This window comes from Staurois parvus, unplaced genomic scaffold, assembly GCF_062004578.1.
Source record: "Staurois parvus isolate SC_StPar_1 unplaced genomic scaffold, SC_StPar_1.0 ptg000045l, whole genome shotgun sequence".
Classification (NCBI taxonomy): domain Eukaryota; kingdom Metazoa; phylum Chordata; class Amphibia; order Anura; family Ranidae; genus Staurois; species Staurois parvus.
In genome coordinates this window covers 40459-328816 of record NW_028317841.1, presented here as the reverse complement: position 1 = coordinate 328816, position 288358 = coordinate 40459, and the positions used below count along the sequence as shown (strand labels likewise).

At 40.3% G+C, this 288358-nt stretch overlaps 1 protein-coding gene and 1 long non-coding RNA gene across 3 annotated transcripts; both read right to left on the bottom strand.

Annotated features, from left to right (window-relative positions):
- Positions 1-52693: 52693 nt before the first annotated feature.
- Positions 52694-259791, bottom strand: NETO1 (neuropilin and tolloid like 1). 2 transcript variants are annotated; one of them, XM_089663971.1, is made up of 11 exons: positions 258583-259791; positions 255839-255892; positions 255583-255720; positions 227368-227616; positions 116337-116378; positions 116041-116168; positions 111406-111634; positions 94964-95077; positions 82900-83455; positions 81551-81625; positions 52694-55096 (listed from the first exon to the last, which is right to left on the bottom strand). In XM_089663971.1, the coding sequence occupies exons 1-10, from the start codon at positions 258608-258610 to the stop codon at positions 81565-81567; spliced, it is 1599 nt and encodes a 532-aa protein (XP_089520097.1). In that variant the 5' UTR covers positions 258611-259791; the 3' UTR covers positions 52694-55096; positions 81551-81564. The 2 variants fall into 2 exon arrangements, with proteins under 2 accessions (XP_089520097.1, XP_089520107.1); XM_089663981.1 differs by having other exon boundaries at positions 52694-55062.
- On the bottom strand, positions 104444-111398 carry LOC149470430 (uncharacterized). The gene is made up of 2 exons (XR_016308798.1): positions 106481-111398; positions 104444-104579 (listed from the first exon to the last, which is right to left on the bottom strand). It is a non-coding gene; the product is annotated as an uncharacterized LOC149470430 (long non-coding RNA).
- Positions 259792-288358: the final 28567 nt, after the last annotated feature.

Genomic DNA, 288358 nt, shown 5'->3' with positions numbered 1-288358 from the left:
TCGGCTGATTCGCCGAATTTGTGGAATAAATTCGATTTGATGCGAATTTATTCGCTGCGAATTTAACTTATAAAAAGGGTTTCTAGGCTTCAGAGAGCCTTTATATTAGTGCAGAACACTGTACCTTTAATTTAAATGCCCTTGGAGTCTGCTGGGGAAGAGAAATAATACTGTCAGTCAGTATGACATGCAGATGAGTGCCGTCGATCTTAGAATCACCGCACACTTCACTCATTTGGGCAGTCACGGGGCCAAAACCAGAGTGTGGAGCCACAGTGTGGCGGTGGAGGCAGCAGCAATGGGAGGCCATACAGCACCCGCGGCAATAGTGGGCAAATCGGACGATTTTTTGCCGATAAAAAATCTGCGCATGAGCAGTGACCTGCAAGAGGAAGACAAAAAGAAGAAAAAGAAGAAGAGGAAGAGGATGAAGAAGAGGATGAAGAAGAAGAAGAGGAAGAAGAGGATGAAAAAGAAGAGGACGAGGAAGAGGAAGAAGAAGAAGAGGATGAGGATGAGGATGAAGAAGAAGAAGAAGAAGAAGAAGAAGAGGATGAGGATGAAGAAGAGGAAGTAGGATGAGGATGAAGAAGAAGAAGAAGTAGGATGAGGAAGAAGAAGAAGAAGAAGAAGTAGGATGAGGATGAAGAAGAAGAAGAAGAAGTAGGATGAGGATGAAGAAGAAGAAGAAGAAGAAGTAGGATGAGGATGAAGAAGAAGAAGAAAAAGAAGAAGTAGGATGAGGATGAAGAAGAAGAAGAAGTAGGATGAGGATGAAGAAGAAGAAGAAGAAGAAGTAGTAGGATGAGGATGAAGAAGAAGAAGAAGAAGAAGAAGAAGAAAAAGAAGTAGGATGAGGATGAAGAAGAAGAAGAAGAAGAAGTAGAATGAGGATGAAGAAGAAGAAGAAGTAGGATGAGGATGAAGAAGAAGAAGAAGAAGAAGTAGTAGGATGAGGATGAAGAAGAAGAAGAAGAAGTAGGATGAGGATGAAGAAGAAGAAGAAGAAGTAGGATGAGGATGAAGAAGAAGAAGAAGAAGTAGGATGAGGATGAAGAAGAAGAAGAAGAAGAAGAAGAAGAAGAAGTAGGATGAGGATGAGGATGAAGAAGAAGAAGAAGAAGTAGGATGAGGATGAAGAAGAAGAGGAAGAAGAAGAAGGATGAGGATGAAGAAGAAGTAGGATGAGGATGAAGAAGAAGAAGAAGAAGTAGGATGAGGATGAAGAAGAAGAAGAAGAAGAAGAAGGATGAGGATGAAAAAGAAGAAGAAGAAGTAGGATGAGGATGAAGAAGAAGAAGAAGGATAAGGATGAAGAAGAAGAAGAAGAAGAAGAAGAAGAAGTAGGATGAGGATGAAGAAGAAGAAGGATGAGGATGAAGAAGAAGAAGAAGAAGAAGTAGGATGAGGATGAAGAAGAAGAAAAAGTAGGATGAGGATGAAGAAGAATTCCAGTCCAGCAAAAAGTGTATCTGCAGAGAGCTCCGCTATTTCTGACAGTTCTCTGACAGTTCCTTCACATTTACAGCGGTTGAAACATTGTATCTATTTGTTTCCGAATAAAAACATCTGTATCCTAAATGGAAACAAATAGATACAATGCTTCAACTGCTGTAAATGTGAAGAAACTGTCAGAGAACTGTCAGAAATAGCGGAGCTCTCTGCAGGGACACTTTTTGCCGGCTGTAGAAGGGATGAAAATCGGCCGATCGGGAAAAATTTGATTCGTGCATCCGAAGTTTGCTAATATTCGGATTCGGCGCGAATCAAATTTTTCCTAATATTCGAAACGAATTCCACTTCGCCAGGTTCGATTCGCTCATCTCTAAAGGAGAGCATCTACACAGACCAATTGTAAACAGTCATTTTACTTTTGTGAGGATGCTGCCAGCTGGTCTTTATGTTGTATTCCCTTTTGAAGTCTGCAGTAAATACAAATCATATGTCATCTCCACGTGTTCTTTTTCAGCCTTCCATCACTACATTATACTGTTTTACATTTGTCAGAAAACTGAGGAAAACAAAGCTAAAAAGGAAACGGGTAACCCAGCACTCTTTGTCCTGGCACTTGAGCTGTTGGCTATGGCGCTCCATTCATTAACTCCTTCTGGCTCTGCCTAAAGCAGATTGACACTCCTCCTTCTGAGTGGGCGTCATATGACATTCTGTCAGAAGGAGACGCTCACGTGGCTGCGGGGCCGTGCAGTGGTGCGATCTGTCACCGGCTGTGTCCACGGGACACATGGCATATCTCTACACCGGTCCGTTGCCAGTGTCATGTGACCACTGTGACCAATCACAGCACATCACATGATAATTGTATACAATGGATGGCTTCCTGTCATGTCATCCATTGTATACAATTGTGTTGTTAGCTGTGATTGGTCAAAGCAGTCACATGGTACAGATACGGCCAATCACATGCCATCTGTATCACCAATCACAACTAATGACAACAAAAGAATGAATGAATCAGTTTCATTCAGTAACAATATCGCTGAAATACATTGGTATTAGCAATCATAAGGTGTAAAACAAAAAAAATTTTAAATCCTGATCACTTGCTCAGAGTAATTCAATATTACTATGGTAACATTGTATTACTTTGGCCACAGTGTGTTGAAAAAAAATTGTAAAAAAAAGAAAAAATAATGTAATAAAAATAATTGAAAAATTTGAAAAAATATAAAAATTTAATTATTATTATTAATTAAATTTTTTTTACATACTGTCACCAGTCAGTGTCCCTGATCACCGCCACACCAGTTATATAATAACGCTGTACTGGACTGGTGACAATATGTAAAAAAAAAAAAATGGTGATTTTTTTTTTAATTTATACATTTTCCTGAAAATTGTAACAAAAAATGAATTAAAAAACTCACCATGCCTCTTACTAAACACCTTGGGCTGTCTATTTTCCAAAAATGGGTCATTTGGGGGGTATTTGTACTGTCCTGGCATTTTCGGGCCTCAAGAAATTAGGATTGATTGTCAGATATATATACACCATAGTTTGTAGACTCTATAACTTTCCTACAGAATAAATAATATACACTAATTTGGGGTATTTTCACCAAAGAAATGTAGCAGAATACATTTTGACCTAAATGTATGAAGAAATGTTATTTATTTGCAAAATTTTATAACAGAAACAAAGAAAAGCGCATTTTTTTTCAAAAGTTTTGGTTTTTTTTTGTTTATTTAGCAAAAAATAAAAAAACTCAGTGGTGATTAAATACCACCAAAAGAAAGCTCTATTTGTGTAAAAAAAAAGAATAACTTTTTTTATCTGTACAGTGTTGCATGACTGCTCAATTGCCATTCAAAGTGCGACAGCACTGAAAGCTGAAAATTGACCCGGGCAGGAAGGGGGTAAAAGTGCCCAGTGTAAAAGTGATTAAGCTCCAGGGATAATTATATTGAACCTATTTGCCTTTACTAAATCAACCCCACAGCCCCAGTTGTAAGCCTCCGTTGTAAGGCCGTTTTGTGAATAATGTACAATATATAGTTTAGAAAAAAAATTACATGAGACTTTGATAGGGTACAAGCACCTAATCCAATAAAAGGGGAAGGTTGTCTTTCTGAAAATAAAGGGTTAGAAAAAGTAGCTTTATTTTGGAAAACAGATGTCTTAGAAGGGATCTGTGGAATCATGTGATAGCATTAAAGAAATCAGTAATGGCTGGATGCTTTTCTTACACCTAATTCTCAAATGTAACTGCTAGTGTGGAATTATTTTAATCACAGGAAATGATCCAACTGGTTTTGTGAAGTCAGAAAATATATTCTATATTTATGAATTGAAACACAGTTGCACAAGAGTACTTGTTCTACCATTCTCTGATCCAAAAACAGTTTAAGAAAAGGGGTAAGTGGTGCACATATGTCTTTTTTTCCAATATCGTTTTATATTTGACTATACCGAAAACTGTGAAAACATTTAGGTGAAGGTGGCAGTAAGGTGAGTTTCAGTTGGACATTGTATGTGTCAAATTATGTTAGTGTGTTAGTCTGTCAGTAAGTGCCATCTTGTCATTGTGAGGCTCTATCACTGCAAAAGTGAAGGTCAGTCTGTCAGCATGAGTCTTGTGTCAGTTTGTATTGTTCAGAGACCATGCCTAGATGCTGTCATTGTGCATTCAGTTTTTTCTTTAAATAATGCACCAATAATTATCACCTTAATTTCATGTCAAAGATATAAAACATTTTGTTGACTTTTATCATTCTCTGTATAATCTCCCAATTGAAAAGTATTTTCCAAAAACACACAGCTTCAGTTTTCCAACATATACAATAACTAAAGAAAACATATTTTTATTGATTTTTTAAAAAAATCTTGTATACAGTTTCAAGTAAATTACACCACCAAATTAGAAAAGATTTAAGTGATTTAACAGTTTTAAAAGTAATTTAAAAAAATGTAATGCGTTCTGACAAAAATTAAAGATCCTTCATGTTACTGGAGTAATGTACATTTGATTTTTAATTATAATCCACTAAATAACAATATTTAACATTCTATGTACAAATGTTATTTCTAAATAAATGACATTTTTCAAACAATATAAAAATAATAACGTTTATCTTCAACTATATTTTTTGTATCGAGTAAGGATGGGTTAAAAACCCTTACTCAGATTTTATTGCTATTCGAACGGTATGGATATTAGGAGCTAGATCTTTAGGTTATTTTAATGTATTACTATGGAACAAGATTGAATTAATAGAACACAACTGGGGTTGGTTACTAAAGCTGGAGAGTGCAAAATCAGGTTCACTTCTGCACAGAAACCAATCAGCTTCCAGGTTGTATTAATTGAACAAGCTAAGGTTAGAAGCCAATTGGTTATCATGCAAAGCAAAACATAAACAAACTTGAGCCTACCTCTGAGGCAGCCGGTTGTATCGGTGAAACCAGTCAGGAAGGGCTATCTCCACACTCCCCGGACTCTCAGGAACATTCAATTTGATGTCTACAATATGATAAGTATCTTCAATCCTACTTTGACCTTGCTCTGATGCTTGAACTTTACATATATGCACTAAAGGACTATCTATGCCTTTTTGGATTTGCCATTTGGTTGCTACCCGGAGGTTATTATTTTCCATGCATATCCTCCCCTGTATGGTGCCTAGATCACTGGGCGTCAGAGATAGGTGAGGATACCACCTATATATATATATATATATATACAGCTTATACAATCAGTTCCCCCCTCTAGACTACATTTGGTATGGTGTTCTGTCTCGGACTCTTGAATGGTTGCCTCCAATGAGATTTATCTGGTATACAACTTAGTGTAAGAGGGAGGTCTATGCAAATTACAGCATCTACAGGATATCCTCCTCTGAACTACACAATAATATCTCTATATGGGGGCTTCCACCATGTTTCCACCTATTGCATCCTTCTTCTGAGTGGCAGGAACTTAGGATGCAAAGAGCATCCCATTGAAGAGGACTCATAGTTACTAACCTTGGAAATTTAAATGCTTACCATTATGGTCTTTTCAGAGAAATCTACTCGATGTTGTTATATGCTTATCCAACTGAAATCACTGGTACCCCTTGGTAGGGGATACAATGAGAGATCTGTGGAGTGTGGTGCTTTTTTGTTCTTTTTAGATATGTCTTTGTCTAAATAAAGGAGTTGTCCTTATGCCTTTGACCACCAGCCTTTTCATTTACTATAGGTACAACACAAAAACCCACTAATCTTGGTTGAGTCCATAACTAATTGTTTGTAGTTCAGTTTACCATGCACAGCTGCACCAGATTCTGAGTGCTCCAGTTTTAGTAAATCTACCCCACTGTTCTGGCTAAGGCAAATCATGGACACCAGGGGTCCCAATTGGGATGACACATAGAGGAGATTTATTAAAACTGGCGCAGCTGTGCATAGTCATTCAGCGTCCCCTAAATGCATCAGCTTACCAGCACAATGGTATCGCTTATCAGGTTACGCTATTCCTGCACTGGATAGTGCTTCATGGTTTTAATGCCTTCTTTTCTTCTACTTTTGTAACCATTTTGTCAACATTCTCGTCTTTTATAATAAATCTCTGGTAATGCACTAGGCATTTGCGCCCTCCTGTGTGTTTTTTTGTATTATTTACTGGATTCCCCAATCTGAGGAGAGCCGCATTGGTAGAACATTCCTGACAGATGTTATCCTTATTGTGCTTTTTGTCTCTGGTGAATTCCTGAGTGCTGGCAGTGATTGCATGCTTAGACTTTAGGAATGTATTAGCCTTTTTGATATATAGGAGCTACAGCTAGCAAGCACGATGCTCAATTTGAAATGTGTTTTGTGTTTTTTTCACTACCTCTTTTACACCAACTAGCAGGAAAAGTGCAGTTAAAATTTAATTCAGCCTTTCTCAACATTTTGAATATGGAAGAGCCCTTGAAATAAATTTATGGTCTTGGGGAACCCTTTCTAATTATTTTTAAATCTACAGCTCATGGTACACTAGCATAATAGTCAATGGAAAGAATGCTTTTTACATTTGGGGTCAGTGGAAAGAATCCCAAATTAATGATAGCCAAAAAGATCATTGGTGTCCCTAATTACTTACCTGAGAGATAGAAATTGCTCATGGCTAAAGGAGCCCCTAGAAACCTCTGGAGGGACCTTAGGGAACACAAGGAACCCAGTTTGAGAAAGGTTTTAATGCTAGGAGGGGGCAGGACTTGTTCTTTAGCATAGACAGAAAACCAATATGTATGCCAATTCTATTTTATCATGCTGTACTAGGTCTGTTAATGCTATTGTTTACTTAGAAAAGATTCTATTTTTTGAGCCTGTTCACAGCAGTGGACATGTATTACAGTGCATGTGCCCCAATGCATTAACTTTTTTAATTTTTATTTTTTTAACTTTATTCAAATGATATTCATTCAACTTTGCACAGCAGCATGTAATATGCAACCGTGCAAAAAAAATGTGCCCATGTTGTAAAAAAGTATATCAAGTGGTATGAACAGGCCCTATGCAAAGTAGGGTATATCTGCATTTTCTTTGTGTGCAGACTGCATTGGGCAATACTGCCAATACAGCATGATTGGGCGGGTGTGAATAAGCCCTTAATCTTTTGCTGTGGCCTAAGTAACAATTACATTGCAGTATACCTATAACATTGCAGTAACTATTACATGCATATAACATATGAACATGCATTACAGCATATAAACAGACTCCTGTTCACTATAGCAGCAGGGAGTTTGCCTTTATTTTTTCTTCCAGCTCCTGGTTATGTAGTAGAAGTGATTCAGAGGTGCCACCTCTCTACCTACTAACCCCCCCCCATGTGTCCAGCGATCACCTCTCTTATGGGTGCCAGGGACCTCCATGTCATGTATCAGCATGGAGAGCAGTGGGGGATCAGCAAACACTGATCTCCCCTGTGAAGAATAAACCTGGATGCATTCAGATCTGAGCACTTACGGGTTCTGAGCTATAGATTTTCAGCCTCTCTGACTGTGATAGAAGCTAATCGAGCATAATCTGTACTTGATGAACTTCAATACAGTGCAGAGGTGACATTAAAGTTTTAATACACCCCTGATGTCGCCTTAAAGAGAACTTGTCACCTGAACTATGCTATCACATACAAGACTTACCAACTCGTTTGCGATAGCAATAAAGTTAGATTTAAAAAATGTAATATAAATTTAAAAATTAGATTTATTAAAATAAATAAAAAACACCCCCAACATTTTTCAAAGCCTCCCACCCCTGCATACATAAATATACAAATACAAATGTAAACGCAAGCATCTGAAAATGATGACTGCACGCATATTATATTAGATATCACCACTCACACCATAATGAGAGTACTAATTCTATGGCCATCATTCACAGTTAACTATTAGTTTTGAGGCTTGACATATTGGATATCTATTTACTCAATGCTTGTATACTCATATTTTAATTACTTTGAGGTTTTAAGTAATCTTCAGGCCTAAAATGTGCATTTTATCATCTGTGAAAAAAAATTTAAATAAATGACTCCAGCAACAAAAGGGTTAAGGGTTGTCTTCCAATTAAAATAGCATATTATGTATTAAACAATTTCACAAGCAAACAGAGAGTGCTATAGAAACAGGAGCAGCTTGCACAAGAGCTAGTGACAAAAAATCTCAATAAACAAATGTATAAAAAGTGTAGCGTGAAAAGATATTAAGTGAATAATAAACCGATTCAGTGACAGTAAATATATATAAATTGAGTAAAAATGAATCTCAGTGTGAACAATAAATTAATTAACAAAAAAGTCCTTCCAATATAAATCTGTATATCAGTGGTGAGATAATAGCAATCACAGCAAATTGTGTTCAGTCCCACACAGTGCTCTGGAATCCAATGTGCAATCCGCCACCACTATGCACTCACCAGAGAGCTACGTGTTAAGTAGCATGTATGTCATAGGTCTATATCATCCACTCTCCGGCGGCTCTACTGGTCCAGTTCAATCCTAAAGGAAGATGCTCACCACACGGAGCTTGATATATAGGGTAGTATTTATTTTTGTAAAAATTAATAAAAGCATTCCACATGGAGGAAATAACAATATTACATTTGCCACATACCAAGATGGCCGCCGCTCCAAAGCATGGCAGTATGATGCAAGTGGAGCCTATGTGCTGATGTCACGCTGCCGTGTCCATGCTTCGTGGTGGTGGCCATCTTGGAATGTGGCATATGTAATATTATTTCTCCGTGTGGTGAGCATCTTCCTTCAGGTTTGAACCGGACCAGTAGAGCTGCCAGAGAGTGGATGATATAGACCCATGACATACATGCCACCAGGGGCGGACTGACCATTCGAGCACTCGGGCACTGCCTGAGGGCCCGAGGTCAGTAGGGGGCCCCATGAAATGCCCCTGGTACCTTTTTTATAGGCTTTTTAAATGTGGGCAAGGACACAGGAGCCCCATGATCCCCTATTGCCCGGAGGCTCCATGAGTTGTCAGTCTGCCCCTGCATGCCACTTAACAAGTAGCTCTCTGGTGAGTGCATAGTGGTGGCGGATTGCACATTCGGATTCCAGAGCACTGTGTTAGACTGAACACAATTTGCTGTGATTGCTATTATCAGCTTATTGTGTATGTTTAGAGCACAACATTTTTCTTTTAATTTTTCTCCATCATCTTGTCATGCATTTGTGTGTAACAGTACAATATTTGCATACACACTGTGGGGTTGATTTACTGTGTTGATTTATTTCTATACACACTGTGGGGTTAGACTGTGCACTTTGAAAGTACAGTTGTTGCAGAGCTTAGTAAATAAGGCAAAGCTTCACTTTGCAAAGAATACACAATCACATGCAAGGAAAATATTAAAAAGAAATAATTTTGCTTGCACATGATTGGATGATGGAAGTCAGCAGAGCTTCCCCTCATTTACTAAGCTCTGGACCAACTGCACTTGCAGTCTATTTGCCTAAATCAACTCCTATGTGTCACACTCAGGGTTGTAGATAAGGGGGTACCACCAGTCCTCCTGTTCGGGGCTAAGGCCAGCAAGGGGGGGGGGGGGGGGCAGGCAGCTGGTTGAATCAAATGTGGGTAGAAAGGGTGGTTTCTTCTCCTCTCCCTCCTGCTGGCTTTCAGCTGCTGCAGAGAGAGCCATGCAGGGGATCGGTTCCAGTACTTGCCCTCACTGCACCCATAACCCTCCTTGTGCACCATACGTTTCCCCCTGCTGCCCAAGCTCCCTGCGTGCCTCCACCCACACAGTGCTGCCAGGTTCTCTCCTCTCCTTTCCACTGGCATCTGCAAGCACACCATAGGATCTTTCAGGATGTAGAGTGCGGGAAGGGTCCAGTAAATATGTCACATTTACCAGCCCCTTCATAAATGAACACAATGAGTGATTGGTAACAATCACTCACTCTGTTCATTCATAGCTGAAGCATAGTAAATTGTTTTGTTTTTTTTTTTCGGTGGAGGAGCCCTGTCAGGTTTGTTGTAGGGGGCCCTGTGGTTTCTAACAGCAGCCCTGGTCACACCGACAAAATAAAATTCAACTGTTCTGCATTTCAGTTGTAAATTGCTGTATTTTGGTAAGCCTCAGAATACTACTGTTGATTTAAACACATTTTTGGGAATTTTTTTGTAATTGTCCTAATTTTCTTTTTTTATGTGATTAGTGCTGTGCCAACATACTCTTTTTAAACATGCATTCTTGTATTCACATGGACATCCTGACCTTAAGCAGTATTAGACCCCAAAACAATATGCATTAAATTGCAACCTCTCAATTCTTTGATGTGGTGGCTGCATTCGTTATGTTTTTTTTAAGGTTTTTCCATTAATTTTCACCTAGTAATCCTGCCAGTAAGTCTGTTATTTTTCAACTTACTTTAATCCTTTTACTGCAACAACTGTAAGGATTACAGTGGAACAAAACCTCTACCAGCTAGCCAGGTCAGTAATCCTTATGGAAACGACATTCCCTCCTCTATTGTAAGCTCATGATCACTTATTCTGTAACAGAACTGTTCAGCAGACTCTGCTGAACAAAAGAATAGCTGTGATCAATGGTGAACAAGCTGATGATCACAGTTATTCATTTAAAAATGTGACATCCCCCCCCCCACACTGCTGTTCTGTCCTGTCTCCACTGATTTCCCTGCTGCTCCATAACCTTGGCACTCTATCATCTCTTCCTTCCTCTCTAAAATGCCTCCCACCTCTCTGATCTCCCTCCTCTCATGCTCCAAACCCTCCTGCCATACCAATACCCCAGAGCCCCCCTGAAATGATGCCAGCTTCTCCATTTCTCCTTCTCACCAGCTTCTGCAGGGAGAGCCATAGGGAGATTGGGCTGTCAGATTAGATCCCCCATAGCACCAATCTCCCTTGTCCTATATTTATCCCCGGCACCGATATGCCTCTGTGTACCTGTGCAGCGCTGCCAGCATACCCTTCTGTTCCTTCCACCAGCTGTTAGCTGCTGCAGAGGGAGCCACAGGGGATCAGTTTCAGAATGCAGAGTGGATGGGCCTGTAAATATTTACCAACCCCTTCCTTTCTTGAATGAACCAAGTGAATGAGTGGTATAGATCACTAACTGTGTTCATTTATAACTGAAGCACAGCTAACTGTATTTACTATGCTTCAATTTGTGAATGAACAGGAAGCCTCTGTGCAGAGTACTTCCTATTCATTCATTCTGTTCAGCTGAGGCTGTAGAGAAAGGTATTGAGGAATCTATGTCCCCAGTCACTGTCCCTGTCTCAAAGGTGAGACATCACAAAGGTGAGACATTAGGGGTCTGTATAGACCCTTGTTATTTCAACAAATCCCACCCCACCAACTGGGGGGGCTGTTAAACATTGTAAAACTTATAAATAAAATATAATTGTAAAATGTATTCAAAATAAAAAAAAACATATGTAAAGGCTTATTCACTTGGGTGACCCATATGGCATAAATGAGTAGTTTCTTTGTGCAGCTGGAGCACAAATGGGGATGTGGCAGGTAACCGAACACAGCCACAGGTCCTAATTTTACAGGTGTGCAGGTGCAGTTGAGTGGCCCCAAATGAATCCATATACAGTATGTATAGGGAGAAAGAGTACCCCAAAAGGTAGTTTCATATGGGACCATGCAGCTTTATCAAAGGGCTTTATTGAAAAAAACACACAAATGTGCATAGCACAAATATACACACAGAAGCTGAGCACCCCACCACCGTTACTTCACCAATTTAAAAAAGACAATGTTGTCTAGTCACCTTAGTAGCTGCTCATACATCCTCAGACATACACACTAGGGGGATGAAAAGGGCTAAAGGTACAATGTGGCGGCACGTGGGATGATGGACCAATATATTAATGTAGGCGTATAAATAGTTGTCACTCGTTAATGTACCATGTGGTAAGGATAGGAATCAAATTGGGGACCAGTTGTCTATAGCCATATGTAATAGATAATTATAGGATGCCTGGAAGTCCAATAACATTTACAAAATAAGGCTTTCCGGTCAACAGCAGTCCGGGTAAAAATGTCCCATTGGCAGACCGATTTAGGTCTGATTCGCCCAATGAGCTTGGGCTTCTTCAGGGATAAGCGGGGCCAGTATGTCAAAATATTTATACCTTGTGGTATGGCAATATCCATTTTTACCACATGTCGCCCATCAGCCTAATTACACACACATTCTACAAAGATGATGCATGTTACCTCCAGGGAAAATACAAATCACATTACTATCTTAGGCAATAGAAATATCAGCTGGAAATAGACCGCATCTGGAAATCTTCTCAAAAGTAGTAGAGGAAAAGGAAGGAAAGAAGGTATAGATAGAGGCTTGGTCATTTAGCAAGATTGTCTTAAGTTGCTACATTAAAATATCCTCATTTATATAAAGATAGCTACAGAAACAACACATGACAATCACTATGATTCAAGAAAGACTTGTAAATTGCATTCCGTATTTAGGCCCTGTACCTAGTCGAAAAATCCACATTTTTTTCTTTCTGCAAAAGGACAGTATTAAAGTCCCCACGTCTTTTGGAAAGATGAAGCAGAAGTATTTCCTTTACCTTTAGGCCATCTTGATTTCCATTATGATATTCAGCAAAATGCATCTCTATCAGACTGTCTTCATCTCGATTTTTGCTCTTTTTGATGTTTTTGATACAGCGGATGTGTTCACCAATACGTATCCGGAGCTGTCGCATGGTCTTCCCAATATAGTACTTTTTACAGGGGCATGCAAGCATATAGATCAGCCGTGTTTTTGAACAGTTCATGAAATCCCAGATCTTATATTGTTTTAATTGGTCCCAGTTGGCGAATATATCCGTCTCATCAACAAATCTACATATTTGGCAGTGACCACAGGCAAGCATACCTTTTAAGGAGGGAGTTCTCTTAAGCCAAGTATTCATCGATTATTTACTGAATTCTGAATGAACTAGCATATCTCGTAAGTTTTTTGCACGTCGTGCTATCAATTGAGGGCGAGTACCAACTATCTCAGCAATAGCTGGGGTTCTAGTGAGTAGGTTCCATTGTTTTGGCAGAGTATCTCTCACTTGTTTCCATTGTGATCCGTACCTAGTGATAATTCATACTGGGGCTTCCTGATTTGCATCTATTGCGGTAGGGGGTGGGGGCAGATTAAGTTATGTCTACTCTTTGTCTGTGCATTCTTTTTCACTTTTCTAATCACCTTTTGTGAATAGCCCCTCTCCCTAAATCTACCATACATCTTAGTAGCTTCATTACTGAAATCTGTATCTTCGGTACAATTTCTACGAATTCGCAGAAATTGACCCACCGGATTTCCTTTTAATAGGGTCCTAGGGTGGTGGCTATCTGCTCTTAGTAGTGTATTAGCAGCAGTACTGTTTTGGAAGGTGTTTGTAACAATCCTCCCTTCCGATATAGAGATCCTTAAATCTAGAAAGGAAATAGAGATATAATCAGCTACAAATGTCAGTCTAATATTTCTCTCATTTTTATTGAGCATCCCAAGCAACTGAGTTCGACCATATCTCCTCTCCAGATCATGAACACGTCATCAATGTACCTCAGCCAGGTAGCCACGTGACTGAGGTACAGTGGTAGCTCATAAACTACCTCCTCCTCCCACAGTCCCAGGTGCAGACATGCAAAGGCTGGGACCCAAGGGGCACCAATAGAGGTTCCTACCATTTGTTGGAAGTATTTCCCCAAAAATTGGAAATAGTTATTTTATAATGCAAATTGCAGAAGGTCCAATATGAACTCATTCTGTGCTCCAAATTCAGCGAATTCCATTTCAAGGAAGTGTGCTACACCTCTGAGGCCCCACAAATGTGGAATAGAAGTATAAAGTGATTCTACGTCAATACTGACCAGTATGGCCCCGGGACGAATCTTAATTGTTCGTAGTTTCCGTAGCACATCTAATGAGTCCTGTACAAAAGAGGGTAACTTAAATACCATATTTTTAATTAGTGCGTCTACATATTTCCCTGTTCTTTCTAAAGGGCCTTTAATGGCCAACACAATAGGTCTTCCTTGTGGATTTTCTAAAGACTTATGTAGTTTTATATAGAAAGTAGGGTTATTGTATTCTTTTACTGTAAGATGATCCCTTTCTTTTTTAGAAAGTAAGTTTGCTTCCCATGATATTTTTTCATTCAAAAGTTTAACTAGACTTGGGAAGGGATTATCCCGAATTCTTCTATAAGTAGACTGATCCTTAAGTTGTCTCATAACTTCCTTTTCATATTTTTCCTTGAAAAGGAGGACAACGTTAGAGCCTTTATCGCTTTTCTTAATTACCAAATTTGGGGCATTTTGCAGTTCAGATAGTGCTTTTGTCTCTACACCTGTCAGATTATCAAGTCCTGACCATGTCAGTTAATTTTGTGGAGGTCTTCCTTGACAAGGTCAAGAAAAACTTTAACCCATTGATATTTATGTAACGGGGGCATTTTTGTGGACTTTATCAGGAGATTACATGGTCGCCTGATTATGGCAGACTGATCTTCATATTCGTCCTCTACATTGTCATTTTCATCCAGAAGTGACAATAGCATATTAAGGGCTTTTTGATCTAGTTTATCTCCAGGCTGTGTCATTACCCATAAATTATCTTCTTTTTGTTGAATATCCAGCTTATTTTTGTTTCTATGCCACCCTAAAGAGGACCTTACGTAAAAAGAGGCTAATATACTTATAAACCTCAAATTCATCCATAGATGATATTGGGGAAAAGGACAAGCCCTTTTGCAGAAGAGTAATATGCCTTTCATCTAGATTAAAATTAGATAAATTCACTACTGTCATATCTTTTAATAATAAGCTCTCTTCATCAGATGTTTTCATTATGTTATCAATACCATTTACTGTTTTCGACTTCACATCCTGCCCTGTCTCCCTCTTACTTGCTCACATTCTTTTCCTTTTCCTCCTCCTTTTCCCCCTCCTGCTATTCCTTCCTTTTGTCCCTTCTTTTCTGGGCCAGGGTCTATTTCTCTTGTCTGCACTTTGTCTAAGAAAGCCACTGATCTAGAGGTGCCCTCCCCTTCACTATCAGAGGAGGATTGTATATTTTTAGAATGTGCACATGATTTATAGTGACTATGTCTAGATTTACTCCTTTCTCTAGCTACTGTGAGATTAAAGATGTCCCCCTTTTCCCAATCTTCTATGTTTTGTTTACATTTTTGTTGTTTATTGATACGTACGTTTTTTGCACCTTCTCAATTTCCTTTTTGAGGAATTCGTTATGTTTATCCATTTCAGATTTTAAAAGGCTCTAAAGCTTTGGTGCTTTCATCTATTTCTTTCTGAATTTCAAGTAGCTGTGCTCTTTCTTCCTCTATAATCAGTTTCATCAGGCCTAGACCATGCTCAATGCAATATTCTTTCCATTTGTTGAGAAACCTAGCGGTATGTAGATGCTCTGCAGGGATAACTTTTTCTCTTAATCCTCTCGATATAACTTTCTGTTTAAAGTGTGACTCTAGAGATGAGATATCCCATTTCCTATTCAGAAATTTAATAGTTAACTTTTTATGCTGTTTAAATAACTTTTTAATTTGTTCATCACTGCCAGGGTCAGATTGAACTCCCTGGTCAAATGCTGCCCAAATTTCAGTCAATCTCTTCCCCTAGTACACCATTAATGAAATACACAGACCCTAAAGGCAACATGCATCAAATACATAAGTATAAGTGAAGTATCTGAACGGTGGATGCTCAGTCCAATATCCTATAGAAAAAAAACATTAAAAACCTTGTAACCTGGGGAAGAGGATCATAGAACCTCAAAACATATCCAGCCTTGAATAAGTATTGGTGAAGACATCTGCAGTATCAAAAACATCAAAAAGAGTAAAAATCAAGATGAAGATAGTGCGATAGCGATGCATTTTGCTGAATATCATAATAGAAATCAAGATGGCCTAAAGGTAAAGGGAATCTTTCTGCTTCATCTTTCCAAAAGATGTGGGGATGTTAATACTGTCCTTTTGTAGAAAGTAAAAATGTGGATTTTTCGACTAGGTACTTTGGCCCCACAGGGCCTAAATACAGAATGCAATTTACAGGTCTTTCTTGAATCATAATGATTGTCATGTGCTGTTTCTGTAGCCTTCTTTATATAAATGAGGATATTTTACAGTGTAGACTAAAGAGATGGTGAGAAGCGGATTACTTACTATTACTATACTGCTGTCAGGAATGGACTTGCCAGTAATGGTGGGACCCACCTGCCTTGTGGGCTGCAGTACCAGGGCTGGCCAGCGGGTGCTCCCGGCAATCAGAGACTCAACCCTGCAGCCAGCCAAACACCTGAAGTTGATCATGCAGGTGTATTTAAGGGATGGCCAGACCTGCAGTCTCTGCCTTGGTGTGTGTTTTTCCTGGGCCCTGTATCTTGTTACCTGCATCCCTGTTCCTGTGTCTGTCCCTGTCTGACTGATTCGTTGCTGACCCTGCCTGATCCGGACCTCTGCTGACTTTCTCCTGTTTCATCCCTGGCTTGTGACCCCGACCATTCTCTGCCTGACCCCCTGTACCTACCTGCCCGATTGTTATTGACCCGGCCTGCCTGACGACGCTTGCATTATATGTACTGTTATCTGTGGGTGGTTTGGTTTGGTTCGTTTGCACTGTGTTATGTTTTAGTATTGCACTGCGTTTATGTTTGTATTGTTAGTCTTTAATAAATTATATTGTTTATAACTTATCTGAAGCCTGCGTTTCCCTGCGTCAGTCACATACCTCTGGTCACACCTCGGAGCCCTGACAACTGCTATTTATGAATTTGGCTACTATGGTATCTGTGTGTTTGTGGAGCGGATAGTGATCTACGACATGGCCTAAATTGGTCTGCCAATGGGACATTTTTACCCGGACTGCTGTTGACTGGCAAGCCTTATTTTTTAAATGTTATTGGACTTCCAGGCATCCTATAATTATCTATTACATATGGCTATAGGACAACTGGTCCCCAATTTCACTCCTATCCTTACCACATGGGACATTAACGAGTGACAACTATTTATACCCCTACATTAATATATCGATCCATCATCCCACGTGCCGCCACATTGTACCTTTAACCCTTTTTGCCCCCCTAGTGTGTATTTGATAATGTATGAGCAGCTGCTAAGGTGACTAGACAACATTGTCTTTTTTAAATTGGTGAAGTAACGGTGGTGGGGTGCTCAGCTTCTGTGTGTATATTTGTGCTATGCACATTTGTGTGTTTTTTTCAATAAAGCCCTTTGATAAAGCTGCATGGTCCCATATGAAACTACTTTTTGGGGTACTCTTTCTCCCTATACATATTGTATATGGATTCATTTGGGGCCACTCAACTGCACCTGCACACCTGTAAAATTAGGACCTGTGGCTGTGTTCGGTTACCTGCCACATCCCCATTTGTGCTCCAGCTGCACAAAGAAACTACTCATTTATGCCATATGGGTCACCCAAGTGAATAAGCCTTTACATATGTTTTTTTTTATTTTGAATACATTTTACAATTATATTTTATTTATAAGTTTTACAATGTTTAACAGCCCCCCCAGTTGGTGGGGTGGGATTTGTTGAAATAACAAGGGTCTATACAGACCCCTAATGTCTCACCTTTGTTATGTCTCACCTTTGAGACAGGGACAGTGACTGGGGACATAGATTCCTCAATACCTTTCTCTACAGCCTCAGCTGAACAGAATGAATGAATAGGAAGTACTCTGCACAGAGGCTTCCTGTTCATTCACAAATTGAAGCATAGTAAATACAGTTAGCTGTGCTTCAGTTATAAATGAACACAGTTAGTGATCTATACCACTCATTCACTTGGTTCATTCATCGGGTCACCAGGCATGACAGCAAGCACCGGGTCATCAGGCATTGGGTCATCTGGCTTGACAGCGGGCATCGGGTCATCTGGCATCAGGTCATCTGGCTCGACAGCTGGCATTGGGTCATCAGGCACGACAGCGGGCATTGGGTCACCAGGCATCAGTTCATCTGGCTCGACAGCGGGCACTAAGTCATCTGGCATGATAGGATCATTAGGCTGGATCAGTTCATCAGGCTGGGTACAGACATCAGGCTGGGTAGAGACATCAGGCTGAATTGCGGGTGCCGAGGCACCAGGCTGAACCATGGAAGGCGGGTTCTCAGACGGCAGGCTGACCGGTTTGGATACTGGCAGGATGGTACTGGTTGGAAAGAATTTTCGCTTTTTTCTGGTTTTACTGGAGCACTGTAAGTAAACGCAGGTCTGTAAATGAATGGAGTAGCTAAAGACGGAGAAGAGCTGGAGGATGGAACAGAGGAGGGAGCAGTTGCTACAGAGGACTTCTTTACAGGGTTAAAGAAAGGATAGGTGCAGCGAGTGGGAGCAGGGGACTGGTATGTGGTAGTTAGCAGAGTATACTGGGCCGTCACTGGGGGTGCTGTCGGGGATGCAGGAAGAGTGCCTTGAGCAGAGGAATGATGTTGCAAGCTGACTGAGGCTGGGTGCAACAAATCTGTCCATGTCTGCAGTACTGGTTGAACAAAACTCAGCTTACACATAGCCTGTCTGACCAAAGACTGCACTGCGTTTATGCAATCCATAAGCACATGTGATGGACAAGCTGCATAATGCTCATGGAAGCAATCTGGATCATCCTCCAACAACCATACCAGTGATTCCACTTGATCCACACTAAATGGGGGGAAAAAGTCATTCCTGCTTTCAGGGGTACAGGACCGAGCCAACTCAGCACAAACCTGGATCAATGGCTGCACCTCAGAAAACTCTGTGCCCTGATCTACAAGGCAATGAGCGATCCTTATACACTCTAGTAGTTGATCCCTGGGATACTCCTTCAGAGTCTGATAAGCATAGTCTTTGTCATCAAACACTAGCAGAGATAAATATACCACCTCATCAAGATCCATCCTACCCAGCAACAATAAGCCAAGATGGCTTCCCTGTGCAGCCATTTCTGGTCAGGATCGGCCTTGGTGTAATGTCATGGCTCCAGGTATGACCAGAGGTGTGTGGACTGACACAGGGAAATGCAGGCTTCAGATATGGTATAAACAATATAATTTATTAAGACTAACAATACAAAACGCAGTGCAAAACTAAACATAAACACAGTGCAAACAAACCAAACCAAACCACCCACGATAACAATACATACAATACAAAGAGTAGTCAGGCAGGCTGGGTCAGTAGCAAACGGGCAAACGGAGTACCAGGAACAGGCGGGAGAGTGGTCGGGGTCACAAGCTGGGTTCAGTAACTCACGGGCAGCGCGGTACAGAGGGTCGGGCAGAGAATGGCCTGGGTCACAAGCCAGGGATCAAGCAGGAGAAGTCAGCAGAGGTCAGGATCAGGCAGGGTCGGCAACAAGTCAGGCAGGAACAGGAATACAGGATACAAGGTACAGGGGCCCATGGAAAAACACACACCAAGGCCCTGACTGTGAGTCTGGCCATTCCTTAAATACAACCCCTGCAATCAGCTTCAGGTGTTTGGCTGATTGCAGGGGTGAGTCTCTGATTGCTGAGAGCACCCGCTGGCCAGCCCTGGTACTGCAGCGCACAAGGCAGGTGAGTCCCACCATTATTGGCAAGTCCATTCCTGACAGCTGCCCACACATTCTAGATGCATAAACAGCTGATAAATAGCTGATTCACACTTTACTGACCACAGAGACCATGTGAATGATCCCCAAAACCTCATTCACCCTCACAGCTTTATTTATTAATTTATTAAACTTTTATCTGTTAGATTTAGTAGGAACTTATTAATTGGCTCTATGGGCTTTATTTACTAAAGCTGGTTCACTCAGAATCTCATGCACTTCTACATAGAAAGCAATCAGCTTACAGGTTTTATTGCTAAAGCTTAATTGAACAAGCTGAGGTTAGAAGCTGATTGGCCACCATGCACAGGTGCACCAGATTCTGAGTGAACCAGCATTAGTAAATAAACCCCAATGTGTCTTATGGGCATGCACCAGTGCCCCCATAGCAAGACGTTTGATATTGGGGGCACTGGTCAAGGGGGAGGAGCCAGGAGCTTCAGCAGGAGAGCCGAGAAGAAGAGGACTGGGGCTGCTCTGTGCAAAACTATTGCACAGAGCAGATAAGTATGACATGTTTGTTATTTTTTTTAAACAAAAAAAATAACCTTTAGAATCATTTTGTCTTTGTAAAAAGACACAGTGTTTAAATCTAGTTACATTGGATAAAGATTTACCCAATCAGTATGGACAGGGTTATCTAAGGCAGTCACACCTCCCCCATCATAAACAAAAAGAACTAGTAGGTTTTTACAATACTGGAGATTCCAGAATAGAGCATCAAAAAAGATAAGCTACAATTTTTTAATACATGTTTAAAGTTATGAATAAGTACATGTAAGAAATATAAAATAGGTGTTATCCCAAAAGTGTCTGCAACATTGGAAAAACTTTAAGACTGCTTTCACACTGATCTGTATTTGTTCAGTTGTTTAGTTAAAAAATGCATCTCTTTAAATCTTATGGATCTCTTCATACTGGTCTGTTGTGCTTCAGTTCCGTTTTGCAAAGTCCTGCTTGCTGCATTTTTGGTGCATGTTTGTTCAGTAAAAAAAAAAATGCACCGAGAACACATCCCTCTATTGCAATGAATTCAAAGTGCATCAAAAACACATCTACAATGCATCAAAAATTCAATGCACCTGTATGAAGTGCTTTGTCCAGTGGGAAAAATGCAATACAAATTAATCAAAAATGCAACGCACCGCAGCAAAAACACGTAAAAAACATATATGCATTTTTGATGCATTTTTTTCAAGGGAGCAGTGTGAAAGTAGTCTAAGTCTTTAAAGTACTTTAAGGGTGTTAAAAGTCTTTGAATGACTCCTGGGTGTTAATTTTTGTTTGTGTATGTATATTTTTAGATTTATTTTCTAAAAACATTAAAATAAAATTGTTAACCAAAAATGGCAAGTAAAAGGCCTAAAAATGTTTTGTTAAAAATTAATCATGTTTTAAAATGTGTTTTTTATCACAACAAGCACAATCGTGATCAATGATCAAAAAAAAACTAACAAACAATAAAAAAGCAAAATATGAACAATATAGTTTCATTTTTTACAGTTACATGGAATTTTTTATATGTTGAGGTACATGCTTCTGGCGTATTTTTTTTATATTTGTGTGTTGTAGAAAACAGCAAAAAAACTAAGAAAAAAAGGTCAGAATAGCACTGGACACGTGGTTGTGTTACTGTCTTTTTTTACTGTACATTTTTCAAAGTGGCATTTTCTTTACTTTCTACTGTTGTCTAAAAAATTCAATACACAAAAACAATATGCTAAAAGGAAAAAAAAATCACATAAAATATATATACATTTTTATTTTCGTTACTTCCTATCTTTGACACATTTAATTGATTTGTTTTGTTAACAAATGCCATCTATTGATTAGACATAGTGTAAAATGAGTACACAATGACTCATTCATCTCATGTCCTCATTTAACCTTCTCTGTGTGTAACCAATGTTTTAGAGGTAAAACTAACTCAGGCCATTGCATTAAATATTATCTTCAAGCAGCAGATAAATGGCAGGTACTGCAGGCAGTTACCACATCTGTATAAGTTTCAAGATAGAGGTCATTTTGATGCAAAGTACCAGTAGGCTGATTGTACCCAGCCAGGTGTCTTTAGCTGTTCACTGAATGGCTTGCTGATGTACGCAATCACACCTGAAATAAACTGATAAACAGTGGTGAAGCAAGACATTCTTTCACCCGGGACAAAGACTCAGTTTGGCGCCCCCCCCCCCCCTTCCTAGAGAGGACAGTGTCAGTAGGGCAGACATTGGTGTCAGTGGGCAGTATGCGGTAGTTTTTTTTCTATTTTTTTTTTTAAACTTCTATTCATTTTTTTGCAATATAATTTTTCATTATTTTTACAGTTTTTTATAAGCCCTGTTGGGGGTATTTGGTGAAATATAAGGGTCTAAACAAATCTCTGCTGTCTTACTTTTGAGACACAGAAAGGGACAGAGAACTTTAGCAACTTTCCACATCTTTATACAAACTTTAATTACAGTATGACATCTCTAATAGCAACCTAATGTCCCAGTGACAATGATAATCATGGATTTGATTATGATCTACCATCATCACTGCACTACAATTTACAACCAAAATTAAACTTTTCAATTCTATCTTAAAATCAGACCTGTAGAGATGTCTGGGGCCACACTTAATTCTTCTGCAGTACACTGTGCTCCAGACAGCAGTCAGCAGCCACCTGCTCAGCTCATCCCGTCATTCATGCTGATTGTGTCTCTTTCTCTCTGGCAGGGAAAAATGCCCCTTGCCTCCCCAGCCCCCAGCACTTGTACTGACCATACAGAGCTCTCAATGCAATGGGGGGGAAGAGAGGGAAAGGAACTGGCTGCTGTCACCAGAACCCAGATCTTGTGCATTAAGTAAGGGAGACTCACCCTGTTCCCCGTACGGAGCTGAAGATGAAAACATCATGACAGGAGTAATGATGCTACCATCACTACTCCTCTCAGTGGCAGCGTCCCTCTCTATGCAGCACCTGGGACACATACCCCCTGCCCAGTTTTGGCCCTGCTGATAAACATGACACTTTGATTTGCACATAGGAAAGTACTTCAACCTCCACCTCTGCTTATTAAAGCAGTGCAGGTTTCCACAGTGAAACAATTGTTAGTTGCAAGGTAGATAATTGTAACACCAGTGGCACACCAAAGGTATGGAAAGCAATGAGTGGAGAACCTAAAAAACTAAGTCCACCTTTCTGACCTTGTTTCATGTTATATCCATATTTAGGGTGTAACATGAAGCATGGACACAGTATGTAGTCCCCCACCCTCAAACCACCCCTCTACTGAATTCTGGATAACTTCTTCTTGAAGCACGCTTATATTTTTGCAATTGACATGGCTGTGCATGGCTCCACCAGCACAGCTATGCCATACATTCATGGGATCTGAGGATGAAAATACTACAAGTCCCATCTTTCAACACAGTAGAGGAAGATTTCAATGATAATTTTTTCAAAACAAGTGCTGTGACATCAATGCACTTGTAGTCCATTGACAGACAATATGTAGGACGTGACTAAAGGTTGTAAGGAGAATGCATCATAAAAGGAAGGCTCTGCCTCTTTTTGTTTCATGTTTAATTCATTGCAATCCATAAACTACAGTATGTGGTTTGCAGACGGCAGGACCAAATGTTTGCCTGTTGCAACACCAGTGTGCTTCACGGGACTTCTTGACTGTCTATATTTACAAGAATTTAACGGTTGAATGACCATTTAAATCTTCCAGTTGCACTAAAATGCTACTTTTAACCTTCTTAGTTCCTTCCTTCCTCCCTCCCTCATCAATTGGATAAATGTAAGTTAAAACTGCAAGCCTAACCTCCCTAGATTTAGTTTCTAATTTATCTATAGAGGGCTTCCATTATGACACCATGGGGTTGATTTACTAAAGGAGAATAGGCTGTTCACTTTGCAATGGAAGTTGTGCTCTGCAAGGGAATTTTCCTCCGAGCTTAGTGAATGTGGTGAAATGTCACTTTTCAAGGAATACCCAATCATATGCAACAGCTTTTTTGTTTGCACATGATTGGATGATGGGAGTCATTAGAGCTTCACCTCATTCACAAAGCCCTGGAGAAAATTTTCTTTCAAAGCGAACAGTTTATTTGCCTTTAGTAAATGAACCTCTACTTCTTTCATTTATATGTTGATAATTTCATTATAATAGCTGGACACATTTTGGACTATATAGTCATTAGATTATGCTCAATTGATCTTCATAGGTATATTTCCCTAATTCACCTCCAATAATATGTGACATCATTTATAGGCTAGCCTATCTATATAAATGTACACGGCCTCATGGATTTGAATAGTCATCATATCTGATGAATGATGTAGCCTTATATTATTTTGTATTATTATTTTATTATTAGTTCTTATTTATGTGACAGCTGTAAATGTATGGTGGCTGTGATATTGTTAAAGTTAAATAAAGACATATTGAAAGTAAAAATTGCAAACTTAATAAAATACTTTCATAGCCAGAATGTGCTATTTTGTAGCCTGAAAAATACTAAGGAAAAGGAATTACTTTTTTGCCAAAGTCTTCTTCTTATATGAAAATGAACAATATTGTGGGTTTTGGTGACAATGCACAGGATGTTTTCCAGCTAAGGCCTCAATGAGTTTGATTATTGTCATTGCACAGCACTGATATTTAAAATAAATAGAAGCTTGAAAGAGGTATGCAGTATCTATGCTTACATTGTACTCTCCGGCAGACTGCAAAATATGGTAGATTTGAAGGTGCTGTACAACATGTTTCCCTACTGCAAACATTCATCTTTTCTTATAAAAAATATATCTTCTTAAAATGTATGTAAATGCTAGCAGTAAATGTATCTTACATATTCAACACCCAGGGCCATGGATAAGGGGATACCACCAGTCCTCCTGTACGGGGCCCAGGTCAGCAGGGGGGCCCAGGCAGATGGGTGAATTGGATGTGGGCAGAGAGGGTCAACGTAATGGCGTGGGGGGTTGGGCAATTACTGGAACCAATCTGCAAAAAGAGCCATACAAGGGATCGATTCCAGTATTTACCCCCCCCTCCACACCCACCATGTCAATCACCCTACCTGTGCACATCTGATTCACCCAGCTGTCTGGGCCCCCACAGTGCCAGCTTCCCTCCTGTCCTTCCCACCGGCTACTGCAAGCACACAATAGGATCTTTCAGGATGCCGAGTGAGGGAAGGGTCCGATAAATATGTCACATTAACCAGCCTGTTCTTTTCCTGAATGAACACAATGGGTGGTCGGTATTGATCACTCACTGTGTTTATTCAGAAATGAAGCATAGTAAACAGGTTTTTTTTTAAGGGGGCCCTGTCAAGTTGGGTATATGGGGCCCCATGATTTCTAACAGCAGCCCTGTCAACACCTAACAAAATATAATATTTTTTTCATGTTTTGGGTATACCTGTGGAGACTGCTAGACATCTATAAATCTTCTTGTGCTCTCTTACCCCTGTGACTGTTATCAGGTGACGTGGAGGTAGATTTACCAAAATTGGTGAACTCAGAATCTTGTGCAGCTGGGCATGGTAGCCGATCAGTGTCTAACTTCATTTCGTTCAATTAAGCTTCGGCAATAAGCTGATAGGTTTCTATGCACCAGATTTTGCACTCTTCAATTTTAAGAGCTATCCCCCACTGTTTCAAGTATTCTTTGTTGACCAATAAACACCAAACTTCATGCTATAGAGAAGAGGAAAGCAGGAGGTGTTCTGAAGTTCTAACATGCTTCCTGTCCTAGTGTGACAATGCCACTGTTCCATTCATACAGTACAGTGTGTGAGAGTTGTCACCCTAGGACAGGAAGTGTGTTACTCGAGGAATCACTGGGTGAAAGTGCAAGAAAAAAAAACAAATCCTGAAGAAAGACAACAATACAGCCACTAATAAGACCCAGTAAGTTGCATCAAGTTCCATTTTTGTTCTTAGATTTAGGTATTCTTTAAGCCCTGGCTCACATATATTCATTTGAATGGGCTGATGATCTATCCACTGACAACCCAGGGAAAAGGTCCTTGAACCTTTTCAGAAAATGCAGCCACAGGGAAAATGTATAGTGCAGTGTTGCTCCCAATGCAGGAAACCCCACTGAGGTTTCCAGTACTTGGGGATTAATGGTACCCCCATGCATCTCCTGATTGGCAGCATGATTTTCTCTACAGGTGGTTGTGACTGCGGGAACAGGTGCTGTCCAGCAAGGACACTCACCTGCACAAGTTTCAACCTAGCCTATGGGAGATTTATGGTCACAGCATAGACTTTTGTATCGTCATCACTGTAGTAACAATACAAACAATAGTGATTTTTAACAATCCAAAATTAACCATTTGACCCCCAGAAGGTTTTTCCCCTTTCATAAAAAGGGCACTTTTTGCTATTCATCAGTGTGTTACTTTAACTGGCAATTGATTAGTCATGCAACACTGTACTTTATTTATATAATGTTTTTTTCGCACAAAAAGAACTTTCTTTTGGTGGTATTTGATCGACACCAGGCTTTTCTATTTTTTTGCAAAAACGACAAACTATCAACAATTTTGAAAAAAACTATTTTTCTTAGTTTCTGTTATAACATTTTGCAAACAAATAATCTTTCTTCATAAATTTAGGCCAAAATGTAGTTTAATTACATTTCTTTGGTAAAAATAACCCAAATCAGTGTATATTATTTAGTCTGTTTGAAGATTATAGAGTCTACAACCTATGGCATGTATATTTGAAAATTCATCATTTATGATGTACTGAAAGTCTCATTTCTTGAGGCCCTAAAATGCCAGCATACCAAAAATACTCCCTAAATGACCCCTTTATGGAAAGTAGATAGTCCAAGGTTATTTGAAGTTGCAACTTTTTGTCATAATTTTGTTGATAACATAGAAATTAAATAATTTTTTTTCACAATTGTTTTACATTCTGTTACCAGTGCAGTACGGCATCATCATATGACTGGTGTGATAGTACTCAGGTATACTGACTGGTGGTTTCACTTTTTTTTAACATTTTTTTCTTTTTAATATCTTTTTTTTTTTTTTTTTACATACTGTCATCAGAGTAGATCACTAGTTTCATAATGACACTTTACTACTACTATACTGGAGGGTTGATCAGGGATTTTTTTTACACTGATTGCTTATAACAGTAATGATCACTGCTATAAGCAATGTTTTCAATATCATGGATGGTTTTCATTCATGACAGCTTACTACTGTGATGTTGTGATTGGCTACAGCTATTCATATGCTACAAGGTTATTGGCCAAGGCACCACGTGACAACTATGGACCAATCACAGCATTACAATTGTAATCAAGCTTTTCATGACAGTTTTGCTTACAGTTTATCATGTGATTGTAATGATTGGTCATAGAGATTACATGATACCCCGGATGCAGTTGGGCACTAAGTACTGTGATCTGCTGTGTCCAGCAGACATAGTGGTCACAAGATCATGCAATTGTGCTACACAGGGGGTGCACCAGGGCGCATGTGCACTGCGACATATGGGTACTTCGCAGTGCCTGGGGAAGCCGCCTGCCAGCAGTAAATATGCTGTTGAAAGCTGGCAAGTGGTTAACCTCTTCACGCCGGCCGAACACAAATGTGCGGCCTCCCGGTGTCTGGGCCTAGATGCCGAGCGGGCGCACATTTACGTTCTATTAAAAAAAGACATATGTGCTGAGAGCGCGTGCCCTGCGCGCTCCCAGCACACATGTACGGTACTCACGGAAAGGTCCCGATCTCCTCTTTCGATCGGGACCTTTCCTGATCATGTGACTGCCGTGATGGCATGTCATGGTGGTCACATGACCTTAAACCCCGCCCCGCCTCCCGGCTTCTGAAGCCCTTCAAAGGCCAGGAAGCGCTGGCGTGAAGGGGTTAAGTTTACTTGAAAAATGTCCTTTCATGTTGTGAGTGCTGGCTGTCTGCTGGTTATCTCTTTCTACAATTTCCTGGATTCACTGCATGTTTTGCAGCTTCTCCTCTACTGTTTACTTTTGATTTCTAAGGACTACATATCCCATGATACTTTGCTGTCTGCCAACAGAGATTCCTCAGCTCATCCCTAGTGTGTATCTATCATACAGCCCCTTCTCTGTTGTGTTATCATCATGCCTGGCCTCATTCCTGATTACCATTCCATCATCATAGCCAAATTCATTTATCACCCTTATCTCTACCAGACATTAGGATGCCTCCAAAAAAGAAGCAATTGTTGTGGTATCTGGTGTTCTTTGCCCAATTTTGCTTTGCCCCATTGTAGTTCATAGCTCAGTAGCATCATTTCCACGTATAATACCTAGAGTGTATCAGGAGAGTAAACTTGAGTTACTTACATTTCACAAGCTTCTCAACTGCATTTTTCCTGTGTATGACAAAGTGCAATAACTCAGGACAGATTCATCCATTTAGTCACATTGCTATTTGTTTATTAGATAAAGCTGACTAACTGAATTTATAGAAATAGCTTCAACTGCTTAAAAAAATTATTGTGCCCAAGACAGTATTTATGAGTTTTGTTGTAGCAATTTATTTGCCACATAGGTTACATATCTTTTTAAATGGTGGTTTGTTATATTACTAACTGACTATTGTGAGCAAAATCAAGCTTTCAAAATTAATTGTATTACGCTTAAAGACAGTGTCCTTTCTTAGAAAGCATGTACAATATTTTACCAGAGTAAGCTAGTGGTTTATGATAGACTAATCAGAACAGTCATCTCTTGTTCCTTAAGGAAAAATTATGCCCAAAGGAATAGAGTAAGAAAATATATATTTTTTTTACTTTATTTCTATCCTTTCCTCTTGTGTTTCTCGTATTTTGCACATTATTTGTATGTATCTAGTGCCCTCTGCTGGAAAATATATTTTATTTCTGTCCTTTAACTGACAGAGGAAAATAAGTACATTTGAAATATATTACTAAAAAAATATCAAATGTAAATATACCTTTTTCCTTTACAACCTCAATTTCTTATGTGTTTGTTTTATTCTGCACAGGGATCATGAAAGAGATGATGATACAATTACACTGCCATTACAGTTACAGTGCTATTAAAGTATGCTTGTGGATACAATAAATAACTTCTTAAAATATATTTCTGTTTTACTGTACGTTACCTTTTGCTCTTCTAAAACCACTCTTGTTCTTTATTCTGGCATATGCTGCTTGTCTTTATTACAGGGGTTTTCAGCATAATTTAAGTACATATGATGCAATTCTGTATTTCAAATTAAAATAAATATTTGAAAGCATTCCACATGTTTATATTAAAACTTCATGTAGTTTTTTTTCAAAATAGGATCTTCTAACACTATACTTCATTCATTTTGAAAGGACATTTGAATACTCCAGAGGGACTAAGAGCTAATGTGAATAGGTGTTATTTGTGTTTGACATACATGGTAAATACAGGTCAACAGATTCCTATTCAGTTCAATGATATAGTGTCCTTGACAGTTCTTAGACAGCATGTGGCTTTTTTAGCTTTGCTTTGCATTGTATTTCTTTGAACAACGTAGATCTTATTGAGATAAGCTTGCTTGCGTGGTAGGTTACCAGAGTTAGTCTGGCTGAAAAAAGACAAAAGTCCATCCAGTTCAACCTTTAAAATAAAAGTTATAATCCTACACCCACAGTTGATCCAGAAGAAGGCAAAAAAACCGTGAGATAGCTGGTAGCTGAGATAAATACAAGCTTTGGTTGTACATCTCCTTTAAGTTTAGTTAAATACAGTTAAATAAGCAACAGGGTCAGTACTTACATTAAATTAAAATTGTCCTGGAAATTCACAGCTGTGGAGGGAACCCAGGGTGGGGATAGAGGAAAAAAGATTTAAACAAACAAAGCCGCTGGACCTGTCACAGGCATTCATCAAAAATGTCAACTATGTCTGCCTTTTCTGCCCCCAGTCCTTTCATACAAGCTGTACTATCTCAGAATGAAAAGTGTTCAATAAATGGAGGACTGTGGATGGTCCACCTCCTCCATTTATAGAGCACTTTCCTTAGTGGGAAGTGAGAGTATAGCTCTGGCTATCTCTAAGGATGAGCCCAGGCAGCCTCGGACACAAGTCTGAACCCACCTGAGCTATCTCACTGGGATGCTGTCATATCTGACGACATCCAATCATAGGCAGCATGGGCATCCCCCAACCCACAACCCCATGCAAGGGTGTGTATATGTGAAGCTGCAGGGAATGTCTTCACTGCCTATGAATGTAATAATCCCAAATAACCCCACGCTCTCCAAAAACTATAACATAAATAAAAAAAGCACACCAAAATAACATGAAACTAAAAAAATACATATAGTGTTAGTATAGTATAGTATATAGATACTCTCCAGTATCTTCTCAACTATAGATGTTAAACTAGCAGGTCTATAATTACTTGGTAAAGATTTTGATCCCTTTATAAATATAGGCACCATATTGGCCTTACGCCAATCCAGTGGTACTATGCCAGTCATTAAAGAGTCCCTAAAAATTAGAAACTATGGCTTTGAAATGATAGAGCTCAATTCTTTAAGGACCAGCGGGTTGCACGAAAAAAACTCACAGATTCCATTGGCTACAGTGGCTGAGTAAATGCTGGTTTTCCAGCAGGACCATTTTGCAGAAGTTGGTCTAACAACCGGCCTCTGCTGAATAGAAAGGGCTACACATGGATAGAAAGTCATGCTAAACCAGTCACATTTCGGTACGTGTGCACCCAACTTTACCTTCTGTTATGAAACATAATAAATACAAATGCCAGAACAGTAGAAACATCTCTGAAATATTTCCTTTTTGCAGTAGACACCCCAATGTGATCGATTTTTTGCCACTTTTGTGGAAGCAAATAAATGCCAATATTAAGGGGCTTCGTAATGGTGCACTAGATACATTACATTTACATGTCATACATAAAGTGTTCTGGAGTTGATGGGGTTAATGTACGGATCACATACAATGGGAGAATGGAGATGAAGGGGTTAATGTATAGTTGTGCAAAATAAGACAGGTGGGAGGTTATTATATAGGTCAGATCAGAGACAGGGTGAGGCTGACATATATTGTAGAGGGGTGAAAACTTCAAGGATTCAACCTATGTCTGCAGCCCCTGTCCTCGTTATTTTCACCCTCAGGCCTGGGAGAAATAAAGCTCCGAACACCAAAGTGTGCAAGCTAAATCTCTGAATTTTTTATGCATGACAAGAACGGTTATACAAAACTCAGTAGGCGTTGCTTAATCTCAGGATGACCAATAAAACATTCCATTCTTATCAATATAGTTATGTGAAGAACAGAAACTTCAAATAGTTGAGAGACACCATATAAGGTAGTTCCGTTTACAAAAAAACTAGTCTAAGGAAACGAGAGAGAAGTTACAAAATCGAAATTAACTATTCACACGTCTAGAAATGGAGGCATTATACAAAATGGATGCCAGTTAATAAGACATATTTCCTTACAAAGACAGTAGAGTGGTATGCAACAGTGATCCTGGTTCTGTTTTTTTTTTTTTTTTAACAGTGTGTTGGCTGCCATCAGGAACATTCTTTTCTTCTCACTCAGTGAGGGCTTTGTGAGATGACAGTTAAAGCTGTTTCCACCTGCCGCCAGTGTAACCAATGTGTGATCGCTGTGATTGATCACAATGATCACATTGTGCAGAGCCACTCTCATTGGCTCTGCACATTTATTCAGTAAGCTACACTGTCCAATGGACAGCACACTCACACTGTAGTGCTTGTGCACATGCTAGATATTAGACACAAGTTCCTAGAAGGAAAGTCCATCTTAAGAAGGCCCCCTGCACACTTAGATGCCACCCTGGCTGTTTATTTACAACATCCTGAAGACAGGTGGTTAAAACACAAAGGTGTTAAGTTATGTACTGCTATGATATACTGAAATAAGGCAGAGATTCACAAAAATGATATAGTCTTCCTCAAGAGAATGATGGAGATCTATATAAGTACTTGTATACTTGCAAGTTAAAAACTATCTTCTCTGAGGGAACCTCTAATCCCAGTCAAGGTGATGGCTTTTCTGCGCAGACTTTTTGTTCCCTACCTGTATCTCAAAAGCAGCCGGATGGCTAAAGATATTATCAAGTCATGTTGGCCATTGATCTCCAGCAACCAAAGTCCTGCCACAGTTAACTTTCCCCCGCCTAATATGAGATACTGCAAGAGACAGTCTCCCAAGGATTTGTTAAGGAGGACTGGCTTCACTCCTCCTAGCCCTAAATCGACCTGGCTTGCCACCAGTAGACTTGTATGTTATTGTTGACCTGATTGTGCCACTTGTAGACATTTAATGGTAGGTCCCTAATTCACGCACCCCCAATCCAGGAAATATCTCTATCAAACACAGACTCACCTGCACCTCCAGTTTTGTTATTCATATACTTATTTGCCTTTGCAGTCTCTACTATGTGGGAAAAACCATCACTACTTTTAAGGAACAATTTCAGAACCACAAATCAGCCATTAGAGAAGCCATGGCTGCAGGAGCCAGCAACCAGCCAGTGGTTTGACATTGTCTTGAACACCAACATCCCATATTCACCTTAAGATGTATGATTGATCATTGATCATATTCCTATTCCACCAAGAGGAGGTAACAGACATAAGACTTTATTGCAAAGGGAATGCCGATGGATTTTTAATCTTGACCCCCTAGAGCCAAGGGGCATGACTGAACATTTGGACTTGAATTGTTTTCTGTCACTTCCACCCAGGGTAGACATGATGACTGGTTTTATTTTTTATCTACTAATCCTGATCCACTGAGGATTCCATTGTGTGCCACAGTAAAAGACTTCCATATACACTCTATTTATGCCTATATATTTCATGATTTGTATATTACTTATTATGTGACTCCATCTCCTGGGGCTTGGGGATATGATGGAATATGGAATTGACTGGGCTTCCCTATCTCCCCTCTGTCCCACTTACCCTGACCCCTTATTGCTTAGTTTTTGTTGTTCATTTTGTATTATTCACATCACCTAAATCACTAGTATACCAAATATAAGCAGCGCAAATATAAATAAAGTGCTCAAACGCTATAACATATAATGTGAATAAATAAATACATAAAAAAAGTTAAATTCATAAAAGTGAGAACCAAAAATGTGCTGTGAAATCAATATATAAGTCCACCAAATAATTGTGTGTAAGTCCTTATTTTCAAACCACCATGTGATTGGATAGACCTTCGACACGTGAATAATCAGCAAACTCCACTTCAGAGACACCACGTACTTCAAACAGATCACCCCCAATTCAGGGACACTCACCAATTATTATGGCTTATCTAACATTGATAAGCAGCAATGCTTGTGGTGAATATCAGTCACAGTTATAGTTCTTCCTTCATAATGGCTGTGCCCTTCAGTAAACAAATGCTCATATAATGGTAGGAAATCCTTTCAAAATCACTTTGCCACTGGAAAGAAAATAAGAAAGAGCCAATAGCATAATACTGCTAAAATTTAATTTATTATAGAACATAAATAACATACTCACAAAGATATAGTATTGCATGCTCAACATCAATAATCCCACAATGGTTTGGTGAATTGCATCTGCAGTGTTTCATCTGACCGTCCTTGCTGGCCACGAGCGGAATGTCACTTCCAGTGGAGAGTATGAGGTGGATGCCGGTTGTAAACAATAGACCCTGGCTTGTTTTGTTACGTGACTTTATGAAAGGGTGCATTTTTTATTATTGTGTAGGCTGGTTTAAGCCTATTCATGCTAGGCTCTATACATATTTTTTAATTTTCTTACTTTTTTACTTAAGGGAAGGTTTCTGTGTGACTCCTTGGCCTTTCCCCCCCCCCTTTTTTTTACCTGCCTCTTATCTGCTCTCTTTCTACATGCCTTTAACCCTAAGCATCTGTTTACATTGGATTGTACTGTGCATGGTCTTTTTGCTTGATTAGCTTTCTCAATTGCATTTCTTCCTGTATATTGCACTTCCCACTCTTGCATACTAGGGGGCTCTGTCCTGCTCTGCTCTGTATGCTGTAGCTCTCTCTTCAGGTAACGTTGTTTAATTTTCAAACATTGATGCTATCTTATGAGATTGTCCACCTCTCTCTCATTCTTTCATAAATTTGCCAATTTTTTTTTACTGAGCTTTTGTTCTGTGTTGTTTTTCCACTTGTACCATGTGGCTTGCAGTCCATGCACCTCCATTTTTGTTTTGCCTCTCCTTCCTTTTTCTACTTTGTGTATTTCCATAGTATTTAATTTGCATTCCTATCATCATTTATAGTAGGACATATATGTGATTAGTTCTAGTTACTTTCTGTATTGTTTTTTATTCTTTTTTGTGCTCTTATTTTTGATGATGTCATCACTGGGTGTGGGTGGTGGGAGGGATTGTTGAAATTTAAACCTGTGTGTGTCATTACTGTATTTGCTTTGAGAAAGGTGGGCTGTGTTCTGCCAAAATCTTCTCCTGTTGTGAGTCCAGTTGAGTACACCTACTCTTCTGCCTGTATAGTTGATAACTGTCTCACAATCCAGATCACTAAAAATCTCTGCCAAGTACAGGGATACATTGAGAAAAGATGAGTCACCAGGGCTACCTTGAATAACAAAATTATTCTTAAAAAGAAATAGTAAAGGGTATAGTCTATAGATGCTGATAGCTGAGATAGAAGATGTCTCATAGGTCAAATATAAAATATTTTCAAATAGATGTAAATGATCCTTATAAGGTAGCATCTTTAAAATAATCCCCCCAAAACAATACCCCCCTTGGGCACCCTGCAGAGTTAATATCTTGTATTGTCCCCTTTGGCAAGTATCACAGCTTGTAAACGCTTTTTGTAGCCAGCCAAGAGTCTTTCAATTCTTGTTTGAGGTATCTTTGCCCATTCTTCCTTACAAAAGTCTTCCAGTTCTTTGAGATTTCTGGCCTGTCTGTCACGCACTGCTCTTTTAAGGTCTATCCATTGATTTTCAATTATGTTGAGGTCAGGAGATTGTGAAGGCCATGGCAAAACCGTCAGTTTACGCCTCTGGATGTAATCCCCCGTGGATTTCGAGGTGTGTTTAGGATCATTATCCATTTGTAGAAGCCATCCTCTCTTTAACTTCAGCTTTTTCACAGATGGCATCAAGTTACCATCTAAAATTTGCTGAAATTTTATTGAATCCATTTTTCCTTCTACTCGTGAGATGTTCCCTGTGCCACTGGCTGCAACACAACCCCAAAGCATGATTGATCCAACCCCATGCTTAACAGTTGGAAAGAGGTTCTTTTCATTAAATTCTGTGCCCCTTCTTCTCCAAACGTACCTTTGCTCATTCCGGCCAAAAAGTTCAATTTTAACCTCATCGGTCCACAGAACTTGTTTCCAAAATGCATCAGACTTGTCTATATGTTCATTTGCAAAGTTCAAACGATGATTTTTGTGGTGAGGACGTAGAAGAGGTTTTCTTCTGATGACTCTTCCATGAAGACCATATTTGTACAAGTATCTCTTTATAGTGGAATAGTGTACCACAACTCCAGTGTCTGCCAGATCTTTCTGGAGGGATCGTGCAGTCAAACATGGGTTTTGAATTGTTTTTCTCACAATCCTGCGAGCTGTTCTGTCTGATATTTTTCTTGGTCTTCCAGATCTTGCTTTAACTTCCACTGTTCCAGATGACTGCCATTTCTTAATTACATTCCGAACAGAGGATATTGACATCTGAAAATGCTTTGCTATCTTCTTATAGCCTTTTCCAGCTTTGTGAGCGTCAACTATTTTCAGTTTCAGTTTTCTAGACAACTGCTTAGAAGAACCCATGGTGCTGATTGTTGGGGCAAGGTCACATGAGTCTGGGCATTTAAAACCTTTGAGACTGACATCACCTGGTCTTCCCAGACGATGATTGAGAACAATCCATGACACTGGCAGGTCTCAGCTTTGGAAAGGGGGCAGTGCATGCTATAAATTTTGCAGGGTGCCCAAACTTTTGCAGACGCAATTTTTTTGTTTTCTGTTATTTTGAAAGTGTAAATGATGGAAATAAAATCTAACTTTTGTTGACATATTATAAGAATGTCTAATCTGTAATTTGATGCCTTTTGGAGATTTTTCCATCTTTCCTTGGCTTCTTTATGCACATTAATACAAATTTTTAGCTGGGGTGCCCAAACTTTCGATCCCCACTGTATATATACACTCCTCAAAAAAATTAAAGGAACATTTTAATTAAAGGTGAATGTCTCTAGAGGTCATCAGGCCCTCAGGCCAACCATATGAAGTCTGTCTCTGATTGTTTGTCCAGAGACATTCACACCAGTGGCCTGCTGGAGGTCATTTTGTAGAGCTCTGGCAGTGCTCATCCTGTTTCTCCTTGCACAAAGGAGTAGATAGCTGTCCTACTGATGGGTTAAGGACCTTCTATGGCCCAGTCCAACTCTCCTAGAGTGACTGCCTGTCTCCTGGAATCTCCGCCATGCTCTTGAGACTGTGCTGGGAGGCACAGCAAACCTTCTGGCAATGACAAGTATTGATGTGCCATCCTGGAGGAGTTGGGCTGCCTGTGCAACCTCTGTATGGTCCAGGTATCACCTCATGCTATCAGTCGTGACACTGACCCTAGCCAAATGTAAAACTAGTGAAAAACAGTCAAAAAAGATGAGTAGGGAAAAAACATCAGTGGCCTCCACCTGTAAAACCATTCTTGTTTTGGTGGTCATCTCATTGATGCCCATCTAGTGCACCTGTTGTTAATTTCATTAACACCAAAGCAGCTGAAACTGATTAACGACCCCTCTACTACTTAACTGACCAGATCAATATCCCAGGAGTTTATTTGACTTGATGCTATACCCTGATTAAAAAGTGTTCCTTTAATTTTTTTAAACAGTATATATATATATATATATATATATATACATTCTTACTGGGTATACTGGGCAATCTGTGTGTTCTTACATAATGCATGCTACTAAGTTTATAAGCCTACATAGGGTATTCCTTTTAGGATGCTCCTTTATAAGGTATCATTGTATACTTGCACCTGTGAGACAGCTTCTTGCCTGGTTAAGGGCATCTACTGGCTATACCGTTTACTGTCTATTTTTATAAATAATTACCATCTTCAAGGGAGCCCTGGTCACTCAGCCTTTCTCAATGTATCTGTATGCTTGCTCAGGGGATGTGTAGCAGACTGGGTTGTGGTACAACTATCCATGATACATGTACATATATAGACTCCCATCATTGTCCTGAGGAAGCAGATTTTACTTTTGTGAAATGCGTAGAGAGCCATCGCTTTTGGTGACTGCTTACCTTATTTTCATGGCAGTACAGTAACATAATACCTTTTTGTTGAGGCTAAAAAACTTACAACGATATACAGGTAGTAGCTTGTTGTATGGGATTATATATGGAGGTTCCTGCATCAAAATAATGAATAGCTGATGTGGAATTGGTTTTATACTGTTTTTTAAACATCATTAACATTAATAAAATGCATATTTTAATTGTATTGTCTCATTAAGGGTTCGTTAAAAGTCCAAAATTTTCAATAAATAATTATTAATTAATTTAAAACAAGACAACACTGTGATAAAGAAGGTGCACGTGAGAGTTTTCAATAAAGTGCTGGTTGCAGAATACCATTTCTATGTTTGGGTAGAGAAAGAAAACATAAACTCAGTCATAAAACTACAAATACTCTGGGAAGACAGTTTACTGTCTATTGAAGTTAGATTCAGCAAGCTTTCCACAGCGCTTCTTGGTGAGACCACAAGTTTAATTTTTTCTTTGTCAGGCTTTACAAATAAGTCCAACAGTGAGTGAAATGCATGAAGGAGGAAAGACAATAGTGAAATACTACAACAGATAGATAAATGTTTTGTATGCAAAAGAACAGTGGTGTATGGCTTCAATATTTTTGTTTGTAAAAAGTATGCTGCTTTGTTAAAGTCCAAAAATTAATTGGGGCACGCCCAATATGTATATACAAAGTATATACTCACGTATTGCTCACACAGGAATAAATCCCAGTAGGAATGTTTCAGGCATCAAGCTTGAGCAAGGGCAGGGATTACTTAAACATTTCTACTGTCATTTATTTATGTGTGAGAAATAAACTGAGCTCTTATGTGCTGCAAATAGAGATGAGCGAATTATTCAAAAATTCGATTCGGCTGATTCGCCGAATTTGAGGAAGAAATTCGATTCGATGCGAATTTATTGGCTACGAATTCAACCTGAACAACAATGTTTCAACCGCTGTATGGAGTGAATGTCAGAGAACTGTCAGAAATAGGCTATTTCTGACAGTTCTCTGACATTCACTCCATACAGCGGTTGAAACATTGTATCTATTTGTTTCCATTTATGGAAACAAATAGATACAATGTTTCAACCGCTGTATGGAGTGAATGTCAGAGAACTGTCAGAAATAGCAGAGCTCTGCAGATACACTTAGCGGAGCTCTGCAGATACACTTTTTGCCGGCTTGGAATTCTTCTTATTTTCATCCTACTTCTTCTTCTTCTTCTTCATCCTCATCCTCATCCTCAGAAGAAGAAGAAGAGGATGAGGATGAAGAAGAAGAAGAAGTAGGATGAAAATAAGAAGAATTCCAAGCCGGCAAAAAGTGTATCTGCAGAGCTCCTCTATTTCTGACAGTTCTATGTCAGAGAACTGTCAGAAATAGAGGAGCTCTGCAGATACACTTTTTGCCGGCTTGGAATTCTTCTTATTTTCATCCTACTTCTTCTTCTTCTTCTTCTTCATCCTCATCCTCATCCTCTTCTTCTTCTTCTTCTGAGGATGAGGATGAGGATGAAGAAGAAGAAGAAGTAGGATGAAAATAAGAAGAATTCCAAACCGGCAAAAAGTGTATCTGCAGAGCTCCGCTAAGTGTATCTGCAGAGCTCCTCTATTTCTGACAGTTCTCTGACATTCACATTTACAGCGGTTGAAACATTGTATCTATTTGTTTCCATTAATGGAAACAAATAGATACAATGTTTCAACCGCTGAGCTCTGCAGATACACTTAGCGGAGCTCTGCAGATACACTTAGCGGAGCTCTGCAGATACACTTTTTTCCGGATTGGAATTCTTCTTATTTTCATCCTACTTCTTCTTCTTCTTCTTCATCCTCATCCTCATCCTCAGAAGAAGAAGAAGAATGAAAAGAAGAAGAAGAAGAATGAAAAGAAGAATGAAAAGAAGAAGAAGAATGAAAAGAAGAAGAAGAAGAATGAAAAGAAGAATGAGAAGAATGAAAAGATTCTTCTTCTTCTTCTTTTCATTCTTCTTTTCATTCTTCTTCTTCTTTTCATTCTTCTTCTTTTCATTCTTCTTTTCATTCTTCTCATTCTTCTTTTCATTCTTCTCATTCTTCTCCTCATTCTTCTTTTCATTCTTCTTCTCATTCTTCTTTTCATTCTTCTTCTTCTTTTCATTCTTCTTTTCATTCTTCTCATTCTTCTTTTCATTCTTCTTCTTTTCATTCTTCTTTTCATTCTTCTTCTTTTCATTCCTCTTTTCATTCTTCTTCTTCTTCTTTTCATTCTTCTTCTTCTTCTTTTTATTCTTCTTTTCATTCTTCTCATTCTTCTTTTCATTCTTCTCATTCTTCTTCTCATTCTTCTTTTCATTCTTCTTCTCATTCTTCTTTTCATTCTTCTTCTTCTTTTCATTCTTCTTTTCATTCTTCTCATTCTTCTTTTCATTCTTCTTTTCATTCTTCTTCTCATTCTTCTTTTCATTCTTCTTCTTCTTTTCATTCTTCTTTTCATTCTTCTTTTCATGAAGAAGAAAAGAAGAATGAGAAGAATGAAAAGAAGAATGAAAAGAAGAAGAAGAAGAATGAAAATAAGAATGAGAAGAAGAATGAAAAGAAGAATGAGAAGAATGAAAAGAAGAATGAGAAGAATGAAAAGAAGAATGAGAAGAATGAAAAGAAGAATGAAAAGAAGAAGAAGAAGAATGAAAAGAAGAAGAAGAATGAAAAGAAGAATGAAAAGAAGAAGAAGAAGAATGAAAAGAAGAATGAGAAGAATGAAAAGAAGAATGAGAAGAATGAAAAGAAGAATGAAAAGAAGAAGAAGAAGAATGAAAAGAAGAAGAAGAATGAAAAGAAGAAGAAGAAGAATGAAAAGAAGAAGAATGAAAAGAAGAATGAAAAGAAGAATGAAAAGAAGAATGAGAAGAATGAAAAGAAGAATGAAAAGAAGAAGAAGAAGAATGAAAAGAAGAAGAAGAATGAAAAGAAGAATGAAAAGAAGAAGAAGAAGAATGAAAAGAAGAATGGAAAGAAGAATGAAAAGAAGAAGAAGAAGAATGAAAAGAAGAATGAGAAGAATGAAAAGAAGAAGAAGAAGAATGAAAAGAAGAATGAAAAGAAGAAGAAGAATGAAAAGAAGAAGAAGAAGAATGAAAAGAAGAATGAGAAGAATGAAAAGATTCTTCTTCTTCTTCTTCTTCTTCTTTTCATTCTTCTTTTCATTCTTCTTCTTCTTTTCATTCTTCTTCTTCTTATTTTCATTCTTATTTTCATTCTTCTTTTCATTCTTCTCATTCTTCTTTTCATTCTTCTCATTCTTCTTTTCATTCTTCTCATTCTTCTTCTCATTCTTCTTCTCATTCTTCTTTTCATTCTTCTTTTCATTCTTCTCATTCTTCTTTTCATTCTTCTTCTCATTCTTCTTCTTCTTTTCATTCTTCTTCTTCTTTTCATTCTTCTTTTCATGCTTCTTCTCATTCTTCTTTTCATGAAGAAGAAAATAAGAATGAGAAGAATGAAAAGAAGAATGAAAAGAAGAAGAATGAAAAGAAGAATGAGAAGAAGAATGAAAAGAAGAATGAAAAGAAGAATGAGAAGAATGAAAAGATGAAAAGAAGAAGAAGAAGAATGAAAAGAAGAAGAAGAATGAAAAGAAGAAGAAGAAGAATGAAAAGAAGAATGGAAAGAAGAAGAAGAATGAAAAGAAGAAGAAGAAGAATGAAAAGAAGAATGAGAAGAATGAAAAGAAGAAGAAGAATGAAAAGAAGAATGAAAAGAAGAAGAAGAAGAATGAAAAGAAGAAGAAGAATGAAAAGAAGAAGAAGAAGAATGAAAAGAAGAATGAAAAGAAGAATGAGAAGAATGAAAAGATTCTTCTTCTTCTTCTTTTCATTCTTCTTCTTCTTTTCATTCTTCTTCTTCTTCTTCTTTTCATTCTTCTTTTCATTCTTCTCATTCTTCTTTTCATTCTTCTCATTCTTCTTCTCATTCTTCTTTTCATTCTCCTTCTCATTCTTCTTTTCATTCTTCTTCTTCTTTTCATTCTTCTTTTCATTCTTCTCATTCTTCTTTTCATTCTTCTTCTCATTCTTCTTTTCATGAAGAAGAAAAGAAGAATGAGAAGAATGAAAAGAAGAATAAAAAGAAGAAGAATGAAAAGAAGAATGAAAAGAAGAATGAGAAGAATGAAAAGAAGAATGAAAAGAAGAAGTATTCCAGTACAGCAAAAAGTGTATCTGCAGAGAGCTCCGCTATTTCTGACAGTTCTCTGACAGTTCCTTCACATTTACAGCGGTTGAAACATTGTATCTATTTATTTCCGAATAAAAACATCTGTATCCTAAATGGAAACAAATAGATACAATGTTTCAACCGCTGTACATGTGAAGGAACTGTCAGAGAACTGTCAGAAATAGCGGAGCTCTCTGCAGGGACACTTTTGCCGGCTGATCGGGAAAAATCCGATTCGCGCACCCGAAGTATGCAAATATTCGGATTCGACGCGAATCGAATTTTTCCTGAAATTCGAAACGAATTCCACTTCGCCTGGTTCGATTCGCTCATCTCTAGCTGCAACCCCTTCATATCTTGTGGCTAGACAACTGGGTCTTAAAAAACTGGTGGCAGAGTCATAGGCTGCCAAGGCTCAGTGATGTGCAATGGGAGTGAAGGTTGATCTGTGTAGTCTGATCCAACAGAAGAGTAACTATAGCTCAAATTGTTGAAAAAGTTAATGCTGGTTCCGATAGAAAGGTGTCAGAACGCACAGTCTGTTGTGTATGGGCCTGTATAACCCCACACTGTTCAGAGTGCCAATGCTGACCTGTGTCCACAGCCTATAATGGGCACATGAGCATAAAAACTAGACCACAGAGCAATAGAAGAAGGCGGTCTGGTCTGATGAATTCAAGAATGGTTGGAAGAGCACAATAGTTTGAGGTGTTGATTTGGACTTCAAAGTCTACAGATCTAAATCCCATCGAGCATCTGTGTGATTGCTGGAAAAACAGTTTGGACAGCTTGTCGCCAGTCGCCACAGCATACCTGCAGAAGTCTAGTGGAGTCCATGCTTCAATGTGTTATGCTGGGTGGTCCTAATGTTATGGCTGATTGATATATATATATATAAATAGATATATATTTCCTGGACCTCCTCATGTCAGCCTGCTATGGGTCAGCTCCGCCCTCTTGACCCCTCCAGGACACCCCATAACTAGCCTATAATTCTAAGCCAATCCCGCCTCAGGTGTTCCTTTTTCGTCCTCGCTCCAGACACTCATTGAAGAGACAGAAGTTGTGAAAGTGTGACCCCCTGCCCAGGTTTAGCCTCTCCTGGGTGGGAGACCCCCTTTTTAGGTGCAAGGCTCCTATATGGTGGGTGTCCTGAGTGCTCGGGCAAGGGGGCTGTTAGGAGCATAAACTTCTCCAGATTGTGGCTGGCAGATGTTGAGGTTTTTACCTTCCTTCCTCTCATTCCTATTCCTCCTTTATGGCTGGACTGGCTGTGGCTTGCTGTCATTGTGCTCCCTCATGTCTCACAGGGGAGCGGCAATTGCTGCAGAGGCTCTGAGCTAGGCAGCTAATCTGATTTCTAGTTGCTTCATTGGCTGCAGCAGAAGGCAAGGAGGTGTGACTGGCTGGGACTTCCTGGTTGCTAGGCAGCAGTTGGGAAGCTTTCAGCTCATCTCTGCACCTTCCTGATCTCTTTCTGCTGGCTTCAAGCTCCAACTGCCCCTGTGAGTCTATGGATACTTCTGAGATACTGTCAGTTCCAGCTTCTTCCTGAGGCAGTAGCAGATGGCTTTTTCAGGCTTTCGGGCAGATCTCAGAAAACTTCCTTGGATTAAATTTCACTGTCTCCAGTGTCGGCTTCCCATCATGAAAGAAATTCAGATTCTGATTTCTTGGGGTCAGATTCAGTTCCTGAGACACACTAATTCAATTTTACGCAAGTTTCAACTTTGGTGAACTTGGTTAAACAAGCCATTGTCTGAGAGGATGAAGAAGTCTCTCCTCCAAGAAATCAGAGGAAATATTATCCCAAACTAAAAAGAGAGTTTCCTTCTTTCCCTTTCATTTTTTAAATCAAGGAAATAATTGAGGAAGAATGGGTGAAGCCCAACTGCAAACTTAAGACACAAAATAGGGGAGCTAAACTATATCCTTTTAAAACAATGGACTCTGAGCTTTGGGATACACTCCCCAAGGTGGATGCAGGATTGCAGACTGGCAAGGCATGTTACACTGCCTCTTCTTGAGGAATCCATTTCCTTTAGATACCCCATGGACCGGAAAGTCAATACAGACCTCAAGAGAATTTGTTCACTACCGGGAGCGGCATGTAAGCCAGCTGTGGCTTTGACATCTGTGGCAAAAGCTCTTGGGGTTTGAATTTCTGATATGGCTTCCTTCTCAGATAGAGGAGTGCAGAGGAGGCCTGGTTCTTCACCATTGCAACTTTTACAACTCGCAGCAGATTTTATCACAGAAATGGCAGTCGACCAAGTACATATAGCAGCCAAGCTCATGGCTCATTCAGCGACAGCATGCAGAGCCCTGTGGTTAAATCACTGGTCTGCTGATAATGCATTGAAACAGGGCCTTTGCTCTATTCCCTTCAGGGGAAAAATGCTATTTGGAAAGACCCTCAAGGAGGCCATTCACAGAGTTTCAGGGGGCAAGTCAGGGTTATTGCCCCAGGAGAGAAGAAGGCAGTGCCATTCTGTTCGTGCAAATAAGAGATTGAAAGATCAGTTTAAAGAAGCAAAGTCTTACACACTTGGACAGAAGTATTTCAGACCCTCCTGGAGGTCAGGTCAGTCTTCCTTTACTAAGGGACCCAAGTCCAAGGCAGGGCAGAATGCCAAGCCCACAGAGGAGAGCATCTGAATGTTCGCCCCATCAAACACCTCAGGTAGGGATGAGATTGGCCCATTTCAGAGATGTTTGGACGGAATCAGTGGCAAAGGAATGGGTTTCGGAAATTATTCAAAGAGGATATCAGATCGAAATTTCCAGCAAGCTTCTGCAGGTTCATTTTGTGGAAACGAGAATCCCCTCTACCCATGAAAAGGCTGCTTAACTGTACAATTACGTAGAAGAATTGTTGGTTGCAGAAGCTATTGTTCCAGTATCGGCTTGGGAGAGAGGTGTGGGGGTATACTCCCCCTTATTTATTGTACCAAAGGCATCAGGCAGGTTCAGACTCTGGAAGAGAAGTTGCTCCAGAGAATAGTAAATGAGCAAAAGCCCTGCTGACTTCCATCATCCAATCATGTGCAAGCAAAAATGCATTTTTTTTTATTTTCCTTGCACCTGATTTGGTATTCTTTGCTAGGTGAAGCTTTACCTCATTTACTAAGTTCTGGAGCAACTGCATTTGCAGAGTGCAACTGCACTTTGCAAAGTGTACAGTCTATTTGCATTTAGTAAATCAACTCCATAGTGTACTGAAATGGACAAGGGGGTACCCTACTGTCACTCTTTAAATATGTAGACATCCAAAGGAAAGATTGCTGCACACTTTTAAAGTTTATTCAGAAGGATTCAGCATACAATGTAGCAATACAGTATGACTGTTTTGAGTAGTCTGTCAAAGGTTAGCCTGCAGTTTTGTTTGTGTTCTTACCTTCTTGCTGCAGTCCTGTTCCTGATCCCTTCTCATGTGTTTGTCTGTGCTCATCTATGGGCGTCGTCTGCTTTCCTCTGGGTTTTATTTCCTTCCCTTTCATCACTTCCTGTCCCGCCTCCTTGTTTGCCTATCTATATAAGACCTGCTCAGCTCAGGCCACTTTGCCTGAGCAACTTCCTAGTTGTTGGAGCTCCCGTGTGTTTCTGCTGTCTGAATCCTATATTGACTACTTGTGTACCGACCCCAGCTTTATTCTATGACCTTGCTTGTTTTCTGCCTGTCCTGACCTCAGTTTGCCTATGGGATTCCATTTGTCTTCTCCGGTTATACTCTGCTCCTGCGAGCAGTCTCCTCCACCTCAGCTGGGTGTACCTGGGGGCCGCGACCTGGTCCCAGCCTGCTGCAAGTCCATCCCCACCATCAGGGGCTCTGGTGACCAAGCAGGCTGGGGCTTAGACTCCGCGCCCTGGGGAACCCCAAGTTGAGGATTAATAAGAGCTCACTACCACAGGTGCTGACATAGTCCATGTTCTTTGTCAAGCTAATTACAAATGAAGAAAGCAGTATATGTATGTATATAAATATATATAAAACAAACAGGAAACAATGTATTAAAAATATTTTATCAACAAAAATTTGGATATGCTACAACAGAAATGCAAATAGAGTGATCACAATACTATAACAACTTAAAATATATAAAAGAAAACAAATCACAGTCATGATTCAAGTGTCTGGGCCGAGAGTGTATATCCAAAAAAAACTTCTAACTTCTTCAGTAGCTGTATGCAAGCCCCACTTCTACAAGGTTTGGGGATATGATCAGGGCTATTTCACATTAGATGCAGTTCAGTGCTCTTTTTTTCTACATCACAAATGCATGCACAGTATTTTCCATGTATTCCAATGGCCCTAGTTCACACCAGTGCAGTCAGTTCCAGTCAGTTTTCAGTGCAGAAAAAAAAAAGTAGAACATGCTTCATATTTTCTGCACAGAACAGTACTGGAACATAGCAAACGGCATCAAAACTACACCAGAACTGCATATGGTGTGAACTGTAAGTAAAAACGTTTCCAGAATGCATCCAGAGTGCATTTTTGTAGTGTGAACTGGCTCTTAATCACTCCAAAGCATAACTGTGTGTCCAGCTTCTAAAAAATTTCTTACAACTGGGAGCAGATCTTGATTAGAGTGAATGGAATATTTATGTTGCTAAATTCTATCTCTCATTTTTTATGTTGTCTCAGCATTGTTTGAAAAAAAAATAGGAAATCCATTCTTCTGTATCCTATAAAATGCAATTATCTGTGTCGTTTTATGTGCATTTTGATAAGGGTGAATGGTTTTCCTTGATCTTACCAATTAGTAAGAATATAACTACAAAGTATATGGAAACATACTGTGTATGTTTATCTATATGACTATATGTTAAATTGAAACACGTATTCATAGAATATAATAGCTCCCAATATGTGCTAAGATAGCATTTAATTTCCAGCAATTGAACATGCAATTAGAGTGTAAAAGGGTTTTCTCTGTGACAGCTTCAGATCTTCATGTGGCCTCTACTTACATAGCAAGTATTCAAGAAAAGTTACTTTAATTTTTTGTTTTTAGAGGATAGTTACATTTGCATACGTTTTCATGTTCATGTTTTTTTTCTTTAAAGAACCCCTTCATCCTATTCATTTTAGAAATGAATGTGTCCCTGTGTCTTAAACAGTCATGGAAAAATAGAGTTATTTTGTGTTTTTGTGTTTTGAGAGTCCCAGACACCTGAAGTGTGCTGGAAAACAGCATTCTTTGTTCTCCTTTAGGTAAACATTAAAAGGTACAACCTTTTCAGGGCTTTTTGCTTTTTGCTTTATTATGTGTGGATCTGTGAGTTACCAAAGGATACCATGTGTTTTTTTTGGAATCGGCAATAACAGAATCCAGAAGACAAGTTGATATTGTAAAAAAAAATAACAGCAGGAGTCACAGGTAAGAATGTATTCACCAAACTGGAACTCTTTGTTAAACTATAGTCAATTGCATTGAACAAGGATTATACTTGTCACCCTGCAGTGTCACAGGCCTGTTTGAGAGTACCTGTATTCTCCAATTGAAACAAAGCATGATCAAAACCCACTCTTAGGAACAGCATACCCAGAATGTTGAGAAAGTTTCCAGGACAGAAGCCTGCCCCAAGATGAAAGTATTGATGGAAGACCATTGGAGGCAATGGATTGTTCACCGTTTCTTAGATTTTGCATGCACTATATGTCTTCTGAAGCTAACCTGTTAATAGGGTAATAGAATAAAAAATGGAAATTAATACTTTCCTGACTACCTTTTTTACAACATAGATCATTTCATTAGATGTGTGTATATTATATGAATATTAGAGATACTTAGGAGGTCGCATATCACAAAACCAACCAGGCTTACCTATTCTTTTTTCAGCTTCACTGAGTTCTTCCCAGGTATCCATTCTGACATAGCTGAAGGCATTTATCCAGAGTCAATAAAATAACAACTTTCGGTGTTAGTGAAGTCATAAGTGTCCACTAGCTTTAAGGTCGTTGGTTGCTTATAAAAATACAGTACATGGTTTACTATTACTTGAGGCACTTGTGATATATGAATGTCTGTTTAAATTCATTAAATTCTCTACATGTTTGAATCAAAATATTGATTGATTTTGCATCTGCTCATAGTTGCACTTTTTGAGGATTCTATAAAGGTTATACGTTAGAGGAATAATAATCACTAGTAAAAAAAATCAAGTGCTAAGTTATAAATATTGGTATTATTCATTCAACATTTCTGCAATTTAAATGCAATAAATAAAACATTGTTCAAGTTTTTAAATCCAATACAGATTTCAGTTTGCTTTGAGTGACAAGTTGAGACAGCAAGCATTCCTTAGTGGTGACAAATCTCTCATGTGGAAGATTAAATGAGTTTCCCTTGAGCATTTATGCCCATAGAAAGGGCAAGTAAATAAATCAAAATTCACATGTCAATTTAAGAAGGGCAGGAGGGTGAATATTACAAAGCCCGAAGTCCTCAGTGCCCTCATAGCCTTCCATTTGTCAATGGAGTATTAAGACTGACAATATTGTAAATGTCATGCCTATTAGTGTAACTACAAAGAAAAGAACTGACAGGAACTCATTCAATTGACAAAAAAAAACGCACCTGAAAAACACTGACAAGATAATATAGAATAATGTAGATATCTATATCACATAATTGATTCTATTTTACAAACTATGAAAGAATTTGAATTACAAATATATATATATATGTGTGTGTGTGTGTCCTGCATACAGACAACAAATACTACAAGAAGGGAGCAACCATTGATAAAATGTAATGATCAAGTAACATATGCTATTCAGCTGAACAGGTACTCAGGGCTTTCAACCTGTGTATATTTCCACAGTATCAGTCCAGGAAAACTGGGAGTATATCACAGCTGTTCTGGGATTATCCCTTGTATTTCAACATCATAGATCAGGTAAATTGGCTCTGAAATTTTAGCTGAACCATGATCCTTTTAAGCGAGTGGGGGAATAAATGTTATGACAGGTAGGTTAATTGGCTCCTGTCTAAATTGGCCTTAGTATGTGTATTGTCATTAGCAAGTGTATGTATGAATGTGAGTCCAGCACCGTTATTAAGTCAGAAGTGTCAAAAGCCACTGGTATCCTGGTACACTCATCTACAGTCCACAGAAGGCTTATCAGATGGTATTCATGCATTAGTTTGGGCCAGAAATCTACACTTCAGAAGTGGAAATAAAGTCAAATGACTCCCCTACATATGAAAACAATAAAATGTTTTACTTTTAGCATGAGGTGATTGTAGCCGTATTAGTGCATTTGCGACAGGAACAATTGAGTACTGTCCGTGATACTTTTTTTATTTACACTAACATACAATTTTGAGGACAAGCTTTTGGGGAATGTCCCCTTCTTCAGGTCTAAGCAGTACTTTAGCAGAAAGCATTTTATCCACCAAAGGCTGGGGGGTGGTACTTGAATGAATGTCTGAAGGCTATAGTGAAGCATGATGGAGGTTCAATGATTTGATCAAAAGCAGAAAAATATTCTTATCCTTAATGCAGTACAATCAAGTGGGTTTCTGGTTGTTCCAAGTTTATTCTGGATAACAATGACTGTAAACACATGGGAAAACGTAAATTTAGCACAAAAAGAGGAGCAATGCATCATGCAACAGGAACATGATTACAACATAATCAAGTCCAGTGGAGAAAAAAATAAGCAAGACAGCATCATTTGCAGTGGAAAGGTGATAAGGTATTGAAGAGGCTTAAAACATCTACCACAGCATATTAGGAACTGTATGTAAGTGTACCTAAGAGTGTTGCTGCTATTTTTTAAAAAACAAAAGCTGGTCATGCTAAATATTGATCTAAGTTATGTTTTATATATATATATATATATATATATATATATATATATATACACATACACAAATATATGTAGCACCCTCCTAGTCAGCTAGGGGGAGCTAGACTCCAATTGTTTGCAAGGAGGGCTGAGTAGCAGCCTAGGTGTTATAGCTAGAAAGGGTCAAATTAAGGTCAGAGCTGAGAGGCTCTTCAGACCAGCCCTCTGGAATTTTCTCTTGCTCTAGAACTTTGGAGAAAGGTCTAGAAGCAGTGGGTGGATCTGAGGAGTGACTGGTCTGTACTCTTATAGGATCCTGGCCAATCTCCAACAGGAGGCTTGGCAACAGGACAGGACAGGACCTTTAAGAGTAAGGGAGTCTGCTCAGTTGCAAGAGAGTTGGAGGAGAGGTCAGGTGGAAGATAGAGAGGATGTGAGGCTGAAGGCAGGTGCCTGTGAGGGGGCCCAGATGGAGAGGGGCTCACCTACAGGCAGTAGAGCTTGGAAGGAGGAAGGCTCAGACCTTCACCAGCCCCCAGAGTGAGGACCACCTGTGTAGCAGTGAATGAGTGGCCCAGCTAGAAGGCCTGGTAGCAGCCACAAACCCACCAGCCACACAGGTGAAGGACGAAGTGAGTAAACCTGAACACCTGGGCCAGATAGGGGAAGGAGGCACTCTAGTGGGAAGCTGGATTAGCCTGCCACCCAGGACTGTTTCACTAAATTTGTGGCAGACACTGAATCCCCTCCACAGGGATTCATCCAGACAGCTGGGTAAAGAAGAGGATTCATCTGGGGTATGGTGTGGTACTGCAGGAGATGCTGGCTAGCTCTACAAAAGAGACTATTTTGCTGTAAAGACTTGTAAGTAGTTCCAGGAAGTTGTCCTCAGTGTCTTGGTTCCATTGGGCATCCCATACCCCCCTTACCCCATCCAAGTTGAAATTCTCTTAATAAAACCCCAAAAAACAAGCTTAAGGACAGGTTACTGGCTCCTGGATGCAAGTTGGTGTGGAAGTGCATGTTGCCTGGCTGTACAGGGCTATAGGGGGACCCAAAACTACTGGAACTCCTACAGGGGTAGTGCTACACACACACACACGCACCCACACGCACACACCCGCAAACATATATATATACAGTCAGGTCCATAAATATTGGGACATCTACACAATTCTAACATTTTTGGCTCTATACACCACCACAATGGATTTGAAATGAAAGAACAAGATGTGCTTTAACTGCAGACTGTCCGCTTTAATTTGAGGGTATTTACATCCAAATCAGGTGAACGGTGTAGGAATTACAACAGTTTGCATATGTGCCTCCCACTTGTTAAGGGACCAAAAGTAATGGGACAGAATAATATTCATAAATCAAACTTTCACTTTTTAATTCTTGGGTGCAAATCCTTTGCAGTCAATTACAGCCTGAAGTCTGGAACGCATAGAGATCACCAGATGCTGGGTTTCATCACTGGTGATGCTCTGCCAGGCCTCTACTGCAACTGTCTTCAGTTCCTGCTTGTTCTTGGGGCATTTTCCCTTCAGTTTTATCTTCAGCAAGTGAAATGCATGCTCAATCAGATTCAGGTCAGGTGATTGACTTGGCCATTGCATAACATTCCACTTCTTTCCCTTAAAAAACTCTTTGGTTGCTTTTGCAGTATGCTTTGGGTCATTGTCCATCTGCACTGTGAAGCGGCGTCCAATGAGTTCTGAAGCATTTGGCTGAATATGAGCAGATAATATTGCCCGAAACATTTCAGAATTCATCCTGCTGCTTTTGTCAGCAGTCACATCATCATTAATACAAGAGAACCAGTTCCATTGGCAGCCATACATGCCCATGCCATGACACTACCACCACCATGCTTCACTGATGAGGTGGTATTCTTAGGATCATGAGCAGTTCCTTTCCTTCTCCATACTCTTCTCTTCCCATCACTCTGGTACAAGTTGATCTTGGTCTCATCTGTCCATAGGATGTTGTTCCAGAACTGTGAAGGCTTTTTTAGATGTCGTTTGGCAAACTCTAATCTGGCCTTCCTGTTTTTGAGGCTCACCAATGGTTTACATCTTGTGGTGAACCCTCTGTATTCACTCTGGTGAAGTCTTCTCTTGATTGTTGACTTTGACACACATACACCTACCTCCTGGAGAGTGTTCTTGATCTGGCCAACTGTTGTGAAGGGTGTTTTCTTCACCAGGGAAAGAATTCTTCGGTCATCCACCACAGTTGTTTTCCGTGGTCTTCCGGGTCTTTTGGTGTTGCTGAGCTCATCAGTGCGTTCCTTCTTTTTAAGAATGTTCCAAACAGTTGTTTTGGCCACGCCTAATGTTTTTGCTATCTCTCTGATGGGTTTGTTTTGTTTTTTCAGCCTAATGATGGCTTGCTTCACTGATAGTGACAGCTCTTTGGATCTCATCTTGAGAGTTGACAGCAACAAATTCCAAATGCAAATAACACACTTGAAATGAACTCTGGACCTTTTATCTGCTCATTGTAATTGGGATAATGAGGGAATAACAGACGCCTGGCCGTGGAACAGCTGAGAAGCCAATTGTCCCATTACTTTTGGTCCCTTAACAAGTGGGAGGCACATATGCAAACTGTTGTAATTCCTACACCGTTCACCTGATTTGGATGTAAATACCCTCAAATTAAAGCTGACAGTCTGTAGTTAAAGCACATCTTGTTCGTTTCATTTCAAATCCATTGTGGTGGTGTATAGAGCCAAAAATGTTAGAATTGTGTAGATGTCCCAATAATTATGGACCTGACTGTATATTATGCTTTTATTCCAGGAATTGTTAAAGCCTGGTTTGCATGCATTTGCATCATATGACATTACTACTGGAGCCCCAAGCTTATGCATTCACTTGCATCTTTTGTATACAGGACTACCAGTAATACTGACTAAGGGAAATTAACCAAGTATTATTCATTTCTATATTAAAAATGTTCTACAATTTTTGCCGACACGCTGTACAGGATGCCAGACAGCCATCTCTAGCAATAGCCTCCTGTGTAGTTCTTTGTCTGTGTTCTTATTTTGGTGCTTGCATTCCCCCCTGATTGTCTAAAACTGCTGAAGCGTATCTTTGGTCATGTTTCCTGTCTCAGGACGCACTTTGTTGTTTATCTGTGCTGTTTATCCCTAGTCCTGTTCATCTGCCTTGTGTGCTTTGAAATTTCTATGTTTGTCTCTTTGTTTTATTTTTTATTATGAATTGTCTTATACTGCTGCTCCCCAGTTAACCCCTCAAGTCTCTAATCTTTGTTGCTTGGTTCTTTGATTCTGTTTCAACCCTAGTTTCAGCTAGTCTTCAACTGCTTGCATGCCTTTCCAATTCAGTCTGTTTACACTTGTGCACTCCTTCACTGGCACAATCTATGTACTCATATTCTTGCTGACCATGGGTATTAGAGGGGATCTGCCAATCACTAAGAACCATGGACAACAATTGTTCTGTGCTGGTACTTTATCTGGAAGGGAATTGCTACTGCAGGATAGACTTATTCAAACAAGGGTCCTTTTCCTATTTTGAGGTGCCAGGTCTGCTTCCCATCCTTCTGAGCTCAAGGAATATTTTAAATGACATGGCTTGTTTATTCTCGACTTTTTCAAGATTAGAATGCAGAATTTATAAATGCAAAGATGTTTAGTAACATTTAAAACTACAATAATAATGGTAAAAACAGACATATATTCTAATCAAGCAATATTTTTCTGAATTGGCAAGAACTAAAGAGTAGATCTAAGTACATCTGAGCCTTCTTGTTCCTTTTTGGATATCTCTTTATTGGAAAATGTAAACTGTGGATTATACATTCCAGGCTTATATATAATAATGCATTTCACCAATCAGTCATTTTGATACTTATATCATATATGGTGTAGTGGCCTGTTAACCTTAATCTAAAAGGATCAATCTCCAAAGAATGAAAAAAAATAAGATACTTTTATTTTATGCATCATGGATACAGATTAATTTTATTTGCCAACTAATGTGTATCACCATTTATTTTTTACTGATGCAATTGTTTATTATTAAAACAGTGTTAGGTAAATGACAGTAAATTATTTAGATGGTACACTTTAAGTTGCATTGGAATCCACTTGTGGAAATAATAAAGTAAAAACTCTATAAAATATATTTTCATGAGAAATCAGTTATATCATGACTTCTTAAAATCTTCGACACCTTAAAAATACAAGCAACTTTATTTATTAAATATACTTGTATATTGCTGCTACTCAGCAATATCATTATTTATGTTTAGTATTTAAGGATTTCACAAGACAAAGTTTGAATGCAGCCCATAACAGATTGCATAGTTGCCAGTTAAAAACACTCTTACAGCGATAGCTGTCTGATTATGCTCTAAAAAAACCTAAATGCTCAAATACTTAACATAACCTTCATAGATATCATGAGCAGGGGCAGACTGACCATTTGGAGACTCGGGAACTGCCCGAGGGCCCGGGGTCAGTAGGGGGCCCCATGAGATGCCCCTGGTACCTTTTTCATAGGTTTTTTTGAGTTTGGGCAAGGACACAGGGGCCCTATGATCCTCTATTGCCCGGGGGCCCCATGAGTTGTCAGTCCGCCCCTGATCATGAGCATAACCATGTTAGATCTGGCCCAATGGAAAAGGATTATAACTGTTCATGCTGCATAAGAATGTTATAACTGCAAGCTTGTGCATGCCGGGAATGAATAGGTCCTGTGAGCCCAATCATTGGTATGGAGGGGGGTTAGGGCAGCTCAAGTCCCAAACAGTTCCAATATAGGTAAAACTTACTTTGGAAACATACAGTATAGTCATATAAATATTTTAGAAATACTAAGTGGAATAATAATTATAATCTATGTCACTATTTTATTATTTATTTTAGAGTTAAGGGATTCAAGTTATTCAGACGAGCAGCAATACATTTTTGAAGTATATTTTAATAGATGTTATGAGATACAATATATTTATTAGTTTACTTAAAAAAATAACATACAAATCAAAATTATTTTTTTTTACTTCATTCAAGTTCTTAACACAGATCCATGGAAAAGTTCTTCTTGAAAAATATGCTTACATTTCCATCACTTTACATGAAAATAAACTAAAATTGCAATACTTGTATATATTATTTCCTGGCTTTCAAGATTTATCTATTTGTTGTTGATATTAAATTATTGGGTACATAAGAATGTCAAATAATTTTTCGACTTTTTTAATGTCTAATACATTTGTTAATTTTGTAAATAGAAACATTATGATTTATTTCTAGGAAATGCTATACATTGTTTGATATAATAATATATCAAAAAGTACCATTGGCAAGCAATTAAAAAGGGGGTTAAATGATTAATAATATGAAATTATAATGCATGCTTATTGTAAAGATTTATTAAGAAACATTAACTTACCTAGGTTTTGAATTTTTAGACTGAAAATAATTTCCACAAATTATAACTACTCAGTAACCTGTATACAGAATGCCAATTTTATGACTTACCAGATGCCAGAAAAGTAACATAGCAAAAAGGGCATTAATGACTAAAATAAATAAACACAAGTAAAGACAGAAGATAAATATCTTATTGCCATTTAAAAAAAATATGAAGATATTCTTTTTTGTATGAACTTTTTTATTATTCCAATTGTAGGTGGATTTTGTACTATTCATTTTATTCAAATATTTAGTTTTAAAAACCATGAATATTTATTTCAAGGAATTAGTAAGATGAAAATTACATACAAATTAATAAAGTTTATTAAGAGAAATTAATCATATTTGCTTCACATCGGTTTTGTGTAATAAAACATAAAATTAAATTTCAGCTCATTAAAGAAAGATACCAAATAATGCTGGGGTATCTGCAATCAGTAACTAGATTCTTCTTCAAGTATCCAGTAAATTTCAAAATGTATTTAAAAACTAAGGAGCACTTGGTGGCCAGCAACCAAATTACAACAAATGTCATTGAGTAGCAGAATCTTCATATTGAGGGTAGGAGTGTCTGAAAGTCCTATTATGTAACAAGGCAGTGGAATGAGATTAGAACAGAGTCCACTCTCTGAAGATGGATGTGATAACTTTCTAAAGAGCATACTTTGTCTCCTAGAGTACCAAATAGTTCTTCTCTGAAAGCAAAACATATAATTAAAACACTTCCCCCTAAAAAAAGCAAAAACAAAAATAATCATATTAACATATACCAATTGCTATTTTACAGAAATATTGTACAATCACAATTTTTACAGAAAACATGCAGCTAGTGAAAAATGATGAAACCTAATCAGGACCCTAACAAGATGCTAAAACTAAAGTGACAAAGTTTTATTTAAAATATTACAGTATTTATAAACCATGAAGATAGTCTCAAATTTGTTTAGGAAAGATAACTACAATTACAATTGTATGTCCTTCGCCATAAGTGCATGCAAAAACGTTATTTAATGTTAATAAAATTACGTCTTTTTTATATCTATGAAAATACTAACAGTCCCTGCCAAACAAAAATATCTACTTTCTCTTCCATATCGTTTAATTTAATTATAAACATTTTATCTTTAGAGCATGAGAAAAGTTAACAGATTAATGTCTGATTAGTAGAAGCAAAGAAAAAGATAGAAAAAACAAAAAAACGATGTCACACATGCCATCCTAAAAATGATAATTAACAAACATGTGTGACAGTATTGATATTCGATGAACTCCAACTGACTATGAAGGATGGGGGAACATACTGAACTCAGCGCCACCCTTTTTTCCAAAATACACAAGTCAGCATCAAAATCATCAGACTGAACATCCCCACAGCAGAACACAACCAGCTTCAGCAGACTAAATTGAATAAACAAAACTTCTAGCAGGATCATAAATCTCGCTTAGTCTATGATGATCTGCAAAGCTTCACATCAGAAACAACATTAATCAAGATACGTTTAATGAAGCATCACTGTAAACAGCATTAAACCTGAGACTTTTAATTAAGCATCATTTTAAAATTGCTATGTCATAAAACCTTTAGCAGAGTCCTTAATATGACTTCCTCGTAGGTCAGAAATACTTTAGAAGAGCAGTTAAAGGAATACACATTATGGTTTGGTGTTTTTTTTACATGCCAGAACCAAAATCCATTCATATTCAATGAATCCTAGTATGAAAAAACTACATTCATAACAATTGTCTACAGAAATACAGTATAAAATAAAATAACAAACAGTGTGATATCACACATGCCTATTTCAAGTGGCAGATGAGACATGTGTATCCTCTAAGGAGAATATGTATAAGATTTATATCATGTCTGATGTCTATCAAATAGTGATGTTGTTCTGTACAATAGTATGTTGGTAGCTGTAAAATATGGTCATTTAAAAAATATTAATATAGAACTCCTACATCCACCTCTATGCTCCTGCAGCTGGGTGAATGTTGGCTCAGCAACATCCTCTAGAATGTACCCAAAAAGCTGTTAAGAGCTCTTAATTTTCCATCAAAGCCATGATGGATAGTTAAGGGTCATTCATGGGAACTAATGACCTTAATACATGATTTTGAACAGTTAATTGAATTCTTCCAGAACCAAAAAACATGCAAAGTTTGTCAACTACCTTTTCACATTTAATCCTGTTTATTTTTTTGTTGTTTATTGTTAAAAAAATATTTAAAATTGATCAAGCTGGTTCTCCAAAAGCTCTAAACAAGAAATTGAAGAATGCTTGCTTCTTTTAAGAGAGAACTGCAATATTTTAAGCTCTGTTACATTCCTTTCTGCTTAATAATGATTGGTGTTAACGAACTTTAATGATCTCTCTCAGTATGCTGGTATTTAGGCTCTTACTTTGTGAGCTAGGAAATCTCTGTTCAAAGTGAGGCCATCTTCACATTATGATACACACTTACAGTATGTGTACTACTTAGTTACATCAACTGTTACATTACTGTTTTACAATGTTTAATTTACACATGATCAGTGATAGGAGCTTGACAAATAGCAGGGTGTAATTCACAAAGATCAAAAGACTGGATATCTGTTCAAGATTGTCTGGTTTAATTTTTGTCTACTCAGGTGAAGATGCATTTTGCAGCCCCCCAAACACCACATCCCCTCACTTTCTACAGCTGGGCTGGTACCTCCTTCACTTTGTGCCTGTATTGTGATGGGGTGCAACATGAAGGATGTCACACACTATTGAAAATTGAGCTGAACTTCCACTAAACTTCAGTATGTAATGAGGGGGCGGGGTATGCATTCCTCGGTTCCCCTTACTGGCCACAGGCAGCTGACAGGTAAGGCAAACTACAACTTCGAATCGCTGAGTTCCCCCCATAAACAAAGTCCCAGATCACACTTTCCCAGATACCCCAACCTTGATTACACCCCCAGACACCCTCCCACCCTGATCACATGCTCACACCTCCCCAGATACCCCAACACTGATCACACCCCCCCGATACCCCCCCAACCTGATCACACCTTCCAGATACCCCCTCACCCTGATTACACCTTTCATATACCCCCTCACCCTGATCACACCTCCTCAAACACCCCCCCCACCCAGATCACACCCCCAGATACCCCCCACCCTTATTACCCCTCCCTAGATAACCCCACTCTGATCACACCCTCCAGATACACCTACCACCACACCCTGATCACACACCCCTAGATACCCTAATCTGATCACCCCCCAGTCTGATTACCTCCCAGATAACCCCCTCCTCCACCACACACACCTTGGGTTTACTAATCCCTCAGATCTCACCAGTCCTGTGGCTCCTCCTCTAGATGATGTCACTGGAAGAATTTGCAACACACCAGGGCCAAGAGGATTAGCTGTGTCTGGGGTTGGCATGAGAAGATCTCCCCCTGGATATCCGGTGGCGGCAGCAGCTGCAGCAAAGGGCAGGGAGCTTCCTCCATCTTGACCTCCTTCACTGGCAGCCCCCTGACCTAACTCCTCCAGCACAGCTGGGAGCACACCTCCATCCTGCCTGACAGTGGGCCCCGCCTTCTCCTGGAGTGCACGGGGATCTGCCCACCACTACGCCCCCCTCTGTATCATTGGATTCACTCTGACAGTGGTTAACACTCATTGCTCTGTCTGTCTATTGCTCAGCTCTCTCACTCTGACAGAAGTATACTAAACAGCAGACAAAATAAAACTTCCACGCTGCATCCTCTCTCCTACAGGCGCAGCATGGACATTTTAGTTTGCCTGCTGGAGGGAAAGGTATTTTAAAAATCTGAATCCCCAGCCAGTAGCTTAGGATCCCGATTTTACCACCCACCCCATCCTGGCACCTTAAGGCGCTGCCTAAGCTGCCTTGTGCTAGGGCCGGCCCTGGATGCTTGAGAATCCTAATGACATCCCTGTTACAGAGGTTCTATCTTGGCCCTCTAAATATAAAACATTTCAATTGTTCATGCATATATAAATTAAATTATTAAACATGAATTTGCTCTTCATTTGATTGTAGAATTGCAGGAAATGTTCACACAATGTACTAATGCCAAGCTCTCATCTCCTTTAGTAAATCAGCCTTATAGTGATTAGTATGGTAATATAGTGATAATCTGCACAACAGTAAAGCACCATTAATGGCAGGAGTGAGAATAGTACAAAATATCATGTTTTAATTCTGAAAAATGTAGGAGTTTATTTTTTCAAAGTCAGGGAAATAAAGAAGAACATATTTTAATAAAAAGAGAACAGAATACTTTTTTTTTGGAGTCAAAGATAAGATTGAAGTTAGAGTTAGCTACTTTAATGGGTTCAAGGCTAATCTTGCATGTTTTAGATTTATGGGTCCAGCATATTTATTGTGACTTTCACTAGGTTGAAACCTTTGTAAACTTTATGCACTAAATGATCTTTGAACGTATGTCAGATGGCTTAGAATGACCAATAAGAGGGGCTTTTTTATGCACCAACCTACTACCAACCACTATAAAAGGATGGGTTCCCAGCAGTCATTTGTCAGTGTATGTTGGACTAGTTTATCGAGAGCTGAAAGTCTGTATCAGGGGCGGACTGACAACTTATGGGGCCCCCGGGCAATAGGGGATCATGGAGCTTCTGTGCCCTTGCCCACACTCAAACTACACCCAAAAAAGCCTATGAAAGTTACCAGGGGCATCTCATGGGGCCCCCTACTGACCCTGAGCCCTCGGGCAGTGCCTGAGTACCTGAATGGTCAGTCCACCCCTGGTCTGTATAGAGAAAGAGTTGCTATACAGTGCTATACTGTGCTATTTTGTGCTATGTTATAGTATACTGTAATGAAAAGTTCTCTTTACTTAGACATCAGGGGTCTCCCCTGCCCTACACTCAGGCTAATGGAGCATGGATTGCGCTGCATTAGCTATTTCACAGCCACAGCAACCATGGACTGTGATATAATACAATTGCTTCTGTGTTCAATCACCAGAAGTGAGATCAGCAAATGGATGTTAGCTGATCTCCTTCCATTCCACCCACCAAAACTCAACATGCCAGTTTTGGATCTACAGGTGGGATAGTACAATACATAGCAAAGGCAATTGGATAAGGGGTTTGGAGGCTGCTTGGGTGGGATAGCACAATATAGCATTGTGGGACAATTATGGGACAGCACAATACATGGCAGAGGCAGTTGGATGGAGGGTTGGGAGGCTGCTTGGGTGATATCTTTTGCAGGCTGTGCAAGTGATCGGGTGGCTTTACAGCTGCCTGAATCACTTTCAAATGAAAGCTCATTGTCGGCTGAACAAATTTTACCAACACAGTGTATTTAAAATCCCATTCTACTAGCCATCATTTATATATGGTGCTGACAGAGAAGTGATAAAGTATATCTAAAATATTTTTTTTTCCTTTGTGGGTAGATTAAAATATTGGTTAAAACTTTTATGAGGTTGGTTTGCCATCAGTGTACCATTTTATAAATTTACCTTCACTTCCTGTCTTGTATACACATAAATGTTGTTAAAAAAAATTTCCTCATTGGAAAATGTTCTCTTTAGTCTGGTTCTGGTGACAACTCAATATTTTTTAATATTTTAGGGGGACGCATATAGCAATAAACACTTGACAGGTAAACGCTCACTATTCTATCAAAAACTTTAAAATAAATTGATGTTAAGTAAGAGTTGGCTATATTAAGGGTAACATATTGTGGTTTACCTTGAGAATATATTTAAAGATTAAGGGGAAGTTCACCTTTCCAGAAAAAATAATAAATGCACATTTTTTTCTGCATTGATCCGTGATCAATGGATCAGGGATGAAGTGTCAGACTTATGCGGACAAGCCGTGCAGCTTTCTGCCTGTACTTCCATACAGACTGTCTGTTTGAAAGCAGCAAGGCTAGTGAATGAGCTATGAGAGTACTCTTCAGTTCATTCAAAACTACAAGCCATCAGCCCTGGTGGCTGACGGTACGTGGAGTTCATTCATTCACAGGAAACTGTGATTGAATGCTGTGGAAACATGGAAGAAACCCTGCATGGCCATAATCTTTTCAAGAAGTGACAGCAGGTATGGGGAGAAGATATCCCGCCTGCTGTCACACTGAGGGGGGGATTGGAGGAACTGGTGGCAGGAGCTGGAACATGTTACATGCTCCACCATAAATACAGGTAGAACATGTAATATGTTCCAAAAGGTGAACTTAGACTTTAATTTCAAACATTTTCTCTAGATATAAGAATAATATTTTATTGTTAAGTTGAAAATTTAAAGGATGTTATTAGATGACATGATCATGATGAGATAAATCTTGCAGCCTTGGAAGAAGCATAAACCCTAACCTTGCTGATGTTGTGCATAATGCAGTTCAAAATGCAGAACACAGAACAATGTTCCTAATTAAAAATGGCAACAACTGAACATTAGCAAGGTGTAAATGCATGGCAATGAAAAGTTCTTAAGGTTTTTTTCTTAAGTATGGCCATTTTAAAAGTGATCATTATTGTATGCCACAGAAGCCATTCATTCAAGGTGGTGCACTTTGGTATATCATATGAAAGGTGGTGCCCATCTCACTATAAGAATGTTGTTTTTGTCAAATGACCACCAATACAAATTTTCAGTATATATTAATATTGCTGTTTATTCATTTACCAGCACATTTATAAATGAGTCAAAACATTGAAGATGTGTTTGCACAGGTTTGCAGCCTTTTTTTTAAGAAGGATAACTTTTCCTGTATAATTTTAAGCTGGACTTTGTGCACAGAAGGATTCTCTCACATAATGTCTACAGCCTACTTTAAAAGTAACTCTGCCTCCATGTGATTTTGTTGGGGTTTTTTTTGGGTGCTATTTTAAAACTTTTACTAAACTACCCTCCTCTTTTATGTCCCCTCCTTATCACCCTAGACTAGATTTCTGTGTTTTACCCACCACAATATAATCATTAGTGAAGAGCAAACCAAGTGACGTTCAGTTCATTGGACGTTCACTTAAACACTTTAAAAAATAGGAATCCTGAACATAACGCCTGAACGTCATTGACGTTTTCTTGAATCCTTGAGTATAATAGTCATTAAGCAAATATATATATATATATATATATATATATATATATATATACATGACCATATTAGGTTGACAATGTCAACCAGCATTTCCAGATTGTTTCCCAACATTCAGCTGCCAGTCAGGGACAGTCATTTGCATTAAGCGTTCAGTGGGAGAGGATCACTGGGTGCAGGTCATTGTGTTTGCATTAGCAGATCTAAAATCCCTGAATTAGGTGATTTACATCAGTGGCATTTTTAAATAAAATGTTTATCTATGGTATCTGTGTGTTTATTTCCTTTATAATGTTTATCCTTGTTAATGTAACCCACACACAGACATCATAGAAACATATTTTATTAATAAAACCCTCAAAAAAGTCCCACAATGTAAATCCAACATCAATCACATTATCCAGTGATATAGATCCTTTATCAATCACTATGAGGACCTGCTGACACAGGTCAAGCAACTAGCCAATAATCCTTTCCTGTTGTACTCTTGCCCCACATAACAGCATTCGAGACAGCAGATGAGTGTTAGCAAACTGACCAGCTGACGTCCTTACCAAATATGTTTGGTCAATGACGTCACCCAGAATGTCTGCTGACTTGTTTAAAATTAGAAAAGCTAGGTGGGCAGGTGGGCAGCCAAAGTGTGTCATTTAGTAGAGTAGTAAAACCACCACAAATGAATGAATTCTGCCTGCAGCAGCTGAAGGTTTGGGTAGGCAAGCAAATTGGCTGGTAATATTACTACCATTAAAATGCAACTTTACACTGTGTGGGCTGCACAGCATCATAGGCTGTTAAAAAGAATGAGCTCAGTGTTCAATCCAAATGTAAGTTTTGACCAAGCACTGGCTGCTCAGTGGTTCTTGAGAACATGGAATATTTAGGTCATTCAGCATGGACAAATATGACAACTTCCAGCAGCAGTGGTTGCTTGAATGGCGCTTCTACTTCATTACCAACATAGCCATAATTGGGCAATGATGTCACCACTCTGCTAGCTGTCAATGTTTATGAATAAGCATAGTTTTGTGTGAAACGCATTGACAAGCAGCTACTCTGTGTCCTTTATCTGGTGTGCTGCCCTCACTTGAAGATTTGATAGAATAAATTGTTCAAACAGCTCTATGGTGGTGTGCAGCCATTCCCTTTAATTACAACTGTCAATGTTTTCTAAGGAAGCCACCCCCATTCACTGACATGGCTGGGAATCCCACTCCATGCATGCAAATAGACAAGGAATGGAGCATTAAATCATTGTACAAATATGGACACATGGCCATATTTGGGCAATGATGTCACCACTACATCTGCCCCTTTCTTTATATAGCTGATTGGAGCTCCAAGAGCTGTCATTTGACTATTGTTACGATTGGGATCAGTTGCCTGCACAGGTTTTTTTGGAGGGAGTCAGTGGTGGTATCCATTGTGATTGATGATGGTTTTTATTTTTTGAATAAAGGACTAGTCATATGTTTGGGTGTCTTTATTACTAGGTGACATTTTTTTTATTAATGAGTACCCCAAGCTAATTCATGTGTTGGGGGGGGTAACTGGAGGCCATCTTATTTTTAACCACTTCCCGACTGGCCGTTGTATATAAACGGCCGGAACGGTGGCACTGCAGGGTCGGGTGGCCGTCTATAAACGGCCTCCCCCCACCCTGCTTGTGCGCGCTCCCTGGGAGCGCGCAGCACCGCGATCCGGTGCCCGCTGTGTCCTCCGGACACAGTGAAACACCGATCGTCGGACGGGACCTCTGTACGAGGTCCCGATCATGTGATCACTGATTGGCCAATCAGTGATCACATGCAAAGTAGTAAGCAAGATGTCACTTCTGACATCATTGCTTACTATGTGTGAAATCTGTGAATGATCACAGAGGTCACATGGTACAAGGCTATTCACAAAAGCCTTGTACCATGTGACAAGCTGTGACCAATCACAGCTCACTCAGTTCTTCTCAATGAGTGCAGGAATGCACACAGAGAGAAAGAGAAATGATTGCTTTTACACCCTATATGGGTGTAAAAGCAATCCGTGTAAAAAAAAAAAAAAAAAAATCTTCATCACCCCTCACAAGTAGTACAGTGTCACCATGGTGACACTGTACTGCTAGGGTGACAGTATGTAAAAAAAAATTAAAAAATAATAATATAAAAAAATAAAATAAAAATGTAAAAAAAATGTTTAAAAATTATAATTTTTGCTTATAAACTAATTTGGATTTTTTTTTTTTTTTACTAAAAAGATAACGGAATAAATTTTGGCTAAGATTTATGATGAAATATTATTTATTTGAAAAATTTTATAAAAAAAACACTTTTTTTCAAAATTTTTGGACATTTCATTTACATAGCAAAAAAAATACAAATCCCAGTGGTGAATAAAAACCACCAAAATAAAGCTTTATCTATCTCAAAAAAATGGTAAAAAATTCATTTGGGTACAGTGTTGCATGACCGCGCAATTGTCATTCAAAGTGTGATAGCGCTAAAAGCTGAAAATTGCCCTGGTCAGGAAGGCGGTAAAAGTGTCCAGTCTGGAAGTGGTTAAAGGGGCCTTTCAGATTGTGATAACCCCCACAACCATAGGGCAAAGGTTGTGGGTATGAGGCATTTGTTATTAACAATATGGGGACCCCACAAATTGAAGGCACGTGGTCTGGTATGGTTCAGGAGGAGGGCAGCATGCTGACCCCCCCCCCCCCCCCCAAGCTGTATGCTCAGATTAATAGTGTGGTAGGGATTTTTAAGGGCACCATACATTTTTTTTTTCATGAAGTCCACACTTAAAATTGATACCAGACTCAAAGGGTGTGGTATCAATTTTGATGGTATCTGTTCTTCCTGCAGGATGGGCTACAGTAAAAATTTAATTTGGAAAGAAAAAAATTACATAGTATACATTGCTGGCAAATAAAATCTCAGTTCTGTAGGAAGGAGATGTCATTTTCAGGCAATTTACTTTTTTCCTTTGTAAATGTCAGTGCTAAAATAATACTCCTCCCAGCTGCATGGAGTTTTTAAATTTGTTTGGATTGGTACAGGGTAGTGCTCAAACCCATGCTATTTTTTTACACCCTCTTGCCTATTAGCCAAGAAAATTGGCATTTTTAAATTGACAGATTCAGCTCCTATTGATTTTAATGGGGATCTGGTTCAGCATCCAAACTTCTTTGAAGTTTAGCGAACCCTGCTTGAACCAAACCCAGGGCAGGTCATCTCACTACTAGTGAAGATGTCCAGGTGGCAAACCCAGAGGTGGCAGTCCTAGGTGACACTGCTACCCCTAACAGCCAAGAGAGCAGTCCATCTAATAGTGGTAGTGAGGGTAATGCAGGAAGGCCTAGACAGTTTTCACCTTAAGCAAATGATTTGCTGTCTTCTGGTGCCAGGGTTTCAGCATATGGTATACCAGGTAAACAAATGAATGAAGGGGACTGGGCATTACCCATCTGTCTTGGTTGATCTTGGCATCTACACTATGCATGGAAGATACAGGATCCATAAGAATCAGTTTATATAACTAGTAGATTTAGGCTGCAAGTTCAAAAGAAGGAACTCCAAGGTTATGTTATTGTGCCATGGAAATGACAGTGGGATCTTAGAAATCTAAATGCATGGCTAAGGACCTGGTGGAAGAGTGAAGGATTGTTCCTAAATAGAAGGGGTTCTGCTATGTCAGGGAGAGGTTTATAGGAAAGGTGCAGGAATATTTAAAACTAGGATTGAGGGGAGCAGGGAAAGTTAAGCTGGCCAAGCATGAATCAAAATTTGGCCAGTTCAGCAGGGACTGGACACATTTTCATCTATGTATGGGCACTGTGCTTGAAAATAAGTCAATTCACTGATTGACGTTTGTTTAACCAACCTGTTGGAAAATTTCTGCACAATCAGTGCTACTGGCTATTGGGAATCCACTGTGTTTTTTACTTCCACACCGTCAGAATGCAATAACACAGTGAAAGGATTCCCCCACCCACCTCAGAATTGTGATTTATGCTTTATTTATGCTTATGTTCCTCATTATATTCTAAGGTTGACCACAGTTGAGTCAGTTTGTTTTTCATTCAACCAGTGGGTTGAACAAAAAAAATACTGACTCAAACCCCCTGGTTGAATGAAAAACAAACTGACTCAACTATGGTCAACCTTAGAATATAATGAGGGACATAAGCATAAATAGGTCAGATGCTAATGGATGGTGGAATGGGGAAAGATGGGGGGAGGGCTATAATAGGTTATAAGAAGATTCCCATTGTACAAACATTTTTCATACAAACAACACTATTTTACTACTAAACAAGATATGTTAAAAACAAGCAAAATTAAACAATGGATTAAAATGTTTGTTCACTAATGCCAGAATTCTGCCTGCAAAATAGGAAAAGGCCATGATTTACAGAAATTGGTATTGCGGAATCATGGATTATTTATTCACGATTGAGCTGTTATTATTCTCTATGTCTAATACTGTCTATTATAATACTCTCTATTTTCTGTCTCTATGACCCTTCAGTGTTAATGAGGAGGTAGTGACTATGTGTACAGTCAGAAAGGTCTGTAGTAACAAATGGGAGATTTTAACTAGCCTGAAACTGACAAGTGCAATGGTACTGCTGGAACAGTAAAAGGGCAGCAATTTTTTACTTATTACAAGAGAATTTTGTTCCAAAATATAAAAGCCCCAACTAGACATGGTGCTCTTCTGGATTTGGTAATCTCAAACAGTTCAGGGCTTATTACAAATGCCCATATAAATGAACATCTTAGTAGCATTGACAATACATGATCTAATTTAATTTTAGTTGTAAAAACAAGCATATACTGGAGAGATAAAAACATGTAAGCATTTTAAAAGAGCAAATTTTCCAATGCTGTGTGCTGCTCATCAACTTCGACTGGAAAGCAATAATGTTATCCAAGAACACAGAATAGAAATAATAATGTTTCAAATCTAATATATGCAAATAGACTTCAAAATATATTCCCATAGGCAACAGGTTTTTAAAGGCTAAAATTAAAACTTATGGGGCTCGTGTACATTGTTAAAATAACCATAGAGAATAAAAATGAAAGAACACTTTCATTCATTGAAATGTACAAAAATATACCAAAATATGTAAAAATAAAATCAAGATCGCAAAAAAGCTAAGTAAATGGCAGGCTGCAAAAAAGAGTAAGCTAAACGTCAAAAAATTATATAAATGTATTAACAATAAAAAAAATTCAGGTCTGAGCATGTAGGACCCCTACAAGATAACTCACAGTTAGTGATTGGGGAAAAAGAGAAGAGAAATTTCAAGTGGTTGTAAAGGCTCAAGGTTTTTTACTTTCATGCATTCTATAATGCTTAAACGTAAAAAAACCTTCTAAGTGCAGCAGTGCCCACAGCCCCCTCAATACTTACCTGAGCCCCATCGTAATCCAGCAATGTGCACAACAGCCTCGGCTGTCCCAGGTCTCTGCCTCCTCATTGGCTGAGACAGCAAGTGGAAGCCATTGGCTCCCACTGCTGTCAATCACAGCTACTCAGCCAATGAGGATAGAGAGGGGGTGGGGCTAAGCCACAACTCCATGTGTGAATGGACACACGAAGCAGCGGCTCGGGAATACACCTACTCGGGTGCCCCCATAGCAAGCTGCTTGCTATGGGGGCACCCTACAGAAAGGAGAAGCCAGGAGCGCCAGCAGGGGACCCTGGAAGAGGAGGATCTGGGCTGCTCTTTGCAAAACCACTACACAAAGCAGGTAAGTATAGGCATGTTTATTATTTTAAAAAAAAAAAGCAAAACCTTTAGCATTGCTTTAATACATAACATCTTTGGTACAGTGTATCCAAAGGAAAATGTGGAGCTCCATAATGAAGTTGGCATTGCTCAAATGAACCACAATGGCTTCAAAAATTGATATGGTCAATAAATAGACAAAATAAAGGTGAACAAAGCACCTGGACCAGATGGATTACACCCATATGTTCTGAAAGAGCCCATATGTTCTAAAAGAGCTCTGTTATTTCAAAGCCAAAGGTTCTACTTATTGAGACTCGTTAAAGTAGAACTAAAGGCAAAACTTTTTTTAAATTTTGGATAGAGGAGAGAGGGATTAGAACACTTTTCAGTTTTTATTGCTGTCTGTGCCCCTGTTAGGGGGATTCACCATCTCTATTTGTCCTGTTCACTAATATCATTGAAAGTAAAAGAAAACTACAAATTTTGGGTTGTGCCCAAAAAAGTAATAGAGAGGAAATCTTCCAATGGGAACACTAGTTCTAGTGACCTGATGGCCCCCAAGAGATTCCTTTTATTTCCAGGGATTTCCTCTCACTTACTATTTTGGATATGGGACTGGAAGTGAAGGTAAATCCCCCTAATGGGACAAATAGGGCACAAATAAATCATACACGGGTATACTCTAATCCGAAAGGAAACCAAAGTTTTGCCTATTGTTCTACTTTAATGACTGGCTCAGTTCTAAAGCAAACATAATACTTTTTTTGTGTTAAAAAAGAGAGATTCTCTCTCCTGTACAAAGCATTTGGAAAATCTCATATGGAATTTGTAGTTCGGTTTTGGGCACCAGTTCAAAAAAAGGATAATGGGAAACTGTAGAGTGTGCAGAGAAAGACAACCATACTGATAATATGCATGGATTGCATCAACTATGAGATTAGCTAAACTGACTTTATTAATAATTTCTTCATATGGTGAACTTGGATCACATTTATTTACTTTAAGATCATTACAAAGGACAAGGGGGCACTCTTTGTGACTGGAGAAAAGAGGTTTAACCTCTGCATACTGTAGGCTTCTTTACAGCTGTGAAATTGTGGAAAAGACTGCCTGAGGAACTAACCAGATAAGTTATGTATAAAAAAGCTAAAGCTCTATGCATTCCTAAATGCAAAGCAAAACAGCCCACAACACACAAGAAAAAAGGTATATAATGCACAAACCACTCACTTAAAAATGCAAATCCTTCAAGAGTACTAACAAGAATATAGAATCTGAATTAGGTCATGTGAGCATGACCTAATTAAAGTTCTACATTCCTAAATGCACAGAATATACCTATCTATTGACATTTATAGGTAATGACACCTGATCATTGATACAGGGAATATCTAATTACCCTAGGGGGTCAGGAAGAATATCAGGAAGGGTGCATGCCCTGATAGGGGACTGGTATGGATATGGATTGTGGGGGGCACCCTCACTGTTTTCCTTAACCACAGCAGGCCACAAGCCTTGAAGAAAAAAATTATTCACCCTCCTTCTGAACCATACCAGGCCATATGCCCTCAACATTGGGTGCGTACCTTGCCAGGCAGTCAGCCTAGAAAAGCTTTTTGTCACAATGTTGATGGAGATAAGGGACTTTTCCCCACAGGGCAAAGTATTGATTTGTGGGTAATCCCACAGTTCTTTTTGTTTAGGTCTCCCTTAAAATTAATTTCAGACCCTTATCAAGGATAAGGGTATGGCATTTAGGGAAACACTATGCCATTCTTTGTTTTTTGTTTGTTTTTTTTTGTGTGTGGTTCTCCGCTAAAATCCATACCACACCCTAGCATAAGGGCCTGGTATAGATGTTTAAGTGAATCCCAGGCCACTTTGTTTACAAAAAGAATGAAGATGATGGGAAATGTTATTTGGCAGCAATTTAAATGGTATTTCTTTTCTTTGTAAATTCTACTTTTGCACGTGTAGGTTTGGTGCATTCCCCAAGGAAGTTATTTAACCTGTTCCAGCTGGCCATACACATATAGGTAGCTACTAGGTGGGTGGGCTTTAGTGCTGAGTGGCTGCATATATGCGTCCATAAGGAACGGCTTTTCTGTGTCAAGATTGTGCTCATTGCATGCTCCCAGAACAGTGACAAAGATGTCAAGGGCAGCTCTCAATGCATACTTGCGATGCGTGATAGCTAATCTCAAGATCCAAAAGCCCACCTCCACCTCCCAGCATTCAGATCCTCTTAAAGGGCCAGGATGGCAGCAGCAAATTGGTTAAAATATTTGTATATTTTAAATTACTACAAAGAAAAGCTTTCACATTCTCATGCTCATTTTATGCACCATATACGTAGAAAAAACTCTTGGACATACTGCCCAAACCATAAGGGGACTTTCAAAGTGCGTATATATCTCTGATAAGAACAAGGAATTCACAAACCCAAACAAATATATAAAATATATGAAAAATAAATTAAAATAAATATTTGCAATTTAGGTTTTGATCATCTTTTCTCTGACATCCATGGTCATCTGTCTATCTATCAATATATTATCAATCCCAGTCAATATCTGTATATATAAATATATCTCTAAATCTTAATAGATGTTATACAGGATTAGAGGATTTATCCAGTGGAATGTATGGCAGATGTGTTTAAACTGAATGTTTTGCAGGTAAGTAAAAATATATATGCACCATAAGAGTCAAATACTTAGAACATGAACCTAAAAGGAATTCCTCAAGGAATAGCAGGGGGACCAAATAAATACATCAGTGAAAATATCCTTGTGTTAGTCCTGAATTAAGAGAAGAAATGGGGGAAACTTCACAAGGGAGATAGTAAAGTTTATCAAATTAACTTGTGCCCTGTATGTTTTCCGCTTCCATTCAGTTTACCAACAAGCACTGTGTGTTGTCTTGAGAGTGGTGGACTTTCAGTGAGCCTCTAAAATCTCCTCTTCTTGGAACCTAAGGTGAGTTATAATTAAATATAGCGGTCACTGAATGCATTAAAATTCTAATATTTCCTCCAATGTTGAGATTATGATTAATTTTATTTTCTAATTGTGTGTAGCTAATCCTGGGCCTACTCTTAAAATTTCCATACATTATACAATTTTTTGTTCAATGTCCTTTTCATTAACCTTCAACTATGTAGTGCAACAGCTCTTCTGATTTTGCTTTCATATGATATGGTTTTAGAAAATGAAAAGGAAAATTGTATAATGAATGTCCATTTTTAATGGGTGCCTGAACAGGATCCTTAGTGACATAATGGTGTTAATAACCTACTAACTTTATGGAGGTAGGCATCTATATGTTTATAAGACTCACATACTGTATGTTATCTATATAAACTGATACATGACTCAGCATGTCAGCAATATTATAGATGGACACAAAATTATCCCATTTTCTTTGGAGTGTTTCAGACAGAATCATGACTATTACCTTCCCCCCTTTCACTTTTGTCAATTCAGGAATAACATATGGATAGTCTCGCTGATGTGCCCTTTTGCTCCCTCTGCAGTCCCTTAAGGGAATCTTTTTAGGCTCATGTTCTAAGTCACTGACTCTTGTGGTATGTTTAAGTTCACAATTAATATATGAACATTCTGAATATGTGTCATTATGTGTTATTAAGATCTGTATAACGAGGATTATGCACATTTATTGTTACTAATATTGATTGTGTATTTTTAGATAGAAACATCCTGTGCTGCTTGAGGAAGCTGAATTTTATCTGTGAGATTTTTGGCTTAAAAACGTCTGCCATCCGCCCCACTGGAAAAATCCTCTATAGAGTATAACATCTATTAAAGTGATATTAAAAGCAATTAAAAAAAATAACAACCATGTCATACTTACCTGCTCTGTTTTGCACACAGCAACCCCAATCCTCCTCTTCTGGGGTCCCCTGCTGTTGCTCCTGGAGCTGGAAGAAAGCATACAGGTGGTGCAAACACCTAGTGCATTATCCAAGGTTTATTAAAAATATATATAAAAAACAAAAAATATACTCACAAACATAGCATGTGTGTAAAGCCTATAAGACCATAGAGATGGCCACACGAATGGCATACTAATGGTGCAGTTGGCCTGTTGACGCGTTTTGGGGATCAATCCCTTTCCTCAGAGCTATGGGGACTATCTCTATGGTCTTATTGGCTTTACACACATGCTGTGTTTGTATGGTTTTTGTCTTTTTATGTATACTTTTAATAAACCTTGGATAATGCACTAGGTGTCTGCACCACCTGTATGCCTTCTTCCAGTTTGTTGATTTCCCCATATGAGGAGGGCTGCATCTCTGGAACGCTATCCATAGGCTATTCATGTTTCTGTCCCCTTGGCCTTCCCCTGGCATTGGTTCCTTTGAGGCGCTGAAGAGTACACAGTTTTGTCTGCTCCTGGAGCTGACCAAGAGCAAGCAGCTTGCTATGAAGGCACCCAAGCAGGCTCGCTCCTGAGTCGGTGCTCTGTGTGTCCATTCCCAAACAGAGCCATGGCTCAGACCCATCGCCTTTCTCTCTTTTGGCTCACTTGGTGGGATTGACAGCAGCAGGAGCCAATGGCTCTTGCTGCTGTCTCAACCAATGAGGAGGGATTGTCTACAGAGAGCTGAAGCTCTCATGCACATCGCTTGATCATGATGGGGCTCAGGTAAGTATTAGGGGAGCTGGGGGAGCTGCTGCACACAGAAGATTTTTCACCTTCATGCATAGAATGCATGAATGTAAGAAACCTTGAGCATATATATATATATATATAAAGTCATGGCCAAAAATATTGGCACACCTGCATTTCAGATAATGCACCACTTCACCCATAAAATGTTTCCAATTACAGATGTTTAGGCAGTCTCATGTTTATTTATTTTTGTTTATATTGGTATGACACAAAAAAGTGAAGAAACAAATAGCCAAATCTGACACATTCCATGCAAGTCCCCAAAATTAACTGGACAAAATTATTGTCATCCTCAATTTAATATTTGGTAGTACACCCCTTGGAAAAAATAACTGAAATCAATCGCTTCCTGTAACCATCAATGAGTTTCTTACACCTCTCTACTGGAATTTTGGACCACTCTTCTTTTGCCAACTGCTCCAGGTCTCTCAGATTGGAAGGGTTGCTTTTCCCAACTGCTGTTTTGATCTCTATGGGATTTAGATCTGGACTCATTGCTGGTCAGTTCAGTATTCTCATGTCTTAAACCATTTCTGGGGGGTTTTTGACAAGTGCTTTGGGTCATTGTCCTGCTGTAAGACCTCTGACCTTTGACAGAGACCCAACTTTCTGACACTGGGCCCTACAATGCACCCCAGAATTCTCATAATGCCATGCACACAGTCAAGACATCCAGTGCCTGAAGCAGCAAAGCAAACCCCAAAATATCAGTGAACCTCTACCATGTTTGACTGTAGGGACTGCATTCTTTCTTTAAAGGCCTCATTTCTTTTCCTGAAAGCAGTAGAATGATGGACTTTACCAAAAAGCTGTAATCTTGTTTTGTATGTCCACAGCACATTCTCTCAAAAGAATTTTGGCTTCCTCAGGTAAGTTTTGGCAAACTTGAATCTGGCTTATTTATGTTTCTGTGTTAGCAGTGGGGTCTTCCTGTGTCTCCGACCAAAGTGCCCCTTTTCATTCAGATTTCAACATATAGTCTGTGCTGACACAGTTGAACCCTGTGCCTGAAGGTCAGCTTGAATTTGTCTGGAAGTTAATCAAGTTTCTTTATCCACCATTTGAGCAATTCTTCATTACAATCTTTGATCAAGTTTTTCTTTTTTGTCCACGTCCAGGGAGATTAGCTACAGTACCATGGGCTGTAAACTTCTTGACAATGTTGTGTACAGTGGCCACAGGAACATTACGATCTGTTAATTGATACAGGTGAGCTTACTTACAAATTACAGAAGCTTCACATACTTGGAATGCAATTATTTCTTACAATTTTGAGAAGGTGCCAATAATTATGTCCAGTTCATTTTTGGGGTTTTGCATGGAAAATGTAAATTTGGCTTTTTGTTTCTCCACATTTTTGTGTCATACCAATACAAACAAAAAACATAAACATGAGAATGCCTAAACATTTATAATTGCAACAATTTTCTGGGCAAAGCGGTGCATTATCTGACAGAAAGGAAGGAATCCATGACTCTATCTATCTATCTATCTATCTATCTATCCATCTAAAGATATATATATATATATATATATATTGCAATTATATGAGGGAAGATAGGCAAATGGCTATGGATGCTACAGAGAAAAGATAAGCAAGACTTGTGTTTTAAATATTTTACTTTATTAACTAGTTGCCGACCGCAGATAGCTGAATGACGGCTGCACTGCGGCCGGCCAGTTCTGGGTGGACGTCATATGACAACCTCCCAGAACGCGCTCTCCTGCGTGCCCCAGGGGGCGCGCACCTGGCGATCTCCGTGATCGCTGTGTCCTACGGACACAGCTGATCACGTTATGTGGTAAAAGGCCAATCACAGTGGCCTTTTACCACGTGATCAGCGGTGTCCAATGACACGCTGATCACAGGGAAATGCAATTGCCGGTTCTCGGCTGCACTTTCCTCACGCTGTCAGATCGTGAGGAAAGTACTGCCGAGAACCGGCAGTTGTCAGAGCAAGGATCGGCACCAATCATCAGGGCACTGATGATCAGTGCCCTGATGATCGGTGCCCAGCAGTGCCACCCGCAAGTTCCGCCCACCTGTGCCCAGCAGATCACCCACCTGTGCCCAGCAGTGCACCCACATGTGCCCAGCAATGCACCCACCTGTGCCACTCTGCAGTGTCACACACCTGTGCCCAGAAGTGCCACCTACCTGTGCCCAGCAGTGCCACCCACCTGTGCCCACCCACCTGTGCCCACCAGTGCCACCCACCTGTGCCCACCCACCAGTTCTGCCCACCAGTGCCACCCACCAGTGAAGCCCAGCAGTGCTGCCAGTCAGTGCCACCAGTCAGTGCCCAGCGGTTGTGCCAGTCAGTGCCGCCAGTCAGTGCCCAGCAGTGATGCCAGTCAGTGCTGTCTATCAGTACCCATCAACAGTGTCACCTATCAGTGCCGCCTATCAGTGCCGCCTATCAGTGCTGCATATTAGTGCCGCCTATCTGTGACACCTCATTAGTGCTGCCTATCAGTGTCGCCTATCCGTGCCACCTCATTAGTACTGCCTATCAGTGCCCTTTAGTGCTGCCTATCAGTGCCCATCAGTGCCGCCTACCAGTGCCCATCAGTGCTGCCTCATCAACGCACATCAGTGAAGGAGAAAAATTACCTGTTTGAAAATTTTTATATGAGAAACAAAGAAACTTTTTTTTTTTTTTAATTTTTTGCACTTTTTTTGTTTATAGCGCAAAAAGTAAAGTGCCCAGTGGCGATTAAATACCACCAAAAGAAGGCTCTATTTGTGAGAAAAAAATGATCAAAATTTCATATGGGTACAATGTTGCATGACCGCGCAATTGTCAATCAAAGTGCGGCAGCGCTGAAAGCTGAAAATTGGCCTGGTAAATAAGGGGGTATAAGTGCCTGGTAGGCAAGTGGTTAAAGTTTCATACATTTTGTATGATCATTCGTGCTTGTGAATTTCTTGATCTTATCAGAGATATTTATTGTATTGTATTTTAATGTCCTATTGTATTTTAATGTTTTCCTTTAAGCCTTTTTAAAAGACCTGCTTCCCTCTAAACAATATTTTTACTTTCATTTATTTATTTTTGCATTGGTACAAGGCCTCTCATAGTATTGTCCAACTCTTTATGTTTGTTTGACAATCCCATTCTAATACCCTTGAAAAATCACCTGAATTAATTTCCAAGATTTGACTTCACAATTTTCTAATTTTTTTGAAGTTTTTCATTTAAAGAGAATCCTAACAGATGTACCCATCACTATTTGTTACTAACAGATGTGATATAAACCTTTAATCCAAACTAAAAGAAACAGACAAAATAAGGGTAAAACTACACTCCAAAACTATAAAAAATATTACAAAATACTCTAACATTACAAAAATATCAAAACACTTTGTAACCCTTCACCATTAAAACAATGATAGCTCTGTCATTTAAAATCATTAATCACTTGCCCTCCTGAGGATTTACCCCCCTTCCTGACCAGGCCATTTTTTGCAATACGGCACTGCATTCATTTTTCCACAAATAGAGCTTTCTTTCTATGGTATTTAATTGTCTGTGTATTTTTAATTTTTTGCACTGTAAACAAAAAAAGACCAACAATTTTGAGAAAAAATTGGTCATCCCTGCTGCTTGTGCACCTTTTTCTTCCACACTTTTCCCTTCCACATAACTTTCTATTAATGAGCTTTGATACAGCACTTTGGGAACATCCAACTTCTTTTGCAATTACCCTTTGAGGCTTTCCCTCCTTATGGAGGGTGTCAATGATGGTTTTCTGCACAACTGTCAGGTCAGCAGTCTTTGAACCAGACTAAGAGACCATTTAAAGGCTCAGGAACCATTTGCAGGTGTTATGGCTTAATTAGCTGATTAGAGTGGGACACTTTGAGCCTAGAATATTGCACCTTTTCACAATATTCTAATTATCTGAGATTGTGGATTTGGGGTTTTCATGAGCTGTAAGCCATAATCATCACAATTATGACAAATCACGGCTTGAACTACCTTGCTTTGTATGTAATGAGTCTATCTCATATACTAGTTTCACCTTTTAAGTTGCATTACTGAAATAAATTAACTTTTGCACGATATTCTAATTTTTCGAGTTTCACCTGTATATACATGATTTTGCGCATCCGTGCCACCTTGTAGCAGTATTTTCTCCTACAGGGCAGTGTGGAAGTGGTTAAAGGTGTTCTCTGAACATTCATACCACAACCTTATGCTGGTTCGCTAAATAAACTTGCTCTTGTAGTTAGCAATTGTCTATCAACTGCATGTGTCCTTCTCAAAACAAGCTCTTATTCTCTTCTGTAACATTGTTTCTATATAATATATTGTATTGGTTTTGTTACAACTAGCAATTCTAGATACAAAGAATGTCTCTACCTAGTTGACATAATGTCACAATCTTATAAATCTGTCTGGGTCCTTCTTTTCCACATGATTCCTTTTATTTATTTATTCTATACTGCCACATGTTCAGTGCTTTAAGGTTTAAATGCGTAAGTCCTCTTATTCAAAACAGCACATAGGCATGTATAGGATATTTGTAACTTTATGGCCTCATGAACAGCTGTTCTTAGTGGCAACTGGCATTTTTTTGTCCTGCCGCTAAACTCCCCTGCATGTTATCATATGTGTCCATGCACAAATAGGCTTTTAGCAGCATTTAGTAGCAGAAATACTGCTACAGGGTGGCACGGGTGTGCAAAATCGCATATATATACATGATTTAGAATTTCCGCGTAGGGGGCACACGCGCCCTACCCGCACCACCATTCACAGCTGTGGCTGTCAATCACTGGGTCAGGGCCAGTGATTACCCACTGGCGCCTGGTGATTACCGAGCATCTCCGGCGGGGAGGAGGACTGTTTTATTTACTAAAAGTTCTCCTCGCTGTCAGGTTGGGCACACTGCCTTGGATGGCTGTGCACAGCACAGCCATCCAAAGCAGTGTGCTTACAGTGAAGCACACTGACAAGGTCGCCTAGTAAAACACTCCCTGCACAAAGTTAACCCTTTGATCGCCCCTCATATTAATCCCTTCCTGCCCAGTGCCATTAGTACAGTGTCAGTGCTTTTTTTTTAGCACTGATCACTGTATTGGTGTCGCTGGGGATGTCATTGCCATCAAGTCAATTCCCCCCAGTGTTAGAATGTCCACCGCATCCTGCAGTTCCACTGACCACTGCCATTACTAGTAAAAAATGTTTTAAAAAGTCCAGTATATATACTGCCATTTTTAAGCACTATAACCAATTAATTTACATGTATTGGGATTTCTTTTTAGCAGACATGTAGCAGAATACATTTTGGCCTAAATATATGATGAAATTAGATTTTTTTTATTTTTTTACTGGACATGTTTAATAGCAAAAAGTCAAAAATATTGTTTTGTTCTCAAAATTGTCAGTCTTTTTTTTATAGCGCAAAAAATAAAAAATGCATAGGTGATCAAATGCCACCAAAAGAAAGATCAATTAGTGGGGAAAAAAGGATGTTAATTTCATTTGGGTGCAGCGTTGCATGACTGCGCAATCATCAGTTAAAGTAACACAGTGTCATAACGCAAAAAATGGCCTGGTCAGGAAGGGGGGTAAATCCTCAGGAGGGCAAGTGGTAAAGGCAGGAAAAAAAAACACTGCCAGTGCATCCTGGAGCAACAGAGAAAACACTTGACACTGTTAAACGCATCTAAACATGCCTAAATGCTAGGCACTTTTCACTTCAATATTAATTCATTTCAATAGCCAGAATAAATTAAAATTCTGGCTGATGAAACAAATAAATGCCCAAACACCAAACCCTGCTAAACTCTGCTAAACTGGTTTAAAAAATGCAGTTTAGGTGAACATTTTTCAATGCTGATTTTCTACTGTCAGGGAAACAGCATTTTACAATAACCAGTGTGCATGAGGCCTATACATTAACAATAACTGTAGATGTAATTCTCAGATGGAATCTCTCATTTATAACAGTTTTCACACAGGTATAACATGCATATGGCCTCCCACCAAGCCATCTCTCTTTTTAAATGCCATCTAAAACTTCACTCGGGAGCAGAGAATTTGATAGGATCCCATGTAAAAAGTGTCACTTATTGATTTGTTCATATTTGGTATTGCCTAGCAGGGCATCTAGTCTTTTTTGTTATTTCATTCACTTGTGGTGTCCTTTTATCATGCAGCGGTAAATGACCTCTGCTCAGTTCTCCGGCATTCTTGGAGAACCCAGTTCTTCTGTGAATGCCTTTTTATGAAGCGGTGTAGATCAGTTCTCCGAATGAAGAAAGAAGCGATCTACAAATGCTGCAAAATGGCTGCTTTTACTATAATCTCACGAGATCACAGTAAGAGATCAGTCAAACACCGTTTACTAAGCAGCGGTAAATTATCGCTGCTTTGTTTGCGGTTCCTCCGATTCTCCAGCTTTGAGCTGGAGAATCTGGAGGGAAAACACATATCGCCAGTGAAGGGCTGACATCGCTTCTTCATACACTGGCCATCTGTGTGCTGAGATGAACAGCGGAGAACATGCTCTCCGCTGATCATCTCTGTTTCCCAAACCACTAATGATCTGAGATCAGTAACGATCCTCAGGATCGCCACTGATCTCTGTTTCATAAAAGAACACCTGTGTTTGATTATTTTCTAGGTATGCACTTATATCACCTTAGTTAGGGGCTCTGTCAGGCAGTTACTTTTTTCTTTCTGGTTAGGTATAGTGAGTAGCGTAGCACTATTTATCTATTCATTTATCTGCAGTTATTGTTAATGTATTAAGTTACAAATATCCTATACAAGCTTATGTGTGGTTTTCAACAAGAGGACTTATGCATTTTGATCTAAAAGTACTGAACATGTGGCAATAATGGATAAAGGAAATAAGTGGAATCTTGAAAAAGAAGGAAAATACATACAGTGCTTTTTATCCACAATTGCTTGTTTTAACAAAACAGATACAAGTATATTATATGGATACAATGTGGTAGAAGTGAAGAAGAGCTTGCTTTGTGAAGAATACATGCAGCAATGGATAATTGCTTACTATAAGGCCATGTTTATCTAGTGAAATAGCATAGGTTTATGATATGAAAGTGTGGTAAACCCCTTTTGTGTCTTTAAATCACAGATATGTTATTTTTTTTTAAACTAGAGTAACTTTTGTAAAGTTAAAATATTTTGTAATATTTCTATAGTTTATGAGTGTTGTTTTACCCTGTTTATTTAATAGTTTTTTTGGATTATTGGTTCAGTTTATTTGGTATGCTCTCTATCTCTATCTATCCATTCAGTTGTATCCAACCCTTGGCGATTGCATGGACCGTCACTCATAAGTGACTTTTTCAATGAATTCTCTTAGCAATTATTTTTACAGGGAAGGTTGCCAGGTCTTTCCCAGGAGATCCCACATGGCCAAGGATGAAACTAGGACAATTTAGACAGGAGCCAATTAACCTACCAGCATGTCTTTGGAGCGTAGGAGGAAACCCATGCAAGCACAGGGAGAACATGCAAACTCCATGCAGGAGGCACCATGGTTGACAATCGAACCCATGACCCATTTACTGCAAGGCAGACATGCTAACCACTAAGCCACTGTGCCGCCCATGAGGTATGCACAACACCGGAAATATATTCTGTTTGGATTGGTGTAAAACTATCAACATTTATATGGAAAAAGAATGTAGCAGTGGTGAGGTTTTTTTGACAACTGTAATATAAACCTGCCATTGCAACTAGTTGATAAGGAAAGAAATCCCACTTCAGTATATTTGGACAGCTGGAAGTACATCAAATAATATACGTTGACAAATAGAGTATCTAAAAAGTGCAGCACCCAACTAATACATTTGCATAATAATCACCCCATTTGAATACAAATTCCAATATGATCATGTACAGAAAATGAAGATTCCAAAACGTGAAGTGACTTGAACAAATCACCCTCATAAAAAGGTGTATATTAGTGAACTGTTTGAAAATCACACCCATAGCTTGAGCAAATCTTTCTCATAAAAATATGCAGATTTAAAGTGTTATTAAACTCACAACAGTCCAACAGGTCCAATCAGCACTGGTAAGACAGAGGTCAGGTGTTTTGCATCCTCCTAGAGCAGAAAGAAACCTCCTCCTACAAGCTTTAGCTAGTGCTGGGCTGAACACTGATAGAAGCCACAAGACTGCTCTAACTGATGATGAGAAAAGGTATTTAGAAGTTTATATTTACTAAAATAATTGTATTTCCATGTTCTGTGTACTGTGGGAGACCAGATATAGTGAATGCAAGGTCTTGGGTTTAGTAACACTTTAATCAACTTTTTATTCACATCCAGTGATTATTATACAATTTATTATTTAAGCACTGCACTTTTTAGATACTCCATTGAATCTGTTAAGTTGGGTACTCACTGGCCACAAATCTGCCAGTTCAGTAGATGAACCATCTGACTTTCAATCAGTGTGTACAGCTATCTGTCCAACAGAAAGACTAATGACCAGTTTTTGTAAAAGAGACATGCTGGAAAACCAGCATCAGATCAGTGCCTGCAGCCAGTGGCTGCAAGTGCTGATCAGAGTAATCTGGTGGGGGGGCAGGGAGTCCCCCTGTCAGATTACAAAGACACAACACAGGAGACCACTGCACCAACATTACTTGTGTTGGTATTGAGAACTGTCAGTTTCTTTTGTGTTCAACTGGCTGGGTTGAGGCTATCTTGTTTCCTAGCTGGAGGGCAACCAGCATCTTCCAGCCCTTTCTTCCCCAAGCTTACTTTCCCTGGCCCTCCATTTTCATTCACTGCACATCAGTAATTAAATCATTGAGGCTCAGCATTACATGTGGACCTTTGTTTTTCATTAAGCTATGTACAGCACCATGCTAGCTCCTCCAGCCAACCATGATCTATCTGCATTGCACAAAAACGCAAAAGGACCTAGTGATGATGTTGCTGGGTCTTAAATAAGATTTGCAATACAAACTGAAATTTTTTATTTAATAATTTAATTAGCATTTTGATGAGAGGGAACCAAAGAATGCAAAATACTAGCAGGTTAAATATAAGATTTAAACCTCACGGATACATCTCTATAAATTAACAGTGCCTAATAGCTTCAATGCACTCTAGATTTAATTGCAACCAAGGCAGACTCTGCCTGTGATCATGATGTTCCTTTGAGTATTCAATATTCTTCCCACACTAAAAAATGTCAACTAAATTCTGTAGCAGGTGGGTCTAGATTGTTTGGGCATTTGCATAAAGGCAACTAAATCTTTACATTTCACAAGGAAACATACAAATCCAATAGATACCACTGTAAAATGAGCCTCAATAAAAACAAAGGTTGATAATGGATAATAATAACCAAAAATTACTCATTCAATAGAGTTTATGTTAAACATGGGATCTGACCTGGGAAATGGAAATACCATATACAAATAGCATTTTGTGAGTTAATTCCACCCAAATTTGAAGATTGATTTTTGGTGATTTTTGCAGATTTAAAGTGAACCTCGTTGGCCACTTTAATCCTTAAACTGTATTTCTAATTTTCCAAAGGTAATATATCAAAGAAAATGTAATTACTAGAAGACATTAAACTGCATCATTTATTTTCATGCATAGGTGTTAGTGATCCTTTAATGTTATTAGTTACAATTAAAATGCAATAAAGACATGCTACATAGTTCAGACTTACCTTCGGTTTGCTTCTCATACCCTAGTTGTGTTGTATTCAGTTTCATGTTTGTTTAGAGACCCAATGAGGCAGAACCTGGAATGTTATGGCTATTTCATTCAATATGTTTGCATAAAACGGATTACATTTAGAGATGGTTTAAATTAGTGAATCGCACAGCACAAAAACAAACTGGCATGCAACACACTTAAAGAAGAGAAGAGTTTTTAAGAGATAAGTGGTTTTAATGTGCAAAGAAAGGATGTAGTGCATGTAAACAAACACAGAAGCACACATATGCATGCACTACAAACACAGAAAACATACAAAAGAGTATTATAACATCCAATGATTTATGGAAAGGTTTTACCCTGATAATGTGGAAATACTTCTAATGTACTGTATAGGCATTCATTGAACATTTCATATTTAAAAAAATGTTATGCACCAAATAGTCCTGCTACTTTGTATATTGTATTATAAAACAGAACTATGTGCCATATGTAGATATAATTCATAAATAGGGTTTTTATGCAGGAAAATTTGTAAAGTTTCATACAGCATATGCTAGTGTGGCTTTGCATGCATGTAGGTACATGACAAGCATTGAGATATCAAAAAAGTGCAATCTGATACTAAAATTATCTATTCTCCATTACTATAATCTGATAGAGTGTTATCTAAAAAAGGTATATATGTTTTCTTATTCATGAACTATAATAACTCCACTTTTCAGTATTACTAAAAAAAATCAGAAAAGAAGATTCATATTTACCTGTTAAAAACAGAGAGAAGCCACCAAGTCTCAAGCATTCTGTTTTACATCTGTTTCATGATTTATTGTGAATTCCATGCTATATAGGTCAAAAAGCCAATGCTTTGGGGCCCCATAGAGTCCCTTCCTCATGACAACTTGTCATTCAAGTTACGCTGAGGAAGGGACCTTGCAAAACTCCAAAACATGAGCTATTTACCCTATGTGACATGAAATTTCTCACAATAATTAGTTGAATGAATATATTGGAGTTATGGAGACTTTTGTGTTTGTTACCAGGACCCTTGTATGGCGTCATCTGCTGTGGTCAAATACCCTGCTTGTTATATAAACTGAGCATTGTAAAGATTGTGCAGCTCAAAACAAAATGTTTAGCTTATTTTTCCTGCGACAACTGATGTGTGCTTATTGTAAATTCTAATTGTTTTACACTGTCTGTTTTTTTTTTCAAATAAAAGGAGCAAAAATATAGGGAACAAATTTTTTAAATGATGTAAAGGAAAATGATAAAACATAAAAAGATAGTAAGTAATTTTTTGGAGATAACAATAAGTCCTTAGATACAAGTCTTCATCAAAAATTTATTGATACTGACCGCTGGACAGATTTGTCATGTCTCGACAGCCTGTGGCTTGTGGTGGGGACTTCCTCAATTTCATCAATGTCACATGTTTCTGCTGCATCCTGTGAATAACTATGCTTCATTACAAGGATGTTTCTTCTGTTCATTGGTTGTAAACTGGGATTAGTGGGTGGGTTTGGAGTGTCTGTTAGTATAGTAGGCTCCCTTGTGCTAAGGTTACTACGACTTCCCTTAGCACTAGACAGTGATCCACAGTGATGGTCGTGAATGCATTTTGAAGATGATCTCCGTAATTTATGATAATTCTCAAAATCTTCTGTGACATCAGAAATGTCTGCTGTAGCTCCTGTACCTCTAAGAGTACATAACTCATAATGAGGAGGTTCAAACACCTCCTGGAATACTGTTTGGTCAAACTCTGATTTCCTTTGGATGTACTTCTTACGAGGTTGCTTGATCTGTACAATGACAGATATTATAATGAGGATGATGACAATGCAAGAGGAGACTCCAATAACTGTCCCACTAGTATTGGTAAGCTGATCCAAAAGGCTTGACTTTCGTTTTTCTGAAAAGTAAAAAAAAAAAAAAAACTGTGAGGTTTTTTTTTGTTGATATCAAATGCTTAACCTTGGCGCCAGCTGTACGCAAATGTGTGACCTTCCAACATCTGGGCCTTGACACCGAGCGGTCGCACATTTGCTTGCAATTAAGAAATACATATGTGCTGAGAATGAACTCCCAGCACACATGTCCGATACTCACGGAAAGGTCCTGATCTCCTTTTTCGATCGGGACCTTTCCCAATCATGTGACCGCCGTGACAGCGAATCACGGCAGTCACATGACCCTGAAATCCCATCCTGCCTCCCGGCTTCTGAAACCCTTAAAGGGTCGGGAGGCACTGGCGCCAAGGGGCTAAAGCATATCTAAAGCCAAAACTGTATTTTTTTGCTTTGGATAGAGTAGGGAATGGGTAAAATTTATCTTTTTCAATGGTCCCATTAACAAGATTTCCTTCACCTCCTGTCCTGTAGATACAACAGAAAATGAGAAAAAATCTCTCTAGAGTGAAGGAAATCCCTACTTAGATATTTGTCACCAAAACAAATTGTCTCTATTTAAAGATTTCTCCTTGATGTGTTTTAGTGGCAACTCAAAATTTTGAGTTTCTCATCACTTTAAGCCTGGGTGACATGGCAAACAGACAGAGTGAATTCTTTATCAAGGGCACAGGCAGGGGGTTTACCCATCACTGCACTCTCCAAAACAACAAAGAAAAATCTTTGACTTTTAATACACTTAAAGGAAGCTTTTTGCAAGACCTACATTATTTAAATCATAAGGTTTCTGTATTCAAAATGTAAAACTGATCTCAAGGGATCACTAAACAAATTATGGTTAAACATACGTTTGTTACATTGCTAACCTTTGTGGCCTTTATCCTGTTAGCCTTATCACTAACCTTGATATACTGTAGCATTGATATACACCAGCAAAGGGTGCAGCTTTCAGTGAAAGAACTATACCATACAGAGGGCAGAAGAAAGTAGCTCCAAGATTAGCTCACATGCCAATTATTCATTCTAAATTAATTTATCTTTTTAGACTGCTTCAGTATACAAAAATGCTGCTGTGTAGAAAAGATGGTTAAAAATGGGGATTCAGCTCACTTCTTATTCAATCGCTGCATTATATTGACTCCTATTGTTAGATTAAATTACAAGTTAAATGAACGCACTCAGCTTGTCAAGATTCATTCATTATTAGGCTAGGCACAGACATGAATTGGGTGGTTAAGAATAGGGCAATTTGAAATCAAAATTTCTATCATTTGTAGAAGATCATTTGTGATTTTTATTTTCAGAACATTTAGAAAGTCTGTAGAGCTGTAACTTTTCAGCCATTTTCTTTCGGAAAATGATCATGTCATGCATCTACAGTATATTCTCATCTTAAGATAATAACAATATTTTAAAGCACACATGCACATTTCTTGAATACATCATTTTAATATGGCACCACTGCAAATGAATCTTGTAAACAATGAAAGATGCTTTGTACAAATGATTGCTTATACACAGTATTCCTCAAGTGCTTTGCACTGTATGATGTCTATGGGTAGCAATGGACATTACGTAGTCTAAAAACATAACTAATATTTTGGCATTTTTTATTTTGAATAGAGTAGGTAAAGAGGAAATCTACTTTTAGAGAGGTGTCACTGGAACAGCTTTTGCCTTTAACCAATTATATTTCACTTCCTGTTGGTGCATGGCCAGGAGAGGCAAGTGAGCAAAAGCACATCACAGAGCTCCCATGCAGTTTCTTCTTGCTTATCCTTTTATCCTCACTTTGAGGACACCAAAATCCATGGTTAAGAATGCAGTGGTTTGTTCATGTTTTACTATCCCTGCCATCAAGACTTCTAAGGGGTGAGATTAAGCAGTGGCCATGGCTGAGAGACAAAATTACACTGCTTCAGGTGAAAGACCACATGACAGTTGTCAAGCAGAGAAGGAGAAAAAAGAGGCAGCTAAACTGAATTGAGATCTCCCCACTCCAGCTAAAAAGATATTGTCCCTGCTGCTCCTGCAACTCCTGCAGCTGATGAAGAAGAAGTTCAAAAGAACTTGGGTGACCTGCAGAAAACTTGAAAAGCAGTGGTTACCCTTACCCCAGCAGGTTAATGGCAAAGCTCCCTTATAAGGATGGTCATCTTAGTAGGCCCAAACACCACTGATTCAAAAGTAGAACCTACTTTGAAAGAGGCATTATAAGCTATTACTAAATGTAACTCTTCAATGGATCAGCCTAAAAGTCAGACTGGGGTGATTGGAGATGCAGTGGCCCAATTATGAAATTTACAGAAAATCAGATACAGAACAGTGGCTATGGAGCAGAGTGAGTGATGTTGAAGACAGACCAGAGACTGGATCCCCTTGGAGGAGGATTTCTCCTCCACACTTCAGCTTACTAAGGTGAATGAACTTAAGAATGAGGATTTAGAGAACTAAATGAGACATAACAATGTCTGAATAGTTAGTCTGACTACAATTATAAGGAACTCATTCTAAAGCAGGCCAATGAGTGCAAATAAGTTGAGTACAATGGTGTCAAAGTATCTTATTACCCTGAGTAGAAGTACAGAAGTACAGAAAATTCATATGAAATTCACTTAGGTACCCCTGACTATTCTGGTACCCTCCCCTTTACTTTTACAGCTCCTTTTTCTTTTTTCTTTTTTTTTTTTCTTTTTTTTTCTTCTCATTAGCAGAGTCGCATACCTTCCCCCTGTCTTCTCCCACCTTCACATTCCCCACCTAATATTGTTAACCAGTTCTTACCTGTTACCGTTCTGATGTTTACGGTTAATACTGCACTTCCAAAAAATTTCACTGTATAAGTATTGTATATTGTGTACTTTATTTGTTTTATCTTTGTTACCCCTCCCTACGAACAAAATAAAAAATTTTGAACAAGAAATTCACTTAGGTAAATAAATGCCTACAACATCTTAAACTACAACATGCTATGCTGTATCCAGCTAAGCTGCAAGTCATTGCTCAGGGAGTGACCCACTTCTTTGAGAAATTTTCTTCTATACAGCTACATGGCTGGATCAGAATAAACAACATCTACAGAAAAGCAGGGATAACCTGAGGGCATTTAACCTTTCTAAAAGATCAGTTGTCTTGGCTTGCCCATATATTCCTTTGCTACTGGGGAACATTAAACCTTTTTTACAAGCTCTGATGAGCAAGAAATTCATTCAGAGTTTCTCCTACCTTAAATAAGTTTTATTTTTACTCCTCTGCAAGCTCTCAAGGTGTAAACAAACTGTTCTGGAATCACTCCTTACAATTTGCCAGTTATTTAGGATATCCTTAATCCAGTTTATGAGCTGTTTCAAGCCGTGTTGGCTGGTTGGACAGCCAAGCATGACTGCTTTGAGCTGCTTCAAGAACACTATCTGGGTGCTATACGAACCTTTCATTCATCCACCTGTCCTCTGTTTATAGAGTGCTTTTTATTTTATTGATGGAAGCTACAGAATAGCTCCCATAAATGGAGGGGGGCAGGCATAGTGGCATTCTAAAAATAAAAAAATAAAAATAAAATAAAATGAGGCTTTAAGAATTCTCCATATCTGATACTTTCATTGAGGTTATGATGGAGATGGCCCAATGAGCACGCGCTATCTACCGTATAAATAGCCGGCTTCATTGTCATCGCGTCACTTAGTCTCCACCTCTGAAGAAGTGCGTGCGCATGAAACGCGTTAGAAGGAGCCTAGGACGTTGTGACGTCACGCCGCCGGACCCACGTGGAGGCCCGGCGGCCATCTTAGTTCCTGGATGGTCAATCTGTTTACATACCTGATGCTGATGTAATTGCTTGTTTGCTTTTTATTGAATCCTTTTGATATTGAATACATTTTGACACAAAATACTACACTATGGGCACTCTCCTTGGTCTCCCTTGTTATTTATAGAGCCCTGCTGTGATCCAGTTACCAATCCACCATATCCAGAGAGGGAAGCTCCTGTAAGCAGGCATCTGTACCCACCTATCCCTTAAAGGGACCTCTGGCCAGCTGGAGGGCTCATAACCTTACCACCCTGAGGGAGAATCACCCTGAGTTCCAGTCCGGACCTTTACCTGTGAAGGAGATCCATGTTGATTTACACATTGCGTAATTGAATTAAGCTTGAGTGCGTAATTCTTACCTTATCACTGGAAGCACCGCCACTGGATTGGATCATTATACCACATTGTCTTCACTATATAGACTGTCACTGATATATGCCTTGATTATTGGGGACAATATTTATTATATTTTATTGTTCAGCGCTGCATTTTTTTATTACATGTTTATAACAAGGTTTTATTTGGATTCCTTGAGTGTTCATCTGCTTATTTTGAAGCGCTCACTTTTATTGCTATACTATTTTATGATGGAGATCCACTAGATTGCTTAGAATGTCAAAGGACCGGGTGACCCGCTGAAATCCACTCAGTTGTTTGTTAATCTCCAAAAACATCAACCAGCAATTTTCTGCTTACGAGAGAATTATTTGACATGGGACACCTGTGATTAGGTTGCTAAAGCATAGATGGGATTTGCGTACCTTTCCGCATGTTTCTCATGTGCATGGTAATGTTATGATGCACAGACCCCTGCAATTCATACTCTTTGTCACATCAGATGAGTGAAGTTTCCTCTGTTTGCATGTACAAGGGTACTGCAGGATTACCTATACGCTTATATTGGTGTAATTTAGCACCCACACCATGTGAGTGGCCACTGTTTTATGCTTTTAATAAAGTAATATGTTTTAAGGATAAAGCACTATTGTCTTTCAATAATTTTTTGACATGTTTACTGAGTGGAGGAGGAAGGAGTGAAGAGATTGGTGATCTGCGGAGAAAGAACTCCATTCCAGGATATACCTGCTTATTATGTCCACTTCAAGGGACACATGCATTTTTGACCAAAATATTTAGTGAGGTCAAAAACTTCTGGTGTTTGTGGTGGAGGATTTGCAGTGTATGAAAATATGAACTTGTGTAGCTGTTTTCAAGTTGAAGAAATGCATTATTTTTAGAGACTTTTTTTTTCACATACGTTTACATTTTTTCACATATGTCTATTTTATTTATGTTTGGAGTTGTATTAGTAATCACATATTTCAAGAACGTGTGGCGCTGTATGTTATACATGATTCAGCATGACCGTTTTGGTGGTGGGTCAGTGATGGTCTGGGGAGGCATATCCAGGGAGGGACGCACAGACCTCTACAGGCTAGAAAATGGCACCCTGACTGCCATTAGATATCGGGATTAAGTCCTTGGACCCATTGTCAGACCCTACGCTGGTGCAGTGAGTCTTGGGTTCCTCCTGGTGCATGGCAACACCCAGCCTCATGTGGCGAGAGTATGCAGGCAGTTCCTGGAGGATGAAGCAATTGATACAATTGAATGGCTCCCACGCTCGCCTGACCTAAATCCAATAGAACACCTCTGGGATATCATGTTGCAGTCAATTCGACGCTGCCAGGTTGCACCTCAGACTGTCCAGGAGCTCAGTGATGCCCTAGTCCAGGTCTGGGAGAAAATACCCCAGGACATCATCCGTTGTCTCATTAGGAGCATGCCCCGACGTTGCCAGGCATGCATACAAGCACGTGGGGGCCATACAAACTACTAAGTACCATTTTGTATTGCTGCAAAGAAATTTTAGCAAAATAGAGTAGCCTGCTGCATAATTTTTTCACTTTGATTTTCGGGGCATCCTTATGTTGCTAACACATTACCCAGTCCATATCAGTATAGATATCCAGCATGATATTTTTCCCCATTAGGATGATGTATTTTCAAAGTGTTCTTTTAATTTTTTTGAGCAGTGTATACTCTTCCTAGTTTTAGGAATGAGGTACTGGGCACACTCCTGGGATGGCCTGACCCGTCTCTACTTATCAAATGAGACTTTTTTCACTTAGATATTACCCTCGCTTCCTGTTCAGATGACATTGGATTTAAAATAACTTTCTATCCTGGTGACAATGGTGGCCAGTAAAAATATAGAGCATTAGATCACAATAACAGAAAAAACTAACAGTTGCTTTAACTCTTCCCTGTTCTATCTGAAGCAAAAAATGCTTTGGCTATATCAAAAACGTAATGAATAAGAATTGCAATGCATGGTTTTGATATGTTTGCATCAAACAGTAAAGATATAATTGTTAATGGTTACAATTATTAGCTAAATGATTTTATTTTACATGGTATTATAGTGTGTGTGTGTGTGCGTGTGTCTGTGTTTGATCTTACTAAGGGAAGTCTAAAAATAATGCACTCCTTTTGGGTAGTGATAGATCTATATTCCATTCCTAGAGTGTACTACGGTACAGGGGCGGACTGACAACTCATGGGGCCCCCGGGCAACAGGGGATCATGGGGCCCCTGTGTTCTTGCCCAAACTCAAAAAAGCCTATGAAAAAGGTACCAGGGGCATCTCATGGGGCCCCTTACTAACCCTGGGCCCTCAATAGGGGATCATGGGGCCCCTGTGTCCTTGCTCAAACTCAAAAAGCCTATGAAAAACATACCAGGGGCATCTCATGGGGCCCTCTACTGACCCCGGGCCCTCGGGCAGTGCCCGACTTTCCAAATGGTCAGTCCGCCCCTGCTATGGTATGCCATATTATGCAATTTATATCAAGAAAGATGCTGGAGAAATAACTACAATTCTCAGATACATAAAGTAAATGATAAAATAATCCATTGTAAAATGTATGTCTGTGATATAGATTTTAGATGACATGCTTAAGGTTTCCTGGTGATTATGACAGAATTACCTTAATGGATGCAATCAAAAATGTTTCCTACTGTCCAGTTACTTTACTGATATCTTGCAGTTGACAATATAAGTAGTTGGGACCATAAAACTGCTGCTTATCAACTGGTGCTCATCTTTATGTAGGCTAATAACCTTAGTGTGCAAATGCAACAAAAAGACAACCAAACCATCAGACAGCATGCCATGAATGCAACAAAATGACAAACCAGAACATCAGACAACTGCACAATCCTTCAGATTAAAACTTAGACTTGACCGTTCATAATCAGTGTTTTTCAATTATAAGTAGGTATCTAAACACTGATCAGTGTTCATAGTTAAAGAGTATCTGTTACTTTGTTTATTCAGAGCAAGTGACAGCTCCTCTCATAAAAATAACACCCTAACCATTCAACTTAATAAAGTGCCTTAATCAATAAAGTGCATCAATCCAACAGTAAACAGTAAGAACAATGAGAATCTCTGTGCAATAAAGTGCATTAGACCAACACAAAAATATAAAAGTCCCCTTAAATAAAATCAATATCATTGCAGAGAGGAGTTGCCTTGGTATGGTATGGTATGGAGTATGGAAGTGATAAGAACTCTGGCATGGGGTATGGCGGTGATCAGGATGCTGGTATGGGGTATGGGGGTGATCAGAATGCTGGTATGGGGTATGGTGGTGATCAGGATGCTGGTATGGGGTATGGCGGTAATCAGGGAGCTGGTATGGTGTATGGCAGTGATCAGGGCACTGGTATGGTGTATGGAGGTGATTGGGGTGCTGGTATGGCATATGGCGGTGATCAGGGTGCTGGTATGGCATATGGCAGTGATCAGGGGGTTGGTTTGGGGTATGGCGGTGATCAGGAGACTGGTAAGGCGGTGATCAGGATGCTGGTTTGGCATATGGAGTGATCAGGATGCCGGTATGGGGCATGGCGGCAGGGGCGGACTGACAACTCATCCGGCACCCGGGCAATAGGGGATCATGGGGTCCATGTGTCCTTGCCCAAACTCAAAACGCCTATGAAAAAAGGTACCAGGGGCATCTCATGGGGCCCCCTACTGACCCCGGGCCCTCGGGCAGTGCCCGAGTTTCCAAATGGTCAGTCCGCCCCTGCATGGCGGTGATCAGGATGCTTGTATGGGGTATGGCGGTGATCAGGATGCTGGTATGGGGCATGGCGGTGATCAGGATGCTGGTATGAGGTATGGTGGTAATCAGTGAGTTGGTATGGTGTATGGTGGTGATCAGGGCACTGGTATGGTGTATGGAGGTGATCAGGGTGCTGGTATGGCATATGGCAATGATCAGGGTGCTGGTATGGCATATGGCAGTGATCATGGTGCTGGAATGGCATATGGCAGTGATCAGGGTGTTGGTTTGGGGTATGGTGGTGATCAGGACATTGGTAAGGCGGTGTTCAGGACATTGGTATGGTGTATGGGGGTGTTTTTGTGTACACTGGGACAGGTGACAGGGGTTGGCTGCATGTTTTATTGTATATATACTGGGGCAGTGATCAGGGACACAGAGGCAGTGATCAGGGACACTGGAGTGGCTGGCACAGCAGTCTGTGAGTGTACAAGCAGCCTGACAAGCTGCTGTAAACTCACACACTGCAGGATCGCTTCTCTCTGCAGAACAGAGAGAAGTGATCTTTACTTTCACTTTCCATTGTTTACTATGTGAGTGCTGTGATTGGTCACAGCAGCCACATGGTAAAACACCATGTGATCGCCAGGACACAGTGGTAATGTGATCCGCTGTGTCCAATCGACATGCTGATCACCAGGCTCCGGGGTGCACACTCTGTGAGCCGTGCAGGAGCCATAGATGCGGACTGATGTACAGGTACGTTAGCCCACATCGGCAAAGCTTCCTGTCCGCAGTCTATGTAGAATGGGCGGACAGGAAGAGGTTACCCAAAACATTAGGCTTTGCATTAAGGAATAGGAGTACCCCTTAAAATTATTTAGATATGGGGTATCCCTTTTAGTTCAGTTCCACCTAAATTACAGAATGGACTGTCCCTTAATTCAGTTGGGTGTGCTTTAAGAAAGGAGGAGTGAGTTTGAACAGCTTTGAATAGCAATATCCACTGAGGAAATATGCAGGGTAATAACTATAATAGAAACTGGTAGGCTTAAAAATGGTTAACAGGGTAGTGGCATTTATAGAGTATAAAAGGAGCAAAGTGTAGCAAGATGGTCCCACCCTGATGAAGTCACAATGACGAAATGCATTGGGCGATGCTTAGCATGTCACTTCCGCTTTTATACTTCTGGTCCTTGGAGTGCAGAAGGCTCCAGGAAGTGTTTACATGCACTTGAGCTTGTGATATACAAGCAGTATATTGGAGTAAGTGTATTTTGATTGTTTTTAACTACAAATAACTACAGATTTAGACTATTGGAATCTGCCTCCTGGTTTCTTCCATTACATGCATGCTCTTAAGGAGAGGTTTAGAGAGGTGGGCCAGCTGAGCAAGTCTGGAGGAACTGCTGGAGGTGAGATACAGTATATCTTAAAATGCTAGTGACCTGCCTATAATCTATAAGGGGTCAAGGAACTCTGGGTGAGTGTGATGTTTAGGAGGGGAGCACGACTGAACGCAGAAAATAAGTGAAGACACAGAATATTGCTTTGCACTTTATTGGATCACTTTTATTTGGCGCAATAGATATTTGCACAGCACTTTATTGCACAGAGACGTTTATATTTTTATTGTTGGATTAATGCGCTTTATTTCATAGAGATCCTCATTGTTCTTACTGCTTACTGTTGGCTTAATATACTTTACTGATTAAGGCACTTATATTGGTATTGTTAAATAGTGGAAGTGGTTCTGTAGCACTTCTAGAGTCACACCACATACATTTTATTTTTATTTGCAGTTATATCCTATTCATAGGATATAAACATGGTGGAAGCAGCTGCATTTGTTGAGGGGTCCATAACATGGAGTATTGAGCTTACTGACCCCAACCACTGTTATTTATTTCTGTCAAGCCCAACAGCTCCATTGCTGAAACTTGCAATATATACCTGGTCCTTCCTGGGTATGGAGGAGCATGCAACCTACTCCCAGAATGCAGTGCTTGGGTTTCAGCAGACAGTCATTAGGTCTGAACATTATGGATGATGAAATTAGCCCTTTAAGCTGTGATAGCATATGATATGGAGTTCACACAGAGTTTGGTCTATTGACTTTAATGGAGTAATGCAGTGGTGGGGAGTACAGTAAGGTGAATATCAGTGGATGAGAGTTGTTTTTACAAAATTACCTGTTACTTTGCCCATTCAAAACAAATGTCATGAAAAGGGTAAACTGTTTCATAAAGTATATAAACAATAATATATATCCACTTCTCAAAATAATACATTACATGCCTTCTAAAAAGAAACTAGTGTAAAAGTCTGAAACTGTCTTAATATCTGCCTCCACTAATCTATTGATACTCAGAAAGTAGACGGGGCAAATATAGGGATTCAATCAGTCTCTATAATAGTTATCATAAGCTGACAGAGACCATGATGGCACAAGACAAAAGCATTCTTTTTTTAGCATAAGAGCACTGAACCTTAAATTGTTGTAACATGATACAGTCCTGGAGGCCATTCTCCTGTAACTATGGTGTCCTGCTGGATCTTTGGATAAGATTACCAAAAAAACTGAAGAAATGAGAGATCCACACTTTGTACAATCCATAAAATATTTTACAAAATAATTTATTCTGCAACAAAAGCCAGAATAATCTCTTTTGTGGATTGTACAAACCTATGTGACACTACCAGCCATTAGATTTTTAGAAGAAGAAAGCAGACACAGTAGAGACAAAACTGTGCTAACATCCAGCCCCCAGTCTGGAGAAGGGGTACAGTAAAATAACTAAGTACATAATAATGCAGATACTCTACTAAGTGGCAAAATAATAATTTAAAGTGTTACTAAACCCACAACAGTAAAATCAGCCTGTATATGCAGTAAAGCATGTTTGTTATACTCACTGTTGAACCTTAGGGTTAATCCTCTGCATTGTGTAAAAAGGCCATTTGATCCTTTCTTTTCTGTTCCTCCCCTTTTTCAAGCAGCCACCTCTTATCTCCTGATAAGACAGACTGAACCATAGGCATTTGCACATACTCAGATTGGTGTGTTTTGCTAGAGAGGTTTTTTTTTTCTCTTGGGAGAGTGCATGTGATCAGCACAGGGCCAATTAGCACTGGTCAGACATAGGTCAGGGGTTTTGCATCCTCCTAGAGAAGAAAGAAAACTCCTCCTACATATAGATAGATAGAAGCCGCAAGACTGCTCTAACTTCTGATGAGAAAAGGTCTTTAGCAGTTTATTTTACTGTGTACTGTGGGAGACCAGATATAGTGGATGCAGGGTCCTGGGTTTAGTAACACTTTAATATTAAATTATTATTTTGTTACTTAGTAGAGCATCTGCATTATAAGTATAAATGAGTTACAGAAGTGACTATATAGCTTCAGTCTTCTTTGCAAATTTACAAAGTTATAATATTAGCATGTAATTAAGCGGATTACATGAAAAAGTAAATTTACAACTATGTTGTTAATTAAATAATGTGTCTGTAAGTCCAAGGTATGTCTCACAGTCTCTGAAAATATATATCATGATTGAAACAAGAGAATGATTATTATTCATATATAGCATATATAAATTGCTTAGTGCAATCAATTTAGTCTGTTTTTATTACCTTTGCAGTGGTTTTCATCCCAAGGGTACACACAATTCTGAACTCCATTGCAGACCAATGTATTATTAATGCACATATTACTATGACAAAAAAATGAATTTGCTTCACATGGGGCTAGAAAAAAAAGAGAAACAACATTTAATGTTTTAATTTTGAGGGGAAATTCTGTTATCTATGACAACAATAAAAAGCCTTATGCTGTATTTAGCATTTTTACAAATTTTTTATGAACTTACATTCAAGTGGAAATGTTGATTCTAATAAACATTTTGCTATCCATAGAGAATACGTTCCTATAAATTCCCAAACCTTAACATAGCTTGAGAAATTGTACTAATTAACATTTACCAAGATTAATATTATTTTCAATACATATTTATTGTAACATTTACCTGAAGGCAATTTTGACAAGAGTTTATATTATTTCACATACTGATTTGTAAGTACTACCTCTAGTGACCACCTACTGGGGACTATATTTAGCAATCCTTGCCTAATGAGTTTTGAAATTAGTTAATCTTATAAATGTTCTGTTGTTTTTTTTTCTGTCAGGTTAGGCTTCACCCATACAAATGCATTAATGAAAATAGAAGCTGAACACAGGGGTCGTGTTGTACTATTAGGAGTATGAAGTGGGGCCTGCAAATGTAAAGGACAAATATGGTTGACCTATTGTATACACACAGTATAACATTGTACATGATTAAAAAACACTGATAACATTGCCTTACATTGCTATAAGGTATACCTGTAAAAGAAGAGATTGGAGTTTGTCCTATACTGTAACAGTAAAGTCCCATAATGTTCTTTCTTGGTAAGTTTGTCCTATACTGTACCAGTAAAGTCCCATAATGTTCTTTCTTGGTAAGTCTGTCCTATACTGTACCAGTAAAGTTCCGTAATGTTCTTTCTTGGTAAGTTTGTCCTATACTGTACCAGTAAAGTCCCATAATGTTCTTTCTTGGTAAGTTTGTCCTATACTGTACCAGTAAAGTCCCATAATGTTCTTTCTTGGTAAGTCTGTCCTATACTGTACCAGTAAAGTCCCATAATGTTCTTTCTTGGTACGTTTGTCCTATACTGTACCTGTAAAGTCCCATAATGTTCTTTCTTGGTACGTTTGTCCTATACTGTACCAATAAAGTCCCATAATGTTCTTTCTTGGTAAGCTTGTCCTATACTGTACCAGTAAAGTCCCGTAATGTCCTTTCTTGGTAGGTTTGTCATATACTGTACCAGTAAAGTCCCGTAATGTTCTTTCTTGGTAAGTTTGTCCTATACTGTACCAGTAAAGTCCCATAATGTTCTTTCTTGGTAAGCTTGTCCTATACTGTACCAGTAAAGTCCCATAATGTTCTTTCTTGGTAAGTTTGTCCTATACTGTACCAATAAAGTCCTGTAATGTTCTTTCTTGGTAAGTTTGTCCTATACTGTACCAGTAAAGTCCCATAATGTTCTTTCTTGGTAGGTTTGTCCTATACTGTACCAGTAAAGTCCCATAACGTTCTTTCTTGGTAAGTTTGCCCATTACTTTCCCAGTAAAGTCCCATAATGTTCTTTCTTGGTAAGTTTGCCCATTACTTTCCCAGTAAAGTGCCATAACATTCTTTCTTGGTAAGTTTGTCATATACTGTCCCAGTAAACTCCCATAACATTCTTTCTTGGTAAGTTTGTCATATACTGTCCCAGTAAAGTCCCATAATGTTCTTTCTTGGTATTCCTACAGTTGTTTATTAGCGATGAGGTACAATCAGTCTACAATATAATATTCATGTAAAAGAAGAGAGTAAATAGCTATATTTCCTGCCACTCACTTTTCCAAACACCACTCTATTCATAAAAAATCTTTTCCTGAATTCCACTGGGAAAATGACATTTCCAGGAGTGTCATTTCATTTCAGTACAATACAGAAGAGAAGCCAAAGAAAATATGTAAAACAAATAAAGCAGACCACTGCTTAGCCGAAGAGGCCCAATCACGTATATACAACAGTAATTTGAAAGGCATCATATGGTACTGGATTTGCTATGTTAGAAGAGATAAGAGAGAGCAGATAGAACTCAGCAGCTCTCACTGGTTTCTTCTGCTAACCTCATAGCAATAAGGCAATTGCAACTGCAGTTCAAGGCAAAAGTTAAATCAGGTACAGCTTAGCAACATTTAGCCTTAATAGATATTGCTTTAAGACAAAAACTCTTCACTTTTTGAGTAAAGGTCAGCTTTACAACCAGATGACATCTGCTGCAGCATGCCTGAACTTAAGCCCCAGATTATCTCGTCTCAACAAGGAGTCCATTTTTCAGCAGGGACTAGGAAATGTTGTGTAGTCAGACATGTTGAGGTCATTTCAAACTAGATAAAACCAGCAGGAAACAGAAATGTAGTAAGGAAGAGTTGCCCAAGGTTATGCCAAAGGCAACCAGAACTAAGCATTAAGAATAAAGATGTAGCCAGTCCATAAGATTAGAGCTCAGAATAAGGATGTAGTTAGGAAAATAATAAAAGTCAGTGCAGAAAGAGTACTAGCTGCTATAAGTCACACCAAGCAAGCAGTTAGATTAGGAATCTAGCAAGTTAGGAGTTAGCAGGTACACCGAGATAAGGCTTAGAAACATAGCAGGCTCTAAGCAGACTGAAAGCAAGTAAAAATAAAGAGAAAAATTAGAAAGTTTCAGCTATGTATGGGGAACAGGATCTAACCTAGGCAATATGAAGACTGTAAAGGGAAACTCTATTTTGGAGGTTGGTGTTGGGTAGAGGTAAGGGTGGTGGGTGGTATTATAGGTATACATAAACAAAATATTTTAAAAACTCCATACCAGGGAGCTGACAATACTGGGACCATGTTTGTTGAGTTCTAATATAAAATGTAATAGAACAATAATAATAATAATTTGAATTGAGCAAATTTATTAAAATTTGATCTGTTGGTGAATCCCAAGACAAATTCCCTTGAAGAAAGTAAATAAGGTTTTGGTGGAAGACAGCACTGGACTGGTGCCGTTGGAGACTGCCTAGCTGCAGATTACTGTGTGGAGGGTATAAAAGGAATTGCTTCCAATAGGTTATATCCCAATTGTAGGTGGTAAGTGATAGACTCCTTTCTGATAATGACAATGGGGGCATTATGGCCAGGTACACTTGATTGGAAAGGAGCACCCAGTGCCCAGAAAAATGTCCTAGTTGATGATTTTTATAGTTGTATATTGAAGATAAAAATGAAGCCAATGTGTTTTGGGGTAAAAATCCATAGCCGGTCTATAAGATTAGTACAAAGTTGAAGAAAGAACACCACAGCAAAGCAATGTGGACTTCCAACTCTAGGGGACTATCAGTCTTGGAAACCTGGCTAATGTGCCATGACTGAAAAAAAGAGATACTTATTTTTAGATTTAAAAAAACAATCTTTAATTTGACAAGGCAGTGGCATTTTTTCTTCTTTTTCCTTAAAAAAGGATCTTTCGACAGGCCGGAAAAACACTTTCGAAAATGCCAAACTTAGATACATAAAGAATGGTCTCTGATTTTTGAGAAAAGAAGAGGAATGTTTGTATAGATCAGAAACTTTTCTTGCAAAGCAGGAAAGGTTTCAAAGAAATAGAAGCAATCTTTTTTAAAGAGATTGTGGAAGTGCGACGAGATGTCTCCACTGTGTATCATTACTGCAGGTCAACAACCTGACCCTGGAAAATGATAAAAATCGTTTTTTTTTTAATATTATACTTGCTGCTTGTTATCTGATCTGTATTTGTGGGGAATAATGGCATGTACCTGATTATACAGCATGTGATTCGAAAAACATAACATGTAACCAGCAATATCAATCACTGAACATCATTTTGTATTTACCTTGTCAGCAGTCTCTGCAGTATAAAAATATAGGGAATTATGCCATTTAAGAGTATTTATATTTGGTTTTAACTTTTCTAAAAGTCAGAGATATCAAACCAGATGTAAAGATTACTTTTCAAACATTTTATAGTCCAAAATACAGTAGGTCATATTTTAAAGAAAAATTTCTAGTTCTTCTAACATATGTAAATAGTTTTGGTTGTGTCAGTAAGTGAACAATACAATGATCCGCCACAAGCAGAAAAATAAATCATGTGCTCTCTATTTTGTGCATCTGCACCCCATAGTTTAGTCATTCATCACTGTCTTTTTTTTTCAAAGTTAAGGTGTCATTTTTGTTGGTATTTATTTTTGATCTGTTGCCAAAGTTAGAAAATGTTTTTTGGTTTCTGCACATTTTAGATGCAGCTTTTCTTGCTCCTTCAGTGGAAGGAATTGAGGTTAATGGTTCAGTGTTTTCCCTGTTGATACAGCGAAAACAGGAAAAATAACAGTATTGTCAAGGAGTGTGGTGCTGTTTTATATTTATTATGTCCTCTGACACTGGAGCACATATGCTTTTATGGTGAGGTTGCCTCTGTATTGGCTTCTTGTAGGCTGATATGGTTTAAAACAGCATAAGTCAATTTTTTGCAGGTACGGAGCATTAAACGTTTGCAAACTTCTGCTCCTTCCTGATGTGGATGGAAATCAGAATGTCACTTTTTGAAATTTAACAATGAACCTTTGTAAGCAAAAAGGACCATTGCAATGCTTTACATGTTTTTAACGTTATTTTTTATTTGCAAAAATTTCACAAAAGCGGCAATATCATTAATCAGGCTGGTTTAATGTGTTCAAACTGCAAGTAGTGATTTGAACAGCAGATGGCAGCATTTGATCATAAAGCAGCATTTTGTATCAAAATATATGATTTATACAGATATCAGATATACAGTGTAATTGATTTTCTGTATTTTGGTGTACATACACACGTGTGTGTGTGTGTGTGTGTGTGTGTGTGTGTGTGTGTGTGTGTGTGTGTGTGTGTGTGTGTGTAAAATATATTATTAAAATAATAGTCTAAAAATTACCATAGTGGTAAAATATCTTGTCTTCATCTTAGTCTGCAAACACAGGACTTTTTAGGAATATAGACTACGAGGTTTGATGCTCATAGCAAGGTCATATTCATGTCTATATGAGTTTTTCAATACAATACAGAAGAGAAGCCAAAGAAAATATGTAAAACAAGTAAAGCAGACCATTGGTTAGCCGAAGGGGCCCAATCACGTATATACAACAGTAATTTGAAAGGAATCATACGGTACTGGATTTGCTATGTTAGAAGAGATAGGAGAGGGCAGACAGAACTCAAGCCAGGACTTTGACAATACAGTAGAGAACAGAAAGCATTGGCATCCTAGATCCAGAGGCTTATAGATAGAGGCAGGGGTGGAGTGACAACTCATGGGGCCCCCGGGCAATAGGGGATCATGGGGCCCCTGTGTCCTTGCCCACACTCAAATCAAACCAAAAAAAGCCTATAAAAGGTACCAGGGGCATTTCATGGGGCTCCCTACTGACGCCGGGCCCTCGGGCACTGCCCGGGTGCTCGAATGGTCAGTCCACCCCTGGATAGAGGGCATAAATATACATCTTCCAAGACATCATTTGATTTTAATGGGAGTTTGTAGTGGGTTGGGTATCAAGACATGAGTACATTTTTAATCTTAAATCTCCCTGCAATGCAGCAGTGTTGCATAAACAAGCACCATTGAAAACAATATTTATGTTGCCTGCAGTGTGTTCCTGTATGATGAATTGTATACATTAGAATGCATTGGTTAAAACAGGATCCATGTGTTTTACTTCACTATGAAGTCTTCAAAATAAAAATTACAGAATGGAATTTGTTTGAATGGATGGCATAACACACTTTACCTTTCCTCAGTTTTAATTTAATAAAGGCCTTTTAATGCTAAAATGTAGCTTGGTACTGTGCATTTAAAACGTATGAGACAGCCAAACATAATTCACCACATACAGCAGACCTTCAAAGCTATTAGATTTCAAAATATCAAGACAAGAACAAAAGTATCAAATTATCCTAAATGTCAATACATTCAATGATCAAGATTTCACTAAAACATAAAATAAATCAAAGGCAAATTAAATAAACTGCTAAATGAAAAAACAAGATAATTCCTTAAAAAAATAGAATACACATGATCTAAGCAGAAAAAACAACTTACTTGTTCAAATAAAACATTTTAGACAATTCTAATTTAAGAGCTACCTTTCATGCTATTATATTATCTGCAATTCCCTTAAACCAATGTATTACAAATGAGATGACTGGTATCTAGTGAACAACCAGAAGTTAAACTGCTCAGTAGCATCACCTATAAAAGCACAATCAAAATTATGGTAGCAAAAAAAAAAAAATCTATTTATACATTTTCCTTTGATTACAATTTTTTTTTTTGCATACAATTATCCTTTAAAGTGCAATTTTAGCTAACAAAAGTATTTGGATGCAGTTGGCATGGTTGCTCCTGTCCAGTCTTTCCTGCTCTCTGTTACTCCTACAGAGAAAAGCTCATAATAAAACAGTAGTGGCGTCACACTTTATCTCCTTTTGCCAGCAGCTGGAAAGGATTCTCTCTATGTATACTTTTGCGTGCCTCACAACTTTTATATAGTAGCCTCAAGTATTAGTGAAAATATGCAGACCTAAATTTTCAGCTTGCCATTTATTTATTTCTAATATAACCCTAGAGAATGAACATCATGTCCAGCAATACTAGGTCTCAAAAATCTGAAGGACCTCATTTGGGATCCCAGTCCATAGATTGCACACATTTGAATTTGAAGAAAACTGATACTGCATTTTTATGCCTCATAAATTAATTTAGGCTGGTGAGGACAGTAGTTCAAATAAAAAGCCAACATCATAATGGAGGTGGGACAGATCTCCTTGCTGAGGTCCCAGACAACAGTAAAATCCTGTAATTAGACAGCATCATGCTTCAATCAAGGAGGGATGTGTTGGGTGGAGTTGGTCTTTGGGATCCATATGTCTCATTTATTATCTTATGAGACTATTTTATCTACTTACCATATGTATAATAAAAAGAACTGATACCGTGTTTCCCCAAAAACAAGACACTGTAGACACTAGGTCTTATTTTCGGGGTAGGTCTTATTTTTTAAATGTCCAGGTGTGGACAGGGGGTGCAGAGGTGAGCTGCAGGCAGTTGTGGATGAGGGTTACTATGGAGAGGGCCAGTTGATGACAGTTGTGAGCTGCAGTCAGATGTTGCAGGGGAGACTTGACAGGTGAGTTTCAGACAGGGTTCAGATATGAGCCACAGACAGGGTGCAGGGGTGAGTTGCAGATGGGGAATGCAGAGGTGAGCTGTGGCCAGGGGGTGCAGAGCTGAGCTGTGGCTGGGGGGTGCAGAGCTGAGCTGTGGCTGGGGGGTGCAAAGGTGGGTTGCAACTCAGCTCACCTCTGCACCCCCCCAGCTGCAGCTCACCTATGCACCTTGTCTGCAACTCACCTGACTCAATTTACCTCTGCAACACCTGACTGCAGCTCACCTTTGCACATCCCCCCTCCCCCTCTACTGCCCTCATATGGTTAGCTAGCTTTGCAAAACACAGCTGTCAGCAGCCGGCCCCTCTCAATTGTAACTCCTGTTTCGGGTCCTATCTTCCCACACAGTGCATCAAGCGCACTTACTCACCACTCTGCCTCTTCCCCACTGGCCGGTGATCACCCATGGGGCATCGGCTTCCATGCATTAGGCTGCAGGAGGAGATGCCCCGCCCCTAAACACACTGCATACTGCACCCGCAGATATCTGTTCCTTCCCTGTCCCACAGTGAGTACAGAGGTAGAGAGGTTCAGTGGGAGTGGATGGTTCTGTCACTTCAGCCGTGCTTCTGTGTTTATAAGAGACAGTAGATATGGGTGTGCACAGGGCCAGTGCCGGAGGTGGCGGAATGGCGTTCCGCCATGTTCTGGCTGAAAAAAATCCCTGATCACAACTAGGTCTTATTTTCGGGGTAGGTCTTATACTTTAGCAATTCCCCAAAATAGCACTAGGTCTTATTTTCAAGGTAGGTCTTATTTTAGGGGTAACAGGGTATATCATGCACGACCTTACAGATATACTCAAGCCAACAGCCTCAAGGGTTGGTGCAGTGGCAAGCTAATGATCCTCTGTATATATTTAGATTATCTACTTGCAGATCACTTGTGGGGTCTAAACACAGTATGAATATTTAAGAGTGCTAACCACATGGAGGTTCACAAGTACATTACCCAAAAGCACCTTTCTATCAACTCTCTTTTAAGCTCCCATCATTCCCTTGCTCTTTCTTACAGTCTATGCCTCCATGCATCTATCCATCCATCCATCCATCCATCCATTCATCTCAACATTTATCTCTTCAACTCACCCCCCCTCCTCTTTTCACTTTTTTTGCAATACTTTGTTAACTCATTTTATTTATCCCTCCCTCCTTTTTCCATTGTTTGATCTATAGCTCCATTCATCCAACCCCCTGTCCATCATTCCGACTCCAACTCCAAGAATGAATATGTAAAAGTAAAGAATATATACAGATATTATAATAAATATACAATATTTTATTGTTCGATCAATAGTAAAAACACCTATGGAAATAACAGTTCCATCTTAGGAGTTCTACTTTATTGATTTGTAGATAAATATGTTGTCTATCACATCTAATTGCCTGATCCTAATGAAGCAGAAGACCACAAAATGCAGAGACATTACTGTTGCATCTGTAGAAACATCTGTTCCGTTGTACAAATTAATATTTGTAATTTTTTATTTAATTCCATATATTTTGTGTATTGCATGACAATACTCCTAGAAAATGGAGATTCTTTATACATATGTTTTTACTATTGGTTGATGTATTTTTTGGAAAATATCTGTATATAATCTTTGACTTCACTTTGACTAAAAAGTCCCCATTAAAGGATAAGTTCACCTTTCATAACATGTTACATGTTGCACTCATGATCAGACTGGCCCTTACTACCCACGCTTTCCCCGCTTTAACAGCTAATGGGTGGTCTTCTCCCCCCTTGCTAGCTGTCAAATTTGTTAAAAATTTGCTCTGCCTGCCCAGCTGCATCACTCATTTACTGTGTTCTGTGAATGAGAAACTACAAGTACTGACAGCCTCAGCAGCTGTGGGCTTGTAGTTCTCAATGACCTACCAGCGCACTATGGAGTCTCCCTCTCAGTATATCTGCTTGTCCGTACATCCTGTACAGGCAAGCAGATATACTGACAGATCTGCATTAGACCTGCATGACACCAGGCTACTGCAACAAAAAATAATAAATGCACATTACTTTACATGCATTTGTTATTTTTTTTATAAAGGTTAACTTATCCTTTAAGTTTACATATTGACACTTGAATATATCTACATGGGTATGGTGGAAAATATGACCGTATGGTAATCATTTCTGAATATTCCACTCCTTGAACATTTAGATATATAATAATATAAACAACTCTAATTCCATGAGTCCATCCATCACCCCAATTCCTCTTTTTTTCTTACAGAACCAACAGACTACACAGGCATAGCTTGACTAATTTAAATGTTTTCACTTTAATATAAACCAATTATTTGAAATAAAAACATATAAAATTTAAAATTTCCATGAACCAATTCCGGTTGAGTAAGAGGGCACCAAGACGTAAATGCAATCTTCCAAACTTTGCAGTCCTGTAAATAATGAGAAACAACCAATTAATTCTTCTTTAATATTAATGACAAAACCTTTTTTCTTACAGCTGCCCGTTTAATTACAGAACAGCCCTCTATGTAAGAATGCAGAAAAAGCTGGCACTCTTGCCCTTAGTATTATGCTCTGTGGTTTTATGGGGTTGATTTACTAATGGCTTATAGGCTGTTCACTGTGCAGAGGGATTTTCACAGTGCATGGGAATTTTACCATAGCTTAGTGAATGTGGTGAAATGGTAAAAAGAATACCAAATCACAAGCACAGAAAATAAAAAAACAGTATTTTTTCTTGCACATGATTGGATGATGGAAATCAGCAGAGTTTCACCTCATTCATTATACAAAGTGAACATTTCCTTGCAAAATGAACAGCCTATTTGCCTTTAGAAGATCAACCCCTATGTCTGGCTCTAGAAAACTCATATTCCAAAACAAGACTTGCAGGAACACAAGACCATAAAGTACTCCTTACTTTTGAATTAACTGATTAAAGTGAACCTTTACTTAAAATGTAAAGTTTGGATCTCCAACAGGGATTCATCATCACAGTTTAAAGCGAACAGTACTCACTTTTATACTTTCATTTTAAACATTCTGGCTGAAAGCAGACTTCACAAGAGGACTAATATAACCTTCCTTAATCAGTAAAGCCTATTCTTTAACCATTTCTGGTTACATTTCACTTTGTTACTTGCACCTGACTTTCTATGACCTGATGGCTAAGTCCCATCAACTACCATTCCTCTGTCCAGTAAGTCTCTTTACTGGCTATGTAGGCAGCATTGTTGGACACTGTAATGGCAATTGACAGCTTAACCATGAAATCAGAGGAAATCAAGTCCCAGAAAAGAAGTGAACTAGTCAGAGAGGGGCACAGAGTAAACTTTTATATAAAAAAAACTGCTCTTAGGCAGAACTCAAATTTTAAAACTTTAAAATGTGTTTAAAAATCAAATACTGTGAATGTGAAATGTTTAAAATAAAATACTGTTAATATTTAAGTAGCAAGAGAGTGACTGAACCCTGCTATCCTTTAGTGATACAGCTTCCAGCAAAGTCTTCAACATTTTGAGGTGGTTCTTCCCACCAGCCCCTACATCACCACAAGGCACAGTAGTGACATAGGGGCTGTTGAGAGGAACCATTGTGTGCGGTGCAGGCTTCAACAGTTCCAAAGGTGTCAATTGTTAGACATTTTGCTGGAGGATGCACTGCTTGAAGCCAGTATCTACCGGAGAGATAAGTATTTACAGTCTTCTACTGCAGGAACAAAGAATTTGTTTTCTTTTTTTTCTTTTCTGAAAGGTGATAGATTCTCATTAAACAGAACATTAATCTGCCATACTACTAAAAGCTATGACCAAAAAGGAACTTATCATTAAACATCTACTATACAACCCAATCCAATATGGAAAAAAGTAAAGGAAGAAAGAAAGGACACTATCATAAGCTGGAGATCCTCAAAAATGTAATAAAAGAAAAGGTAGAGTGGGGTGAAGAACTGAAGCCTCACACAGATTCTCAACATGTCTCATTGACACTAAGGTAGTAAACAGGTAGTTATGGGTTTAAGAGTGCAGAGACGTGATGGATCCAATAGAAGCAAACACAAAAGTGTGCATGAATGACAAATGCGTGTTTGTGGGGGGGTCAAGGAGAATAAGGGCTTATGTACAGGTGTAGAGATGCAGGGAAGAGTAAAAAGCAGGATGGAAAAGACAGCATATGAGGAATAATTAGCAGTGAAAAAGAAGTCACATAAAGCTATAGTTAGATTGATGTGATATGGAAAGATCAATAGACAGACAAAGTACAAAACAAATGTTAACATTAGACCTTGGTGAAGTGTACTTGCATTCCTGTTTCTGTTGATTCCACTTACCTACAACTGAAGGTACTGTAGATCAGAGTCAAATGTGAGTTTCACACTGGTTTCTGTTATGGATGACTACACATTCAACAATGATGTTGATATTTCAAAGAACCATCTGTTACTGTGAGGCATCTTAATGTTCATATGCACATTCCAAATGCCCTCTAAACAAGCAACATTGTAATGGACTTCAATCTGAAGATTTGACAGATGGGTCAGCAGTCAAGCAGTCATTATGAGCATCACCTAAAAAAAGGCACACTTTACTTATCAGCTCAATGCATGGCATATATGAAAGAACGTGTTGAAAAGAATAAAGAAAATATAAAAACAGAGAAAAAGAAAGAAAAACAAATAGAAATAAACGAAAAATCCCTAAAAAGATAGAAAGTATAAATTTGCAAAACTTTAGAAAAATATTGAAGATTTAGAAAAACAAACAAATAAATAAATAAATAAAATTACAATTACCTGCCCACCGTTTGCTTTGCATTTTCCGGTTTCACATTTCTCATAAAGCAGTGTGAGAATTTGGCTGTCATGACAGCTGTCTGGAAAAGGGGATCTTCTGTTTAAGATGCACTGGAGGGAGTTACACATGACCTGAATATTGTTAGATTGAAAGCTTTTTCTGTTCCAGAATTGCTCTTCTCAGTCTTATCAAGCAAGGTAAAAAGATGTGGGTGCAATCAATCATTCCTAGGCATTTAGGCATTCCTGTGAGATGGTAGAACCCAACTTTTACCTTCTAGAACTTTTCTTTGGTGAAGGGGAAATGCACATATTCTACAGACATGGAGTCGCTAGGCACTTCTTGGTCTGAAATGTGCTACCTCCGAAAAAACCACAATGCGGACAATAGCTTCAGTATAACAGTATGGCATAACTAAGGCAAACTCCTTGTTGTTTGCATCAGAAAACCTACCACACTACTAAACCTAACCCAAGATTTTTGAAAGAGATTGTATTGCCACAAAGGACAGTATAGATGCCTCCCAGAAAGAACAGAAACGATAGTGGGAATAAAAACACCAACATTTTTGTTTTAATGCTTTTTGGAATTTTTTACAGATTTTTTTTCAAGAAAGTGGAACTGGGTATCTTACATTTAAATCCCATTTCAAATTTCAATTTACAAAAGTCAACAAGGATTGAGATGTAATGTTGAACAAAATGTTTTTGTTGTGGATTTCATTGTGTCTTTGCAGCTTAGTTAAACCGTTTTTTTACTAGCTATACAGGCTTTAAAATTAGTATTAAAAAATGTATCACACTTTAGCAAAAATATATTTCATCTAAAAGGCAGCAGTCACCACCAAAAAAAAGAATTAATTTGAACCACTTGCGGTCTCTAGTCTACAACCGGCTGAGCTGCCACCTCATTGAGAATAACCTCGATCCCCTTCAGTCTGGATTTCACCCACAACAGTCCACAGAAACTGCTCTCCTAAAACTCACAAACAACTTGCTAACCACTAAAACTGATGGTCACTATTCCGTACTCATACTCTTGGACCTCTCCGCTACCTTTCACACATTTGACCACCCCATCCTCCTCAAAAAACTCTATTTACTTGGTCTTCGTGACTGTACTCTCTGTTGGTTCAAATCTTACCTATCTCACCGCACCTTCAGTGTCACTGACAACTCTACCTCCTCCTCTCCTACTCCTCTTAATGTTGGGGTCCCCCAAGGTTCTGTCCTTGGACCTCTCCTATTCTCAATCTACACCTCTTCCTTGGGTCAGCTGATAGCTTCCCATGGTTTCCAATACCATTTCTATGCTGATGACACACAAATCTATCTCTCTACTCCTCAGCTCACCCCATCATTTTCCTCACGTATCACTGACTTACTAACAGACACATCACACTGGATGTCACACCACTTCCTAAAACTCAATCTATCCAAAACTGAGCTCATAATATTTCCTCCCCCATGTGCCTCTTCCCCTGATTTCGTGGTCAGGATCAATAGCACCACTATCAACCCATCCCCTCATGCAGAGTGCTAGGGGTAACCCTGGATTCTGAATTATCCTTTCAGGCCCACATCCAATACCTGTCCATCCACCTCAACCTCCACAACATCTCCAGAATATGCCCCTTTTTAACCAATGATGCCACAAAGCTCCTAATTCACTCCCTGGTTATCGCTCGTCTCGACTACTGCAACTACCTCCTCACTGTCTTACATAGGCTATCCCCCCTCTAGTCCATCATGAATACTGCTGCCAGGCTCATCCACCTTACCAACAGTTCAGTGTCTGCAACCCCTCTCTGCCAACCCCTCCTTTTTCTTCCACTCGTCCAATGAATAAAATTCAAAATACTAACAGCAACTTACAAAGCCATCCACAACTCTGCCCCCAGCTACATCACTATCCTAGTCTCAAAATATCTACCAAACCACTCTCTTCGATCCTCCCAAGACCTTCTGCTCTCTAGTTCCCATGTCACCTCCTCCCATGCTCGCCTCCTGGAACTCCCTACCCCAATATGTCCGGCTGTCTCCTAATCAATCCACCTTTAGACGTTCCCTGAAAATCATTCTCTTTAAAGAAGCCTATCCTGCTTCTAACTAGTAAACTTCCTTTTATTTCCTCCATCAGCTCATCCCCCCAACAGCTATTACCTTTTGTACCTCTCAAGCCTTCCTCCTAGATTGTAAGCTCTAACGAGCAGGGCCCACTGTTTCCTCTTGTACCAAATTGTATTGTAACTGTTATGTCTACCTTCATTTTGTAAAGAGATGCGCAAACTGTTGGCGCTGTATAAATCCTGAATAATAATAATAATAATAATAAAAGCAGTAAAATAGATTATACAACAGTTCAGAAATAACCTTTTACTAATTACTAGCCCAGGACAAGGTTCAAAGTAGTAAAACCTGTATCATAATGTAAGCAAAAGTAATACTAGGCTTTGACCATGTTTTTGTCTGCATATTGTAATCTTCCCTATTTATTTAGGACTACATCCTTCCTAGAACTCAACTAGTTATAAAGACTATTAGAAAAGGCTGAAAGCACTGATCGATTCCTGAAAATTGTTAATTTGGACCGAGCATTGCTTTCTCTAAATATTACTCACTTTAGGGCAATGAGGAGTCATATGTTATTTTTAGTCCCATTGTTACTATTTATTTTAATAACTGTTGTATACTGAAAAACCTATCAGAAGTAGGGATGGGTACATTTCTCCCCCAAAGATTATTAAGAGCTATAGAAAAATGCCTCTCATTTTCATAACAAAAAATGATCAATTTTAGTAAATTTTTTAACTGATGAGAAACTGCCTTACATAAACTATTAAAGTGGACCACTGCTCTTCGTTGCTGCTGCCAGAACTAACTTACTAACTAATTAAATAATATGAAGAGGAACAGTCATGCAACAAGAAGCACATTTTCTATTGGGAAATTAAGTTAAATAGGAAAAGGATAACATGTATTTCCCAGGATTCCCTAGAAAATTTCAAATAAAACTATTAGTTTTCATAGTAGAATAGCAAGAGTTACAAAATATCCATGGTCAGTAAACCTGGCCATTAGGGTAAAATCCTGAGTTAGGCAAAATAATTAACTTATCTCTAATAGCAAACATGTATGCTAGTGCTATACTACATAGAAGGTTTTTAATTGCATAGTAGATTGAGGCACCTTTTTGTCAAATATTTCAGTTATCCCATAGGACAAAATCAATGTGTTTCAAAATGAGATGGCTGTCTTCAAGATATTGATCTCAAATGACTAAGTGATTAAAATCTCCAGTCAAGTATAAGCCTTATGCCACTAATCATTTCAATATGGAAAGCAGATGAAGAAAAACTGATGGGATGTCTTTCAATGAGATTAAAAAAAAAAAAGTTAGTTGTGTGGAGTCACATAAATACACACACCCACATAACACACAATTCTATGCAACATCTTACTAATTCACTGAATTTTTAGATATCTATTTGTAAGTGTTTTAATGGTTACGTAATCCTTATATGCTATGCAATATACTACAATACCTTGCATTCTGGGCATCGCATGTTGATGTGCAATATGGCATCTTAAATGTTTGCAAAGCTGTATTGACTAGTGCTGTGTTTTTAATTTGCACAACATTGTATTAAACTTACATTGACACTGGAATCTGTGCAGGGGCGGACTGACCATTTGAGCACTCGGGCACTGCCCAAGGGCCCAAGGTCAGTAGGGGGCCCCATGAGATGCCCCTGGTACCTTTTTACAGGCTTTTTTGGGTGTGGGCAAGGACACGGGGGCCCCATGATCCCCTATTGCCCGGGGGCCCCATGAGTTGTCAGTCCGCCCCTGAATCTTTGTTAATGATTTAATGCTCATTGAATGATCTTTTTGGCTAAAGTATTTTTTTCAGGTAAGGTTGAGTTTTTCTAGGCAAGCATGCCAGAATATTAATCCACATTGCTATTGTTTTTCTCTGGACAAGAGTAACACCTGTGTACTCCCTCCTCATTGCTCAACAGGAAAAACATGTACAGTTGATTCAGACATCTCCATATAACACATCCCTCTTATTCCATCCATATCATACTATGATACTAATCCCATTACCATTTAAACCTGCCTAGTGGGCTAAAGTCTAAGATTAGTCATAATTACATTTGAAAAGGCTTAGTTCAACAAATCAAATAGCAAGACTTACCAAAGTTTTTAAAAAGACTGAAATTTCACGTTTAATTCAGCGATGTGAACAAAAGCAGATGAAATTGAATGTATGGCCATGTGGTACGGAGGGACACAAAGGGAGGTAATGTCCCATCTACATAAAGGAGTTAGAAAAACCGGCTCATTTGTATTGGAAGAAATAGGAAAACTCTTAATATCTTGATGTCCAAAACATTACTAAAAAGCAAAAAACTATTATGGTTCATATCTCATGAATCACAGAGAAACGTTTCCCTTACGTTCTTGGAAAGATGTGAAGAGCATCTGGAAACGACTGGTACGACTGCCTTCGTCTGCCCACATGCGGATAACTCCAAGACCTGTACGCAGCATCACATCGTTAGCAACTGTGCTGCAGAATTTAGCTTTCAAATCTTCTACTGAACTGCTCCCATCATATACAGCTACAAAGTTCCTCTTACATTCGTTTGAATTTTGCATTTCATAGTCCAAAAATCTTAAGTATATCTGGAAATAAAATACATTTTGTGAGCGCATCATGGTTATTACACATTGATTGAGCATTCAGAGTTCAATCAGTAAGTACTTCAATTATCTGCTATTCAAAGCAAACCATTTATTAAACTGCACAATCCTTCCATTATTTATGAATAGTGGGTGTTTAATACTTGCAGGAGAAATGTTTCCCAAGAATGACTCCAAATGTCTTTCTTAGAATTAGTACAGATAAATGTTATGTCATTAAATATGCAGGCAACAAAGATTACCTTAAAATCACAGAATTACATTTACTTTTACATTTGAGCATTGTGACACTTATAGTGCTACATTGCCCGTGAGCAGTCAAATGTGAACTGTGCTCCTTTCTGGATAAAGAATGCTTGTAAAGTTAGGTTCTTATATATAATAAAATGGTACTCATGGGTCAGTGCAGTGAAGTATAGTACAGGGTAAAGTTGATCATGCCTTTACTAAATTTCATGCAGTCCGATTAATAAATGTTTGAAAATTGACACAGATTATAAAAGGGAACACTCAGAGTGAGCCTGCTGCAAAATTAAAAAACAGAGTTCCATCATAAAGAAAAATATTATACTTACCTGTCCCACCAGCCACACCGCCAATCTTTATTCAAGTGCAACAAAACACAGATAATTATTTTTATATACCATTCTTCCAGAAGTATCAGATATCTGGTCCCTGCTGAGTGCTGTGGTGCCTCCTGCTGACCCTTACATCACTATTTTGACCTGCAGTTATTTAATAGCCAGAAGGAGCAATCACACTGCTTAATAGGGTATCAGGACTCCAAGACACTTACAGGCCTGCCAAATTGGCCAGAAAGCCTGTGTTTCCGTCTGCATACAACAGTATGTTTTATTCTATAAATGAAACATGATCTATGAATAAAGAATGGGTGGATGATTGGAAAATTTAATCTTTTTAATCATATATCATGTTTCAATTACAGTATAGAAGCTGTAGTATGGTCTCTATGAACATTATTATTATTATTATACAGTATTTATATAGCACCGAAGGGTGTGCTCAGTGCTGTACATTAGCGAGGGGGACAGAACATGAGACAATACAGGACAATACAATACACGAGGGGTTCGAGGGCCCTGCTCTTTCGAGCTTACAATCTAGGATATAATATAGAATATAAGGGCTGGGTGGAACAGGTGGGTATATTTGGTCACTTGTAGCGAGACTGAGGAAAATAATAAAATCAAGAGGAGATGGAATAGGTAGGAAAGGGACGGTGGATGGACTGGTAAGTGGGAAACTGGGTTTTGCCCCATCCCCATCAAGGCCAGGATGAAGGAGATTCCCAGTCATTCTGAATTATTGAGAATGGTAGAATATTGTCCAAGCATCCCAACAGAACATACATTGTTTATTCATGTCTTATTCTATGGCAAGAAGGTATTTTAGGTTCATGATAGACTCTTATTACAATGTCCAATTTTGTAGGGGTTTGGGGAGAGCACCAATGGCAAGAAACAACTACTTTGGCAACTGTTAGAAAATGTTATAAGGCATCTCTTTTGATAGACTTTATGGAACCTATTAGTTTAGAGAGTGAGGTGATTTTAGAGAAGTTTGGAAACTGTAAATACTCAATATATCTTTCCAAAAATTGTTAATGAGGGGGAATTCCCACAAATAATTATTTTGATACTGCTGGAATGCACCATTAGAATATCTGTGAGGCAAGGTTATTCTTCATACCAGGCAGATGATGTTCCAATCAATGCTAGTATGTCTCCAGTGACTTCAAATGTAGCACCTACCCTCTGGTGCTACATTATAATGCAGTATACTACCAACAATGGTAAAAAAAAAGAAAAATGTTATTGAGAAAAATCAAACTTACCCATATTACTGAGTAAATTCATATAAAATCCACAAAACTATCTTGTTCTCCTTTACTAAATTTGACCATGGCTTCAGCTTGTTAGCCTTAATATTAAAGGCAATTAGAAAAAAATGAAACATATCTTACTTACTTGCTCTATGCAGTGGTGCAGCCCCAATCTTCTTCTCAGGTCCCACGCAGGTGTTCCTGGCCCCTCCCTCCTGCTTAGTGCCCCTAGAACAAGTAGCTTGATATGGGGGCACCCAAACAGGCTCACTCCCGAGTCCATTCACACACAGAGCTGTGGCTCTGCCCGCCCACTCTCTCTCCTTATTGGCTCACTGGATGTGATTGACAGCAGTGGGAGCCAATGGCTACTGTTAATAAATAATATAAAGTGCAGTGCTAAACCTAAAATCCCATATATAATAATGGATATATGAAAGTGCTAAAACTATGTGCAAAATATATATCTGTGCAATATACAATCCAATAATACACTCAAAATATTCAATATATTATAAATATATAAATATATAATAAAAAGTGTAAATAAATAATAAAGTGCAACACGTGTATTCCCTACCGGGAATATTAAAGTGTTCTAAGTGATAGCAATAAATAATAAAATCACTGCAAATATATTCAAAATGAATCCATATGAAACTAAGTGTCCAAACAAGTAAACAAAAAACTCTCAATCTTCATGTGATCCCAGGTGTCCACACTGTGTAAATCCAAACAGTGACTACAGTGGCCCCTCACCTCCTTGCATAGACCCCACAGGGTCAGCTTGCTTTAAGAAAAAACACACCACTCTGATGAATCACCGGATCCTCCCCAGACTCATATATTCTCTCAGCAGCCTCCTCCTCGGTTCATATATAGATAGAAACTCACATAGTGTAAAACTGCATTTATTCCATATACTGCATAAATATTAAAAATGCCCACTCACATTTATTTCTCCAATTACAGGCTTCTATACCACATGCTATGAGTGTCCTGCATGGGTATTGTATATAGGGGTTTCACAATATGGCCGCCACGCCAGAAATGACGTCACCGCGCTCCCAGAATCCTCCTCGCGTACCGACGCGTTGCGTCACGATAGACACGGAAGGAAGTCACTTTTTATTATATATTTATATATTTATAATATATTGAATATTTTGAGTGTATTATTGGATTGTATATTGGACAGATATATATTTTGCACATAGTTTTAGCACTTTCATATATCCATTATTATATATGGGATTTTAGGTTTAGCGCTGCACTTTATATTATTTATTGTTATTCACTCATTTTGGTAGGAGGTTTTGTGTCAGCGGCTTGTGGGATAGGGCCCCATTCCTAGCGCAGGAGGTTCATCCTTTCAATGGTTACTGTTGCTGTCTCAACCAATGAGGAGGGAGAATACCCAAGGGGGGGGGCACCGAGAGGGCATCTGCATACAGAAGGTTTTTTCCCTTCATGCATATGTGAAGGTGAAAAACCTTGAGCCTTTACAACCACTTTAATGTGAGACAAGATTCTTCAAGAAATTATTTTGTTACTTGTGTTGGTAAGTTACTATGATATTTTCTTTCATTTGAGGACATTTGGAGCCTTTGCAGAGATACATAGAATGACTGGTACTGCATCAGTTTGGTAGGGTGGGGAAATGAGTCACCATAGACCATTCCGGCAGTAATATGAAAAGTGTAGCACAGTGGATTCATATTTAGGCTCCTATTCAACTTTTATCAAGCAGTCTGCTGTCAGATGGTGGGCTAAACGTATTTTAATGATACAGTATTATTTTATTAACTGAGTTAATGATACAGTATGATTTAATTAACTGGGTTATAACTGCAACATATTTTGCTATAATAATATATGATGACTTTTTATTTAACTATAAGTATATCTTTGCACACTGGACAATCCAAAGCAGGAGTTGGATGATCTTTCATGTGTATTATTTTTTAGTCTTAGGCAGGACATAGATGATTTTTTTTTCATTAAACCAGCAGTTAGATAAAATAATCTTGCCATGTAGACACTTTTAGTTAGACCAACGGAAATTCAGTACGAAGTTTAATTTTGTTTTTAATTGTTGGATTTCTTTAGGATTACTTTGTCAGTCAAGAAAGTGTCCATTTTTTGAAAATTATTCTGAAGGAAAACATTATGCTTGTCCATAACAACCAGGTAACCAATGAAAATTTTCTACTGAAAGTTTTAAGAGTAAACAAAGGAAGAATTTATGAAGTGGAGCAGGTTTTGTTGATTTGTTAAAAATCACATATTTTCTGGTTGGGACCAGGGGCGGACTGACCATTTGGGAACTCGGGCACAGCCTGAGGGCCCGGGGTCAGTAGGGGGCCCCATGAGATGCCCCTGGTACCTTTCATAGGCTTTTTTGGGTGTGGTTTGAGTGTGGATGAGGACACAGGGGCCCCTTGATCCCCTATTGCCCAGGGGCCCCATGAGTTGTCAGTCTGCCCCTGGTTGAATTACTTATCAATGTGACCCATGGTGATAATATATATTAAAAAAAACTGACCTTAGACTTTGGTGGAGCTCGAATATACCATTTACAATCAACTGCTTCATTTGCAGAAGCCTTTCCTTCCTTGAGGATCTGCATGGATTCTATTATTCCTTCTGATCCTCCCATTTCAAATTCACAAACTAAATTGAATTCAAGCAAAAATATAATAAAACATGTTCTATTAAGAGAAGGGAGGAGGGGAGAGCAGAGAATAAAGAGGAGAAGGGATAGAAAGGGAAAGGAGAGGAGAGGAAATGCCATAATATGCCAACAAACAAATATCCTTGAAAAGCAAACTGTGTACTTACCAGGTAAAGGTTTAAGAACGCCAAGGTCTTTAAAATCTGGATCTAGTTAGAAAAAAATAAAACAACTTGAAATGTTATGAATATTTAACAGTTAACTTAACACTAGTCACATTTGTATAAAATGTTTTCTTTAAGCCCTAATTAATGATTTAATAAATAATTTGCATCCACTCCATAATATTTTGAGTCTAGTTAGAAAAAGAAATTGAACAATTTATATAACAATATTCACATTTGTATACAATACTGTTTACAAGTCCTAATTAATGAATTAACCAAAAGTTTGCTTGTACTTTACAACAGTAAAAAAACAAGAGTCATTTGCTATTTTTCTCCAGCTAGGTAGTTTTTAAAGCTATTGAGCAAAAATCTCTTTGATATGAATGGCCAACCTCATACGTCAAGATAGGCAACATCGAAAAACTAATACAGTTTTGGTAGATCAAAAAGAGGTCCACATAGAAAAAATGCTGCTCACCCTCAATAAACATACTAAGAAAAGTATATTCCCCCAAGGGCATTTAAGCAGCTAAAAATAAGTCACACAATAGATGTAAAAAAGTAATACTCTTTTACATTTATTGTCTGACTTAATTTTAGCTGCCTAAAAGCCCTGGGGGAATACACCTTTCTTTATAAGATTTTGGTAGAGCCACTTAGCAATACAAAATCCTAGTGCAGGAATGCTGTAACACATTAGTAAGTCAGGGAAGAAAACCTATTTTTGTGTTGTTTAGACATAGAAAATAGAATCTTTTGAATTTCACCTCCCTCTACCTACTCTACAGCATTGTTTTGACAGGCCAAATAGTACATTAATGACTTTCTGCCAACCTTATTAACAGTTGTTACCCAATGTCTTATATTTTTGTAGGAGTATTTGTGAGGACTATTGAATCCTCCTTCTCGTAAAAAGGACTGTTTTATTTCTGTGGACTAGTTGTGCATCATCTCTTATATCATTCACAGCTAAAACAGGATATGTGAAGATACTGAAATATCCACAATTTACAAGCGGTATTGGCAATGGTCTATACACTAAATATAGACTGATATACCTGATAAGACATGCAAAATGACACACTAGCAAAATGTAAATTTGTCTGCAACATGAATGGGTCATTTAAAGCAAAGTAATAAAACTAAAACAAAAAGTCATAATCAGCAAAAAAAAATTGTATGAAATTTCATATTATTATACTTTATTTTATTTGAACAAAATGACAGAGACAGCAAATGATAGAGTAGTAGTCTAGCAGAGTAGTAGTCATATATAAATAATATTGTTTTTATTTTATTATTTATATATTACAGTAGTAGTAAAGCTACAGGAAAATTCACAATATAGATAAAAATACAGTAAAGAAACACAGAAATGTAGTAAATGCTGACTATATTTATATCACATATTGTATCACAAATGTAAAGCAAATCCCAGAAGCCATTGAAAATGGAAAGTATGGTTCTTCCAAAGCTCATTAGATATACATTTTAAAAAGTTATAATGTAAATGACCCTCTTTCCTTTTAAAATGTGTTGTATACAAGTGTATGTGACCCTAGCCTAAGCAGCTGCATCCTTATCTACATTTAGTGGGGTTATATCTTGATTTTAACCAGTCTGAGCTGTTATTTACCTTATCTGGGCTTGGTAGGTCTTCACTAGGCCTGGTTGATTTTTTTCCTTGTTGCTGGAAGGAGGTTCCAGTAAGCAATGCAGAAGGGTCAATTTCCTGTGTTATGTTTATTTTACCCTGTCAATCCCTGAGGAGCTGTGTTCAGAAGTATGGATTGGGGAGATGAAAATGTGTTTAGAAACATATTTTTCAGAAATGGAGCTTCTCCCTGGGAAAATGTATGGGTAAAGGATAGCTGCTTGATTTTCGAAGTTTGACTATATCGCTAGGCAGATTATGTTGTACCATGATGCTTATCCTACATTGTTTGTCTCCCCTTGATTTTAGTTTTAAATGCCCATTGTGCTTGTTCATAACCTGAATGCTCGAAAATCTGAATCAGTAGGATTGTCACTGATGGTGAACAGATTCCACGCCTATACATTTCTCTGTGCCCGTCATAATAAGATATGACGTATAACTTATGGATTGGGCACCTCAACCAGCTTATAATAACCAGAGTTATTATGGCTCTGTGTGTATTCCAAATGTCTTTGTTCAAATTTGTTTATGAGTCTTACATGATGATCTGTCTTCTACATACAGTATATGTGACCGTGATGATACATAAATAAATAATTTGGAAAAAAATAGCTGTATCCATGGGTACATAACCTATAATATGCATAATAGGTAATATATATCCCATCATATTATGCATAAATGCTAGGGGGGAAACATGAACAGAGAGAGCTGTTGGAAATGAATAAAATGGGCCTATGCCTGCACTTTGCCACCGCAGTATAGATAACAACTCCTCCAGCTGACTTAATGTACCCCACACACACACTACTAACATACCATCAATGTGGTGCAGCCAGAGTGATGTGAAAATGAAAACCATACACCTGCTAATCTCACCAGCTGAGGCATAGACATACATGGGAAGAGATTAAAAAATGAAAAAATAAAGGACCCCCCCCTTGGGAGTAGTCTACTCATAATAATGAGTGATATCCTATGCATGGAGGATAGAGTTAATGATACAGCACTGGGGCTGAGCATTAAGTGAATATTTGCAACTTTATGGTCAATCAGCTATACACATTGTTCAGCATTTCATAAAGAGTTGATTAAAGCAAGAAACTAATTATTAAAACCTCTATGCCAAGCCTACATGCATATGCAACTTGCAATGTACATGATCTTTATTTGCTGTTATTGCTTCGGATAGATATACTTTGCAACTGCTATTGGTTAGAATAAAAGTTATAGCATTACTAGCTGAACAGTTAAAAGATAATTAAAATTCCATTGTTTAAAGATTTCTTTATGGATAGTTCAGCATCTTATGAGGAGCTGATATTTAACTGCTTAGGTCTCCATACCAAGCATGTGCAGCTTCTTACTATAGCTCCATTATTTGCTGATATAGTTGTTTCTCTCTTCAATGTGCATGTATTTCATTAACTGCTACAATTTGCGAATAAAAGTGTGCTTTTTCCTTTGTTTTGCTTGCTTTATATATCTGCTACTATTGCTATTGCTACATTATTATATATTAAAGTGATTGTAAAGGTTTCTATTCTATTTTTTTAAAATAACGAACATGTTATACTTACCTGCTCTGTGTAATGGTTTTGTACAGAGCATCCCCGACCCTCCTCTTCTGGGTTCCCCCGCTGGCGCTTCTGGTCCCTCTCCCCTGCCAAGTTCCCACCATAGCAAGCAGCTTGCTATGGGGCACTTTTACATGCTCGCTCCCGAGCCAGCTCCTTGTGTCCTCCTCACTGGCTGTGATTGACCAATGAGGAGGCAGAGAACCAAAAGAGCCTCTGCTCTCATGCACATAGCTGGATCGAGGTCAGGCTCAGGTAAGCATGGGGGGAGGGGCTGGCAGGGGAAGCCATTGGCTCTTGCTACTGTCAGTCAACTTCTGGGAGCAGAGAGTAGGTGGTGGGGCCAATGCGCGCTGTGTGTGTCTATGTATGTGCACAGCCTAGCTCACAAGTGAACCCACACTTGCCCCCCATAAGAAGCAGCTTCCTATGGTTCCTATGGTAGTGCACAGAAAACAGTAGTAGCCAAGAGCGCAAGAGGGACACACAAGTAGATGAGGTTCAGGGTGCTCTGTGCAATACTACTGCACACAGCAGATAAGTATATCAAACTTCTTATTTAAAAAAAATATTTTAGACTTTACAATGACTTTAGTCTCATACAAAGCACGACATAAGTGCTATTATTTTTCTAAAGAAGAATAAAACACCTTAATTGATTTTAAGTGCATGTTTACAGTTTTGGGCTACAGTAATACTAACTGATCTCACATGAATGGCACATACATGCAGGACATTTAGTTTATATGTAAACATGGTGACTTTCAATTGACCAATTATTTGCATTATAGAGACAGTTCTGTCTACAAACTTTCACTGTGACTAATATACATTTATTGAAACATTTATTTTGTGCAGACCCTGCTTGTTATTGTATGCAGTGTGTTTTTCTTCTTTTTTTTTTTGCTTTTGTTTGTGTCTGTGTAAAATTTGCATATATACAAAGTATAGCACAATTTTAGCAAATATATAGTTCTAAATTCTATTAATATAATTTTTCATATGTATAAGCAGTGTAATCTTTTGTAAGCCTTCTCAAAGTTTTGTTCCCATAATATAGTTTTAACTTTGGGTCTAGATTAGACACTGCAAGTTGTAAGTCAGTAAATGACTAGTTGACATTATCACAGAATTCTGTAGGTACATGTATGGGTCCTATTAGTTATATTTTATCTTAACAGCTGTTTGGAGTTAGGCAGAATAATTGCACTAGCTAATCCACCCTGCCTGTAGTGACTAATATGCTAATTTCTACATATCAAAGAAAGAAGAAAGCTTATAAAAATGCATAAACCACATCTTACTTTTATTTTGGGCAAATATGACAATACCAACTGAAAGTACACAAACATATTAACATTTAAGGCATAACCAAAGAGTCAAGTATCTAGCTGCTCGTCCCCAATACGAATACACATGAAGGACCCCCTATATGAGACTTTAATGCAGCAACCATAATACATATACTCATAAAGACTTCTTTCAAAAAAGATACATGCTTTATTCCATATACATACTTATAAGAGATACATAGTTTTAAGAAACATTGACTCTGACAATGCTACAAGGTACTTCCTTAACAGCATAAAAAAACTCCCAAAGAAAGGGAGACTATCCTGACATGTTTTGATCATTCCATTTTTGATCTTCTTCAGGGAGCATGTATGCAGGTAGAATTTTTAGATAGACATATAGAAGTAAGTGATAATATACACATGGATGGTAGATAAATGGCACTGAAGCAATTACCATAATGATACTTACAAAAAATGAAACAAACCTTAATCAGAGCAACTGTAAAATAATAGTATCCAGGATGAGACCGCATATTCCAAAGCCTCAACATGGACCATCGAGAAGAGCAAGGGTGGTCAAATATCCATCCTATGGCCAACAGCAACTGGGCAACATCAAATCACCTTCAGTATTCCTCTAAAAACATTATAGAATATATAATGTAAGTTGAATATAAGGCTAGTTGGAAGGGTCTAAAAATCGATGTTCTGATAAATCTATGAAAACAAAGCTAACAATATAGAAAAATATGGTTGGTGAGCACAAAGAACTAAGGTGCTTATTGCTATTATAGTGAACACATCACAGATCTCTCATAACCACAGATTTAAAGCAATTAGTTGATCTATAATGAAAATCAGAAAATGCTAAATATATTGGCGTAACTACCTATATTAATGCAACAATCTGCCTGTAGGGGGCTACTTCCCGTGCCGGTGGTGTCCTAGGACTGCCCCATATGTCATACGGTGTTGAGCATGCACCCGCTGTGGTTTGCGTCTGCACGTTGGGCGCGGGTGCGGCGTCATGACATCACATCTTTGCAATGGGTGTTGGTGGTGGATGCTGGGGGGGACAGATCCCTCACAGATGTTGGGGTGTCCATACTGAGACATAATTTTTGGTGCCGTTGGCGGCAATTCCGCTTCATCTTCTTGTTGACAACACAGGTTCACCAAATCACCCTCTGATAAGATAATCATCTTTAATTGGGATCCATATATATTGAATGCATTGTTGTAGCTGGCTGTTGGCTTTCTACTCTGAGGGTGGTTTGTTGTGTGAGCTTGACAATTTAGTGAGCACTAAATTCTTGCTTTGTTGGTGGAGAGAAGTATTTTTTTTACTATGGGGAGTCCTGCCAGTACTCTCATGGCTTTGTCTGATTTTGTATTATAGACAAAGAACCTGGACACAACTTCTGTCTACTGGGATTTGGAATATTTTTATTGCTCTACAGCTCAGTAAGAATTATGGATAGTTGCAATAGCGATTTGTTGCATTATTATAGGCAGGTATGCCTATATATTTTACATTTTCTGATTTTCATTATAGATCAAATAATTTCTTTAAATTTGTGGTTCTTGGAGATCTGTGATGTCTTCACTATAATAGCAATAAGCACCTTAGTGCTTTGTGCTCATCGACCATATTTTCAATATGGTTAGTTTTGTTTTCATATATTTATCAGAACATCAATTTTTAGACCCTTCCAACTAGCCTTGTATTCAACTTACATTATATATTCTATGATGTTTTTAGAGGAATACTGAGGGTGATTTGATGTTCCCCAGTTGCTGTCAGCCATAGGATGGATATTTGTCCACCCTTGCTCCTCTCGATAGTCCATGTAGTAGTGGCTTTGGAATATGCTCATCCTGGATACTATTATTTTACAGTTGCTCTGATTAATGTTTGTTTAATTTTTTGTAGGTATCATTATGGTAATTGCTTCAGTGCCATTTATATACCATCCATGTTTATATTATCACTTACTTCTATATGTCTATCTAGAAATTCTTCCTGCATACATGATCCCTGAAGAAGATCAAAAATGGAATGATTAAAACGCCTAGGGATAGTCTCCTTTCTTTGGGAGTTTTTTTATGCTGTTAAGGAAGTACCTTGTAGCATTATCAGAGTCAATGTTTCTTAAAACTATGTATCTTTTATAAGTATGTATATGGCTTAAAGCATGTATCTTTTTTTTTTTAAGAAGTCTTTATGAGTATATGTATTATGTTTGCTGCATTAAAGTCCTATATAGAGGGGTCCTTCATGTGTAACCTTTAAAGCATTTGCTTTATAGATTCTTACAAGATCTATCAGAAAATGATGTGAGACTCTTGGTAGTATTGTTGTAATAGAGGAAAAGAAAGAATGATTGGTTAAGTTCCCTGTTCAAAATGTAACCAAACTGTATGATTCTTTAGCATTTTAAACAAAGGGTAAAATTAAATGAATCATAACAGTAATGAAGTTTGCAACTCCTATGATAAGGCATTTGATAATATGTAAGTGATTTCTTCCTGTGGTGGAAGGAACATGGAGTGCAGGTGCATAAGTTCATATCAGACTAACAAAATGTTCATTATATGCTATATAACAGAGTGTATATTCTCAAAAAGCCACTAAAGAATTAATTTTGTGTAGAGTAAAAAATACCTGGTTGACCCTGCCTTCAGCTGTCTTCTCTGTGTCACCATTGTAGAATGAGATTGTGCAGACCAGCTGTTGTCTACTGAGCATGTTCCAGTTTCAGTTACCTCCTAAGCTGTTGATTTGCTCCTTTTTTTATCTGTGCAGCCCACATCACTACACTACACACACTACACAGTGGTAAATGAAACTTTCCTCCTTCCCTCCACCATGTCCTCCTATTGCTTAACACTGTGTGTGTGGGGGGGGGGGGGGATATAATATGCTATTTGATTACATTCACTAAGAAACTCTCAAACAAAGCTTAGGTTTAATATACTGTATGCAGATGCTGTCTGAACAAAATTAAAACTAGTATCAATCATCTTTGATTCTGCCTACACCATATTAATGCACAAAAAACACACCGTTGATGTTCAATGAAGATTTATAGGGAGCTGTAAAACTATTTTTGGATATTTATATTTTTAATTTGATTTGCTCTTCTGAAATAGTTTTTTGTAGTCATGTGACTGGCAAAGTACCAATCAGAGCTGTGCAGACTCATACTGCTGTAATAGAAGGCTCTCCCAAAGATATTTCACTGAAGATGCCGAAGAACAAAGAAAGATCATGTGTCCACAAAACAGAACTGCAGGAAAGGTACTTAGTGCAATAAAAGAAAAATACAGTGACATTGATACATATGATTTAGGTGAATGAATTACACACACTGGCCACTTTATTAGGTACCCCTTGCTAGTACCAGGTTGGAGCCCCTTTTGCCTTCAGAACTGCCTTAATTCCTCATGGCATAGATTCACCAAGGTGTTGGAAACATTACTCAGAGATTTTGGTCCATATTGACATGCCATACTGTTGCCTTTCCATCATGTTGAACCAGTCTGCCCATTCTCCTCTGACCTCTGACATCAACAAGGCATTTTCATCCACACAACTGCCACTCACTGGATATTTTCTCTTTTTCGGATCATTCTCTTTAAACCCTAGAGATGTTTGTGCATGAAAATCCTAGTAGATCAACAGTTTTTTAAATACGTAGACCAGCCTGTCTGGCACCAACAATCATGCCATGTTCAAAGTCACTTAAATCCCCTTTCTTCCCCATTCAGATGCTGGGTTTGAACTTCAGCAAGTTGTCTTCACCATGTCCAGATGCCTAAATACATTGAGTTGCTGCCATGCCATTGGCTGATTAGCAATTTGTGTTACCAAGCAATTGAACAGGTGTACCTAATAAAGTGGCCATTGAGTGTATATCAATTAACACTTTACCGTTTAGTATCACTTTAAATTGTCACACTGAATTGTGTCTGGAATTCAAAGTCTACAATTGTTAAAAGTGTTCACATTTTAACAACCTAATGCAAATCACATATTTTCATTTTCTGTAACATTCCAATTATTGCAAATAAATAAATTGAGCATAATGTCCCAGTAAATGCATTCATAAGAACTGAGATAATTAGCCAGAAATGTAGCAATAGTGGCTGTGTAACAGTTGTTTCCACCTAAACAAGTATATAATACACATTTCGGTTGCTTTACTAATAGGGAAAAGTACAAAATCTGGTACACCTCTGCATGGTAGCCAATCAGCTTCTAACTTCAGCTTGTTCAATTAAAGTGGTTTTAAAGGATCAAGGTTTTTTTACTTTCATGCATTCTATGCATGAAAGTAAAAAACCTTTTCTGTGCAGCAGCCCCCCTAATACTTACCTGAGTCCCATCGTGATCCAGCGATGTGCACAAGAGCCTCAGCTTTCCAGGGACTGTCTCAGCCTCTTCATTGGCTGAGACAGTAGCTGAAGCCACTGGTTCCCATTACTGTTAGTCATAGCCAGTGAACCAATGTGGAGAGAGAGGGGGCAGGGCCGATCATGGCTCTCTGTGTGAAGGGACACACAGAGCAGCGGCTCAGGAGCGAGCCTGCTTTGTGCAAAACACGTTTGGTTGTATACATGTTTGTGTATAACATGTTTGGTATTATTTTTTTAATTGCCTTTAATATCATTTTAAGCTTTAACTTGGAAGCTGACTGGTTTCTGTGCAGACCTGCAGACCAGATTTTGCACTCCACAATATTAGGAAATCAACCCCATTGTATTAATTAGCAGATTCTCCCAACCATAGCTGCACGATCTCTGGGTTAGGATCCCAGCATGTTTTTGGGGCTGTTGGATTGTTGGAAATTATATTTAGTTGGCAAGCGTCTACTGAGAAGAAATGTTATGTGTTCCTAGCATTAAATCTTAAAGGTTAGCTCCACTTTTGCGGGAAAAAAAATATTTAAAAAAAAAGCATATACCATTGAGACACAAGCCATACTGTAATATGTTATTGAAAATCACCTTTCCTTTTTAATCTACAGTCATGTAATTTTCTGTAAAATCCAATGCAATATTGCTACCTGAAGGTGTTCTGTACACAGATAGTGTACAGAACACCCCCCCAGAAACTGAGTTTTCTGCTTGTGTGATTACATAGTTACATAGTTAAAGAGAAACAGGTGGCGTGCACACACCTAGTGCATTATCCAAGGTTTATTGTGAGGAGTGAAAAAGTAAAAACATACTCACAGACGAAGCATGAATGGAAAGTGGGAGCCTCGTCAATTTGACCAGTCATTTCAAGTTGACGAGGCATCACCAGCAAGGCTCCCACTTTCCATTCATTACACATCTGCATCAGAGGCTGGTCATTAGCTCTGAGGAAAGGGATTCGTCCCCGAAACGTGTCAGCCATTTGTCCGCACTGACGGTGAGAACACCTTGCCTGCCATTGTGGCCATCATTATTTTCTATGCTTTTTAGATACATGCTTTGTCTGTGAGTATGTTTTTATTTTTTCACTCCTCACAATAAACCTTGGATAATGCACTAGGTGTGTGTGCCACCTGTTTTCTCTTTATCCAGTGGCTGATTTCCCCATCTGAGGTGGGCTGCACCCCTGAAGCATTTCCTTTGGTTGTCGCTGTCCTGGTACCCTTGAATCCCTTTTGGCTGTGCATATCCTGAGGCGCTGGAGAGTACATACGATAGTTACATAGTTAGTCTGGCTGAAAAAAGACAAAAGTCCATCCAGTTCAACCATTGAAAAAAAAAAGTTATAATCCCATACCCACAGTTGATCCAGAGGAAGGCAAAAAAAACCCCAGCAAAGCATGATCCAATTTGCACCTGCTGGGAAAAAATTCCTTCCTGATCCTCCGAGAGGCAATCGGATATTCACTGGATCAACTTTACCTATAAATATATCAGATACAGATGTGAGCGCAACACTACAATCTAATGAGAAGCAGCTAGCATATAAAGGCAATCCTCAGCAGCTCACAGTTACAAATATAAATCGATATGCAGCGCTAAACAACACAATAAACGAGTAGTATTCTAAATTCATAAATACTGAACGTTCAGATATATACAAAATGTGTAAGCACTGATAATAGTGCAAGATTAGTGCAGTGATAACCACGTTTAAAACGTTGCTAATATAAATGTTTGAATTGGATAATGAAGTGGTGGTGGTAGTGAGTCTAATCACATGAAGATAAAATTCATCAAAAATAGTGCTCAGTGTTCCGTGACTTCAATTGCTGTTGTGAAAATCCGGTACAATAATGCACTTACCAGAAGTACATATAATGAAAGCATTATATGTATATCATATATGTAGTATCATCAGGGTCTGGTCTATGGTTGCGGTATCATCTGGCTCTATGGTAGACTCTCAGAGATTAAACGACTCACACTCGGGGGTCACCTCAGGCTCACCAATTCGTCCAAACCAGCTCAAAAACCCTGGTAGCACCTTCCCAAATGGCTCCACCTCATGAGGCTCACAAGAAACGAGCCAAGGGGCAAAATGGTACAAACACAGGCCAGTCTGCACTGAGCACAGGACAACACGTCACTTCCGGCCTGTGTTTGTACAGGATGCTTGGAACTCCTAGAGGAGGAACCTGAGAAGTGAGGAGAGTGGGGAGTGATTTCTGGAGAGCACACTGGCAGAGGCAGGAAGTGATGTGTTGTCCTGTGCTCAGTGCAGACCGGCCTGTGTTTGTACCATTTTGTCCCTTGGCTTGGGGAACAGGTAGTAGATTTAAATGCAAGCAAAGTGGACCTTTTCCATCCCTTTTCTTTCATAAACCCCAAGCTCGTTATTTACGAGAAATGTGCTCACCTGACCCTTGTCCTCTTGGTTTCTGCACCAGCCCCTTGCCCCCCAAACATTTACAATATTATATATATATATATATATATATATATATATACACTGTATATAGTGCATTCAGAAAGTACTTAAACCCCTTTCACTTTTTTCAATTTTGTTATGTTGCAGCCTGACACTACAGTTGTTTATATTCCTTTTTTCTCATTAATCTACACTCAGTACCCCATAAAGACAAAGTGAAAGCAGAATTTTAGAAATGTTTGCAAATGTATGAAAAAAGAAAAACTGAAATGTCAAAGTGGCATAAAAGTTCAGGCCCTTTTCAAGAACACTTGAAATTTAGCTCAGGTTCCTCACATATTTCTTGATCATTGCTGAGATGTTTCTGCACTTTGATTGGAGTCCACCTGAGATAAATTAAATTGATTGGACTTGATCTGGAAAGGCACACACCTATCTTCAAAAGGCCTCACAAATGACAATGCATACTGTGTCAGAGCAAAAGCCATGAGGTCAAAGGTACTGCCTGCAGAGCTCTGAGACAGGATTATTGCAAAGCACAGATCTGGGAAGGCTGCAAAAATGGAAATACTTCTAAAATGGAAGATTCTTGGCACAAACAGGACTCTACTAAGAGCTAGTCACCTGGAAAAACTGCACAATTGGGGGAGAAGGGCCTTAATAAGAGGGTGACTAAGAACCTGGTGCTCACTTTGACTGAGCGCCAGAGATTCTATGTGGAGATGGGACAAAGTTCCAGAGGACAACCATAACTGCAGCCCTTTACCAATCTGGGCTGTATGGCAGAGTGGTTACACAGAAGCCTCTCCTCAGTGTAAAACACATGAAAATCTGCTTGGAGTTTGCAAAAAAAGCACGTGAAGGACTCTCAGACTATGAGAAACACGATTCTCTTGTCTGATTAAACTAAGATTGAACTGTTTGGTCTCAATTATAAATATTATGTCTGGAGTAAACCAGGTACCGCTCATCACCTGCCCAATACCTTCCCAACAGTAAAGCTTTGTGGTGGCAGCATCATGCTGTGTGGGTATTTTTCAGCAGCAGGGACTGGGAGACTGGTCAGGGTTGAGGAAATGCTAAATGGAGCAAAGTTCAGAGATATCCTCATTAAAAACCTGTTCCACAGTGCTCAGTCTAGGCTGAAGTTTCACCTTCCATCATAACAACGATCCTAAGTACACAGTCAAAACAATACAGGAGTGGCTTAGGGACAACTCTGTGAATGTGCTAGAGTGGCCCAGCCATGACTTGAACGTTATTGAACATCAAGAGACCTAAAAATAGCTGTCTAGAGACGGTCTCCATCCAACCTGATTGAGCTTGAGACAATTCATATAGAAGAATGGCAGAAATTCCTCCAGTCCAGGTGTGCAAAGCTTGTCACGTCATACCCAAAAAGACTCAAGGCTGTAATTTCTGCCAAAGATGCTTCAACAAAGTACTAAGTAAAAGGTCTCAATACTTAAGTACATGTGATATTTCAGTTCATTCTTTTTAATAAATTCACAGGCATTTCTAAAAGTCTGCAACATAACAAAATTGAAAAAACGTGAAGGGGGTCTAAACACTTAATGAATGTACATATATATATATACATACATACTCAGTATATACATTATTCTGGATGTTTATAACATATTTACATACTGATAATGTACATGAAACTTTTTGGATTACAAATTAAATTATTTATTTCTTTTAGATTGTTTATTGCCATATTTGGGCTATGTCATTGACCAAACATGGCCATAATTGATCAGAATTGATCAAGAACATCACATGGTGCCTTGCCCCTTTTGCCACTAGTTAGTGGTGGGAACTGCCATGTGTAATGACTGAATTGGACGTGTTTTTCAGTTGGTCAGTTTTTTACTTTTTGTGAGTTGAAGGTTCATTCATTATGATTCACATGGATCTGCATCACTGTATGATTAATATTTTTTTCTTTCATCAATCACTAGTCAGCTGGCTAAAACTGTTATAGCAAGTTAGAACTGCGTTTATATACTGCTGCTAGGTAGTTCAGTTCTGTTAATAACTGTTAGTCAGAATAGTGCAAGTGTTTAACCAGTAACTGCCCAGCCTATTGTAAACAAAGTAGGAGCATTGTTATCCTGGAAGGATGTCATATGACTTCCTCCTATTCATCCCCCTAGGAGCACAGATCATTGTACCAGGTTGCTATGCGTAATCCTGATACCATAGGATTGCTGTGACAAATCACAGCTATCACAACAGTACACAATGACACATGAACAGATGCCATTCATAAAAATGATTGCTTATATTCATCATTGTAATAAGCAATCATTGTGTAGAAAAAAAACTCCTGATCACCTACCCTCACCACTATGGTGATACTGTACTGCTCTGGTCACAGTATGTAAAAACAAAATTAAAAAAAAATTAAAAATTCTACTTTTTTTACATACTTTTACCAGCCATTGTCCCTCCACCTCATATGTTGATGCTGTACTACGCTGGTGACAGTATTTAAAAAAAATTGTGGAAAAAAAACACATTTTATTTAATTTCTTCAATTTAAAAATAAATTGTGACTAAAAAAATTACAACTTCACAGAACTCACAATGCCTGTAACTAAATACCTTGGTGTCTGCTTTCCAAAAAAGGGGTCATTTGGGGACTATTTGTACTGGCCTGACATTTTGTGCCTCAAGAAATGAGATAGAATATCAGTACATCAGAATTGATCAATTTCAAATATATATATACCATAGTTTGTAAGCACTATAACTTTCACACAGACTAAATAATATACACTAATTTGGGGTTTTTTACCAAAGAAATGTAGCAGAATACATTTTGGTCTAAATTTATGAAGAACAATTATTTATTTTCAAAATTGTATAACAGAAACTAAGAAAAACATGTTTTTATTTTTTTAAGTGGTTGTAAAGGCTCAAGGTTCTTTACCTTCATGCATTCTATCCATGAAGGTAAAAAATCTTCTGTGTGCAGCATCCCCCCATCCCCCCCAGTACTCACTTAAGCCTCAGGTTATCCCAGGACTCCTTCCCCTCATTGGCAGAGATTATCAATCACAGCCAGTGAGCCAATGAGAAAAAGGGGGGGGGGTGCCAAGCCACGGCTCTGTGTGTGAATGGACACACAGAGCAGCAGCTGGGGCATGCACATGTTCAGGTGCCCCCATAGCAAGCTACTTGCTGTGGGGGCACCCAACAGGAGGGAGGTGAAAGGAGCTCCGGCGAGGAACCCAACAAGAGGGGAATCAGTGCAAAACCACTACACATAGCAGGTAAGTATGATATGTTTTTTGTTTGTTTTTTTAATGTAAGCCTTTAGAATAACTTTAATGTTCAGTATTTTATTGTTTATATAGCAAAAAGTGGTGATTAAATACCACCAAAAGAAAGCTCTATTTGTCGTAACAAATTATAGAAATTTAATTTGTGTTAAGTGTTGCATGACTGAGTAATTGAAAGTGTCATTCAACTAGAAAATGACTATAAGGTTCTTTATAGATTGTATTACACGCCTGCCGTCTGGCTCGTTTTATCCCCACATATTCCCCGACTTGCTTTCGGGGTTGTCAACAAATGGGCACTATGGTCCATATTTCTTGGACTTGCCCCAAGGTTTGCAGACTGTGGATCAGAGTTTATGCCCTTCTCCGCACTATGTTTCACACAGACATTAAGCGCAACCCGTATGAAGCGCTTTTATTTCAACTATTAGTGGGCCTACTTCATCCTGAATGGCAGCTGGCATCACACCTGTTTATGGCTACCAAGCTGACGATCACGAGGGCTTGTAAGACTCCCCTCCTCAGCTTCGAGGTTGTCAAAAACCGGATGAACTTTATAATGGTTAACGAAAAGCTGACAGCTATACTGTTAGACACCCACACAAAATTTCTGCAGACATGGCGTCCTTGGCTTGATATAGCTCAACTATCGAGATTGGACCAGTCCCTTTTGTCGATATAAAATTTACATATCAGTTTATTCTTTTTTTTTGCTGTGGTCCCCCTGGAGCCCTTTTCTTTGTTTTTTTTTGGGGGGGTTTGTGTGTTTGTCTCCTTTCTCTTCATTCCTCTCTTTCCTTTTGGCTAGTCTGTTTTTATGCTATTTGTGCTGATTGTGATTTCTGCTTTGAGTCCAGCAATACTACATCCATATGCTGGACTCCTTTGAGAGCTCTGTGTGTGGAGTACCTATCTGTATTCAGAGAGGCTGCATTTCCTATCTTTCTCGCCTTCTGTATGCTGATATAGTGACAATTTTTCCTTAGAGTTTATGTCATTGGTCTCTAAATGTCCATAATTTTTGCAATGTATTGTGTTTCCCCCCCCTTTTTTTTTTTAATTATATATACGGCAGTTGTGTATGAAGTTTATTTTCATGTCTTTTCATCAGTACATATTCTGTATTACTCATCGAATCCCTTGTATGTTTTATTCCTGTCGGTCAATGTATCTGTTTTCGACTGATTCTCTGCTGTTACCTATTCTATAATAAAATTCTTTGTAAAAGAAAGTGTCATTCATATAAGAGTGTTATTCAAAATGTTACAATATTGAAATCTGAAAATTGCTCTGGGCAGAAAGGGGGTAAAAGTGTCCAGTATTAACCCTATCTCTCAGAGTAACATTGTTTTATTGATTGTTTGTATAAGTACACTTGCTAATCCTCTTTTCTTTTAGGCTTTGCTTGCCTTGAATAAAACCTTAAGGCTCCATGCACACTGGTCGTTTTAATAACACTGGTAGCGTTAGCTGTGTAAAGTCATGTTAAAAACGTGAGTTTTTCAGCCTTTTGTAGCATTTTTGGATTAGTGTTTTGCTGTGTTTTGCTGCATTTGTGTTTTTTAGCCTTTTATTTAGACACACACACAAAATGTTGCTTAACAAAGTCAGGTTTTCCGCGTTTTAACGCATTTTGCTCAGTTTTGCCGCGTTTTTCAGAATTAAAGCATTTTTACAGCTGAAAAACTCCTCTAGAAACTCACTAGTTCTGGGGTTTTCTTCCCGCCAAAAAATGCCCCTGCCAAAAAACGCTGATTAAAGCCTTTGTGTGCACAGATACATAGAATAAAATGCTGGGGAGTTTACTGGCTGTAGAAAAAAAAAAACGCCAAAGCCAAAAACAGCAGCTGTAAAAACGTCCAGTGTGCATGAGGGCTTAAAATATCTCAAGGTGAGTCAGTAAGTGCTGAGTGCACAGGGTGTGTCATCTTCAAGTGTGTAAAGAAATCACAAAACAATTCAGCGGCTCCCCTAGGGGTAGCACTATTTAGTGATAATGTAATACTTTAGTATTTAACAGCTTGTATGATACTGGAGATAATGATGGGGCTCCCAGGAATGTACTACGTGGTTTGCGGTTGATAGAGTATTTCTGAAATTCACTAAATAGAGTTTATTTAATTTTCCTCTAATGCAATGCTTGCAGGCACAGGTGCCTGTTGAACAACACGAGCCCAATGGTCAGGTGGCTGCATGGTTACAAGCCACCTGATGTCAATCAGACAAATGGAGACCTTGGAGATTTGGAGACTTTTTATAAGCAATGGATGGAGCAGCTGTGCACATGCTCAATAGCTTCCTTTTCTGGGAGCTGGCTTTTTGATTAGCAGCTGCAATGAAGAGAGGAATATTCTGGAGCCCTGCCAGCTGTTATACCTGATTGTTTTTATAATATATATAATATAATACTATTAATTTTAATTTAGTATATACAATATATATCTTTTCTCATGACTAATTTATTGCTTTTTCTGTTGTTCTCATAGATGACCAGTAGATTTATTGCAGTGTAGCAGTAAAGGTCTCTGCATGCCCTAACAGCTATCTTGCTGGCCTTGTTAACTCTAAAAGAGCATGCTTAGACCTGAAATCATAGGCTAGCCATACATTTTCCGATTTAAAATAAATACTTTAACGAAGCTTTTAATCCTGGGTTACCAGCATATATACTGATGTCTAAAACAAGATAAACTATTAATATGAACTATCAAATATACTCATATTCACAGATACACAGTGCTGGAATGGTTAAAACAGATTCATTACATGAAGTTAGAAGAGAAGAGTGAATCACAATAAATTATCCACCCCTGGCAGTTGGCACAGCTTCACTGTCTTTATCGCAGCTGTTAATCAAAAAACCAGCTTCCAGCAAAGGAAGCTACTGAAAGAGAACCAGTTATAACTCAGTATATGCAAGAATTAAGTGTTAAATTATTAGCACCATGCAGGTTTACTTATGAAAGATTAACATTTGCACATTTACTTAGCTTTTCCTATTTCGCATGTATGTAATCAGATGTCTGATGCTTTTACCCACTTTCAAGTCCCGACATAATCTGATATTGCACATTGTCTCCCTATTCATGAGTTTGTATAACAAAGCCAGAGGTTTTTTTTTCTTTTTTTTTTAACATTCTTCTAAACCACGTGCTTTTTTTTCCATTGGAAATCACAGACTTTTTTAATGTTATGCATAGAATGTTGACACTGCATGTGCTATCAGGTAAATAAGGTTGGCCAGTTTTATAATCTTTGAGGCAAGTGGGTAAATTTTGATTGGGGAGCCATGCTAAGACAAGGTAACAACAAATAATTATTTAAAATGCAAGTCTGCTTAATTACAATACATTAAAACCTGAAAGTGTAGGTTATTTCATAAGCTCAGCTGTGTTAAATATGCAGAGATGCCCAAACAATGCCTGGTAAAAGAGAAAAAAACTGATAAGGCCTTCAAGTCCTGAATTACTGGCAGTACCTTACTTAGAGCCAAATGACCATTTGTGTCAGGAGCACCATTAAAGGGTTTAAAGTAGAACTAACGGCAAACATTTTTTTAAAATTTTGGACAGAGTGCTGGAGGGCTATAACCCCTGTCAAGTTTATTTTTTTGCAATCTGGGTCCCACTGGTGAGATTTTTGTTCACATCCTATCTCATAGCCAACGTAGGAAGTAAAAGAACATCTCTCCAAGGTGAGAGAATCCTTGGTTGTCACCAGGACCATCAAAACTAGTATCCCCATTGGAAAACTTCCCCTTTATTCCTGTTTTGGTGACAACCCAAAAATTTTGGATTGTCTTTCATTTTTGATGATAATGGTAAACAGGGGAAATAAAGAGGGTCATTCTCCCCATTGGAGGTGCAGACAGTGATAAAAATCTGAAAGGGGTTCTAATACCTCTCCACTCCAAAACTAAAAAAAAGGTTTTTCCTTTAGTTGTACTTTAATCTTTTCCTAAAGTTAAACTGGAAAGTAGCATTTCCAGGAAAGCCAAAGGACTCTTGTTCACTGTCTTCTAACAAGTCATATTCACCATAACTGATATCTTACAAGCCGCATAAAGGTAAAATATTGTTAAGACACTAAATAGAGGCAATCTAAAGGGACTGAAAGGCTGCATTTGAAGTTTTCAAAATTTGACCCAATAGCTTAATGTAAATTTTTGTACATCAGAACATGCTCAAGATATAAGGGTGCTAAGGATTAAGACAGTAATGTGCAAGGCATGCCAGCAGGGCACACTCTGGCCAAGTGACAAATTCAGGATATGAGGAACCAAGCAGGAATTAAACAAACCAAATTACTACTCTCTTCATAGCAGATTCCACATACTCGTTTAGGTCATGTTTACATCCAGTAATGCTCCTGCGTCACCAGGGGCGGACTGACAACTCATGGGGCCCCCGGGTAATAGGGGATCATGGAGCCCCTGTGTCCTTGCCCAAACTCAAAAAAGCCTATGAAAAAGGTACCAGGGGCATCTCATGGGGCCCCCTACTGACCCTGGGCCCGAGTTTCCAAATGGTCAGTCCGCCCCTGTGCTTCACATTTGTCAAGTTTTTTTTTTGCGCATTTCTGTAGTGTATTTTACCGTTAATTTGAATGGACTGCCCTCCACTCCAAAATTGCTCCTATACCTTTTTTTTGGTAATGAGACAAATGCCTGCTTTCTTAGTGCTTTTGGGGTGCCATTAGAATTAATGGCACCCAAACACAGGTTGCATGTTTTGCCACGATTTTAACACAAATGGAATCATAGGCAGAATCGCACTACTCTGCTTGCGATTTATAAGCACTGAAGTGTGAATTGGGCCTTAAAGTACATTTTAAGCAGCTAAGTGGCTTTCCCACATGTGTTAGGGGCTTTCTGTGCCCCACAGTCAAAGCTGCTCCCCCGACCCCAGGCCCTGACATAACCAACTAACAGGGAAGCCAAGCACGATCTAAAAAGGGAGCAGGCTTGTAGACAACCAGGTCCGCCAGCACAGGATAAAAGTTTAATATAACAGGATTGTTTACAATCACAATCCAAGGACAGCTGTTACTGGTTGTGTGCAAGAGCAGTCACTTTTCAGATCAGATAATGCTTCACTGGCAGCTGGTGACATCAAGGCCAAAGAGGGGGTAGCACTGCTGCTGGACAAAGAAAGCCTCTGACACTTTTGCAAGTGTTGCAAATAGCAGAAGATGGAAAAATCTTTATCCACAAAAATGGGGAAGCTAATTGGCAGCAGTAACCACTCAGAATATTACTAAGGTAAAGTAACTCACAGTATGCCAGCACATTTTACAAAGTGGTTGAATTCTTTGAGTTCAGCTTTAAACAAACTAAAACTGCACTTTTTTGATCATTATTCTATTTATAATAAAAAAATATTACCAGGCTACTAAAAAAAATATTAAATGAAGGCCCCATATAAAGCAAGGTGTGAAAATAATTTTCATATGAAAATACATTAAAACGTTATTGTTGATTAAACCAGTGAAAAGGGTAAAGTGGTTGTAAAGGCTCGAGGCTTTTCCATGTTCAGCATCCCCCAAAGCCCCCTAATACTTACCTAAGCCCCTTTTCGATCCAGTGATGTGCACTGGACTCCCTCTCCTCATTGGCTGAGACAGCCAGTGAGCCAATCACAAGAGAAAGGGGGCGGGGCAGAGCCGCAGCTCTGTGTGTGAATGGATACACAAAGCAGTGGCTGAGGAGTGCACATGCTTGGGTGACCCCATAGCAAGCTGCTTGCTGTAAGGGGCATCCGACAGGAGGAAGAGGCAGGAGCACTGAAAGGGTGCCTGAGATGAGGAGGATCTGCTCTGTGCAAAACCATTGCACACGGCACATAACTATAGACATGTTTGTTATTATAAAAAGAAAAAATTAAACCTTTAGAATCACTTTAACCGCTTCCGCGCCACCCTAACACAGAAATACTGCTACTGCTACAGGGTGTCACGGGTGCGCATAATCATGTATATATATGTGATTTTGCAGTTCCAGATAGGGAGCAGAGCCATACAAAGCAGTGTGCTTACAGTGAAACACAACACACAGCCTCATAGTAAAACAGCACACAGTTAAACCTTTGATCACCCCACATGTTAACCCCTTCCTGCCCAGTGCCATTAGTACAGTGTCAGTGCTTTTTTATTAGCACTGATCACTGTATTGGTGTCACTAGGGATGTCAGTGACACCAAGTCAGTTCCCCCCAGTGTCAGAATGCCCACCGAAGTCCCGCAGTCCCGCTATAAGTCGCTGATTGCTGCCATTACTAGTTAAACATTTTTTTTTTTAATTCCAGTATCTATACCGCCATTTGTAAACGTTATAACTTTTACGTAAACCAATTCATTTACACATATTTAAATTTTTCTAGCAAAGACATGTAGCAGAATACATTTTGCCCTAAATTTATGATGAAATTTGATTTTTTTAATTTTTTTACTGGACATGTTTAATAGCAAAAAGTCAAAAATGTTTTTTTCTCAAAATTGGCGGTCTTTTTTTTTTGTTTATAGCGCAAAAAATAAAAACTCACAGGCGATCAAATACCACTGAAATAAAGCTCTATTTGTGAGAAGAATTTTATTTGGGTGCAGCATTGCATGACCGCACAATTGTCAGTTAAAGTAACGCAGCGCCATATAGCAAACAATGGCCTGGTCAGGAAGGGGGTAAATCCTCTGGAGGGCAAGTGGTTAAAGTATATCTACTATGAAAACAAACATGTGGATTACTGGCCTCTTAAAAACTACAGTTGCGTAGAGGAGGGTGGCTTCAACACTCTTGAATCACTGATCTGCAAAATGCATACAGCAAATAAATGTCAAGGAAAAGTATAAACTGCTTATCTATATATTTCATTTGTGTCACAACAAATATTGGTGTACATACTGAGCCAATTTGATATGATAAATCTTTATATTTCTGTATGTACAATTCAACTTGGGCATTTCTTGGTATAGTTGTCAGTTACAATTTATTCCTAACTTCAGTAGAAATACATCTTATCTCATATAAGTCTATTTACATATTTAGCAAATATAGGTTAAGTAACCAGTAAAACTAGAAAATGTTCTGTTATAGGTGATCCTTGCAAGGGAATATTGCTTTAGACAACAAAGATTGTGCAGCTGCATTGATGGAGATCTGGCTATGCTTCTAGCCAAGACTTTTTTGGAAAGCAACAGTTACACAGATTAAAAAAGGCAGGCATCATTCTGGTATAAATTTTTTCAGCCAGCGATCGGCTTTCATGTAAAAGCAATCCTATTGGCTAATTAGCTGCAGGATTGCTTTTACAAGCAGTGGGAGAAGATGACCCTCCCTCAATGCCTTCCATGGCCTTCTCGGGCAGTCCCATGCTATCGGGGGAACCTGAGAATGCACCCCCCCCGCACCTGTGTGCGCGAGCATTGACCCAGTGCCAGTATGTAAACAGCAGTTGCACCATGCATGTGAGGTATCGCCGTGAATGTCAGATCAAGGGCAGTAATTCTAACACTAGACCTCCTCTGTAAATCTAAAATTGTATCTTTTAAAGGCTTTTAAAGGATTGCCTGTGGATATTAAAAATGTATGCAGTTTTTCGCCATTCCACGGGACTTGCGCAGTTTTAAAGCATGTCATGTTTGATATCTATTTTCTCGGCATATCATCATCTTTCATATTTTACAAAATAATTGGCCAATATATTGTGCATTAAAAGTAAAAAAAGTGTATTTTTTTCAACAAATTTGCGTTTGAAAAATCTATGTGACATAAAAAATAGCAGCACCCACAATTTTATTCACTAGCGTGTCTGCTTTAAAATATATATAATGTTTGGGGGTTCAAAGTAATTTCCTAGCAAAAAAATACAGATTTTTTTCATGTGAACAAAAAGTGTCAGAAAAGGCTTGGTCTTCAGGTGGTTAGAAGAGTGAGTGATGTGTGGCATAACCTTCTAATGCTGGGCATAAAAAGCCCCCACCCCCCAAAATGACCCGTTTTTGGAAAGTAGACATCCCAAACTATTTTCTGAAAGGCATGTTGAGTCAATAGAAGAATTTATTTTTTTACCACAAGCTTTTGGAAAATTACAAAAAAAAAAAATTTTTTTTTTTACACAAAATTGTCACTTAAATGATTTATTGCTCACACATGCCATGGGTATATGTGGACTTACTCCCCAAAATATATTCTGCTACTTCTCCCGCGTATCGAGATACTACATGTGAGAGACTTTTTGGCAGTCTAGCCAAGTACATGACACAAAAATCCAATAAGCACCTTCAGGCTTTTAAAGGGCTTTATTTCCTCATTACACTTCCTGACTACCTATTAGAGTTTCGGATGCTCTGAAATGCCGGGATAGCACTAACCCCCCAAATTACCCCTTTTTGGAAAGTAGACAGCCTAAGGAATTTGATAATAAGCATGGTGAGTACTTTGCAGATCTCGGTTGTTACCACAAGTTTTTGGAAAATGAAGAAAGAAAACAAAAACATACTTTTTCTTTTTTATATATATATATATATATATATATATATATATATATATATATTTCAAAACCTTGTGAGAAAAAATGAGATATGAAAAATACTCACCATGCCTCTGTTTGAATTCCTTGGGGTGTCTACTTTCCAAAAAAGGGTAATTTTTTTTTTTTGGGGGGGGGGGGGGTTGGTGCTATCCTGGCATTTCAGGGCCTCCGAAAATGTGATAGGTAGTGAGGAAGTGAAATGAGAGAGTTATGCACCTTCAGGCTTTCAAAGTGGTCATTGGATTTAAGGCTCCTGTATGTGGATAGGCTCCCAAAAACTCTCACACATCTGGGACCCCCATACTCGGTAGAAGTAGCAGAATGTATTTTGGGGTGTAATTCCACATATACCCATGGCTTGTGTGAGCAATATATCATTTAAGTGACAAAAAATGTTTTTCTAATTTTCCAAAGACTTGTGGAAAAAAATAAATCTTCCTTGGACTCAATATGCCTCTCAGCAGATAGCTTAGGGTGTCTACTTTCCGAAAAGGGGTCATTTGGGGGTGTTTGTACTGTCCTGGTATTTTAGCACCTCAAGAAATGTTTTGTTTATAGCGTGAAAAATAAAAAGCACACAGGTGATCAAATACCACCAAAAGAAAGATCTATTTGTGTTAAAAAAAGGACATAAATTTAATTTATGTACAGTTTCGCATGACCGTGCAATTGTCAGTTAAACTAGTGCAGCGCTGTATAGAAAGAAATGACGTAAATTGCAATATCTATACCAAAGTTTGTAGATGCTATAACTTTCACACAAAGCAATCAATATACACTTATTGGGATTTTTTTTACCAAAGACATGTAGCAGAATACATTTTGGCCTAAATTTATGACTAACTTTAAGTTTACTATATAATAAAGTAAAAAATAGTTTATTTGGTCTTTTTTTGTTTATAGCAGAAAAATAAAAAGTGCACAGGTGATCAAATACCACCAAAAGAAAGCTCTATTTACGTGAAAAAAAGCACATAAAATTCCTTTGGGTACAGCACTGCATGACTATGCAACTACCAGTTGAAATAGTGCAGTGTTGTACAGAAAAAAGATGCCTAGTCAGGAAGGGGAGGGGGGTAAATCCTCAGGAGGACAAGTGGTTAAACAACTCTGCATTGTTCTAGTTTACCCATTGCAACAGCTATCAATGTGTGATTTTGAGCAAAGTTAGGTACCTGAGCTGTGTCTTTATTGAGCACAATCTGAATCTTTGCACTGCACCGCAATTCAATTACTTTAAACTAACTGATCTCAATATCCAGTGAAGCAAGTTTTCTTTTTTCTTTTGAACCAAAACTTGAAGAAAATGTCTATAAATTCAATTACTTACTTATTTCAGATTGCTACTTTAGCTATTACATAACTTTGTTTATACGAGGTAGCAATTGTCCCTATTCAAGGCACTGGAAATTTTCCATCAAACCAACTTGGTTATAATTAACTAGCATACCTCTTTGATTGATAATGCACCAACACATTGTACATTGGCACATCTTAATATTTTGAATGTTACATTTTAATTTTTGTGACTTTATCAGTGTGCTAAATAATAAACAAGTAGATTTTGCGGATGCATAAAACACCAGGAGTTCTGTATATTTGCTTACAACAATATTGCATGGTTCAAGATTACTTGGAGCAACAGCTGCCAATGTGTGATTTTGAGCTAAATTAAGCACATGAACTAAGTGCCATTATGAAACACAGTCAGAAAATTTGCATGATCAGTGCTTTATTTCCCTCTGCTATATATCATATTATGTTGCAGTGTTTAGCAATTTGGAATATATTTGTTAAAAAAAACTTTATAAAAATCTGTTATAAATTAGATATGTTTTTCTAATGCATTAACAATGGAATAGTGATGGATTTTCATTTTCTGCACATTACCTGCAGCAGGTCATATTTGCCTCATTAATATTGAACAAGACTTCATCAATCCATTATAGTTCAATCTAGGCAGACTACAGAGGCTGTTTCAAGTATGTGGACTGAGCTTTAGGTTTCTGGGGGTTTTTTTTTTTCAATTTTATTATGGTGGTCCCCTGTGAACTACAGTATAAACAAATTTGTCATTAAGGCACCATAATATGTGAATAGCGACTTATATATACAAAGATAGTTATGAATAAAAGCTAGATATACAATATATACCATATATATTTGAGAGATAAGTGGAGAGAATAAAAAACAATATTTTGGACTTTTTGCTATAAAACATGTCCAGTGAAAAAAAATTAAAAATCTAATTTCCTCATAAATTTCAGCTAAAATGCATTCTGCGACGTCTTTGCTAAAAAAAAAAACCCAATACATGTAAATTAATTGATTTACGTGAAAGTTATAGTGTTTACAAATGGCGGGAAAGATACTCAGATTTTTTTTTTTTTATACTAATAATGGCGGCGATCAGCGACTTATGGCAGGACTGCGGGACTGCGGCGGACATTCTGACACTGGGGGGGAACTGACTTGGGGTCACTGACATCCACAGTGAAACCAATATAGTGATCAGTGCAAAAAAAAAACCACTTGCACTGTACTAATGGCACTGGGGAGGAAGGGGTTAACTTTTTTATTCACTGAAAGAGTTAACTGTGTGAGGAGAGTGTTTTACTAGGGGACGGGGGTGTGTACTGTAAGGGGACAAGCTGATCGGGAGAGATAAACTCTTCTCTCTGGATCAGCATGTCAGGAGCTGTCAGGGAACTGACAGAAAGCAGAGCTACTGCAGCCCTGCTCTCTGTCAGTGATTGCCGCTAATCGGTGGGACGCGGCCGGTAATGACCGGCCGAGACCCAGCGGCTGACACCCACGGTCAGGATCGGTGATGCAGGTAGGGCGGTGGCACACCTCATGCGCGCCCCCACTTGTTTTGCAAAAGCATGTTTTAAAAAGTGGTTTTGCCCAGCCGTGCCGACCTGCCACCGTATTTCTACAGTGGCTGGTCGGCAAGAAGTTAAACAGTACTGTAGGAATCTGGTGCCCTCTACTGTCTGAATTTGTAAGTGCCCCTAAATATATTATGTATGCCCTTCTTGTCCCTGGGTTTTTGGCTTGAAACCCTGAAGGGAGAAAGTGGAGAGAGAGAAAGAAGGTCTCAGTTAAATGTCCTGTCCATGCTGCTAAACCCCAAGTCAGAAGTGACTATTATGCAAGTATTCCTATGATCTAAAAGGTTATCTGCAGCTGCTGAGTGTACATCAGCAAAAAAATCCTGTAAAATCCTTGTGACGGACAGAGTACCTCTGCCATGTCATTGTTTTATTTCACATGCACAGTGCCAGAGAGCTAAATTTGTACTACTGTTTATTGAAATATACTTTATATGCAGCTCTTGTCATTCTAGTTAACTGTTTCTTCTGTTCTGGGATCTATATGGCTTGGTTTAGTTTAGGGCTTGATAACTAGTATAGGCTAATGCCAGGTTAGGTTTCAGATGGAAACGTCTGGGGTCAGAGGTCCAGTCGCATTGTCAGATTAGAAACTATTCGGGAGGGACAAAAGTGCAGGACTGATAGGCTGACTCTGAGTTCCAATGCCACAGTTCCAGTGCCCCACCACAGTTTCTGCTGTTGAGAAACCAGGATCCAGGCTGGTTGGACAACAGTTGGAGGATCCCCCCCCCATAACCGCTATTTTTGGCTTCAGATCTCCGACACATAGACAGATGCCACTTCATCCTCAGGGGCCCCTGCAACTGGACTTTTCTACGAAATTAATCTGGAGGTATCTCTATTAGAGATGAGCGAAGAAATGAAAAATTCGATTCGACTGATTCGGCGAATTCGTGGACAATATTCGATTCGAGTCGAATAAATTCGCTGTGAATTTAACTTAAAAAAGGGTGTTTCTAGGCTTCAGAGAGACTTAATATTAGTGCAGAACACTGTACCTTTAATTTAAATGCCCTTGGAGTCTGCTGGGGAAGAGAAATAATACTGTCAGTCAGTATGACATGCAGATGAGTGCCGTCGATCTTAGAATCACCGCACACTTCACTCATTTGGGCAGTCACGGGGCCAAAACCAGAGTGTGGAGCCACAGTGTGGCGGTGGAGGCAGCAGCAATGGGAGGCCATACAGCACCCTATGACAAAAATGGAAACCACCAGCAGTGTGAGGAGACCTGAAAGTGGCACATGGCAGAGTGTGGCGATAGAGACAGCAGCAATGGGAGGCCGTACAGGGACCCATGACACACTCTGGACCTGGCAGCAGCATGAGGAGGCGGTACAGGGGCCCATGACAGATTACGGGCCTGGCAGCAGCATGAGGAGTCGGTACAGGGGCCCATGGCAGATTACGGGCCTGGCAGCAGCAATGGGAGGCCGTACAGGGACCCATGACACACTCTGGACCTGGCAGCAGCATGGGGAGGCGGTACAGGGGCCCATGACAGATTACGGGCCTGGCAGCAGCATGAGGAGTCGGTACGGGGGCCCATGACACACTCTGGACCTGGCAGCAGCATGAGGAGGCGGTACAGGGGCGCATGACAGATTACGAGCCTGGCAGCAGCAACTTGGACAGGAGGACGTTCAGCTTCTGCACCGTCGGGTGCGTGCTCGCAAACTGTTGTCTCTTGGAAACGGATTCCAAGAAAGACTGCTGACGGAATCCGTGAAGAGGAGTAGCAGGAGAAGGAGCATCTGAACGAGCGGAATATGCCAACAAGCGACAACAGTGGCCCATGACAGATTACGGGCCTGGCAGCAGCATGAGGAGTCGGTACGGGGGCCCATGGCAGATTACGGGCCTGGCAGCAGCTATGGGAGGCCCGTAATCTGCCAGCACCCTATGACAAAAAATGGAACCCACCAGCAGTGTGAGGAGACCTGAAAGTGGCACATGGCAGAGTGTGGCGATGGAGACAGCAGCAATGGGAGGCCGTACAGGGACCCATGAGAGACTCTGGACCTGGCAGCAGCATGAGGAGGCGGTATAGGGGCCCATGGCAGATTAGGGGCCTGGCAGCAGCTATGGGAGGCCCGTAATCTGCCAGCACCCTATGACAAAAAATGGAACACACCAGCAGTGTGAGGAGACCTGAAAGTGGCACATGGCAGAGTGTGGCGATGGAGGCAGCAGCAATGGGAGGCCGTACAGGGACCCATGAGAGACTCTGGACTTGGCAGCAGCATGAGGAGGCGGTATAGGGGCCCATGGCAGATTAGGGGCCTGGCAGCAGCTATGGGAGGCCCGTAATCTGCCAGCACCCTATGACAAAAAATGGAACACACCAGCAGTGTGAGGAGACCTGAAAGTGGCACATGTTTGGGGCATGATTCATGGCGGATTTAGTCAGTTGTGTCAGGAACTGGTGGTTTGAAATCCAGACTAATCCACGCCTGATTCATTTTCACAAACGTGAGTCTCTCCACACTTTGGGTGGACAGTCGTGTCCTCCGCGGAGTTGCAATACCTCCTGCCGCACTAAACACGCGCTCCGATGCCACGCTACTGGCCGGGCATGACAGCCTTTCAAGGGCAAATTCAGCTAGTTGGGGCCAAAGGTCAAGTTTCGTTGCCCAGTAGTCAAGGGGATTGTCTACCTCGGTTGGCAGGGTGCTGTCCAAGTAGGCCTAAGCCTGTTGTTTGAGGTCCTGCTCCAGGTCCACCTGATGCTGCTGCTGCTGCTGCGGCTGGTTAGTAGTTTCCTCACTGCGCTGGTGAAGAAAGCTACTCATCATCGACTGCAGACTGAGGCAGCCGCTGCTGGTGGAGCTGCCACTGCTCCTACCACCCCACCCCTCCCCTGCTGCCATGGCAGCGGAACACGAGCGCACAGGGCCCACAGTGTCTGAGGATGGACGTTGGCGCAGACAGGCAGAGACCAGCTGACTACATAGGTGTTTTTTATAGTACGTTATTTTGGCCTCCCTCTCAGCAGGTGTGAAAAAGGCCACCATTTTTGAACGGTAGCGAGGGTCCAACAAGGTGGACAGCCAAAAGTCATCCCTCTGTCTGATGGTTATTATTCGGCTGTCGCTACGCAAGCAACCGAGCATGCTATGGGCCATTTGTGCCAAGGAATGCGAGGGACTCCCTGCCTCCATCTCCACAGCATACTGCCACGGTGCGTCTAGGTCCTCTGTCTCCTCTTCCTCCTCCTCTACCAGATGCTCCTGCTCCTCCACTCCTGTCCGCTGAGTGGAAAAACCACCCATTTCACTCAATAATTCCTGAGCACCAATGTCCTCCTCTACCTCCTCCTCTTCTTCCAGTCCTGCCCCCACAGGGGCCATGTGGCGTTGAGATCTGTGCGCCACGTCTACCGCACCCTGACCAGCCATTGTTAACAGCATTTGTTCCAGGACGTGCAACAGAGGAATGACGTCGTTCATCCCATAGTCCTGCCGACTCACGAATAGCGTGGCCTCCTCAAAGGGCCTGAGCAAGCGCAGGTGTCACGCATGAGCTGCCAATGGCTGACATCTAAGTTACACAGGGAGTACCTTTATCTGCTTTTAACATCAGGAAATCTGTGATGGCCTTTTGCTGTTCGTAAAGGCGGTCTAACATATGTAGGGTTGAATTCCACCTTGTTGCAACGTCACAGCATGAGGAGTCGGTATAGGGGCCCATGGCAGATTAGGGGCCTGGCAGCAGTTATGGGAGGCCCATAATCTGCCAGCACCCTATGACAAAAAATGGAACACACCAGCAGTGTGAGGAGACCTGAAAGTGGCACATGGCAGAGTGTGGCGATGGAGACAGCAGCAATGGGAGGCCGTACAGGGACCCATGAGAGACTCTGGACCTGGCAGCAGCATGAGGAGGCGGTATATAGGGGCCTACGGCAGATTAGGGGCCTGGCAGCAGCTATAGGAGGCCCGTAATCTGCCAGCACCCTATGTCAAAAAATTCAACACACCAGCAGTGTGTGAGGAGACCTGAAAGTGGCACATGGCAGAGTGTGGCGATGGAGACAGCAGCAATGGGAGGCCGTACAGGGACCCATGACAGACTCTGGACTTGGCAGCAGCATGAGGAGGCGGTATATAGGGGCTTATGGCAGATTAGGGGCCTGGCAGCAGCTATAGGAGGCCCGTAATCTGCCAGCACCCTATGTCAAAAAATTCAACACACCAGCAGTGTGAGGAGACCTGAAAGTGGCACATGGCAGAGTGTGGCGATGGAGACAGCAGCAATGGGAGGCCGTACAGGGACCCATGACAGACTCTGAACTTGGCAGCAGCATGAGGAGGCGGTATATAGGGGCCCATGGCAGATTAGGGGCCTGGCAGCAGCTATAGGAGGCCCGTAATCTGCCAGCACCCTATGTCAAAAAATTTAACACACCAGCAGTGTGAAGAGACCTGAAAGTGGCACATGGCAGCAGAGTGTGGCGATGGAGACAGCAGCAATGGGAGGCCGTACAGGGACCCATGAGAGACTCTAGACTTGGCAGCAGCATGAGGAGGCGGTATATAGGGGCCCATGGCAGATTAGGGGCCTGGCAGCAGCTATGTGAGGCCCGTAATCTGCCTGCACCCTATGTCAAAAAATTTAACACACCAGCAGTGTGAAGAGACCTGAAAGTGGCACATGGCATGAGAGACTCTGGACCTGGCAGCAGCAGGAGGAGGCGGTATAGGGGCCCATGGCTGATTAGGGGCCTGGCAGCAGCTATGTGAGGCCCGTTATCTTGCAGCACCCTATGTCAAAAAATTTAACACACCAGCAGTGTGAAGAGACCTGAAAGTGGCACATGGCAGCAGAGTGTGGCGATGGAGACAGCAGCAATGGGAGGCCGTACAGGGACCCATGAGAGACTCTAGACTTGGCAGCAGCATGAGGAGGCGGTATATAGGGGCCCATGGCAGATTAGGGGCCTGGCAGCAGCTATGTGAGGCCCGTAATCTGCCTGCACCCTATGTCAAAAAATTTAACACACCAGCAGTGTGAAGAGACCTGAAAGTGGCACATGGCAGCAGAGTGTGGCGATGGAGACAGCAGCAATGGGAGGCCGTACAGGGACCATGACAGACTCTGGACTTGGCAGCAGCATGAGGAGGCGGTATATAGGGGCCCATGGCAGATTAGGGGCCTGGCAGCAGCTATGTGAGGCCCGTAATCTGCCTGCACCCTATGTCAAAAAATTTAACACACCAGCAGTGTGAAGAGACCTGAAAGTGGCACATGGCAGCAGAGTGTGGCGATGGAGACAGCAGCAATGGGAGGCCGTACAGGGACCCATGAGAGACTCTAGACTTGGCAGCAGCATGAGGAGGCGGTATATAGGGGCCCATGGCAGATTAGGGGCCTGGCAGCAGCTATGTGAGGCCCGTTATCTTGCAGCACCCTATGTCAAAAAATTTAACACACCAGCAGTGTGAAGAGACCTGAAAGTGGCACATGGCAGCAGAGTGTGGCGATGGAGACAGCAGCAATGGGAGGCCGTACAGGGACCATGACAGACTCTGGACTTGGCAGCAGCATGAGGAGGCGGTATATAGGGGCCCATGGCAGATTAGGGGCCTGGCAGCAGCTATGTGAGGCCCGTTATCTTGCAGCACCCTATGTCAAAAAATTTAACACACCAGCAGTGTGAAGAGACCTGAAAGTGGCACATGGCAGCAGAGTGTGGCGATGGAGACAGCAGCAATGGGAGGCCGTACAGGGACCATGACAGACTCTGGACTTGGCAGCAGCATGAGGAGGCGGTATATAGGGGCCCATGGCAGATTAGGGGCCTGGCAGCAGCTATGTGAGGCCCGTTATCTTGCAGCACCCTATGTCAAAAAATTTAACACACCAGCAGTGTGAAGAGACCTGAAAGTGGCACATGGCAGCAGAGTGTGGCGATGGAGACAGCAGCAATGGGAGGCCGTACAGGGACCCATGAGAGACTCTGGACCTGGCAGCAGCAGGAGGAGGTGGTATATAGGGGCCCATGGCAGATTAGGGGCCTGGCAGCAGCTATGTGAGGCCCGTAATCTGCCTGCACCCTATGTCAAAAAATTTAACACACCAGCAGTGTGAAGAGACCTGAAAGTGGCACATGGCAGCAGAGTGTGGCGATGGAGACAGCAGCAATGGGAGGCCGTACAGGGACCATGACAGACTCTGGACTTGGCAGCAGCATGAGGAGGCGGTATATAGGGGCCCATGGCAGATTAGGGGCCTGGCAGCAGCTATGTGAGGCCCGTTATCTTGCAGCACCCTATGTCAAAAAATTTAACACACCAGCAGTGTGAAGAGACCTGAAAGTGGCACATGGCAGCAGAGTGTGGCGATGGAGACAGCAGCAATGGGAGGCCGTACAGGGACCCATGAGAGACTCTGGACCTGGCAGCAGCAGGAGGAGGCGGTATATAGGGGCCCATGGCAGATTAGGGGCCTGGCAGCAGCTATGTGAGGCCCGTAATCTGCCTGCACCCTATGTCAAAAAATTTAACACACCAGCAGTGTGAAGAGACCTGAAAGTGGCACATGGCAGCAGAGTGTGGCGATGGAGACAGCAGCAATGGGAGGCCGTACAGGGACCATGACAGACTCTGGACTTGGCAGCAGCATGAGGAGGCGGTATATAGGGGCCCATGGCAGATTAGGGGCCTGGCAGCAGCTATGTGAGGCCCGTAATCTGCCTGCACCCTATGTCAAAAAATTTAACACACCAGCAGTGTGAAGAGACCTGAAAGTGGCACATGGCAGCAGAGTGTGGCGATGGAGACAGCAGCAATGGGAGGCCGTACAGGGACCATGACAGACTCTGGACTTGGCAGCAGCATGAGGAGGCGGTATATAGGGGCCCATGGCAGATTAGGGGCCTGGCAGCAGCTATGTGAGGCCCGTTATCTTGCAGCACCCTATGTCAAAAAATTTAACACACCAGCAGTGTGAAGAGACCTGAAAGTGGCACATGGCAGCAGAGTGTGGCGATGGAGACAGCAGCAATGGGAGGCCGTACAGGGACCCATGAGAGACTCTAGACTTGGCAGCAGCATGAGGAGGCGGTATATAGGGGCCCATGGCAGATTAGGGGCCTGGCAGCAGCTATGTGAGGCCCGTAATCTGCCTGCACCCTATGTCAAAAAATTTAACACACCAGCAGTGTGAAGAGACCTGAAAGTGGCACATGGCAGCAGAGTGTGGCGATGGAGACAGCAGCAATGGGAGGCCGTACAGGGACCATGACAGACTCTGGACTTGGCAGCAGCATGAGGAGGCGGTATATAGGGGCCCATGGCAGATTAGGGGCCTGGCAGCAGCTATGTGAGGCCCGTAATCTGCCTGCACCCTATGTCAAAAAATTTAACACACCAGCAGTGTGAAGAGACCTGAAAGTGGCACATGGCAGCAGAGTGTGGCGATGGAGACAGCAGCAATGGGAGGCCGTACAGGGACCATGACAGACTCTGGACTTGGCAGCAGCATGAGGAGGCGGTATATAGGGGCCCATGGCAGATTAGGGGCCTGGCAGCAGCTATGTGAGGCCCGTAATCTGCCTGCACCCTATGTCAAAAAATTTAACACACCAGCAGTGTGAAGAGACCTGAAAGTGGCACATGGCAGCAGAGTGTGGCGATGGAGACAGCAGCAATGGGAGGCCGTACAGGGACCATGACAGACTCTGGACTTGGCAGCAGCATGAGGAGGCGGTATATAGGGGCCCATGGCAGATTAGGGGCCTGGCAGCAGCTATGTGAGGCCCGTTATCTTGCAGCACCCTATGTCAAAAAATTTAACACACCAGCAGTGTGAAGAGACCTGAAAGTGGCACATGGCAGCAGAGTGTGGCGATGGAGACAGCAGCAATGGGAGGCCGTACAGGGACCATGACAGACTCTGGACTTGGCAGCAGCATGAGGAGGCGGTATATAGGGGCCCATGGCAGATTAGGGGCCTGGCAGCAGCTATGTGAGGCCCGTTATCTTGCAGCACCCTATGTCAAAAAATTTAACACACCAGCAGTGTGAAGAGACCTGAAAGTGGCACATGGCAGCAGAGTGTGGCGATGGAGACAGCAGCAATGGGAGGCCGTACAGGGACCCATGAGAGACTCTAGACTTGGCAGCAGCATGAGGAGGCGGTATATAGGGGCCCATGGCAGATTAGGGGCCTGGCAGCAGCTATGTGAGGCCCGTAATCTGCCTGCACCCTATGTCAAAAAATTTAACACACCAGCAGTGTGAAGAGACCTGAAAGTGGCACATGGCAGCAGAGTGTGGCGATGGAGACAGCAGCAATGGGAGGCCGTACAGGGACCATGACAGACTCTGGACTTGGCAGCAGCATGAGGAGGCGGTATATAGGGGCCCATGGCAGATTAGGGGCCTGGCAGCAGCTATGTGAGGCCCGTAATCTGCCTGCACCCTATGTCAAAAAATTTAACACACCAGCAGTGTGAAGAGACCTGAAAGTGGCACATGGCAGCAGAGTGTGGCGATGGAGACAGCAGCAATGGGAGGCCGTACAGGGACCATGACAGACTCTGGACTTGGCAGCAGCATGAGGAGGCGGTATATAGGGGCCCATGGCAGATTAGGGGCCTGGCAGCAGCTATGTGAGGCCCGTAATCTGCCTGCACCCTATGTCAAAAAATTTAACACACCAGCAGTGTGAAGAGACCTGAAAGTGGCACATGGCAGCAGAGTGTGGCGATGGAGACAGCAGCAATGGGAGGCCGTACAGGGACCATGACAGACTCTGGACTTGGCAGCAGCATGAGGAGGCGGTATATAGGGGCCCATGGCAGATTAGGGGCCTGGCAGCAGCTATGTGAGGCCCGTAATCTGCCTGCACCCTATGTCAAAAAATTTAACACACCAGCAGTGTGAAGAGACCTGAAAGTGGCACATGGCAGCAGAGTGTGGCGATGGAGACAGCAGCAATGGGAGGCCGTACAGGGACCATGACAGACTCTGGACTTGGCAGCAGCATGAGGAGGCGGTATATAGGGGCCCATGGCAGATTAGGGGCCTGGCAGCAGCTATGTGAGGCCCGTAATCTGCCTGCACCCTATGTCAAAAAATTTAACACACCAGCAGTGTGAAGAGACCTGAAAGTGGCACATGGCAGCAGAGTGTGGCGATGGAGACAGCAGCAATGGGAGGCCGTACAGGGACCATGACAGACTCTGGACTTGGCAGCAGCATGAGGAGGCGGTATATAGGGGCCCATGGCAGATTAGGGGCCTGGCAGCAGCTATGTGAGGCCCGTTATCTTGCAGCACCCTATGTCAAAAAATTTAACACACCAGCAGTGTGAAGAGACCTGAAAGTGGCACATGGCAGCAGAGTGTGGCGATGGAGACAGCAGCAATGGGAGGCCGTACAGGGACCCATGAGAGACTCTAGACTTGGCAGCAGCATGAGGAGGCGGTATATAGGGGCCCATGGCAGATTAGGGGCCTGGCAGCAGCTATGTGAGGCCCGTTATCTTGCAGCACCCTATGTCAAAAAATTTAACACACCAGCAGTGTGAAGAGACCTGAAAGTGGCACATGGCAGCAGAGTGTGGCGATGGAGACAGCAGCAATGGGAGGCCGTACAGGGACCATGACAGACTCTGGACTTGGCAGCAGCATGAGGAGGCGGTATATAGGGGCCCATGGCAGATTAGGGGCCTGGCAGCAGCTATGTGAGGCCCGTTATCTTGCAGCACCCTATGTCAAAAAATTTAACACACCAGCAGTGTGAAGAGACCTGAAAGTGGCACATGGCAGCAGAGTGTGGCGATGGAGACAGCAGCAATGGGAGGCCGTACAGGGACCATGACAGACTCTGGACTTGGCAGCAGCATGAGGAGGCGGTATATAGGGGCCCATGGCAGATTAGGGGCCTGGCAGCAGCTATGTGAGGCCCGTTATCTTGCAGCACCCTATGTCAAAAAATTTAACACACCAGCAGTGTGAAGAGACCTGAAAGTGGCACATGGCAGCAGAGTGTGGCGATGGAGACAGCAGCAATGGGAGGCCGTACAGGGACCCATGAGAGACTCTGGACCTGGCAGCAGCAGGAGGAGGTGGTATATAGGGGCCCATGGCAGATTAGGGGCCTGGCAGCAGCTATGTGAGGCCCGTAATCTGCCTGCACCCTATGTCAAAAAATTTAACACACCAGCAGTGTGAAGAGACCTGAAAGTGGCACATGGCAGCAGAGTGTGGCGATGGAGACAGCAGCAATGGGAGGCCGTACAGGGACCATGACAGACTCTGGACTTGGCAGCAGCATGAGGAGGCGGTATATAGGGGCCCATGGCAGATTAGGGGCCTGGCAGCAGCTATGTGAGGCCCGTTATCTTGCAGCACCCTATGTCAAAAAATTTAACACACCAGCAGTGTGAAGAGACCTGAAAGTGGCACATGGCAGCAGAGTGTGGCGATGGAGACAGCAGCAATGGGAGGCCGTACAGGGACCCATGAGAGACTCTGGACCTGGCAGCAGCAGGAGGAGGCGGTATATAGGGGCCCATGGCAGATTAGGGGCCTGGCAGCAGCTATGTGAGGCCCGTAATCTGCCTGCACCCTATGTCAAAAAATTAAACACACCAGCAGTGTGAAGAGACCTGAAAGTGGCACATGGCAGCAGAGTGTGGCGATGGAGACAGCAGCAATGGGAGGCCGTACAGGGACCCATGAGAGACTCTGGACCTAGCAGCAGCATGAGGAGGCGGTATATAGGGGCCTATGGCAGATTAGGGGCCTGGCAGCAGCTATGTGAGGCCCGTAATCTGCCAGCACCCTATGTCAAAAAATTAAACACACCAGCAGTGTGAGGAGACCTGAAAGTGGCACATGTTTGAGGCATGATTCATGGCGGATTTAGTCAGTTGTGTCAGGAACTGGTGGTTTGAAATCCAGACTAATCCACGCCTGATTCATTTTCACAAACGTGAGTCTCTCCACACTTTGGGTGGACAGTCGTGTCCTCCGCGGAGTTACAATACCTCCTGCCGCACTAAACACGCGCTCCGATGCCACGCTACTGGCCGGGCATGACAGCCTTTCAAGGGCAAATTCAGCTAGTTGGGGCCAAAGGTCAAGTTTCGTTGCCCAGTAGTCAAGGGGATTGTCTACCTCGGTTGGCAGGGTGCTGTCCAAGTAGGCCCAAGCCTGTTGTTTGAGCTCCTGCTCCAGGTCCACCTGATGCTGCTGCTGCTGCTGCGGCTGGTTAGTAGTTTCCTCACTGCGCTGGTGAAGAAAGCTACTCATCATCGACTGCAGACTGAGGCAGCCACTGCTGGTGGAGCTGCCACTGCTCCTACCACCCCACCCCTCCCCTGCTGCCATGCCAGCGGAACGCGAGCGCACAGGGCCCACAGTGTCTGAGGATGGACGTTGGCGCACAAAGGCAGAGACCAACTGACTACATAGGTGGTTTTTATAGTACGTAATTTTGGCCTCCCTCTCAGCAGGTGTGAAAAAGGCCACCATTTTGGACCGGTAGCGAGGGTCCAACAAGGTGGACAGCCAAAAGTCATCCCTCTGTCTGATGGTTATTATTCGGCTGTCGCTACGCAAGCAACCGAGCATGCTATGGGCCATTTGTGCCAAGGAATGCGAGGGACTCCCTGCCTCCATCTCCACAGCATACTGCCACGGTGCGTCTGGGTCCTCTGTCTCCTCCTCCTCCTCCTCTACCAGATGCTCCTGCTCCTCCACTCCTGTCCGCTGAGTGGAAAAACCACCCATTTCACTCAATAATTCCTGAGCACAAATGTCCTCCTCTACCTCCTCCTCTTCTTCCTGTCCTGCCCCCACAGGGGTCATGTGGCGTTGAGATCTGTGCGCCACGTCTACCGCACCCTGACCAGCCATTGTTAACAGCATTTGTTCCAGGACGTGCAACAGAGGAATGACGTCGTTCATCCCATAGTCCTGCCGACTCACGAATAGCGTGGCCTCCTCAAAGGGCCTGAGCAAGCGGCAGGTGTCACGCATGAGCTGCCAATGGCTGACATCTAAGTTACACAGGGGAGTACCTTTATCCGCTTGTAACATCAGGAAATCGGTGATGGCCTTTCGCTGCTCGTAAAGGCGGTCTAACATGTGTAGGGTTGAATTCCACCTTGTTGCAACGTCGCAGATCAGGCGATGCTGTGGAATTCCGTTCTGCCGCTGCAGCTCAATGAGGGTGTTCTTTGCGGTGTAGGAATGGCTGAAATGCATGCACAGTTTACGTGACATTTTAAGGATGTCTTGCAGTGGGATGGTGGATTTTAGGAACCGCTTGACAACCAGATTGAACACGTGAGCCATGCATGGCGCATGGCACAACCTTCCTTGACGCAGAGCAGACACCATGTTCTTTCCGTTGTCAGTCAACATGGTTCCGATTTTTAGTTTGCGCGGAGACAGCCATCTGTCGATTTCTCTGTTCATTACACTCAGCAGTTCCTCCCCTGTGTGACTACGTTCGCCAAGGCATACCAGGTGCAGCACAGCGTGACACCGTTGCGCCCTGCACATGTGATATGCCGGTCGGGTAATGGGACTTGGCACGGGGGTGGCGGCTGAGGACACGGCGGAAAAAGAGGTGGTAGAGGCGGACATGCTTGCTGGACCAAGGACGTGCAAACGTGGAGGCAAAAGCGTCGTGACCTGTCCAAGTTGCTGGTGCGGCTGTGCCGGCACCACGTTCACCCAGTGGGCCGTAAATGACATGTACTGTCCCTGACCGTAGTTACAGCTCCACACGTCGGCGCTGCCGTGCACTTTGGCAGAGACCGACATGCTCAAAGACTGGCCCACCATCTCTTCTACATGTGAATGCAGGGCTGGCACTGCCTTTTGGGCAAAGAAATGACGGCTTGGCACTCTCCACCGCGGCGCGGCACAAGCCATCATTTCTCGGAAAGGTGCTGAGTCCACCAGTTGGAAAGGGAGGGACTGCAGCACCAGCAACTTGGACAGGAGGACGTTCAGCTTTTGCACCGTCGGGTGCGTGCTCGCAAACTGTTGTCTCTTGGATACGGATTCCAAGAAAGACTGTTGACGGAATCCGAGAAGAGGAGTAGCAGGAGAAGGAGCATCTGAACGAGCGGAAGATGCCAATGAGCGACAACTCCCCTCAGCAGAGGTGTTGGAGCCTTGACTGGCTGATAGAGGGCGATTGACGACGTCGGGTGACGGAGCAAGTAACGGAGCGGGTGATGGAGCGGGGGCTGGGGCAGGCAGAACCGCCGTATGTTTATCACGGTTTTCCCAGGCCACCGAATGGTGACGCTGCATATGCTGACGCAACGCTGTAGTCCCAACATGGGCCCCCTGGCCACGCTTGCATTTCTGGCCACATAGTCGACATACGGCTACGTTTACTTCCTCGGGCGGCTTGAGGAAAAATTGCCACACCACCGAGTAGGAAACTTTGCCCCCGCTACTCTTCACTGGCTGACTGCTACTTCCTCCGTGCGCACCGGCACCACTACTGGCCGTGGTGGTAGGCTGCAGTGGAGCTGGTGCTCTACTCCGTGGACGTTTGGCTCCACTGACACTGATGCGACCCTGCTGCTGTCTCCTGGGCAACCCACCGACTGTTTTGCTCGCTGCCAAGCTGCCACCCTCTTCTCCTGATGATGCGGAAGAAATTGCCTGATGACGACGAGGCTGCCAAGTGCGATCAACCTCCTCATCATCAAGTAGGGTCTCCGCCTCACTACTAGCCCCCTCGGCTGCGTCTGGGTCAGGAGACAGACCTGTCTCTAGACCGGCTACCGAGCCACTCTCCTCGCCAGTACTTGTTCGCTTGGCTGCTGAAAAGGCCGATGTCTCCCCCCGTTCCTGACCGCCCTCTGTTAGCTCTTCCTCACTGTACAGTGGGGCTGAGCCCACAGCATGCGATACTTCGCTTGGTGAGGGAACAGCAAAGGACAGGGGCAGGTAGAGGACACGTGATTTCAGTGGGCTTGGTCCCGGGCCATGCCAACTAACGGTTGTGTCTGACGTACCCACCGACCGTTGGCTGTAGGTGTCAGAGGTGACCTGGGAAGAGGAAGACGACCGAGCCAACCAATCAATGACGGCAGGGTTGTCGGTGGAGACACGACCGCTGGATGACACCGGGAGCACTGGCCTCTGGCTGCGAATACTGCTGCCTCGACCCCTTCCTCTGCTGCCACGTCTGCTCGCTCCTAAAACATTGCCTCCTCTGCCACTCCTCTGCATGTTGTCTGACATACTATTTAATTCAACGATTAGGTGTCCCTGAGTAACAATTCTCTGGCACTCAGTAACAATTCTGTCTGTCCCTGAGTATGAATTCTGTGGCCCTGAGTAACAATTGTGTGTCTGTGCAAGTAACAATTCTGTGTCTGTGCAAGTAACAATTTTGTGTCTGTGAGAGTAACAATTCTCTGGCACTCAGTAACAATTCTGTCTGTCCCTGAGTAAGAATTCTCTGGCACTCAGTAACAATTCTGTCTGTCCCTGAGTATGAATTCTGTGGCCCTGAGTAACAATTGTGTGTCTGTGCAAGTAACAATTCTGTGTCTGTGCAAGTAACAATTTTGTGTCTGTGAGAGTAACAATTCTCTGGCACTCAGTAACAATTCTGTCTGTCCCTGAGTAACAATTCTCTGGCACTCAGTAACAATTCTGTCTGTCCCTGAGTATGAATTCTGTGGCCCTGAGTAACAATTCTGTCTCTGTGCGAGTAACAATTCTGTGTCTGTGCAAGTAACAATTTTGTGTCTGTGAGAGTAACAATTCTCTGGCACTCAGTAACAATTCTGTCTGTCCCTGAGTAACAATTCTCTGGCACTCAGTAACAATTCTGTCTGTCCCTGAGTAACAATTCTCTGGCACTCAGTAACAATTCTGTCTGTCCCTGAGTAACAATTCTCTGGCACTCAGTAACAATTGTGTGTCTGTGCAAGTAACAATTCTGTGTCTGTGCAAGTAACAATTTTGTGTCTGTGAGAGTAACAATTCTCTGGCACTCAGTAACAATTCTGTCTGTCCCTGAGTAACAATTCTCTGGCACTCAGTAACAATTCTGTCTGTCCCTGAGTATGAATTCTGTGGCCCTGAGTAACAATTCTGTCTCTGTGCGAGTAACAATTCTGTGTCTGTGCAAGTAACAATTTTGTGTCTGTGAGAGTAACAATTCTCTGGCACTCAGTAACAATTCTGTCTGTCCCTGAGTAACAATTCTATGGCACTCAGTAACAATTCTGTCTTCCCTGAGTAACAATTCTCTGGCACTCAGTAACAATTCTGTCTGTCCCTGAGTATGAATTCTGTGGCCCTGAGTAACAATTCTGTCTCTGTGCGAGTAACAATTCTGTGTCTGTGCAAGTAACAATTTTGTGTCTGTGAGAGTAACAATTCTCTGGCACTCAGTAACAATTCTGTCTGTCCCTGAGTAACAATTCTCTGGCACTCAGTAACAATTCTGTCTGTCCCTGAGTATGAATTCTGTGGCCCTGAGTAACAATTGTGTGTCTGTGCAAGTAACAATTCTGTGTCTGTGCAAGTAACAATTTTGTGTCTGTGAGAGTAACAATTCTCTGGCACTCAGTAACAATTCTGTCTGTCCCTGAGTAACAATTCTCTGGCACTCAGTAACAATTCTGTCTGTCCCTGAGTATGAATTCTGTGGCCCTGAGTAACAATTCTGTCTCTGTGCGAGTAACAATTCTGTGTCTGTGCAAGTAACAATTTTGTGTCTGTGAGAGTAACAATTCTCTGGCACTCAGTAACAATTCTGTCTGTCCCTGAGTAACAATTCTCTGGCACTCAGTAACAATTCTGTCTGTCCCTGAGTAACAATTCTCTGGCACTCAGTAACAATTCTGTCTGTCCCTGAGTATGAATTCTGTGGCCCTGAGTAACAATTGTGTGTCTGTGCAAGTAACAATTCTGTGTCTGTGCAAGTAACAATTTTGTGTCTGTGAGAGTAACAATTCTCTGGCACTCAGTAACAATTCTGTCTGTCCCTGAGTAACAATTCTCTGGCACTCAGTAACAATTCTGTCTGTCCCTGAGTATGAATTCTGTGGCCCTGAGTAACAATTCTGTCTCTGTGCGAGTAACAATTCTGTGTCTGTGCAAGTAACAATTTTGTGTCTGTGAGAGTAACAATTCTCTGGCACTCAGTAACAATTCTGTCTGTCCCTGAGTAACAATTCTCTGGCACTCAGTAACAATTCTGTCTGTCCCTGAGTAACAATTCTCTGGCACTCAGTAACAATTCTGTCTGTCCCTGAGTAACAATTCTCTGGCACTCAGTAACAATTGTGTGTCTGTGCAAGTAACAATTCTGTGTCTGTGCAAGTAACAATTTTGTGTCTGTGAGAGTAACAATTCTCTGGCACTCAGTAACAATTCTGTCTGTCCCTGAGTAACAATTCTCTGGCACTCAGTAACAATTCTGTCTGTCCCTGAGTATGAATTCTGTGGCCCTGAGTAACAATTGTGTGTCTGTGCAAGTAACAATTCTGTGTCTGTGCAAGTAACAATTTTGTGTCTGTGAGAGTAACAATTCTCTGGCACTCAGTAACAATTCTGTCTGTCCCTGAGTAACAATTCTCTGGCACTCAGTAACAATTCTGTCTGTCCCTGAGTAACAATTCTGTCTGTCCCTGAGTATGAATTCTGTGGCCCTGAGTAAGAATTCTCTGGCACTCAGTAACAATTCTGTCTGTCCCTGAGTATGAATTCTGTGGCCCTGAGTAACAATTGTGTGTCTGTGCAAGTAACAATTCTGTGTCTGTGCAAGTAACAATTTTGTGTCTGTGAGAGTAACAATTCTCTGGCACTCAGTAACAATTCTGTCTGTCCCTGAGTAACAATTCTCTGGCACTCAGTAACAATTCTGTCTGTCCCTGAGTATGAATTCTGTGGCCCTGAGTAACAATTCTGTCTCTGTGCGAGTAACAATTCTGTGTCTGTGCAAGTAACAATTTTGTGTCTGTGAGAGTAACAATTCTCTGGCACTCAGTAACAATTCTGTCTGTCCCTGAGTAAGAATTCTCTGGCACTCAGTAACAATTCTGTCTGTCCCTGAGTAACAATTCTCTGGCACTCAGTAACAATTCTGTCTGTCCCTGAGTAACAATTCTGTCTGTCCCTGAGTATGAATTCTGTGGCCCTGAGTAAGAATTCTCTGGCACTCAGTAACAATTCTGTCTGTCCCTGAGTATGAATTCTGTGGCCCTGAGTAACAATTGTGTGTCTGTGCAAGTAACAATTCTGTGTCTGTGCAAGTAACAATTTTGTGTCTGTGAGAGTAACAATTCTCTGGCACTCAGTAACAATTCTGTCTGTCCCTGAGTAACAATTCTCTGGCACTCAGTAACAATTCTGTCTGTCCCTGAGTAACAATTCTCTGGCACTCAGTAACAATTCTGTCTGTCCCTGAGTAACAATTCTGTCTGTCCCTGAGAATGAATTCTGTGGCCCTGAGTAAGAATTCTCTGGCACTCAGTAACAATTCTGTCTGTCCCTGAGTAACAATTCTCTGGCACTCAGTAACAATTCTGTCTGTCCCTGAGTAAAAATTCTGTGGCCCTAATAACGTTTCTGTGGCCCTAAGTAACAATTCTCTGGCACTGAGTAACAATTCTGTCTGTCCCTGAGTATGAATTCTGTGGCCCTAACTAGCGTTTCTTTGTCCCTAAATAACGATTCTGTGGCCCTCATTAACAAGTCTGTGTCCCTGAGTAATGGTTCTCTGTCCCTAAGTAACTTCTCTCTGTCCCCAATTCTCGTTTCTGTGGCCCTAACTCTGTCCCTGTCCCTAGTACAGAGCGGTCTGCCTCTGTTCAATGACTGCAGGCAAATGAAGATTTCCAAAATGGCCGCTATATATACCTCGACCATTACACAGTGCTGGCTGGCTGGCTGCTGATTGGCTGATGCGATCACATGTCGTTGAGGAATGCATTATGGGGCAGCGCGCCTTGTCTGCGCGCCTTCCCCGACATCCCCGCTCCGTCGCCGCACATGTCAGCCGCCATTTTCGGAAAAATTTCGATTCGCGCGTCCGAATTAGGCTGTTTTTCGGATTCGGCACGAATCGAAATTTTTCCGAAATTCGACTCGAATTCCACTTCGGATACTTCGATTCGCTCATCTCTAATCTCTATCAATAACTATAGATAGTCGAGTATATGTGCAGGACTCCAATCAGGCACTTTTGCTGATAATGCAGAAGAAAAGGAAAAGCAGGCCACAGAGGTCAGTATCAAATAAAAATCACTTTATTAAAATAAGCAGCACACTTACATTAACGTTAACATGAAACAGCATGGATAGGGTACATCTGAGACCAAGCAGCTGTAATCAGTGTGGGGCTGTAGGCATCACTGAGTAGACAAGGACCAGGGAATGACAAGGCACCATCCAGCTCAAAGTATGGATAGTAGTGGCCGGATTCTCAGCCGCACACAAAGATGACAGCTGCTAAAATGCCTGGTTGATGTCTAGAGAGGGGGGGGCATACATGACGTGTTTCCAGGGACTTCATCATTTTTTTAAAATTGCATGGACAGTGGAGGGAAGTGATGGGCTTATAAAGCCAAAGGGGCAGCAGGGGGAAAAACATGGAAAGAGAAGGAGGAAAAAGCAAAGCTGCTACATAGAGCTAGAAGGGCAGAAGGGGAAGGAGAGTGGGAAGGGAGTGGAGGGGCACAGAAGATATAGCTGAGTTGTTAACCCTCAGCTTGCAGACTGCCAGTATCAAGAAATTCAATGTTACTATTGGGGACAGGGAGTGACAAGGGAATACAAAGCAGGTAAAATAAAAAAATTGCTTCACTCTAAAAACAAGGATTGAATATTACACCAGGTGAAAGACTTGAATATACATGTATAAAATATTACACCAAATAAAAGATTTGAATAGCACAGTGACTGAGTGGCTAGCACTTCTGTCTGGCAGCACTAGGGTCATCAGTTCAAAACCCAACCATGAAACTAACTGCCTGGAATGTCCATGTTCTCTCTGTGTCTGCATGAGTTTCCTCTGGGAACTCCTGTTTCCTCCCTGACTCCAAAGACATGCTGGTAGGTTAATTGGCTCTTGTCTAAATTGGCTCTAATTTGTGTATGGATGAATGTGAGTTAGAGACCTTAGACTGCAATCTCTTTGAGAGTTAGTAACTGATGTGAATGTACAATATATACAGTATGTAAAGCGCTGCATAAATTGACAGTGACTACTTTATATAAGAATAATATATGTGGTGCAAACAATATTACCATTAATGTTACTAGAAAATATATCCAGAAAAATATATATATATAATTAAAAATGGATATTTATTAGAGATAATGATGTATATAAGACACATATATAAGAAATTTGGTGATGTATTAAAAATAAATATGTCCAGAAAAGTATGCACGTATGTAAAAAAAAAAATTGCACAACTGGTATCCATTTATAATCTAATTTGAATAAATTGTAGGTAGTAAAAAGTACATGATAACAGAAAGTGAGATTATTTACCAAAAATAAAAAATGTATAAGAACAGAGAGGGATTTGGGTGCTCACTACAAAATAGTGCACACCTCAATTTCCTCATTAAGACCTGGCGACAGTGTTAACATGATAAATCCAGAAAGTTTCTCTGCAACAGAGGGTATCAAAACTCTCTGCCGCAGAGTCATAGGGGAAAAAACCCAAACTCGAAAGCCTTTGGTGGAGCAATCATGAGTGTATTTAAGATTGCGGGGAACACTATGATCAATGTTGTCTTCTTCAATGAGTCTAGTGTATTCAGAAAAATGTACCCTGACTGTATGCATAGTCCTGTCTATGTAGAGGAGATTACAGGGACATAGGAGGCAGTATACAAAAAATAATCAGTGGAGAAGAAGGAACTAATGGGAAATGTTTTTCCTTTGTTATCTGTAAAACTCTTTTTGTGGTGGTCAACAAATTTACACATCTCGCATTTTAGTTTTTTACATTGGAACATCCCTACTGTATTGAACAAGGTGGCCAAAGGATTGGGGGAAAGTCATTTGTTAGAGTCAATCTTGCTTTTGATATTGGGAGACTTTTTATACACAAATTTATGTGTCTTTGGTAGAGCCAGCCCCAAATTAGGGTCCTTCAAAAGCATCCACAATAAGCTTCTCCACCTGGTTGAAATGAGAGTGAAACTGGGTTATAAATTTAATGTCAGAGCCCAAGGTTGTCTTCATTTTAACGGCCCTGATCTGGCTAGTAGCACATGTTTTAAAGGATTGTTCAACTAAGGTAGGGTTGAAACCTTTTTCCAAAAGTTTATTTTTAAGGATTTGACCTTAGGAAAAATAATACTGATCGAGAGTACTGTCCTTTAGGGATGTTGTTAATCCACCTTGGGTGATGGCAGTTATGGGAATGAAGATAAGAGTTGTCCTAGGGGGGGGTTGAAATGTGTCTTGGAAATAATTTGCCCATTGGCATGGCCTAAATCAAGGTCAAGGAATACAAATTTTGATGCATCAAGTGATGCAATGAGTGAAGGACAGGCAGATGGTATTGTCATTGCAATATGGAACAAAAGGTACAACTGAGAAGAGAGTCTCAGATGACAATAACATTGTCAATATATTGTCTGAAAATGACAATATGGGCATCAAATGGATTATCCCTTCAGATACGGGACTCTTCCCACCAACCAAGGGTAAGACTGGCATAACAGGGAGCAAATGATGTTCCCATCCCCTCGTATCTAGAGGGAAAAGTCACCTTGGAAATAAAACTAATTGTGTTCCAAACAATAGCGAGAACTCTCTAAGATGAACGGGGCCTGTGCAGGATGCAGGTGGGACTCCTTGGTGGGAAAGAAACTAAGGGCTGTGTGTCCAACTTCATGTAGGATGGAACTACTGTATAAAAAGATTGGACATCTAGAGACAGCCACATTTAAGAGGGTTCCCAACGGTAATTACTCAAAATGTCTAATAGCTGTAATGACGCCCTGACATATGAAGGCAAAGATTGCACCATGGGTTGTAGGAAGCAAGGTATTGAGAGAGCCCACTGGTGAAACTCTCCATACTAGCTACAATAAGCCTGCCAGGTGGTTTAATGGAACTTTTGTGCACCTTTAGTACACAGTAAAAATAGGGATGCCTGAAAAATTCCAATACGTGAAGTAAGTTTTTTTTATCCAGCAGGGAAGAATCTAGTAAAGATTTTAGCTCTGCCTGAAAACCAGGTAGTGGATCACATGGAAGCTTAAGGTAAGTGGAATCATCAGAGAATAACCGAAAGGCTTCCGCCTTTCCTTTTGCGGACAATACCTGCTTGTATCCTGGATATATGCACTGTTATTAATCTCTGCCTATATAAAGCTTGTATTATTTTTTTATACTTCTTCTGCTCCCAATTGCTTTGTTTAAATTTCAGATTAATTTACCAGAAATTGAATCCCCCCTTTTTTTTTTTATTTTACAGAGGACCTGTCCTGGGTAAAGGCAACTCTATTATCAAACCCTCTCTTCCATTTAGCAAAGGTTCTGGTTTTCTTATTGTGTTAAACCTGTAGGTAAATGTACTGTTTAGGGAAGGCCATTTCTCATAATCCCCAAAAGAGGGCTACAGTATATTTTAGCCTATTGGTATTCTGTGCTCCAATATTGCTCTCTGGTTACACCTTTTTTTTATCAAAGTGTGCCACGCTTCCTGATATATATATATATATATATATATATATATATATATATATATATAATCAGCTAAAATTAAAAACATCAAGTTTTTGAAAATATTGATGCTTAGAGCCAGGGAATCACCTGTGAAGATCACACTGAACATAATAAAAATATGATCTAAAAATATTTAAAATAAAAGTTTACCAAATTATTATTTTTTTTTTGTAATTTTTTTCCAAGAAACATCAAGCATAACAACTGGTTTTGATGGTACAGCTAATCTTAAGTAGAAACAGTGATTATTATTTTTTCAATCATTACTGATACATTGCTTAAACACTGTATTTTGTAAATTCTTTTATTTTTAAGACTCAAAATAGGTACATTGAACATGAGGCATAAGCACTGTATCAATAAGGCATGATAATAGACAAGATGCCACTCAGTACACTTAATGAAAAGTTTTAGTCCAGCTCTGTTGTCCCATCATTTAACCAATGAGAGTTTGTACATTATGGAAACATTTTGAATTCTGGGTCAGTTTTCTCTCATATCAGGTAAAAAGGGGGAGTGTATGAGGGGAATAGAGGAAAGGTGAGGTAGAAAAGGGTAGTGTCATGGCAGGAGGTGAAAAATTGGGGTGCACAGTACATTACAGGCGTGAATAGGGTGGATGGTGTTAAAACAGTTTCAAATGGGGTGCACAGGGGAGGGTTGGTTAGGTGGTAGAGGGGTAGGAATGTGGTAAATAAGTTGAGGGGGAAGGGGTGGTAGGTAGTAGGAGGAAGTGAGTACACCCCTCACATTTTTGTAAATATTTTATTATATCTTTTCATGTGAAAACACTGAAGAAATGACACTTTGCTACAGTGTAAAGTAGTGAGTATACAGCTTGTAAAAGAGTGTAAATTTGCTGTCCCCTCAAAATAACTCAACACACAGCCATTAATGTCTAAACCGCTGGCACCAAAAATGAGTACATTCCTAAGTGAAAATGTCCAAATTGGGCCCAAAGTGTCAATATTTTGTGTGCCCACCATTATTTTGCAGCATTGCCTTAACCCTCTTGGGCATGGAGTTGGCACAAACTGGCGGCCCTCCAGCTGTTGCGAAACTACAAGTCCCATCATGCCTCTACATTTGGAAGTCATGCTTGTAACTGTCGCTCTCACAATGCCTCATGGGACTTTTAGTTTGGTAACAGCTGGAGGGCCGCCAGTTTGACACCTGTAGGTTAGAGGATAGTTTAACCTGAGAGAAAGGAGAGAAGAATAAGGCCTGCAACGCTTTAAAAAAAGGATCCTTAAATATATATCTTGACAGGGTGGAAATTATTTAAGGCTAACCTGGCCTATCAAATGCTTTTTGGCCATCTAAACTGAGCAATAAAGAGGGGGATGTAAATCTATTAAGCACCTCTATTGTTTTTTTGGTATTGTCATCCGCTTGCTTGGCGGGTACAAAACCTACTTGGTCTCTGTAGATACATTTTGGAAATAGTTGAGATGGTCTGTTAGCTAAGATTTTTGTAAAGATTTTATAGTCAGAGTTGAGCAGGGCTATTGGTCAATAGTTGGCTGGACAGGCTTCTTAATTACAGATATGTAAGAGTGCATAAAATGAGAATGAGGGACTTCCCATTTAAATAGAAACATTGTACAGCGTAATCAGGTGCAGAGCCAAGGTAGGCAGGAAAGGTTTGTATTAGGAATACGAGAGATCGGCCAGGGGTTTTATGTGTAGGTAGATGTTTAACAACCTGTGAGAGTTCTGCAGTTAAATCTGCATTTAAGAGGTCCAATTCAGATGGGGACAGCTTAGGTTGCTTGTTTGATTTAAAAAAACTCATTAAAGTCCCTTTGTTTAAACAGGGGGTGCTTATCTGGACTAATGATAAAGTCTTTGATAAAATTCCCTGAAAGTCTTGGCCATAGCTTGAGGGCAAAAGATGGTGGTATGCTTTTCCACAAGGTGGAAGATTGCTGTACAGAACTCACGTTAAACTGGACGAACTCTGTCAGGTCCTAGCGTAGCTGCTGTCAAATATTGTCAACTTGTATAACCTGTTCATTCAGGTACCAGTGGCAAGTTTTAGAGAAGGAGCTGGTGATCACTAGGCCTAGAAAAATTGAGGCATAGTCAGACCATGTAATTGGGTTTATTTCAGCTCCAGCTGAATCAATAAGGCTGAAATAAAAAAGTGGTTTAATCTATAGCACATTTTGTGGGGATTGGAGTAGAAGGTAAATTGTTTATGCAGGGGATGCTTAAAGGATAAATTCACCTTCCATAACATGCTATATTCAGGGTGTAACATGTAACAAATTATGAACGGATCGGCCCCCACACCCCCTGATCCCCCATTGTGACAGCCTGACCATGTCATTCACTCACAGAATTCTGTGAATGAGAACACTTAACGTTCCGATAGCCTTTGCAGAACAAAATTCTGCAGTAGGCCTTGGTGTGGCTTCATATACTGTATAGTATATTTATAAATGTATGCAATAAAACCTCTGTCTACAAGCCTAATGTTAGAGCATGAAATTGTCAAAAATAACTTGGTATGCTGATGCCTTAAAAGTTCCCTTTACGGGAACTAAGGAGCCAAGCCCAACCCCTGAAAAGCAAACCCACACCATAATCCCCCTCCACCAAACTTTACACTTGGCACAATGCAGTCAGGCCAGTACCATTCTCCTGGCAACAGCCAAACCCAGACATGTCCATCAGACTGCCAGACAGAGATGCATGAGTTGTCAGTTCAGAGAACACGTCTTCACTGCTCTAGAGTCCAGTGGTGCCATGCTTTACACCACTGCATCCAATGCTTCACATTGTACTTGGTGATGTAAGGCTTGGTGCAGCTGCTTGGCCATGGAAACCCATTCCATGAAGCTCTCTATGCACTGTTGCGCTAATCCTAAGGCCACATGAAGTTTGTGGGTCTTTAGCTATTGACTCTGCAGAAAGTTGGTGATTTCTGCGCACTGTGTGCTTAGGCATGCGCTGACCCCGCTCTGTCATTTTACATGGCCTACGAGTTTACGAGTTGCTGTTGTTTCCAGTCGCTTCTACTTTGTTACAATACCACTAACAGTTGACCGTGGAATATTTTGTAGCAAATAAATTTCACGGATGGACTTATTGCACAGGTGGCAACCTATCACGGTACCACACTTAAATTCACTGAGCTCCTGAGAGTGACCCATTCTTTCACAAATGTTTGTAGAAGCAGTCTGCATGCCTAGGTGCTTGCTTCTATACACCTGTGGCCCTGGAGGTGATTGCAACACCTGAATCCAATGATTTGGAGGGGTGTCCTAATACTTTTGGCAATATAGTGTGTATATACAGTATATATATTATATACTGTATATATATATATATATATATATATATATATTATACAGTATATAGTGGGATACTACTCAAAAGATAAAGAACAGAATTGTAATCCAACAGACAATGACATGGTAATCTATCAGTACCTGGGCATTATGGAGAAAAGGGACAGTGGTTTTGAACTCTGATTTATTGTAGCTGATGATGTACTGAGTACTGAGATGATGTAGCTAAGTTGGAAGAAGATAGAATCCTCACCCAGCAAATAGAGATGTGTGGTGAATTAATAGATTAATATTGTACCATGAGTGGTTAAATAAGTATTTAACAGCTTTTTTTGAGCCACAAAAAAACTGTCTAATGCATGGTCTATTACAGACTACCACTAGCATTTTTTCTCAGAAACTGTCTTCCACGAGATGAATGTAACATACCCGTAAAGTGATATTAACCTAAAAACGCTTTTCACCTAATGCATTGCTTGCTGTGTACGGCTGAATCTCTTCTCCCCTCATTTCCTCATCACACAGGGACTCGACCAGCAGCAGGAGTCATTGGCTCTTGCTGCTGTCAATCAATGGCAGTGAAGAGGAAGTGGGAGGGGTGTGGCTAAGTCCCACTGTGTGTGTGTCTATGGAGTGCGGCACCATAGGCACACAAGTCAGGAGCAATCATGCAGTGTTTGTCCACATAGAAAACGGCTTGCTATGGGGGTCACACAAAGAAGAGGAGGAGCCAGGATCACCGGCGGGAGACCTGAGAAGAAGAGGATCAGGGCCACTCTGTGCAATACCATTGCACAGAGCAGGTGAATATATCATGTTTGTTATTTTAGTTTAACCACTTCCCATCCAGCGCATGTACATAAACAGCCGGAAGGGAGCAGCGCCGAAGTGGGTCGCCGTTTATAAATGGCCCCCACATTCACTGCCTGTGCGTGCTCCCTGGGAGTGCATGGCATTGCGATCCGGTGTGATCGCTGTGCGGGACCTCTGTGTGAGGTCCCAATTCATGTGATCCCTGATTGGCCAATCAGTGATCACATGAATAGTAGTAAACAAGATGTCACTTCCTGACATCATTGCTTACTACTTGTGAAATCTGTGAATGGTCACAGAGGTCACAAGGTACAAGGCTATTCACAACAGTCTTGTACCATGTGACAAGCTGTGACCAATCACAGCTCTCACAGTATTTCTCAATGGCTGCAAGAATGCAGCCAAAGAGAAGGAGAAATTATTGCTTTTACAGCCTTTTACGGGTGTAAAAGCAATCAGTGTAAAAAATGAAAAAAAATCTTCATCGCCCCCCACAAGTAGTACAGTGTCAATATGTGACACTGTACTGCTAGGGTGAAGGTATGTTAAAAAAACATAAATAATAATATAAAAAAAAAATGTAAAAAACATTTTTGAAAAATTAGAATTTTTGGTTATAAACTAATTTGGGTTAATTTTATTTTACTAAAAAGATAGATGAATACATTTTGGCCAAGATTTATGAAGAAAGATTATTTGTTTGCAAAATTTTATAAGAAAAACACTTTTTTTCAAAATGTTTGGATTTTTTCATTTATATAGCAAAAAAATAAAAATCCCAGTGGTGAATAAATACCACCAAAATAAAGTTTTATCTGTCTCAAAAAAATGCTAAAAAATAATATGGGTACAGTGTTGCATGACCACGCAATTGTCACTCAAAGTGTGATAGCACTGAAAGCTGAAAATTGGCCTGGACAGGAAGGGGGTGAAGTGGTTAAAAAAAGTCTGCCTTTAGTCACACTTTAACATTCAATCCTAAGAGAAAAATGTCTTAACCATTAGCCGCCCGGCCAATGGCCGTTTGGCGGCTTCAAAAGTGTCTTTGCACTCCGGGTGCACGCCATTTGGCGTGCTCCCGCACATGCGCAGTTTGCGCTAATGCAGAGCGGCGCAGCAGTGCGATCTGTCACCGGCCGTGCACCTCGGACACGGCCGATGACAGATCCGAGTACCGGCTCCCGTTGCTGGTGCCATGTGACCTGCTGTGACCAATCACAGCAGGTCACATGACAGTTGTATACAATGGATGGCTTCATTCATGATGCCATCCATTGTATACTAGTGCCTAGCTGTGAATGGTCACAGCTAATCACATGCACATGTCATGTGATTAGCTGTGACCAAATCACAGCTAAGCACAAAAAAAAAAAAAAAAAAGCTGAATGAATCGATTTCATTCAGGTAAATGCTTGCTTATAGCAAAGTAATTCTTTGCTATAAGCAAATTGTGTAAAAAAAAAAAAAAAATACTGATCACTTCCCCAAAGTAGTACAATGTTACTATGGTAACATTGTACTACTTTGGTCATAGTAAAATATGAAAAACAAAATCTTAAAAATTTTTTAAAAAAATGTAATAAAAAATGAAATATAATAAAAAAAAATAAAAAAAATATATATATATATTTTTTTTTCATACTGTCACCAGTCAGTGTCCCTGTTCACCGCCATGTCAGTTATACGATGACGCTGTACTGCACTGGTGACAGTACGTAAAAAAAAAAATAGTGAAAATAATTTTTTTAATTTTTTAATTTTCTGAAAAATTATGACAAAAAATACAACTTCAAAAAACTCGCCATGCCTCTTATGAAGTACGTCGGACTGTCTACTCTGCAAAAAGGGGTCATTGGGGATATCTGTACTATTCTGACATTCTTGGACGTCAAGATTGGCTGTCAGTACTTCAGGATTGATCAATATTCAGATCTATACCATAGTTTGTGAACGCTATAACTTTCCTACAAACTAAAAAATACATCCTAATTTGGGTTATTTTCACCAAAGACATGTAGCAGAATACATCTCGGCCTAAATTTATGAAGAACAATTATTTATTTGTAAACTTTTATAACAGAAACAAAGAAAAATGTGGGTTTTTTTTCAAAATTTTTGGTCTTTTTTTGTTAATTTAGCAAAAAATAAAAACCCCAGCGGTGATTAAATACCACCAAAAGAAAGCTCTAGTTGTGTGAAGAAAATGATAAAATTTTAGTTTGGGTACAGTGTTGTATGACCGCGCAATTGTCATTCAAAGTGTGAGAGCGCTGAAACCTGAAAAATGGCCTGGGCAGGAAGGTGTAAAATTGCACGGTATTGAAATGGTTAATATTACTCAAAAGCAAAGTGTGGGTTTGCATAAACATATAAGTATTCTGTGGGCACCATACCTCTATATAAACCAACATCAAAGCCCTTTTCCCCCAGTATACATCAGGTGAAGGGATATAACATGGGATTAAGAACCATGGGCCAGAAGAATTAAAGCTGAATTCCAGGAAAACTAAAAGTCCAACATTGCAGTGAAGCTACAGGGGTAAACTGCTTGTTTATTTCTAGGGGATCAAGTAAAGGATCCTGCAGGCTCTTCTACATTCCTAGACTGTCCAGACAGCCTCTTCTACCCTTCACACTAGCAGCCTAAGATTCTCTAACACAGGGACCACAACCCTGCATTGGAATTGAGGACAACAAAGGACATTCCTCTGCAAGAGTAGAGGGTAGCACTGTTTGCCAGGGGAGCAGAGAATTAGGTAAGTAAATTGCTCTTACTGCCTTACTGCACTTTTAGTTTTCCCGCAGTTCATAACATTTGACTAATAGAGAAAATAGCCTAACATTATAGGCTTTAAACATTTCACCAAAAGAAGAAATAATATCTAGAAATAATATGAGGGAGACCTCTGCACTGTGTACAAAATGTATGGAGATTTCTGCGCTCACCAGCAACAGTATAGTGAATCCGCTACAACACAGAATGAATTGCTATACAGGATTAATACAATGTTGCAGAGACAGAACTCTGTTGTTTACCTTGGGTCAAAGGTAGGAAACCTTGACCACAAATCTCATCATGCCTTTGCCTGTAGGAGTCATAACTGTAATTGCCAGAGTCTTGCAGTGCCTCATTTAATTTGTAGTTCCAGAACAGCTGCCAAGATTTCCTACCCCTGCCTTAGAGTGAGCTGTTGCTAATCTATAAAGGGTTTCAGTCCAGTAAACTTTTCAAACAATGGAGTTCCATCACTGCAATATTGTATTAATTCTGTATAGCAGTTTACTCTCTGCAGTAGCTGATAATTACACCGTTACGGTAGTGAACATATGGATTTCCATACAATGTGGTGTGCACAGTGCAGAGGTCTATCTCAAATTATTTCCTTTTTTAGTCAAATGTTATTAACCCATAATGTTGGGCTATTTTCTCTATTGGTCAAATGTTCTTTATCTCTTCTTGATCTAATGTTCTTATGGCTTTTATCTCTTAAGATCGAATATTAGATCCATTATAATGTTAGATACAGTGTGAAATTCATCAAACAGAAACCTGCATTTCACATATTACAAACATTACAGGTATTTTTTGTGACTTTTACGTGAATGCTGATACATTCGCAAATAAGATTTTTAATACGTAGACTCCTCACTGTTTATTAGTATTTGTGTACCGCAAAAATGTTTGTTTAATGCTATTACACCAGCAGCATAGTCTATTACAGAATACCACTAGATTTTTTTCTCACAGTAAAGAACATCAAATGTCTTACAGTTTTGCTGGAAGGTACAATGTGTCCACACTGGTTACTTTTATCACAGTAAAAAAAAGTCAAATGTCATCTGTCAGCTTTGCTGGGAAGTACCAAAAAAGGCAGCTTGCCATTGTCATCTTCTGGCAACATGGCAAATGCTCAGCATGCCTCTGGCTTTTTTGTAAAGTAAAAAAAAAGTCAAGAATTTCACAAAAGAGTCAGGTTTGACGATCAGTACAAAAATCAGGCTTTGTTCTCTTTAGACAATTAAGTCAATGCAATGGCATACTGACCTAATAAAACGTAAAGTCACTTGTATCGCTTCTTTTATTTTTTAAAGTTGAATTCCAGGAATAAAGCCTGGATGTCCTGGATTATTAGGGGATCAAGGTGCATGCCACCTCATAGACTTTTCACTTTAATTTACATTTTATTGGGCATAGTTAGTAATCCCTATATGTCTGGCGCTCCAGCGCTGGACCTTCTGTGCCTGCCCCTCCGCTCCCCCTGCCCAATCACAGAGCATTTTGCACTATTGTGGACCCATTCACAGAATACACTGCTCTCTGGGAATGAACAGCAGAAGGAATATGTGTACAGAACTGCTGTGTGAGAAGACAGCATCTCTTCTCTCAGAGTGTTAGGAGTGTGTTGATAACTCCATAAAAATGCCAATTGCAAATACAAGAGATAAGTTTATATTGTAAGCTCCACGAGCAGGGCCCTCCTATTCCTTCTGTACTGAAATGTATTGTAATTGTACTGTCTCCCTAATATTGTAAAGTGCTGAGCAAACTGTTGATGCTATATAAATCCTGTATAATAATAAGTCCATGAGGTGGCATGCACCTAGTTAGACATCTGATAGTAAGCCAGCAGATTTTACAAAGTGGCTGAATTCCTGGAGTTCATCTTTAAACATGCTAAATAGGCATGGGGGCATTTAAAGACATCTGCTGTATATTTAGAGTTAGTATCTCCATTGTTTAGCCTAAAGTAAGTTTGATGACTTTTCCATTTTTATATTTGCTTTTTTTATTGCATTAAAAATAGAAATTTGTAGCCTCAAGTATTGGAGTAGGATAGTCACTGTAATAATTCTTCCTCTCTATTTACCAACTGTTGAGATTAGAAATCAGCTACTCAGGAAGTACAATGAACCAGGTGTATTATAGATGTCTGTTTGTGTGAGGAGATGTAAAGCCCAACCACTATGTAGTACAGGAAGTCTGCACACATAGAGGTGGGGGAGAACACTCTATCAACATGTAATGAGGCATTTTTATGGACTCTTGTCCCTCTGCTGGGATTCTGATATTGATGGCAGCTACTATTTGAGATTCAGCTGGTCCATGGGACATCCTATTACATACCAAATAGATTGGCATCTGACCATCTAATGTGGGCATACATTTTTATATAGGCGTCTATGTATGGATGTTTGAGCACTTTGAAATACAAAAATGTATGGATTAAAGGAAATTCTAACACATTTTGTGATTTGGAGATATCGGGTAGTCTGATATACCAGCGTTGGTCTATACATTTCGAGAGATACAGGAAGCTGCCTAGAGATATTATGATGCTCATTTAAGATTCATACCCATTGTCAATATCCTCCTGAAGAATTAACCATTGCTCATGAAACGTATTTAGAGAAAATCCAGGGTCTACTGGACATTTTGTAAAAGAAATCCTAGATTACATATAATATCAAGTCAGACCCAAAAAAAGTAACTGTTGTGAATAATTCAGGGTATATAGACAGAACCAGAGTTTTTGGTTTTAGCATATAATTGTTTAATATGACGTAAATAAAGCTGTAAACTTTTAAATTATTGTTTTCTTTTGTATCAGATATAGTCTAAATGTACCTCAAATGTCCCATTCAAGTGATAAGGTTGTGTGATTGAGGGCTGTCCATACATTATACAATTTTCTTGTGCAATTTCTGTACAATCTTCTATATATTTCCTTTCAACTATATAGTGCAAGGGCCTGAATGATTGGATACAAAATGAGAGTGTTGTTTAGGTTAGACCTCCTATTATATGGTTTTTGGTAAGTCTAAAGGAAAATTGTACAATAACATTGTCTTTTGTAAATGCTGGATAGCTCATTATGCCATTTATCATTCACTCAGCAAGATATTATATCAAGCAGATCTCTTGTACATATATATGTATCTCTTATACATAAAGGACAAATCCCCCAAAAATCTTCAGATATATTAACCTCCCTAGCGGTATGATTATGTCAATATTTCTGTGCTCAAAGTGGTACATTTTTTGCATAGAAATATGTTGTTTTTTTATTGTAGACCTGTAATTTTTAGGAATAACTCACTGAAATATGTCCAAACAAGAGTCTAGTAAATATTTTGGGTATGATAAAATTTGAAACACGAAATCATAAATTATAATATAACAAATAATCATAAAAAATTATAATATAATAATAATAATAAAAAAATGTATTCAATAATGTAATCAAACCAAAAACACTGAAATTTGAAATAAAGCGCCAAGTTCACACATCACTGAGCTTAGTCGCAAAATCGTTTTCAGTGTCTGATGACGAATTTCCCCACGAGTCATTATCACTCAATTCTGCAAGTGGTTCTAATTTACTATTGCTGTTCCGCTTTTGACCTAAAGGGACGCTTTTTGGACGCCATGGACTTCTCAGTTTCCAGGCAGAAAGAACGGTAAAAATGCAGGCAGGGCACAGAACAAAGCACTAGGGACAAAATGTATGTGAAATGGTTTGGTACAGTAATGTTATAGTATGTGATTTTAGTGTATTGAGTGAATGGCACTTTTAAAAATGTTTAATTTCCCGCTGGTTCCGTCCCCCGTACGTACCGTACGTCCCGAAGCTCACAGGGAACGGAACCCAGACGACGGATGCTGGCATCGGCTGGAGGAGATGGCCGGGGATGCTGCAGGGGGGACATCGCGGGAGCGCAGTACAAGGTAAGTGAAACAGGGATCCCGGAGCAACGCTGCAGGGTAATCCCGAGTGTAGCTCGGGGTTAACGCTTTTGGAACTGAAATTTTACCCCGAGCTACACTCGGGAATACCGCCAGGGAGGTTAACAGTATTATTATTATACAGTATTTATATTATTATACAGTAGAAAGGTAAGGTCTGAGTATGTAGGTCCTTTACAAAATAATCCAGACTGGGTGACTGGGAACAAAGAGAAGGCAAATTTATTATTAAATACCTTTTTCAGCTCTGTATATACAAAGAAGCATGGGGGGGCTCTTGTCCATAATGATGAAATTGACACAGCCCTAAATGATCCACAATCGCTCAAAATTGATATGGTCCAGAAATATTTAGACAGAATAAAGGTGAATAAAGTACATGGATCAGATGGCATATACCCATGGGTCTGAAAAGAATTGAGCTCTGTCATTCAAATCCATTGTTTCTAATTTTTAGGGACACTTTAATGACTGGCATAGCACTCCTGGATTGGCGTAAGGCCAATGTGGTGCCTATATTTAAAAAGGGGTCAAAGTCTTTACCAAGTAACTATAGGCCTGTTAGTTTAACTTCCATAGTTGGTAGGTAGATACTGGAGAGTTTACTTAAAGACCACATAGATGAGTTCTTGCTGGTAAAAAATATGTTAAGCAACAGACAGCATGGATTCATGAAAGACAGAAGTTGTCAAAAAAATCTTTTATGGGAGGTAAGCAAAATTTTGGACAGAGGGGTGGCGGTGGACGTGGTATACTTGGATTTTGCAAAAGCGTTTGATACAGTTTCCCACACACAGCTAATGTGTAAAGTAAAGTCTACATGCTTGGGAAAATCAATTTGTAAATTGACAGAAAACTAGCTAAAAGATTGTATTCAACGAGTAGTGGTTAATGATTCATACTCTGAATGGTCTAGGGTTGTTAGTGGTGTACCCCAAGATTTAGTGTTCGGACCCTTACTTTTGAATATATTTATACATGATATAGGGTCTGGGATTAAAAGTATCATTTCAGTCTTTGCAGATGACACCAAGCTGTGCAGTGGAATAACGTCCTTACAGCATGTCTTCAATTTACAAGCCAACCTCAATTCCCTGTTTAATTGGGCAACTATGTGGCAAATGAGGTTTAATGTTGATAAATGTAAAGTTATGCACTTGGGGACTAAGAATATGCATGCATCATACATACTAGCGGGAGTACAAATGGGGGAATCAATGGTGGAGAAGGATCTGGGAGTTCGGGTAGATCATAATATTAAAGTGATACTAAAACTAAAAACGTTTTTTTTACCTTTATGCATTGTTTGCATTGAGGTAAAAACCGTTTTAAAGTTCCCTGGGCTCCCCCTTCCCTATCTGAAGCGGAAGAGAGGGGAAAAGAGAGCAGTGCTGTACATGGCTGCATCTCCCTTTGCTTCCTCTTCACATAGGGACATGAACAGCAGCAGGAGCCACTGTGTGCTGAAGAGGAAGTGGGGGGGTAGGGCTAAATTCTACTGTGTATGTCTATGTCGCACGGTCCGGAACGACCACGCAGTGTTTGTCCCCATAGCAAACGGCTTGATATGGGAACACGCAAAGAAGAGGAGGAGCCAGGGCTATACCATTGCACAGAGCAGGTGAGTATAACATGTTTGTTATTTTAATTAAAAGAAAATTCTGCCTTTAGTAATAGTTTAATAATGGCATGCAATGCCAAGCTGCGGCTTCTAAAGCGAGCAAAATCCTCTCTTGTATTAAAAGAGGTATAGACTCCAGAGAGAGAGATATCATATTACCCCTGTACAAATCATTAGTAAGACCTCATCTGGAATATACAGTTAAGTTTTGGGAACCAATTCACAAAAAGAACATTGGGGAACTGGAGAAAGAGCAGAGAAGGGCAACGAAATTGATAAGAGGCATGGAGGAGGTCAGCTATGAGAAATGATTACAGGAACTGAATTTGTTCTCTCTTGAGAAGAGGAGATTAAGGGGGGATATGAACTTTGTGCAGAGTTATTCACTGTAAGGTCATCAGAGAGGACAAGGAGGAACTCTTTACGTCTGGAGAAAAAGATTTAATTTCCAAATACGGAAGAATTTCTTCACAGTAAGGGCTGTGAAAATGTGGAATAGACTCCCTCAAGAGCTAGTTCTGGTCAGCTCAGTAGATTGCTTTAAAGCAGGGGTTTTCAAACTATGGCCCTCCAGCTGTTGAAGTCCCATCATGCCTCTGCCTCCAGGAGTTTTGCCTGTGGCTGTCAGTGTCTTGCAAGGCCTCATGGGTCTTGCAGTTCCTCAACACCTGGAGGGCCATAGTTTGGAGACCCTTGCTTTAAATGATAAGATCACTTTTTAGACATAATAAATGCACATTTTTTTGCATGTAAAAAAATGTACATTTAATATTTTTGTCTACAGGAGCCTGGAAAGCATTGCACCAGCGATCATAGATCACTGATGCTATGCAGGTCTCCTGCAGACCTGTCAGAATATCTGCTTGCCATACGAGATGTACAAGCAAACAGATATTCTGACAGGAAGCTTCAATGAACTACCACGGAGCCCCACAGCGCTGTAACAGTTCATTGAAAACTACAAGCCCACAGCCGCTAAGGCTGTCGGGACTTGCAGCTCATTCATTTATGGAAGTCCGTGAATGAATGATGCAGCCATGTGGGTGGAACCATGCATGGCCGTGCTGTTTTCAAATTTGAAAGATAGTATGGGGAGACTTCACCCGTACTATCTGTCAAAGGGGGGGCAGCTGCTGCAATGGGAACATAAAAACGGGTGGAACATGTAACATGTTCCCAAAGGTGAACTTATCCTTTCAAAACGGCCTGGTGTAATGGAATTCCTATAAGGTGACTGGCGAATAGATATGCGTACGTGCACAACATAGCTAATAGAAATGTGCATAGGTGCATCACTCATAGAAATGAGCATGCACGTATTCCTGCACACACACGTGTGCACACATGCAGGAGCTTGACTACAGTTTTTGGCACCAGATAGGCTATTTAAAGGAAGCTCTTGTTCAGTGACAGCTTACCTGTGTCCTGAGTGTATTCTATAGATCATTTCCGTTGATAGCCTGGCTTGTTACTGACCTGATCCTGGACTCTGTTTGTACCTTTGCCCATCCATTCCTGACTTTGGCCTCACTCCTGACCACACTTTTACCCAGCTGCTACTGACCTTGGCTACCCTTGTGACCTCACTCCTGCTTCGGACTTGGCTTCATACAAGTTCTGAGTATCTGCTTCGGCTGTCCTTCCAAGCCATGCTTCCAGAACCTGCAGCACATGCAGAGTGTCCCTTTAACGCTGGCTGGTCCAGCGTGTATCACATCCACTTCTGACGAGATGTCCTGCCTGATTTCTCAAGCCTGCCCCTCCAGCTGCAAGTTCTACTATCAACACCTGCTGGCACTCGTGTTCCTTCTCTCCCTTGGCACCATCTGTTCCACCTTCAGTGGAACCTGGGCTGGAGATACAAGAGAGGCTAGCCTCATCAATTCAGTCTCCTACCAGGCACATGACACCTGGATTCTTTCCTAAATGCACATAATGTAACTGGATACTAACATTTATAGGTAAAGTTGATCCAGGGAATATCCAATTGCCTCATGGGGGATCAGGAAATAATATTCTCCCTTGCTGGAGAAAATTGGATCATGCTTTGCTGGGTTTTTTTTCCTTCCTCTGGATCAACTGTGGGTATAGGATTGTGTATATAGGGCTGTAAATTTTTTTTCCTTTTGCTTTTGGTTGAACTAAATGTGCTTGCATCTTTTTTCAATCACACTAACTATGTAACTATATAAATATATCTAAAACACATACGGTATATCAGACAATGTTTTCAAGTAAGTCATTCAGCGCTGAGCAAACCTTTTAGCGCTATATAAATACTGTATAATAATAATAATTCAGACTGGTTTAGGATCTACAGCCTTTGCCTGTGAAGATGCAGCAGCAACACAGTGTAATTTCCTGTTTGTTTCATTGACTTACTGAATTTCCTATAAGTCTGCACAAAAATACAACTAACATTTTAGGCATCCTCTGTAGCAGAAATTCTATTTTTTGGCGAGACACTCTCTAAGGCAGGGGTCCTCAAACTATGGCCCATGGGCTGAATACGGCCCGCTGGGCCAACCCAAAGAAAAAAAATAGGAAATAAAAAAAAAGTCACCCGCCGGCAAATAGCTAGGCTGCTCGTTGGGTCCTCGGCAGCAAGGACCCAGCAAGCAGCAGCAGTGTCCAGTGCATTACAGCGTACAGTGCATTGCAGTGTCTAGTGCGTTACAATGTATAATGCATTGCGGTGTCAAGTGCGTTACAGAGTACAGTGCATTGTGGTGTCCAGTGTATTAATGTACGGTGCATTGCGGTGTCCAGTGTATTAGTGTACAGTGCATTGCGGTGTCCAATGCATTACAGTGTACAATGCATTGCGGTGTCCAGTGTGTTGCAGAGTACAGTGCATTGTGGTGTCCAGTGTATTAGTGTACAGTGCATTGTGGTGTCCAGTGCGTTAAAGTACATTGCGGTGTCCAGTACATTACAGTGCACAGTGCATTGCGGGGTCCAGTGTATTAGTGTACATTGCATTGTGGTGTCCAGTGTGTTGCAGTGTACAGTGCAGTGCGGTGCCCAGTGTATTAGTGTACATTGCATTGCGGTGTCCAGTGTGTTGCAGAGTACAGTGCATTGTGGTGTCCAGTGTATTAGTGTACATTGTATTGCGGTGTCCAGTGTGTTGCAGAGTACAGTGCATTGTGGTGTCCAGTATATTAGTGTACAGTGCATTGTGGTGTCCAGTGCGATACAGTACATTGCGGTGTCCAGTACGTTACAGTGCACAGTGTATTGCGGTGTCCAGTGTATTAGTGTACAGTGCATTGTGGTGTCCAGTGCGTTACAGTACATTGCGGTGTCCAGTACGTTACAGTGCACAGTGTATTGCGGTGTCCAGTGTATTAGTGTACAGTGCATTGTGGTGTCCAGTGCGTTACAGTACATTGCGGTGTCCAGTACGTTACAGTGCACAGTGTATTGCGGTGTCCAGTGTATTAGTGTATAGTGCATTGGGGTGTCCAGTCCAGGGGTGAACTGACCAGTTGGAAACTCGGGCACTGTCTGACGGCCCGGGGTCAGTAGGGGGCTCCATGAGATGCCTCTAGTTCCTTTTTCATAGGCCTTTTTGAGTTTGGGCAAGGACACAGGGGCCCCATGATCCCCTATTGCCCGGGGGCCCCATGTGTTGTCAGTCCACCCCTTGTCCAGTCTACTAGTGTAAAGTGCATTGCGGTGTCCAGTGCGTTACAGTGTACAGTGCATTGTGATGTCCAGTGTGTTGCAGTGTACAGTGCATTGTGGTGTCCAGTGCATTACAGTGTACAGTGCATTTAAATATTGTATGTTTTTTTCTTGTTTTTTTGCACTATAAATAAGATATGTGCGGTGTGCATAGGAATTTGTTCATATTTTTTTCAAACTATAGTCTAGCCTCCCAACAGTATGAAGGTCAATGAACTGGCCCCCTGTTTAAAAAGCTTAAGGACCCCTGCTCTAAGAGTTAATTACTTCTAAAGGAATTCAGACATGGCAACTTTCCTCCTTAGTGCACTGCAAGTGCATCAGCTTATTAGAATGAACACAGAGACTTCCATTCAGGAACCAGATTTCGAAAGACATAGTTGAACAGCTATGTCTTTTTAGAAAAGAAACAGGTAGGACTTTGCTACAAAGTTTGTTAAAATCATAGCAATTTATATAGATCATCCAGAGGAGATTGTTTTTTTTTCCTCAACAAAAGTGGAGTTATTCCTTAAGATTTGCTGAAATAAACAATCATTTTAATATCTGCCAGGAGTTTGGCAGTTTATAAGGCTTCACAAAAGAAGGCAGAAGCAAGATAATGACTAAGATTTATTTACTGAAAAGGAGACTACTGCTTATAAATTGCTAATTACACAAACAATGATAGATCTGTGTGAGGCTTAAAACTGAACTCCAGGCCAATATAAAAAAAAACAGTTAATGCATTTATGTGTTCATTTAAAAATCATTAAATGTACTTTAAATGCTGCGGTGTACCTAAAAAGTTTTCCTTTATATCAGCCTCCTGTCATCAGAGTAAGAGAGAGTGGACCATCTCAAACTTTGCTACCTGGACACATACTGAGAGTGAGCAGATCAGTGACCCATTAAATGCTACTACTAGCTTGTAACCAAGGACCTAGTATGCCCTCCTGCAGGTTCTTCAAAGGTTCTGAATACTGCTACAGTTTTTTAGGTTTTTCCACATACAGTATGGTATGTTCTAAGTATATTGTCTTGTTGCACAAAAAACGATGCAGTAGTTAGTTCATTCATACTATCCTCTATGCAACCCAACTAACCTATTTCTTACAGAGCCTACAACATACCACTAAAACTTGACGTATAGGAAAACTTCTCGCTCAGAGAACAAAGAGAAAACTCATTCTGCATTGTTATTTTCAAATATACTGTATTTTACTAAATATTAACCACAATGCTTTCATTGCGACTATGGCGCAAAACCAAATCCCAACAAGCCTTCACCCGCTATAAATCTGCCTTCCACACCTACACCTCCTCCCTCCACGCAGCCAAACAAGCCTACTTCCTGACCCTCATCAAGGCCCTCTCCTCCAATCCTCGCCGACTCTTCTCCACCTTCAACTCTCAACTCTCGCCACCCCAACCTCCACCCAGCACCTCACTCACTGCCCTTGAGATTGCCAATCACTTCAAAAACAAGATTGACACAATTCGCAAGGACATCGCCGCAACTCACACGCCCTCTCAACCCGTCCCCTCTCACACAGCTACCCCCTCATCCCCCCTCTCCCTCGACATAACCCGCAGGGACTTCATCGCTGCTCAAACTCCCTCCAACCCCGTTCCCCCTCACTCAGCTACCCCCTCACCACCCCTCTCCCACGGCCCCACCACTGCTCTGACCCCCACTTCCACCCCACCCTACATTCCTCATACTGAAGCCCCCCCAACACTCCGCACCTTTGACCTTACTACCATCGAGGAAGTCTCCAAGATCCTCTCTGATGCCCGCCTCACCACCTGCCCCCTCAACCCTATCCCCTCACAACTCCTACGACCTCCCTCCCCCTCCATCCTACGTTCCCTCACCCACATCTTTAATCTCTCCCTCTCCTCCAGCACTTTCCCCTCCCCTCTGAAACATGCACACATCACCCCCATACATAAAAAGCCCCTCTCTGTTGGGGTCCCTCAAGGCTCTGTCCTCGGGCCCCTTCTCTTCTCCATCTACACCTCCTCCCTTGGCCAACTCATACACTCTCACGGCTTCAACTACCACCTCTATGCCGACGACACACAAATCTATCTCTCAACCCCCCACCTCACCCCCCTGGTCTCCGCCCGAATCACACACCTACTGAGCGACATATCAGACTGGATGTCGCTCCACTTCCTTAAACTGAACCTCTCCAAAACCGAGTTTCTTGTCTTCCCCTCAGTCCGGACACCACCCCCCATTGACTTCTCCGTCACATCCAACAACGCCACCATCAAACCCGCCCCGCAGGCCAGAGTACTTGGTGTCATTCTGGACTCCAACCTATCCTTCCAGCCCCAAGTCCAATCTTTAACAAACTCGTGCAGACTCCACCTCCGCAACATCGCCAAAATACGCACGTTCCTAACCCCAGAAACCACTAAACAGCTCATCCACTCCCTCATCATATCACGACTCGACTACTGCAACTCCTTCCTCACTGGCCCGCCTCGCCACTGGCTATCCCCGCTTCAGTCGATCCTGAATACGGCTGCCAGACTCATTCACCTTTCCAACCGCTCCATTTCCGCCACCCCCCTCTGCCAATCCCTCCACTGGCTTCCGATTGCGCAACAGATCAAATTCAAAATCCTAACACTGACGTACAAAGCAGTCCACCATACTGCCCCGTACTACATCACTGACCTAATATCCAAGTACCACCCAGCACGCACACTCCGCTCCTCACAAGACCTCCTTCTCTCTAGTTCCCTGGTCTCCTCCTCCCATGCCCGCCTCCAGGACTTCTCCAGGGTGTCACCCATCCTCTGGAACTCCCTGCCCCAACCCATCAGATTATCACCTACTCTCCTCTCCTTTAGGCGCACCCTGAAAACCCATTTCTTCAGGGAAGCCTACCCCACCCCCTGCTAACTTGCCGACCTCCTCCACTCTTCCTACCACTCCGTCCCCCACAGCTATCTCCTCCTGTACCACTATCCCCTCCCTCCTAGATTGTAAGCTCGAAAGAGCAGGGCCCTCGATCCCCTCATGTTTTGCATTGTATTGGTATTGTTCTGTCACATGTTCTGTCCCCCTTTGTAATGTACAGCGCTGAGCAAACCATTGGCGCTTTATAAATACTGTATAATAATAATAATAATAATAATGTTTCACATGCCAACACTGCATTAGGTCTATAACAGAACAATAGTTTATCCGATTTAGGGTACAGGAATACATCATCCCATCATAGGATGATAGGATTTTTTTTTTTAACTTCCCAGTCACTATTCACAGTGCATTACCTTAGGTCAATTTTCCTGAATCTATAACTGTATTGTTGTAAGCACATACATTCAGATATTCCCTTCTGTAGCTGGGAAACTCACTTGCTTTCCACGTAGGACTAGGTGGTTCTAGGTTAAGTTGTCATCACGGTGGAAAAATAATAGCTTCCCATACTTCTTTCCTCAACATGCTCATCACTGGGTATGAATCCCCAAATTGACAGCAAGCAACCTCCCAATCAACATGGGCATAGCTAGACCTAAAGAAGATCTGTACTTAGTTAAAACTTCACTGCCCAAGCATATGACAATGTTCTGCTTGCTGACAGACCCCAGACATTGAATTGTGGGATTGGGGCAGAGTCCATACAAGTAATTCACTTTTAAGAAGTACATAAATGTAAGTCAATCCCAAATTGGATGTTGTTAATTTTCCAAAGGTTTTCTCTGTGTTGTCTGCTCTCTCTTTGGTGGATTTTCCCTGGTAAAAAAAAAAAGCATGACAGCTTGCATAAGGAAATGTGTGGCCCTGTTTTATGGATTAGTTAGAGGTTGCTTCTTTGATCTCACAAGATAGTCTGTTGATGGAAAGGTACCATGTAATTGGTGTTCATGTTCCCCCTTCACAGGTGAGAATGGCACTCTTGGCTGCGCTACTCCAAGGGTTTCAGGTGTGCCTTGCCTATGAAGCTGAGGCAAGGAGGAAGAATTCTTGGTCTTACATTAATAGTAAATGGCCTAAAGAGACATTTCTCCGGTTATTGTTAAGCCAATTTATGACAAAAGACTGCCTCCCGAAACATGAAATTACAAGTACCTGATATTGTCACTGTTGAAAAAAAAAAACAATTCCATAAAAAAAATAAAGAGTGTAATATGTTTAATGAATGCCAGTTGCGTGGACTCATTTCCCTCTCTATTCACTACACAGTTGACCTACCAGAGGTAATGCAGACAGTAATGAAGGGAAGTGGTTGTGGCTAAGTAGAGATCAAGGGTGGTTGAAATCTGGCCAGAAGTAGTGAGGTCAAGATAACTTGGAGAAGATGTCAACCAGATCTGGGAGTAGAGTTAATCCCAACATTTTACAGCATTAGATTCTGACTGGATTTTAGGAATTTGGTTGTCCAACGCCAAATCCAATTTTGGTTTTCCCACATTTTTTCTTGTTTCACCTGCTACTGCTTCTGCTCTTGTCTTATCATTCAACATTGCTAACAAGCTCAATATTACTCCATTACATGTTATCTTTTACATTTCTTACACATATGCTGCTTATGGACACATTCCTACTGCTGCTGTCTGAGCATGCCAAAGTTGCCATCCCAGTACATCTGCTAAGAGCTCAAAAAGAAAAAGTCTCTCAGCACTCTTAGCTTAGTACATAAACGAAAGTCAAATGAATATAAAAAGTACTTATTACCAATTCCTATTGGTGGAATCTCCAGAGTTGATAATATAATGAGTACTGTCTCAGGATGGTGGGCACAAGTATTCAGCAGCCTTAATGATAGTTCTGGTGGAATGAAGACCAGGGATGGATGGAGGGATTAAGATCTCTAATGAAATTTCACTGCTTTGATCTGGGAGGAATCCTCAATGGCATATAGATGACAACAAGGTAGTCAAAGCACAGGAATTAGTAAAAACAATGTGTCATTTATTAAACAAACAAATATCTAAAAATACATTCAAGTAAGAGAAAATCTGCTTGGATGTAGAGAGAAATGACAGTATGTGTTTGAGAATTATGAGCCCGGTCTACAGACCAGCTACAGCTGTCATTAATAGGAAACCAGACCCACCATGTAAAGATGGAAAGCAGCAGCATCAACGGCTGTCCTCAATGAACATGGCATCTACTGGGAAGAAGCGAAGGGGCTGTGTACAATGCGTTTCAGAGGCCCTGCCTTCTTTATCAAGTACAATCATACACAAAACAGAAATAGTTTTTATACCAGGGGCTGAAAGCCAGTAAGCAGGAAGAGAAATTAAGTGGGAAATGAAAAAGAGCAACAGCTTTGAAATGACCAATCCACAGCCTGACAGGCTGATATATACAGTATATGTCAATGACATGAGGCTCAAAACAGAAAGAACAGCTTTATGCAAAATAATTTCTTGAGGAAATAGAAGTGGATGTGGGGAAAGTAACACATGTACAATGTTTTAAAATGCTTAAATAATGGCAGAATGTATTCTCACACAGTGAGAGACCGAAAGAAAAAGGAATATCATGGCAGCATGCTCAGGTGGGGAAAAATTAACAGGTCTGTGTGAATACACACAGATACAAAGTGGGGATGGATAATAGCTAGGCAGATGGGACAAACCACAAGTGCAGGTATGAGAGACAGGTAAAAGAAATGTCTGCAGAATGAGGAATTTTAAATTACAATCCCAGGCAGCATTAAGACAATTTTCCATATTAAAAAAAAACATATAGCATAATATTAGAATGATAGGAAATGGTTTGCTTCATTAAAAAGTAGTAGTTATCTCTATAGGAGGTCTAACATATTTATAAATAAACCATGCAAACATAAATGTACACACTCCTAAAGACATATGGACCCCAAAAAATATACAAACTCACGTATACACTATATTGCCAAAAGTATTGGGACACCCCTCCAAATCATTGGATTCAGGGGTTCCTATAACCTCCACGGCCACAGGTGTATAAAACCGTGATAGGTTGCCACCTGTACAATAAGTCCATCTGTGAAATTTATTTTCTACTAAATATTTCACGGTCAACTGTTAGTGGTAGTATAACAAAGTGGAAGCAACTGGGAATGAAAGCAACTTGTAAACTCATAGGCCACGTAAAATGACAGAGCGGGGTCAGTGCATGCTGAGGTGCACAGTGCGCAGAAGTCACCAACTGTCTGCAAAGTCAAAAGCTAAAGACCTACAAACTTTGTGTTGCTTTTAGATTAGCACAACAACAGTGCATAGAGAGCTTCATGGAATGAGTTTCCATGGCCGAGCAGCTGCATCCAAGGCTTACATCATCAAGTGCAATACAAAGCATCAAATGCAGTGGTGTAAAGCACGCCACCACTGGACTCTAGAGCAGTGGAGACGTGTTCCCGGGAGTGAATAATCATGCTTCTCTGTCTGGCAATCCGATGGATGTGTCTGGGTTTGGCAGTTGCCAGGAGAACAGTCTCTCACTGTGTGAGAATCCATTCTGTCATTATTTAAACATTTTAAAACATTGTACACGTTACTTTAATCACATCTACTTTTATTTCCTCTAGAAAACATTTTGCATAAAGCTGTTCTTTCTGTTTTGAGCCTCATGTCATTGACATATATATATATATATATATATATATATATATATCAGCTTGTCAGCCTGCAGATTGGTCATTTCAAAGCTGTTGCCTCACTTTCATTTCCCACTTAATTTCTCTCCCTGTTTACTGGCTTTCAGCTACTGGTATGAAAACTATTTCTCTCCTGTGTATGATTGTACTTGATAAAGAAGGCAGGGTCTCTGAAACGTATTGTATATAACATGCCCCTTTCCTTTCTTCCCAGTAGATGCCATGTTCATTGAGGACGGTCATTCATGCTGCTGCTTTCCATCCTTACACAGCATGTCCCGTTTCCTGTGGATGACAGCTGTAGCTGGTCTATAGACCGGGCTCATCATTCTCAGATACATAGGGGAAAAATTACTAAAACTGGAAGAGTGCAAAATCTGGTGCAGTTCTGCATAGAAACCAATCAGCTTAGTTAGAAGCTGATTAGCTACCATGCACAGCTGTGCCATACTGTCACTTGCCTCCACGTCCAAGCAGCACTTCCCTTACTTGCAAGTTGGATATTTGTTTAATAAATGACACATTGTTTTTACTAATTCCTGTGCGTTGGCTACCTTGTTGTCTTCTATATCTCCAGCTGCTAAGAGCTGTTGCTAATTTTTCTAACTTCTTCAGAATGTGTCTCAGATTTTCACTGTTTTCTATCATCCCACCAAACAGGCCTGCCAAAAACCCAAACTATTTAAAACAAATTTGCAGCATTTTGCTCTCTGTAATACACACATCTTTGGAACCTAGACATTTTGAATGTTGATGGTTGCCTGCTTTTAAAAAGTTTGGTCCTACCACAACTGATCAAACATTTAAGAAGTCTGCTCAGCTGTACTAGAAATCAAATACTCAAGTAAGTCCACACTATGGTGATAAAAGACTGTTTGCAAACAAATAGGTTGATATTCAAATCCTACAAAGTGAAATACATACAAATATTTCCAGTGCCAAAAAAGCAATAAAAAACAATATCAGAGTGTCCAAAAAGTTGAACCTCACAAATAACTCATAAAAATCAGGACGAAAATTACAGTGTCAGCATACAGGAAGTGTCAAAATAAATTCAACTGTGCAAATTACAAATAATGAAACAAGTGTTAAAAAGACTTTCCAAATAAAATTCATCAGAATTTTGCAAGAAAACATAACCAATCCTCTACCATTTTAGCTTAATTGGTTTCAAATCTTCAAATGTTTGTGCACACACCACCATCTATAAGAATGGACACTCATCAGATGTCAACGCTACAATGGATGTAGCTAATACAGGCTAAACAGGTGAATTGGAAATGCAGCTCTTTTGTTTGTCTAATCAATGTCACTTTCCAAGAAGATTCTCATGCCCAATAGTGGATGGTGATCCAAGCTGTACCAAACAAAACTCGCTGAGAGAAAATGAAGACCAATCATAGCGCAGTATGTTTTTTGATCTTTTAAATCTAATCACAATGACTAACACCATAAAAAGTATAAAACTGTACAGGTGAATACATAAAAAAGCCACTGCAGACCAGCATATGCAGTGGTGTGACTTCAGTACTAGGGCCCTCACTAGAAAGGCACTCCATAGAGATAATGAGGTGGATTAACTAAAGACAAATACAGTGGGGATCGAAAGTTTGGGCACCCCAGCTAAAAATTTGTATTAATGTGCATAAAGAAGCCAAGGAAAGATGGAAAAATCTCCAAAAGGCATCAAATTACAGATTAGACATTCTTATAATATGTCAACAAAAGTTAGATTTTATTTCCATCATTTACACTTTCAAAATAACAGAAAACAAAAAAATGGCATCTGCAAAAGTTTGGGCGCCCTGCAGAGTTAATATCTTGTACTGCCCCCTTTGGCAAGTATCACAGCTTGTAAACGCTTTTTGTAGCCAGCCAGGAGTCTTTCAATTCTTGTTTGAGGTATCTTTGCCCATTCTTCCTTACAAAAGTCTTCCAGTTCTTTGAGATTTCTGGGCTGTCTGTCAAGCACTGCTCTTTTAAGGTCTATCCATAGATTTTCAATTATGTTGAGGTCAGGAGAGTGTGAAGGCCATGGCAAAACCTTCAGTTTATGCCTCTTGATGTAATCCCCCATGGATTTCGAGGTGTGTTTAGGATCATTATCCATTTGTAGAAGCCATCCTCTCTTTAACTTCAGCTTTTTCACAGATGGCATCAAGTTACCATCCAAAATTTGCTGAAATTTTATTGAATCCATTTTTCCTTTTACTCGTGAGATGTTCCCTGTGCCACTGGCTGCAACACAACCCCAAAGCATGATTGATCCAACCCCATGCTTAACAGTTGGACAGAGGTTCTTTTCATTAAATTCTGTGCCCCTTCTTCTCCAAACGTACCTTTGCTCATTCCGGCCAAAAAGTTCAATTTTAACCTCATCAGTCCAAAGAACTTGTTTCCAAAATGCATCAGGCTTGTCTATATGTTCATTTGCAAAGTTCAAACGATGATTTTTGTGGTGAGGACGTAGAAGAGGTTTTCTTCTGATGACTCTTCCATGAAGACCATATTTGTACAAGTATCTCTTTATAGTGGAATAGTGTACCACAACTCCAGTGTCTGCCAGATCTTTCTGGAGGGATCGTGCAGTCAAACGTGGGTTTTGAATTGTTTTTCTCACAATCCTGCAAGCTGTTCTGTCTGATATTTTTCTTGGTCTTCCAGATCTTGCTTTAACTTCAACTGTTCCTGATGACTGCCATTTCTTAATTACATTCCGAACAGAGGATATTGACATCTGAAAACACTTTGCTATCTTCTTATAGCCTTCTCCAGCTTTGTGAGCGTCAACTATTTACAGTTTCAGTTTTCTAGACAACTGTTTAGAAGAACCCATGGTGCTGATTGTTGGGGCAAGGTCAGATGAGTCTGGGCATTTAAAACCTTTGAGAATGACATAACCTGGTCTTCCCAGACGATGATTGAGAACAATCCATGACACTGGCAGGTCTCAGCTTGGCAAAGTGGGCAGAGCATGCTATAAATTCTGCAGGGTGCCCAAACTTTTGCAGACGCCATTTTTTTGTTTTCTGTTATTTTGAAAGTGTAAATGATGGAAATAAAATCTAACTTTTGTTGACATATTATAAGAATGTCTAATCTGTAATTTGATGCCTTTTGGAGATTTTTCCATCTTTCCTTGGCTTCTCTATGCACATTAATACAAATTTTTAGCTGGGGTGCCCAAACTTTCGATCCCCACTGTAGACTTGTCACTTTTCAAGGGAAAGTATATTTTGCAAGGGAAATTTCTCCAATGCGTAATAAATGAGGTGAAGCTCTGCTAACTTCCACCATCCTATTTAGGCAAAATAGGTTGGGTATTCTATGCAAAGTAATTTTTCACCGCATTCACAGAGATCTTGGGAAAATTCCCTTTCAAAGTGTAACCTCCCTTGAAAAGTGAACAGCCTATTTGCCCTCAGTAAATCAGCCCCAATACGTTTGAGGCCTAATGAAGTCCTGTTCATGACACAAAGAGCAATTTCGAGAGGGTTGTCATCTTGCATGTGACCCTGAAAAGTGCGGCACCTATCTGCTGCCACTGCTCGTTGGTGCTAGTGGAATATATTTATTGTATCGATAAAGATTTCTCTCTTTTGTAGTAGGCCCTCTCTTTTGTGTAGTAGCAACCCTTCAAACCACCCATGCCCTCATTCGTTACAGAAATGCTAGGTTGCTACAGGAAGTAATATGTAAGTTCAATCTGCTGAAAGTTGTGCTTTTAGCTAAGTCATACTACTACTACTTTATGGGTATAAGTAAGCCCAGGTAAATTTTACATTAAGGCAGTGAGACTTTAGGTTTTAACATACTGTATATCTTATGCACACACTATTTCAAAGGAAAACAGTTTTTATGAGTGGCAACAATGTCAAAGTATTTCCTGAAATATTTCACCTTGCTTACTCTGAAGAGTTCTGCAGATTTTACAATGTCAACAGGCTGGAACATCAAAGTAAAATATCAATAGAACAGACTGATAAAAAAAAGACAGTATTTTGTTAATTAGATATAATAGCATGTTTTCACTGAGTCTGTCAGTGTCCAGATACAGTATAATGCAAAGTTCACTTTGGTCAAATTTGTCTGTGGCAACCCAACACAAAGCAGTATCAAAAGCTTTTGATTGTACACAGATTTTTGTTATATTACAAGAGATTTAGATAAAATGTACTAAGACTTCAGATTGTTCTAATGCTAGTGACATAAACATGTATGCACTGATGAGTCAAACATGCATAGTTATGCCAGAATCTAGTAAAAAAAAAAATATTCTTAGCTCTTAAAGTGTAATCAAACCGATCAATTTTACTATATCCCAAAACAGTAGGCATTCCAAGGCATGCTATGAATAATACCTGTCACAACCCAAAGTACTGTATATGTTGCCAAGACAAGGATCATTGACATAAGTTCGAAGAATTTATTCAACAATTACATCACAGCGATAAAGTGGGCAGCACAGTGGCTAAATGGTTAGCACTTGTGACTGGCAGTACTAGGGTCGTTGGTTTGAATCTCAGCCACGGCACCACCTGCCTGGAGTTTGTATGTTCTCCCTGTGCCTGTGTGGGTTTCCTACCACACTCCAAAGACATGCTGGTAGGTTAATTGGTTCCTGTTTAAACTGGCCCTAGTATTGTATGTATGAATGAGAGTTAGGGACCTTAGATTGTATGCCCCTTGAGGGTTAGGGACTGATGTGAATGTACAACATACAGTCAGGTCCATAAATATTGGGACATCTACACAATTCTAAAATTTTTGGCTCTATACACCACCACAATGGATTTGAAATGAAACACACAAGATGTGCTTTAACTGCAGACTGTCAGCTTTAATTTGAGGGTATTTACATCCAAATCAGGTAAACGGTGTAGGAATTACAACAGTTTGCATATGTACCTCCCACTTGTTAAGGGACCAAAAGTAATGGGACAATTGGCTTCTTAGCTGTTCCATGACCAGGTGTGTGTTATTCCCTCATTATCCCAATTACAATGAGCAGATAAAAGGTCCAGAGTTCATTTCAAGTGTGTATTTGCATTTGAAATCTGTTACTGTCAACTCTCAAGATGAGAACCAAAGAGCTGTCACTATCAGTGAAGCAAGCCATCATTAGACTGAAGAAACAAAACAAACCCATCAGAAAGATAGCAAAAACATTAGGCGTGGCCAAAACAACTGTTTGGAACATTCTTAAAAAGAAGGAACGCACTGGTGAGTTCAGCAACACCAAAAGACCCGGAAGACCACGGAAAACAACTGTGATGGATGACCGAAGAATTCTTTCCCTGGTGAAGAAAACACCCTTCACAACAGTTGGCCAGATCAAGAACACTCTCCAGGAGGTAGGTGTATGTGTGTCAAAGTCACCAATCAAGAGAAGACTTCACCAGAGTGAATACAGAGGGTTCACCACAAGATGTAAACCATTGGTGAGCCTCAAAAACAGGAAGGCCAGATTAGAGTTTGCCAAACGACATCTAAAAAAACCTTCACAGTTCTGGAACAACATCCTATGGACAGATGAGACCAAGATCAATTTGTACCAGAGTGATGGGAAGAGAAGAGTGTGGAGAAGGAAAGGAACTGCTCATGATCCTAAGCATACCACCTCACCAGTGCAGCATGGTGGTGGTAGTGTCATGGCGTGGGCATGTATGGCTGCCAACGGAACTGGTTCTCTTGTATTTATTGATGACGTGACTGCTGACAAAAGCAGCAGGATGAATTCTGAAGTGTTTCGGGCAATATTATCTGCTCATATTCAGCCAAATGCTTCAGAACTCATTGGACGCCGCTTCACAGTGCAGAAGGACAATGACCCAAAGCATACTGCAAAAGCAACCAAAGAGTTTTTTAAGGGAAAGAAGTGGAATGTTATGCAATGGCCAAGTCAATCACCTGACCTGAATGCGATTGAGTATGCATTTCACTTGCTGAAGACAAAACTGAAGGAAAATGCCCCAAGAACAAGCAGGAACTGAAGACAGTTGCAGTAGAGGCCTGGTAGAGCATCACCAGGGATGAAACCCAGCGTCTGGTGATGTCTATGCTTTCCAGACTTCAGGCTGTAATTGACTGCAAAGGATTTGCAACCAAGTATTAAAAAGTGAAAGTTTGATTTATGATTATTATTCTGTCCCATTACTTTTGGTCCCTTAACAAGTGGGAGGCACATATGCAAACTGTTGTAATTCCTACACCGTTCACCTGATTTGGATGCAAATACCCTCAAATTAAAGCTGACAGTCTGCAGTTCAAGCACATCTTGTTCATTTCATTTCAAATCCATTGTGGTGGTGTAAAGAGCCAAAAATGTTAGAATTGTGTCGATGTCCCAATATTTATGGACCTGACTGTATATATGTAAAGCGCTGCGTAAATTGATGGCGCTATATAAGCACCTGAAATAAATAAATAAAGTGCAACGTTTCAGGACCTCACAAGCCTGACGAAGGGGTCCTGCAAGACCCTGAAATATGTGCCCTCAACAGCCAGAATATTATATATAACTGTTACAGTCACATGTGCTATCAACTGAACTATCACGGATAAGTTCACCTTTGGGAACATGTTTAATTTTCCACCCTAAAAACAGGTGAATGTTCCCGCCCGCCGCCCCCCTTCCTCTGACAGATAATATGGGGAGAAGTCTCCCCGTTCTATCTGTCAATTTTTTTTTTAATCCAAACAACTTTTATTGTCATGTTAATAGAGAAAATGTAACAGTACTTACAGAATCCACAATGACATTACTGCAACAGCAGGATTACACATAAATAGAACAACGTGGATACGCAGATCCCATATTAAACAGAATAACAGAAATGTTAATCAATATCTGTCAAATCTGAAAACAGCGTGGCCATGCGGGGCTCCGCCCACATGGCCACATCATTTATTCACGGACTTCCATGAATGAACTTCAAGTCCCGGCAGCCTTAGCGGCTGTCAGCTTGTAGTTTTCAACAAACTACCACAGTGCTGCAGAGCGCCATGGTAGTTCATTGAAGCTTCTTGTCAGTATATCTGCTTGCTTGTACATCCCGTACGGCAAGCAGATATTCTGACAGGTCTGCAGGAGACCTGCATGGCATCAGTGATCTACTGATCGCTGGTGCAATGCTTTCCAGACTCCTGTAGCCAAAAATAATAAATGCACATTTTTTTACTTGCAAAAAATGTACATTTATTGTTTTTGTCTAAAAAGTGAACTTATCCTTTAAATGTCATATCTGATCATATGTACAGCACTGTGGCAACTGCAGCACAATCAGCGCTAAAGATGGCAGGTTCCTTAGTTGTAAATGACAGGAGAGTTTATTTCCATTTTAAGACGTGTCCATGCATCTGGCTCTCCTTCCATCTATTTATCTACATTAGAAAACCCAAATCTCAACTATTAAAAAAATCAATCTTTTTATTTTGTTACCCTAAGTAAATAAAGAAGTAAATGTACAGTATATATCAAAATGTAACCCTGTACAATATAATCAGAGTGCAAATGTTTTATCCCTGGCTTTCCATAAGGTAAGCAAAATAAACAACTTTGCCTGGTAGATAAAAAAAGTCTTAAAAAAAGCAAGGAAGCCAGAAAAATAAAGCAATATATTTTGTAAAAGTTGCAGAGGGACATGTACAAACTAATAAATTAGGCTTGTCTCCTTGCCTTGCTTCTGCTGAGAGGCTATTTTAAGTTTAGCAATGTCTTGAGAGTAGCTCACAAAAATATAATAAACTAGCTATATTCTAGAAAATAATAGGATAGCACTACAGTTAAAGGGGTATGGAGTGCTTTAACAAAACATGTTGAACCAGTGTTCACATCAAATAGCTACTCCGGATAAAAACAGAATTTTCTTTTTTTGTTTCATTTCCCATTAAGCAAGATGACTGGAGGATAAAAATGCACATTCTCTAGTCTAGTAAAATGCTAACAATAAAACCTGCAGATACTTTACCAGGAATCTATCTGGCAGACCAACCCTTCCCCCATTGGTAATCTCACATATGCACCTTGTAAGCATGAGTCCAGATGTACAGAGGTACTGACATAGAAGAAAGATTGTATCAGTCTGATTGCTTTCTAGTAACCGAATCCTGCACAGGACATAAAATGCATTGGTTGGTCTGCCTGTACAGATGCTTAGCCGATTCAGTTGCAGGAGCCCTTAGTTCTGGTTTAGAGCCATAACAGGACCCATTGTAAAGATGGCAATGACTTGAGAAGGGAATGACATGATGGGATAAGAGAACATGATGGAACTGGCAAATAGAGCACTTTTTTTTTAATTATAGAAGTCCAAATCATTTTCTTTATATATGAGACAATATTGCCCCTCACTTCTTCAAGTGCTGTCTTTATAAATGGATATGTGGGTAGAGCTATGTTGGGTGGGAGAGCAGGTGGTAATATAATTTTAAGGCCCACAAACATGCAATTGCAAGACAATGCCAAAAAAAATCTAAAACAATGCTAGTTACATGTATGTTTCTGGCTACAAAACTTGCCGAGTCCCAGAACAAGCATGGAGAACATGTTAGAGGGCTTTATCGACATACTGCTCTGGGTCAGTTGTTAAAAAATCATTAAATCAGTATTAAACTCCAGAGCAAACGTTATTACATTGCAGCTTACCAATTCTTAGATGTGATAGCTTGTTTTTCAAAAGCTCAAGCTCTCCAGCAGAATATATAAGTTTAAACAGATTAGACAAACCATTTAACACTGGCAGGGGTGGTTAAAATGATCAGTGTTTTGTATGTCATCATTGTGTTAAGTAGGGAGCCATCTATTGGGCATTCACTGCAACTGCACATGTTTTTATTATTCCTTTCAACATGAATAGCGAGTGTTTTGCTAATATATTTCCCATCTGCCACTGCAAAGCCATTTAGCTTCCTGAAGAACACCAGTGAAGGTCTCCTCCATTCTCCCTTTTGATAACACATATGCCTGTATGTTCGTTCATTGTGTTTGTTAAATTCACATACATAGCTAGATCGCATTTTATTGTACTGTATTCAATGTTATTGTAGATAGCTGTTTGTAAGAAATGTGTTCATTGTATGCATTTATGAGAGACGTGTTCCCAATCATATTGTAATTTCAGTTTATGTGATTGTATTGCAGTTTTAAAAAAACTAATCACAGAAGTAAATTCATTTTTGGAAGATAACACAATGCTGCTTCTGTCAGTTTTTTTAGCTAGCTGTCGGCTAACCATTAGTAGGACAGCGCAATCAGCTTTAAATTATTTATGTAAAATCTTTATCCCAAAAGGAAAAAAACTGTCTGCTTTAACTGATTATAAAGTGTTAGGTGGAGTTTGGCTTCAATTAGTTAGTTTATTCAAATCTGATAAAACATTTAACACCCTCCTCCCCCCAAGACTGAGCAATGCTGATGTCTTTTGTGCCTCCTGTGCTCAATCATCTAAAGTTGTATCTCACTAATACAAGTGATGTGTTACTGGCCAGATCACCAGGTGAAAATATAGGGGAAAAGCCAAAGAAAGGAAAACTGACGCAGCCACCACATCTAATGATTAGTAAGCTACAATATATGAAATGTTTGTTTTTTTGTTTAATTCCGCTTTAAAACCAAAGGTCAAAACCAAAAATCACAAAAGCTAAACGGATTGGTAAGCAATGGCAGCCTCCATGTGTCTTTCATGAAAGATTCCTATCATAGGATATGGGAATGATTCACTACAGGATATAGCTTTGCAGCAGGCCAGTGTTTGATTACTCACTTCAAAAAAGAAAAACTCTCTTATTCTGATTGAAATAAAAAGACACAAGTGAACTGATATACACATATGAAGGTTAAGGCACGCAATGACATTTGAAAGAGCATAAAGAAGGATTTATTCACAGGCGTTACACTTGTAAAATACAGTAACTTTTGACAGTAATATATTATTTTAAGTATTTTAAAACATATATGCATAACTAACTAACTATATATATATAATTCATAAAGTATTCAGACCCCCTTAACTTTTTTCAGTTTTTGTTATGTTGCAGCGTGATACTACGGTTCTTTAAATTATTTTTTTTTCTCTTTAATCTACGCTCAGAACCTCATAATGACAAAGTGAAAACAGAATTTTAGAAATGTCTGTGAATTTATTAAAAAGAAATAACTGAAATATCACATGTACTTAAGTATTCAGACCCATTACATAGTACATTGTTGAAGTACCTTTAGCAGTAATTACGCCTTGAATCTTTTTTGGGTACGATGTAACAAGCTTTGCACACTTAGATTGGAGGATTTTCTGCCATTCTTCTTTGCAAATCCTCTCAAGCCCAGTCAGGTTGGATGGGGATCATTGGTGAACAGGCATTTTCAGGTCTCTCCAGAGATGTTCAATATGGTTCAAGTAAGGGCTCTGGCTGGGCCACTCTAGAACATTCACAGAGTTGTCCCTAAGCCACTGCTGTGTTGTCTTGGCTGTGTGTTTAGGACCATTGCAATGTTGGAAGATGAACCTTCAGCCCAGTCTGAGGTCCTGAGCCCTGCGGAACAGGTTTTCATTGAGGATATTGATGTGCTTTGGTCCATTCAGCTTTCCCTCAATTCTTCCAGTCTCCCAGTCCCTGCTGCTGAAAAACACCCCCAAATAATAATGCTGTCACCACCATGCTTTACTGTTGGAATGGTATTGAGCAGGTGATGAGCAGTTCCTGGTTTCCTTCAGACACAATGTTTAGAATTGAGGTCAGACAGTTCAAACTTGGTTTCATCAGACTGGAGAATCTTGTTCCTCACAGTCTGAGAGTACTTCATATTTTTTTCTGCAAACTCCAAGTGGGCTGGCATGTGTTTTACACTGAGGAGAGGCTTCAGTCTAACCACTCTGTCATAAAGCCCAGATCAGTGGAGGGCTACAGTGATGGCTGTCCTTCTGGAACTTTGTCCCATCTCCACACAGGATCTCCGGAGCTCAGTCAGAGTGAACATCGGGTTCTTGGTCATCTCTCTTATTATGGTCTTTCTGCCCCAATTGCTCGATTTGGCTGGGCGACCAGCTCTTGTACCAAACTTCTTTCATTTGACAACTATGGAGAATACTGTGCCTTTGGGAACCTTCAGTGCAGCAGATATTTTTTGTAGCCTTTCCTAGATCTGCGCCTTGCAATAATCCTGTCTCTGAGCTCTGCAGGCAGTTTCTTTGATCTCATGGCTTTTGCTCTGATACAGTAAGCATTGTCAAGTATTAGGCATTTTATAGAGAGGTGTGTGTCTTTCCAAATCATATCCAATCAATTTAATTTACCACATGTGGACTCCAATCAAGGTGTAGAAACATCCCAGCAATGATCAAGAAAAATGGGAGGCACCTGAGCTAAATTTCAAGTGTTGCTGCAAAAAATATGAATACTTAAGTACATGTGATATTTCAGTTTTTTCTTTTTCATACATTTGCAAATACTTCTAAAATTCTGTTTTCAACAAAACAAAATTGAAAAAAGTGAAGGGGGTCTGAATACTTTATGAATACACTGTATATAAACACACAGTATAATAACATAATACAATAAACAGAGCAATAGTTGATCCCTAAACATGTTAGAATAATAAGGTCCTCTGTACACACTGTAAACAAATAAACAGGAAGGTCCGGGCACTCACAGGTAGTGAAATGGGCATACATAATCCAAGGCTTTATTCACTGACGTTTCAGCCCACCTTTATCAAGGCAAATAACATAAGCACCAAAAGAACCTGGAATACCCCACTATATTTGAAACCATCACCATTAACACTTTAATACAATTAAATGGTTAAAAGTCATACAATAAGCAAGAGTAACCAATAGTAAAAATCACTGCATATTGTACCAAAAGACTGCAGCTCATGAATAAGTGCATTAGAAAGCAACAGATAAAAGATAATAGGCTGCCATACTTCATTATCTCCTAGTCTTTTTACTTCCAGGCGCTCCAATTGCACATGGTTTAACATGGCAGATTCCTATTGTTGTGGTTTAAAAACCTTCCACTAACGCGATAAACATACCAAACGCAATACCTTTACCACCAGAGCCATGGGTAGGGAATATCCCATTCAAGCATATATTAACTGTGGCTCTAGGTAGTAGAATGCACAGCATGTGCGTTGCAATACATTGGCTGCTCTATTAAACTGTTTGTGTTAAAGTTGCTGAGCAGTATAATGGTGCTACCAATTTAAATGCAAAAAACCCCATTTCTAGACATCTTAGGGAAGTTCATTCTGGAGATATGAGTTCCTTTACATTTAGTGGCATTTAGTGGAGAAAGTAAAAAATTGCCACTTGGGGGGGGCATTCATTGTATATTACTTGAGAGGGAGGTAAGGTGGATTGCACCTTGGGGATCAGGATTCTTTCTGGTTTCAAAACGTAACGCCACATTTGTGGGAAAAAAATTAGCAAAAGAAAAATAATAATAATATAGCATATACAATTGCTACTGAAGTCATATTGTGATTGAATGTTATTCAAAATTATCTTTCCTTTTCAATCTGCAGTGCTGTGATTTTCTGTAAAATGCATTGCAAGATGGCTGCCTGGAGGCCTTCTGTACACAGATGGTGTACAGAAAGCCCCCCAGAAATGTAATTTTCTGCTTGCATGATTGGCTCACTGATTTTCACAGATGTCTGCATCCCCTGCAACAAAAATGTCATTTTTGGTGAGATACTCCCAAAAGGTAATCACATCGAAAGGGATGCAGACCTTGCAATTTCTTCATTAGAGCCCTGCTGGTGGAGCAGCTGATTGATCATTATAAAATCACTCCCATTCGATTCACTTTGCACATGGACACAGACAAACATCTATTTCTCCAGAATAACAAAAGGTAAGACTCTGCAACAACGTTTGTTAAAATCCTTGCAATGTATATAGATCACCCAGAGGGGAATGTATTTTCTCAACAAAAGTGGAGTTACTCTTTAACCATCGGTGAGATGTGGACCTTTTTCTCAAGTAGAGTAGATTATAATTAATGCTCTCCTTTATTTTCTAACAGTGTTTTTGCTATTTATATTTATTTTTTTTTAGATGGACTATTTGCAGGATCACCATATAAACCCATCTTTTAATAATAGCACTGGCCTAAAGAGCATTTGTTGATTTTTTCTTATTCAGTCATTCATTTGTTTGCTTTCCCAGTTGTTTTTTGATTACAGTTAACTTCCCTTGTGTCTTGTGTCTAACATTCTGTACACATATACTCTCACATCATTTACTGACACTGCAGCAGACTTGTGGAATTATTTGATATCCATGATCAGATTGGGATTCCAGCTCACTGATGGCAATGCCTGAACTAGTGGGATGAAACCAGGGGCGGACTGACCATTCGGATACTCGGGCACTGCCCGAGGGCCCGGGGTCAGTAGGGGGCCCCATGAGATGCCCCTGGTACCTTTCATAGGCTTTTTCTGGGTGTGGTTTGAGTGTGGGCGAGGACACAGGGGCCCCTTGATCCCCTATTGCCCGGGGGCCCCATGAGTTGTCAGTCCGCCCCTGGATGAAACAGAGTTTTTACATTGAACTATGTGCGTGTCCCTGTCCTTGTAATAGGATGATGTAATAACTTCTTATTTTCCGCATATTTCTGCCTAATGAATTTACATATATATTTTTTTATCTTATTTATTCATTATGTGTACATTTGTAGTATGCAAGATTTAGTATTCCATTCATATACCTTCTATTTCCTTTTCCATCTATCTCCTCTGTCTTTCTCTTTAAAGATTAGTTTTAAATAGCATAATTGATTACATCTGTGTTTTGTGGGTGGAGGAAGTATATATGGATGTTTGGGTCTGGAGTATTGATGGCCATGACTAAGGCTGCAAACCAAAACACACAAGCCTCTGTATTTTGTACTCAACCTATTTTAATAAAGATCTTCCCATTTGGATGTTTCGAGTTGCCAGCTATCCGTTCTTAAAACAGATAAATAAATCTCCAACCATTAAAGCAACTGGATGCAGCAATGAAAGAATCACAAATAATGATGTTACAACAGAGCATAATAAACCAGCAAAATTCTGCATCTTATACCACATGACATCAGTGTACTAGTAAGTTTATTAGAAAACAACAACCAAATCACTTGCCCTCCAGAGGATTTACTCCCCTTCCTGACCAGGCCATTTTTGCAATACTGCACTGCATTACTTTAACTGGCAATTGAGCAGTCATGGTATCGCTGTACCCAAATGAAATTTATGTCCTTTTTTTCCCACAAATGGAGCTTTCTTTCTGTGGTATTTGATCGCCTCTGCGTTTTTTTTTTTCTTTGCGCTATAAGCAAAAAAGTCTGTCAATTTGGAGAAAAAAAAAAGTTTGACTTTTTGCTAATAAACATGTCCAGTAAAAAATTTTAAAAAATTAAATTTAATCATAAATTCATGCCAAAATGTATTCTGCTACATGTCTTGCTAAAGAAAATCCCAATGTGTGTAAATCAATTGGTTTAAATGAAAGTTATAGTGTCTACAAATGGCGGTATATATACCAGATTTTTTTTTTAATACTAGTATTGGCAGCGATCAGTGACTTATAGCGGGACTGCGGGTCTACAGTGGGCATTCTGACACAGGGGGGAACTGACTAACTGCCACTGACATCTCCAGTGACACTAATAAAAAGCCCAGACACTGTGCTAATGACATTGGCCAGAAAGGGGTTAACATCTGGGACGATCAAAGGGTTATTTCTGTGCTGTTTTACTGTATGCTGTGTGTGTGCTTTACAGTGTCAGCACATTGCTTTGTATTGCTCTGCTATGCAGAGCAATACAAAGGAGTGTGCAGGAGCTGGCAGGGAGCAGATCTGTATTGTTTACATAGAGACCTCTCCCCCACCAGTGATACTCAGCGGTCGCCAGGTGCCGGTGGGGGATCACCGGCCAGGACCCGGTGATCAACAGTTGAGGCCACCAATGGTGGCTCAGGTAGGGCATGCACATGCCCCCTACCAGCAAAATCATATATACAGTGGGGATCGAAAGTTTGGGCACCCCAGCTAAAAATTTGTATTAATGTGCATAAAGAAGCCAAGGAAAGATGGAAAAATCTCCAAAAGGCATCAAATTATAGATTAGACATTCTTATAATATGTCAACAAAAGTTAGATTTTATTTCCATCATTTACACTTTCAAAATAACAGAAAACAAAAAAATGGCGTCTGCAAAAGTTTGGGCACCCTGCAGAGTTAATATCTTGTACTGCCCCCTTTGGCAAGTATCACAGCTTGTAAACGCTTTTTGTAGCCAGCCAAGAGTCTTTCAGTTCTTGTCTGAGGTATCTTTGCCCGTTCTTCCTTACAAAAGTCTTCCAGTTTTTTGAGATTTCTGGGCTGTCTGTCAAGCACTGCTCTTTTAAGGTCTATCCATAGATTTTCAATTATGTTGAGGTCAGGAGATTGTGAAGGCCATGGCAAAACCTTCAGTTTATGCCTCTTGATGTAATCCCCCGTGGATTTCGAGGTGTGTTTAGGATCATTATCCATTTGTAGAAGCCATCCTCTCTTTAACTTCAGCTTTTTCACAGATGGCATCAAGTTACCATCCAAAATTTGCTGAAATTTTATTGAATCCATTTTTCCTTCTACTCGTGAGATGTTCCCTGTGCCACTGGCTGCAACACAACCCCAAAGCATGACTGATCCAACCCCATGCTTAACAGTTGGACAGAGGTTCTTTTCATTAAATTCTGTGCCCCTTCTTCTCCAAACGTATCTTTGCTCATTCCGGTTAAAAAGTTCAATTTTAACCTCATCAGTCCACAGAACTTGTTTCCAAAATGCATCAGGCTTGTCTATATGTTCATTTGCAAAGTTCAAACGATGATTTTTGTGGTGAGGACGTAGAAGAGGTTTTCTTCTGATGACTCTTCCATGAAGACCATATTTGTACAAGTATCTCTTTATAGTGGAATAGTGTACCACAACTTCAGTGTCTGCCAGATCTTTCTGGAGAGATCGTGCAGTCAAACGTGGGTTTTGAATTGTTTTTCTCACAATCCTGCAAGCTGTTCTGTCTGATATTTTTCTTGGTCTTCCAGATCTTGCTTTAACTTCAACTGTTCCTGATGACTGCCATTTCTTAATTACATTCCGAACTGAGGATATTGACATCTGAAAATGCTTTGCTATCTTCTTATAGCCTTCTCCAGCTTTGTGAGCGTCAACTATTTACAGTTTCAGTTTTCTAGACAACTGCTAAGAAGAACCCATGGTGCTGATTGTTGGGGCAAGGTCAGATGAGTCTGGGCATTTAAAACCTTTGAGAATGACATAACCTGGTCTTCCCAGACGATGATTGAGAACAATCCATGACACTGGCAGGTCTCAGCTTGGCAAAGGGGGCAGTGCATGCTATAAATTCTGCAGGGTGCCCAAACTTTTGCAGACGCCATTTTTTTGTTTTCTGTTATTTTGAAAGTGTAAATGATGGAAATAAAATCTAACTTTTGTTGACATATTATAAGAATGTCTAATCTGTAATTTGATGCCTTTTGGAGATTTTTCCATCTTTCCTTGGCTTCTTTATGCACATTAATACAAATTTTTAGCTGGGGTGCCCAAACTTTCGATCCCCACTGTATATATATATATATATATATATATATATATATATATATACATGATTTTGCACAGCCCTGCCGCCTTGTAGCAGTATTTATTCTATAAGGTGGCGGGTAAATGGTTAAAACGACTTAATGCCCACATAAGCCAGACACATGCATAAATATATCATGGCATGCAGTCCCGGCCCAGTGGCTGGCAAGCAACAACAAAATGCCATTACAGCGAATGTGTCAAAAATATAAATAGATAAAGATGGAAGTTGATTGCTCAAAAAAAATTTACTCCAAAATATTTTATTAGTATGTCATGATAAAGCAATGATAAATACAGAAACATTTGAAAATTCCACCGCCACTGTTTCAGATGGACAATAAAAATATAAAAAAGGCAGTACAAGTTAACCAAAGTTTGCAATCACTAGAGCAATAGCAGAGTATGTGGATGGACTTTTGGACTTGCAACTTCAGAACTGACAGACAATAGTCAACCATTGATGCTAGTACTGGTAACCTTTCCTCTGATATTAAGGGACTTGAACTTGCCTTTTTTTGGGGAATAAAGTGACAGGGTCGTATGAACTTCACTTACAGCCAGACAATTTTCCACAGATTCTGGAATTTTAATTGAAATCATCGTCTGTCTTTCAGTTAAATGAAATTGTTGGGCAAAGGATTATCTTTTGTTCCAACTACTCCACACAACAAACATATACATTTCAAAGAACACTTTCCTTTAAATCTTAAAGAATACTACCCCACAAATGACTTCAGGTTTCAAACTTAAAAGTGTAAAAGAAGCATCTTTTATACCAGCCTTTATCAAAACACTTCAGAGAGCAATTTTTTATCAACTATCTGCCATGCAGAGCAATTTTTCATGAATTCAAACTCATAACCCTTCAAGGGGAGTGGAACATGAAATCCTCACTCTAATGGCACATACTGCCCCATATATATTGAATGGTTTGGTGATCAATATAAATGGATTATTAATACCATGCTCCTAAACAGAATTGAACATGATCAGAGCACACTACTTGCATTTGGATATTTTTCCACTGATTTTCTGTGTTGCTCCACACTTTATACATTGTCTAGAATCTAAAACCACCCCCCCCCCACACACACACACACTACTGTTTTGTAAAAAACAAATGGTGGGGATGTCTTTTTCTGGAATTACAGGAATATGGCATGGGTAGCAAGTGCACCAGTTAAATGCCTGTGATTGAGATGTCATTAGACAGCTCACATCAAAGACAAAAGGCACATAGCAGATTTAAGCCACTCTATGCCTTGTCATTGCTGTGAGGGCCAATCACAGAGATTTACAAATGTAACCAGTACTATTGTATATATTGGAGAGTCCATGCCTTTGTCCCCTGCCACCAAATTTTCACAATCCCCTTCCTTCCTCTTCTGCCAGAAGCTCCTGCTGTGAATCTTGGAAGTAAACATGCTCCTACTGACCACCAATAAAAGTGGGGACACACAACCAATTCAGCAAGACAGAGCACACCCACAACCATTGAGCAACAAGAAGGAGCGTAGAGCTCATAAAGGGGGCTCCATAAAGGAAGCACACTGGCCACTAATATTATGGGGGAATAATTACTAACCACTAATGTAATGGTGCATTCACCAATGACCACCAGCATTTAAGGAGGCACACACCACTGGCTACAAACATTTAAAGAGGTACTAACTCCTGACCATTTAAATCTGCAAGCTGTTCTGTGCATTTCATAGTCCTGATATGCAGTGGAGTCTGCTGCATGTAATGTCCTGAACTAAGGAATGTTGGAGACATTGTAGGGACTCAAGAAATGTATACATCATTTTCTTTTCTTTTCATTACTTTTCTCCTTTATATGATAAATTTAAGAACTCAGTGGTTATTAAATTCCATTAAAATAAGCAAATTTTTGCTAACTGAAAAAATGTCCTTGTAATGAAGGGGTATATGCAGGCTAGTGTTCAAGTGAAGAAAGACCCGCAACATCCATCAGTCCCCTGATAATACCCACACGAGGTTCATTACTCCAACTCTTGGCAGTTTGTGTGGATCGTTTTGTACAGCACCTGGTTTCTGCAATGCCATCTTTTCATTACCATTGTGATTCACAGTCTTAGTAACATTGGGTTGATTACACCTAATACCATATTTGTCACATTAGATGCAATGAGACTTTCCACCATTGTTGTTGTTGATGAAGGCATTAAGGCCATATGCCAAGGGATTTATCATGCAAGGAATTCCTCCCATAATACATTGCTCTTAATTTTTTTATCTCTTGAAGCTAATTTTCATCTTAAACTGCTTTAAATTTGAAAACAAATGCTTTTTGCAATTTGAGGGAATGAGATGGGTACCTTCATTTGAGCTGATGAGCCAATTGCCTGCATTAATGAGCTAAATCAATACAATTGCCTGTTAAGGTGACTTTGACATACTATGAGCATGCTATTTGTTTTCTGGATCTTAGTATCTACAAACACCAAAAACCACAAGGCATTATCTTGAGTACCAAATTATATTGAACGGGTTCTGATACTGTAGGGATACAGTTCTACACACTAGGAGTGCTCATTGTCCCACACTGTTAACCACTTCCATACAGGGCACTTTTACCCCCTTCCTGCCCAGGCCATTTTTCAGGTTTCAGCGCTCTCACACTTTGAATGACAATTGTGCGGTCATACAACATTGTGCCCAAAGTAAAATTTTATAATTTTCTTCACACAACTAGAGCTTTCTTTTGGTGGTATTTAATCAACACTGGGGTTTTTATCTTTTGCTAAATTAACAGAAAAAGACCGAACATTTTGAAACAAAAACACGTTTTTCTTTGTTTCTGTTATAAAAGTTTGCAAATAAATAATTGTTCTTCATAAATTTAGGCCAAAATGTATTCTACTACATGTTTTTGGTGAAAATAATCCAAATTAATATTTATTATTTAGTTTGTAGGACAGTTATAGAGTTCACAAACTATGGTATATATCTGAAAATTGATCAATCCTGAAGTGCTGACGGTCAATCTAATTTCTTGAGGTTCAAGAATGTCAGAACAGTACAGATATCCCCTAAATGACCCCTTTTTGCAAAGTAGACAGTCTGACGTATTTCATAAGAGGCATGGCGAGTTTTTTGAAGTTGTAATTTTTTTGGCATAATTTTTCGGAAATGAAGAAATAAAAAAAAAATTTTCACAATTTATTTTTTTACATACTGTTACCAGTGCAGTACAGTGTCATCATATAACTGGCTCAGTATATGATCAGGGACACTGACTGGTGACAGTACGAAAAAAAAAATGATAATTTTTTTTTAATTTTTGTTTTTTTTATTATTTTTTATTACATTTTTTTCTCTTTAAGATTTTTTTTTCATATTTCACTATGCCCAAAGTAGTATAATGTTACCATAGTAACATTGTACTACTTTGGGGAAGTGAGCTGTATTTTTTTTTTTTTTTTTCACAATTTGCTTATAGCAAAGAATTACTTTGCTATAAGCAAGCATTTACCTGAATGAAATCGATTCATTCAGGATTTTTTTTTCTTAACTGTGATTTGGCCGCAGCTAATCACATGACACAGCTGGGCTGTGATTGGCCCAGCTTGTGCATGTGATTGCTGTGACTATTCACAGCTAGCCACACTTGTATACAATGGATGGCATGATAGGAAGCCATCCATTGTATACAACTGTCATGTGCCCTGCTGTGATTGTTCACAGCAGGTCACATGGTACTGGCAAGGGGTCTGGTACACAGATCTGTTATCGACCGTGTCCGAGGTACATGGCCGGTGACAGATCATACCATATATGTGCAATAAATTAATTAGTGCAAAATCATATATAGGAAGTCCGCATATAGTCCATTCAGAAAAGTCCATATATTAATGATCCTCAATAAATGAAGTAATGAGATCCTCCTTCACCAATGTGATATCCAGTGCACAGAACACCCCATCAAATTGCACACTCACCATAAACTGGTGATAAACCAGTGTATCTATAAATATCTAGCATTCCACCAATAAGCTCCAGCTTAAAGAAATCCTCACATATCCAATTTGTACATGTGAATAAAAAGAATACTCGCCATAGTGCAATATCATCCAGTAAATTTATTAAGGTAACAAACCCCCCATTAAAACTGCACTCACAATGAGTATATAAATGTACAGCATTTGTTAATAATCAGAGCCTAAAGCTCTGTCTCTAGAGTCTTACCAGCCTACCTGCAACCAAGATAGCGGTGGTGCAATCAAGTGGTCCGGACACGTGAGTCAGCGTGCGTGGTGACGTCAACGGCTAGCCACACATGCAAACTGCGCATGCCTAAAAAGATGCCATATGGCGTCCACCCGGAGAGACGAGGGTTTTTGCCGGCCGCCATTTGGCCATAGGCCGGGTGGGAACTGGTTAAAGGGTATCTGGAATGCACAGATGTTACAATTGTGCTCAAAAGTTTGCATACCCTGGCAGAAATTGTGAAATTTTGGCATTGATATTGAAAATATCACTGACCATGCCAAAAAACTACAAAGCCTTGAATATGCCAGTCAGTACTGTTCAATCACGTATTAAGAAGTGGAAAATATAGGGATCTCTTGATAGCAAGCCAAGGTCAGGAAGACCAGAATAGATTACAGCCACAACTGCCGGAAGAATTGTTTGGGATACAAAGAAAAACCTACAGGTAATCTCAAGGGAAATACAGGCTGCTCTTAAAAAAGATGGTAGATATTATGGTTGTTTCAAGGAGCACAATACAATGATACTTGAACAAAAATGGTTGGGTTGCCAAAGCCCTGTTACAATATGCCTGACGACACCTTGACACACCTCACCGGGCTTTTGACTGGCATACTCAAGACTTTGGATATCTTCTTATATTCAATCTTTGTAAAGTTCCATTACCTTGTTAGGCAGGTCTTTTGACAGTTCTTTTCTGCTCCATATGACTCAGTATCTAGCCTACTCGGTACATCCATGTAAGAGATAACAAACTCATTGACTATTTATACACAGACACAAATTGTGGTTTGAGAAACCACACATGTGGGGAATTAAGGGTTAAGTACCTTTTTAATCTGTATGTGTCACCTTGTGTGTCTGTACCGAGTCCAAACATTCCAGAGTATGTAAAGTTTTGATCATGGCCATTTTGGGTGATTTCTATTACCATTATGATTTAAAAAGGAACCACACAACTATGTAATACTAAATGGCTTCATATGATCACTATCCTTTAATAAAAGACAGTTTATTTTGGCATGATCAGTCATATTTTCAATATCAATGCCAAATTTTCACTTTTTCTGCCAGTGTGTACAAACTTTTGAGCAACACTGTACATGTTAAAAGGTACAACTCTGATCCTACTACAGCAAAGTCCTAAGTAAGATGTGAGAATGCTTCTCTATTAAGGCCACACTCCTAACTTACTAAATGAACAATAAAAAGGGTTTTTTTTTTGTCAGCAAATTTTCTACTGCTAGCTATGCCATTAGAAACTACCTGTTCTGTGATTTCTAGTGACCAGTGTCTAACTTTGGCTATCTCTACCTCCTACTATTAGATATCACTAGGGCCATAACTTGCAGAACTTGCCTGGTTCCACTGAATCTGCACCAATTAAAGCAGCAAAGACATGGCCACCACTACCTAAGCCAGGATGCTATAAATGCAAATTGTGTCAAATGCAATCACCTATAAAAAAAGATCATCTTTTCTATATCTACATTTAGGCAAAAAATTCCAAATTCGCTACCAGCTGGCAGTGAAATTCCTTTAAGTCTTTCCCAATGTATGTTTCATAGGAATGCATGCTGAATCATTTGTACATCACTCCTGTTGCGTTAATTACTATTTTAGATTTTACTTTTTTTTAGATTTTTTGAATCTACGTATAGTATATATGTATGATTGTTTTCACATTTTTGTGTAGGGAGTGACATTTGAAACCTACTTGAGTCTTTTATTGTCCACCTGACACAGTGGTTGTGGTATTTTACAATATTTCTTATTTATGTATAGCTTTATTATGTCATACTAATAGCGCATTCTATCTTTTTTTGATATGTACTCGTTGGCCCCTTGTGCTGTAACAGCATTTGCTATTGCTTGGCAACTGCATGCCAGGATTGATTTATGTTCTTTTCTGGCTTTTGTGGGTGTTCAATTGCCAAAGTTCCTCTACCTGTATTCCTCTGACATCACTTTTAGTATGTCTGGATGCTATACCAATGGAGACAACAAGAGGGATATTTGTGTGTGATTCCTTTATTGCTACATTAGATCCCTCTAATGATTGGTGTTTCATACATCTGTTGCTGTTAATCCATTTACTAGCATCCTGATGTTTTTTTGTACAAGATGCAGTGTTGTATTGATTTATTATGCTCTGGTGTAAGATCATTATATGTGTGATTCTTCCACTGCTGTATCAAATTGCTCAAATGATTGATGTTTTATACATCTGTTGCTTTTGAATACACTTATTAGTACACTAATGTCTTTTTGCACAATATGCATCGATGTATTGAGTATGCCCTGGTGTAAGATCATTATTTGGACTGTTGCTGCTGTTGGGCTTGCTTACTACTGTCTGATTCCGACTTTTTAACTGTTTTTAAAGAGTTTATGTTGATGAGAATGTCAGAAATTGGGGATATGGTTTCACATTTGTTGGGGTATTGGTTGTTTTGGTGCCTATGTTATTTGCCTTGATAAAGGTGGGCTGTGACTCACTGAAACATCAGCGAATAAAGCCTTGAATTATTTATTTTATGTACCTGTAAGTGCGTCGACCTTCGTGTTTATTTGCTTACAGCGTTTACCCAGGTCTTTATTAACCTCCCTAGCAGTCTGATTATGTCCATATTTCTGTGCTCAAAGCGGTACATTTTTTTTGCATGGAAATATGAATTTTTTTTATTGTAGGCCTGTAATTTTTAGGGATAACTCACTGAAATCTGTCCGAACAAGAGTCTAGTAAACATCCTGGGTATGTTAAAATTTGAAACACGAAATCATAAATTATAATTTAATAAATAATCATAAAAAAATAATAATTTAATAATAAATTTAATTCAATAATGTAATCAAACCAAAAACACTGAAATTTGAAATAAAGCGCCAAGTTTGCACATCACTGAGAAAAGTCACAAAATCGTTTTCAGTGTCTGATGATGAATTTTCCCGCGAATCATTATCACTCAATTCTGCAAGTAGTTCTAATTTACTATCGCTGTTCTCTAGCTGGTCTAAAACCGATTTTGACCTAAAGGGCCGCTTTTTGGACGCCATGGATGTTTCTCAGTTTCCAGGCAGAAAGAACAATAAAAATGCAGGCAGGGCACAGAACAAAGCACTCGGGACAAAATGTATGTGAAATGGTTTGATACAGTAATGTTTTACTATGTGATTTTAGTGAATTTAGTGAATGTCACTTTTTGTCTTTTTCAAATTTCCCGCCGTTACGCCCTGACGTCGCAGGGGATGGACCCAGAAGACAGATGCCGGAATCCAGGGGACACTGCAGGAGGGACATGGCGGGAGCACAGGACAAGGTAAGAGAACAAAAGATCCCCCAGCAGCACTGCATGGTAAGCCCAAGTGTAGCTCGGGGTTACCGCTTGTGGTACTGAAACTTTACCCCGAGCTATATCCAGGAATACCACCAGGGAGGCTACAAGAGAAGTTTGGGAATATAAAAAAAAATAATAATCATGCTCACCTACATGGATACAGCATCGATCCAAAGCTGCATGTGTGCCCAACTACCTCTAAGACCTAGAATTAAACAATTAAAGACCGCTAATCACTCGGATCTTGGCTCTGACCCTTCACTGGAGTGTCAGGCTGTGGAGGGGGAGGAAATGGCTGGCTCAGCCTCTCAGCGGTTTGCTAAGAGGCTAAGCCAGCTGCCAGACTAAGCATCTGGGTGGATCTTGACATTAAAGTCGGGATCTCTCTAGAGTCTGGACCGACTGACTGATGTCAGCCAGCAGAGGGCTTTAGCCTGCTGTCAGCTGAATATGGGTCACAGGAGTGTAGAAGGAAGTGCACTCCTGTATGCTTTGGCCCTACTTCTTTAATCCAACATGTGCAGGGATCAACTATTACTTTAGATATCATATGATATGTTATGATATAAATATGTAAAACTACAGCATTTTACAAGGTATACAAACACCTTATGCTGCTGCTAGCCCCTCAAAGTCCTTTTCACAGTCTTGAAGACATACTGTATATACATATGTTTTTATTATGTAAGTACACCCAAGCAATTATGGAAATTTGCAAGCATAAGGAAAATATGCAAACTCATTGCAGATAATGTCCCTAGCAGAAAGGTATCCCAGCACATCAATGGTGCTACATTTCAGTGCTAAGCACTAAAAATTATTCTCCCATTCTGAGATTCCCAATTTTCTGTTTACAGTAGCTTCAACAGAGGTAAACATGAGATGATTGGGAAATGCAGAAGACTTTCCTTTGTGGCTTATTATCTAAATATTAACAGTGTAAAGTTGAATTTAACCTGCATAACAATGTCTCCACCGCTTTCTCTCTCTCTCTCCCTCTCTCTCCCTCCCCCTCTCTCTCTCTCCCTTTCTCTCTCTCCCTATCCCCCCCTCTCTCCCCCACTCTCTCTCTCTCCCCCACTCTCTCTCCCCCCCACTCTCTCTCTCTCCCCACTCTCTCTCTCTCCCCTCTCCCTCTCCCCCTCTCTCTCTCCCTCTCTCTCTCTCCCTCTTCCTCTCTCATACCAATTATTAGCAATGCTCTGTTTAGGTGCTTAATATGTACCACAAACTGTCTGGTTCCAACCCAGCATATAAGCATAGGATAGATAGATAGATAGATAGATAGATAGATAGATAGATAGATAGATAGATAGTCCTATTTCTGCAATAATAAGTACTGCACATTATATTTCACAGCCAGGTGTTTTAAGGTATTACCTATTAGATAACATCTGGCTGAGAAGGATGTTTGCTAGTTCTGTTACACAATAAATAGCGGTTTCACAGTTTCATCTGGAGGGGACAGACAGTGACTGGAATAATAATGCAGTCAGTCTGCTTCTGTCACGCTTCAAAAGATTTTTTAATAATGGATGTCACAGTAATCAATTTATTTGAATTTTGTTTTTCAATGTAATGTCCTTTATGGTCATATCAGCATGCTAGTCAAAGCATACTTCAAAGCCAACACACTACAGTACGTTAATGTAGAAACACAAAAGGGTTTTGCTACAATATACAAAACATTACAAATTGGTGACCAAATATTCTGCTGTTCATTTGTTATAAATACAAGGCAATGCTGCATTTTACAGTAGCTATTGCAGAGGCTTTGTTCCTTTTGGCCCACCCATTTAAATCTGTCTCTGAAAATGCCCTGCATGTGTCCTTGACATAAACTATTATAAACAGTGCAGTGCTTTTCAGCAGTGGAACATCCACAGTTAGCAACCATAAGTCACTTCATGGAAAGCAACTTAATTTTTTACAAGTTTACTTATGATTTCTCATAAATACTTGTTTATTTTAATCATTGTGACAGTGTGAGGCCTTGTCACTATGAAAATGGTGGAGAAAGGACACAGGATTCTCAAAGTTATGGTTATAGAGTCTCCAGTGTGTATATTGTGAGTGGCAAAAGCTTTCTCTGGGTTTTGTAATCCTGGATCTTGACCTGGAGTTTGAAGGTTCCAAAGAGACTTGGGTGGGAGGGATGGAACCCTCAATCCTGTGTCTGGATTTTTCTAGACATCTGCAGCCTGTGCGAGTGCACAGGTGTGCAGGGTCATAATAAGCAAGGTCTGGTAAGTTCTCAGGGCAGTTGCTGCCAGCTGGAGAGAGCGTTTCTGTATGAAGATAGTGGTGTACTCCAGCCAAGAGGGGTAACCTACTCATGAGATATGACCCTATGTTGGGGGGACTTCTTGCACAAAAGACAGGAGAGAAAGTCAGGACAGCTACATGGATCCAGAGAGACCAAGAAAACTAAGGTGACTAGCAATTTCCCACAGGGGGCTGGAGGAAGTCCTGTGTTTCTGAGAAGTGAGAGAACCCAGGGTGTTGGGAGGACCTTATCCAAAGGCCAGGAATGGGGCCCATGCAGTGAGTGACTGCAAGCATAGGATGAATAAGAGACCAGAGACAACAGCGGTACTGCTGACAGGAGAGCCGAGTGGCTCTGTATTTTCTGTTAACACTGGTTCAGAGTGAAGCTGAAACCCCTGTGTGGAAAACAATGTGTTAATAGGACTGTTTTATTTCAATAAAAGTGGTCTGCCGTGCCCTTAATCACAGTTCAGACTGCTATGGACTCACTTTAAAAAGCCAAATTACCATTGAGCTAAACATCCCTCAATATCACATTGTATCTAATAAAAGCCACAAAAGCCTATTTATTTCAGTCTTGGTAGTAATCTGGATTTTCCATAGTATGGCCTATTAAGTACATTATACACAAGAAATACAGTATGCCCCAACCTACAAAATGGTTTTAAGATTACCTAAATAAAGTGTTTCAGCTGTATTAGCCACTATAGCTCTTTTCTGATGCCATCAGGGCTGGACTTATTTAGGTACTTACTTTTTACATAGCACCTTGACCATTTAGAGGCATTCTACATACATTGTGAAGTGTGGAGACTTGGTGGACCATTCAAATGTGAATTGGCTATGACAAGCAAGTACATTATTGTACCTCTGGTGAGTGCATAAATGGAGGAGTTATTACACAGGTTTATCTTCCTGTGGTAGATATTCAGGAGATTACTTTCAGTATATGTGCTTAAATAATGTATTTCTGGTGAGTGCATAAGGGTGGTGGAGCAGCATCACCTTTTGTTTAGCACACAGTGGAACATTTCTCCCATTCTAAAGGATCTTCAAATTGTATTTGCATTGAACTTTTGAAATACTTTTTTTAATGTTAGGAATAAAATGTGATTAGGATTGCAAAGGAAGAATAAATAATAAATAAAATTTCAAATGAATACATACAGTAGTTCTGGATACAATAAAGGCTCATTCACATAATACTGTATACAACACATTACTGTTAAGGCAGCCCATTAATTCTAACAACTTACCTTAATGCACTAAAAAACAGATCTGACCCTTTTTTTTATAATGCAGTGCACCACAATTCATGGCATGTGCACTGTGGTACACTTCAGTGTGGGTGTATTACCTGCTACTGTAGCCAGATTATTATCTCTCTCATATGCATTTCATTGATAGTGATAAGTTTCAATCATGGTTAGCTGACACAGTAAAAAAGATGCTAGCTCCTTTTATTGCACAGAAGGGACCATGGCCCTGTATGCAGTCAAGAGATACAATTCTCTTTAGTCAGTCTTGAGATCCTGACACCCCTGGAAGACAGCATAACCAGCACCTGGACTTACCGACAAACTACATTGCAGTAACAATCCAGCCTTGCCTGAGGCTTCTATAATGAATGAGCAGGTGCCTAGTAATGGGATCATAACACTGCCTTCCCTTCCAGTCAGTAAACTTTAAATGTTAAATTCAAACCACTGTACATTGTAGCAGAAACTAACTGGCTCACTGTGCTTCCTCTTACCCTCCAAGTGCTATTTTAGAGGTCCAAAAATCATCTGATATTCAGACTGCTTTGGAATTAGTTTAATCCTATGTTAAGTCCAAAAATGTCAATCATTAAAACTGAGCACCATTAAAATCTAATGGGGTGAATCTTGATAATCAATTTCAAGGCTAAAAACAAAGGCATTTGAAGCTGTACATTGTCATGGGGGACATGTACCAAAGTAAAAAAACATTAAAAAATACTATAGAGTGTGCACAGGGTCCTCCGTTTTATTGCAATTTTGAGGGCAACATGGGAAAACTCCAATCATTTAAATCACATGCTCAGGAGATGCCTTTAAAGGCACCACATGGGAAGCTCAGTTTACATTTCAGAGATCACTGTCAGCAAGCAGGTAGATGTAGTTTACTGCAGCCTGCCTGATCACAGTATGTGACAGAACTTTAGTTTCAATTTGAGCTATTTGTGATGTGATGGAACAGTATGACTTTCACGGATAGTGTCAGCAACACCATATAAAATATTTTGGATGTGTAATTGATTTTTGAACTTTTACATTATTGCTTGGCTTAAATACAGCAGCAGCACCTTGTTTCATTACAAATAGAAAAAAAGACTTTAGGTAGTTTTGACTGCAACTGCTGATTTTCTGTCTAGCAGCATTTGGTATGAACTGACTTTTCATTATAGCAGCCAAAACAGATGTAAACATTATTGGAAAGTTTACTCTTAAAATATAAAGCTAAAGCACTTAACTTTATGCAAATTGACCAATGGCAAAACAGTTTCTTAGTATAGTTTGTGAGGTTCTTTTTCACAGCACCACACTGCATTGTCTGTAATAAAATGTCAAACTGGAGTCCAACTTCTACAAACACTGGAATGCCTTGGAGCAAGTGTTGGTTACAAGAGGAAGTTTATGAACTTTGATACTGGCATACCCCACAATGACAAGCAAATTTACTATTGAGCACCCTACCATCTCAGTTGCCCTTAATGTTTGGAGGCATTTTCAACAACTAAATTCTTAATGTGAAAGACAAATGCGGGTACCGTTAGTTTTAATTTTTTTTAATTCCTTATCCTATCCCTCTCCTTCAAAAATGAGAGTATGAAACATAATTGTACTATAGTGGATATAATTACAAACGGACAAATTATCTCCTTTGATCAGTTAGTCTTGACTTGCTCTTTCCTGCCCAAGTCTAACTTACTTGCATTCGGGCGTTCTATTTGAACATAATCCTGTCTCGCACTTTAGATTTCCAAAGAAAGTCTGGACCTTTTGGACATCAGCTAAAGATGTTAGCAAAGGTATCACTGTTTTCTACAACCTCTTGCAATCTAAATTGATATTTACCAAAGCTGGTCTATTAATTAAACGTGAGCAGGAACATCATCTTTTTCTCACAAATAGACACAAATAGACAATGGCAAAGGGTAATTGTAAAAAAACTACACTTAATATAAGTACATAAATGACTGGGAAATGTCCCAAAAAATTCATCTCAGAGAGTATTTAACGCCTTACACTATAACCAAATTTTCGAGTTCAGACAATAGTTCCTGCTGGCAAAGATGTGGTCAGGTGGGCATGTTGAAACATATGGTGTGGTCGTGACTCCATCTAAGAACCTTTTAGAATGTGGTGTTCCACTTTATCTCTGAAGTAAATGGTTGTATTACTAAGTATAGATGCAGAGGACTTCCCTTCAATTTTCAGACCTATGGTCATGCATGTTCTATTTGCGGCTCACTTCAAACTAGTTAAAAAGTGGCAAGTTAGTGAGCTGCCCAACATATTTGAGGTTAAAAAACTCATAGATTTGGTACATATCTGTGAAAAGAATATGACTTATTCTGCAGGCCTTTCAGAGACGTTTCATAAGTATTGGGACTATTGGACAATCTATGTTAATAACCCTTCATGATACCTTCCATAATATCATCTTATAACTATGAATGTCAAATAAGTGCCTAAATTGAGTGATATCTGTCCCCTAAAGCTACAAGTCCATCTTAATGTCTTTTATGTTTTGTATAAATGTTTTTTGACTATGCTAAAATTGAGCATTTTTTTCTTACTGAACTGTATGGTGTAATATTTGTAGTTCCTACTCTAAATGGCATTTTACTGAAGATTTTGTACTATCATTGATACTGTGTTGCAGTTTTATGCAATTGGACATGATATTTTTATCTATACATTTTTTATTACAGCAAGTTGTGTTGATGAAGTTTGTAGTGCACTTCATGCATCATTATTTTGTATTCTTTGTTTATTTTGTTGTTTTGCATATGATACAACTGAACAAAAACTATTGAACATAAAATGTTAAAACAGAGTGCACAAAATCACTTTAAAGCCACTACCCCACATTCTCCAAACTCCCTCCCATCCCTCTATATCCAATCACTTTCAAAAGAAACCAAAATATAGACTTCGGGTATGTGTTTGGTAGCATTAGGAGAATATGCAACACTTGAATAAGCAGCAAATTGAAAAACACAGGGCAGTCTGTATCCTGCAATACAAATTACAGTGTATTATCTGTAAGACAATAGCCACAAATATTGTTCAATGGTGAGACAGGATGCCAGCAGCTTAGTTAGGCCACAATATAAGAAAGAGAGATGAGGGATGCATTATTCTAAGATACACTGAGTGTATTATTTCAGAAACAATAACAACTAATATTGTACAGTGCCTAGATAGTATGTAAGCAGATTGATTAGGATGCATTGTAAGAGGGAGAGAGAAAACAGGTTTTATCTTGAAATTAACATGGTATATGGTTTCAGAGACAATAGTCAGAAATATTGTACAGTGTCTGGACAGTATGTAAGCAGTTTGGTAAGGCCACAATGTAAGATGGAGAGCAAAGGCAGGTTTTATCCTGGTATACAAATTGAAGTGTATTGCTCAGGAACATTACCCACACATTATACAGTAGCCGTACAGTATGTAAGCAGCTTTATAAGTTCACACTAAAGGAGGGAGAGATGCAAGGCAGGTTTTATTCTGAAATAAAATTTATAGTGTATTATTTTAGAAAATAATAGCCACAAATATTGTACAGTTGCTGGACAGTTTCTAATTAGCTTGGTTAGGTCTCAATGTAAAAAGGGGGGACAAGGCAGGTTTCATCTTGGAGGATAGATTATAGTTTATCATTTTGGGGATAGTAGCCATAAATATCGTAGAGCAGCTAGACAGTATGTAAGCGGCATGGTATGGCTTCAATGCAAGGAGAGGAGACAAGGTAGGTTATAGCTTGAAATATACATTTTCTCCTTTTCCTCCCTCCAGCACTCCAATTCTCCTTCTTGTAGCCCTCCTCTTCTGGGTCACAATCCTGTACAATGTCCTTTTGTCTCTTTCGGTCAGTTCACCATGTTGACTGCACTTATACTTATCAGACTATGTTTTCCTGGAAAATGTATATGCCATCATAACCTTTGATACTGTACCTAGCGACACAGCAAATAATTTGGTAACTTCAGTAACAAAGGCACCAGTTAAGTGGACATCAACAAGTTGCCCTGTTTGAAGCTCAGTAAGCTCTAACATGACTCTGTATTACAAGCAGTGTTACAACACTTCCACTTTCAACGCAAAACAAGTCATCACTTTCACACCTACAAATCATGTAGTGTTTCCATTTTTTTTTGTCTAACCCCTGTATATAACAGGAGAAGAGTTAAAAAACAGATACTTCAACATGTTAACCTGTTCCTATGTGCATTGCTTTTAGATGAAACCAATCATAACTAAATGTCTATCAGAGAAGTGACAGCAGTTATCATATATGTTCCACAGACTTTAAAAACCATATAGCTAGGTAAAGATTTAAGATTAAAAATACTTGGCAGTAGAATAAGCCTTTGAAAGCCAAGAAGAGATAATGCAGACATTTGGGAACATACAGCAATTGCATTCTGGTAAGTCCTTCCCTGAGAAGTCTGCCTGAGAGATGATTGGATCAGCTTTAGTTTGGTGTCCACTGCATAAATGAATTGATTATATAAAGACAGCATAGCAAAGTTAGGGCTATGTCTGATCAATCCCTCTGAACTGGATAGTCCCTGAAAAAGTGCTTACCACGGAAGGTCTGGCCCTTCTATGTCAACACTACCACTTGTACCAAGATAAAACAAGTGGGTATTACAACTGACTTCAAAATATGCACGGCTTTGTGGAATTACAATTTTGTTATTTTCTTCTGTTAAAATTATTTATGTACTTTTTTATTTATTTGCAGCTCTGGTTTCCCCCAGTTGGAATTCCAAGCTGACTCAAGCATACTTAATGTGTGACATGTAAAAGTTCATATAACATAGCTCTATTGAGCTCCATTAGATTGGTATTGACAGGCTTAGTCACTAAAAAGTCTCACTAAAAGTCTCATGGCTTCAAAGGAGGTTAGGGTACATCCTAATCAACATTTCTAGGGTTGGAAGGGACTTGAAGTCATTAGCTGTGACAGGTCAAATGGATGCATTGTGCAGGCTGGATACTGAGCCATGGGGAGCAGAAAAGAACTGTCAAAAGACCTGTGTAACAAGGTAATGGAACTATAAAGATGGAAAAAGATATAAAAAAAGATATCAAAAGGCTTGAATATGACAGTCAGTACTGTTCAATCACTTATTAAAAAGTGTAGAGTTGAAGGATCTCTTGATGCTAAGCCAAGCTTAGGTATTCCAAGACAAATTGTAGCCACAACTGCCAGAAGAATTGTTTGGGATTCAAAGAAAAACCCACAAGTAACCTCAGGAGAAATACAGGCTGCTCTGGAAAAAAGACGGTGTTTTTTTTAAGGAGCACAATACGACAATACTTGAAGAAAAATGAGTTGCATGGTCAAGTTTCCAGAAAGAAGCCTTTACTGCACCAATGCCACAAAAAAAGCCTGGTGATGCTTATCAAGGTGTTGTTGGGCTTTTTTTGTGGCAAACAGCAAGAAAGGAACACTTCCAAACCAAATATTAAAACTTTCCTAGTTTTGGATTGGGGAAGAATTGGAACCCCTGTAAATGTTTTTTACTACTAGCCTGGAGGGGAACTCTCCAACAGCAACACAGTGAGAAATAAAAAGGTTTTAGTGGATAGACTATAACTAGAGATGAGCGAATCGAACTTGGCGAAGTGGAATTCGTTTCGAAGATTAGGAAAAATTCGATTCGCGCCGAATCCGAAAATTAGCAGACTTCGGATGCGCGAATCGAATTTTTCCAAAAATGGCGGTGACATGTGTGGCGACGGAGCGGGGATCTCTGGGAAGGCGCGCTGACCCATAATGCATTCATTCATGACATGTGATCGCATTAGCCAATCAGCAGCCAGCCAGCCAGCACTGTGTAATGGTGGAGCTATAAATAGCGGCCATCTTAGAATTCTCCATTAGCCTCCGGTCATTCAAGAGAGACAGACCTCTCTGTATTAGGGACAGAGTTAGGGCCACAGAGACTTTAGGGACACAGAATCGTTACTTAGGGACACAGAATTGTTACTCAGGGACAGACACAGAATTGTTACTCAGGGACAGACACAGAATTGTTACTCAGGGACAGACACAGAATTGTTACTCAGGGACAGACACAGAATTGTTACTGAGGGACACAGAATTGTTACTGAGGGACACAGAATTGTTACTGAGGGACACAGAATTGTTACTCAGGGACAGACACAGAATTGTTACTCAGGGACAGACACAGAATTGTTACTGAGGGACACAGAATTGTTACTCAGGGACAGACACAGAATTGTTACTCAGGGACAGACACAGAATTGTTACTGAGGGACACAGAATTGTTACTGAGGGACACAGAATTGTTACTGAGGGACACAGAATTGTTACTCAGGGACAGACACAGAATTGTTACTCAGGGACAGACACAGAATTGTTACTGAGGGACACAGAATTGTTACTCAGGGACAGACACAGAATTGTTACTCAGGGACAGACACAGAATTGTTACTCAGGGACAGACACAGAATTGTTACTCAGGGACACAGAATTGTTACTGAGGGACACATAATTGTTACTGAGGGACACAGAATTGTTACTCAGGGACAGACACAGAATTGTTACTCAGGGACAGACACAGAATTGTTACTCAGGGACAGACAAAGAATTGTTACTCAGGGACAGACACAGAATTGTTACTGAGGGACACAGAATTGTTACTGAGGGACACAGAATTGTTACTGTGGGACACAGAATTGTTACTGAGGGACAGACATAGAATTGTTACTCAGGGACAGACACAGAATTGTTACTCAGGGACAGACACAGAATTGTTACTGAGGGACACAGAATTGTTACTGAGGGACACAGAATTGTTACTGAGGGACAGACACAGAATTGTTACTCAGGGACAGACACAGAATTGTTACTCAGGGACAGACACAGAATTGTTACTGAGGGACACAGAATTGTTACTGAGGGACACAGAATTGTTACTCAGGGACAGACACAGAATTGTTACTCAGGGACAGACACAGAATTGTTACTCAGGGACAGACACAGAATTGTTACTGAGGGACACAGAATTGTTACTCAGGGACAGACACAGAATTGTTACTCAGGGACAGACACAGAATTTTTACTCAGGGACAGACACAGAATTGTTACTGAGGGACACAGAATTGTTACTGAGGGACACAGAATTGTTACTGAGGGACAGACACAGAATTGTTACTCAGGGACAGACACAGAATTGTTACTCAGGGACAGACACAGAATTGTTACTGAGGGACACAGAATTGTTACTGAGGGACACAGAATTGTTACTCAGGGACAGACACAGAATTGTTACTCAGGGACAGACACAGAATTGTTACTCAGGGACAGACATAGAATTGTTACTCAGGGACAGACACAGAATTGTTACTGAGGGACACAGAATTGTTACTGAGGGACACAGAATTGTTACTGAGGGACAGACACAGAATTGTTACTCAGGGACAGACACAGAATTGTTACTCAGGGACACAGAATTGTTACTGAGGGACACAGAATTGTTACTGAGGGACACAGAATTGTTACTCAGGGACAGACACAGAATTGTTACTCAGGGACAGACACAGAATTGTTACTCAGGGACAGACACAGAATTGTTACTGAGGGACACAGAATTGTTACTGAGGGACACAGAATTGTTACTGAGGGACAGACACAGAATTGTTACTCAGGGACAGACACAGAATTGTTACTCAGGGACAGACACAGAATTGTTACTGAGGGACACAGAATTGTTACTGAGGGACACAGAATTGTTACTCAGGGACAGACACAGAATTGTTACTCAGGGACAGACACAGAATTGTTACTCAGGGACACAGAATTGTTACTGAGGGACACAGAATTGTTACTGAGGGACACAGAATTGTTACTCAGGGACAGACACAGAATTGTTACTCAGGGACAGACACAGAATTGTTACTCAGGGACAGACACAGAATTGTTACTGAGGGACACAGAATTGTTACTGAGGGACACAGAATTGTTACTCAGGGACAGACACAGAATTGTTACTCAGGGACAGACACAGAATTGTTACTCAGGGACAGACACAGAATTGTTACTGAGGGACACAGAATTGTTACTGAGGGACACAGAATTGTTACTGAGGGACACAGAATTGTTACTCAGGGACACAGAATTGTTACTCAGGGACAGACACAGAATTGTTACTCAGGGACACAGAATTGTTACTGAGGGACACAGAATTGTTACTGAGGGACACAGAATTGTTACTCAGGGACAGACACAGAATTGTTACTCAGGGACACATAATTGTTACTCAGGGACACAGAATTGTTACTGAGGGACAGACACAGAATTGTTACTCAGGGACACAGAATTGTTACTGAGGGACACAGAATTGTTACTGAGGGACACAGAATTGTTACTCAGGGACAGACACAGAATTGTTACTCAGGGACACAGAATTGTTACTGAGGGACACAGAATTGTTACTCAGGGACAGACACAGAATTGTTACTCAGGGAAACAGAATTGTTACTCAGGGACACAGAATTGTTACTGAGGGACACAGAATTGTTACTCAGGGACAGACACAGAATTGTTACTCAGGGACACAGAATTGTTACTCAGGGACAGACACAGAATTGTTACTCAGGGACACAGAATTGTTACTCAGGGACACAGAATTGTTACTCAGGGACAGACACAGAATTGTTACTGAGGGACACAGAATTGTTACTGAGAGACACAGAATTGTTACTCAGGGACACAGAATTGTTACTCAGGGACACAGAATTGTTACTCAGGGACAGACACAGAATTGTTACTGAAGGACACAGAATTGTTACTGAGGGACACAGAATTGTTACTGAGGGACACAGAATTGTTACTCAGGGACAGACACAGAATTGTTACTGAGGGACACAGAATTGTTACTCAGGGACACAGAATTGTTACTCAGGGACAGACACAGGATTGTTACTGAGGGACACATAATTGTTACTCAGGGACACAGAATTGTTACTCAGGGACACAGAATTGTTACTCAGGGGCAGACACAGAATTGTTACTTAGGGACACAGAATTGTTACTGAGGGACACAGAATTGTTACTCAGGGACACAGAATTGTTACTCAGGGACAGACACAGAATTGTTACTCAGGGACACAGAATTGTTACTCAGGGACACAGAATCGTTGAATTAAAGAGTATGTCAGACAACACGCAGAGGAGTGGCAGAGGAGGCAATGTTTCAGGAGCGAGCAGACGTGGCAGCAGAGGAAGGGGTCGAGGCAGCACTAGTCGCAGCCAGAGGCCAGTGCTCCCGGTGTCATCCAGCGGTCGTGTCTCCACTGACAACCCTGCCATCATCGATTGGTTGGCTCGGTCATCTTCCTCTTCCCAGGTCACCTCTGACACCTACAGCCAACGGTCGGTGGGTACGTCAGACACAACCGTTAGTTGGCATGGCCCGGGAGCAAGCCCACTGAAATCACGTGTCCTCTACCTGCCCCTGTCCTTTGGTGTTCCCTCACCAAGCGAAGTATCGCATGCTGTGGGCTCAGCCCCACTGTACAGTGAGGAAGAGCTAACAGAGGGCGGTCAGGAACGGGGGGAGACATCCGCCTCTTCAGCAGCCAGGCGAAGAAGTAGTGGCGAGGAGAGTGGCTCGGTAGCCGGTCTAGAGACAGGTCTGTCTCCTGACCCACACGCAGCCGAGGGGGCTAGTAGTGAGGCGGAGACCCTAATTGATGATGATGAGGCTGATCGCACTTGGCAGCCTCGTCGTCATCAGGCTATTGCTTCCGCATCATCAGGAGAAGAGGGTGCCAGCTTGGCAGCGAGCAAAACAGTCGGTGGGTTGCCCAGGAGGCAGCAGGGTCGCAGCAGTGTCAGTGGAGGCAAACGGCCATGGAGTAGAGCACCAGCTCCACTGCAGCCTACCACCACGGCCAGTAGTGGTGCCGGTGTGCACGGAGGAAGTAGCAGTCAGCCAGTGAGGAGTAGCGGGGGCAAAGTTTCCTACTCGGCGGTGTGGCAATTTTTCGTCAAGCCGCCCGAGGAAGTAAACGTAGCCGTATGTCGACTATGTGGCCAGAAAGTCAAGCGTGGCCAGGGGGCCCATGTTGGGACTACAGCAGTGCGTCAGCATATGCAGCGTCGCCATTCAGTGGCCTGGGAAAACCGTGATAAAGATACGGCGGTTCTGCCTGCCCCAGCCCCCGCTCCATCACCCGCTCCGTTACTTGCTCCGTCACCCGACGTCAATCGCCCTCTTTAAGCTGCTTACGCTTCGCCACTCTGCCATGGGCCCCTGTACCGCCTCCTCTTGCTGCTGCCAGGTCCAGAGTGTGTCATGGGTCCCTGTACGGCCTCCCATTGCTGCTGTCTCCATCGCCACACTCTGCCATGTGCCACTTTCAGGTCTCCTCACACTGCTGGTGGGTTCCATTTTGTCATAGGGTGCTGGCAGATTACGGGCCTCCCATTGCTGCTGCCAGGCCCGTAATCTGCCATGGGCCCCCGTACCGACTCCTCATGCTGCTGCCAGGCCCGTAATCTGTCATGGGCCCCTGTACCGCCTCCTCATGCTGCTGCCAGGTCCAGAGTGTCTCATGGGTCCCTGTACGGCCTCCCATTGCTGCTGTCTCCATCGCCACACTCTGCCATGTGCCACTTTCAGGTCTCCTCACACTGCTGGTGGGTTCCATTTTGTCATAGGGTGCTGGCAGATTACGGGCCTCCCATTGCTGCTGCCAGGCCCGTAATCTGCCATGGGCCCCCGTACCGCCTCCTCATGCTGCTGCCAGGTCCAGAGTGTCTCATGGGTCCCTGTACGGCCTCCCATTGCTGCTGTCTCCATCGCCACACTCTGCCATGTGCCACTTTCAGGTCTCCTCACACTGCTGGTGGGTTCCATTTTGTCATAGGGTGCTGGCAGATTACGGGCCTCCCATTGCTGCTGCCAGGCCCGTAATCTGCCATGGGCCCCCGTACCGCCTCCTCATGCTGCTGCCAGGTCCAGAGTGTCTCATGGGTCCCTGTACGGCCTCCCATTGCTGCTGTCTCCATCGCCACACTCTGCCATGTGCCACTTTCAGGTCTCCTCACACTGCTGGTGGGTTCCATTTTGTCATAGGGTGCTGTATGGCCTCCCATTGCTGCTGCCTCCACCGCCACACTGTGGCTCCACACTCTGGTTTTGGCCCCGTGACTGCCCAAATGAGTGAAGTGTGCGGTGATTCTAAGATCGACGGCACTCATCTGCATGTCATACTGACTGACAGTATTATTTCTCTTCCCCAGCAGACTCCAAGGGCATTTAAATTAAAGGTACAGTGTTCTGCACTAATATAAAGGCTCTCTGAAGCCTAGAAACACCCTTTTTATAAGTTAAATTCGCAGCGAATATATTCGCCTCAAATCGAATTTATTCCTCGAATTCGCCGAATCAGCCGAATCGAATTTTTGAATACTTCACTCATCTCTAACTATAACCCATCAGATTTATTTTCTGTATGTCCTGTTTTAGATTTTTTCCTCAAATCCTGTCTGGTAAACCCATTGTCAGCCAGACAAGAAGTGAGGGCAAATCGCTCTTATGGAGCCCCAGGCACAGTAAAAAAGACAATAAAAGAAAAAGTGCTCCACCAGACGTTGCTTTGCCTCATACTGGCAAAAATGCTTCATTTTGACCCATAAACTTTCCCTGGCCAGTAAGAACCAAGAAAAACGGTTTCAATTAGTAACCAGATGGTATAGGTGCCCATCGGTTCTCCACCACTTTAATCAATCAATACCTGATATCTGTTTGTGCTGCCATGCCTCAAAAGGTACCATGCTCCAAATCTGGTGGGAATGCCTCCCTGTAAGGAGATTCAGGAAACAAATACTCGATTTGTACTGTACACTTATAGCAACTTCCTCCAGCCTCTCCCAGGATAGCCCTCCTGTCAATGATAACTGGACCCTTTAAATCTGTGAAAGAGACATCCTTAAGCATTTTTTGGCTGCTGCTAGAGCGGTCGTTTCCCACCACTGGAAATTTACTACTACACCCTTCCTTGGGGAATGGGCTACCAAAGTGCACTCTATTTGAGACCTCAAACAACTGTTGGTGCAGGAAACAGGAAAAGAAGAACAGTTTTCTCGCACCTGGACCATATGGTCCATATTCCACTACTCATCCGAGTTTCTAGCGTGGGCTAAGGGAAACACCATTTCCACCCTTACATAGCCATTCCCCTTTCCGGTCTGTCTTGTATTCCCCTCCTGCTTTCTCACCTCCTTTTTATTTCATGTCATTCCTCTCTACAAATGTATCCCTTCCACTATGTGAATATGTTATTGATATTTAATATGCAAATGTATTCCCTCCAGCACATACCAAACCCACGAGTGTGAGAATATTAGTCTACTTTAAGTCGCTTTACATCTTAATTATAACCAAGCTCATTCCCACAATTGGTACAGTGCACCTTTTTCATGTTTCTGGATGTTTAACATAATATGACCATACTTGACTGTACTTTGTATTGAAATGTTTTGTTACTTGTCTAATTGTCTTTGCTATTTGTATGTTTGTATGATTCAAAATTTAATAAAATCAGACTGAACAAAAAAACAACAGTTCTACTTCTTCCCCATTCTATCCAAAACTAGAGTAAAGTTTTGGTTTGATATACACTTTTAGCAAACAAATATTGTTAACCATTATGCACTCTTTTGTATGAAAATAAAAAGTAAAACATAAATGTAAAAATAAATTGCTTACCTGGCGTGAAATTGTACTGTGCAGAAAACCCAAGAGATTCTAGTTCACCATCAGCAAAAAATTTAATCCACAAGAATCTTCCACTTGATTTTATAAAAGGAGGGCTTTGTTGTCCACAATAACGGCCAATAATTGGAGAAAAGCCAAATGGTCCATCTCTTACTTCAATGTGATCAAATTTACACTCCCATGAAGACTCTATGGCATACTTGTCATCAAAATGGAGCTCAATGCATTGTCTGGGGGCAGCTAAAAGACAAAACAGTTTTAAATACAATATTTAATTTTAATTCACACATTTAAATGTGTTAAAAGCACTACATGTTTTACACAATTTAAAATGTTATCTTTTTATCTGACCCAAACTTCAGCCTACATAAAACTTACATGTAACATGTAAATTCTGAGTGTATGTCATTATTTTTTTTCTTTGTTTTTTTTTTTTTATTTTCTTGTGAGCTGCAGCAGCACCTGCATGATGAATTTTGCAAATCCCTTTACAGTGCCCAATAGAAAATTCCTTTAATCAAAGAAAATAGATGGGTAAGGATTCAGTGTTGCATCAAAATCCTTTTATTATAATGGCCGACTGATGTCCAGTGCCCACAGAGGCAGGTTTATTTCCTTGGAATATATTTTTTGCCTTTCCAAAAGAAAGCATTACAAATTAAAAGAGTGTTAAATAGCTCTTCAATTTAGAAATGCATTACCATTTCATCATTTAAAGTACAATAGCAGATATATAAGCAGATAAGCAGCTATAAAAGACATCAATAGTTACAGCAATTAATGAATATATTGTTGTGTGCATCTTTTTATTAATGCAACTAGTGAAAGTACCTAAATTTGATAGGTACAATCCACTGTACAGCAAAGCTTAGACTGGGAAAGAAGCAGCACAAGGAAACAGTCATTAGTGCTACAGTGTTCTTGAGCTAACAAAAAACATGCTGATAGGAGGAGGGAGTAGATTGACAAAGAGATGAGATCATCAGTCTGCTGATTTTCCTTTTACTGTCCAGTCACTGGCTTTGGCTGCAAGAGGGATCAGTAATTATTACCTAACTTTAGCAAAGAAAAATCAGGTCTTGTACCCTGCCAGATAGAGTTATGCTATGTGGCAGAGCGGTGTAAATCTAAATACTCTGTACTTAGTTGTTTGCCGGAAGGTGGGCCATATCTACTATTTTAAAAGGGTTATGTACAAGATATCAAACTAACGGTCAACAGTTGGGGGCTACTTGCATTGTATGCCTTAATTATTTTGTATCATAAACAATGGCCGTTTAAAAAAAAAAATACTGCATTTTCTGGCGTATAAGGCGACTGGGTGTATAAGACGACCCCCTAATTTTCCATTTAAAACATAGGTTTTGGGCTATACTCGCCGTATAAGACTACCCCCCTTCCGAGGCAACACCATTTAAAAACATCAGATTTTTTAATTGGAATGGTTATGACTTACCGGTACTTAAAATCCTTCAAAATCCTCATGTTCATCCTCTGACATCATAAATTCATGAATGACATCTTGTGATACATTTGTAAGACAGTCATCATATGGATCAAATTCCAAATCAGATGGTTACCGCTGGGTGTGCGGTAATACAGTAGCTTCGGCTACATACAGTATACAGTATATATACAGCCCGCTGGATGTGCAGTAATGTACATACAGTATACCATGCTGAGCCAAGCTGGCTCAAAACAAATGTCCCTATGACAGATAAATCTGTCAGCCCGCTGGATGTGTGGTATATACAGTATACTGAGTATATATCACTGTGGTATATACAGTATACTGAGCCAAGCTGTTTCAAAACGTACCGGTACGTCCCTCCAGTAATCAGACCACTGGATGTGTGTATGTACAGTAGCTGAGGCTACATACAGTATACACTGGGCCAATCACAGTGAGCGATGTATTCTACTAATGAATACAAAGCCTGCTCGGATTGGCTGAGGTTGTGACATCATCAGCCCACCTCTCTGACTCAGCCAATCCGAGCAGGCTATGTATTCATTAGTAGAATACATCACTCGCTGTGATTGGCCCAGTGTATACTGTATGTAGCCGCAGCTACCGTACATACACGCATCCAGTGGGCTGATTACCGTAGGGACGTACCGGTACGTTTTGAAACTGCTTGGCTCAGCGCAGTATACTGTATATAACGCACATCCAACGGGCTGACAGATTAATCTGTCATAGGGACATTTGTTTTGAGCCAGCTTGGCTCAGCACGGTATACTGTATGTACAGTATTACCACACATCCAGCCAGCTTGACCCAAACAAACTCAAGGTTCACATTTTATACCCCGCGTATAAGACGACCCCTCAATTTTTGGGGTATATTTTTAAGTATAAAAAGTAGTCTTATACTCCAGAAAATACTGTACTTGTTTTTCATCCTGCTGATCTGCAGCCACTTGTTTACATTACTGTGTGTTGAAACATACTTGTAGTTTCCATTGGAAATGCATACAACAGGTTGAGAATGCAGGATTATATTTGGGAAACAGGGGCAGAGCTACAAATGAAAAAATATTGAAAATGACTTTTGAAATTACAGTAATGATTTCAAGCATATGTGAGATTTTACTAATTGAGGTTACAAATACTTTAATCCTAAAAATATTAATTTAGTCCTATTACTGGGTATATTGTCTATAAGTTTTAATGCTTACGTTATGTTGCTGCCTTGTAGATCCTATGTCTGTATTTGAGATACTCTGTTATTTCTGCTACAAGATTTGCAGGGCAGATTTATGCAATACTAAGAAGCTGCTGAATGTAATTTAATGACAGCTAGAACAAAATTAGTTATGGTGGACATCAGAGACATTCTATTTATTCATGTTTTTATAACTTAGCACAAATGGCACCTAGTTAAACTGATTAGTCAGTGGAAGTCTGGTGACAATGGCTGAATTGCTTAGCTGTATGTATTAATGCAAGTGATCCTTTGTTCTATATTATGTTTGTATACATACACCTGCTGTCAAATTGTTTTATGTGCTTGTATGCCTCTGACATACATACACTCTGGTATCAAGTTGTTTTATGTGCCTGCATGCCTCTGAAACTACTAGATTTTCTTCCATATCTTGCAGATGTCTAGAAACCTTTGTGTCTTTACCTTTATATTCTGTAGCATTTCTGTTCCCCATTTCCCTGTAATTTTGCATTTGAACAGTTGGTGGTTCAGTAGCCTAATAAAGTCTTGAAAATGACTTAATAGGGTTATTCTACTAAAGGAAATCAGACTATTTCTTTGCAAGGGAAGTTGCATTTTGCAGTTTAAAGTGGAGTTCCAGTGAAAATAAAAAAAAATAGTCAACAGCTACAAAAACTGCCTAGGGACCTCCACAAATTTTAATCCGGCACTGCTACTGATACATCCCTACTCCTTTATTGAGGGTTAGAATTTGTGAGGCTTATGTCTGTATCTGTTAAACTGTACCAGAAAATATGAAGCACTCTCTAACTACTGTAAGTAATTGAGCCGTACATTCTAGATCGATTTCTTTAAAACAAATTAAAAGAGAGAACAATTTAATCACATTGTTTTGTATCAACTTTGATTTTAGATGTGTTCACAGCCAGAATAATTTTTATGGCATTCCAGCAGGCTTTTATTAAACATATGTTGTAAATGTCAGAAACAGGTAAATAAAAAGGTGAATTGTGTAAAATCGTTATGATCTATTGCATCACTTTGTAAAATACCTACGGCTATGTATGCATACATAATAAAGGAGCTATAGAAGTGAAATTCTATTATAATGTTTTCTTTTTTCCTGATCTGTTTTACTTGTTTTTCTGTAAAATACACATTGCACTTATCAATCTCTATCAGCTGCAAGGGCAAATGTGTGCCCATCCACTGAAGATAAAAGAACTGGCGCGTGCAATGGTGGCCACGTTGCAAGTATAAGTGGAAAATTCGTGCAGTGGTTTTGAGGAAGTGGGGTGGATCAGTGCACTTGTAGCGAGTGTAAAAGTGCATATTTTTGCCATGGCAGCCAGAGGGTAGTGTATGTTGGTGCAGAGACAGCAAGAGGGGAAGTGTGGCTTTGATGCAGCAGAAGCAAGTGTAAAAATGAGTGCACTGATGGCGAGCGGAGTAGTGCAGAGAGGCATAGTGGATGTAAGTGGTGTATTGTGCTTTGGGTCAGTGGCTGCAAGTAGGATAATGTGGGACAGTGCTTTGGCAGTGAGTGTCGAAGTGTGAGCTGGTGCACTGGTGGCAAGTCAAGTAGACTGGATAAATGTGTGGTGGTAAGTAGGGTAATGTGCATTGGTGCAGTGAAGCTTGCAGGTGTATCTGTCTCTAACTGCTTGTCTCGGGATGCCAGGTCTCAAAGGAACAATATTATATCAGCACCAGAACTATACAGGTACATTTTTTCATTGTAGATTAGGTGTATGTGTTAACAGTCATTGGGCTAAATATTATATTTGCCCTCAATATAATTTATTCCCGTATCTATTGTATTTATATTCCATATCCTTTTCTGCTACCTTGTCATATATTGACATTGTGACGTTTCTACCACCCTATTTCTTCTATTTTGTAATCTGTACTTTTGAAAGATGCTCATTACCTATAAATACAGAAACTCATATTGGTTATTATTTTATAATGATGCATTTGATTGCCTAGAGGTAACAAGGCTGCTATAGGGCAAAGTCAATTATAGATTCGTCCTTGGTTGTAATATTAGCTACCTGTCTGTGTTTCCATCTAATATATCTACATTTCTGAGCATTAACCACTTTTACAATACACATACTTCTAAAGTAAGTGTATCTTTACTCTTTCTTTATGCTTTCTGGTTCAAAGACTATGCAGATTCTAAAATTTTGAACTCAATGACATGCAAGACCAGCATACTTTGCTTTTAGTGCTCAAGGGCACTGTGGTCCATTGAGAGCAGTATATCATTTTATGTTTTTGTTATTTAATATTTTTCAGGTATTTATATAGTACCATCTATTTACGCAGCGCTCTACATAATGTACATTTACATCAATCCATGCCCTCAAGGAGCTTACAATCTAAGGTCCCTATCTCACTCACATACATACGCATTTCTGAAGATCTTCAGTGCAGTGCTAGTTGAATCTACCATGAACAAAAAAAACGTGAACTGTGAAATCATAGCACACATAAAATTGTACAAAGTGTACAGAAATGGCCAAACCTCAGAAGAGGAAGAGCCTCTAACCCTGAACCCCTTGAAGCACAAAGCTCCTGAGAGTCACAAGGAAATCTATGGTCTACCTAGGCTGAAGCCAGGTGAACCCCACTCCTTAGGGAGCAGCCGAAACTAGTCCACCAAGTATTTAGTGAGGGGCTCTCCTGGAGAAAATCTCCTCCAGTTGGGGAGAGGTGAAAGACCCAAAGGCTAAAGTACCTCCTCACAACATCAGGGCAGGCCCTGAAAACCTGCACCTTACAGGGAACACATAAGAGAGTGTGGCTGTGGTGGCTGAGGTCATCCTGTATGTCCCACTCCCAGGGTCAGTCTTGAGCTGCATCCATACCTCTACCATATAGATATAACAAACACATGTGCAGTGTAAGGTGATAAATAGGAAAAATATAAAATTGCTATGTGAAGTGCACACGGCGAGCCTTCTGGTTAATATGAAATAGGTCCATCAGCCAAAAGGCGTGCTCAAAAGGCATTGTGCAAATAAAGCATAAAGTGATGTGACTGAGTGCCAGTGAAAACACCCATAGTAATTTACCTGGGTCACCAGTCCTAGGGGGCATTACAATACTTGCCCCTTGCCAGTCTCAAGATGTAGCTCCATCCTTACCAAAAAAGTATTAGCACTTCGGGAGAGTTCTGCCTTCAACTTGGGACAAGCCTGGTGCACCAAGCCAAATTCAACCAGGGAGGAAAATATCCTACATACACATACTAGGCCAATTTATACAGTATCAAGTTAACCTACCAACATGTCTTCAGAGGGTGAAAGGAAACAGAGTACCCTAAGGAAGCTCATGTAAGCATAAGGAGAACATGCAAACTCCATGCAATCAGTATCGTGACCAGGATTTGCACTCAGCTCAGTGTGTTACAGATCAAATGAAGCTTAGCTGTTGTGTACAAGGGTTTCAAGTTAAATACAAACCAAATTATTAGCAATTTGCTACAAGTCAATCAAAGTAGACTGTAGGAATTGACACAAGCCTATGTAATCAAACTAAGATTCACCTGCAATTTTGTAATCCTCCCAGTCTAAAGCAAACCATGTTTATCATCATATTAATCAAAAGTTGATTAAATAAAGTTCAGGTTTAATGTACTTGTCCATTTACAGAGAAGGTATACTCACTTTATAGCTAAATGAATCAGGAGAACCAGCTCAGCCTCACTTTCCACAAATGTAAGAAACACAAATGGAACCTGGATCTCACTTAGCACCTTCATATACAGACAACTAACACTTAACTCTCAGAGACTGATATAAAAGTATCAACCAATGATCCCTAAATGCAAACAACTTTAATCTGCATTAAAAATTGTTGCCATAGTTACCTAGTTAGTAACACTGAATAATCACCCTGAGTTCGACCACAAGATAAAAATGAGATACAAGTAAGAAAAATAAAAGCACCCTGTATCCTCCATAGCCTAAACCTGCATTTAATCAAGAGGACAGATAAAAACAAGCCATACACATGAGCTGGCTGAAATTTGCTCAGTGGGTGACCCTATTGGCTACATCTTGCCCAACATGCCTCGACTGGAAAATCCAGGGAAATGGGCTGGAAATTGTTAGATGAACAGTGCCTACATCCAATCAGATGCAGGCACTATTTTGGTATTTTTACAGCTGGCAGCACTGGCTGTAAGAATACAGTGCAGCAGGAGATTTGTCCGTGCTGTGTAGCAAAGATAAAAGGATCTTTAACCTATAGTTATACTTTAAGTACATGACCTACCAGAACACTCAGAGCCATCATTGGTTAACCCGGTTTTTCCTGCTAGGTTGTATGATTCATACATGTTTTAGTCCTGAAGCGCAAAACTTTTTCCAATGTTAAACCTCGTTTGTAGTTGTAATTGCCCAGAGAGACACCCTCTTTATTTTACTACCTAGATTTAGCCAGGGGCTTTATTATCCTTTATCTTGTCTGTTCTTGGACCATACTATTTTATTTTCAATACATTTTTATTGAAATTGCAACATAACACATAACCATCAATAGTGTCAAATCAGGCTTGTACATGAGAAAAAGTGGTAAAGAACACATAAGAGTGTATAAAATCACACAGTTTCAAGTTTCAGAATGACTCAAATTACACCCGATAACACATACAATTAGGGGTGGTGGTGCTCAATATTCCAGAACCACCATTTAAATTACCACCCCAACAGAACACCAATCGTCTCAGACAGCTCCCTGGGATATCCCTAAGATATCCATCTCAGTACCAGAAGCTGGCATCAGAATACCAGAGTGGAAAGAGGAAAAAGAAAGGGAAGAGAAAAAGAAGCAGCAAGACAGGTCCGGAGAGAGATGTAAAGGAGGTGCCCACCCCCATCTCCAGAGAGGAGGAATGACAATACACAATTCATGTAGTTAGCTCAGGCCTCCCACATTTTTTCAAATCTAGCCACTGCATCATGGAGCACACTGACAGCGTTCTCCTGCATCATAATCCAGGTGGTATTATTCTTTGCCTGGGCCAAGGTCACTGAGGGTTGCTTCCAGGCCTTAGCAATAGCCATCTTTGTACCTTATAGAACTTAGAAAATCAGGCGTTGCAAACGATGAGGAGCATCCTCCACTAACGCATTAAGTAAAGCGACAGAAGGAGTCTGAGGAATGGGCACCCCTGTGACTCTATGCAACAGAGCAAAGACACCATTTCAAAAGCCTCAAACCCGTGGACATTCCCACCAGATATGACTCATAGATCCACTCATGCCACATCATCAAAATTAGAGGGGAAAAGCAGATGGATACATTTTAGCTAAACGCGTGAGAACCAAGAACCTTCTGGTAAGTATTTTCACATTGACTTCTATCAGGGTTACATTCATAATGCCAGAGTAGGATCTCATACTTCGACCTCTAATTCTTCCCCAAGATCCATCTCCCAGTCAGACATATAGGAAAACTTAGAAGGCGAAGCCAGTAGCAGTCCACACACGAGAGAAATACCCTCCCTCCCCTTTGTCCAGAGTCTTGTGTGCTCCACTTTCATATGAAGTAACCCTATACTGATCCCACTTATTGGGCAAAAGAGAACTCAGAAAATGCGAGATCTTGAAGAAACGGAATCACTCCGATTGGGGCATTTCCAGAACCACAACACAGTGGTATAGTGTGAAAGGCCCTCTACGGGTAAAAAACTGCCCAATTCTATATAGCCCTTTGTCAAGCCACCATTTAAATGCCTTGATATCTATCCCCTGTGGGAAGCTAGGATTATTGAAAATATGAGCCAGTGGACAGAAGGGGGAAACTAATGCTGAGTTATCTCAGAGCTTATCCCATAATGCAACCAATTGGGAAAGCTTCGGAGCCAAAATAGGCAGGTGGTTCCTGGGGGGACACCAAAGTAGGTAGTCTAGCGTATAACCTGGGACTGCTGTCCTCTCCATATAAATCCAGTCCGGTTTAGAGCTTTTCAAATAAACTGCCAATAGTTGGGTTAGTTGTACACCTGACAATACTGATAAAAATCAGGGAGACCCAACCCACCCCTTGTCTTGGGACAGAAAAGGATCTTTTTAGCAAGGACCATACTATTTTTGAGCCATTTTGCTGCATATCAAGTCTTCCATAACAGACTCAAAGTCATTATAGTCAGTTATAAATAACAAAGACTAATAGTAAAACACAATGATTCCAATGTTCACTAAATAGTGCCAGGATAGTTGTACATTTTTATACTACAAATTTTTGCAGCTCTTCCTGTGGTACTGCAAGCCCACAAGAACTCAGGCCCTTCCAGCAGTAAAGTAGTGTTTTGCGAGATGGTCAATTTTTGGTTCCCTAACTCTTGAAACACCAGTTCAATACTGATTGAAACACAGGATGCTAGACAAAATTGTCATGGCATTACACTTTACGCTATAAGGAGCAATGCTTTTAACTATAAAAAAACAAGTTCAGCATTGCTGATAAGCATAAGTACATGCATCATCTGGATACTATTTGATGTTCACCTGACTGTACTAGATGTAAAGCTAAAGCTTTTCACCTTTTAGTTAAAGGTAACGTGCTTTTCTTTTAAATTTAGTGGAAAAAAATGAGAATTTAGTGTTCAACAGACAGCAATTTTAGGCACTAATCACATAAACGCAAACCTTTTTATGTTATTAAACCCAAAAACAAAAATGTCATATATTGTAGTTTACCGATCCTTAGATGCTGTGTCTGCATTTGTTTTCTTTTTTAGGTTACTTGCTTTATTTTGACCTGTTGATCCTTTTGGTAACACACTTCCAGTCCTAGGCTGACAACACTAGCACCTAGCTTTATCACCCCCTAGCCTCCAGTGTGAAAGAGCCCTTAATTCTTCTAGTAGATAGAGATTATATGTGATCACATACCACAGCAAGTGATAATACTACATGAAATATCACTTAACATATGCAGTATGTTATCACAATTTAAAGCATCAATCCATAGTGTGTAATAATACATGGTATCACAGTGTTAAATGGACTCTGACAGAACATTTGTAACAGGCAATACACTCTATATACTCGAAATTAGAAATGAGACCTTGTATATATTAATAATGCTCTGACTATAAAAATAAATATTTTACAGTTCCTTCAACTTCTTCAGGGAATTTAGTTCATCATTAAATTATCTGAATTTATATGCACTTAGTCAAGCAAAACATTGTGGCTGTCAAAGCTGAAGTTTCTGTGTCAAGGATTTGTTAGATTTCAGGAAATCTTAATAAAACCTCAGTTATTTTAAAGCTTGCAGTCTAGAAATATGAGGTGTTTTGACAGCTCATATTACTTAGTACTTTAATGAAGATTTTTTAAACAAATCATTCATCTTACAAAAGCCAGTACCAACATTGTCTATCGTCATTATGTCTTTTTTCTTTTTTTCTTGAATGTTTATTTATAGGTTTTATCAAGTAACAAAGCATATAGGAAAAAAGTTGACATAAAGATAAAAGACACTAAACAACCGTAAATGAAACATATGGCCAAAGCGTTTTTGGCCATACTTCTCTTCACTCATAGGAGTGCACTTACTTTTGCTTTCTTATGACCTAGAATCAGTTGACAGTGGGCTAAAGTCATACCAGGCTCTGGAAGGATCCAGACCATTTTGTCAGGATCCATCCAGCTGCCTGACAGATGAATCCAGCTCCCAGTGTGCATTTAGGAGCCCTAACAAGCTGCACTTGCCCCCTCTCCAGTACGGTGCTCCAATGAGCACTGGAGAGGCACAGCAGAGAGCAGTAACTGACAGTCACTATTCTCCAATCAAATAAGCCAGAAAATGGCGCACATTCCACAATATACATATTACACTTTGCCACTCAACATCATTAAGGACAACAAGCTTAAAAATCTGTAGGAGATGCATACAATAAAAACATTAATGAATTCATCCAAGTGTTGGTTATCGTGGTGAGTTACTCAAGAGCTCTTACAGAAAGTCAAAAAGAGAAGCAGTGCAACAATTGAAACAACACATTAGACAAATGATGAAAAATATAAAGAGATAAGATGAATATGAGTAGATAGGGGAAAAAGATGAGGACCACTCAGCATGCATTTGTATACAAAAATGTTACTCCAAAGTCCCTACCTCAAAGTTGCACTTCCAACATACTGTAAGTTACTGACTGTGGGATAAATAGAGTGTAGCAGGAGTGTAATATCAACACATTCATATTTTTATGCATTTTCATTATATGTTGTACAAGTGGAGCTCTTTTGAGCTTGTGACCAGAGTGTTTGCCAAGAATCTGAGGAAATCTCCCATCCCAGCACTTTTTCCAACTTCAGAAACATATAGGGATTTTTAGGGAATGGGTCATCTTCAACTGTATTTCTCAAAGGGAGGTAACCATAAAGAAAAAAGGGAGACTAAATGTATCCCTAAATGTATCTCTTTGCGGTCACGTTCTATCCGTTCTTGAATATGGTCGTTAGTCGCTCCCCCCCATGAATGATCCGTTTATAAAGATACATTTGGCCTGATACCTTGCCCCCCCCCCCCCCCCCTGTTGTTTAGCTACTTTTTTGGGAGACCTATTGTTCCCACCCACCTTTACATGTACATTTAACTTTACTAGATGGGTGAAGCAGGGTGTAATGGAGTTAGATTCACTATCACAAGAAACCCCTTTAGCTCATTCTCCTTTCTTCAACAACATTATGACCTCCCTATTCAGAATTCTTTAAATACCTACAAATTAGGCATTTTTTTACCACAAGCTATCCTTCTGGTACGAGGAACCCAGGCTTGGCATTTGAGCAGATGTGTAACTCTACATATAGAGATAGAGGCACTATTTCTATAATGTACATGCTGCTTAATGAATATAGTCTCCCAGCTACAGTAAGTCTGCTGCAATGGTAAATTGGGTAGCTGAAACTTGTCCAGAATTTTCAGCTGAGTACTGGTTAGAGATGCTTCTAACATGCACAGGTGCATTCGCTCCATTGCTATAAAAGAAACAGTGGTTAAACTACACACTAGTTGGTATTATACTCCTGCTATATTAAATAAAATATATCCTCTAATCCCAGAATCATGCTTCAGGGGCTGTCCTGACAGGGGAACACATCTCCATATATTTTGGAGCTGTAAAGCCCTGAAACCTCTTTGGCAAAGAGCTTCTACTACAGTGGCTCAGATTACGGGACTACCTTTGACCCCCACCTAGTCCATGTGCTTGCTCTTTGCTGGTCTACCAGATGTGGCACCCATCCCCATCAGAAACTGGCATGCGCATTGTTTATTGCTATTCATTTGGCCATTGCCTTGAATTGGCATTCCCATTTAGTTCCTTGGTCCCAGGTCTTACAACTTATGGCACCGATAAGGTTGATGGAAAGGATTCACCACACTATTATAAATACTATGCATATTTTTCATCATAAATGGATGTTCTGGTCCACTAACTGATAGTGGACCAGAACATATTACAGCTCATATTATATTAAAAATCAGCTGGTTAGCTGTACTTTGTCCCAAACCTCTGTATTTACAACTGTTTGTAAGAATATAAGTCTATTTGTTTAATTATTCCTTATTGTTTTTTGCTGTGAGAGGCTCCATATTTTGTCATGCTGCATTGGGTGTTTCAAATGTCTATGCCCATTCTCTTTTTGCCTAAACTCTGTATGTACCTTTTTTATTAATACCAATAAAACGTGTTTGTAAACAAAAAAATACATTTATCCTGCATATTGGAAAGCAGCAGGTTTATGAGCGTTGTGATCAACTATATCACCGACTTTAAGTAGAGAAGTGGCTTTCCAGGGCTGTATCATTGAAGTTTGTACGCTATCAGGAATGTTTGAGGACATTAAAAGGAAATCAACTGATTTTGTGGAAATTAGGTGAAATTTATACCTAGTGCTTCTCAAAATGGATTTAGTGAAGAGCATTGGGGCCAAAAGGTTAGCATTTGAGACTACAAAGTCTAAACTCTGAAGTAAGGAGTTCGGTTGAATGAGTACCAGCCACAATTTTTCTAGTTCAGCAATTACAGGACCAAAACATGGTCCAAGATGCTAGGTGTCCCAGTTGCACAGCATAATATTTTGGGAACTCCTAGCCCACCTTGTGATCTAAATGTGCAGAGCAACTACTGGAGAGTGTGTGTTTCTTATAGTCCCAAATAAAATTAAGTATTGCCGTTTGAAGTTTTTTAAGCTCTCTAGAGGGTACTATCATAGTTAATAATTGTATTTCCTCGTATTCCTTACATAGTTAGTCTGGCTGAAAAAAGACAGAAGTCCATCCAGTTCTACTATTAAAAAAAACAACAAAAAAAAAAAATAATAATAATCTATTACCCACAGTTGATCCAGAGGAAGGCAAAAAAAAACAGCAAATCATGATCCAATTTGCTCCTGCAGGGGAAAAAAATTCCTTCCTGATCCCCTGAGAAGCAAATGGATATTCCCTGGATCAACTTTACCCATAAATGTTAGTAACCAGTTATATTCTGTGTATCCAGGAAATAATACAGGCCTTTTTTAAAGCAATAATTTTATCATTTTCATCAATTTCATCATTTTAATTGTCACTACATGGCCCAATAAGGATATAGGCTGGGATATCCATGTCTGTTTGAGTAAAAGTAAGGTTGATGCTTAAGTATTTAAGTGAATTTGATTTCAAGCTAAATTTCAAGTTAGCCTGTAAATGACCAAGATGGGAAGCTGAGATGTTATTGGGAAGTGCCTCATTTTTGGTGGCACTGATTTTGTAAGCTGACAATACGCTGTACTAATTTAGTTTCCCGGAGGATCAGCAGTGATATGAGCAGATACGTAACTGGGAAAAAAGGAATGTCATCAGCATACAGTGAAATAACAAATTGCCTATTACGTATAGTAATTCCAGAAACATTGGGATGATGTCAGATATTAGAGGCTAATGGTTCTATACAAAGTTCAAAGAACAGCAGAGAGAGGGGGAAGACTTGATGAGTGCCATTCAAAATCAAAAAAGGCAGAGAGGAAGTTTAACCCTCGTCTATGGGTGGAATAGAGAGTATGGATTGCTTCAAGGAAGGAAGTTTTAATGCCTATATACATATTGGAGGGTTACAAAAAAATACTCAACTTGGGCGATCAAAGGCCTTCTCTGCATTTAGACTTAGGAGAAGTGCTTCCAAGCTGGTCTTAGCAAGAATTAAGTATATTTTCAGGCAATCAACACAGAAATTCAGCAAATCACACAAAAAACAATAAGAATTGCTACTTGTATACACTTCAAGGGTCTCTATGTTGGTTATGTGTTCATTGTGGACAGGGCCTTTACAGACCAGGGGCAATGGCTGAAAATGTTGGGAACCAGTAGTTACACACTACAAAGGAGCTAACCTGAGAAGAAAGGAATACCATGCACACCCGTCTATTGGACAGTTTGCTAAAAGTTCGTTTTGTAACAGGGATCCCAGAACTGATCTAATTCCATGCTTCTGGGTATATGGAAGAGTACATACCCATCTGACCACTGTGACTTCTCCTGCTATGTCATTATTGTGTCTTGAAGAAACTAAGGGTCAGTAGGAGGAACCACAGCAACCACCGTGGGCACTGCTATTCGACCAACCTTAGGAGTCAAATCAGATTGGCACCAAGAGCTATACAACAGAGTGAAGTTATATGAAAGAGCCAATGCATAGTCATGTATATGTATAGCACTGCTTTTGTAACTTTTTGGACTCCCTAACAGTCACTTTAACCTTTCATGCACAAAACTCTGTAGATCTTGTTGAAGAAATATCAAGCACACACATTATGTACTTTACAGTAGATGTAAACACTAACTGACTGGCACGTACAGTACTTTGCTAAATTACTATGGGGTGGATTTACTAAACCCAAATAGAGTGTTTGCTTTGCAAGGGAATTAGCCCCACCGCTTAGTAAATGTGGCGAAGTGTCACTTTGCAAAGAATACCCAATCACATGCAAGGAAAATAAGAAAACTGTTTGTATGCTTGCACATGATTGGATGATGCAAATTAGTGGTGTTTCACCTCATTCACTAAGATCTGGGGCAAATTCCCATGTAAAGTACAAAATAAACACCCTATTTGCCTTTAGTAAATTAACCTGTATATATCATAAACACTTGCCTTTTTTAATCAAATATTTGTTTTCACCTTATTATAATCCTTTGCTGCATCTCAGTGCTGCTAATCTGCTGCTGCTGTTTCCTGTCATTGTGCATTCATTTCAATGATGGCTACAAGTTTTCTGCTGGTGACAACAAATGACCGTGCCTGCATACTGTTGAGAAGGCCACTTGTTATTTAAAGTTGCAATTTAAGCATTATTAAAAGAGCTACTTCCTGCCGAATGGAATTTTTTTTCTTTTTGCTTCAGTACATGTCCCTTTGGGTGGTGTTCAGCTTCCCATGTCCTGCATTTGACAATAACTTGCTTATTAGACTTGAAAATGGCCAGAACATATTTTAAAGTTTCGGTTTCCATTTAATTCATTTGGATTGGATTATTCTTCATACCAAAGCAGTTTGGAGAGCAATCTTCGCAAAGAACCAAGGTATGTTCATGTCATCCTTAATAGTCTCTATTAAAATTCCATGAGACAGGGTAACAATGCAGGAGCAAAGAAACTGGGAGCATTGTCACCTTATAAAAGGAAGTGCCCAAACAAGGGACCAAGTATCATCCTACTGAAATCTGAAGATTTCAAAAATGTTTATAATAACTTCTGAAATGCCATTACTATGTTACAGCTTATAGGAGATTTTAATAACTGTGCTTCGGTGTGGTGTATTGCCAAATTTAAAGAGCTATCGAGAGGCTATTAAGCCTCTTTCTATACTATTTAAAATGCTGATGTTCACACTAACGTTGTCTGTTGCTTATTTTTATGTTTTCATTTAACCTGTCCCCTGTTTTCTAGCTCTGATTTGTGTTTCAAGGGTTGCTCCTGGGCTTTCTATGAAGCCCCCTAGGGCCACTCTTTCATGTGTGCTTCTGAAAATCTACCATTTACTGATGCAAATATGCTGCCTTGGCCAAAAGGCACAGGCAACCTGAGATTAATAGATGCATTAAGACATGCCCTTGTACCTTTGTACCTCTGACTGAAATTGGCTTGAAAGGGCCACATGTACACGGTGGTGCTTTGAATTATGGAACTTAATTTGGAGGGATAATTTATGCATTTGCATAATTTGATGCATTTGTGAATACTGATTTATTAAAAAAGAACCTTTAGTACTATTTTAACTGTAAAGATCACAGACCAACTATTATACTATATTTGCAAACACACCCAGGTGCAATAATTGCAGAATGTAAATGCTGGAACCCAATTTTTAACCTTTCAAACAAATATTTCTAGCTCTTATTGAAAACAATGTAATATTAAGGGTACATACTATGTAACTTTAGTCGCAATATTGACCTTAACTGTGAACATTTCAGACTGACTTTCAGACTGACTATTATAATGCAATTGTCTTATTTGAACCATGGTTCAAAGAAGATGTAAACCTGAATGTCATGTTTGAAAGTAATTGTCACAACAGAAGTTGCGAACAAAGATGAATTTGCACAGACATACCATAAAGGGATATAAAGAAGATGGCTTTTGCACACCTGTGGGACACCATTTCTCACAACCGGACCACACTATGGAAGACCTCAATATCTTAGTTCTGAAAGGGAATTTCAGAACTAACCAGGAAAGGAAAACTTTTGAACTAAGAATTATTTTTTATTTGATACAAAAGATAACGGCCATAATTTGGACATGGGATTCCTCACTCATTCCCCCCCACCCCCTATATATATATTGTATGTTAGTGCAAATTAAAAAAGTATCATGGACAGTACTCAATTGTTTCTGTCACTTGCTGTCAAAATATTAGTCAAGGTTCAATTTCAACTGTGTATTTAGCTGTTTACTTTCCATTTTTCTTAACAAGAGCCAGAAAAATACTCAGCCTCCTGTATGAAATTGGCAGGTCTTCTGGTCTGATCTTGCCACATTTCATTTATATGTGCACCACTGTAGAGTGGCCTATTTCAGCAAAACTGGCTGCAGTAGTTGATTCAAATTCCAAGGCACAAATAGGCGCTTGATCTTTTGTAAATGTGCCAATCACAGTAAACCTTGCCCTGCTTCCAAGAATGCTGCCCCATCATTTGCAAACATACTGAAAATTCATATGAATTGTCACTCCTCGAGATATTATAGTTCATACTATACATGAAAAAACTAAAAAGAATATGCGTAAACTCACTCTATGTCACAACCAGATGTTATAACCAAAATAATATATTTACTCTTAAACTGTGTTCAAACATCTTCCTCTGTGTTTTTGTGACTGCTTCTATTCATTGGTATCCCTAACTGGGTTACTTATATGCAAATTGTTTATATACACAGGGCTGTCACCACTCCTTATTTATCATAAATTTGTGGTCACAAAATATATACAGTACAAATTATAAAATTTAAAATGGGAGTAATAAACAATCCTCGAATCCTTACACATAAATAATAATGCTTCTTATAGCTTCTTATCAACCCATCAAGTCCTTATCCAACAAAAATAAAGTGCTCTATTAAGCATATCATCCAGTCCACCAGTGCAGTTCTATGCTACCTCTGATCTTCTTTTGTGCTGCATGCAAAACAGTTGTGCTCTCCCACACTCACCAGATTAAAATGACCCTCCAGTTTATTGGTGAAACACGCTTGTGGATATCACCTTCCCAGGTATCAGCAATGGTCATCATCCACTCCACACTCCTGCTGTCACCTCTCAATTTCCCCTGTAACAGCAATGTGCTTTATCCTATGAGCTTGTATCACTCAAAATAAATAATGGGGAACAAGAGGGGGCACTACTATGTTGTAGCCTAATTTTTATTTTAAAAAGATAAAAGCCATTGCACTCACATAAGTAAAGTAAAAACACTGCATGCACACTGCTGCAGTGTGTTCTCCACGGGCTGGAAATGATGTCACCTGAAATCCTCCCAATGCGTTTCATCTAGCTGTGTCTTTGTGAGCACAAATGTATATATTTTATTTTTGCCTTATATTACATTTGTAAGGTGTTATTTATAACTGCAAACACACACATACACATATATATATATATATATATATATATATATATATAAGAAAGAATACAGGAACATTTAAACTATGCTATACAGAATGTATAAAGAAATAGCACTCTCCTTTCCCAAAGTAGAATCCCCACCAAGTTACTAACACAAACCTTCCCCTGAAGTACAAAAATCATCAAAATATAGTAGCTTGATTACCCTCTAATCACAATGTAGTGTAAACATAATACCAAACCCCCAAAAAAATTTGTAATCATCCCAAAAAAAATTGTGTAAATAAAATAAAAGAATAAAATAAAATAAAAAAAAAAAAAAAAAAGTCCAAAAAAGAGTCCCAAATTAAGAGTCCCAAATTTTTCCAATCTTTATCTGTGATATCTTAATTCTTCATATCTTCCAACATTCTTAGTGATATACTTCAAACCCGATCTTCATATACCTCAAGAAAAAAGAGCTCAACATGTGTGATATCTTCAAAGAAAAAAGGTATCTAAACAACCGTGCCACACGTGTTTCATGCACATAGAAATCAATGTGCCACCATAACCGTGAGAAGAAAGATAACCCTCAACCTTAGGAGTCACTCCACTGCATACCACCAAAGGGAGTTCATAGTTACCCTCAAAATGGTATCAGGGGTCTGAGTATTTCTTTCCACTTTATAGATATTCCTTCAGCCTTTCCAGCCACTTCCCACAGACCTCAATAACAGACCATGGATCAGTATATATCATAAAACTTATAGCACTTTATTGTAGCAACTTACATTCAAGTAAGATGACATCAGCATCACAAACGGTATATTCCCAATCCTTCCTCTCCTCACAAGTGTACAGATTGCCACACTATCATACTCCCGAGGGAGGAACGGTTGCCGTGAGTTCCCAGTACCTCAGAGCCCCACGAGGATTGCAGGAAAACACAGCCGCATGTACCAGGATCAAAGATGGCCATCGCCACACTTCCGGAAGAGCGTACCTACGTCACCACGTCATGTGCCCCGGACGCGTTTCGTCACATCCGGACTTTATCAACAGGGATCCCTGTTGATAAAGTCCGGATGTGACGAAACGCGTCCGGGGCACGTGACGCGTTTCGTCACATCTGGACTTTATCAATGATCAACTCTGCAGTATTAGCAGCTGCAATCACTCAATAACCCGCGAGCATGAATATGGTGGTTAGATGGTTAGCACTGAAGTTCTACACTACTGAAGACCTTGGATGATTTTCTACCTATGACACTGCTTTAAATATATTCTTCTCATGTCTACAGAAGATGCAACCAGGTTCTCCAGTTTCCTTCTGCAATACAGTTACTGGGAGTTTATGCTCCAGTATGTATACAAGTGTCTGCATGATTGATAGACTACACACTCCCTTAAAGTGATTGTAAATGCTTATTAAAAAAAAAACAAAAAACAAATAGGCTTATACTTACCTGCTCTGTGCAATGGAATTGCACAGTGTGGTCTCAATCCGCCTCTTCTTGGGTTCCCCACTGGCACTCTTAAACCTTCCCTTCCAGCGAGTGCCACCATAGAAAGCCTCTTTCTATGGGGGCACTTATGTGGGCTCACTTTTGAGCCTTGCTATCTACATCTATTAACACAGACAGTGGGACTCTTCCCTGCCCCACCCCCCGCTCCCTCATCAGTGGCTTTGATTGATAGCATTGGGAGCCCATGGCTCCTGCTACCTCAGCAATGCCAATGAGACCAGAAAGTGAGGGGAGAGGAGAGAAGAGCTGCAGATGGTCAAAGTACTGGATCCAATGAGGTTTCAGGTAAGTATAAGCGGGGAGGTTGGGGGGGTACTGATGCATAAACATTTTTACCTTAATGCAAGGAATGCATTAGGGTAACAAATGTTTAGGCTTTATAACCACTTTAAGGGCAGGAACTTTAACATACTCACCTATCTCGCTACCCTCAGCTCACTCCATCAGTCTCCTCACGCATCACTAATTTACTAACAAACATATCAGCTTGGATGTCCACTACTTGCTCAAACTCAATCTATCAAAAACTGAGCTCATAATATATCTTCCCCCATGTGCCCCTTACCCTGACTTCTTTGTCAAGATCGGTTGCACAACCATTAACCATTGACCAGGGTATTAGGTGTAATCCTGGACTCTGAACTCTCCATTTGGCCCCACAGCCAATCACTGTCCAAAGCTTGCCACCTCATCCTACGCAACATCTCCTAAATATGCCCCTTCCCAACCAAAGACACCAAAGCTTCTAATTCACTCTCTAGTCACTCCAAGGTCAGGCATTCTGTCTTTAGTTTACAGTGGGATACAGTAGGTAACCATTTCAAGTTTACTCTACGATACAAGGCAAACAGAGAGTACATTTATTCTAAGACTACATGGTATAAATAAAGTAAGGCAACAACCAGCTGAAGTACATTCACTTATATTACTGATCTAAAACTTTAATAAACAATCTGATGCTAACCATTTAAAGGTTGTGTTCAATCACTACATCTAAAACTTGTTTGAGCTACTGTAAATAAGAACTTATCTTTTCAGGGAATGAGACAAATGGATGGACTGTACATGGAGGGAATGTGTTCTCCAGTACAGTTGTTACTGAAGATCAATAACATATAAAAATAAATAACATGTTTTTTTCTCCCCAAGCCTAGACTTTGCTTGTACGGTAGGTGGAGATATCTAATTCTGTTTTGGTGCCTACACTGAAACAAAGACAGTATTTCAGCGCCCAGAACCCTGCTGCCGAGTGAAATCTGACTTGTGCCCAATAGCCCATGGTTTGCAGATAAATGGCCGGCCGTGTTTTGGGGACCAGGTGGTTAGATGCTCTTTCAAGTTTTTATTTCTGTCTGTGTTTGTGCTAGGTAAATTTAACCCTCTATTTTTTTTCCAGAAACCACTGTCACAGAAACAGAAAATGAGGGGAAATCTAGAATTTTGAGGGTCTGAAGTCTTCCGATGGGAACACCTGTTCTGCTGATAACAGTGTAACAGGGGAATTCCCCACAGATAGATAAGTCTTCCCAATGAAACACCAATGGCGAAAAAACTTGACAGGGGTTTTAATCCTTTCCTCTATCCAAAACTTAAAAAAAATATTTGGTGATACATATACAGTACTTCAAGTGTTTTTGCCGTGTTTGTGAAATTGTACCAACCAGATAGTCACTAACTATTTACCCTCCTTCGAACTCATATAGTTGCTTTAAAAAAGTAATATACAGTACGTTTTATTATAAGCAAAATTAACTATCAACCTTATGGGACTTTTTATGTGCTGCTCATTTACTGCATTTCATTTACTGTATGTATCTACGCGATTTTATATGTGAAGAAGCGTGTGTGTATTAGGCCATACAGATAATAAAGACAATATATTTACTAGCATTAGGACCTTAGTTAAAAGCTTGATACATGCACATAATGCAAGTACATATTTGCCTATTTATAAACCACTTATAAGGATGAAACCTGATTATTGAGTACATTGTTTAATGGTATTATTAGAAAGATTGGCAAACAGCTAAAAGGGAATAGAAGATCTCACTCAAAACAAAATGCTAAAAAAAAAAGTTTTTATAATCTGTAGGAATAAAAAATGACTGAGAGGTGATGTAATATGTGTAAATAAATTCTGGGTCAAGATACAGATATGGTAGGTGACCTTTTTTTTCAAACATTGTACTAATGGAGATGAGGACATTCGCTCTGTGGCGCTAAGAATATTGTAAAAGTGTAATATCAGTTAAAGGATAAGTTCACCTTTCATAACATGCTACATGTTACACTCATACTCAAGGTGTAACCCCCAATCTCCATTGTGACAGCTTGCGGAGGATCTTCTCCTCCCCACTAGCTGTCACAATTTACAAAAAACATATTCTGTGAATGGAAAAACTACAGGTTCTAACAGCCTTTGAAGCTTGAAGTTCTCAATGAACTAGCACAGCGGATAAACTGTTGGGTGGTGGCAAGGCTACCTTTTGTGGGGCATTCCACAGTGCTGTGGTAATTCATTGAGTCTTCCTGTCAGTAAGTATCTGCTTGCCCATATGGGATGTATTAGCAAACGGATACACTGACAGGTCAGTGGGAAACCTGTATGGCATCAGACATCTGCTGGTCACTGGTACAATGCTTTAGACAAGGATCTAGAAACCAAAAATAATAAATGCACATTTTTTACCTGCAAAACAAAGGTGCATTAATTATTTTTTGTTAAAAGCTGAACTTACCCTTTAACAAAGTGTTTTGTTTTTTACAGCTAAGAGTAGTTAAAGCGGAATTCCAGTGAAACTGTAAAAAAAAATAAAAGTCAGCAGCTACTAAAACTGTAGCTGCTGACTTTTAAAAACCAGACACTTACCTGTCCCTCAATCCTGCAGTGTCCTCCCCACAGCCCATATCACCGGCCATCCTGTGTTCCCGGCACCAGAATCTTCAGTGTGGATACCCGGCTGTGACAGCTTGCGGCTTCACAGCTGGGTGCCCACTGCGCATGCCTGGGTAGCGCTGCTCTTTCTGAATGGTCCCGTAGTCTTCTGGGACCTGTCACATGTCCCAGAAGGCTACGGGATGGGAGAGGGGGAGTACAAGTTAAAAATGAGAGCTAGAAAGCATTTGATGACTAAAGCATACCTCGTCCTAGGTTTTCCCCCAATTAATGTATTAATCTTTCATTGTAGCTCCGAAAGACTTGACAACACTACAGGAAATTAACTAGAATGTTAAGATTAAATTGTATAAATCCATATTTAAAGTTTGATTACATACAGTGGTATAGAAAATAATCACCCCCTTAAAACAATCATATTTTGTTACTTTGCGTCCTGAAATGAAGACAGACACAGTTTTTGTTTTATCTAGGTGTATTTACTCAGTGCAACTTATAGTATCTAAGAGAAAGATATAACACCAACATGTCAGAAAAAAAAAAAAACAATTCAAAAACAGAATCAGAGTTGGAAAAGGGATCATCCCCTTATGTCAGTATTTTGCTGAACCACCTTTTGCTTTTATTCCAGCCTTTAGTCTGTTCGGATATGTCTCTACTAACTTTGCACATCTAGACTTTGCAATATTTTCCCACTCTTCTTGGCAGAACTGCTCAACTTCATTAAATTTGATGCTGACCGTTTGTGGACTGCGGTCTGCAAGTCATTCCACAGATTTTCAATGAGTTTTAAGTCTGAGCTCTGATTAGGCCATGCAGGGACATTCACCTTTTTCTCCTTCAATCACTGTGTTGTCACTTGTGCTTGGGTCATTGTCATGTTGGGAGGTAAACCTTCTTCCCATTGGCAACTTTCTGGCAGAAGGCAGCAGATTTTCCTCAAGAATTTGATGGTATTTTGCCCCATCCATTTTTCCTTCTATCCTGACAAGTGCTCCAGTCCCTGCTGCAGAGAACCACCCCTATAACAGGATATTACCACCTCCATGCTTTACTGTAGGAATGATGGTATTTAGATGGTGAGTTGCATTGGATTTCCACAGACATATCATTTAGCGTTGATGCCAGATAATTCCATTTTAATCTCATCTGACCATAACACCTTTTTCCATGAAGCCTCAGAATCTTCAAGGAGCATTCTGGCAAAGCTCAATTGTGACTTCATGTGGCCTTTTCTGAGGAGTGGCTTTTTTCTTGCAAACCTCCCATACAAGCCACATTTGTGAAGAATTTCTGATATTGTTGTTACATGCACACAATGACCACTCTTTGTCATAAATTCCTGCTACTGCTTCAGAGTTGCTGTAGGCTTCTTGGTAGCCTCTCTGACCAGTTTCCTCCTGGTTCTTTCATCCAGTTTGGAGCAACGTCCTGATCCAGAGAGGGTCTGTGTTGTACCAAATACCTTTCACTTCTTAATAATAGACTTAACTGTGTTTGTATGCATTGATAAAGCCTTTGAGTGTTTTTGTATCTCTCCTGACTTGTGCCTGTTCACAACTTTACTTTGCCACCCATAGTTGATTATTTCAGTTGCGTTACCAGGGATCCAAATGCTCCAGGAAAGCTCTTTTCCTGCTGAGCTAATTAAAATGACCCAGTGATCACAGCTGAAAGTCAAATGGCTTTGAGTGACATTGAGAAGTTGATTAGCTACACCTGATTGAGTTTACAAGTCATTTTTAGAAGGGAATTATCCTTTTCCCAACTCTGGGATTCTGTTTTTGAATTAAAAAAAATAATAATTCTGACGTCTTGGTGTTATATCTTTCACTTGAATGGTTTAAGTTGAAGTGAATAAATACAACTGGTTAAAACAAAAACTGTGCCTGTCTTCATTTCAGGCTGGAAAGCAACAAATTTTGATAATTTTAAAGGGGGGTGTTTCTTTTCTGTATCTATCACACTTCAGCAGTTATTTTGATTATGCACCCTTTCTAAATTATGTACTGCATAGGTAAACATAGTAGCATATTGAAAAAGTTACCATAGGCACAAAAGCATGTTATAGAAGAGGTACCCAACCCTTTGTGGTTCATGACTATCATTCAGGTACAACAAAATTTAAATAGTGGTTTAACCTCTTTCCTGCCGCCCTATAGCATAAATACGGCTACAGGGTGGCAGGTGTTCGCAAAATCACGTGTATATATATATATACATGTGTGTGTGTGATTTTGAATTTTCGGGTAGGTGGCGCGTGCGAGCCGCAAACACGCCCTAACCGCGCCGCTATTAGTGGCCTCACCTGTCCATCACCGGGTCCCAGCCAATGATTCCCTGCCGGCACCCGGCGATTGCCATGTATCACTGACTAGGGAGAGACCTGTATGTAAATAATACAGATCTCTCCCATGTAAGCTCCTGTACATTGCTATGTATTGCTCTGCATAGCAGAGTAATACAAAGCAATGTGCTTACACAGTAAATCACACACACAGCACACAGTAAAACAGCACACAGTCAACCCTTTAATTGCCCCAGATGTTAACCCCTTCCTGCTCAGTGCCATTAGTACAATGCCAGTGCATTTTATTAGCACTGATCACTGTATTGGTGTCACTGGAGATATCAGTGACAGTTAGTCAGTCCCCCCCCCCCCCGTGTCAGAATGCCCACTGAAGTCCTGCAATAAGTCGCTGATCGCTGCCATTACTAGCATAAAATAAATTCTGGTATCTATGCCGCATTTGTAGACGCTATAGCTTTCATGTCAACCAATTATTTACATGTACTGGGATTTTTTTTAGCAAAGACATGTAGCAGAATACATTTTGGTCTAAATTTATGACAAAATGTGATTCTTTTAATTTTTTTACTGGACATGTTTAATAGTAAAAAGGTCAGGAAGGGGGGTAAATTTTCTGGAGAGCAAGTGGTTAAAGTGGTTGTAAAGGCTGAAGGTTTTTACTTTAATGCATTCTATGTATGAAGGTAAAAAAAACCTTCTGTCTGCAGCAGCCCCCCCTAACAATTATCTGGACCCCATCTCAATCCAGTGATGTGCATAAGAGCCTCGGCTCCACCTAGTCTCTCCCATCTCATTGGCTGAGACAGCAATGGAAGCCATTGACTCTATTGTTAATCACAGCCAGTGAGCCTATGAGGAGAGAGCAAGGGGCAGGGCCGAGCCATGCTCCTTGTGTGAGGGACCCAAGGGTTAGCAAAATGCAGTAATCCACAGCAGCCAGTCAGAATTTATACTTCAATATTTGACACTAGATAGACTGAAATCTGATTGACAGATACTGTATAAGTAAAAGCAGTAACTCAAACTGTCTGTTCTGCTTGTGCTGTTTTAAAGCTGAACTCCGGGCAAACAGTAAAATACATAAATACATGTTTTACATGCCTAAGCACTGGTTCACAGCGAATGAGGCTTTGAAATTGCACTACTTCAGTAGAAGTAACATGATTTCAAAGCCATTGGTCAGGGTGATTTCATGTGCAGTTTCCTGACATCTGTCCGACTTCATTCACAGATGAAGTCGCACATGAAATCACCAAAAATAGTGCAGGTACCTTTTTCAAAATAGGTGCAAGTCGAGTTGCACCGATTTGAGAGGTCCCATAGGCACAAATAGGGTACAACTTATCCTGCAAATTTGAACTGTCAAATCGCACGACAAATCGCATTGGTGTGAACGGGGCTAAATCATTTGTATTTCTGTCCATTCAACTCTGAGGTTTACAAAGCTCTGCCATACCACAAAGTTTCATCTGGCAGATGAGAATACCTGATTTTTCTCTGTTGCACTTTTGTAACATATATCCATCCTTTTACTAGACAGTGAAAGGTAAACAGCAGATTATTTCCAGTCTTTGTCAGGCTGCTCTTTTCTCCTATTAGCATACTTCTTTCACTGCAGCCCAACTGATTGGCCCCTTGTGCTGCTTCTTCCTTACTCAGTCTGCGCTCTGCAATGCAAGGACTATAAGAGGCTGGTACGTACACTGCTTGCCTTGAAAAAGTACATTGGAAGTGGTTATAGACCTCTTAAATGAAAAATGAACAAAGCAAATCCTCATATAAAATGCACTTGCTTCAGTCTATTGCAGGGGCGAACTGACCATTTAGAAACTTGGGCACTGCCCGAGGGCCTGGGGTCAGTAGGGGGCCCCATGAGATGCCCCTGGTACCTTTTTCATAGGCTTTTTTGAGTTTGGGCAAGGACACAAGGGCCCCATGATCCCCTATTGCCCTGGGGCCCCATGAGTTGTCAGTCCGCCCCTGGTCTATTGCAATCTGCATCTGCCACTTCTGACAGTTTTCTCCAAAACCAGGTGATCCATGATAGTGACCTGCCCCCTCCCCTTTAGCACACAGCAGGTTATTGACAGCATCAGATGTGCATGTTTCCCAGTGAGGCTGTGTAGAGGAGAGCGTGTCCATTCCCTCCATTCATGTATGAGATTACACTGAGCTCTCTGCTCTGTGCTGTGCAGTGCAGTGTGGGACATCAGATATCTGCCCCCTGCCTTCTGGAAACTGAGAAATACCACCTGACCTGTGTATTTCAGAAGACTGTGGTGAAGAGAGGGCTGCAGTTAAACAGGTACAACGTATATGAATGGATTTGCTTAATCACTGTAGATCACCTGAGTCTAGTCCTTTCCGTGGGTTTATATAAGGGATTATTATCACTTTAAATATGAACTCCAGGCAAATAGTTCCTCTGGTGCAGTTTAGTAACACATACAGGTCTCACCCCCATGCCCACCTCTTGACTGGACAGTGAAAGTAAGCACAAGACTGCTGATTTACACTCTTTGCCCCCCCTCCCCTTGTGCTCCAGTCTGAGCTCTGCTGTACAGGGACTACAAGGACTACAAGAAGCTGATACCAAATTAAACTCTGGTACATACACTGATTGCTAAAAAAATAAATGTAAGAGTGTATTCAATACAGAGCTGCATTATCTGTGTCTTTTATAGCTGCCTGGGATTTTAGTTTTAATGGCTAGGAGTGTAATTCACCAGTACAACAATCTCTATATTCAGCCCTGTGAGTGTAATTTCCAAATCTCATTGGATTCACTGAACTGAAAATGACATTTTCTTATCCTTATGGGTTAGCTTTGTGAATTGAGGTTATTGTCTCTAACCTGAAAATAATTGTCATTTTTGAAAATCCTTATCCTGGGGTGGTCGCTATGTGAATGGGACCTATTGTCTCAAAAAGCCATCGAAAATAGTCACTCTTAAGGGGACTGCATTATGCAGTAGAATCACAGACATATGCTCCAATGCTGAAACAAACTGCATCAAAGAAAACAGATCTTCATGTGGGCCTCCCAGCTCTGGCCAGAGGAATACTCTTTTAGAGTATGTTATGTTATTACACTGGACAAGAAATGTACTCTTATGGGAACTATATAATGCAGCAAAAGACGTGCACAAATGCTGAAACAAGCAGCATCAAAGAAAACAGAGACCTACATGAGGCTCCCAAGCTATTAGCTAGAGGATCATTGCTTTAAAGCAATTAATTTTACTATACTGGGCAATAGATTCACAATAAATTCACACTTATGGGAATTATAAATAGTGCAGCAATAAATCAGATACATACTCAAATGCTCAACATTAGGGGAAGCAGAGATCTACATGTGGCCCCCAAGCCACTGATGGTGATTTCAATGATTTAGAACTATTACTATAGTGGGAATAATGTAAACAAAACCTAAATTTTAGAAATATTCAGACATGCCAATGGGTTGATTTACTGAAATTGGAGGGTGCAAAATCTGGTGCAGCTATGCATAGAAACCAATCGGCTTCCAGGTTTTATTGTCAAAGCTTAACTGAGCAAGCTAAAGTTAGACGCTGATTGGCTACCATGCATAGCTGCACCAGATTTTGCAGTCTCCAGTTTTAGTAAATCAACCCATTGTGTTTTATGATTGTCAGTACGTAGCAAAAAGCTTTAAATTATAACTACCTTCTATTATGTAGATACACTCCCTGTCAGGAGGGTACTTGTTGGGGTAGTTGGGAGAAGTAAAAATTCCTCCATCTGCATATTTTGTCCACGTTCCACACTGTAAGGATTTCTGTCCTTCTGAAGGTGTCTGTTTGTCTAAAAAAGAAAAGCACACCAAATAAATCCATGAAAAAAAAAAGAAATTTACATTGCATTTCCATTTTTATCTCACTTAAGAAAAAAACTGTAGTTGTAAGGTCCGCACCCAACTTACCTCCTACTTTTTTTGTTGTCCAAGACACATGTAGAATAATTAGACTTGTTACAACTGCAAAAAAAAAACATATTAATGGTTTTTGTTTTTTTGTTTGTTTTTTTCAATGAATTTGTATTGAATGTTATATACCAAATAGAGAAAAAAAATATAAAATTCTGAAGGTAAAGAACAACAAAAATAATTTGCCATACCACAGCTCTGCATCTATAAGAGTGTAATTATGGACTTACATTGTTGCAACTAAATAAAATCTGATACAACAAAAAAACGTATAATGTCTTCATAGTATGTTACCTTACGAAAAAAATAAAATCAAAAACTAGACCAGCTGGTCCAATATGGTTTATGTAATTACTGTTGTGAGTTTCATGCCATTATACCACAAGATGCAAAGTAGCAGACAAACATGGCACTGTGTGCTCTCTGTAGCATTATGGGCTATTTTGATGGAAATAGCTTGTAGTTGTTTAAAACAAATCTTTTAATTGGGTGAGATTTTCAGCACGCACACTGGATTGCTAGCAGCTGCTCTGTAGTATACCAGCCACGCTTGCAGGATATAGAGTATGTCTGATATATGTCAGACAATGCGTTATGTCTCACTGACTCAGCCACAAGATAAGATATGATGTGTGCGCCTTGGCACGCTCATCCAAAAATGTTATATTCTCAAACCAAAGTAAAGGCTTGGTCAAAAAAGTAAGCAATGCATACTAGACTTTGATTAGCCAGCTTTTGAATATGTTAAAGACCTTTGATGTAAAAGAAGCTTACAATTCACCAGGATCACACAGTGGGGACACATAGGTGGCTTTCTTACATTATAGGCTGCAGAAGCTAGAACAGGAATGGGAGGACACACAACAAACAGCAGCATCAAACCCAATATATTGACACACAGACGGAGCTGTCCTTGGTCCTTAATGAGTTATGGAAATGAAGCTTCTTAATATACACACGTTTAAGAGCCTCTGAATTTTTAATAGAGTCAAACTGACTGCCCTAGCGATTTTAATGCAGTTCTCTACAAACACAGGAGCTTTTGATGGAACTAAGCTGTCATTGCCCTCTGAGTGCACAGTCCATGGGGTGGTCATAAAACAGCTTTATCATATCCCCCCCCCCCCCCCCAATGCACAGTCCATGGGGTGGTCCTAAAGCAGCTTTATCATGCTGCCCCTCCAATGCACAGTCCATTGGTTGGTCATAAAGCAGCTTCATCATGTTGCCTCTCTAATGCATAGTCCATGGGGTGGTCATAAAGCAGCTTTATCATGTTACCCCTCCAATGCACAGTCCATGGATGGTCATAAAGCAGCTTCATCATATTGCCTCTCTAATGCACAGTCAATGGGGTGGTCATAAAGCAGCTTCATCATATTGCCCCCAACGCATAGTCTATGGGGTGGCCATAAAGCAGCTTTATCATGTTGCCCCCTCTAATGCAAAGTCCATGGGGTAGTCATAAAGCAGCTTTATCTTATTGCCTCCCTAATGCAGAGTCCTTGGGGTGCTCATAAAGCAGCTTTATCATATTGCCCCCACCCCCAATGAACAGTCCATGGGCTGGTCATTAAGCAGCATTATCATACTGCCCCCAAGGCATAGTCCATGAAGTGGCATAAAGCATGTTTATCATGTTGCACCTCCAATGCAGAGACCATGGGGTGATCATTAATCAGCATTATCATATTGCCCCCCCAATGCACAGTCCATGAAGTGGTCATCAAGCAGCTTTATCATATTGCCCCCCACGCTCAGTCCATGGTGTGCTCATAAAGCATCTTTATCATTTTGCCCCCTAATGCACAGTCCATGGGGTGCTCATAAAGCATCTTTAACATATTGCCCCCCTAATGCACAGTCCATGGGGTGTTCACAAAACATCTTTATTATATTGCCCCCCTAATGCACAGTCCATGGGATGCTCATAAAGCATCTTTAACATATTGCCCCCCTAATGCACAGTTCATGGAGTGCTCATAAAGCATCTTTAACATATTGCCCCCCTAATGCACAGTTCATGGAGTGGTCATCAAGCAGCTTTATCATATTGCCCCCCTAATGTACAGTTCATGGAGTGGTCTTCAAGCAGCTTTATCATATTTCCCCCTAATGCACAGTCCATGGAGTGGTTATCAAGCAGCTTTATCATATTGCCCCCCAATGCACAGTTCATGGGGTGCTCATAAAGCAGCTTTATCATATTGCCCCCCAATGCACAGTTCATGGGGTGCTCATAAAGCAGCTTTATCATATTGCCCCAGTAATGAACAGTCCATTGAATGGTTATCAAGCAGCTTTATCATATTGCCCCCCTAATGCACAGTCCATGGGGTGCTCACCAAGCAGCTTTATCATATGGAAGAGCACTTTGCTGTGTACAGCGTTTACTAATCACTGCAGAAGAGAAAATGACACTGTTCTACCTCCATCCACCACAGCAACCCCCCCACCGACTTCCCATCGTAAGCATAAGGAGGGAGTTAGGCTACATCTCCAGAATGTCAATGTATGGCCAGCACAATATACAGTAGAAGCTTCTACTTGCATCACCTTTGTCCTCAGCCTGCTGCCAACATCAATATTCCATAAGAAAGAGAAAATCACAGCAGCATCAGCATCAGCAGCTTTTGCTTTAATACAAATGTGCTTGCTGGCTATTCAAAGCTGATGAAGTCGTAGCTTTAGAAGAAAAGAGAAGTATTGTGCAGCAGCAATCTGCAGCTAGACATACTCACTGTGAAACAAACTGCGCCCATGGACCATGTCTGTTCCTTACACAAGGGGCTTCGATCTCCACTAATTCCATTTAGATACGGGAGGACTTCCAGTGCGGGGGGGTGAATAGGATGGATTAAAAATAAAAAAAAAATACAAAAAATACAAGCCAGCACAAGTAAGGAATCACCACGTTTCCTCTTTAAACGGTTCAAGTAATCACCATGATCGCCTATAGGACTAAAAATGTCTCTAAACGCTGCATTTCAATACGCTAGATGACATCTCCAAGACAGATCCCCAGGGCTCTGCAACAGATCGCCATGGATGGGCAGCAGGTCACTTCCCCCCAGGAGCCTTGTCAAGGGGATGTCAAAGGAACAATCGCACAGCAATGTGATCATTAGTTTGGGGGGAGACCAAAGCCAGATCGAAGGCTTCACCCGCTTTACATAACAGCGTTTCCTGGGTCTTTCCATGCATTGAAAGGATTAATGGGTCCGTCATCTGCTCTCTCTGGTCGCTCCACCTTTGCAATCTTCTGAAGGCAAGCTTTACAAAAATAGGGATTTAATAATATTTCTGGGATGAAATCCGCATTAAAACAGTAAAATCCCTCGGTGTGGAGCAGATCCAAATGCTCTGTTTGTTGCATAGTATCAAGCAGCGAATAAATATGAATATGACAAGCCGCAGCAGACCCCCAGCAAGACCACCAATCCGGAGATGTCAATACAGAGAGGAGCGCTAGCCCTGGCAAAGAAATCAGTTGTTCTCTTCAGGCTTCTAGCCCGTGCAATAGAAGCCTTCAGCTGACAACTCCTTTAATATTCACAGCACAATCAAACTTTACTAGTTAATCTCTTGGCCATATTGCATGGATGTCTGCCTCTTCTCAGCAATCCTGTGTAGATGAAGACCTGACCATTGGGGCCAAGGAGAGATGCAAAGCCAAAGACACAACATGGTTGGCCATGGCTTGTCTACTAGGACTTCTTCCAAAAAAAAAAAAGTCTTCAAAGGACAAATTGGGAGTTGAGCAAACTGCAGATTCAAGTAGACATCCTTGTCTTCCTATGGCTGCTTCTTGAAACCAGAATCACTTTTTTTTTCTCAGGAGCCAGCCTTCTTGAGGACCATCACTTGCAGAGAGACAAGCAGAGCAAGCTCCTTTGCAAGATGCACCAGTCTGCTTGTGTGAATCACCAATGCTGCAAACTACAGCACTCTCAGCAGCTCACCACTGAAAGCGACGCAAGTGGCTTTGCATATGATTGAAGGAGGGAGGGGAGTCAGCTCTGTTCATTATTTGACTCCTATCTACAGAAAGATTAGCTATTGAATTCAGCTCCTGCCTTGCTAGAATATATTCTCTGTAGGATGCAAGGCAAATGACCAACTTGGCTATGAAAAGAAGATGTTTAGGTTTTCTATACATTATGATTATGAAATATATATCATCATTGTTGTTTGTGTCTTCTTGGAATTGCATATGATATATGGAACATGGGGAAAAGGAAATCAATATTGTGCTTTATTAGAATACATAAATTCAGTTAATAGCTAGTCATATTTCACTGAGATTATTAACATGATGTCAAACGAATACTGCTCTCAATCAGTAGATTGTAAATTATTTATTCGGATATTAAGTATAATTAAAAATACTCAGTCCTAGGGATTCAATAAAATTTTGATATTTTTCATTGTAATTTGCTTTTTATTGAAATTTGCCATTCAACAATGAACGATGATTGCCCGGAGTATCATTACTGAACACAGAGTGGTTCCAAGAAGCAAAAGTGGGCTTGTAATTATTAGCTGATGTAGTCACTAAATTTCTAGAAACCAGCAAATGGCCTCTTGCACATTGATGCCTAAAAATGCAGCATGTGTAAGCATATAGGTGTTTTTTACTGATTTTAATGCAGCCCATTGTTTTCAATGTGCCTGTACACACAGGCACATAAACATGCATTGTGTATAGAGCAGGGGTCTCCAAATTTTTCATACAAAGGGTCGGTTTATGGTCCTTCAGACTTTCAGAGGGCCAGAGTATGCCCAGTGGGGGTAGAAAATATTTCAGGCCCAGCATCAGTGAGAATAATCATGGCCTCATGGATGGTGGTCAGTAGGAGGATGAGTAGTGCCCCATCATTGGTATTAATGGGAGGAATAGTATCACATAAGTGTTATCAGTGGAAGAAATAGTGCCCCATTGTTGGTGTCAGTGGGAGGAATACTGCTTCATGTTATTGGGAGGAATAGTGCCCAAAAGGCCAGATAAAGGCAAGCAAAGGGCCACATCCAGCCCTCGGGCTGCAGTTTGGTGACCCCTGCTTTAGAGCAGTGGTCTCCAAACTGTAGCCTGTGGGCTGAACACGGCCCGTTGCTTGCCTATATCTGGCCCTCAGGGTACTTTTTCTTCCACTGACACAAACAAGGAGGCATCATTTCTTCCACTGGCACCAACTATGGGACATTTTTCCTTCCACTGACACCAATGATGGGGCACAATTCCACCCACTGATATAAACAATTAGGTACTATTCCTCCAACTGATACCAAGGATAGGGCACTATTCCTTCCTCTGATACCAGTGATGGGACACTATTCATCCCACTGACACCAATGATGGGGCACTATTCCTCCATCTGACACCAATGATGGGGCACTATTCCTCCCACTAACACCAATGATGGGGCACTATTCCTCCCACTAATACCAATGATGGGACACTATTCCTCCCACTAATACCAATGATGGGGCACTATTCCTCCCACTAATACCAATGATGTGGCATTATTCCTCCCACTAATACCAATGATGGGGCACTATTCCTTTCCACTAATAACAATGGTGGGGCAATATTCCTCCCACTAATACCAATGATGGGCCACTGTTCCTCCAATTGACACCAATGATGGGGCACTATTCCTTCTGCTAATACCAGTGATAGGGCAATATTCCTCCCACTGATACCAATGATGGGACAATATTCCTCCTACAGATACCAATGATGGGGCACTATTCCTCCTACTAATACCAATGACTGGACACTATTCCTCCTTCCACTGACTACAGGCGCTATTTAATTTTTTTTCTCCTACTGACGCTGGGACATTTTCTACTCTCGTTGGGCCCTCCGGTCCTCCTAAAGTCTGAAGGACAGTAAACCAGCCCTTTGTTTAGAACGTTTGGAGACCTCTGCTCTAAAGCATCTGCTGATCGCTGGTGCCATGCAGGTCTCCTACAGATCTGTCAGTGTATCTGTGTGCCATACATCCTGTACAGGCAGGCAGATACTTACTGACAGAAAGACTCAATGAACTACCGTGGCACTCCACATTGCCGTGGTAGGTCACTGAGAACTACAAGTCGGTAGCCGCAAAGGCTGTCAGAACTTGCAGTGTTCTCATTGACAAAAACTGAAAAAGAGTGATGCGGACAGGTGGGCAGAGCCCCGTGCGTCAGCTTTTTTTTAAATTGTGACAGCTAGCGCGGGGGAATAAAATCCCCCACTAGCTGTCAGAATGGGGAGTATGTAACATGTTACACCATGAATATGGGTGTAACATGTTATGAAAGGTGAACTTATCCTTTAAGTGCATTCTGAGCTCACATCAATCACAGGTCAGCAAAATCCCATTGGCTTTAACTGAACAGTACATGGCAGTTCAGAGGTTGCATTTGACCTACTTTGTGTTGCACTGAATTTCTTTGGATGCCATTTGGCCAATTACATTTCAGAAAGTCACACCATGCATGGGTTTTTCACCATGGCAGCAGATCACAGGGGTAGGTACATTAGGCAGCTTAATGTTGCTGTATGCATGCATTATTAATTTAAGGTACTTATATAGCCCTGTCAATTTACGAAGCGCTTTATATATATATATTGTACATTCACATCAGTCCCTAACCCTCAAGGGGTGTACAATCTAAGGTCCCTAACTCACATTCATACATACACATATTAGGGCCAATTTAGACAGGAGCCAATTCACCTACTAGCATGTCTTTGGATTGTGGGAGGAAACTGGAGTACTCTGGGGAAACCCACGCAGGCACAGGGAGAACATGCAAACTCCAGGCAGGTGGTGCCATGGTTGGGATTTGAACCAATGACCCTAGAACTGCCAGGCGGAAGTGCTAACCATTTAGCCACTGTACTGCCCTGTTAGTAGTGCTGCATTGATTTTTCTAAGCCTATTAAAGGTTTTCTTTACGCCTAGGTTCACACTTATGCAGTGCGAGTTGAATCCATTATGTAGTGCGAGTTGAATCCATTTTGCAGTGTGATTTCAGGAGCAGCTCAAGTGTGAGTTAATAGTGAGATCTCCTAGATTCTACAGCATGTAGTTTCCATTCAAGCTTGTTAAGCTACAAATCGCAGCTTACTAAACTTGCACTGGACCCTTTTTCAAGTTGCATAAGGTTCATACTGCATAAATGTGAAGAGCCTTCACAGAAAATCATGTTCTTTCACTTGTCATGCAAGTCTATGCTTTCTGAAACACATCGTAAATAGCATCAATGTAAACCAGGGCTATAGGGAATCTGTACTCCCCTACCCCAAACAGCACAGGGACTTGCAGAGATACATAAATTATATAAAATAACATGGTTACTTGTTACCTCCAAGTCTGACAGTGCCAGTATTTCAAATTAAAAAAAAAAAAAATAAAAAAAAATTTTCATTTTCAGCAGCTGTGTGCTTGGCAACAACAGCATAAAAATGAATAGTCATGGTATTACCTGTGATCCATCACGGTGCATTTCAACATTGCTCTTTTTATTTCCGGTTCATACTTTGGCACATTTGCCTTGGGTGCCAAAGGACTTTATCCAAGCACTCTATCCACTTCCACCAAGACATCATATGATGTCCTGGACTTTCAGTGATTATAACGGGTTGATAAATTAAAGAACTAGTGCAGCACTAAATTTAAACTAACACATCTAGAATACGTACAATATGTGCAAACCAATCCACATACCAATATATCATATGGACCAATCCACAAATAAAAAGTGATAATTAGATCATGAAAAAAGTCCAATCAATAAAGTGTGTGTCAATTAATGAATATTGTCCCAATAGGTCAAAGAGAAAGAAATGTCCAGCTTCTTCTTCCCAGTAACACCAGCAATGTGCACTCCTCCACCTATATGCACTCACCAGAAGGTTAAATAGTAACTGCATAAAACATATTTGCCATGATCATCCCTGCCCCAATTACTGGTCATCAATTCCAAAGTCCTAGATGGAAAGAGCTCACACCACTGTCTCTTCATTGCTGAAGTTGACTCATAGCACTCTGGAGTAAAGGAGACGAGTCCACTTGGAACATATGGACCCTAAAACTAATAAGAGTCATAAACGCATGAATGTAATGGCCTGGAGATGTGTATCCACCATTGCCCTCAAGCAGAGGAAAGATGCTGGACAACCAATATAAACAGAAGGATCCCTTCAGGCTATCACCATCCTACATATATGTCTCTCCTGTGCATGCAATCAATCAGTCATGACTAGGACCCCACAGCAGGAAGAGCCTCTCACTGGAGGAGGAACACTCTCTTTATACCGGGTTGATGCCAGCAGCTACAGGTATCATCCTGGTATTGTTTTTTAGGGCTGACAATTCCCTGTAATTTAAATCCATCCTAGTGGCTGATTACCTGCTGGGCTGCTTTTACAGGCAGTGGGAGGAGCCCCCACCACCCTCTGCTGCCTCTCTGGGCTCTCCTGTCCTGGTGGGGAACCCTACACTGAAGCTGGCAGTTCTGCCGGGTTACCATAGAGCTGACTGGGGACCGGATTGTTTCTATGGAATTAGAAACCAGAAGCAACAAGTATTTTGTCACTTCTGATTTCTATCTTATGTTTACTGGTCATTGCTGGTTAGTCCAAGCATCGAATCAGACTAATCTTTGATCTGATGCTGCTAAGAGCAGAGGAAACATCTGGGGTCTAAAAGACCCCAGATGTATCAGTAAGAGCTGATTCACACATGTGTGGTGCTGATTGAAGTTCAGGTTTCACAGCTAATTGATACAGGAGTTGTTCACCGGTTCAATTCAGGTTTACATCAGGTTCAGGACAGGATTAGCTCAGGATCTTATCCTGTTCACACATATGCGCTTTAGAAACTGTTACCATAGAGGTCAATAGCCTGTAATCCACACCTGAACCTGACCGCACTGCTCAGAAATCGGACATGACTCTTTTTAAAACTGCACTGAATCTGCACTGAATCCACACCAGACATATGTGAACAGGCACCATAGGATGCCTGAACAATGTTTGTTCACATGTCATGTGGATTGGATGTGGTTCAAACTGCATCCAATCCGCATATATGTGAATGGCTACTCAGGAGGATGTCCACATTCTTTGTGACAGCAATAAAAGTGATAAAAAAATTAAAGAGAAAGTGTACAAAATCAAATCAAATCAAATCAATAAAATTTAAAACATTTTTTTAAAGCACCCCCATCCCACCGTACTCAATTAAAGTGATTAAAAAACCTAAAGCGACAGTGTAAAAAAAATCAATAAAAATAATTAGCACTTAAAGTTTTTTTTTTTTAAAGCGCCCCCTTCCCACCATTCTCACGCACAAAGGTGAACGTAGGCATTGGTCCCGCATCGTAAACAATGATCGCACCACACATGTGAGATATAATGATGAATGTCAAAGTGAGAGCTTTGCACCGGACCCATGTTTAACTCTAAACTGGTAACCTGTACAGGCTGTTAAAGCATCGCCTATAGAGATTTTAGGCACCATAGTGTGGCGCTGTTCCAGAGGCGTAAACAATTTTAAAGCATGACATGTTAGGTATCTGTTTACTCTGTGTAATATCATCTTTTATACTTTACAAAAAAATGAGTATTATATTGTTTGTGTGCACTAAAATTAATTAAAGTGTATTTTTTCTACAAAATACATTTAAGTTGTGCAAATACCATGTGACAAACAATTTCAACACCCACCATTTAATTCCCTAGGGCCTCTGCTTAAAAACATATATAATGTTTGGGGGTTCTAAGTAATTTTTAAGCAAAAAAATTGTGAATTTTACATGTAGGATAGAAATGTCAGAAATGGCACAGTAGGGAAGTAGGTATAAACTTGTTACTTATCTAAATACTGAATTGCTCCATGTAAAAATGTTCCTTTGGATGAAGTTATCTATGAAGCAAAACATATGGCAAAACAAGAGAAACCTCTGATGGAAGCAGCTGTTTCCTAATATGTGCACCACATACTTTGATGCCAATGACAGCTCATTCCTCCGTAGTTATTACGCAGGCAAGCCAATGAGTCTCCTATCAACACTATACAGTATGGATGGAGTGATCTCTCTCTGTGGCAATTGTAATCTGACAGTTGACAGCTCAGAATACCTGAAAAGCCACTGCATCTGTTTGAATGCCACCACAGTTCAGCCAACAGTGGTGATATAGACAGAGGAAATCTCCTCACTTCCAGTAATAAAGTTCGCACCAAGAGATTTTGTCCGTTTATCACTAACTTCTCAACCCAATATAAAGATATAGCTAAAATCATTAAGAAAAATTGGATCATTTTGAAAAATGAACCAGTTTTGGGAAGCGCATTACCAGACCGTCCTGAAATTACTTATCGTAAAGCACCTTCCCTGAGAAACAAACTAGCTCCCAATATAGTAAATCCCCCTAAACAACTGACTTTCTTTTTTAGCCATAAGGGTTTCTATCCTTGTAATAGATGTATGTTGTGTGTCAATAATGGTATTCATAAGAATCCTGTGAAGACTTTCTGTTCTAATACCACAGGGAGATCCTACGATACACAATCCACCATCACATGCAATAGTTCACATGTAGTCTATCTTTTGGAATGTTCATGTGGCAAGCAATACGTTGGCAGAACTACCAGAAGACTTAGAGATAGGCTGCGTGAACATCTATCTAACATTAAAAAAGGTTTCAGAGAGCATTCATTGTCTATGCATTTTCGCCAACAACATAACAGAAATCCGCATTCTTTAAAATTCACAGGCATTGATTTAATTAAAAAACATTGGAGAGGAACCTACAAAAGGAGGGCAGTGTCCATGTTGGAAACTAAGTGGATATTTTTACTACAAACACTTACTCCACACGGCTTAAATATCGATTTAGATATTAATTGTTTTATAGATACCAGTTAAGCCCCCCCCCCCTTTTTCTCCTGTGCTGTTTTAGTTCACTAAGTGAGGCCCATTTTTAGCACACCAATCGCATTTTATTTCCACTTTTGTTTTTACATTGTATCGGAAACATTTTATTGATTATAACCATAACAGGTTATTTTTTAGACAGATTCGCATAAGTTGTATATTTTATACCTTTGGATATTTTACAGACGTTTCATGTTTACTCTTTCATTTACTATATTCTATTTATGAGGTAACATTACCTGTCAACATAATTTTTAGATTATTATGAGAAACAGGGGCAATATTCACCCTTGAGTCCCTTACTTTTCTCATATGAAATCATTGAAGGTTTCACGACTCTCTATATTGTTGCAATATTATCTCCATTTATATTAAGATGATGTTACCATGTTTTACCTTACTAGTCATTATTATTGTCTATTTTTATATGTTGATATATTATGGATTTTATTACTTATTTTCATATATTTACATCGAGCTCAAACCCTCCCTTTTACGGATAATATGTTTTTAAATGCATTATTGATTTTAGCATTTGCTTTACTATAGTCAAACTTTTATCTTTCCTGCACTTATAATTAACTATTTACACTTTAAAATTGAATAGAGCCATCTAAGGTTTATATACTGTATATATATATTCTAACATTTCCTTGAAAAAAGGATGTGTCTTTTTACTTTCTACTGCTTCTCACTTGCTTAGAGTCTTTGTGCAGTGACGAAAATATTTCCCTAATGTTTCATGAAATCATAGCTGTCTGAGCCCCATTCACCATTTTCCCTATCCACTTCAAGTGAACCTCTACTGGCATTATGAACAAAACTAACATCTACTGTCTATGTAAACATGTAGCCTTTTACACACTTTGGTGGGCTCCATTGTTCTTTAGTTCAAAGCATAGGCAGTAGTGTGACCCCTGATTACAGTGAACTCCCCAATGTAGGCCCCACAGTTATACTAACCTCCCCCCCTTCCAACATTATGTTCACCCCACATTGAATATGGATGTAGGAGAGTAAAGGACAGCTATTATAACCATCTGGAGGTCTGGAATGGAAGTATGAGAGTTGCTTTATTGTGTATGCTCACTGTGCTCACATTGTGTATTTTATTAAAGCTAATTCCCAGCAGGCATTAGTGGAGACAGAAATTCTGACATAATTCACACCACACCTTGTAATAGAATGATAAAACAAGAGTTGCCTATTGTAGAGTTGCATATTGCAATATGTAACATGTAATGCCAGGTAGTTTCCTATAATACAGGTGACCATCTCTACATGTTACCTGTTGCACACAGACTTCTACACCTTGCCTTGAGTATGGGGAAGGATGTTACCATGATAAAGTGTTGTTGTTATTGTTGTAGATTTAAGTTTTATATTTTTCTGATTGTCTCACATTTGGCCATCTAAGACTCCTCAGATTTAGCCTGTTGCAATATCAGCCTTTAATCTTGGAAAAATACAGTAATAAAAGACTCAGAAATAAGCTACAAACAGACTTTAATAATTCAACCTCTGATTAAACGAGATCCTTCTTTTTGTGCAAGGGAAGGGTTAGGGCTTAGGAGACATCCTTGATACAGGCCTTAGGGTAAAACAGTAGCAATAAACTGGGAAATAACCAACCAAGGCAATCTAAGATAGCTGAAGAGAAGGGTCTGCAGTGGCCAGGTAAATCCAAAAGACATACAAACATTCCAAATGCTTGTAGAGACCTTGTATGGGGTTACTAATCAGACCATTCAAATATAGGGAACCCTACAAACCATAGGTAACTCAGTTACCATTTCTTCTGATGGAAACAGAGGAATGTGAAGACACTACGTAGCAATCCAATCACCTATCTATAAAAGGAATTTATAGTTTAATGACCTTCTATAGCTAACAGTCAAGTACAGAATACATTTAAGCGTTCCACTACTGAACATCTTAATGCTGATGCTGAAATTAAATTACACTTAAGATCAATTACTGTTTCTGTTAAATGGGATTATGCTCTAAGATAAACTTTTAAATTAATATAGATATAGGAACATCATGGAAAGACCTCTGAAATCAGTCTAGTCTAGAAAAGTTTCAATTTCCCAATAAATATCAAATACTGTCTCTCCCTTACAGCCAATCAGTCAATTTCTGTATACCATTCAACTAGTGTAGGGATGTGACTAGATTTCCAATGCCTAGAAACTAAAAATTTCAATGCATTGAGAAGGAAGGTATAGACGCAGGGCCATTTGTGCTAAATAATGCAGAGGATATACACTTTGTTGTTATACAGTTTCCTTATGTGCATTCCTTATTTGGGAGAAAGGATTCAGATACCATTTGCTTAATTTACTCTGATGTAAAAGTGTCTCATTTCATTTTTTATACAGATTTTCCTTATACAATTAGTCCTGTATCAAAATACTAATATTGTATTATACTAATGAGGTTGTAAGGTCAGGGAGGAGTTAATTTTTCAGGATCACTTGCCCTACAGAGGATTTACCCCCCTTCCTGACCAGGCCATTTTGTGTGATACAGCGCTGCGTTACTTTAACTGACAATTGCGAGGTCATGCAATGTTGTACGTGAATGAAATGCATGTCCTTTTTTCACACAAATAGAGCTTTCTTTCAGTGCTCACCTCTGCGGTTTTTATTTTTTGTGCCATAAACAAAAAACGACTGACAATTTTGAAAAAAAAAAAAAACAATATTTTTGACTTTTTGCTATGAAACATATCCAATAAAAAAATGTAAACATCTAATTTCTTCATAAATTTAGGCCAAAATGTATGCTGCTACATGTCTTTGCTAAACAAAAATCTCAATACGTCTTAAATTAATTGGTTTACGTGACAGTTATAGCGTCTACAAATGGTAGTATATATACTAATTTTTCTTGTTTAATGTAGTAATGGCGGCGATCATCGACTTATAGCGGGACTGCTGCAGGCATTCTGACACTGCGTGGGAACTAAAAGTACAAACAAAACCAGTACTCAAATCTTCATGCAGACTAGAAGGAATTTTGAATGTCAAACGTTGAGGTGCAGCCCTTCAAAGATCGGGAAATCTTGGTACTGGTAAACAAAAGCAAACAAGGGTGCACTCTCATTGTGCATTACCGTAATACACCACAAATTTATTTGAAAAACTTATAGATGTATACTCACAAACCAAAGAGAAGAAAAACAGAGCAGGTATTCCATAATGTCAGTCCAATGGAATACAAGACCCTTGTAGGGATAGGCTAACGCGTTTCGGGAGAAGGACTCCCTTCTTCAGAACTGAAATGTAAACCTGCTGATCCAACATTTATAAGCCAAAGAATGATGAAGAGGACTAAAAACACCCCCCCCCCCCATGCACACATGATGGCCCAATCAGAGAAGAGCCAATTAAATCCACCTCCAGAAAAAAAAAACCCACCAAAATGCAAAATAACATAATATTTTTTCTAAAAGAATATATAAATAATAAATAATAAGTAACAATAATAGATGATTAATGAGTGAACTCTACTCACATGGAGGTGGATTTGAATGGCTCTTCTCTGATTGGGCCGTCATTTGGCTCCTTGCCTGCTGCACAGGATTGTCCTCCCTAGGAGACTTGGCACAGTGGAGATACTTCTGTGTAGCAACCATCCTGTAGGCAAGCTCTCCTCCCTGGGGCCCCCACCCAGGCTCCACACTCCAGCACCTTCTCTCAGTCCATCTTCCACCTGACTCCCCTGCTGCACAGGCTCTGTCACATTTAAAGGTTGCTCTTAGCCACCATGTCTGGCCTCCTGCCTGGCGATTGGCCAAGTTCCCCTAAACATGCAAATCTGGGCCTCCTCCCCTCCATCACCCCTCCCAGCCTGTCCAGAGGTGAACTCACTACCTCACTTCCAAGCTGACTAATCCCAGGCTCCTAACAAGCCTCTGACTAAAAAAAAAACATTCCAATCTAGCACTAGAGGGTGCTACAAGTATAAAGCCAAAACATTTTTAGCTTGTTTTTCATAAAGTAGGGAATGAAAAATGAGAACATCTCTTGAAAGTAAGGACAATTGCTGGTGCGCATGCGCGGCCGGCGGGAAAGACATGTCCCGCTGAGGCTCCATCTCCCCGTCGTGTGACAGTGCCCTGAAGCAGCGGGTCCCGGCCCGCGATATATAAGTAGGGGACCCGGTCCCCGCGGTAATCCTCCCAGGGTCCGATCCGCCCTGGTCAGCGGCGGTTCCCCACGGTAAGTCGGAGAAATCCGACAGAGGTCTCCGTCCCTGCAGAGAGCCGTCCATAGGCCCGCCCACCGCTTCCCTCGATACACAGAGCCAGGGGAGAGAAGAGAGAGAGCAGGGGGGCTGAGATTTAAATAACAGCCCCCCCTCCAGTAAAAGCAGCACCATGGTCAAAGGGGCACCCCGGCACCAGGTCCCCCCATCCACCAAAACCATCAAGGAGGCTCTGGCAAAGGCCTCCACAAAGATGGCCACCTCCCCAGCACGTGGAAGCAAGCAGGCAGGAGGGGCATATGCAGCCCTGCAGGATCCGCAGCCCAGCCATCCCTGCACGTCTGAGGGTGAGTCTGACCCTGAACCAGATGTCCCTACACAAGCCCTGACGCCTGACCTTACACCCCCAGACCTGTTGTCACGCTTTGAAAAAATGCTACACAAAGCTTTGAAGCAAACCTCAGACCGCATCACTGCCATGCTATCTAGGGAAATCCGTGAACTAGGACAGCGCACTGCGGACCTAGAACAGAGGGTGGATGGTCTTGACGCCTCACTTCAGACACATACGGATGACCTTGATCTCCTGCGTGACGAAAACGCAACTTTATTGACACGACTAGAGGACTTTGAAAACCGAGCACGGCGCTCAAATCTACGTGTCCGGGGCCTTCCGGAAACGATCGTTGATGTACAATCGGCAATAACAGCTCTGTTCCAAGAGCTTGCCCCAGCTATCCCAATCGATAGATTGGAATTGGATAGAGTTCACAGGGCGTTAGCACCACGACGCAATGACGGTCCGCCACGTGACATTATAGCCAAGCTTCACTTTTTCCGTACCAAGGAGCAACTTCTACAAGCTGCCCGTAACGCAGAATCTCTACAGTTCCAAGGTCATACCTACCAATTATTCCAGGATCTATGCCCCACAACCATCGCCAAGCACAGGGCTATGAAACCTCACCTACAAGTACTTCAACAACACGCAATACAATATAGGTGGAGTTTCCCTTTTGCAGTGCGATTCCGACACCAGTCCCGGGATTACACCTGCAAGACTCCTGAGGACCTTTTAGACACCCTGCGGACCCTACAACTACATCCCCCAGCGACGCCATCAGAGAGCACCAAGCGGAGGTCCACATCCAGCTCGCCACGGAAGTCCTTCCCCACGCGTGCAACTGAAGGTCAATTCAACTTCCACAAGAGAGGGCGTTTTTCGTCTCCGGGCCTACCCTCACAAGATACCATGGACTGAACTATGTCCCATGTTTATCCTTCTTTTTCCCCCCCTTATATTTTATCGCACACACCATGCGATATACTCTTTTGGTTATCACTACGGTTAACACCGTTAGTATTCTCTCTCCCTCTACATGTTAAATCTTGGTTGCCCCACAACATGGGGACTGTTTTGCGCCCCCCCTCCTGGGTTCCATAATAGTTTACATCTGGGAGCCTAGGCTTTGACGTCATGCGATGCCATACCCCTGCACCCATGAGGTTTCATTAGCACTACTAGTGCCGTCTGAGTCTGGGATTCCCTGATTTTATCGGATGTTTTTCTTTTTAATATACCTGTTTTTTATGCCGGGACCTTGCCATCATTTGGTAATCACATTGCTGTCATCCTTATGGTCCGTGTACCTGCACACTCCACCTTAGCCCCTGTGTTATTGGTTATTTAATAACACTTGGGCTACTATTGCTCCCTGGCCCACCCTGATCCAGGGTATCCTTGGGAGACCACCTTTTAGGCCTTAAATGGCCTCCTACACCCTTTCTTTCCTGTTACCTCTCTCCTACCGTACCCCTCTTCCCTCCCTCCAACATGACTCCATGACCTTGCTTAACATACTCCGCAACAATCTTATCCTCCGCAGTAATCGTCAGGTTCCACCCTGGGCGGTGGTGCCATGCTATCCAATCCACTATGCGCTTTCCCCTTGGGCTCGTTAAATGTCCTTACCCTGAATGTTCAGGGCCTCAATATCCCGCAGAAACGTAATAAGGCTTTCGGAACCTTTGCTACACTTAAAGCCCATGTGGTCTGTCTTCAGGAAACACACTTCACTTCCAACTCCACTCCTAAGTTTTTTGGCCCTCGATATCCTCAGGTCTACACAGCCTCTGCCACTGCCAAACGTAGGGGGGTACTGATTGCCTTCCATCGAACAACACCTTTCATGCCATGCACCAAAATCAAAGACCCAGAAGGTCGTTACCTCCTGTTAGTAGGGCAACTCCTTGACCTAGATGTCACCATTGTTGCATATTACGCCCCAAACCAAGACCCTTTACCATTCCTGTCACACATACTCTCGGTTATAGACCATCATAAACGCGGAACTTTAATTATTGGCGGAGACTCTAACAATGTAACATATCCCTTTCTCGACAAATCTCCTCAACTGTCTCCTATCCCTGCTTCTAAACAAACCTTCCAATCCATACTACAATGTTATTCTTTGATAGACTCATGGCGAGAACTTAACCCGACCAAACGCCAATACACCTTCTATTCTCACCCCCACCGGTCATTCTCTAGGATAGATCATATTTTTGTCACCACTGCCTCTTCCCCTCGGCTTTTGACCTCTGAAATAATTCCCATCCCCTGGTCTGACCATTGCGCCGTGTTCACATCTATGGCCTCGTTGGCCCCATTCCCCGCTGAATCCTCTTGGATCATTAATGATAACCTACTTGTAAACCCAGCTCACTGTCTAGAAATAGAAGCAGCCCTTAAAGACTACTTCTCTCTCAATCAATCGCCCGATATTTCCCCTCTCCTGCTATGGGAAGCGCACAAGCCGGTATTGCGAGGGTTTTGCATTAGTAAAGCATCCTTCTTAATAAAACCAAAAGGCAACAACGTCTTCTACTGGAGCAAACCTATGATCGTTCTCATCAAGCCTTCCAGGCGGCTCCTACGCCTGCCAATCGTGAAACCCTGGAGCGATCTAGATTGGCCCTAGATCTCTTTCTCACAGACCAAGCGGAACTCTCACTCCGTAGATCTAGGCACAAATACTATACTAGGGCAAATAAACCCAACACATTCCTGGCTCTTTCACTTCGCAGGCTCGACCAGCTCACTAAACCTATCAGGATATGCACCTCCTCTGGCAACCTCACTAGTAACCCGGAACACATCCTACGGATGTTCCATAAACACTTGTCACAACTTTACTCCTCTTCTGCTCCTTTCGACCCCACACAAGCTGATACCCTTTTAACTTCCATTTCTTTCCCGAAACTCTCAGAGTGCCAGTTAGCGGCACTTGAATGACCCATCTCTCAAGCTGAAACCTTAGATGCTATTAAACGTCTAAAGCTACGTAAACGCCCAGGGCCAGATGGCTTCTCAGCCACTTACTATAAAAAATTTGCTCATCTCCTTACACCTATCCTCACTAATGCTTTTAACGCTTTACTCTCTGACCAAACCTTCAATCATGAAACAGTGCAAGCGAACATTTCAATGATCCCAAAGCCGAATTCTGATGACACGCAGTGGTCCAACTATAGGCCTATCTCTCTCCTTAACATTGACATCAAACTGCTAGCAAAAGTCCTTTCTTCACGTCTTAACCTGTATATTGGCTCTTTAATTCATAATGACCAAGTGGGCTTTATCCCAACTAGACAAGCGGGAGATAACATCAGACGTGCATCCCTTTTGGCAAACTTAGCAAGATCCCGTAATATTCCCGCATATTTCCTGTCCCTAGATATCCGGAAAGCATTTGATACAGTCTCATGGCCATACCTCGATTATATTTTGCGTCAGTGGGGTTTTGGCCCACATTTCTTAACCTGGATCTTCTCGCTGTGTCGAGAGCCTTCGGCCAGAATTAGGTATCTGGGGCACAGGTCAGCTCAGTTCCCGATTTCCAGAGGCACGAGACAGGGCTGCCCTCTGTCCCCCTTGCTCTTTGCTCTGGCTATAGAGCCCCTAGCCCTCTTGATTAGAGCTAACCCGGATGTCAGGGGACTCGAGATAGGGGGCACACACCATAAGTTATGTCTCTTTGCGGATGACGTCTTGCTCTTTCTCACATCCCCGTTGACTTCTTCTCCCTCCCTACTCCGGCTTCTCGAGGCGTTTGGCGCGCTTTCTGGTCTAATAATAAACCCGAATAAATCTACAGCACTCAACATCTCTCTCGCCCCTAAAGAGTTGACGCATCTGAAACAGATTTTACCATTCCCTTGGTCACAGTGTCATATCCCTTTCTTGGGAATCAAACTGACCCCTAAGTTATCAGACCTTTACGCAGCTAACTATCTTCCGATGCTAAACCATCTCTCTGCCCTTCTGTCTAAATGGTCTTCCCTCCCCCTCGCATGGCTAGGCAGAATAGCAGTTATCAAGATGTCAATCCTCCCAAAAATTCTATATCTGTTTAGAGTCCTTCCAGTCCCAGTCCCCCCTCATTACCTCCGCACACTGCAGCATCGCATCTTTTCCTATGTCTGGGGCAATACTCGCCCTCGTATACCCCGCTCCACTCTATACCGCCCTAAGCTCGCTGGAGGTCTAGGCCTACCCGACATCAGCAAATATTATCAAGCAGCACATTTAGCCCAATTACCTAAGTACCATGCAACTTTTGAAATCCCTCAATGGGTTGCGCTTGAATCAATAGAATGTGATCCACTATCCACCGCTAACCTACTCTGGTTGAGGCCGATAGACCGCCGCTCTATAACCAACCCCATCACTTCTCATTTTTTATCCTTATGGGATAAACTGAAAACCCGTTACCTCCTCCAATCACTACATAATCCTATGCTCTCGTTTCTACGAAACCCAGCTTTCCCCCGGTGTGGCAGACACCCCGTTTATTCAAAGCCTGGTCCTCTGCTAATTTGCTCCGTACGCATCACTTCCTACAGAGGAATAAGTTTAAATCCTTTGCCTCGCTGCGGGAAACGCATAGCCTCCCGGCCTCTGAGATATTTAGATACTTGCAGCTACAACACTTTTACGCCCCATACGCTACAATAACCAATCGGCCAGACACCATGTCTCTCTTTGAACGAGCGTGTTGCAAAGACCCTCATAGACGTGGGCTTATCTCCTGCTTATACTCACTCTTTGCCGCTCCGACCACCGTGTCCCCTCCTCTATATACCCATAAATGGGAAGTGGATCTAGGTAAGAAACTTGACCCGTCTGATTGGGACCACATTTGGGCCAACACAAAATCGTCTTCGCAGAACGTTGTAGCATTGGAAACTAATTATAAAGTTTTAAGCTGCTGGTACTTGGTCCCAGCAAGAATCGCAAAATTTACCCCTGATTACTCGCCCAACTGTTTCAGAGGCTGTGCGGATCTGGGATCACATTACCACATATGGTGGGACTGTCCTGTAGCCCGAACCTTTTGGGATGAAATTTTTACCATGATATCTACATTTAGCACTATCACTATACGGCCAGACCCAACAACAGCCCTACTCAACCAATGCCCTTCTGGCATCTCCAACTCGCAATTTAAGCTCCTTATGCAAGTCACGACAGCGGCTAAACAGGTTATAGCAAAGTCTTGGAAATCCCCTACCCTTAGTGTCGCGGCCATCAAAACCAGAATAACACAAGCCATAATACACGCAAAGGTGGAAGTCACAGTTCTTGACACGATCCCTAAATTCATGGGCATATGGAGCCCTTGGGTAGAGCATTTCCTCCCGTCTAACTTTGACGAAACACTGCTTCTCCCTTGAGTTCAGTACTGTACGCCAAGGATCTGGTCCATAACCCCTCGTGCGTAACGCGTAGAGGCTATCGTGAACTTGATGAATGTTCATGGAGTCATGGTTGATGTTCTTCTTCCCCTCCCCCCCCTTCCGCCCCTGTCTGACCCCCTCCAGACTTCCCCCTATTTCTTTAATGCACTTGGGAGACATTACCATGATTGGCTGATACCATCTTGTGATCTGTCATTGATTTTTATTTACCTGTTTCCGTTAGAAATGTATAGGCGTTAATGCCTTGACCCTCATTCATTCTATTATGTCCTACTGTCACATTAATGCCTAGTATACATTAACAATGTCTCCTTGTTTGTGTCATTCCGGTTTATTGTTAAAAATGTTTGAACAAGAAAGTAAGGACAATTTATCTGAGTGACAGACATTTGAAGCAATTATATTTACTTACCTTCCAGATCCCTCCTAATCAAAAGCCCAGTAAAAGCATCATTACATTTCCCATATTCTAAAGAGAAGGTCTTGAACCCCCCAAATATGTTGGCTTTTAATAGTATAAAATTCTAAATAAAATAAAATCTGGACCCTTACATTTTGTTTCTGGTGCTCTCCTTTTCACACACCAGGCTTTTATTGCAGTTTGTCTCCAAGACTGGTATATTCATACCTTATGTTTGTCCTGTGTCCATTGTCACAGAGACTGACAGTGAGGGAAAAGCCAAAATTCTGAGTGGACAATGGGACTGAAATATCAAAACCATCCCCCACACATATACACAGACCTGTTTTCTCATTCTGTTACAGTACAGAACCAACCACTCCCGCCTTCCATACAGCTGCCTAACATTTGTAACCTGGTTCTCTGATGCATCCCCTTGCTTATTCCCCACATAGCTCAGCTTTTTGTAGGAGGAATTGGTATGTAAACTGAGGAAGGAGTTCACTCACCTTCTCCTGATATATTGCAGCCTTCTGCCTTTCAGCCCACTCTCACAAACCTGCCTCCCCTCTGCAATTAGGCCTGATAAGCTCAAAGCTCTGCAGTTGCTTCCTTCAAGCAATGTCAGTGCAACATAGGATTCACAACATCAACCCTTGCCCATCTACAGTCCTGTCACCCTGAACCCCCTTTATGTCACTCTGTCCCCTCCCTCCTTCACCAGCAACACACTCTATCAAATAGTTCTGTACCTTCCTCTCCCTCTGCAGAGCATCTCCATCTTCTGCCATACTGCACCCACCTGTGTCATCTTTACCCCCAACCATTCCTTCCATCTGCACCCTCTCCTCTTACACTGCCCCACATCTGTCATCCTGCCCACCCACTTCCCTCCTCCTCTCTGAACCCCCATGTCAGTCTGCACCCTCTCCTCTCATCCTGAACCCTCCTGTTCTCACCCTGTACCCCCTCTCTTGTGAACCTATGCCTCTCTCAGAATGCCCTTCTTAATCACTATCTTGCCTCTACTCTTACCCAACCCCCCCAGACTCTACTAAACCATGAATATTTATGCATTCCTCCTGCCACCACATTCACTGACTAAACTGACTAGCACTCTATTGCTGCTTGTCATCCCCACTGCTACTCCAAATTTCACCCTTATCCCTTTAATGTCCAATCAACACCACCAAAGTTTACCCTTATCCCTTCAATATCCAATAACCATGACTGAAGTTCACCCTTACCCCTCCCCCTCCATTGTCCAATAACCACCACCAAAGTTTACTCTTATCCCTCCAATGCCCAATCACCAAGACCAAAGCTCACCCTTATCCCTACAATGTCCAATCACCACCACCAAAGTTTACCCTTACCCCTCCAATGTCCAGTCACTACCACCAAACTTCATCCCTATCCCTCGAATCTCCAATCACCACCAGCAAAGGTCACCCTTATCCCTTCAATGTCCAGTCACCACCAGGAATGAGTAGAGAATTTTGTAAAACTTGATATCACTACAAAATTGCAAATATCACAATCCACATTTCTCCAAACTTGCCCTCTAATTTTCCCTTACAGCAATACAAGGCCAAAAAACAAAACACAACATTTTTTCTGTATTGCTACATTATGAATGAGTTTGTAGGCAATCAATACTATTTAAATTAATCTGAGAAGGCCATGTGAGGACATGTTGATTTACCATTGAATTTGACAGTCAAGTACAACGAATGGATATATTTATAAACACTAATCCATTTCTTAAGGTAAAATAAATAGTACCTTTTTTATTCATTATTATCCCCAAATTATTTTTAATCAGCCCTACTTATCTTCTTCTTTATATTTCCATTTTTTTTGCTTGTTTTGTAATGACATAAAAAAAAATGCATGAAATGCCTTTAGTTCATTTTTAAATATATTCACCATGCTGTGTACCAGAAATAATTATATAATTATTATACAGAATTTATATAGCACCAACAGTTTGCACAGCCCTTTTCCAAAATGAAGGTAGACATTACAGTCACAATATAATTTGGTACAAGAGAAAACAGATTGCCCTGCTTGTTATACAATTTTAGTGTCATTATAAATAGGAGGAATTATAACATAACATTTACACATTTTATTTACATTAACACTAATTTAACCTTTTTGCTGCCAGAGCCATTTTTGCATTGTTTTGCACACAGGTTATAAAAATCATTTTACGCCTGAAGATCGCATAAACCCCCAAAATATTAAAACTTTTCTGAAAGCAGACACTCTAGAGAATAAAATAGTGGTAGTTGTAGTTTTTCATGTCACATGATATTACTGAGAAGGTCTAGGAAATGCAAAATTTCAGTAAAAAATACACTAAAGTTAATTTTAGAAAAAATATTACAAACAGTGAATCACTATCAGTGCAAAGACCCCAAATCAATAAATTATAAACACTATCTAAATAAATGTGTGTATATATATATATATATATATATATATATATATATATATATATATACACACATAAATTTTAAAAAATTAATTTATGTGTCACGGTGATATTAAATATATTCATTCCAAAGTCAATATAAAGTGCAACAGTGGTAGAAATCTATTTAACCACTTGCCATCGTGAGGATTTACCCCACTTAATGACCAGTCCTCTTTTTGCTATTTGGTGCTGCACTATTTCAACTGATAATTGCGCGGTCATGCAATGCTGTACCCAAACAAAAGGTACATCCTTTTTTTCACACAAATAGAGCTTTTTTTTGGTGGTATTTGATCACCCGTGCGCTTTTTATTTTTTGCGCTATAAACAAAAAAAGACCAAAAATTTTGAAGAAAAATTATATTTTTTACTTTTGGCTGTAAAAACTAGCAAACTCAAAGTTAGTCATACATTTAGGCCAAAATGTATTCTGCTACATGTTTTTGGTACAAAAAAATCCCAATAAGTGTATATTGATTGCTTTGTGTGAAATTGATAGCGTCTACAAACTATGGTATATATACTGCAATTTATGCCATTTTTTTCTATACAGCGTTGCACTAGTTTAACTGACAATTGCGCAGTCATGCAATATGGTACATCCTTTTTTTCACACAAATAGAGCTTTCTTTTGGTGCTATTAACCAAAGAAGACCGAAAATTTTGAAGAAAAATTATATTTTTTACTTTCGGCTGTAAAAAATATATACAGTTGTAAACTCAAAGTTAGTCATAAATTTAGGAAAAAAACAATATTTTCTCATTTCTGTCATAAAAAAAATCCAAAAAACTCACATTTCATCATAAATTTAGGCCAAAATGTATTCTGATACATGTTTTTGGTTAAAAAAAATCCCAATAAATGTATATTGATGGCTTTTTGTGAAAGTTATAACCAGTGCTGTATTTAGATTTTGTGCTGCCCCAGGCAATACAAACATTTTGCCTCCCCAATGAGAGATCGAGAGTGTCAATAAGTGTGTGTATGTATATATGATTCCCCCTCTCTCTCTTCCATCTCTCTTTCTCCCTCTCTTCCCTCTCTCTTTCTCCCTCTCTCTCTTCCCTCTCTTCTCTCTCTCTCCCTCTCCCTCTCTCTCTTCCCCCCCCTCTCTCTTCCCTCTCTCTCCCTTCCCTCTCTATTTCTCCTTTCCATCTCTCTTTATCCCTCTCTTCCCTCTCTCTTTCTCCCTCTTTCTCTCTTCCCTCTCTTCCCCCCCCTCTCTGTCTTCCCTCTCCCCCCTCTCTCTTTCTCTCTTCCCCCCTCTCTCTCTTCCCTCTCTCTCTTCCCTCCCTCCCTCCTGTCCCTCCCTCCTCTCCCTTTCTCCCATCTCTCTCTTTTTCTCCCTCGATTCCCTCTCTTTACCCCCTCTCTCTCTTTCCCCTCTCTCTCTCCCTTCACTCTCTCTCTCTCTTCGCCCCCCCTCTCTCTCTTTCCCACATCTCCCCCCCCCCCTCTCTCTCTCTCCTCTCTCTCATCCCTCTATCTCTCCTCCCCACTCTCTCTCATCCTCCCTCTTTTTTCCCTCTCCCCCTCTCTCTCTCTTCCCTCCCCCCGCCTCTCTCTCCCTTTTCTTTCACCCCCCATCTCTCTTTCTTCCCTCTCTCTCTCACTTCCCCCTCTCTCTTCCCTCTCTCTCTCACTTCCCTCTCCCCCTCTCTCCCCCCTCTCTCTCTGTCTCACTCTCACTCCCTCTCTCCTCTCTCTCCCCCTCTCTCTCTTTCCCTCTCTCTCTTCCCCCGTCTCTCTCTTCCCTCTCCCTCTCTCTTCCCTCTCTCTCTTCCCCCTCTCTCTCTTTCTCAGATCGTATGGGAGTGTACACACACACACCTCCTCCAAGGGCTGCTGATCTCCGAGCAGCAGGAAGGGGGAAAGGGGGGGGGATGTGTGCAATCCCATACGATCTGTCAGTGTATAATGTGCTGGATGGATGACAGAAGGCAGATCCCAGAGACCACAACATAGCGCACCTGCTCCAGGCTCTTTCATCTCCCCCACTTCTCCTCTCCCTGCTGCAGGAGTTCCCCTGGTCTGGGCTCATCATCTGCTGGAGGGAGAGGTACACGAGCATTGCTCTAAAACTTCCCTCCTCCATGCGCCACCACATTGATCCTCCTGCTGTCAGGCCATTGCAAGAGTACTGGTGGTATCCCTCTGATGGCGGCCCTTCATGGCTCTGTCTTCCGCTGCTCAAAAGGTCCCTTCTTTCTGGGGGAAGTGCCGCCCCCTAAAAATTGTCACCCTAGGCAAACACCTTGTTTGCCTCACGGTAGATATACCCCTGGTTTGAGCATCTACAAACTATGGTATAGATAATGGAATTTACACAACTTTTACTTTCTGACTGCCCATCACATTTCTTGACGTGCTAAAATAATAGGACAGTACAAACACCCCCAAATTACCCCTTTTCGAAAAGTAGACACCCTAAGCTATCTGCTGAAAGGCATATTGAGCCCATCGAAGATTTATTTTTTTCCCACATGTTTCTGGAAAATGACAAAAACATTTTTTTTTTACACAAAGTTGTCATTTAAATGATATATTTCTCACACAAGCCAAGGGTATTTGTGGAATTACAAACCCAAAATACATTCTGCTACCTCTACCGAGTATGGGGATAACATGTGGGATATATGTGTGAGACTTTTTGGGAGCCTAGCCACATACAGGAGCCTGAGATCCAATGACCACTTTGAAAGCCTGAAGGTGCCTAACTTCCTCATTTCACTTCCTCACTACCTATCACAGTTTCGGAGGCCCTGAAATACCAGGATAGCACCAAACCCCCCCAAATGACCCCTTTTTGGAAAGTAGACACCCCAATGAATTTAAAAAGAGGAATGGTGAGTATTTTGCAGATATTTTAATTTTTAATATCCATAGGCAACATTTTAAAAGCCTTTACAAGCTACCATTTTAGATTTACAGAGGTGATTTAGTGCTAGAATTATTGCCCTTGATTTGAGGTTTGCGGCGATATCTCATATGCACGGTGCAACCGCTGTTTACATACCGACACAGGGTAAATGCTTGCACAAGCAGGCCCGCCAGTGAGTGGGGTGGTGAGGGTGATTTTTTTTTTAAGTTATTTTGATTTTTTAAATTATTTTTACACTGTCCCTTTCATTTTTTTTATCACTTTTAATGCTATCACAGGGAAGGCAAATATCCCCTATAACTTCAATGGGCATTGTTATATATTCTTTATTGAGAAATCTGGGATCTATCAGACTCTAGATATCTCCTCTGCCCTTACATTTTCTAATCTCAGCAAGATTGGTGTGATCAGATGCTTTCCCAATTTACAAATGGCGCTGTTTATATCCTGCGAAACTGAAATGATCAAATACTCATAGCTTCTTAGAAATGATTGGCACCATTCCGGTCTCTAATCAACTCTATGGTCAGCTGGCAGAAACACCAGCTGCATTCTCAGATTCCCCCGATGGCACGGGACTGCCTGAGAAGGCCGTGGAAGGCGGGGGGGTATCGTCTCCTGCTGCTTTTAAAAGCAATCCTGCAGCTAATTAACCACTAGGATTTCTTTTACATGAAAGCCAATCCCCGGCTGAAAAAAAACGATACCCAGATGATGCCTGCAGCTGTAGGCATCATCCTGGTATAAACATTCAAAGTCCAGTGATGTACCAGTACGTCGCTGGTCCTTGTTGGGTATATATGCTATGTTCTTTTTGGGGTTTTTTTCTGTATGCAGCCTGTGGGCTGAATGAAAAAAAGAGAAGAAATCTCTGTCAGAAAAAGTGTGTGGCATGCCCACCATTACAATATACCGCCCTGCATCCACCAACTTCTAATGGTGGGCACACATTAGGTCGCACAGTGCCACATGCGCCAGTTCAAAGACTGTACAAATGTCTAAATAGTGGCACGCTTGAATAAAAATTTTCAACGTATAAGTGGTACCCCATGTGGGAAAAGGATGACACTAAGTCTCAAACTATCTTGCCACTACTCCCCATGTAGTCTGGGCATCCGGGGGGCTCCACGTGACTATCTTTTCCCTCGTAAATCCGAAACTTATATGTATAGCCTATTGTCCTCTCACAGGTCTTATTCATCTTGACCCCATATTTGGCACACTTGCTGGGGAGAAATGCAAGGCGGCCAGAATAATTAATGAGGGACTCATCAATACAGATGTTTTGCTGGGGAGTATAGACATTTGCAAATTTTTGATTAAGGTAATTTACGAGGGACCGAATTTTGTGGAGCCAGTCAAATTCAGGGTCACCCTGAGGACGGCAGAGTGTATTGTCATTGAAATGCATAAAACACATTACATTCTCATATCTATGCCTGGCCATGGCAGCCAAGAACACGAGCATATTATGAATCGGGTCTGTGGACCAATACAACTGCAATTCATTTTTTTTAGTAATGCCCATGTTGAGGGTTAGGCCCAAAAATGTCTTAATTTGGAAACCATAATGGGTTTCCATGTGTATTGTCTGGCATGGTTTGAATTTGGGTTGGCAGCGATAAATTGTTGTGCATATAAATTGCTTTGATCCACAATCAATGCAATCAATGCATACAGATCTTCCAAAAAATCAAAGGGAGTAGTTAAATTTGCTGTTTCCACCTGAATTCTGGGTTGGGCACCCCAGTGTTGATTAAATACCACCAAAAGAAAGCTCTAGTTGTGTGAAGAAAATGATATAATTCTGGTTTGGGTACAGTGTTGTATGGCCGCGCAATTGTCATTCAAAGTGTGACAGCACTGAAACCTCAAAAATGGCCTGGGCAGGAAGGGGGTAAAAGTGCCCTGTATGGAAGCAGTTAAACATGTCCAGTAAAAAAATTTAAAAATCAAATTTCATCGTTAATTTAGGCCAAAATGTCTTTGCTAAAAAAATATCCCAATACGTGTACATTAATTGGTTTACATGAAAAATAGCATTTACAAATGGCGATATAGATACTGGAATTTTTTTTTAATACAAATAATGGTGGCGATCAGCAACTTATGGAGATGATCAGCAGCTTATGGCAGTGATCAGTGACTTATAGCTGGACTGCGGGACTGCGTTGGGCATTCTGACACTGGGGGGAACTGACTTGGTGTCACTGACATCCACAGTGACACCAATATAGTGATCAGTGCTAAAAAAAAAGCACTGACACTGTACTAATGACACTGGGCAGGAAGGGGTTAACATGAGGGGCAATCAAAGGGTTAACTGTGTGTAAGAAGTGTTTTACTAGGGGGTGGGGGGGTGTGATTCACTGTAACTACACTGATCGGGATGGCTCTGCTCAACAATCACTAGGCACCGGCGGGTAATCGCCATTCGGGACACGACGATTAACACTCGGGGCCATGAACGGTGGCCTGGTTAGGGCGGGTGCACGCCTCGCGTGCGCCTCCTACCCGGAGATGCAGAATCACGTATATATATGTGATCGAGTGCACAGGGGCCACCCTGCAGCAGTATATCTACTGTGGGCGGTCCTAAAGCGGTTAAAAAAAATCCGTAAATAAAGCGAGTCCCATCCACCATTCAATTTTCGTGCAACCTCCTATTGCAATTAAGTCAATCTTCAAACAGTGCAAGGATGCTCCAGTTTCTACAACATGCACATCAGAGTACCCTTCACTCCACCTTATGGGTATCAGCTCACCTTAATTGTTGGACCCCCACTTATAAATGGAGGCCAACTGCACTTTTTTTACATGTGTAAAAATTTAACTCCTTTTCATTCTTCCACTTCACAGACCATCTCCCAATGGCAAAATAATTTGTGGGAAGCAAAAAAACACTGATAATTCAGATCGTTCTTATGATTTTTATTGAAAATGGTAAAAAAAAAATGCATATTTCAGTAGATAAAACATCCGTATTCCAAGATATGCCATCCAGACTCTGCTCACTGTAATGACCTCATCGCCAGCCTCATGCCAAGGCTTTCTCAAAGGCAGTGGGCAACATTTTTTGGGAGGAAGGAATTTAATGTGCTTGAATGTAACTTTACGTTTTATTAATTACAAAAAAAATTACATAACTTTCTTTTTTTTTTACTGAATGTAATGCAATGCAGATCGCATTGCATTACCAATCAAACTCCACAAGCTACAAGCCTTGCTGATTAGAAGTATAAACCTTTCAACAGGTAAAGCCATTAATTTATACTGTATGTATTTCAGCTGTGCTTTTAGCCACTGTACATTTTTGGAGATTCAATTTAATGTTTTCCAAATTAAATCAGCATAGAATGCAAAACAGTATCATCTATAAAGCCTTTAGAGATCAATGCAACACAGTTACAGCATATTGACAGTATGCTCATCAGGGCTCCATTGCCCTCTTTTTCTGAGTAAAGGGGTGAACCTTGTGTGTTGAAAGGGACTATGGCTTGGGGATACCATTGGATCAGTAGAAAGAACTGATCAAGATTTTATTTTAGCCAAGATAAAGGGTTATTACTTATATTTACAGACTCCAGGGAGTCTGAACACAGATAGGTGTCCCGTCATCCAGCCTTCCTGTAAGTGTGACTTCATGCAGCACTGTGGAGTCTTAAAATAAGGTTTGATACACGGTATGCCATTGCATTTATGTTTGCATTAGGATTGGTCCACCGCTGACTTTTTAATGATTTCTGAAAGGATATATAATATAAGTTAAGCTCACCTTAACTGGTCCATTTACTTTTTAAATTCTGAGAGAGGAACATGTCATTAGGAAAGGTTGTTTTATTACAATGGGTTCTATGCGTTTGAAGGTCTGTTTATTATTACAGTGAAAACATGTTTATTCTTTGTTATATTAATTATTACATTATTATTATTATTATTATGATGATGATGTACTTATGTGGGGTTATCTTTGATTAATACAGAGAGGAAAGTTTTAGTTTTAATCAACTTGGTTATGAAATTGAGTATCTGCAATAGATAATTGATTCTAATATAGAATATTCTGCTGGTGCATTTCATTAACAAAATGTTTAATCGAAAATAGTACTTCATCTCACTGCTACACTGAAATGGTTTTATATACCAAATGGTTTTATACCACCTATATATATATATATATATATATATAGGAAGGGAGAGAGTTTCATTCAAATACAGTTCATTCATTATTCTTGGATTTCTGCTGAATCCAAACACCACATCAATAATACTAATGGAGGAGAAAAATAATATTATGCCACCCAACCTCTGGCACTGCAGGACTTAAGTCCCTGGCAGCGTAGTGTGTTACTGATGGTAGCCTTTGTTACGTTGGTCCCAGCTCTCTGCAGGTCATTCACTAGGTCCCCCCATGTGGTCCCGGGATTTTTGCTCACCGTTCTTGTGATCATTTTGACCCCACGGGGTGAGATCTTGCGTGGAGCCCCAGATCGAGGGAGATTATCAGTGGTCTTGTATGTCTTCCATTTTCTTATTATTGCTCCCACAGTTGATTTGCTCACACCAAGCTGCTTGCCTATTGCATATTCAGTCTTCCCAGCCTGGTGCAGGTCTACAATTTTGTTTCTGGTGTCCTTCGACAGCTCTTTGGTCTTCACCATTGTGGAGTTTGGAGTGTGACTGTTTGAGGTTGTGGACAGGTGTCTTTTATACTGATAACAAGTTCAAACAGGTGCCATTGATACAGGTAATGAGTGCAGGACAGAGGAGCCTCTTAAAGAAGAAGGTACAGGTCTGTGAGAGCCAGAAATCTTGCTTGTTTGTAGGTGACCAAATACTTATTTTCCACCATAATTTGCAAATAAATTCTTTCCAAATCAGCCAATGTGATTGTCTGGATTTTTTTTCTCATTTTGTCTCACATAGTTGAGGACTACCTATGATGCAAATTACAGGCCTCTCTCATCTTTTTAAGTGGGAGAACTTGCACAATTGGTGGATGACTAAATACTTTTTTGCGCCACTGTATATTGCAATGGCATAGAATTCTCAAAATAATAATAGGTGAAGTAAGGTGAAATAGGGACAGTAGCAAGTGTATATTCAGCAGCAGAACAAAAAACAAAAAATCAGCACTTTCAGGTCTTATCACAACGTAGTATTGGCAGACTGATTAGACAAGTGACTGACATTATGGTGGATATTATATATTTGTCAACATAGTAACTTCAGAATAATTAATCATAGATTGATTTTTTTTTTGTGCAACTTGCTTGTAACTTTTGTGATTTAACAATGCAGTCTATGGCACTCAAATCGCACCAAAGTCGCAGAAAAGCAGCGCAGGACCCTTTTTTTGTCTCTGCGACTTGAGTCCCATTGATTAAGATGGCATTCATTGAAATGAACGTGTTTTGACTTGTCATGTCACTTTAGGTGTTGCAAGGCACATGATAAGTTGCAGCAGTGTGAACCGGGGCATAGTGATCCAAATTATTTTCTATTTTCAAAGTTGAAAAATTATTTAAAATATCTAGGATGATATCTACATTTAGCATGTCTTACACTTCTAGAATTTCTATGGTGGCTTTCCAAAGATCGAACAGCATTCACTTGCACAAGTTATTCTATAATGTTCTAATTTGCGTAGTACCCTCCTAGTGCAGCTAGGGAGGCAGTGGGTGGATCTAAGGAGTGGCTGGTTGCACTCTTGAGGGACCTCAGCTAATCCCCAACAGAAGGCTTGGCATGGGGCTGGGACTCCCTTAAAATTGTAAGAGCCTGCTTAGTAGCAGGAGTGTGGTGGTGGGAGAGTGTGGAGCAGGAAGATATGAGGCTGGAGGAGG

Coding starts and splice junctions, on each gene's coding strand:
- NETO1 (XM_089663971.1), bottom strand. CDS start 258,610: ATGGTCCATGGGCGCAGTTTGTTTCACA. Junction 111,635..116,040: donor GAGCTCCACCAAAGTCTAAG/GTCAGTTTTTTT, acceptor TTTTATTTCCAG/ATATACTTAAGATTTTTGGA. Junction 95,078..111,405: donor CTTCACATCTTTCCAAGAAC/GTAAGGGAAACG, acceptor TTTTTTTTCTAG/CCCCATGTGAAGCAAATTCA.